Source organism: Cyprinodon tularosa, unplaced genomic scaffold, assembly GCF_016077235.1.
Source record: "Cyprinodon tularosa strain WSP-4 unplaced genomic scaffold, ASM1607723v1 ctg33, whole genome shotgun sequence".
Taxonomy (NCBI): Eukaryota; Metazoa; Chordata; class Actinopteri; order Cyprinodontiformes; family Cyprinodontidae; genus Cyprinodon; species Cyprinodon tularosa.
Window position 1 is genome coordinate 1,816,176 of NW_024039041.1, and position 287,045 is coordinate 2,103,220.

The 287,045-nt window shown below is 39.2% G+C and overlaps 17 protein-coding genes across 25 annotated transcripts in view; 12 read left to right on the top strand and 5 right to left on the bottom strand.

Annotated features, from left to right (window-relative positions):
* ythdf3 (YTH N(6)-methyladenosine RNA binding protein 3) overlaps positions 1-7,715 on the bottom strand; it is an 11,139-nt gene extending 3,424 nt beyond the window's left edge. Inside the window, exons 1-5 of one of the 4 annotated variants that reach the window (XM_038293722.1) lie at positions 7,547-7,676; positions 7,203-7,472; positions 6,838-6,862; positions 6,516-6,595; positions 1,960-3,606 (exon numbers count right to left, since the gene is read on the bottom strand). In XM_038293722.1, coding sequence (XP_038149650.1) covers positions 1,960-3,606; positions 6,516-6,595; positions 6,838-6,862; positions 7,203-7,226 — 1,776 coding nt within the window. In that variant the 5' untranslated portion in view covers positions 7,227-7,472; positions 7,547-7,676. The other 3 variants (XM_038293720.1, XM_038293723.1, XM_038293721.1) reach the window with 3 other exon arrangements.
* Positions 7,716-13,910: 6,195 nt separating this feature from the next.
* On the top strand, positions 13,911-19,024 carry abhd10b (abhydrolase domain containing 10, depalmitoylase b). Its single transcript, XM_038293594.1, has 5 exons — positions 13,911-14,071; positions 14,494-14,680; positions 17,369-17,480; positions 18,074-18,211; positions 18,309-19,024. The coding sequence occupies exons 1-5, from the start codon at positions 13,978-13,980 to the stop codon at positions 18,648-18,650; spliced, it is 873 nt and encodes a 290-aa protein (XP_038149522.1). The 5' UTR covers positions 13,911-13,977; the 3' UTR covers positions 18,651-19,024.
* A 7,357-nt stretch (positions 19,025-26,381) lies between these two features.
* On the top strand, positions 26,382-32,237 carry tagln3b (transgelin 3b). The gene is made up of 5 exons (XM_038293827.1): positions 26,382-26,539; positions 28,826-29,055; positions 29,869-30,043; positions 30,917-31,019; positions 31,107-32,237. Exons 2-5 carry the CDS (start codon positions 28,876-28,878, stop codon positions 31,246-31,248), a joined length of 600 nt encoding a protein of 199 aa, XP_038149755.1. The 5' UTR covers positions 26,382-26,539; positions 28,826-28,875; the 3' UTR covers positions 31,249-32,237.
* A 2,162-nt stretch (positions 32,238-34,399) lies between these two features.
* c1qtnf9 (C1q and TNF related 9) lies at positions 34,400-39,180 on the top strand. The gene is made up of 4 exons (XM_038293628.1): positions 34,400-34,884; positions 35,305-35,367; positions 35,771-36,626; positions 38,239-39,180. The coding sequence occupies exons 1-3, from the start codon at positions 34,698-34,700 to the stop codon at positions 36,538-36,540; spliced, it is 1,020 nt and encodes a 339-aa protein (XP_038149556.1). The 5' UTR covers positions 34,400-34,697; the 3' UTR covers positions 36,541-36,626; positions 38,239-39,180.
* A 3,340-nt stretch (positions 39,181-42,520) lies between these two features.
* On the top strand, positions 42,521-79,398 carry spata13 (spermatogenesis associated 13). Of its 2 annotated transcripts, XM_038293709.1 has the most exons (13): positions 42,521-42,999; positions 57,564-59,081; positions 65,455-65,877; positions 70,422-70,566; positions 70,759-70,886; positions 71,091-71,270; positions 71,739-71,918; positions 75,612-75,791; positions 75,873-76,105; positions 77,947-78,076; positions 78,165-78,540; positions 78,631-78,705; positions 78,787-79,398. In XM_038293709.1, the coding sequence occupies exons 1-13, from the start codon at positions 42,991-42,993 to the stop codon at positions 78,963-78,965; spliced, it is 3,756 nt and encodes a 1,251-aa protein (XP_038149637.1). In that variant the 5' UTR covers positions 42,521-42,990; the 3' UTR covers positions 78,966-79,398. The 2 variants fall into 2 exon arrangements, with proteins under 2 accessions (XP_038149637.1, XP_038149638.1); XM_038293710.1 differs by lacking the exons at positions 42,521-42,999; positions 57,564-59,081 and adding an exon at positions 62,467-62,797.
* Positions 79,399-79,590: 192 nt separating this feature from the next.
* Positions 79,591-90,482, top strand: tmprss7 (transmembrane serine protease 7). Its single transcript, XM_038293837.1, has 18 exons — positions 79,591-79,776; positions 82,171-82,375; positions 83,006-83,136; positions 83,211-83,278; positions 83,366-83,559; positions 83,638-83,673; positions 83,979-84,207; positions 84,900-85,024; positions 85,970-86,082; positions 86,155-86,261; positions 86,350-86,486; positions 86,565-86,672; positions 86,804-86,911; positions 87,004-87,120; positions 88,083-88,275; positions 88,408-88,676; positions 90,055-90,191; positions 90,269-90,482. Exons 1-18 carry the CDS (start codon positions 79,687-79,689, stop codon positions 90,428-90,430), a joined length of 2,529 nt encoding a protein of 842 aa, XP_038149765.1. The 5' UTR covers positions 79,591-79,686; the 3' UTR covers positions 90,431-90,482.
* A 408-nt stretch (positions 90,483-90,890) lies between these two features.
* Positions 90,891-107,722, top strand: LOC119789075 (suppressor of tumorigenicity 14 protein). The gene is made up of 19 exons (XM_038293838.1): positions 90,891-91,049; positions 92,945-93,134; positions 93,245-93,369; positions 95,455-95,522; positions 95,641-95,834; positions 95,911-96,006; positions 96,792-97,011; positions 97,109-97,251; positions 97,387-97,484; positions 97,616-97,725; positions 98,810-98,943; positions 99,148-99,252; positions 101,580-101,690; positions 101,771-101,884; positions 101,990-102,109; positions 102,196-102,379; positions 102,450-102,721; positions 102,801-102,937; positions 106,919-107,722. The coding sequence occupies exons 1-19, from the start codon at positions 90,969-90,971 to the stop codon at positions 107,084-107,086; spliced, it is 2,670 nt and encodes an 889-aa protein (XP_038149766.1). The 5' UTR covers positions 90,891-90,968; the 3' UTR covers positions 107,087-107,722.
* A 6,493-nt stretch (positions 107,723-114,215) lies between these two features.
* Positions 114,216-163,894, top strand: flt1 (fms related receptor tyrosine kinase 1). Of its 2 annotated transcripts, none has more exons than XM_038293830.1 (30): positions 114,216-114,546; positions 116,823-116,919; positions 118,948-119,153; positions 121,619-121,743; positions 125,638-125,800; positions 125,895-126,031; positions 127,296-127,467; positions 127,650-127,767; positions 128,417-128,586; positions 128,686-128,833; positions 138,491-138,611; positions 139,063-139,171; positions 141,079-141,381; positions 147,165-147,311; positions 147,390-147,521; positions 148,407-148,513; positions 151,087-151,222; positions 151,643-151,747; positions 151,835-151,948; positions 152,051-152,139; positions 152,453-152,552; positions 152,630-152,730; positions 154,380-154,502; positions 155,431-155,542; positions 155,660-155,759; positions 160,308-160,413; positions 160,506-160,597; positions 160,818-160,887; positions 160,983-161,068; positions 163,136-163,894. In XM_038293830.1, the coding sequence occupies exons 1-30, from the start codon at positions 114,489-114,491 to the stop codon at positions 163,302-163,304; spliced, it is 3,816 nt and encodes a 1,271-aa protein (XP_038149758.1). In that variant the 5' UTR covers positions 114,216-114,488; the 3' UTR covers positions 163,305-163,894. The 2 variants fall into 2 exon arrangements, with proteins under 2 accessions (XP_038149758.1, XP_038149759.1); XM_038293831.1 differs by having other exon boundaries at positions 151,090-151,222.
* An 899-nt stretch (positions 163,895-164,793) lies between these two features.
* pan3 (poly(A) specific ribonuclease subunit PAN3) lies at positions 164,794-190,523 on the bottom strand. Its single transcript, XM_038293832.1, has 18 exons — positions 189,800-190,523; positions 188,825-188,946; positions 183,723-183,795; positions 183,127-183,197; positions 182,881-183,022; positions 182,578-182,795; positions 181,416-181,520; positions 181,258-181,315; positions 180,323-180,484; positions 179,321-179,437; positions 179,067-179,168; positions 174,793-174,958; positions 174,494-174,581; positions 174,232-174,371; positions 172,218-172,347; positions 168,174-168,238; positions 167,938-168,076; positions 164,794-166,866 (listed from the first exon to the last, which is right to left on the bottom strand). The coding sequence occupies exons 1-18, from the start codon at positions 190,140-190,142 to the stop codon at positions 166,726-166,728; spliced, it is 2,382 nt and encodes a 793-aa protein (XP_038149760.1). The 5' UTR covers positions 190,143-190,523; the 3' UTR covers positions 164,794-166,725.
* Positions 190,524-194,024: 3,501 nt separating this feature from the next.
* Positions 194,025-211,802, top strand: flt3 (fms related receptor tyrosine kinase 3). Its single transcript, XM_038293836.1, has 24 exons — positions 194,025-194,155; positions 195,464-195,540; positions 199,109-199,260; positions 199,336-199,457; positions 199,581-199,692; positions 199,785-199,924; positions 200,077-200,225; positions 200,590-200,728; positions 200,841-201,012; positions 201,883-201,983; positions 204,899-205,004; positions 205,087-205,289; positions 205,370-205,476; positions 205,564-205,696; positions 207,386-207,490; positions 207,574-207,684; positions 207,800-207,956; positions 208,097-208,200; positions 208,295-208,407; positions 208,599-208,721; positions 208,812-208,923; positions 209,006-209,105; positions 209,984-210,089; positions 210,228-211,802. Exons 1-24 carry the CDS (start codon positions 194,125-194,127, stop codon positions 210,444-210,446), a joined length of 2,994 nt encoding a protein of 997 aa, XP_038149764.1. The 5' UTR covers positions 194,025-194,124; the 3' UTR covers positions 210,447-211,802.
* Positions 211,803-227,183: 15,381 nt separating this feature from the next.
* On the top strand, positions 227,184-240,265 carry LOC119789070. Of its 2 annotated transcripts, none has more exons than XM_038293833.1 (11): positions 227,184-227,482; positions 232,639-232,753; positions 234,031-234,187; positions 235,372-235,564; positions 235,747-235,806; positions 236,227-236,328; positions 236,875-236,976; positions 237,523-237,624; positions 238,171-238,272; positions 238,819-238,903; positions 239,534-240,265. In XM_038293833.1, exons 2-11 carry the CDS (start codon positions 232,645-232,647, stop codon positions 239,746-239,748), a joined length of 1,227 nt encoding a protein of 408 aa, XP_038149761.1. In that variant the 5' UTR covers positions 227,184-227,482; positions 232,639-232,644; the 3' UTR covers positions 239,749-240,265. The 2 variants fall into 2 exon arrangements, with proteins under 2 accessions (XP_038149761.1, XP_038149762.1); XM_038293834.1 differs by having other exon boundaries at positions 227,205-227,482; positions 238,819-238,920; positions 239,534-239,700.
* Positions 240,266-243,409: 3,144 nt separating this feature from the next.
* LOC119789071 (receptor-type tyrosine-protein kinase FLT3-like) lies at positions 243,410-248,002 on the top strand. Its single transcript, XM_038293835.1, has 8 exons — positions 243,410-243,501; positions 243,757-243,895; positions 244,008-244,176; positions 245,075-245,175; positions 246,839-246,944; positions 247,027-247,252; positions 247,359-247,459; positions 247,542-248,002. The coding sequence occupies exons 2-7, from the start codon at positions 243,793-243,795 to the stop codon at positions 247,425-247,427; spliced, it is 774 nt and encodes a 257-aa protein (XP_038149763.1). The 5' UTR covers positions 243,410-243,501; positions 243,757-243,792; the 3' UTR covers positions 247,428-247,459; positions 247,542-248,002.
* A 1,804-nt stretch (positions 248,003-249,806) lies between these two features.
* pdx1 (pancreatic and duodenal homeobox 1) lies at positions 249,807-253,370 on the bottom strand. Its single transcript, XM_038293603.1, has 2 exons — positions 252,840-253,370; positions 249,807-251,680 (listed from the first exon to the last, which is right to left on the bottom strand). Exons 1-2 carry the CDS (start codon positions 253,228-253,230, stop codon positions 251,292-251,294), a joined length of 780 nt encoding a protein of 259 aa, XP_038149531.1. The 5' UTR covers positions 253,231-253,370; the 3' UTR covers positions 249,807-251,291.
* urad (ureidoimidazoline (2-oxo-4-hydroxy-4-carboxy-5-) decarboxylase) lies at positions 250,044-250,902 on the top strand. The gene is made up of 2 exons (XM_038293604.1): positions 250,044-250,293; positions 250,378-250,902. The coding sequence occupies exons 1-2, from the start codon at positions 250,119-250,121 to the stop codon at positions 250,722-250,724; spliced, it is 522 nt and encodes a 173-aa protein (XP_038149532.1). The 5' UTR covers positions 250,044-250,118; the 3' UTR covers positions 250,725-250,902.
* Positions 253,371-259,321: 5,951 nt separating the features above from the next.
* Positions 259,322-265,894, bottom strand: si:ch211-140b10.6 (protein POLR1D-like). 2 transcript variants are annotated; one of them, XM_038293718.1, is made up of 3 exons: positions 265,739-265,894; positions 265,383-265,425; positions 259,322-259,941 (listed from the first exon to the last, which is right to left on the bottom strand). In XM_038293718.1, the coding sequence occupies exons 1-3, from the start codon at positions 265,749-265,751 to the stop codon at positions 259,596-259,598; spliced, it is 402 nt and encodes a 133-aa protein (XP_038149646.1). In that variant the 5' UTR covers positions 265,752-265,894; the 3' UTR covers positions 259,322-259,595. The 2 variants fall into 2 exon arrangements, with proteins under 2 accessions (XP_038149646.1, XP_038149645.1); XM_038293717.1 differs by having other exon boundaries at positions 265,351-265,425.
* On the bottom strand, positions 263,077-265,041 carry LOC119788991 (E3 SUMO-protein ligase ZBED1-like). The gene is made up of 2 exons (XM_038293716.1): positions 263,739-265,041; positions 263,077-263,513 (listed from the first exon to the last, which is right to left on the bottom strand). The coding sequence occupies exons 1-2, from the start codon at positions 264,806-264,808 to the stop codon at positions 263,129-263,131; spliced, it is 1,455 nt and encodes a 484-aa protein (XP_038149644.1). The 5' UTR covers positions 264,809-265,041; the 3' UTR covers positions 263,077-263,128.
* Positions 265,895-267,567: 1,673 nt separating the features above from the next.
* Positions 267,568-286,700, top strand: lnx2a (ligand of numb-protein X 2a). 2 transcript variants are annotated; one of them, XM_038293713.1, is made up of 11 exons: positions 267,568-267,725; positions 273,016-273,572; positions 280,784-281,019; positions 281,096-281,233; positions 281,311-281,510; positions 283,200-283,622; positions 283,842-284,015; positions 284,142-284,319; positions 284,412-284,637; positions 285,110-285,268; positions 285,997-286,700. In XM_038293713.1, the coding sequence occupies exons 2-11, from the start codon at positions 273,169-273,171 to the stop codon at positions 286,130-286,132; spliced, it is 2,274 nt and encodes a 757-aa protein (XP_038149641.1). In that variant the 5' UTR covers positions 267,568-267,725; positions 273,016-273,168; the 3' UTR covers positions 286,133-286,700. The 2 variants fall into 2 exon arrangements, with proteins under 2 accessions (XP_038149641.1, XP_038149642.1); XM_038293714.1 differs by lacking the exons at positions 267,568-267,725; positions 273,016-273,572 and adding an exon at positions 276,163-276,296.
* Positions 286,701-287,045: the final 345 nt, after the last annotated feature.

Here is a 287,045-nt window from a genome sequence, read left to right on the forward strand (position 1 = left end):
TTAACATGTCGCCCATGTATCTAGGTGAATTATTCTGGTTTTCTTGTTAATTACAAACACCTGAGTGGAAATAAAATAAATCCACAACAAAGTTAAACATACCAAAAGCATCCTTGACACATGCTAAAACTAAGAAAGCAAGTAAGAGACCAGCTTTTGTTAGAAAGAGAGTGTGAAATAGAGTTTAAAGATCCAGAGGAATGCCCTAACCAAATACTCGGGTCATGTTTACACTGTCAGCAGATTGCTGGCACTACTTTCTGTTCAAAGCCGAAAGTCTCACGTAGTCAGGGATAAAAAGAGGTGGATATCCTAAACAAAACATCACACTGTGCTATAAAGGTGTCATACGAGGAACAGTACAGGTTGAAACTTATTGAACCTCCCATATTTAATTTAAACTGTGCCCTCATTGAGGATATCCATATCAGTTCTATGCTCCTGTTGTAACCAAATTCCCAGATGGCCTGTGACTGAGGACAAAACCTTGAAAAATGTAGCTTAAATGAGACCTGGAGCACAAATCAATTCACACCCTTCAATTTCTATACAACCTACCTGAATGTTTCATCGCAAATGCTTTTAGCCTACTCACCAAACTAATAGGCAACGTGCTTTTTCAAACCAAAGTTATTTTTGAATACCCACACGCTGCACAGTTCAAGTATTTCCAAAAATGACTCACTTTTAATAAAAGCCCATATATTCTTTAAAGCAAGGTTATCTCTCCTAAAAAAAAAAAAAAAAAAAAGGCATAACCAAGAACAAGAGGGGAGAAAAAAACCCCTTGGGAAGGCGTTATGAGAAGGTGTTGTTGTGCAAGTCAGACATCTCTGAAAGGCTGGGTAGGATGGGCCAAACAACAGGCTGCAATTAACCTTGTCAGGTGAAGAGGGGCGAGGCCTTGACCTGGGACGATCCTGTCATGTAATGAGGGTCAGGGTTACAAAGGCAGCACTGCTAAGCGCTTGTGTGACACCCAATGAAACTGGCTTGGAACTGACAGTTTGTTTCCAGAAGCCTGAAAACACTGACTTGAAATATTTATGAGAGGAATCCAGTGCATATTAACAAGGTCGGCAACAAGAAGTCAATACACCATCAGTGGAGCACCAGCAGTTGGGGAAAAGAGGAAGGGGGTTGTGTGTGTGTGTATGCGTGTGTGTTTTATGAATATTAGAATGGATGCAGAAGCACGCTACTGGTGATATCGTGATTTTCTGTTTTTAATTGCCTGAACTACCATTTCTTTTACAGCATTACTACTACTACTGGGAGATGGTTTATTTCCCCTCTGCTAATGTTAAACTGAGAGGGCGTTTTTTGTTTTCTTCAGAACGATACCTCAGTGAGATTATAGAATTTTGTAATATATTCAGAAAAACATCTAGAAATGCAAGTATTCTAACTGTTCCAGGACGTATAACCAGCTTGGAGCTTATGTTGTTAAATATCTAATAAAGAATAAGGAGTTTGTGGATGGCGGGGGCCTTTGTCAGGAAAGAAAAAACAAGGAATGTGGGTTATTTCAGGAACCCTAATAGTCATCTGAATGAATCTTCGCAATCTTAAGAGTGCCAGATGGCTGATGCAGACTCATGGTTTCCTAAACCTTCTCATGAGTAATGGTGAAGTGTCGATCTGCCGAGAGACTTTGGAAAACTTCCATTTACTGAAGACCAACGATGCCACACGATGCTACAACCCCACGTCAAATGACTGTTTATAGCAAAAACCAGCTGGAATCCAGAAACACTAGGTCAGGTTTTATAACAAAGTGCCTACAAACTACATCTTGATAAAATTCTGAAGGCTGAAGTCCTTAATTGCTCCTGCCTTGCAACACTTTAAAACACCTAACCATTGAGTGTTAAAAGAGCAAATGGATGAATTGAAAGTAACCAGAAGCACCATGGCGCTCTGGATGTGTATTCCCCATTAGAAACTAATTTACCTCACCTTCCTCAAAGCCTCCTCCTCTTCCTGACGTTTCTCGTAATGTGCAAAGTCGTCAAAGATTGAGGTGGTATGCTTATAGGAGGCAATAACTTTAAGCACTTGTTTGGCCTTCTCCAGAGGCACTTCCTGAGTGTCCCTAGAGTTGGTCACTGGCTTGTTGTCATTGTTCTCCAGCCGGATATGACGCAGCTGGTTGTTGGGCACATCCTTGATGAAAATCCACTTCACCTCAAACTTGCCCTTCCACTTGTCCTGAGACCAGACTCCTGCGTAGGCGTTGTAGTCCACTGGCGAGCGCATCTCGGCCACGCCGCAGAAATGCCCGCTGCCATTGACACTGAACAACAAGTACAAGGGCCCCTTGTTGCACAGCGAACGGTAGGCACTATCCAGGCGCTTGTTCCCATGTTCTGTACTACACCAGATAGAGTACTTGATTGAACGGTGGATGTCATCTTCTGAGTAGCTCTTGATAATGAAAACACGTCCATTTTTCAAGTTCCAGTCAAAGTCTTTGGGGTTGTAGTTGTTGATGGATCGGAGTTTCTCCAGCACAGGGTGCACTTCTCCTGAGCAAGGGGAGGCACTCAGTGGAACTCCACCCCCCAAACCAAAGCCCTCACCACGGTTCCTGGGGGCAACCCAACGGTTGGGGGGTGGGCCAAGCTGCTGAGGTGGCTGTTGATGAAGGTGCTGGGGGAGACCGGGTTGGGAAGGGAGGTGTAGGTGGGGAGGGCCATGAGACAGAGGGTGTTGGGGTGACTGGATAGTTTGGAGGTGGAGGGGCTGGTGTTGATGTTGGGGTTGGTGTGGAGTTTGATGGGGCAAGGGGTTCTGCAATAAGGGCTGAGCTAAAAGTCCAGGCTGCACCAGAGTTTGTGGGGGCATCATTGTCTGAGCTAATGGGGGTTTGTTTAAAGAGCCCTTATCATCCCAGGTACCAATGTTCATATTGTGCTTAATCGGAGGTGGGGGAATGGCGGTGCCTCCCCCCATCCCCATGTTGGCTTTGGGTTTCACCTTGGGCTGGGGTTTGGCCGGCTTCTTAGCAATTGCTGCCCAGGTGGCGGGTTTAGGTGCAGATGAATTGACAGAGGGAGGAAGATTATTGGCCGCCGTGCTGTTCATGCCCACAGAGCCCCCTAAAGGTGAGCCAACGGTTTTGGTGACAGCTGCCACCATGTCCGTACCCAGCTTTAGCCCTGTCATACCTTGCTCAATGCTGTTCAGCATCGGGACCTTACTGAGCTGAGAGTCACTTCCAAAGCCCGTCTGTCCATCAGTGATCGCCCGACCCAATGAGCTGGGTGCGTAGCCATAGCTGTTACTGTAGACTGAGCTCTGAGTTGACTGACCCTGAGAGACACTGGTACCCCAGGTGGAAAAGTCTGCACTACCAGGAAAAAAATTGAAGCCATGCTGCCCGAGAAATGGAGGGGTGTTTCCTAGGGCTCCGGGCTGGCTAAAAATGCCATCAGGGATAAAGTGTGGTTCCCCGTTGCTCATCTGTCCATAAGTAGTAAGGTAGGGCATTGGTGGATCTCCAGCTGTGGACCAAGCAGCCTCTCCCAGAGAATAAGGAAAACCGATGGATGGCGCATAATAGCTGGGCATGTAAGGATCAGACATTGGTGGATAGCTGTTACTCTGCATGATACAGAAAGACATGGAAATATTAAGCATAATTTAAAATTACCAAGGCTAACATCTCAATTTGCATTTTATTACCATTTGTAGAATATTCAGTAACGCAAAGATGCATTTCATGACTTATTTCAGTTTACCTTGATTTAAAAGGGGCATAGTCACGTTATATGTATATATATTTCTGGAGGATTATTGCATCCTGCAATGGTATTATACATTTTGTATGTTTTCTGTAGTTTTACGTTTTGTTTTTGATCAATTTGTTGTTCAATAAAGCATATAAACAAAGAAGTACTGTGAATAAGCCAGCTAGCATCTCCCAGCGGAGTTGTGAAAGTAAACGAAAATCCAAGATCCAGCGTGAAAAAAAATGCTAAATAAAATATTTGATTTCAAAAGGGCTGAAAAATGAAATAGCACTCACAATACAGTATGAACATTTGTGTCAACTAAAAAAGGAACTAATGTTGTAGAGGCAATCGGATGTCAGACAACTAGGGAAGCAATATTTTGTTGAGTTTAATCTCCATACATTGCAATGAAAAGGTTTAAGAACTGACCTTTTTTTTGTCCATTTACCTGAAATATTTCTCACCTTTCTTAAGTGTCCCTGTGTGTGTGTTTAGTAGGAATGGTAATTTTCATCGATTAAAAACATGATCAAAATGGATCAAATGATGTGATCATGATCAAATGTTTGGGGGGGTTTGTATAGGCAAAAAAAGTGACTTTGACCTTTTATTGAGAAGAGCTGGTAATATCAACAAACCACTGTTTCAACATAACTTTAATATCCATTTATTGATCAACATCTCAGAATTAGAGGATATAAATAAACTGGTCAAGAGTGACGAGAGGAAGGATGAGGCCAAATATGATAGGAAGGCTTACTTCAACATACTGCTGTACCTTAAACATCATATTAAAGTAACTTGGTACAACCTGCATTTTAATTTAGCAAATAAAACAAATGGACTGAAACACACCCAGGTTTAAAGCTTATTACTGTGTTTGGGATGCCCAGTGTAGCACTGACCTAAATCCAACTGAGAATATTCTATTTTTTTCAAACTCCTGGATTCTATCTATCCAATCCAACTTAGCTTAAGCTATTCTGCATGGATAATGGGCAACATTTCTAAATAAAAATTAATGTTTGAGAAGCCCCAAATGAGTTGCAGATTCAATCAAGCTACTTATACAAAATACTGACTTGTTATTTGCAAAGATTATCATTTCACTTCACAATGCTGGTCCAAAAGGCATGAATTAATCTCAAAGGACTATGTCACAGTCATGTATAATAGAGTAGTGTATTAATTTAAAAATTTAGCATGCATTGGCGGTTCTAGACAGGGGCCAACGGGGCCAGTGCCCCTGTAGATCATGACCCGGTGTAGGTACCAGATTGACTCGGGCTGCCAGATTGATTCGGGGGCCTGCGCCTTTTGATGACGTCACAATACATAATTGTTTTAACGTTTGCACAGTTGCGCAAAACATTTTGATTGGTCTGGACAGCTTACTAAAGTAATTATAGCGGGGTGTAGGTTTTATTCGAAAGCGGGATTGCGGTTTGTAAACGGACAATTTTACGAAGAAATTCTCCATGGTCCCTGCGCCTTCCGATGACGTCACCGAATTCGCCATGGGCCTTGCGCCTCCCGATGACGTCACATTATGGCAACGCCACTCAAACAAACTACATTGAGCCCGCGGTCTGCATTTGTAACGAGAATAAATTCAGGAGAATGAAGCTAAAGGGATACAAAAAATAAACTTGGAATATTACAAAAACAAAAATACTACGAATACAAAGTATATTCAGAGATTAAAGTCCCTCTGATACCGTTTAAGTGACTGAGAAACTGCAGATTTGCCACATTTAAGATGGCGGACGCTGTGACGCATCTCAGCATAGGCAGATCCCGCCCAATGACGCGTCTACGTTAGGTAAATATTACTTTCAAGACAATTTTTTAGTTCTTAAGCTTGTTCTATTTCCCCATGCAAATCGTCCTGTTGTCCTCTACAGAAAAAAATAGTATAACATGCACATAAATACTTCCTGTAATCTGTAAAAAAATTAATGAAAAATTAATGTTTTAATGTATTATAGGTATTTGGTCAATTAACGGACAGTGCCAAACGATTACCGTTTATTGGCTAAATAAAATAGATTTGTGACAAATATAGACCGCGGGCGCAATGTAGTTTGTTTGAGTGGAGTTGCCATATCGTTACGAGTGGCGTTGCCATATTATGACGTCATCAAAAGGCGCAGGCCCCCGAGTCAATCTGGCACCTACACCGGCCCCTGTTATGAAGACATAATACTCAAAGAAATTCTAATGATGATTTTTCTTTTAAAATTCTGTTTTATTTATTATTTAAAAACAATAAGGTTATAGCTTCAGTGGTGTTGAGATATGATCCCAGTTTTAATCTGCTAAATGTTTTCTTCAAAAAAAAAAAAAATACTGAATTTATCAGTTTATCAGTTTTTCTTGAGTTCTAATTCAAATCTTAACTTAAAGCAAGTCAAAAATATGTAAAATTACTAAATTCTAAATGTATATTGACCTAACAAGACATAGAATTTTAATCAAACCTCATTGAATAGAAATTTCACTTCACTCAGCTATATTATATAATATATTTGAATCCCTTCCCCTGTTTTTTATTTCATGCTGTCATGCAACACGGCAGCCCCCTGGTACATTTGGTCTAGAACCACCACTGTGCAACAGCCTCAAAAGCTGGATAGTTTGATTTTCCCAATTTGTTGCAAAATATTTAAACAAGACACTGGTTATTTTGCGGTCAGGTGTGAAAAATAATTGAGCGTGTAATTAGCTGTGGGATCCTTCATTCCAATTTAAACATTGTTCATTTTAAATGCACATTACCTGATTTGTCTGGCCGCTTATGTAAGGCTCAAAGTCATCATCGTTCACACCATCTTTTTGATGCATGGATCCGTTTTGAACTGAATTAAAAAATAAAGAGAAAGAAAAGCTAATATAAGTAATTACAGGAAGCTGCATTCCCCAAACAGTCATGATGCCAGATGACTATATTTTGATCATAGGTATGCTGTGCTGTTTTGTGTCAACAATGCTCCAGGCTGCAGTTTCGACTACAGTTTAAAACAAACACTGTCAGCAAATAACAGCACAGTATATCATAACCTGCAGAGGCAAGAAAAAAAAACTCCCACCAAAGCCTTACCTTTATTTCCTTGTCCTTTGGTTCTCTGAAACAACAAAAAAGAAAACAGAGGATCTTAAAACACAGTTAAAGAGCATTTGACTCAGTGAGGGCTGCAGCCCGGATGTTAGCATTTTACAGATTGATTAACAGTCTTATTAACCGGATGTCAAGCGCTCTGACAACCAGTAAACGGTGCCGCATTGGCAACCGGCTACAGCCGGTGTTGGTTCGCAGAGTGTCGGCCTATCTTTCGGCTAACAACCATCGCATATCAAAAGACTTTTTAAGCCTGTTTGATTCGGGTAGAGCGAACAACGTCAAAGTGCTGTCCGTAAAGTTTCTATTTCGCCCTGAGAGCTAGCATACAGCACGACTACACGAACCTGATCGACTGTGGTGGCAGACATCCTCCAGGAACCCAAACTGCTCGCTGTTTGTCCGCGGCTTCTATCTCCCCCCCTCCTCCCGCCGCCGCCCCCCTTTGCTTCTGCACTTCGGTGCTCCTTTCCTGGTTCGTCTCTCCCTCTCGTCCAATCAATCCGTGGACGTTACAAGGCGGCGCTTTTTTCTTTTTCTTTTTTTCTTTTCTCCCCTTCCCAGGCTACAAACTGGCGGCGACAAGTCTTTTCCAACTGCTTCAGGCGACTATCAGTCTGAAAGTAAATAGAATATCCCTTACTATTTCCACAATGGCGGATAGACTCTTTACTCCTGCTTCCGTTCAGACCTGCTGCTCCGTGACCTTCCGCCTGTGACGCTCTGAGTCATGTTACAAACGAACCCTCCACATGACAGTCACAATCACGCAGCAACTTCTCTACTTCCGACCTCTTCTTCTTTGCTGCGCTGTTTCACTCACCAAGTCAACAAGCTGCCTACTAACAGACACAATCCGGGTTTTTTTGGCTTTAAGCATCTGTCTAAACGAAATTACACACAGGAGCGTAAAACTATAGAACTGTATGGAAAGCCAGAAGTGCCAAAATCCATACATAAGGCGGCAATTCAGTGAAAACTACATTAACAAATCTTTAAAAACAACTACAAATAAAAAAGCAACATATTCAAAACCACAAAAAATATATTAGAATAGAATAGAAAATCCATGTATTGTCCCAAAATGGGGAAATTCTGGTGTTTACAGTAACAAAAACATTATAGAAAAAAAAAATGGTCACACAAATGTGGCCCTTAGACAAAATGTATAAGAATAACAAACTAGTGAAGAGTTAAAAATTAAACAATTAAAATACTGTACTGTAAAGTGTTTTAACAAAATGAATGCTGTGCACCAGGAGAATCAAACAATATACAGCTGTGGACCTTTTTACAATAATGGATATTTGAAAAGTTGTCCAAAATGACTAAGATAGTAACTGCAAAGTCAGCAGGAATGTTACAACTTATTGAGGTTGTTGGGAACAGTGGTGGTTATAAAGTCTTACAGCCGCTGGTGCTGTTCAAAAGCACAGTGACATTAATTTGAAACAAATGCAAACAAAAAGCAACAAACATTAAGAAGCAAATTAATCAAATTAACATTAACTTGAAGCAAATACAAAAAAATATATATACAACAGCATACTAAGAATCAGAATGGCAACCTATCAGAATAGGTATGTACCAGTGGGGAAACATGGGACCTTGCTGATTGGACACCGGCACTGATTTCAAACTGGAAGTTATTCTCCCTCATTCAACATAGCCAGCATTCCCACGTTTTATATATATATATATATATATATATATATATATATATATATATATATATATATTAGTGCTGTCAATCGATTAAAATTTTTTAATCGCGATTAATCGCATCAATGCCTGAGTTAACTCGCGATTAATCGCATTTTAATCGCAAATTTTTTTTCTGATTGAAAATCATTTAAATACTCTCGATGACATACAAAAAATACATACAGGCTAGGTTTGTGCCAATGTTCTTTTTTTTTAATGAAAACAGGTCACAGATACTGATTTATGCCATAGAAACATATGGCAAGAAGATGGGGAGGCATGTAGCAAAAAATAACAAATATGTAGCCAAAAAAAAGGCCCTGAAAACAGGCTGATGTAAAAGACAGTCTTTACAGTTAATACAGTCTTTTGAACAAAGACAAGCATTTTACCCTGCTGCTATAAAATGTAGTACAGTTAACATTAGATGTTAATTAACCAAGATAATAATGAACAATTTTCAATCAATACATCAAAATCAATAGACCGACATCACTAGATGGAGGTAGTCTATGAAAGTTACTTTTCAGACTATTAACAAAAATGAGAACACACACACAAGCACCCACCCACCCACACACAGACACACCCACCCACACACACACACGATACCGACCTGTGACAGCAAGAGTGCCGTAGCAGATTCCATTTCACCTCAGTAATCTGTTTTCTCAGCGTATTTCAGGTTGCTACTAGTTACCAGACACTCAACTTGTTTGTTGGTGGTGGGGCTTAAAGAAAAGGCACTAGCGTCACCCAGTGTATGAGCGTCTTTTTTCCTTGAGGAGCTCCGCTCTTGAAGCCTATGAGAAATGCATAGACTGGGGGAAAATAGCCCCGCCTCCCCGCAGGCTGCAGCGGGATGTACTTGGAAAATTTTACCATAAAACCACATAGCGTTAATCTCACGTTAAAAAAATTATCGCCGTTAAAATGGCCTCGCGTTAACGCGATAATAACGCGATAATTTTGACAGCACTAATATATATATATATATACATATATATATACTCACCGGCCACTTTATTAGGTACACCTGTCCAACGGCTCATTAACACTTAATTTCTAAGCAGCCAATCACATGGCGGCAACTCTGTGCATTTAGGCATGTAGACATGATCAAGACAATCTCCTGCAGTTCAAACCGAGCATCAGTATGGGGAAGAAAGGTGTTTTGAGTGACTTTGAACGTAGCATGATTGTTGGTGCCAGAAGGGCTGGTCTGAGTATTTCAGAAACTGCTGATCTACTGGGATTTTCACGCACAACCATCTCTAGGGTTTACAGAGAATGGTCCGAAAAAGAAAAAACATCCAGTGAGCGGCAGTTCTGTGGGCGGAAATGCCTGGTTGATGCCAGAGGTCAGAGGAGAATGGCCAGACTGGTTCGAGCCGATAGAAGGGCAACAGTGACTCAAATAACCACCTGTTACAACCAAGGTGGGCAGAAGAGCATCTCTGAACGCACAGTAAGTCGAACTTTGAGGCAGATGGGCTACAGCAGCAGAAGACCACACTGGGTGCCACTCCTTTCAGCTAAGAACAGGAAACTGAGGCTACAATTTGCACAAGCTCATCGAAATTGGACAATAGAAGATTGGAAAAACGTTGTCTGGTCTGATGAGTCTCGATTTCTGCTGCAACATTCAGATGGTAGGGTCAGAATTTGGCGTCTACAACATGAAAGCATGGATCCATCCTGCCTTGTATCAACGGTGCAGGCTGGTGGTGGTGGTGTCATGGTGTGGGGAATATTTTCTTGGCACACTTTGGGCCCCCTTGGTACCAATTGAGCATCGTTGCAACGCCACAGCCTACCTGAGTATTGTTGCTGACCATGTCCATCCCTTTATGACCACAATGTACCCAACTTCTGATGGCTACTTTCAGCAGGATAATGCGCCATGTCATAAAGCTGGAATCATCTCAGATTGGTTTCTTGAACATGACAATGAGTTCACTGTACTCAAATGGCCTCCACAGTCACCAGATCTCAATCCAATAGAGCATCTTTGGGATGTGGTGGAACGGGAGATTAGCATCATGGATGTGCAGCCGACAAATCTGCAGCAACTGTGTGATGCCATCATGTCAATATGGACCAAACTCCCTGAGGAATGCTTCCCGCACCTTGTTGAATCTATGCCACGAAGAATTGAGGCAGTTCTGAAGGCAAAAGAGGGTCCAACCCGTTACTAGCATGGGGTACCTAATAAAGTGGCCGGTGAGTGTATATATATGAGTATGTTTGGCTCAACCTACTGCTGTGAAGCAGGATTCCCCACCATGAACATAATCAAAAATACATATCAGTCCAGGCTCACGAATGAGCACCAGAGACGTAGCCAGAAAATATTTATAAGGGTGACCAAGCAATAACCAATGTACACTGAGGGGTGGCCGAAAGTGGATAGACAGAAGAACATCAGGGTCAATCTACACTATTGCAACAGGAAAATTAACAAGCAAAAAAATCCATATTTTCTAAATAAAGACAAACTATACTTTCCTACAGCCTTTTTCTAACAAATAGACACATATATATTGGGGCAAAAAAGTATTTAGTCAGCCACCAATAGTGCAAGTTCTCCCACTTAAAAAGATGAGAGAGGCCGGTAATGTTCATCATAGATATACCTCAACTATGAGAGACAAAATGAGAAAAAAAAATCCAGAAAATCACATTGTCTGATTTTTAAAGAATTTATTTGCAAAATATGGTGGAAAATAAGTATTTGGTCAGTTACAAACAAGCAAGATTTCTGGCTCTCACAGACCTGTAACTTCTTCTGTAAGAGGCTCCTCTGTCCTCCACTCGTTACCTTCATTAATGGCACCTATTTGAACTTGGACTATTGGTGGCTGACTAAATACTTTTTTGCCCCACTGTATGTAAACATCTGTAATTTTTAGATAAAATGTATAGTGTATAAAACTCTTTTAGTTTTGAGTTCTGGGTCGTAAATCTTTTCCATTGTCATTACTTACCTATTTGTATCAATAAACATTCTTCATAAAATGTATATTTATAAGCACTAATAACTAAATAAATTGATTATTTGATAAGTTTTGATAAAAATTGTTATCTATCTATGATTTCACTGAAGACTCCTAGATGACTTGTAGAGACATATAATTTTCTCTTTACCACATATAACACAAAATCTAGTTCTGAAAAGAGCATTACTTCCCTACTTATCATCGTTGATGTTAGTATATTGATGTGCAATATTAACCACAAAAAATTAAAAGGCTTTGAATATTACACTTGAGAGTATTGCTGCTGCCACCATCTGTATTAGAGGGGGGGAAATGGTAGGGGTGGCCAATGATTGCCTAAGGGTGGCCCCCCCATCTAGCTCCGCCCCTGATGAGCACCTTGATATGTGCTTGAGAATGGTGCAATTCAAATTTAGATTTTAAAAGCCTCGCAAGTAGGGGTGTAAATCACATCCATCATGGCGATTCGATTCAGTATCGATTTCCTGACCCAACGATTCGATTATTTTTGATACTCAAGAATACACCACGATTCGATTCGATTAATCGATTAATCGTTTTTTTTTTTATTATTATTATTTTTTTTTTACACCTTACAGGCTAAACAAAGTTTCAAGTTTGAAATAAATCAATGAAAGCTGTAATATCATTATGCATTTTCTTTAGAAACAACAGCAAATAACAGAAGTAGAAAAGTTGCATCAAAAAATACTGCAAAAATACTGCACAATATCAGTGTAATAAGTTCAATGCAATACCTCGGCTCCAGAGAAACTGTCCAACATATTTTTTTAGAATGTAATAAATATACTCAGGAAAGAGAGATGTTGCTTAGAGAGTTAGACAGGAATAAAAATAAACTACATATAAGGGAATTGTTTCAAAGGTCATCTGGGGATGTAGTTTTGGTAGTATTTTTAATTTTCTAAGAAGAACGGGTATTTTAGGGAGAATATAATAGTTTTTCTGGTCCATACTCCATTCTGGAAGGTGGCGGTAATGCACCTATAAGTTGTTTGCCAACCGCCATTAAAAAAAGAAGAAGAAGAAGGCTTCAGAGTGTTGACGTCACCGCCCCCTTGAGAGACGCTCCGCTGCTCCTCCCCCAGATTGTAGCTGACCGCAAACAGTGCACCAGACAGGAGGCCGGCTTGTTTTGTTTTTATGACCGAAATTGCAGAAAACAACTCGTGAAGTTTGACCCGCTAGAAGAGCGAGGTGCGCGAGACCGCTGGGACCCTTTTTCCAGCTGAATCTCCGCTCTTTTTGCCCTCATGTCCCTTCGTCGTCGGACTAAACTCGTCCCCACTTCCTCACCGCCTCGGCCGTATCTAGACCTACAGTGTGTAGCACAGACCACGCTTCAATACTGAGCATAATTTAAAAATGTCTGTGTGAAGCTCGCTGCAACAAACTGCTGTAAGAGTATAACCAGGAAGCGCGGTAGGAGGGCAAAATAGGTTTAGCGGCACCGCAGCACGGGAGGGAGAATTACGCCCAGGAGCAAATGGATAAAAATAGACCAGAGGAAAAAAAAACATGAATCGATTATCTTGCGGACGTGTCGAAGCATCGGATCGTCGGCTTTTGGATCGATGCATCGATACAAAACGATTATTATTTACACCCCTACTCGCAAGGCAGCGTAAAGCCCACTTCTCTCATTAGGCCATAAAAAATAAATAAACAAATGGTCAGTTCAGGTGTTTTATAAATATATAATATATGAATAAGGAAATTGACCATATAGCAAACTGAAAAATTGTTGTACCCTACTTAAAAAAAAAAAAAAACTCTTTAGATTATTAAATGGTATTGAATATTTATTTTATTTTAAAAGTCAATGTATAACATGGATGCATAAGCACCTCATTTTATTTCAATGTTAAATGCTGCTCCTGTATCCCTCATACTATTCTGTTCAAATTCTTCCTTTTATGAGACACATTTTTTAAAGGAGTCAATGTAACATTTAAAAATATAAAAAAGTAGCCTGTCAAACTGTTCTTCAGTTGGATTTTTATACTGCAATAAAACATTTTCACAACTTTAAATCTTTTTTTACACATCTTTACATTAAAAACACTGAACTGAAACTATTTGCTATTTCTAAAAAAATACAATAATTGTAAATATTTTCACAAGCTGCCTAACCAGACCACACTCCAGTCTGATAGGTGGCGGTAAATGCACCTTAAGTTGGTTGCCATCCGCCAATAAAAAAAAGAAGAAGCAGCCTAACCAACCATTATTTATTCTATGGGTTGTTTACTACGGTGGCATTCTTGGCTTTCCACAAAGGGACACTATTCCCCCGCGTGCGTCTTCTGAATGTTGCGGAGTCCTGCCTTGAGCTAAAAAGCAAACGAGAGTTGCCTCAGTTCATCTCGCGTTACTTCGTTAGTGTTCGCGGAACAGTATGGCAGCCGTGTCGCTGAGGTCCTGCCGCAGAGGACTTTCACAAATGTTCAGAAATGCAGGGATTGTAGCCCTGCCTTCACAGCACTTACAAGGTGTGTATGATGATTCTCTCCTGACAACAGTAATTTCACAACCCTCAAACGTTTGGCGGAATAATTACAATAAATAAGAGGGGGTGTGGCGACTGTGACGTTCTTTAAAACGCAGAGAATGTAAGCTAAAAGGCGTGCTGTACATCTTCCTACTACAACCATGACTTTCTTTTATTTTTATTACATTTTCTAGCGCTACCTAGATATATTAAATCATTATTTGACCACGTTATGCGTTAGTCAGCTTCAGTTCGGCGTGCTGAAATGAAACCAAACGTAGCTAATTTTAATAAACATGTCCGTCTGGCAGTTTACACTTCAGTGTCAGTTATTTGCTGTTGGGGCAGGTTGTTGCCACATCTGTTCACATTAAAGTCTGGGAACCTTTCTGGAGTTATAACTGAAAACTTTGTGTCCTGTAGCCAACAGAAGACACAAATCTACAGTTCAGTATGCATCCAGAGCAGATCTTCCAAAGCTGGCCTACAGGAGGGTGAAGGGGAAGAGTCCAGGGGTGGTGTTCCTGCCTGGCTATGGCTCCAACATGAATGGACAGAAAGCTGAGGCACTGGAGGAGTTCTGCAGGTCGTTAGGACACTCCTACCTCAGGTAAGTCACCCAAACCCAGCAGTGAGTGTTTAATAGATCGAAACAAATTATATAGGGTCGCAACAAACGATTATTTTGAAAATCGATTAATCTGTCGATTATTTTAGCGATTTAATCAGACAGCCGAAGGTTCCTTAAAGAACCTTTTTGCTCAGATAAACCAGGTGAAACAAAAAACGTTTCCACTTGAGGATTTATGCATATAGCAGATTAATAGCTGAAAAATATTTTTATGTTAAATGCAAAATGTTAACATATTTTTTTTTTATATAATTGCTGCTCAAGGTGGGTCACTGTCAGCTAAAGGCATGTTTAAGAGTCTCTATAATGCTGTTTCCAATTAATCGATTACTAAATTAGTTGACCATTATTTCAATAATAAATTAATCATGATTAAGCCAATAAATTATGTATCAAGAATACACTTTGGTTCTATGCAGTATAAAATATCAACTGCTTTTACAATATTCACTATCTATAAATCCAAGATGAGAGCTATAAATACCGTACAATTTAAAAGGTTCAAATAAATCCTCTTTTTTTGTAATTTTAGACAGTGTTTTCATATTATTATGAAAATAGTTATTTCAAAACATGGGAATGGGTAACAGGGTATCTTGAGTCTTCTTTTTAACACAGTATACCTTTTTTCGTTATCTACAACTACTCCACCTGGTTATCTAGACTGGTTATACTTGCTCAACCTTATGGATTAAAGGGGAAAAGTTAAAATAAAATAGAACTCATTTTAATTGCTCAGATATCCTTCTAAAAAAATCAGCTTGACACAGGAATGATAAGTGTGAGTAAAAATTTATTACAGAAAAAAAAAAAATACATAACAAATGTAGAGGTTGACCCTTTCTCCGGCCTAGGTTGTTTTCTAGGAGTAAGTGTGGATTGCAGGCATTGATTTAAAGGAACTTACAGCACCTCGGTCCACAGACTCGATTTAACTGATTGCATACATAGCAACCAGCAAAAGTATTCCTAAATCATGGAACAGTTTGACATTTTGAGTAAGAGTCTACATTGAGTAGACCTCCAACGTTTCTACAAACTTTTTTTTTTTTAACCGTTTCTTCCCTCCATCTACAAAACCAGAAAATGTAATTTAATTTCTTGTTTTCATTAGCCTACTGAACAGGTTTTGTCCTGTCTGCAGGTATAAACACTTTGGCAGTGAAATCCACTCTGTTGTGGCTTCAACGACTCTGTAGATTGTTCTTCATATCTTTATAGAAACACAATTATCACAATGGGTAGCATTCAATTGAATAATTAATATTTTGCTAGAGCTATTAGAACTTTTTGTTTTGTTTTCTTGCTTCAGCAGCAGCCCATATGTGCATGATGGCCAATTTATAACTACATTAAGCAGCCATATCTTGAGATCAAAAGGCCCAAGCTTAGCCACTACCTCCAGTTGTTATCCGTTTTTAAAGTTTTATATGGTTTGTTAAAGCGGCCAAACCACATAACTGCAGCACTTTTCTGCTTGTTCTCATAGCACGTGCTCGTACTTGCCTGGATTTTTTTATCTTCATTTTTTCGCCTTATGTGGAGTTGCCATTGGTATCTGACATGAGTTTGATGCCAGTCGCTTCTGCGTATCCACAAAATCCTTCTTTAATTAAACGATTTCATTGTTAGCCAGGTCTGATCCATTTAAATGGACGCGGTTGACGTCACATCTGCTGAATGGCACAGAAACTTCGGACCCAACGGAAATTTAGATTATTTTAGATGCGTTATTCCAGAACTACTGAGGTGTCAGTCTGCTCATCAAAAAATGTTTCATGTCATAAAAGCTAAAAAAAAAAAAAAAAAAAAAAAAATGCTATTGTAAGTATATTTTTTAGTAAAAACTTACAAAATAAATGTTAGTTTTTATATTTTTATGTTATTTTTGTCTTGTGAACGAAGGGAGAAAAAAGCAACACTCGTTTCAAGAATCAGATAAAGTTATCGTTATTAGCACTGGAATTTAAAAAAGCATCGGTCAATATCTAATTTATAGCATTGAACTTTCACCATAACTTTTACATTTCACCCTGCAATGCTGAATATAAACATCTGGTCCAAATCATTAAGCTATTATTGATTTACTGCTTGGACTAGATCTCCTTTTGTTCGTCTCTGGTTTTATGACCGCGTTATGCGAAGCAATCCAATGGGATTTGTGGAGTTTCACTGTTATGATCTCTGAACCTATATTCATATAAATTGGTCTTGTTAGATTGTGCTAAGTTGCCCCCATTCTCAGAGTTTTTATCTCAGTTTTCAGTTCAATGGTGTTGTAGGGTATAACATAAGATTCCTGAATTAAAAATCTACCTCTTTTTATTTTATATAATTTGATTATATGAGAAGTTGAGCTTTGGATTATTCTTGGTTGTAAGCCATTATCAATGTATTCAGATTAAATAAATGTGATGAAAAAGTTTCACCTTTTTATAAATTGCTTTTCTCAAAATAACCTTTAAGTTTATGCTTGCTATTTTTTAGCAGTGAACCTGTAGGTAAACCATGCTGACTGATAAAGTTCTTTTCATTTAATCTTTAGGTATGGAATTACTCTATTTGTTTTTAATGAGTGTTAGGTAATATTAGAAAAAAATGTCATAAATTGCCTGTGTTTGCTCAAGATTTGCCATAACTTAACCACTATTTCTTGTGTCTCTGCAGGTTTGACTACACAGGACACGGAGCATCAGAGGGGGTGTTAGCTGAGGGAACAATTGGTACCTGGAAAAAAGATGTTCTTTTTGTCTTGGATGAATTAACAGAGGGACCGCAGGTACATATTTCTAATCCTTTAAAAAAAAAGAATTTTTTTTTTTGTAATTTCGCAATTCAAAAACTCTGATTTCTGCTTTGTTGGACACTTAAATTAATGTTCAGCTTCATAGGTTTTTAATATAGACGCTCAACAGAAACACAAGCACCTCCACAAAATGTTGACACAACGTCTGAAAGTTATGATTAATATATTTTAATCGTTATTTTGTCACCTTCGATTGAAAATCTGAATTATAGAAATCAAATTTTCTTTTGAATTTTAAACTTTTCAACTTATCTAGACTGTATTTTTTTTAAACGTACATGGACATTTTTCCACTTTAGATTATAGAAGGTGGGGGAAAAGTGCGAAAACACTGGTCTTTGTTTTTTTCCGTGACAACTCTTGTATTTTATTTTATTTGGACCAACCATCCTTTTAAAACATCCTCTTGTTTTCAAATTTCTCCAGAAGATGGCAGTGTTTTATCACATATGATCCCAGAATTTATCACCACTGTAATATTGCATCAGTTGACTGTTTTCTTTGTGTTTATGAAATGGTTATTTTATGATTTTTGTTTTATATATTTTTTTGCTTCTTCCTTGCAGATACTGGTAGGTTCCAGTTTGGGTGGCTGGCTCATGCTGTTGGCAGCCATTGCAAGACCAGAGAAGACTGCTGCACTGGTTGGAATTGCATCAGCTGCCGATCACTTTGTCACAGCTTTCAACTCTCTTCCACTAGAGGTAGGAACATTGAATCCTGCTGGTTGTAAGCATTGTTTCAGAACTCCTTTTTTTATTTTAGTATGTTAATGTGACCTTTTAATAACTAAACTCACAGACCCGCAAGGAGATAGAGGCCAAAGGGGAGTGGTCCCTCGCCACCAAACACACGGAGGAAGGCGTTTACAAATTCAGCATGGACTTCTTGCGCGAGGCGGAAAACCACTGTGTGCTCCAGAGCCCCATCCCCATCACCTGCCCCGTACGGCTCATTCACGGCCTCAAAGACGAGGACGTTCCCTGGCACATCTCCATGCAGGTCGCAGAGCGTGTCCTCAGCCCAGATGTGGACATCATTCTGAGGCGAAACGGCCAGCACCGCATGTCACAGAAGGAAGACATCAAGCTTATGGTCTACACTATTGATGATCTGATAGACAAGCTGACCACCTTGGTGTGAAGAGATAGATGTTCAGGATATAAAAAAAAAGAAAATGACTGTTAACTGAAAGGTCAGCCCACAAGGAAAAATAACCAAACAACGGCATGTTGCCCTGCCGTATGACACCTATTATGCATACTTTTTTGTTGTGTTCTCTATTTTATATGTCATGACTTACATGTCAACATTTGGTTATGTTGCAAGCGGTAATGAACCCTAAAATGTTCAGGTTGCATTTGTATGTTTCTTCCTGTAACAGTGTTGCGTTGATCAGTCATCTTTTCTGTCATTCTTACAGTTTTCCCTCTGTCTCCCAGTAGATACACAGTTATCCTGTGCCTTTTTATCCAGTTTTCATCTATTTTTGGTCAATAAAACCTATGCACACTAAAGTGCATGTCTGAAGTCTCTGGAAATCCACACACTCCTTACTTATCTGCACTAAATCAGAGTAACCATGTTTGGACATCTAGTGGGCGTCATGAGCTTTATTTAAACAGTGTCTTTATAGGAAAATCCATCTTACAAATTACCTTCATGTTTTGCCCTGCTGAGTCTTGCAGAATCTGATATTTACAGTATAGGTCAGACATTAATATGCACCCATGATTGGCATGCATGTCGATTAATCTGGATTGTTTTTTAAAGGCGTTGGAGGATCTTAATCTTTTAAAGGTGGAATCATACAATATGACATAATTCTTAAAAAGCACTTTCCCATGTGCCAAATGCAAGTAAAAAGCAGATGGAAGAAGATGCAGGTCCACTGAAGTATTGAGGAGTACGAAAACAGAAAAGGAGACTCTAGTTGGTCAAATTTGCACCATAAAAAAAATACTGTACAATTATTAGGAATAGAATCCTCAAAGAAGTAGAACTGAGTAGGATGACCTCATGAAATGTACAAGCAATAAAAAGACTGCAGAACCAGCAGAGATACAAACACCTAATGAGCTTTTTCATGGCAACGAACACTCAACAACTGCTGGGAGAAAAGATAAGAAAAAAAGTTCCTTTTTCATCTAGGAAGCAGTAGTCTCATTCAGTTGAAGGTTACGTATTTGCAACCATTAACACATCCATTGTTTAATTCTGATTGAAGAATTGCTCCTTTTTCCTACAGGGAAAGATAAATCCATCTCTTTTAATTTTTATCATCTGATCTTTTTTGAAAGCGTGAGTTAAGAACCTGCTTGATTTATTCCATAACCAGTTCTGACGTATTTAATAACCATTTAGAAGATGATATTAAATACAGTAGTATGTTTGAGGATTTGTGAGTTTCTTATTAACTACTTAATTCCTTCTCATCGAAGGATGACAGTTTGCATCAGATCACACATTCAGTGCGTTCAGGATGACAATAATCCCAAACGCACCAGGTTTCAGGTTTTGGAATCCATAAAGGAGACTGACATTACACTTCCTCAGAGGGCCCTGATCTTTCCCATTAAAAATCTATTAACTGCTTGAGAACCTTGTCTATAACAAAAAACCAACAAGTTCTAAAGAGTCAGAGTAGTTTTATCAAGAAAACCAACCAGCTCCTTGGATCAATCCCTCACCTCAGCGTCTCAGCTGACTCTCACATCCACACACCCATTTACCTCCTTTCAGTTCCCCTCTCTCTCAGAAATCAGGGAACTCATTAATCCAAAAATCCAAGTAATCCACTTGTCAACTGGACCCCCTACCCAGACAATTTGTTAAGGCCTGCCTCCCTTTTCTGGTCCCCCTCATTTCTGCCATTATTCATTCGTCTCTCAACACTGAACCGGTCCCTACATCCTTCTGAACTGCTGCCATTGCCCCAAATTTGAAAAAAAAATAAAAATCTACCAACCTGTCTAACTTAAACAATTTCCATCCTATCTCTACTCTACCCTTCATCTCCAAAATCCTCGATAAAACAGTTGCGTCCAAACTCCACTGTCACCTATCCCACAATAACCTGTATGAACAGTTCCAGTCCGGTTTCCGCCCCATAGCACTGAAGCAGCTCTCAACAAAATCACTGATCTCCTCATTGCAGCTGATTCTTGACTCCTTATCATCCTTCTTGTCCTGAGTGCAGCCTTTGGATACCATCTGTCACTCCTGCCTCCTTAACAGGAGCTATGACAATCTTCCATTGGCACCACCCATACTTCATCAGACCGGTTTACACATTACTTTTCTGGCTGCGCTCAGTTCATTCAAGTCCTTCAAATCCGTTCCCTTCTCTGTCACATTAGGGACTGAAACCTGGGGCCCCTCCTCTTCATCATACACCTCCTTCCCCTTGGCAGTATCTTTTGCAAATTTAACATTCATTTCCACTGTAATGCTTATTACACTCAGCTCTACCTCACTACTAAACCCTCATCCACTCCTCTGCCCAACTTCCTCACTGATTACATCTTGGATGTCAAAACCTGGTTCACCCAAAACTTTCTTAACCCTATAATGCCAAATGTATCATATTTGATACATACGGTTTCTGAAATGTTTTGCATCTGACACCTTTTGCATAATTTAATGGTAAAAACTTTGCTCAAAATCCTATTGTACACAATCAGATATACATGATAACAGAGGGCAGAAGACTACACAAAAAATAATCTTGACTTATCGCATAGTAATAACGTATTAATATCAAAAATGTATTTCTGTTTTTCCTTTTTACATATTTAGTTAAAAGGCCAAATAAGGACTTCAAACCAAAAAAAAAGTAATTTTCTTTTTTGTTTTATTCTTGGATCGGGCTTTAAAGGGTTAAATTAAACAGCAGCACAACCCGAGGTTCTCATTGGCAACAATTCCACTTTATCTAAAACCGACAGCTTTACTCTAACAATTGATAACTCCACCTTCCCCCCAGGTTAAGAGTCTAGGCGTCATCCTTGAAAGAACCATATCCTTTCAATCCCACATCAATAACATTACCAGGTCTGCCTACTTCCACCTACGAAACATCATCTCCTTCCACCTCTCCCTTACAATTCTTTCTTCTTTTGTACCCTTCATAAATCCTTCCATAAACTTCAACTGGTGCAGAATTCAGCTGCCCATAGCCCATGTCCTCCAACAGCTCCACTGGGTTCCAGTTCAGTGCCATATTCAATGCAAAGTTCTGCTGCTAACATTCAGGTCCACCCACAACCTCACTCCCCCATATCTGACTGACCTTATCCATGTTCCCACTCGCTCCTGCTCCCTCAGATCCTCTTCCTCTATACACCTGTTCTGCCTGTATCAGTACCATGGAGAGCAAATCATTAAGCTGCTCTGCTCCCCTTCTATGGAATTCATTACTGTCCCAACTAAGATACATCGACTCACTCCCCATTTCAAATCACAACTTTTCTATCTGAGGCCTATTGATATTGCCATTGCCTCTGTCTATTTTATTAATTTTATTGATCTTTATTGTTGTTTATTTTAATGCATTTTCGTGTATCTTTGTATGGTGTCCTTGAGTGTTGAGAAATAAACCCTAAAATAAAATGTATTATTATTTTAAAAAGTGTGTGGTTTCTCTGCAACTTGTTGAAAAAGGCATTTATGGAATTATGTTTTCCATAGAACATTCTGCAGAGTATTGATTGGTATGTTTGCATATATTGTATGCTTCTATTAAAGTCATGGATTTTTATTGTTGTGTGATTGTTGAACTTTCAAAAAGAGCAGTTTTTCTGAATTTTGCACAGTCTGCTCTTTAGGTTTGTCATGTAGAACATCAGCTCTTAGGAATATTTTTAGATGTCAGAAAAGTGTTAACTTGATCGTACTTGCAAGCGATCATTCTATCAGTACTCCGCAATCTGGTAATTTCGAGGCAGAAAAATTAAAGGTGATGCATGCATTTTGGATTCGATTTTGTTACGTTTGCTGCAGCTGTTGATCCCACCTGTGTTTCCGTTATAACTTTATTTGTTTTTTTATTTTATCCTGATCAGAGGTAAAACAAAATGTATTCACTTTAAACCATCATTAGACAAACACATAACAGGAATGATGAAAACTAATCAGACCTCACCTCCAAAAAAATAGTCTGCAAACAGTTGAAAGATTACCACACCACATTAATTTGCACAGCGCCTTAAAAGCAACACATTGTCAGCGATGTTGTAACCATTATTAGCAACCAGTTGCTGGACCTAAGGGGGTTAAACTGGGCAGGTTTTCAGCAGTTTGGACACATATAGTTATGCTTGGCCACCAAGAGACTTAAAAACATAAAAAAACAACTTTAAACTATTGTCTAAAACACATGACGCGCTCCTGTTTCTTTGTACCAATTGCTCTGTTCCATTTTGCACAAGTTGAAGCCAAGGGTGACAGATGCAGGAGTTTGTCTGATGCTGAAGTTTGTCCTGCAATGCAAGGGTTGTCAGTGCAAGCCTCCTGCCTTCAGTGTTGTTGTATCCACTTCACCTGCATTCCCTGCTAATGGTGGTCAGATGATCGAGCACTAGTGTACAGCAGCCTTTCTTCTGTCAGTGAGCCACAGGGCAGCTGTGGTTACAATGTAGTTTGCCACCATCAGTGTGTGAATGTGTGCATGGATGGGTGAGTGACTGAATTAAGTGTGAAGCGCTTTGGTCAAGTCTCCTGACTTGAAAGAGCACTATATAAGTTCAGGCCATTTACCATGACATACCCTGGATAATTTCTGATGAAAGAGAATTACAATAATCCAGCTGGCAAATTATAAAAGCATAGATGACTGGTTCCAGTTTACGCCTAGAAAAGGAAGGCTTGATCTTAGAGAGATGTCTATAATAGAAGAATTATGATTTCATGGCTATCAAACATTAGTGCACAGTCTATTTGAACCCCTAAGTAGGTGACAACAGATGAGTTAGGATACCGAGATTAGCACAGGAAGTTAGATGAATTGGAACTTAAAAGGATTTCTGTTTAAAGTTCATTAAAAATCAAGTAATAGACATGTTAAATGGCCTGTAATTTTAGGGCCTTTTCAAGTAAGAGGAAAGCTTTTAACATTATATTCAGTCAGTCTCCTATGATGTTGGTAAGCTAGATTGCAGCCACAGCTCTACTGGGGCTCTGAAATGAAGACTCATCCATGATATGATGTCACTAAGACACTTAAAATTAAACTAATTGAAATAAGACATTTTTGCATCGCCACCAAAATTCAACAGCAACAGTTTAGAGTTTTTTTTCCTTAACAGTCCAGTGAATCATTGCTCTGAGATTCCATTGTTTTTGCTTTTCTGCTGCAGCCGTCCCAGGTTTATTTTTTACCCTCACATTTTCCTCAGGCCTTCTCTCGTTTATTCACTGAATGGAGCAAATGAACAGTTGTTTATTAACATGTCATTCTCCACTAGCTGCTCAGAGTTTAATGGGGCAAATCAGCCACATATTTCCCTCCACTCTCCCTAACTGTAGCACTGACCTTTAAGTTATGGCTGAACTCTGTAGTTGGTGATTTTCTTGTGATAAAATCTGAATCTCATTTTCTAGAAACCAGTGAAGGGAAAGTTTTAGTTCGACCAGAAGAAATGGCTTCGATGAGAGGGCTTTGAGAGACAAATACAATGCTGGTCTCATTTGTACTTTACGCAACCCTGGTAAAGGTGTATTATATTCCAGTATCAAAATCTTTACATGGAAAATAATCAATCTGAGGTTTAAGTTAGAGTTGTTAATAGTACTATTATTTCTTGGAAATAAATTAATGGAAGCATTTTTAGTTAGATTTTTGTAGCAACGTTGAATAGGTAATCCTTGATTTTTCCATTTTCCTAGTAAACCAGAGGCACAAATAGTTTAAGGCATTGTTAATTTTGCTACTTGAGGACCCAGGTCTGTCTTATCACCAAATGTACTGAAATGGATGCTAAAGGAATGAAATATACCTGTATTGTTCCCAAATAAAGAACTTAGCAAAGAGGAGCCCTCTCTGGGTCACCAGCTCATCATAAAAACATGCTGTCCAGTTTTTTGGGAATTGTGCAAGAAAAACAAAAAACAAAACAAAGCCTTCTCTCTCCTGCCATCACAGATATAAATATATGGAGTTCCCTTAACTCCCCTGGGAATGGAACTTGAACGGTGATAAGACAAAAAGTCAATTTGAGTTTAGTGTTAAACAACAGATGAACCACATTAGGGTCAGTCGCATAACCGGAACACTGGGAAAACTGATGAGTCTACAAATAAACTGAAAATCTGCAATCATCAGATCTTTCCAAATGGTCTGATAAACACAAGAATGGATAATATGGAAAAGCTGTAGGGTTTAGTTTAGCCTATAAAGATTGTCCAATGGAAAATAAAAATTTCAGTCTCTACTGGTTTACAGTCTGTAGCTATTTTTTTTATTATCCTTCTTTCCTTTCTTCCTTGCAGGGGTACTGTTGATGATTCCATTAGTGAATTTGATAATAAACAAATTTGCTCCAATGATTGAATCTACTCATATTCAAATTTATATTTTTACCTGTTTTTCAGTTTACTGTATCTATTTATTTATCCATCCATCTTCTCCTGCTTATTCCGTCTGGGTCATTGTGGGGCCACTGGCTGTCTCCAGCAGTTTATGGGCAAGACGCATGGTACATCCTGGGCAGGTTGCCAGTCTGTTGCAGGGCAACACAGGGTCATATAACCGTTCACACCTAAGGACAAATAAGAGATGCCAATGGACCTAACAGTCGTGTCTTTGGATAGTGGGAAGAAGCTAGAATACCCAGCGAGAACCCAAGCATGCACGGGTAGAACATGCAAACCAGGGGCTGAACTAGATGGGGGGCCAGGGGTGGGCATTTACGTTTTTCATAAATTAACATTTACTTGACAAAAAAGATACTGTGGTTAATTATGCACATAAATATACCGACATTAAAGATAAGTGCATAATCCATGCTCTTTTCAGAACTAGATTTGTGTTATATGGGGTAAAGAGAAAATTATGTGTCTCTGCAAGTCATCTAGGAGTCTTCAGTGAAATCATAGATAAATAACTATTTTAATGAAAACATATTATGTAGATATTTTTACAGAATGATTATTGACAAAAAATAAGTAATGACAATGGAAAAGACGTTTTGCCCAGAACTTAAACCTGAAAGAATTGCATCCACTATATATGCGTATTTGTTAGCAAAGGCTTTAGGAAAGTATAGTTTGTCTTCATTTAGAAAATATGGATGTTTTCCTTGTTAATGTTACTGTTGGAACAGTGTAGCTTAACCCTGAGGTTCTGGTGTCTATCCACTTTCTTATTGCCTGGACACCCTTATAAAACTTTTCTGGCTACGCCTCTGATGCAAACTCCATGCAAAAAGATCCCAGGTCGGGAATCGAACCCAGAACCTTCCTGCAGCAAGGCAACAGTGCTACAAGCTGCACAGCCCAGTAGCCCTCATTCATTTATATATTTATTTATTCTTTTTTTCCAGCTCTTTATGTTCACTTCCTACCAGTTGTGCAAAGAAATGTGATGGTGGAGGCAGTGATCCAATCACTGAAGTGAATTGGGCTGACTGACCTAGGATAAGATAATATTGTGGGGGTTGTGTTGGACACAGAGCTGATTGCAAAGAATTGATTTGACGCATTGACTGATGTGGACCTGCATGCTGTTGGGTGGAGGGGGGTCACTTTGCACAGAGCTGAGCTGGCACTAACACACTGACCGTCATCCGGGGAAGGAGAGTCACGTCGCATTCCACGGCTGAGCGTCCACATGGACCCCCCCCCCCCCCCCCCCCCCCCCCCCCCCTCCTAGTGAAGCTGGCGCATATAAAACCCAGCGAGGCGCCCCTCCCGGACAAAGTGAGGTCCAGTCTGACCGGAGGAGCGCTCTGTATGGATTCTTGCGCACTTCAGCATCATCATCCTTTAACTGAGTGTTAGGATACGGGACATCTGTGGCCGCTCCTCGCTTCTCAGTAAGAGACATTTATCTTTTAAAACTACGTGGGGGGTCACGTTTATGCAATCGATGCATAAACATGACGCAGTTTTCTGTTTACATTTCTTAAAAGGGAAACAATTTCATGCAGATACAAAATAAGTAGACATTTTGGGATTTTAAAGATGAAAATCAAGTGAACTATTAGTAATTTCGAGGAATATACCGCAAAGATAACGTTTACGTCACAGCGGACTGATGTCATCTTATAAAACCTTTATTGATGTGATTAGCTGTGAATAGGGATGTGCGATTTCGTGCGATTGTGAACTTTCTGCATGTACATTCAGATCTATAATCAGCGTCACTGATCGCTGTGGGTCATATGAAGCAGCATCACAGTGCATCACTACGCCCAGCGGGCCGGAAGCTGGATAGCTGGTTGCCATGGTAATAAGAGGGCTTGCCCCCGCTCGAGACAGCTGCCAAGAGACCACACCCTTGCATCTCCACTGCTTATGCTGCAGATTTTATTTGGACTATATGGGAAAAGATCAATTGAAAGGATTTAAATGGAAAGTAAAAAAACATTTCTATCTCACAATATTGCATTGATTACAATTCCTCACTTTCAATTGTATCATTAGAGCTGTTTTAGTGTGATTTTATCTGATTAAATAATGCAAAGCCGAGGATAATTCTCAATGGAAATAACTTTTTTAAATTAATTTTCAAAAACAAAATGATAACTAAAAGATCTACAAAATCCATTGCGACCATTAACCTTCCAAAGTCAATAAATTAGCAGTATGTTTCCATGTGACAATGTATTGCAGTACAACAACAGCTGTTCTGGTCTGAGGAGAGGTTTCAGCACTGTATCTGTATGCTGAAACATGGAGGGGGCATTATCATAGTGTGGGAAAACGATTAACATGGAAAGAAAATCTGGTCGACTTTAATGAGAAGGATGAAGTTAATAATGGAAAATTGCAAACGGTTGTCCTGTGTTGAACATCGATGTACGGAAGAGGATTAGGGCACTGAAAAAATAAAAAAAAAGTTAACTGATTTCTACATTTTATTTCAGTATAATATGACAAAAAGTCAGAAATCTGACTTTAATCTCAGAATTCTGACTTTTGTCTCACAAAGAAAAGTCAGAATTCTGAGGAAAAAGTCTGAATTCTGAGATTAAAGTCAGAATTTGGAGAAAAAAGTCAGAATTCTGAGAATAAAATTCATCATTCCCAAATTAAACTGAAATAAAATTTAAAAATCAGTCAACTTTTTTTTATTTTTTCAGTGTCCCAAATCCTCTTCCGTATCTATTTGTAGAAATGGCCCTGTACTATTTTAGATAAACCTGAATCAAACTAAGAATGTATAGCAGTGTTATTTTTGTCCCCATACAATTTTTCTTTTTGAAGACAATTCACAATAATTTTTCAAGTAAAAGTAGTAGAAACACATCCCACAGCTCATAGGACCACCAAAGTTACAGCCAATAAAACTAAAATAGAGTTTGTAAAGCAAGAAGTTACAGATGCAGTTTAGAAAAATGTACAAATACAGCTGCACAAATACAGTGCATTTTTAGAGGGGCTTAATATTAAAATTGTATCTGTAAGAAATGCTTTTCGGTTGGTCATTCTTAAAAATTTGCAATACACTCATAAAAATATTTCACCCAAATTTTAAAATGTGTGTAATTTTATTTCATAACAAATGCCCATTAACTGTGTTTTGATAATTTTAACAGAAACCTATTAAGCTTACATGATGCATATTCATTTCTATAATAGAGCTCATTTAGTTGAAATACATAATCATCAGGTTTATGTATTTAGTATTAAAAAAGTACAGTTACTCAAATGTAATACTATGAGTGTGTTTATTTCAAATGTATAAAATGTATTGTTTGAATTACATAAAGGTTAATTATTATTATGTAATTCAAACAAATTAACTTAATGTATTTTAATATTAATTCTCGATACATTAACCCGATACATTTCAAATAGATAAGCTATGTTAAAATAGTGATTATGCATTGTGTAAGGTTTATTGAAAGGTTTGTGTAAAAATTATCTAAAAAAAAAAATTTAAAAAAGTAAATGGGATTTTTTTTATCCAATAAAATTACATAAATCTTAAAATTTGCCTGCAATATTTAGTAAATGTTGTGGTTTAACCAAATCAAGTGTGTAAAACATTTGAAAAGCTTTTGAAAAACATTTGCAAGTCAGTGTGTGAGAGACATGAAGTGAGTTTGCTTCATTAATTCTGATTTAACTCTGTCTGTGACATCTTATCCCTTCAGGAAAGCCACCATCCCCACATTGTTCACTATAGATTCAAAGGAGACCTGCCATGGCGAACCGAGGGCCCAGTTACGGACTGAGCCGGGAGGTGCAGGAAAAGATTGAACAGAAGTATGATCCGGACCTGGAGCAGCGCCTGGTAGACTGGATAGTTGCACAGTGTGGAGGAAACCTGGAGAAACCGCAGCCGGGCAAGCAGAACTTCCAGAAATGGCTGATGGACGGAACGGTGAGCGGCTGCAGCCCCTCATCGCCTAAAATAGAAATACTTTGAATTATTAAGATGCAATATAATGCACTGACAGCGATGGAATGGCTCCCACAAGATGGCGAATTTATGTACCCAGTTATGTTTTAACCTTAGATTAATAGTTTTGCCCTCAAGTTAGAGATCTAAAATCAGTTTTAAATCTCTAACCTTTATCAGTTTGTAATTATTTTCCTATCTAAAGGCTGAACGTAAAGTTGGGTTAAAAAAATATGTTAAAATTTAAATACCTTATTATTTCTTTTGTTTTGTTACAACCATTCAGTAATTCTGGGCTTCCTGAAGACGAACATTACATTTCTTATTAAGACTTAATTTTCAGTAGTATAAAACAGACCCAACTGCATTGTGCAAAGCAGAGCAGCTGAGGATGCTGACAAAAACAAAAAATTCTTAGGCACCCACTGAAGCAAATAACAAGAAAGAAAATGTCAATTTCTGCACAGAAAAAGCAAAGCTTTAGATAAAATGTCTCTTACAATTTGATTATGTTAATAGTATTATTTTTTATTAGAGGGTCTTTTTCTGTACTTTTCAGGTTTAGAAGCCAAATAAAGGTCAATCTTTGCTCCCTCTTGAGGAGAGTGATCTATTCTAGGAGATATCTTAAATCTGTGGCTCCAAAGGAAGCAACTGTAAAAACTGAAGCACATGTTTACTCTGAATTAGACGTCATTAGACATCCAGTAGCTACTGATGGCATCATAATGGCTTAGTGCAGAGATTGTGTTCATAGGATGACTAAGCCAGATCTCTCTCCTCCATCTGTACCAGATTCTCTGTCGACTCATCAACAGTCTTTATCCACGGGGCAAAGAACCCATTAAAAAAATCCCTGAGACCCAGATGGCCTTTAAACAAATGGAGAAGATCTCCCAGTTCCTGCAAGCGGCAGAAGCTTATGGAGTCACCACCACAGATATTTTTCAAACTGTGGACCTCTGGGAAGGTAAGGAGATCTTAGAAACCTTTTTACCTCTTAGTCTGTCCCCCTAGAACTCTGCATATCCACTAGTAGATACCTGTTAAAATAAGATAACTTTATTGTCCATCACATTTTCTGAGACTAGGATTTGACTTCGACATCTGGCAGTGATTGGTACATGAAACACATAGTTTAGAAGGTATATCTATCTGCTGCAAAATGGATGGATGGATGGATGGATGGATGGATGGATGGATGGATGGATGGATGGATGGATGGATGGATGGATGGATGGATGGATGGATGGATGGATGGATGGATGGAGGGAAGTGGAGCCCCAAATTAAACTTGTCTTCCCAGGGCCGTCCTGTTTTTAGCTCCATCCATCTTTCTAAGACCTCTAGCTTTCGTGTCCCTTTTGAAGAAAAGCATGATGCTGCCATCACCGTATCCCACCATTGGGATGGTGTGTTCAAATCTTTGAGGCCTTCACATAATAGCTGTATGAGTTCTGAGTCTACGCACTGGTTAGCTGACCTACAAAGGTAATTTTTGCATTACATCTTTTTTAGGGGTGACAGAATAAAATGGACTGAATATAAATGCATGAAACATTTTCAGACCCATGTTTGTAAAAAAAAACTGAAAATTTGGGATTTTTTTTTTTATATAAATAGGTATAACATACACAAACTCATCTCCTGTATTCTTAATATGAAGTTAGATATATTTCAAATTTAGAAAAGCATACTACAAATTATTATTCAAGAACAAATTCATTCTTATAATCTATGGACCCCCTAAGATAACCCTAACCCCTGGCCCTCCCCATTAATAAAAGTGTAGTTCCACCACTGCTCATCTACAAACCTTTGTTCACATGTTTGCTGGTTATAGGCAAAGATATGGCAGCGGTGCAAAGGACCCTGATGGCCCTGGGGAGTTTGGCCGTCACAAAGGACGATGGCCAATACAAAGGTGACCGAGACTGGTTCCACAGGTATGGGAAGCTACTCAAAAAGCCCCATAAACCCACCTTCAGGTCCCTAACATGTACCTTGCTTCTTTCTGGTTGTGCATGCTGCAGGAAAGCCCAGGGGTACCGACGAGAGTTCTCCCAAGAGCAGCTGCGCCAAGGACAGAGTTTAATCGGCCTGCAAATGGGCAGCAACCGCGGTGCTTCCCAGGCTGGCATGACGGGCTACGGTATGCATCGTCAGATTATGTAGACCCCCCCTACACCACTTGATCTCAGACTTTCTTTTCTACTAATTCCACAAATGCTGTAGCCCTAAGCTTTGCCACATTTCCCGTTTTAACCTCAACTTCCCTAGAAATGCTGCTTCTGCTCGACAGTTTTCCTTCACTCCGTAATAAAATGATGTCATCTGTACTAGAGCTTTATGTCTTAATGCTTCTTCTATACTGCTCCTGTTTTTTCCCTTTTTTCCCTCCATATTATACTTTTGGCTACCGGTAATCAATGTGTATTTTTTTTATTCATGGAGTCTTAAAAGAATTTTAAATACAATAAAAGCCATCTGTACTGTACAGTTGTTTACAGAGATACATAAACTGACTGTTAAGGCATGCTGTATGTATTGGTATTTATATATTTCCTAAATTCTGGCGATTGTAGAATATTCTGTTCCTGTGTGGTTATTTTGCCTTAGTCCTAGCAAGGCTCAATATGTGATGATGTCTCTGCTATCTTGTCTGAACCAAATCAGCCTCACGTTGTGCCTGGTTATGGGGCTTCAAAGGCTGAGTCCTTGATCTGCTGGTATTAAATTAAAGATGGGCGCCATTTGTTCTGAGCCATGCCCTCATTTATTATCTGTTACATATTTGTTTAAGCTGTGTCTAAAATGTGCACGGTGTAACATGTAAATGTGCAGTAGCCAACACGTATGACAATAAAGGGTTGATGGTGCCGGGTAAACCTGTTGCTTGAATGTGTGCTGTTTATGTGTGAAACGTTTGTATTTTAGACATATATTTATATTTAGAGGTGTGTCAGAAGTATTACTGGAATGATAAAGTATAAGATATATTTTTTCTCATTTTTGAGATGGAGTGAAATCCGTGTGCTCAAAGTTAGCATTGAGTGATGTTTGTCTCTTATCTTGGCTTTATGTTCCAGCTCCTCCCTTGCTGCCACCCTTATTGTCTCTCCTCTCTATGCACAATCTAATAAAGCCTCTACAGTACAGCGTAATAATTTGGATGTTGTTTTTTATTTAAGCCAGAGTAACAGTAACCCTTTGTTAGCAGCACGAGTGTGAAATTAAATCTATTTTCTTTTTATGATGTTATAGGCTTATTTTCCCTATGATGAAGGTGGAGGATGACAATCATTTCAGTGAGAAATCACAGGGATCAGTTGCCAGGCTAGTTCAGGCTTCCATCCATCCATCCATCCATTATCTTACACGCTTGTCCCAATTGGGGTCGCGAGGGGTGCTGGTGCCTATCTCCAGCAGTCAATGGGCGAGAGGCGGGGTACACCCTGGACAGGTTGCCAGTCCATCGCAGGGCAAGCTAGTTCAGGCTTTATATGTAAAATTGATCAAATGACAGGTTTCCATTAATGGGACCGTTCCTTAATAAATTTTTGTATATTTAAGTCTAATTTGAAGACACCTATTGTAAATACGATCCAAAGAACCCCAAGAGCTTCAGGAGGCAACAACAATCACCTACTTGACCCTTGGAATTAAATCAGTTAATGGAAATCTTTTTTGGTTAATTCATACGTCAATATATTTTTTAAACAACAGGGAACATACTTGTTAGTTCAGGGATAAATGCAAGGAAAAGGTTAAAGTTTCTTTAGGTTATTATTATATAGGTTAGAATCTCAAGTAGAGCACAATTCAATCCAGGGGTGCTTTTAGGATGGTAAAGTATTGGAGTCTGTAGCCCAGTCCCCAAAACGTTACATTTTCATAAGATAATTGCACAGTTTTAAATTCTCAATGGAGATAAAACAGGACATAGCGTACTAGTTGTTTGCCTTGGCTTGAATTAAAATATAAAGAAAAATATAAATTGTGATTTAAACCAAAGAATGTTTACAATAATTTTACCATTTTTTTTTTTATTATTATTTGAAGTGAAGGGTGAAGATAACCTTGTTTAGGATCGGAGGAAAAAATAACTTTAAGAAGTAGAGCATTATGAATTTTAGGATATGTAAAATAAAAAACAATCCAGTGTTTTGCTGGTTCTTTTTGACAAAAGTTGTTTTTTAACAAAACAATGTTTATTTTGGGTCAAATGAGTTCTTACATCTAAGGGAAATGGTGAGATTTAAGAAGAAAAAATATTGCTCAGATAGGAGAATATGTTTAATCTTGGATGAAAGCCGTAGAGAAAACAACAAAGTAGAAAAGATTGAACATCTTGGAGAAAAAAAAAAAAACTCCTCTATAATGAGACATGTATTATTATGAGTCATTTGCAACCTGTTAAGGCTGCAAATGCCTAGTGATTGGAATCCATGTTTACTAACCAGCAGGGCAGCAAAACTGAGCATAGAGCCAGAGCTACAATGGTGTGGTTTATTTCAAACTACAGTATATGGTGTTTAGGTATGGCCATGCAAAAGTCCAGACCACGTCAAATGGGAAATCTATGGAAAGACATAAAACTGATTCATTAAAGCTTTTCTGAATGATGTGGAATAATGTCAGCCTAGAGGTATACCCCTGAAACTAGCAGCTGTGAAGGCAACAATGGTGGTTCAAGTATTGGCCCACAAAACAAATACAGGCTATACTTTTTACATTTCAAATGTAAAAAAACTTTGAAAAAAATTATTCTCTTCTTTACTTGAACCTTTTTTGCTGCCCTATTTAATGCCATTGAGAAATTAATGTTTTTGTCTTTCAAAATAAAACGAGAACATTTTTCAGTTTCTAAATACTTCTGCCAAATCTATAAACACTGGACGTATATTCGGATACAAAGTCATTGGAAGGATGTGTGAATAAAAAGAAGGAGACTGGAAAAGGCCTGAGACCAATGTAATAAAAAACAACAGCTGGTAATTGAGATTTTGAACCCAGCTGTTCATATTTAAAAGCCACTAAACCAATCCATGCCATCTGATATTCCTGTTGCTCCTCTTTTAAATTACACTCATGAAACAAAGCATGCATATTAGCATTGGACAACTAAGCAGAGTCTAATCAGATGTGGATCATTAAACTAAAAGGCTACTGCTCTTTGACATAAAGGTCATTTGATATATCTGATTGTGTTTCATAGTGCAGTAAATAAACACTGTATCTGCCAATGAGATATCAAAGCATGTAACTATATGCCCAAGTTGAATGTCTTGTTTTGCACAGACAGGCAGCTCAAGTGGAACAATGCGGTTCTGTTTACCTTCCTATTCTCAGACGCTGTGACTCTGGGCTTATTATTAGCCTCAGCTGGACTAGACAAGCATCTGAAGGGCTAGAGGCCATGCATAACTGATGGAGCAGAGTCAATGACTAAACAAGTGAGCCAGTGAGAATGCTCTGAGAAATATGTTAAGCTTTCTCCAGACTGTGAATCTTTGGCTCCTGCTATGAACTTGTCTACTGTTGCATGGGGTTTGACTGAAAGTCCTGATACTGACAGTGTGCATTGACTGAGAGTCTGTAAGTCTGAGCGTTTAGTATGCAAAATGTTGCAGATAAGCTTAAGGGTTGCGCTCCTGCTCCTGCTCTTGGTTGTCAGATGCATTGCAGAGGAATCAACACCGTCTAAAGGTTGCGTTTGCGGGTATCCTGGAATACCGGGCGATCCCGGTCACAACGGTTTACCAGGCAGAGATGGCAGAGACGGACTCAGAGGGGACAAAGGAGAACAAGGTGGGTTGGGAAGAAGACTTAGGAAGATTTAACATGTTTATTAGATTAAAATATTCATTCAGATGAGGGTCATTTGTCAGATTAAAAATACATTCAGCAAAGTTTAACCAGGAGTTAAACGTATTCTAATTTTCATTAAGCTCAGATATCAGGATTACATTATATATATATATATATATATATATATATATATATATATATATATATATATTTTTTTTGTGTCATATTCAAATGTTAAATTTCATGTTTTCATTACCTTGAACTGGAATATCATTATAATCAAGAATAATCAGGGTGTGTGACTAATTTGCGTTTTATTCAGGGAACTTGGTTGCAGATATATTCAATTTTTTTATAATAAAATTTTATGAATATGGTTGCATATTTAAAAACCCTTTTAAATTGTTGTTTCATGTGAAGGTGAAATTGGCCCTTCAGGACCAGCTGGTGTTGGAGGCCTAAAGGGAGACAAAGGCGACACTGGTATGTGTCTTGAAAATAACAGCCTGTTAAAAAACAAAACAAAACAAAAAACAAACAAACATGTCTGTTAGTGTTATTTTATTTGCTTACTTTAAAGCATTACATTGAAATGAAGAAAAAAAAAGTAATCATACCCCACTGATGAAAATTAATTTTAAACGATTTTGTAGAAGAACAAAAATTGTTAATGGTTTTCAGCAGTGTTTAGTTGTAATCACCTAAAAATTAGTTATTCTTGTAACAGGACCATAAAAAAAGAAAAAAAACAGTTGCTCCCACTAACTTTGCAGATTTTGTTAATCAAACTTACGCAATTCTAGTAAAATAAACTAGTCTTTGTTATGAGTCTTGATTTTTCTTTCACTCTTATTATGTTTGGTAACTGTATACTCGTTCTCTATAGGTACAAGTGGTGCTACTGGGTCTAAAGGAAAAAAAGGAGATAATGGTGAGAGGGGACCTCCTGGGAAAATGGGCCCCCAAGGAATACAGGGACCATATGGGCCAAAGGGAAGTAAAGGAGATCTTGGCCTGCCAGGACCCCAAGGACCTAAAGGAGATGTAGGGTCTCCAGGACCACATGGTCCAAAGGGGGAAGTTGGTCTTCGAGGTGACAGAGGTATTCAGGGGCCACTGGGACCCCCTGGCAAACCAGGCCCTAAGGGAGAAATGGGTGTTCCGGGTCACAAGGGCAACATTGGCTACCGTGGAGAAAGAGGTGCCCGGGGTGAGAAGGGTGAGGGGGGTGAAAAAGGTGAGTCTCCTGTCATCCCCAAAAGTGCCTTTTCCGTGGGACTAACAGCCCGTAGTAAACTTCCACCAGCTAATACGCCCATCAGGTTTGACAAGATCATTTACAACCAGCAAAATCACTACGACCCACAGTCTGGGAGATTCACCTGCCCCGTGGCAGGCGCCTACTTCTTCACCTACCACATCACCGTCTTCTCCAGAAATGTGAAAGTGGCCCTAATGAAAAATGGGGCCAAAATCATCCACACCATGGACAATTACCAGGCCAGCGAGGACCAGGCAGCAGGGGGCGCTGTGCTGCACTTGGATGTGGGGGACAGAGTGTGGCTGCAGGTGGTTGGAGGAGAGCTATTTAATGGGCTATTTGCTGATGAAGATGATGACACTACTTTCTCTGGGTTTATAATCTTTGGAGCTTAATTAAAGCTATTTGATAGGTGTTGGAAAATCTCAGACAGTATAAAACAGATATGTCTCATTTTAAGGAAATAAATGTTGAATCTTTATACAGGTGCTGGTCATAAAATTAGAATATCATGAAAAAGTAGATTGATTTCAGTAATTCCATTTAAAAAGTGAAACTTGTATATTATATTCATACATTACATACAAACTCATATATTTCAGATGTTTATTTTGTTTAATTTTGATGATTACAAATGACAACAAATGAAAATCTCAAATTCATCATATCAGAAAATTAGAATATTGTGAAAAGGTTCAAAATTGATGGCCCCTGGTGCCACACTCTAATCAGCTAATTAACTCAAACCACCTGCAAAAGCCTTTAAATGGTCTTTCAGTCTAGTTCTATAGGCTACACAATCATGGGGAAGACTGCTGACTTGACAGTTGTCCAAAAGACGACCATCGACACCTTGCACAAGGAGGGCAAGACACAAAAGGTCATCGCTAAAGAGGCTGGCTGTTCACAGAGCTCAGTGTCCAAGCACATTAATAGAGAGGCGAAGGGAAGGAAAAGATGTGGTCGAAAAAAGTGTACAAGCAAGAGAGATAACCGCACCCTGGAGAGGATTGTGAAACAAAACCCATTCAAAAATGTGGGGGAGATTCACAAAGAGTGGACTGCAGCTGGAGTGAGTGCTTCAAGAACCACCACACACAGACGTATGAAAGACATGGGTTTCTGCTGTCGCATTCCTTGTGTCAAGCCACTCTTGAACCACAGACAGCGTCAGAAGCGTCTTGCCTGGGCTAAAGAGAAACAGGACTGGACTGCTGGTGAGTGGTCCAAAGTCATGTTCTCTGATGAAAGTAAATTTTGCATTTCCTTTGGAAATCAAGGTCCCAGAGTCTGGAGGAAAAGAAGAGAGGCACTTCATCCACGTTGCTTGAAGTCCAGTGTAAAGTTTCCACAGTCAGTGATGGTTTGGGGTGCCATGTCATCTGCTGGTGTTGGTCCATTGTGTTTTCTGAGGTCCAGGGTCAACGCAGCCACATACCAGGAAGTTTTAGAGCACTTCATGCTTCCTGCAGCTGACCAACTTTTTGGAGATGCAGATTTCATTTTCCAACAGGACTTGGCACCTGCACACAGTGCCAAAGCTACCAGTACCTGGTTGAAGGACCATGGTATCCCTGTTCTTAATTGGCCAGCAAACTCTCCTGACCTTAACCCCATAGATTTTCTATGGTATTGTGAAGAAGAAGATGCAATACACCAGACCCAACAATTCAGAAGAGCTAAAAGCCACTATTAGAGCAACCTGGGCTATCATAACACCTGAGCCGTGCCACAGACTGATCGACTCCATGCCACGCCGCATTGCTGCAGTAATACAGGCCAAAGGAGGCCCAACTAAATACTGAGTGCTGTACATGCTCATACTTTTCATGTTCATACTTTTCAGTTGGCCAACATTTCTATAAATCCTTTGTTTTTATTGGTCTTCAGTAATATTCAAATTTTCTGATATGATGAATTTGAGATTTTCATTTGTTGTCATTTGTAATCATCAAAATTAAACAAAATAAACATCTGAAATATATGAGTTTGTATGTAATGTATGAATATAATATACAAGTTTCACTTTTTAAATGGAATTACTGAAATCAATCTACTTTTTCATGATATTCTAATTTTATGACCAGCACCTGTATATATGTGAATAAAAACAGGCAATTCAACAATATTCTTGGGGAACTCATATAATAATTCAGTCTATAGTTAATTTATAGTTCAGAAATAAATCAATTTATAAAAAAATCTAATTATAATTAAATTTAACAATTTAAATTGTCGTGTAAAGATACCACTTCAGATGCAGATTGTGTTTTCTGATATTTGCATTGCCCGGTCTATGATTTTAAACCAGAAGGAACTACTTCTTCAATATATTTTATTGAATAAGCAGTAGGATTTCCTTTGTTGTACCTCGGAATATAACTTCCTTAAAAAAAAAATAATAAAAAATGACAAACCGGGGGTCAAACCGAACAATGAGTTATTTACTAATATACCTCATATTTTTTCTGTAACAGTGGGACAGAGATCCTCCATAAAATCAGAAAAGCATAAAACAGAACTTATAAAATCAGTAAGATAATCCCCAAAATTCAAACCTTTAATTTTGTATTACTCTTTTTTTTGTAACTCTTATTACTCTGCATTGTTATGATGCTTCAAGCACAAGAGGGCACCCTGCAAGAAAAGTATGTAGACTCCAACAAAAATATATCAGGCTTGTGGGTAGATTAACCACGTGCTGCATTTTTAACCAAACTGGGCAACAATGTTGCAAGAAATGCACAAAGGTGATTTTTTTTTTTTTTTTATTCTGAACAAATTTTTTTGAGATAAGTCACATTCTGTTTCCAAACCCTGGAAACCAAAACAGAGCAGGTTGGGAAGCAAAGCATTAGGCTGTTTGTAGATGATGAAATGAAACTCATAAGGAACAGAACATGCTGATGGTGAGAAGATTATTAATGGTCTATGCTTACATAAGTTTGGATTTGATTTATCTATTAAATGAACAGGACAATTGTTCTTTTTCTGTATGGAAAACCTTTGAATAAAATCTGTAACGTGTCACCAGACTGAAGTTAAGGTCTTCACTCCTTTATTGGTCTATTAATCTAACATATTGATATGTAAGTTAGATCATTAGATAATAGTGAAGAAAATGCAAGAAGAAGGCTGCAATGAGTTATAATTATAGCATCCACTCCCTCCCCACACACACACCCCAACCCACAAAAGAAAAAAGCAAAAAAATAAAATAAAACAGTCTGACAGGTTTAAACAAAAGGTACATTCCTCTTTCTGCTTCCCAGTCCAAACACATACTGCCCCTGATGATGCTCTCTAAAAGAAAAAAACAAAAGAAAAACTCTTTTAGGCAATACAATTATTATAGTGTTCTTTTAAATGCCATAATTGTTGTTGTTTTCTTTTAACCCTTTTTAATTCATTCAAAATTAACTGCTCTTTCCAATATTTTGCAATTAGTTTACTTTTGCTGATAAAGTAGTGCATAATAACCACTTTAGCAATCCAATGCCATTGTTAATGTAGGAAGAACTTCTGTTTTATCAATTTCAAAAAGAATATCAATAATAACTAGACATCAGCTCTTAAACTAAACTCTTTTGAGGTATTTTGATGCTCTTACTATAATTGCCAAACCTAAAGCACATGTAGGTGTACTGGGCATTAAACGGAAATGGTAAATGGATGGGAAAAAAGGCAGGTTTACTACTAAAATCTAAAAGTAATGAGGGAACAACAAACAGGGGTGCACAGAAGATTTGTACATACTGTATGAGTATTTGTATATAAGATGTATGTAGACAGACAGACAGACAGACAGACAGACAGACAGACAGACAGACAGACAGACAGACAGACAGACAGACAGACAGCATTACATAGACATTCTCCTAAAAACATTGGCGTGGCTTTGGGTCCAGTGTTTTAACCTGTCAGTTGTTTGATTTATTTTTTATTTTTTTGCTGATGTAACAATGATGCTTCTTTTATTATTTAGCTTCATGAAACTAGGATTGAGGGAATTGTTACTCAGCCAATCTAATATTTGTCCCTCCCCTCACTACTTATTTGAGTTTTTTATCTTCTAAAATCTAAATATGCAGCCAAGCAAGAACTGATCCTGATTGTAGTAAATGTTTTAAGTTATGGTAATTATATGACACAAAAATGTCTGGACTGCAACTTCTGCCTCACTTGTTTGTTGGCTTACTATAAAGGACAATCATCTCTTTCTCTCTCTCTGGAATTTGGGGATGGGCATGGAACAGAAGTGACATTAAATTCCACAAGTATGATTCAGTGACACAGCACAACACAAGGAAGGCAAGGCAAAACCAACTGGAAAGCCCAGTCTTTTTCTGTCCTACTGACAAGCAGGAACTGTGGAGTGCCAAAAGTGCCAAGGTTCACTAAATAGTCCAATCTAAAAACCATTATTATAATATCTTATTATTTGAAAATAGATGAAAACAAATCCATTTATCGTCAATGTATCAATTAATCTATGCATCTCTTTATGTTTAAAATTAATGTACAGTTCTATATAAATGTATTAATTCTAAACAGGAAATTCATATTTTTATGTGAAGTTTCCCAAATCAATGAAATAAAAGTAAAATGCAATTATTAGTTTTAACTTTCCATCTAGACACCCAACAAAACAGGCAAAACACTCAAAATCAATGATAAAGGTAGGCAATGCAGTTTCTGTTTGAAACTTACCTGTTTGACATAATTACAATGATTTATGTTTTTTGTGATGGTGGTAGGGCTAGATATAGTAACATATTATAGTGTATCCTCCATTTGATAACACAATTGCCCAAAGAGCCATGAATAAAAAAAAAGATTACAAGTACTTGGCTGTTCTTTTATTTTTTTTAGCTAAAAGAAATAGTATCACATTGTTATTGTACAGCTCATACTGCACTCAGAAGCTTTGCACTTCTAAATGACGATGGAAGGGAGCAGCTCTCTCATCAACTTATTCTTTGTTGTCATAGCAAGTACGGGAGAGGCAGCATGGATGAAAGAGCATTAATGTAGCAACAACAAATAAAGACTAGTGCTAATAAAAAAAACTATAAGTGGTTCTAAATGGAGCCCAATAGTCTCCTCCTCAGCTATGTAGACGACATAATGGAAAGCTTTAGATTTGCCAGTTTTCAAAATATTAATTGAAGGTTCAGACGAATCAAATTAATATTCAGTATTAAGTATACTACTACATTAATGATGTTTTCAAATAAATCTTTAAAAGGTTTTATCAAAGCAGTTTAGGGTTGAACTAATCAGATGAATCATGATTAATCAATTACTGAAATAATCTCCAAGTAATTTAGTAATAGATTAATAGTTAACTGGAGTATAGAGACTCTAAAACATGCCTTAAGCTGACAGTGAAACTCAGAGATTGTAAATAAAGATTTTGCAGTTAAGTAAAAAAAAAAAAATAATTCTTTTTTGTCATTCTACCCTAGCCAGAACTCCTTAACCTTTTATAGGGCGGGTTAATGTTTTTTGATTACTTGCATACTCCCTTTCAAATGGAGTCCCCCGCGTCCTGCAGTGAGGTCTAAAGGCACAAGATTTATATCCAGCAATTCAGCGAAGATCCTGCTACATGGCTGTACATCTTAATTTGGCATTCCACCAATTAGATGAGCCCTTGAATGATTACTAATGTTAACAAGTCATGAAAAAAGGTAAAAAGCTAATTGAAAAGTTAAAAAGTAAAGCTAAAAAGTTAACAAGCCTAGTTAACATTACATTTAGGTTTATAAACTAAATATGTAAGTACCAGTATCAGCATTAATGTTTTTCACGAATTTCTTATAGAAGCACTTTTGTTATTTTTCTTAATATATTTGAGCAAGTGGTTGTTTCTTGTTATTACATTTGCATTCATTTTTGGCATCAAAATATATCCAGATTTTTGAATGTTACAAAGGTAATAAGGTCTTTTCCTGGATTCCAATAACATAATTGGCTTGACATTTTTTTAATCAATGAGTGCCCTACAAAGGGTTAAGTAGAAACTTTTTAGTTTCACCTCGTTTAAATCTGTAAAATAATATTCTTTAAGGAACCTTTGGCTATTGGATTATTAATCAATGAATCTAAACAATAATAGACTGATCATTTTGTAAACTAATAGTTAATTGCAGCCCTAAAGCATATACATTTAAAGGCCTTGATTCGTTGCAACTTTAGTTTTTTATTATGCAGTATTGTACGAGTATTAGAGTGGGCGTGGCTTTCCAGTTAAAATTGTTAATAGTCTGGTATTCTATTGGCTGTCAGCCGGACGGTCACTCTGTGGTCAACCAATCGCCTTCACCCTAGCCTCACAACGCCCCGCCCCCTGCAAACACAGCAACAAGTGCAGCGAGGATGCTCTCCAGCTCCAATCCAAGAAAGACTCACTGGAACAGAGCTCCTCATTGACCACACAAGCAGCTTCATTGTAGCGTCAGGTTATAACTCCCCGTACGATTCCAAATAGCATTTATCGTTGTTTTACTCTGTTTTGAACGAGTTTAACCGGTTCGCGAAAGTGAAATTAGAAACGGCGTCGCTTACGCAACTCGGGTAGAAGTTTTCTGAGTGAGTTAGCTTCCGCTGCTAGCTCAAGAAGTCAAGGAGCCGTGTGTCCCCCCAGTATGCTTCTGGGTGACTGAAGAAAAGAGGAGAGAGGGGAGGAGGAAGACGTTTGTTGGGCTTTTTCTGGAACCGATATGAACCTGGCAGAAGGCAGCAAGCAAGCCGCTAGGAGACACACTCTGCTACGGCATGGATAAATAGCAGAACAGCTGCTGTGTCTGTGAGAAGAAAGGTGGAGGAGGACACCAGCGACTATGAGCAGGGTATGTATTATTGTTTTTACTCTGTTTCCTCAGGGCTAAAACACGTTAATTGAAATGATCAGTATTCCACCAGCCCTTGAAATTGCATTGATTTTTTTTTCTCCCCTCCTTTGACTGAAACGGGACCTGTGGGGGTTATTATGGTGCATTACAGCGGTGGTTGTTATAGTGATGTGGGAGATGCCAGGCTGTGCTGGGAGTTAGTTAGTTAGTGATGGAGGGAGGGAGGGGGCTGAGGGCCTGCTAATACAAAGAACCCAACCGTCCAAAATGTAAATGAAAGGAAACGTGAAAGAGCACTTAGACCGTGAGATCTACATGAACACATGAACTTTTCATTGTAATCTACAGCTAGCAATCAATACTCTGGTTTGAGCTGTAGATTTAAAGCTTTGATGGTGGAGTAAGATCAAACAGCGGTAAGCCTGAAAGATCAAAGGACTGTTAATTGATGCCAGGTTGGTTAACAAGGACTGATTAAGTAAAGTAAACCCTAATGGTATTTTATGTTTCCCTATTGGCATCTGCAACTTTATAAAGTGTTGTTCCGAAGCATTAGACAAATTGTATTTTGATTGTTTCTCATTTAAGTAGTTATCGTGTCAGTAACTTATTATTTTTATTTAATTGAAAGGTTCAATTTCAATTCAATTTATGTATAAAGTGCCAGTTTACAACACATGTCATCTCAAAGCGTTTTACAGTTCACCAGATCATACAGTCATATTGATTCAAAGTTTTCTATCTCAGGAAAAAACTGTTGATTACATGGACTCATTGACTCTTCAGCATTCCCTCACACTAAGTATGCTTGTAGCGACAGTAGAGAGGAAAAACTCCCTTTTAACGAGAAGAAGCCTCCAGCAGACCAGGCTCAGTGTGAGCGGCCATCTATCGAGGCTGACTGGGGTTCAAGGAGAAAGAAGCAGCGATACAAAAAGCAGCTGTAAAAGGCGGCACCGTCCAGGAAAAACACAGCCAGGCAGACGAGCTCTGAGCTAACTCGTATGTCAGAGGATGAAGAAAGCATATCCAGCCAGTCACAATCAGAGAAAAAGGACTACACTGGAAAAACAGGCCGATCTCCAATATCTATAAACAAAGGTGTTGATAGCAGCAGCACAGAGGTTAAACCTGAATGTTTTTTTCTCCATTATTTAATATACCAAATTTTGTTCTACCTACTTATAAACAAAATGAGTTATCCAGTTCCTTCCTGAACTTGAGATACGATGTACAAAGCCTATTCTTTTTTGATAGATAATATATCCGGCACAGGTCGCAAAACTTTACCGAAGAACAAACACTTTACACCTGAAGTCATACAATGTAATAATAAATGAAAATTGAACGAGGGAATTTTAAATCTTTTTCTTATTTGACTTTGAGCAGTGATCCTCCCGTCCGATTCTGAACATTTGAGCTCATCTACTCAGATAAATCTAAACTAGATGGAAGCAGAAATATGTGGCTACAAATAAATTAAGCATTTGATTAAATGCATCTTTTTGAGTTTGAAAAAAAAAAATTAGATAAAGGTTATTAACACATTGTGATATTTAGATAGTTTAAATGTTATAATTGCTTAACCTTTTTTTTTTGGGGGGTCAAATCCTAATCTTTGTTTTTTTTGGAACTCTAAACTATCTGTTTTTTCACACCGTTTACCCCAAAAGTTAATACATAGATGTATAACATGAGCCAATTCCTGTGATTTAAAACAGAAAATGAACAGATTCCTACTGCTACACTGTTAACAATTAACCTACATTAACGTTAACATAATTTTAATGTTAATGTTAATCTAATTTCAATAGCTATAATACACCTAGAGAAGTTACGTTACGTCCGCTTAACATTTCTAGATACATTTTCATACAGTTGCAATTAAAACAAACTAAACATACAAAATTATAGAATAAAAACATGCAATATATTGTGTTAGTTTCAAGTAGGGATGTAAGCATCAATGGGAATCAAAGAAAATAAGGCAAATTGAGCACATATTGCAACCGATATTGTCACCACGCTATTTTATTTCACAAGATTTTCTCATATTCATACAACCATATTTTCTATTACCTAGTGTGCGTAATGTGTTTTTAGCAGCAATTCCAAGTGTACGGGCAATTTTGCTTTGACTCACAGATTCATATTTGAGGTGATTTGAATGTCTGCTAGAGAATGACATAAATAAACTGAATTAGAGCAGTTTAGTTTGTTGCCTTTCATATGATGGGGTTTAACAATTGCAAGAAGGAAAAAAAAATAAATGAATAAAACTGAGGTTTTTCTGTTTAACAAGTGATTGATCAGGGTCAATTCATCTGAAAACTGTCTTATTAGGGCCACCAACAGGTTTCTGACACATCTCTACCTTTTTTTTTTTCATCATATCTCTTTTTAGAATAACAGGATACTGCAGCTGATGCAAGCTTGCCCCCTTTTTTTTTTTGAACAGATAGCTTTCAAATTGTTGGCCAGTGAAACTCCAAATATTTCAAAACAGCCAAATCCATCTTTTTTTCCCAGTTGGGGAAGGGGCAAACACTCATTAGATTTAAAGACAGCTCACATCCCCCCTGCATTTTCTTAAAAGGTCTTTGAACCGTAGCATTTTTATCTGTGTATGTTTTTCTGTTTTTAAACTTTTAGTCCTTCTAAATGGGTCTAGTCTGCTACTATGAAAAAATAAGAAAAAAACATGGAAAAAATATTCATCTTCAAACAAAATAATATAAGCTTGGCATTCATCCTGATAGATTTAACTTTCTCCTTTTTGAATCTGACAAGCATTTTTACACCAGCTGTGATCATTAGACTTAAACATTGTTGTGCAGCAACCTCTGGCAGCTTATAATACCAAATTGGAAACTTGAACTTAAACTCTGGTCAATATCATAAGCTGTCAACTTAACTTTCCAAAGAATAGCAATAATATGACTAGCATCAGTTTTAGCAAGGCAGTGTACCATCAGCTTAGCAGCAAAATCTAAATATTTCTGCAGCCTTATACTCTACTCCGCTTTTATAATTTATCCATCTTGGCACCAAATATTGTTTTTCACTTTCACTTGATCTTTGACATTTTCCTCTTTCTTATTAAATTTCCATTCTGCACTGCTCACTCACTCAGCTTCACCTCTTCTCCCATGGACATGTGTCTGTTCTTCTTTTCTCCCATTGTACCAGTGTGCAATATCGTAACTCTTCTCATGTAGTTTTGTTACAGTAAATAACACCAAGAACTTTGTTTGCAAACTAATATAGCAAAAAAGCGAACATGGCGTAATCATTTAATTAGAAGAGTCAACTACAGGAGTTGAAATTCATTGGGTCATAGTACATGAAAGGCTTCATTATTACTTTGATTTTTGTTTGATTGACTTTGCCTTGACACTAGAAACTACCTCACGTCTTATAAAATTCAGTTAAATGTTTAAAAGAAGAAGAAAATTTTAATTTAAAACCACAAACATGGAAAAAAACCAAGGTTAGAATCAAATGCCCTATAAAAATGGGTGGATCTTTAGTAGTTCTTTAAGACCTTCCACTTCTCTTCAGTAAAGCATGGAAGGGACCATGGCAAATGAAGCAATGCCTTCTGTTTTCATTCGTTTTAATTCATGGAACATTTAAAAAGGTCCGATGTTTGACCCAGGGGCTCTTGTTGGAGGATAGGAAAAGTTTCTTCACATAAACCAAGGTCAGCCTGAGCCATGTAATCTACTGTATCAATAAATCATTTGAAACTTTAAGGAAGCCAGTAAACTCAAAGGTCAAAGTCTAGAAGCCATTTTTTTGATACCATACTAAACAGCTACAATATTACTGTAGCTTAGGATGTATTTTTCTGTTTTAAATTAAGTGATAACCAATGAGAAATAATGGATCTAATAATACATTTAAACCAATCATTTCCTATATTTTCTTTAATGTTGGGCTATCAGGTTTCTGTAATGGTCAGTGACATTGAGCTTTGGTGCTGTTTTGTCCTCTCTGAGCCTTGTGCATTGTGGGGTTTTAGGTTTCTGGTTGTCTGTCTGTGACAGCCCCCTACAGATCAGGTGAAGTGTGCGGCTCCCTAAGTGAGAGTGGAGGCACTCCCTGGTTTGTCCTCCACCTGTACTTCCCACACTATAGAGGAAGAGGTGTGGTGTCTCCTGAGCTACATGCCTTTGCCAGATCAAAAATCAGAAACTGGGTCATGCATTAATATGACACTTTTATTCAGGAAAAGAGGTGCTGATCTAGATGGAACGTATTTTGGAAAAACTTGGCAAATCAGAGCTGATATTTAGTCATTAAAGGAAAATCAAAAAATGAATGGACTATCTAGTTGCCTTTATCTCCATAGAAGAATAAACCTCGGGTATTTCCTGTTGGTTTATTCAAAAGGTGTCACTTAGCTGAACCAAGTGTTTCCCCTGATTACATTATCATTTTGATCAAACCGGTCCTACACACAGGCAGGTGGAGCTTTGAGAACCAGATTACAAGTGGAAAGGAGTATGAGGATACACACACTGCACACTCACACGGTCAGTTTCCTCCACCATTGAATCGCTGACACTTTTCATTCCTGCCAGAGACTGGCTTAAGAGTTACTTCCAAAGATAAAAGCTAAAAGTTTTTTAATTGGATTCATGTCAGCAGTCAGTGAGGCGAATTGTTGCCTAATTCACAGAATCACAGAATATGAAATCATTTTTTTGAAAGATAAAACTTTTCCTTTCTACACAACATACTGTAAATGTAGCTTAAAACCATTTTTAGGCAGACTGTTTAACTGATCAGCCAGTCTGTTTTGCTTCATTAAGGCAAACATAAATGGAGACGGGGATCAAGACACCAGACGGTTAAAATGCTGGTGCTCCAGGGTGCTTGTGTCTGTCTGAAAGCTAAGACAGAAAATTAAATGTCCTAAATCTCCCTCAATGTTTGTGTCTGGTGTACGTTTATATTTATATATCTTTGGTCCAGTTTTGACTTAATTAGTTTGCTCGTCCCTAAAGCAAGACATACCTCTGCAGAGGTGAACTTTATTTGCACTGGGTCACTTCACGTTTCACATTTATGATCCCTTACATAACTGCCTGCCTGGATTCTCTGGTTAAACAGGAAGGGAGGCACTTCTCTGTAAATGCTTTCCCCCCACAGCTGTGTGCATGGGTGTAGGCAGCACTGACTAATTGTTTATCTCTTTTTTTTTTTTTTTTTTTTTTGGAATGCAATCTTGCATTCAGGCTGCTGTGTAGTGTGTGTTTACGTTCCTTAACACGTCTTCTTCCTTTTCTCTCAGAGTCTAATCTCAGGATGGCTCCAGCTGGAAGCTCCCGTGTCTGTGTGTTTGTATGCGAGGCCGATTGGGGTGTGTGGCGTGGAGGGGGTCCTCTCTTAGCTCTTAATTAACTCTGGATCCGGGACTGCAGTGTACCGCTCCCATCAGCAGATTGGAGAGGGGAAGCCAAGAAGCCGCCGTTCTGGCAGGTTGGCATTGCTGGAGAGTAATGCAGGGAGAGATGTTTACGTGTAAATAAAGCAACCCTGTAGCTTTTAGCCACTTGGGGCGCTAGGCCTTTAGCTTTCAGGTTTAGCACTCCAGAAAGCAAATTAAAGCATGATTAGGAAGCTGATAGCAGACCCCTTTGGACCAACAGATTCTAGCACATTGGCCAGAAAAATTTTATGCGGTCTTATCCCACCAGATCATCCTCCTTAGAATTCTTACCATTTCCCCTACCTAGAATGTTTCAAACTGGTAGCATGATATATTCTTACTCCCTTTCAAAAATAACTTTCTTCTAAAACTCTTTTATTGTGCCCAGGTTTGTGGTTTGCACCAATAAAAGTGACTCATCAGCAGATTCTCTACTGAGCTGCAGATCTTTGCAGCTTCTTCAAAGTTACTAAAAGCATCATGGGAGATTTCTTGATGCAGCCCTTGTCTGGTCTAGACGGTGATTTTTCCATTGTTCTGTTTTCAGGCGAAAAGTATTCAGACAAGAGCTTAAATGATGTGAGAACAATAGTTGCAGATTTTGCAGCATCAGTGAACTCTCTGCATGACTTTGAACATCTTCTGGTTTTGTATAAAAAAATGTACCACCTGTCTAACCATAATTTCCCTAAGCAAAACCACCAAGTATGAGTGGATACCAGCTGGGATGTGACAGTTGGCTCCTTCTGCAGGGAAAAAGCAACACAGACGCCGAAGGACGGAGCATGTGGTAGAACGGCTGACATCGCAAAGCCAGTTCTCAAAACAAAAACAAGCTGGCCAGGCTGTGAGCAATCGTTCCCTATCTTCCCACTATCTCTGTGCGCTGGAGCCACATGGAAGTATTGATCCTGTATTTTTCTAGTTGCGACTCGGCGCGATTCCTTTGCAGGCGGAGTGGGAGATCGAGAGCACAAGGACACAATTCAGCGTAGTTTTGAAAGCAGCACATTGTTGGTGGAGGGTGTTTAGTGTCTGTCAGTAGCAGTGCTTGGCAGCGGTGGCTCTGTGTTTACATAAGTGTTCAGTGTGATGGGGAGAGCCAGTTAAAGTGACAGCAGATTCCACAGAGAGGTTGATTGAGAAAGCTCATCTGCTGCTAAACATGCATGGGAATGCAACTAAAAAACCACACACAGGGCAACCATTAAATCTTGCTCTTCCTTCAAATCTGTTGGTGTTTTTAAAGCTCCCCTCTATGCAAAACAACCGTTTAATTCACAACTTCATGATGTCCGACTTGGACTTTGCTGATTGTTTTATTTGAATTGTTTGTTGCTCAAGATGCATTCTTACATCCCTACAAAATAATGTTACAGCCCAGTTACGTTCTACCTTACTTTTTTAATAAGGTGTTTGTGGCTGTTTATATAATGAAACACATGTGATATCTAGTAGGTGAGCTACAGATGGAGGTATTATACTCATGTTCTGTGTATCTGCTGACACAAGATGCTGGCTAATTCTAAATCTCTGCAATGATTCTCCTGTGCTAAACTAGAGCTTTAACTAGAGCTCCTCTTTGCTGATCTATTAAAAAAAACAGTTAAGATATGGTTGGATTTTCCCCAAGCAGAAGCCAACAAAGAGGAATGTCTACATCCCTAAAACATGTGAGTGATGTAATAGTATGGCTCTGAGCCTCTTCTCTGGCTCTGATAAACCAGACGTATTCTAAAGAATCAGCCAGCAACCTACTCTTGTTCTGGACATGCTTGTTTGGCAAAGCAATCCCTATAGCCCCTACTGATTTAGTTTGTTTATTACCCTGGTGCTGTAAAGGGGTTTTCTCCTGCAAGCATCACAACCCATTGCTGGAGCTAGTGGGAAGAGAACCAATGGCAATAGAGTCATCAGAGATGCTTAGGGAAAAAATCTCTCAAGTGGGGTTGGCGACATGGACTGGATATTTTATCAAGATATTTAGTTGTGTTTTAAGGACTGTAAAAATCATGTTTAAATATTGTTTATTGCCTTTTTATCTTTTTAGGTAACTGTATGACTTTTAGTGCATTGCACAGTGACCATAACCCCCAGTTACTTAAAGATTTTAATTAACAGACTGAACACAGTCCGAGGTGGCTAGTAAGTAGTTTCATTTATTCGGTTACAGTTAATTGAGTAACTTTTTGACAAAATTACACTTTTAGGTTTATTTTTACTTCAGCATACTTTCAATTTCACTGTAGTCATATCTTTATAAAATATCACTACTCTTATATTGAGTAAAATGTAAAATGCTACTCCATCCTAGCATTTTACTGGCTTATGCCAGTTGGTAACTGGCTTATGCCAGTTGGTAACCGGCTTAAGCCAATTGGGAACCGGCTTATGCCAATTGGGAACTGGTTTATGCCAGTTCCCAATTGGCATAAGCCGGTTACCAACTGGCATATGCCATATGCCACTTTGGGCTCTAGATGCTGCTGAAAAATACAAATAAATGCAGCAAATGTGTCCAGAGGTGGGTAAAGTATTCAAACGGCACTGAATAACGAACAGGCATTTTTCTTTGTTTTTTAAGTGCTCCAGGAATAGACACACAGTCGATGTGTATGTTGAAAAGGAATTTTCTTTACTTATAAACAAGTTTTACTTGAACCTGCCATGAAATTTGGAGGTCATATTAGTATACTGTACAGTGAGGAGTAAATCATTTTACTGAAGGTACTAGTTTCAGATTTTGTATATTAAAAAAAAATTGGTTTGGGAAACATAATTTTCTTGTTTTAATCATTTTATTCTAGTCTTGGTATTGTAGTCTTTAAAATATCAGAATTTACATATAACTTTACGTTTTGGTCTATTTTTATTAAATTATTTTAAACATCAGATGTTATCATTCATTACTTAGTGATAAGTAGCCTTTTTACGTTTTATTCTTGAGTAAAAGTAAGATTAAATAGTATTAATTTCTGAGTCCAATGTTTGAGTCCTTTACCCACCTGTGGACACAATAACTACATTCTATTACATTTTTCTTAAGTTGTTAATTCCCTAACAGAGCAGCAGTTTAGGATAAAGTAAAACACTTTTGCCTTTTTTAAACATCATTAATCTTAGTTTATCCTGACGATAATTAAATTATTCTTATCATGACGAGAATTTATCAAGATAACTAAATAAATGATACGATAAATGAGTACTAGTGATAACTTGTGTCAATACCTCCAGTTATAGGGTAGATCAGTGAAATAGCTAGTACAATTGGATTCTTGATCATATATTAAATTACATATTTGGAAGACTGTAATATCTTAAGGTTCACACATTTAAGCTTGCAAAAAATATTTGATTCATTTTGATAATTTTCTCTGATCTGTTTTACCTCCATCTTGCATATATTTTAGCTATAATGTTTGAAAGGAAAGTGACTTGTGATGAAAATTTGAGTTAGTATAATTTATATTTGTACTCAGCTAAATATGTTATAGTCTTGGTCTGTCTGACACTAAAACCTATTATGTGATTCCCAGTTTTTATGTTGGGAACCCATCATCATGCATTAAACACCAAGCAGGGGTTTGGTGTTTTCCAGGAATTAAATCAAGCTAAATCAAATTGTGCTAACAGCAGATTATTGTCCCTACTTGTAAAGGAAATAATTGCCCTGATTATTAGTGGTTAAAAATAGAGATATAGTTGTTGTGTCAGTTTTTTGTGACATTAATCCATTGTTTAACTGGCTTGTCAACAATGTTCGCATACCTCAGCCAGGGAGTTTAGAAAGTTTGTGCCAGTTTTAGTTTGTGGGTTGATGAACAAGAACTGCTTCGGCCTTTCTTCAAATAGCCAAACAAAGCAGTGTCTGAGGAGCTGCTCACAACTATGATGGGACATATTTGACATGAATGTTTTGGAATAAAAGTTGGTCAGCAAACAAACAAGTGACTATTGGCTCATCAATAAATACGTATTCCTTAGAAATGCTTCTAAACATTTGAACAACCCACAGCACACAAGAAATAGGCAATTAGTTGATGTGATGCTGCATAAGACCACTGCGTGCTTTATGCAATTTTGAAGAACTACCATGACTGCTATAAGTCTTAGCTGATTATTTAAGTGACATTTGAATAAATGTCGAGTATTAAACTAAAACTAATAGGTTTGCTGTGATTTAATTAATTCAGCATTAATCAGTAAAAAAAAAGAACTATTTTGGTCACGATCACTGAGTCCGGGACCAGCCATTTTTGCCCAAATATAGTAACACCTCACACATCTTCCAGGAGTGACGTCACGGTGTGATAAGCCTAGCGCTTTTCTCCCCTCTTTACAAGCGAAGGCATTGGGAACTATTAGACACATCTGCCATCAACAACAGTTATTTGAGATTTCAAGAGGACCTCACCATTGAAATTCATAAGAGCTATAGTTAAACTGACAATTCCCACGTGAATGGCAGTTGGATGTTGCAATACATCGGGTAAAAGTGAAAAAGAAATTGAGTTATTTCAACTTTCCAATTCATGATCCTCCACGGATGGGTTGGAAGTTGGATTGCCAACTTGAAGAGGGAGGATTTGCCATCAAACTTCTGGCCAGAGAAAAAAACATGTAATATGTTGCCAACATTTCAAAGAAGAATGTTTTCAAGATTACTTTGATAATATTGCAGTGACAAACACCAGATACAGCATTGGGACTTGATCAACAGGCGATACCACACCGTGACGTCACAAACTAGTAGGTGGCAGTAGTGTTCTTTGACAAACATGGATGTCTCCAGTGAAGCAGTCAAATGAAAATTACTCTCAATTAAAAACACGTATCATTTATTGAACAGTGTGTAATCATTTCATATTTAAAGTACTTTCAGAAGTTTGAATTCTGGGTATGACCTGACTTTTCCTTTAAAGGGGTCATAAAATGATTATATAGGGTATTTGGTGCTGGTCCTTAAGGTCTCTGAATAGGATGTGTAACATTGGTCGGGCTGAAAATGTTCTATGAGCCCTAATGCAAGCCTGGTTATAAGCCCTAGAATTAAACAACAGGTTTCCTTCCCTTTATGATATGCTCATGAATATTTAGATAATTGGTTGGTTTACAACAAGTAAAGCTGCTGAGCAAAGACGCTTCATAGCAACAAGCACTCACTCACTAAAGCATCAAATTGTTGATATGGTAGAGTGACCAGACGTGCTATTCTTGGACATGTCCTAGATTTCATACCTTAAAAAAATGTCCAGGGGAAATTTCAAAATCGTCCAGGATTTTGGTTGACTACAGTACAGCAGAACCCAGCTGTGAGCTCCGGGGCTGATCCGGTGCAGGGAGCCAGTGGGGGGCAGAGCGACCCAACCTGACCCGGTGACGGTAGCCTGGAAATAGACGGCCCCCTGGTTCCCCCTGCCTCCCTTAATGCCCCCAGGCCCCCTCCTCTAACTGAGGACGGGCAGCTCATGGCTCTCTGCTTAGGCCCAGTCCAGTCAGCGGCCCAGCAGTAACACTTCATACCCACCCCCATCCCCACTCTCATTTTGCTGTGAAGCAAAGGTGATGACACTTATTTATATTTTTAGTCTTCATCTTATATACTCATCATTATTCGGCCATCTTGCATGTTTTCTTAATTACCTGCTACCTCGTGCAAAAGCATGACATTTGTATGATGCCTTTTTAAGTCCTATTTAGCATTCATACATGTTAGAATTGTAGTATAATGTGTGTTTGCACAAGGGTTTATTCCACCTGAAAATTTTATATAATAATAAATAATGATCAATGTATCTTATTGTGCAACATGATAGAGAAGCATAAAGGCATTAATAATAGTAACCTGACTTGGAAAAGTGCTTCCACAGCATGATGCTGCCACCGCTACATCTCACCATGGTGATGTATTTTTTTAGGATAACAGGCAGTGCTACTTTTTCTTCCTCTCTTTTTTTCATTTAACTCATCAGCATGTCATCTAGCTTTGCAGAAGCTTGGTAATGTTTATAGTGTAATTATTTGGAGCTCCATTAGCCGAAGTCAAGGCTGCTGCTATTCTTAATGGAGTCCATTAAAAGGAAATACAGTATAAAGTTACATAAAACCAAAATAATCATTAAAGTTCACAATAAAGAATGTGAAATTATATTCACTTCACAATATAAAAACTCAAAATTTGCACAAAAACATGATGTTCATGTATCTCACTACTCATAACAATTATCCATATCAGTTTAATCAGAAAGGAACACATTTACACCCTTAAGGAACAAATCAAATCACATGAATTGGCAACTATGTCTCGGTAGGTTTGATCATAATCAGGACTGTAGCCTGTATGCCTCTGCTGTAGGTTATACCCTGTTGAAATCTCTTTTTGGTATCTTTTAAAATATGATTGAAGAAAATGTAATCTGCTTCATATTTATGCACTTCTTTGTGTTCATATGTTATAAAATATTATAGATAAAATGCATCAAGCGTTAAGGTTGTAATGTGACCAAATGTGAAACCAAGTTTAAGGGTTGGTAATCTTTTTATTTGCTAGATTTCAAACCACACCTCTGATTTAAATCCAGCCTTAACCCAAACACCTGCCTTTGGTTCGGGGCGGGAAATGTTCTTTGTTTGCTCTTTTTATTTAACGTTTAACTCGCATTCATTGGATAAAACAAGTATTTGCTTTGATTAGTAGAAAATCACATTTTCTTCTTGCATCCAATATAATTAAATATCACATCATGGCTAATGCTTTTTAAATGTTTATTGATGCTACAAGTGCTATGTTTTGTGAATTAACCACTAGAAGGCAGTGTGTAGTGGTGGGGCTGTTAAAGTATAACTGTGTTTGTTAACTGGAATTGTTTGAATGGTTTGTAAAGTTATCCAACTTCAATAATTAATAGCTTAGCTCGAATAATTTCTGAGGAAAAAAGACGATTTTAACTTAAAAAATTAACTTCATTTTGTTTTTCGTGCTTTGCCAGCTGTTGAGATGATGATCCATAATGACATGAAGAGTGTCACTCATGGGAGGACCCCTCCCTCCCCTGTTCCCTAATTGTCTGTGAAATCTGGAGGAAAAACAGGGCAATTTCTTGCATTAATCACAATGGATTAGCAGTTTTCATTGCTTAGTCACGCTCACAAAGCTGCACTTCAAAGCCTTAGTAGCGTTAGCCTCTGCCCTGAATCAGACACAGCTGAAGTGTACCACCCCCTAGGCTGGGCCCCAGCTCTCCTGGGACATTGAAAGCAGCACCAAGGACAAATCCATGCTGGGCTCTGTGTAAAGTAGCTTTCTCTTCTGGACCAGGCCCACACTGTGGGACACTCCCTTCTCCATTTTTTATTTCCTTTCTCTTCATCTGGCAAATCTTTAAAAAATGATTTAGATGATGCTAGGTTTACTTTCTTTCAGTGATGTTTTCCCACTGCATGTGGTTATCTTTTGATTGTAACGGCTGTCAGCTTCTTCAGATTTAATGTCACTAACCGAACCAGCAGAGGGTTATTAAAATCCATCATGTCTCATGACTTATCAATAAACTGTACTTTATCTGAAGTGTAACACACCTTTACTCAGAGTATTCAGCCTTATCAAACTCAAATAAAGGAGAGGAGGAAGAACATTTAGGGCCTATATTTCTGAATTTGAAAGATAAACATAGAATCAAGAAAAAAAGCCTAAAAGCATAATAACTAAACAAACTTGACGAATTGAACTCAAATAACCAAAAAATTTATCAAGTCCCCTTTAATTCTCAGGAATTAAATCAAAGGCATTTTTTTGTTTGACCCAGGAAACATTTTTGAAAGAGAATTGAAGGCAGGAGGCAGTTATGGAGGCTGTTAGAATGAACAAAACAAACAGCAGAACTGGAGGACAGAAGTGAAAATAATCCACCTGGATCAGAGCAGTGAGTCCTGGGAACCGGAGGCCTCGCTTTTCATGGTTCAGACGGCTCAGTTCCTCTATGGCCAGAGAAATCCTTGCTTCGCTTCCCCAGCCGAACCATTTGTAGCCTCTACGAATGGTTCGGCTGGCCCAGTTGGACTGTCTTGGTTCTGTTCTTTACTTGTGATTCAGAACCATGTTCTCAGTGCATCCTTTAAGAAATTACCTGAAGGCTTTAACACATCTGGAGTACAAAAAAACTGTCAACTTGCTCAGATTTACTCAAATCTAAAAGACATGGGGAGAAGGTAACTATTAACAGGAGTATTTTGTTAAATTAATTCTATAAAGTCTTGAGTTTATTTTTTCAGTATTGGTATTAGGTCTGAAACAATCATGATTAATCCATCATTGAAATAATCGTCAACCAATCTAGCAATCGATTGATCGTTAACTGGACTATAGAGACTCTAAAACATGTGTTTTATTCGACTTGGAGGAATAATGATTTTAAAATTTTAAAAGAAAAAAAAACTCAGAAAAATTTTGCATTTAAGATATAAAAAAAAATTATAATTTCATCTTTCAATATGCTTATTCCAGAACCCCTCAAGTGGAAAGGTTTTAGTTTCACCTGGTTAATTTCGTAAAATATCTTTGGATAACCTTTGGATAATTATTAATCGAAAAAATAATTGCTTTGCAAAATAGTTAGTCGATGTATGCAAGATATGCGGCGTATACCAATTAGGGCTGCAACTAACGGACAACTAACAGCTGAATATTATCATTTCCATCACAGTATTGTCTAATATCATGGAGTCTTGGTTAACTCTGTTTGGCCCGACTTTTTTATTAAATAAAGGTTTTCTGCATCTTTCGCTGGGCTTTGAATCAGACCACCTAACAGGGCCCTAATCAAACAGTTTTAGGCACAGAGAGTATTGCATCAAATAGGCCATTTAAGGCAATGGAGTCTGAGTAGTTTATCTAAGACTTTAGAAAAATATTCCCTTTTCACCCAAAATACTGCCCGCTAAGATCTGCTTAGTACATTGAAAACCATTCAGCACTGAGCCTTACAATGATTTTGTATAAAGCTTGAAAATTGTCAAAATTTATGCTACACAGATGTCTCTTGTCTGCTTTTATTTTGAAAGAACTGGTACATTTTACTTATCTTATTTACTTATAAGTTAATGGTGTCCTTTGTTTTTCCTGCAGGCAGAACAGAAGGACAAGTTCTTGTCCCGAAGTGAAGAGCCTCTCCATCGCCTTCATCACTCAAAACCGGATCCCCTGATTCGAGTCAGGCCCCTCAGCGACCTATTTCCATCGCAGAGCCTTGCAGACAGGAGCTCAGGCCCCTGCCTGCTGTCCGGTTGTGGCTCCCAGGTACAGCCTGTGGGTGAAGCTCCATTCTCTGATGAGAGCAGAATAAATGGAATCAACTCCTCTGCCTGGACCAACCCAGGGAACAATCAAGCTGAAGGAAGGCCTTACAATTCAAGAATAATGAGGCTGTTTTCTAACTCGAGGAAGGGTGTCGTCCCTCCTCACAGCCCTGATGCAGAAAGCTCGAACAACGACGGGAACAGCAGCCCCCAGCCGTGGACCGGATTGGCAGGGCTCGGTGTTATGGACTCCTTTAAAAAACTGCGGTCATCTGTGCTGCAAGGAATTCAGAGTAAAGGGGCAGCGAGCAACATTGCCCCCCCACTTTTCATGGACATGCCTAATGGATCAGCCAGGAACAGCTCAGGGTCTGATCTAGCTGATGCAGCTAATCATATATCTAATCTACATTTACCAGACCAATTTTCAGCCACCAAGAAACAGCACGACTCAGATATTGAGGACTATGATGATGAGGAGGCTGACTGTGAGCTCCAACGCAATTCCCGATTTTCCAGGAGCATCAGGAGAGCATACGGCGCAGGAAGGATCACGTTACTTGACTTAGAAAATGGAAGAGGAGCAGGTAGAGAGAAAGCTGACACTACACACATGACACAAAAACCAAATCAAAAATCAAGGGTTGATGTCCAAACAGAGACCCAGAAGGAAAATATCAATGTGAAGGTTTTGAGCAGACTCAGCAAAAGTGCAGAGAACCTTAATTTATTTAAGCGACCTACGAGACGAAAAAGCCCATGTCCAGGACTTGCTTCACCTCAGGACGACCTTCAGGGCATCACGTTTCCAAACGGGACACCCAGCATCCAAAGGACCTCCAGCGTATCTTCGGTGGACCTCCGAGGCAGGAGGAGCCAAATGAAGAACAAGGGGCCAATGGTCAAGCTGATCGGCAGTATGACCGACCTAACCGGCCGGCGGAGTAAGAGTCTGTCCACGAGTCCCACCTCTCCGTCTCCCATGTCCCCCCTGAGCCGTCTCCACGATGACTACTCTCGACGTCTGCCTTGCCTGCAAGCCAGTGAGCGACAGCGCCGGCCCACAGCCGCCACCGCTCAGGTCACCTCCGCCAAAAGCACTCCTCTCATTCACACGGAGCCCGAACACCACGCAGAGCCGCAGCCCTGTCAGACTGTCATCGACCCACTTTCCTCAGAGCCCCGAGATTCACCAGAGCAGCTTCAAGCTGATATCTCTGCTCAGCATGAGCTGCCGCCTGCTTCAACAACAAGTAATTCTGAACAGATGGTCGAATGTGTTTCACCCCCACTCAGTCAGGGAGAAGCATCGCAACAACAACCTGACTTTGCCTCGCTGCCAAATGAGGTAAGGCTGCAAACTTATAAATTACCCTGTGTAATGAGTGGGATATGGAATAACCTTCCTCTCATGTCTCTTTCTGTCTATCTCTATCTCTCCCTGCCTCCAGAAAACCGATCTTTATGATAAGCGTTTGAGTTTTTCACTCTTACTGCGGTTAAAGGGAAAAAAACTAGACAAGATTACAGCAACATTATGTACTAATTTAAGGTTTTATCTTAACTAACAATGGTTATCTGATTCCTTATCTGTTTTTTCTAGGAAATAATCAAGGTTTCTTAAGGACTATACATAGTTCATGTCTACCAACTTTACAGTTTGATATAAAGTTGACATTTCCTAACAAAGAAAATAAAATATTATTTTGTTTAACTGGAGCCCCAGATGCTGCCTTGCAAGTGATTCATAGAGGTGGCTGAATTACTTTACCACTTTATCATAGGCATCAGAAATTTATGGTTTATGTGTAATTTTTGGGGGGGGTTCTACCAAATAAATATCATTGAAGGAAACATTTTCAGGGAATGGACAGCAATGTTTCTCTCTGTAACATGCTAATCTAAATCTAAAGTATTCTTAACAATCTTTATTTGTAAATGTAACATTTTTTTTTACATTGCTATAAAACATCTCCTTTGGACTAAATTAGTGTTCTTGAGAAGCAGTGGGTTGCCACTGCACTTTTAGCATCTCAGGACACAAGAAGCGCTATGGAGCTAGTTAAAAGAAAAAATTATCTGGGGGGGGGGGAGTTTGTTTAAAATAAAAAACTTCTTTTCCGTTTCAATTTTTTTTTTCTCTCATTCAAACTTGCAGATTTTTTTCTCTGGCTTCGAACTCATGGCTATGTTTTGGCATGGGGGGCCGGGCCTCAGATGACAGTAGCTACGTTTACATGCGCAAAATTTCCCCGATCCGATCCAAACCTTGGTTGATCGGAAATTCAAAATCTCCGTTTACATGGACACTAAATGAAATGATCCGATCATGACGTGTGTATACATGTACCAAGCGTTGGATCAGATTAAATCTTTTAAGCATGCGCAGAACTGTGTACTTCCGCTTTAGCAGTAGAAGAAGAAACCGGCTTTTTGTAAACAAACTAGTACTTGTCCGCAATTCCTCAACTTTAGCTACTCTTTGTGCCTGCCCCTCACTTCTTTTTCTTAAGTCGTGTTTGGTGATGTCGTTTTTTTCCATCATGGACCTTCGTCGCATCTTTGTAACAATACTTTTGTTTTTGGTGGTCATTTTAGTTAAGGGCTCACCAGTACCTTATGCTAACCCTCCTTCGCTTCAGTGGTAGAGAGCAGGATGGCATGTCCATCCGCACCTTACATTTATTGCCACCTCCTCCGCCAAGGACCAGGAGCCAGTGGATGAAGGTTCGGAGTAAAGACTGGTGGGAGCGTGTGGTGACGTCGCACACATGCGCAGTGAAGATTATTTTACTCTTAAGATCCGAATGGGTGTTTACATGGACGGCAATCAGAATGGCGATCGGCAAAAACCACCTCTCTCTTTTGGAATTAAATTTATTTCCGATCGGACCGAATCGGATTAGAATCTTCAGTCTGACATGTTTACATGAAATATTTTTGATCTGATCAGGCCTTCAATCCGATTATTTGTGTCCATGTAAACGTAGCTATTAATGTGTAATTTTAACAGCTCATCACAGCAGCTGAACAACGTATTCCCTGTTGCATTGATGGACTGTGGGAACTGGAAATGTCTTTAGAAAATCATCAACATTCTGTGTGTGGGGAAAAAATCGATTTGGCGATATATCCTGATTGATATCGATCTTTCAGGTATTAATATCGATTTTAAAATTTTTTAATTTTTTAACCTAAAACAATGAGGGGAAAATGAGCCACCTCTGCACCGCCACTCTAATAGATGGTGCTGTGGAGCCCTTTTGCTGTGCAGAGCCATATCTGTAGTTCAGGCAGTCATGACTCAAACCCCAAACATTATGGATGCCAAAATAGCTAAACAATCACTATCTTCTGATGAACATTTAAAGCACTTTATAGTGATATTGCAATATCATGATAATATTGTATTACAAGTATCGTTACACGTATCGTATCGCAACACCCATGCCAATACTCACCCCTATGTGTATGTGATTAGTTTTGAAAAATAATGTGTGTTCACCAATAAGAGCAGCTTACAATATGCAATGCAGATTTCAGAGGATGAAATATGAGCTGGAAAGATTTGCACAGTCTGGAACAATGTTTTATTTTTGAACTTTTTTTCAGGTTTAATTACTATTATTATTTTTATTTTTTTACTTTATAGACTTAATTTAGCTCAATAACCCAGTCCATTATTGTAAGTCCTCATTATTTCAGTTTGTTGCTGTGTATACATTTAAGCCCACGTTTTAGAATTTTAGTTTAGTGTTTCAGAAACTATTCCCAGAAGATTTAAGGGGTCCCTATGTCCTCCAGCAGTCTAAGACTATGGCAGCATATATACTCTCTTAGCAGATTTTATTTCACTCGGGTCTCTTGTTGTTTCTGTGAAAAATGACAATGTTTATTTTAAAACCTAAAACTCTCAGCTAAAATCCTATACTGCTTAGCTTCTGAAAAAAAAATCAAGAGGTTAACCATAATCTTCTAATGCTGCTTTACTACCTGCCCTTGTACCTAACTAGTGATAGTAGTAATGAAAATGAAACACATAGAACCTTATGATACAGATATTTTTTTTAACTTATTGTCATCTTGTAAGTTTCAGCTAAAAAAGGTACTTTTGCTAAAAGCTAAAAGAATGTTTTCATTGAATCTGAATCAGTTTAAAGCTTTGATGTTAGATGTTTATAGACTTTTTTGTTTTGCAAAAAATCATTTAAAGTCATCATACATGTATGAAAACATGTTTGTTTCTAAGAACAAGAAATCCCTTAAAGCTGCTTCTGCATGGTATTTTGATCATTTAAAGCCCCTCTCATTCGGAGGGCTATTGTGACCTTTTTTTAAGTGAGGAAATAAAGTGAACTTTGATATATTCCCGCGATGATGTAATACTTATGAGTTCAACCGCACGTACACTTAAAAAGGAAAAGGAGTTGTAAGCTGTCCAAAGTCCCCATGCGTGTCAGATAAATGACAGCAAAGGTGAAACATCGACTGGCCCTCCTGTTCCTGTCAGATCTGTTTGATTCCCGGCGTCCCCTGCAGCAGAGTCACATGCTGAGGTTGCACCCGTCGTGCCGCCGGCGCTCTGAGGGCGCTGGGGGAGTTAATGATTAGACTTTGTTTATGATTAGGAGACTTGCGCAAAAGAACAACAAAAAACAAAAACGGTGTGCGGCTCTGGTTTAGTGGGTTCTGGTTTTGAGGCTTTGACTGAGCACAGCATTAGTCCCCCCCCCCCCTCCCCTTTCTGTTAGCCGTTGCTCCAGATCAAAGTACAGCAACATGAACGCCAGGCCTTTGACAGGTAACAGCTCCCCCCAAGTAAGCAGTAAGCAGGCCATAGATGCAGGACTTTAGCAGAATAATGCTCTGAGATTGGGATTTTGCTTTTAACCATGGATTTGAAAAGTACATCCGTGTTCTTTAGACATCAAGGGGCTTCTGAAAGGAATTTAGGGATTTGGCCTTGAGGACCACCGGCTATCCAGTTTTACAATGGTGTTAGTACTATGTGTACCATTCCAGTGTTTATGCAGGGGTCCGGACCCAGACCAAGGAAAGCCAGAGGTGAGTTTTATTTTCTCTAGATGGCTGTAAGCATCGCCTAATTTTCCTCCATTACCTAAATCTGGCACAGTGAATGCTCAAGGAATGCATTTGTATTAATTTTATTGTGAAGCAGAATTGTGATGCTTACAATTATCATGTAAACAGTAAATATTTTACTTTAAAAATGTACAAATGGGAAGCTCATTGAAAGAAATCCTTGTTCTGTGTTGAGATCCAGCAAAGTTATCTGTGACTTTGCGTCGCCTCGGCAACCTGATGTTTTTCTTATGAACTGATCTTGGTGAGGTGTAATGATTGCTCTAAATCACCAATTCAAAGTAGGACTGGTGAATATATCACAAAAAAATAACACCTTAACAATCACACTCTATTATTTGCAGCTCTATGCTCTCAGAAATGTTTTAATAATTAAGCTTAATAATTTAAAACACCAAACCATTTTTTTTCTGATAACAATATTTGTGCCGATACTACTGTTGATTTAATGAACCGTATACCTTGCCGTGTGAGTGAAGACAAAAATAAAATTAATCACTAGCTTGAAATAAAGTGACTAAATATGTGTAACTGCCGTCTGTGATGTTATTGAAAAAAGAAATGAGCGGATTGTAATTCAAGATCGGTGTCATTTATCCAGTATCCGATACCCATAATGAGTGAATGAATCGATTCCGATATCAGATCAGAGATTTAGGATCTAATTTAATCATAAAAATTGTTCATCAGTGGCTGTTTTTAGTTCTTTTAAATTCAGAGTGAGACGTTGGTTTCCTCTAACTGTCCTGCAGAAAATGCTAAGTTATTATTAGCCTGTTAAGTTTAGAACGGAGGTCTTAACAGGGGGTCCGCGACCCCTAAGTGGTCCACGGAGATACTGCATGGGGGTCGCGAAAGTTTTGCTTGATTAGACTTTTTTCTTTTATATTCCCCCCTGCAATTTTTTCCATTAACTGAAATGTCTTTAAATACACATTAACATGAATTCAACACACTGTAGTAAACAGATAAATGGAGGCAGAAGATGTCTTTCATCATCAATGCACACATTCAGCAACACATAGGAGCTCTTTCAAGCTGGGCACCGTTTCATTCACAACACCTGTCCCATCAATGAGGAATCAGAATCAGAAATACTTTACTAATCCCAGGGAGAAATTACTTTCGTTACGTTACTCCATCTGTAAAATGTGACTATAGAACCAGTTTGATATAACCGCTCCAACTTACCATCAGTTTGGGGGTCCTCGGCCTGGAAAACTTTGAAGACTCCTGATTTAGAGTTTCAGAAGGTCAAGTTAGCTTTTCTATGTTGTTACTGCAATTGTAACCCGAGGGTCTACTCTATTTGGTGGACAATAACAACAAAAAGGCTCCTTATCTAATCGCTATTTGGTGCCTTCACAATAAGAGTCTTATTGGAACCTTTGATGACATATTTTATGAAAACAAATTATACTGATTCTGCTTATTAAATCAGCCTTAAAGCTATAGTGGAGTTCCTTTTCTGGGTGGATCATCAAAATAAGTGGTCCTCCTAATCGTCAATCATTCTGGTTAAATGTTTACGTAAGGCTGTCCTACGTGCTTGTCCCCATTTTCACTTGCGGTTGGTGAGTCTGACATAGTGGAAAAATTGCAAATCTTCTTTTGGAAAGTTAGCTTGTATGAGCGATGCAAACAGTAACTTTTGAACAGAGCGTGCACAAGGAGAAATGGGCTTGTACATGCACTTGCACACGTTTAATAGACATTCCCTCTCAGGAGCGGGTACTGGGTTGTGCATGTGCATTTTTTTTTCAAAGTGGAGAAGATGTAGCCTGGGTGCCAGTCAGAACTTAGCCCCGCCCACAAGGTTTGAGTTTGGGGAAGTTCGATCTGGCTCTGCTCCATAGTAGCGCGAGTATTATCGCCCACTGTCAGGCGATCCAATCAAATTGTCAGGGCGGACTTTATACGATGATGGACAGATGATCAAGAGTAACGTAATCAACCACGCTACCAAAGCGCGCTAGGGTGACAACAATAATGGCTGCCGCTGGAGAGTTTGGGTGAGTAGATTCTGCTATTAGGTCTGTTCTAGAAGATATCGACAGCAAATTAATTTTAAAAGAGGAACAGAGAAACACGATCAAGTCTCATCTTCTTATTCTAGGCGTGAAACTACACGCTTTGATTTTTGTGGACAACTATGCCTCGCTTAACATACGTCACGCACTCCGTTGCTCTTATTGGTTGTAGGTCTATCCAATTGAGTGCAGAGGCATTTTTTTTCCTGGTTCGTTCGAAACACGCCCCGTAATCACAGCTCTATGGAGCAGTATCAGACTCATATTCTGACTAGAATTGAGTCGGACTACGTCAGGCTAGAGAAGATGGCTCTTTTCAAAAATTTGCAAAAATCCTCCACTATACCTTTAATGTTTTTTATATATATATATATATATATATATATATATATATATATATATTTTGTTGGTTCAGACTGCAAGCTGTGATTTATCCCTGACAGACATACAGTACTGCAATGTTATTGTTAGAAAGTGATATTCAAATTTTTTGTGCATTTATTGATTTTGTTCAGGAATAACCTGAATAATTTGACCTTAATTCTTAGTTATTTTTCGTGTTTTTGTTTGTTTCTTCTTGCTTTCTAGGTAAAATCACAATTTCAAGAACAAGAAGCACTTCTGCAAACAGACGAAGTCTCCACAGCAGCCAGCAGCCCACCTCCTTACCCCCCAGCACGCCTCTCTAATATACCCACATCACCCACAGAGGAGGCTGCAACTTCCACAGAGACGTCTTCGGTCCAAACCAGACGAAGGAGCGGCCGCCCCAGACCCCGGCCCATCTCTGACTATGCCCAGCTGGTTTCCAGGAAGCAATCCATCCCAGAGGAAGTTCCGGTGCCAAACTATCCGGAAAGGACATTGGACGCACGGCTGCATGAAAACGGGAGCAGCCCTGAGAATTATGCCTTTAACGGGGATGTTCCGAGACATCGGCCCATCTCTGTGATCGGAGCTGTGGATCTCTTCCCTGCAGATAAGGAGATGAAGGAGGATTCCCTTCCTCCTGTAAGATTTCACCATGTTTCCCTTAAAATCATTTTCTTGTTGCACATTTGTGATTAAATGATCTGTTCTTAAATTTAAAATCATTAAATGACCTTCTGATCTAGTTTCCAATATATTCAAGTAAATTAAGTGGCAAAAAGCAAAGAATCATTCGGGATCTCTTCATGAAGGGAGGCCACATTTTTATAGCATCCGCAAAAAATCCATAAACACTAGTTTTAGTTATGGTATTTTATGTTGTTTACATTTTTCCACTGATGATAGTTTTCTCCTAAATCCTAAATGCTGCGGGTTGAGGCAGATTGTAATCTTTTTGTGCTAATCTGCAGCTTTGTGGCTCAATCTCTTTAAATCCTGCATGATGCTTTTTTTTTTTATTCCAGGTTGCTTTGAACATGTTGCAACCAAGACCTCTCTAGGTCCGTGGAGCAAACAAAGATAAAAAACAACACTTGCAGGAACATCTAACAAATATCACTTTAGTATGTGTACAGCAGCTTTGGCAGCTGAAAAACAAAATATATTGTTTTCAAGTTACAATAAAAAAAATAGTATGCTAATGAAACAGCACAGAAACACAGGGCTCACAGCTAAAGGGCAAAGAGTTTTATCTTCAGTTGATGAGATTTGTAAGTAAGGACTGAAACAGAGGAGCACAGTAGCTAAAAGCAGAGCTTTCCAAGTTTTAGGAGCCTGTAAAGCGAGCTATGATTGGTGTAAATATTACTGACATTTTAGGAGAATACATCTGATGAACATAGAGTTTGATTTTACAAACATTGAATTTAAAATGTGCTAATTTAATCTTTCAGAAAGAGCCAGAAGGCTACTTTAGTATAAAGCGCACGCTGGTGCGTCTTTTAGCTGGTTATTCTTAAGTCACTGTGATGAACAAAAGTCTGATTTTGAGAAGTTTAAAAAGTGGATGATTAAATTAGTCAAAGAAGGAGGAAAACTAATGAATCTTTTCTATATGATCCGTGGAAAATCTGCTTTCTTACTCAGCCGTATTTAGAAGGAATCAACATGGGTGTTAAGTTTAGTTTTCAGTAAATCAAGCCCTTGTCACACCTTGACGATTTAGACAGCATATGCCTTATGTACCAAAAATCTGGAAAAAATGTCTGCATACGTTGGATAAGTTATGGATACGTTTTGTATAAGTTATGAGGATGCTGAAGCACGCTGACACACTTTGAAACACGCCGCCGTACGTGGGCCGTATATTACAGGTAAGTTATCTGATCGTTGAAATACGTTAAGTGTAATTTACTAATAAGTCATGGTGTGTAGCTTCTCCAAAACCTTTCAGTAACTTGTGCAAAACTTATGTGTATCTTAACAAGAACTTATCTCCAATGCATATCAGCGTATTTGACGTGTTCCAGACGAAGTGGGCAAAGTGTTTCTAACTTACAGCCACCATATAATGGCATATTGGCAGCATTTTTGCATAAAAGGGGGTTTACAGGAGGAAACTAGTCCTCCAGACTGCATCACCATCATAGGTTGAGTGAGAAGTTGAGAGTGATGGATCCTCCCTGCATTCACGCCCACAGCCCACGGTCAACAAACTTCCTAGCAGATGTTACTCTGAATCTGCTGTGCTGCAAACCTTCTTTCTTTCTTTTTCTTTTTTCTTTTTATCTACTTTTTTTTTTTTTTTTGCAGGCGGTAAAGGGCAGATACAATACCGCTATCAAACAAACTTTTTATGCAAGCCGGGCGCCTCCGGGCGTATAGCTGCCACCACAGGACACTGGCTTATGATATTTCATTAGCATTACATTTGCATAAGTAAGGCTGTCATTGGACAGAAGTTCTGGAGTCATTATAAAAACTCTACATATACACCCAAAATAAAAATAAAAATACATCGAAAGTTTAGCGTATGCCGGCATTTTAGAAGATTCTGGGACGTCAGGCATTTGCTGGCTAAATCGTTAAGGTGTGACAGGGCTTGTTGAAGCTGTTGAAAGTCTGGCCCTGTCTAATGTAGTGTTGTAAGAAAAGAAAGAAGGATTAGATGGGTTTTATAATTAATTTATCTAGTTTGCAATATTGTTGTAAATAAGAAGATCTTATTATAACTAAGGTTTTAAAAAGTGGAGTGAGCTGAGTCTGCACAGAAATACAGGACTGTATAATCAATGGAATATTTATAAAAATGTGAGACTAGTAAACAGGGTACATTTAACATGCTATCAGACATATAGTTTCTTTAACCATAGGGAAAAATTTTAAAGCAGGCTTAGAGATTAGCAGAAAGCGTTAGAAGGTAAAGCAGTTCTTAGACCTGAAGCTCAAGCAATGTCATTTCCAACTATCAGAAATGGAGGCATTGCCTTTTTAATACTGTAAGAGACACAAGGGGCGGAGACAAATAAACAGGTCCTGATTGTTTTATCAGGTCCATGTGAGGGTTTAGACGTAGATCTGTACAACCCAGAAAATGATAAAAGCCAAACCAATTAAAGAAACAGACCAACTGACATTCTGCATATTATACAGGTGCTGGTCATAAAATTAGGATATCATGAAAAAGTAGATTGATTTCAGTAATTCCATTTAAAAAGTAAAACTTGTATATTATATTCATACATTACATACAAACTCATATATTTCAGATGTTTATTTTGTTTAATTTTGATGATTACAAATGACAACAAATGAAAATCTCAAATTCATCATATCAGAAAATTAGAATATTACTGAAGACCAATAAAAACAAAGGATTTATAGAAATGTTGGCCAACTGAAAAGTATGAACATGAAAAGTATGAGCATGTACAGCACTCAGTATTTAGTTGGGCCCCCTTTGGCCTGTATTACTGCAGCAATGCGGCGTGGCATGGAGTCGATCAGTCTGTGGCACTGCTCAGGTGTTATGATAGCCCAGGTTGCTCTAATAGTGGCTTTTAGCTCTTCTGAATTGTTGGGTCTGGTGTATTGCATCTTCTTCTTCACAATACCCCATAGATTTTCTATGGGGTTAAGGTCAGGAGAGTTTGCTGGCCAATTAAGAACAGGGATACCATGGTCCTTCAACCAGGTACTGGTAGCTTTGGCACTGTGTGCAGGTGCCAAGTCCTGTTGGAAAATGAAATCTGCATCTCCAAAAAGTTGGTCAGCTGCAGGAAGCATGAAGTGCTCTAAAACTTCCTGGTATGTGGCTGCGTTGACCCTGGACCTCAGAAAACACAATGGACCAACACCAGCAGATGACATGGCACCCCAAACCATCACTGACTGTGGAAACTTTACACTGGACTTCAAGCAACGTGGATGAAGTGCCTCTCTTCTTTTCCTCCAGACTCTGGGACCTTGATTTCCAAAGGAAATGCAAAATTTACTTTCATCAGAGAACATGACTTTGGACCACTCACCAGCAGTCCAGTCCTGTTTCTCTTTAGCCCAGGCAAGACGCTTCTGACGCTGTCTGTGGTTCAAGAGTGGCTTGACACAAGGAATGCGACAGCAGAAACCCATGTCTTTCATACGTCTGTGTGTGGTGGTTCTTGAAGCACTCACTCCAGCTGCAGTCCACTCTTTGTGAATCTCCCCCACATTTTTGAATGGGTTTTGTTTCACAATCCTCTCCAGGGTGCGGTTATCTCTCTTGCTTGTACACTTTTTTCGACCACATCTTTTCCTTCCCTTCGCCTCTCTATTAATGTGCTTGGACACTGAGCTCTGTGAACAGCCAGCCTCTTTAGCGATGACCTTTTGTGTCTTGCCCTCCTTGTGCAAGGTGTCGATGGTCGTCTTTTGGACAACTGTCAAGTCAGCAGTCTTCCCCATGATTGTGTAGCCTATAGAACTAGACTGAAAGACCATTTAAAGGCTTTTGCAGGTGGTTTGAGTTAATTAGCTGATTAGAGTGTGGCACCAGGGGCCATCAATTTTGAACCTTTTCACAATATTCTAATTTTCTGATATGATGAATTTGAGATTTTCATTTGTTGTCATTTGTAATCATCAAAATTAAACAAAATAAACATCTGAAATATATGAGTTTGTATGTAATGTATGAATATAATATACAAGTTTCACTTTTTAAATGGAATTACTGAAATCAATCTACTTTTTCATGATATTCTAATTTTATGACCAGCACCTGTAAGCCTCAGTAAGTGCTGTGAGATCAATTATTTGCCTCCCTTCAAATGCTTTAGATCATCAAACGGTTAATAATAAATTCAGTTTTCAAACAAATCCTGTCAAGCATTTACACTAAAGAGACTCATATTTATACTGTTAAATCCCTCTGGAAAAGCCTTGGCCTACTTTTCTCTCCAGACTAATATTCAGCTGACTGTAATGGTGCAAATACTTTAGTTTGCTTGTGAAGTGTTACAGGAAGCACAGAACTACTGTATCAAATAGAGAAGCCCAAAGTGACCAGCCTTACTGTGCAGGAACGCCCACTCAGACTCAGACTCTGCAATATGTGTGTAGCAGTGAGTCATGGGGGGAGCTGGTGAAAGCCCGAGAAAGTGAGCTCTTCCTAAATCCCAGGACTTTTCCTCTTGTTATTACTGCAGCCTTTGTCACGACCACCGATCCCCTCCCACAAGGTGCCCCCCTACAGAGGAGTGTCTGCCAGATTCCGACCCTGCCCTCTATCCCAGAGCACCCCTATCGGACTGGACCGCGTGGGGCGGCGCAAGCTCCACAGAGTACTGAGCGGTGAGAACTGGGTTTGTTTTTGAGAAGATTTAACAAAAGTTTGTCTGTGAGGGGAAAGAAAAGAACAAGAAAAAAATAGGGGCTGAGGAATGTCAGCAAGTATGTTGGAGAAGGAGAAGTGCTGATAGAGAAGCAGATGTATGTTGCTTGCTTTCTACTTGTGGTTTCTTTATCTCTGGGTATGTGTTGCAGCTGGTGTGTCTGAAAGCACAGCTACGCTTGATGACAGCGTGAGCGAGGAGGAGGAGAGCAGCTTCGATGAGCTCGCCGATGGCACGCCCTACCTCCAGCCTGGGGTGGAGCTCTCATTGCTCAACGAGGTGAGGGACACTAAAACATGTTCTCAGAAAAAAACAAAATCAGTTTTAGGCTCATCTTGTTTCCAGACTTTGAACATGTTTCTAAGATGTTTGGCCACAGTTCGCCCACATCACTGTTAGCAAGTCTAGAAGTAATCTTACATGCCAGACACAGGCTTAGCCTCAATGTAATTGTATGTTCTTATCTGCCTGGGCGCTGTGCAGTGGATAAGCTCAGGGCATGGCGTGTACGCCGAGGCTCTCTGGGACCATGTGACCATGGAGGAGAAGGAGCTGGCCTTCAAGGCCGGAGATGTTATCCGCCTTCTGGACGCTTCCCACAAGGACTGGTGGTGGGGCAGGGGGGGTGACAGGGAGGCCTGGTTCCCTTCCAGCTTTGTGAGGGTAAGTGGACTTTCTGACCCTGCTGCCTTTTACGTGTTTGCTGAGGAAAATAAAAGGTCCTCAAGCCGGCTTTAGCCCAAACAAACAGCGGCCCACTGAATGGAGAGCTGAAGGACAGAAACATAAGAGGGTCCCGCTGGTTTCTGTGGTGATGGGAATTGATTGACACTTTGGTCTTAATTAGTGAGGCTGTAGTAACCATGGTGAGGTTCCTTGATTGGCAGGAAGTGTAATTGCTTTTTGCTGAATCAACGTTGATGAACAGCGTCTGGTTCTGCCTCCACATGTTGCCATAATAAAGTAGCTACTGTTTTCTGTTTAAATTGTTCCCGACCTGTAGAGACAAATGTAAACGACTTCTAATTTATGTTTTTAAGTCTAATCCTGACTTAGGTTTGCTCTCAAAACAGATTTATTTGGGACCGGTTCTCAGGAGGTTTTGCTGAGTTTGCGTTGGATGTGTTTCAGGTGCGTGTAAACCAAGAGGACTCGAGCACTGAGAGCGTGGAGAGCGTGGCAGACCAGGAGGATCCAGCTCCCAGGGACAAACCCAGCACTCAGCACAGGGAGCAAATGAGAACCAATGTGGTTCAAGAAATCATGAAAACCGAACGCATTTACATCAAACACTTAAAAGACATCTGTGAGGTACTTGCTTCTTTACTATAGTAATACAGTGATGTAATGCAAAAATATCAACATCTTTGTGACAAATTCACATCATCATGCAACTGTAAATGTTACACATTCATTCTTGGATGGGTTATATAGATTAACACGCTTTTCAAGTCGAATTTCACTCACCATCCTTGAGCCCCTTAGTTCCAGCAAAACATTAGTTTAACAAACATGTCTGAAAACATCATGAAAGTTAAAGAAAAATACAGAAAGCAGCTCAAAGAAATTTAAAACATCTGTCTAAAATTGTTGGCAAAACAATTTCTAAAGCTTTCCTCTGCAAGCCAGTCAAAGTGAGAGCAGTAATCCTAACCTGATGAAAAGATGCATCACTGGTAGGCATTGGTCACTATAAAATTCTGACAGTGTGATAACCTTAAAAAGAGGATAAGTTTTAATAAGTTAATAGGACTGTTTTCATACTATTATGATTACAACTCTTTAGTGTTATTTTGAAATGTCTGAATTTAAAAAGAAAGAAACAAAAAAATGACATGCATTGTAAATTTGTGGGCAGATCTTCAGTATTGACTCTATATTCATGGTCAGGCTTTTAGCTACAATTATTTCATAGGATGTACACCTTGGTGTATCACATCTTCAGGTTTTGTGCGTGTCATTCCCCCGAAAATGTTGAAATTTAGACTCTCTGAAACCATATTTACTGTGTTTTGAGGTTGAATGCAGCTAACTTTTTGTCTTTGTTGCATCACCACTTTTATCCTGATTGTGGGAAGTATGGGTGCTTGACTAGAGGTAGAAATTTTATAAGGAGGACATGAGATCATTTTTATCTACAATGTTATATTTCATAGGTTAATTCAAACAATTAGAAAGTGTAATGCTACGTTCATTATGCACGTGTTTTGAGCATCAAAAAAAGTGACTGCTGCTTCATATTTGATGCTTGTACATAGGTTAGAAGGCAATCCCTCACACTAAGCATGCTTGTAGCGACAGTGGAGAGGAAAACTCCATTTTAACAGGAAGAAACCTCCAGCAGAACCAGGCTCAGTGTGAGCTGCAATCTGCAGAGGCTAACTGGGGTTCAAGGAGACAAAAGCAGACTTGGAAAAAGAAGCAGAGATGCAAAAGGCGACTGTCAACCAGCTCCACAGGTGGCCCCCATCCAAGAAACACCCAGCCAGGCAGACGAGCTCTGAGCCAGCTCCCATGACAGAGGAGGAAAGAGAGCACATCCAGTTTGTCACAGTCAGAGAAACAGGATTACACTAAAAAACAGACGAAGATCCAACATCTATAAACAAAGGCATTGATGGCAGCAGCACAGCGACACCCCTCTCCAGGATTGCGTCACAGCCAAACAGGAACAGATCAGATGAAGTTACTATGATGAAAAGCAGAGAGAGCATAACATTAGAGATTTACCTAACAAATTCTGCAGAATGAGAGAATAGAGGTAGAATGATGAAATAGGGGTCCCTATGTCCTCCAGCAGTCTGAGCCTATAGCAGCATAACTATAGAGATAGCTCTTGATAACCTGAGCCACTCTGACTATAAGCTTTATCAAAAAGCAAAGTTTTAAGCCTAGTCTTAAAGGTAGACAGGGTGTCTGCCTCACAGACTAAAAATGGTAGTTGGTATCACAGGAGAGGAGCCTGATAACTAAAAGATCTGCCTCCCATTCTACTTTTAGAAATCCTAGGAACCACTAGTAAACCTGCAGATTAAGAGTGAAGTTCTCTTTTAAAAACATAAGGAACAATCATATCTCTGATATAAGATGGAGCTTGGCCATTTAAGGCTTTACATGTGAGGAGGATTTTAAATTCTATTCTGGATTTAACAGGAAGCCGATGAAGAGAAGCGAGGATAGGAGAGATATGATCTCTCTTTTTAATTTTCATCAGAAATCTGGCTGCAGCATTTTGGATCAGCTGAAGCCTTTTAACTACAGTTTGTGGACTTCCTGATAGTAAAGAATTACAATAGTCCAGCCTTGAAATAACAAATGCATGGACTAGTTTCTCAGACTACATATTTCCAATACAGTAACAACTTTTACCAACAGAAACATTGCTGTGCCATAGGCTACCCTAGTAACACCCACTGTTGCCAATATTAACATGGAGGAGGTGGGAAGCAGAGCACTCGGCACATACAAGGGAACACAACCAACTCACTGGTTCAGACGTGGATAATACTTAGGTCAAGATCCAAACCAAGGAAGTTGAGGCATTCACCAACCACATCAACTCAGTGGAAAGTAATATCAATTTACTAGAGACGATGCCAAGAACAACATGTTGCCCCTTCTGGACTGTCCTCTACACATTGTGGACAATTCATCACCCACTGGAACATAAACTTTCTGTTTTCAGAACTCTGAGTAACCTGGGTTACAATATTTCCTCAATAAAGGATGAGAAACTAAAAGAAAACAAACATGTCAGGTGATTGTGAGCCCCCCAAAAAAACAAACAAACTACAAAGCAAAAGAATCTAACACAGATGACAAAACTGGGACTGTATCAGGATTTCAAGAAACTGATGGATTTTTTTTTTAAGGGAGGACTGTTCGGAGTCCTATATTGGAGAAACCAACCAGTAAACGCTATAGCACAGTACAGTACAGGAGAGCCTGTAGCTCTGGACAAGATTCAGTTGTACTCTTTTATCTAAACAGCAAAGGACAGATATTTGATGACCAAAATATTCACATTTTGGACAAAGAGGACAGATTGTTTAAAAGTGGGATAAGGAAGCACTCTTTGTTTAAAATGGAAAAGCAATCACTGAACAAGTTGTAGGACCACATGGTCTGCTTCTAAGCATCTACAAATCGGTCCTGTGCCTCATTCCAAAGACATTACATTAATACTTTCATCAGATTCAAATGGCCAAACTCTTAAGCTGCACACAACAAAAAACTTCAACAACGAAGGAGAATGATGGGTTGAGGCTTAGGAGGATGGACCTCCATTCTGCTTAAAAATATCAGTGCTCCAGCTACAGCTTGCTGTAGTGTGAGTTGATGTAATTGAAGAAGAATTAGTTGTTTCTGGTTGCCATGACCTAGATGACTAAAAATTTACAGAGGCATGATATGACAGGTAAACGTAAATGGTTTTAAACCATGCTATTTACACAAAAAAACATTTTGATGATCTTCTTTAGCAATATTTTGTAGACTGGTGGAAAATGTGTAACTATCAGTTTTGTGATCTAAAGGCTTATACAGCAGGACGGTGAACCAAAGCACCCTAATTGGCCAATCCTCATTTAGGATCTAAGAAGGAAACTAAGTGAAGGATTAGTTAAAGTTAAGTCCAGACTATGGAGGATCTTAAGCAGGCCATTCATGCTTATTAACTCTGATTTAGTCTCATTTCCAGCTGTTACAAACATATGATGCCAGCTTTTACTAGCATGGAGTGCTAGTCACCAAAGGGGATTTTGCTAAAAGGGAAATTTATTTTTCTATTCTGATGTGGTCAGTTTGGATATCCTTAGCTTTATCAAATTATATCATTATGTGAAAACTGTATTTTCAGTTTACCCAGACAGTATTTGTCTGATATTAACATTCTTACCATCTTTGTTTAACTAATCAGAAAAAGTAGCCACGAAAAAGTTGCCTTGTTTATATGAATGAAAAAAAAGTTTGAGAATCTTTTCTTCACTGTTTTTTTTTTTCCAGGGTTACATCCGTCAGTGCCGAAAACACCCCGACATGTTCACAGAGGTGCAGCTGAGAACGATCTTCAGCAACATAGAAGACATCTACAAATTCCAGAGGCAGTTCCTCAGAGAACTGGAGAAGAAGTACAACAAAGAAGAACCACATCTGAGTGAAATAGGCTCCTGTTTCCTCATGCAGGTGAAACCCTGATCTTTAGAGACCATTGAGTGTCTCCCTGAATAATTTCTAGTAATAACAGACTGGTTCTCCTCTCTAAAGGGTGAGGGCTTTTCAATCTACTCTGAGTACTGCAACACGCATCCCGCTGCCTGTGCTGAGCTGCAGCGTCTTATGAAGATGGGGAAATACAAACATTTCTTTGAGGCCTGCCGCCTCCTCCAGCAGATGATTGACATCTCTATCGCTGGCTTTTTGCTCACACCTGTCCAGAAGATCTGTAAATACCCTCTTCAGCTGGGAGAGCTGCTTAAATACACACCTAAAGACCACAGGTACCAAACTAAAGGGCAATTAAGATGGCTTATGATACAGGGCCTATTCATGCCCCTTAAACTTTTACAAACTTATTGTGTTTTCTTTTAAATGAAGGTAGCAACATGATTTTAAAGTGGAACAAAAATTCAATGGTTTAATTTTTCATGTTGGATCTCCTTTCATTATAAATACAGCTAATTTTTTCTCGTAATTGTCTGAGAGCATAACTTTTATTTTTTGTCTTATTAAAATTCTTTAAAGGATTTAGGTCCAAACTTACTTACTCGTAAACAATGCTCTGATCCAAACCATTGTAGGTTTGGTTGCATGTTTAGGATTGTTGTCCTGTTCATTTTCTTCCTCTTGCTGCCAACAGCGTGTTTTTGTTTACAAAAAAAGTTGCAACAGAAAAAGACTGTTAATAAAGAATGCTGCAATCACTGAAATGGAAGCAAAAACCTATAATTCACAAAATAGATCTAAAAAAAATAGTTAATCACAGAAAGAAAATGATGTAAATGGTAAAAACAACAATAAACTCGATCATAAAAAAACTGAAGTTCTCCAGCCCACTAGGTGGAGTCGAACCAAGAACAAACTTTATCTGACCGGAGAGAAAGCAATACACATGTTGCTATTCACAATCATGCAGGTATTTTCTAATACTGTAAGACTGTGTTTGAAAATTATATGAAAGATTACAAACCTCTGCTTACTTCCTTAAAAAAAAAAACTGCATTAAAGCCTAACTTCCTGTTTGTTCAGAGGGTTTGGTCCAAATGGTTTGTTTTTTCTTCAAGTCCTTCTGTTGGCCAGGAGCATGTACATTTTGGGGCCCCAGTCGGCTGCTGTTTTTACTATTGGCATCATTTTGTCTCTCTAGTTGCAGATTGTTATATCTTCATTTATTTATTTATTGGATTTTCTTAGTTGTTTTTAGTTTTTTTTATTCTATTTTTGTAGCAATTGCATTTCTTGTTTGCAGTGTTTTTCTGTTGTATTTGTTTTGTTAATTGTAGTTTATTTTGCTTTAATTTTTTGGGTGATTGCAGCACTTCTTGTTCTGTTGCATTTGGTTTTGGGTTTGCAGATTTTGGAGTTTGCATCACACATATATTTGTTTTTCTACTGCGCATTTGCACCTGCTGGCCACTGTAGTGATTAGTGTAAAAAGTACATCATTAGTTACTGGGTTACATTTCTTATTATTATTTTGTAGGTTTTTCATTAAGCACACATCACCCCATTTGATTAGGAGTAGGCTTGTCCCGATCCGATCCACATATCGGATCGGGACGCCGATATTGGCAAAAAAATGCGTATCGGCAAAGCATGTAAAATGCCGATCCAGACTGCCGATCCAGTTTTAAAAAAAAAATCTGGTCCGTATTTTCCAGTTTCGCCGATTGAAACGATCCATTCCACTATTTTGCGCCAGTGTTCCCCTGTTTTGCATTTTTATTCAAACTTACAGTAATACTTGCACCTTTAACTGTTTACGGTTTTACTGTTCACTGTGCAATTTCAGATTGCTATTCATAATTTTGTCCAGTTTGTGTTTATCTCTTAATAAACAGGTAAGTTTGTTGTTACCAATCATTGTGTTTTATTCAATCTCACCTAATTTAGCTGGCTAGATGTTATCAAGAGTACTAAAACCCTTTTCAACATGAGTCTTACAAGTAAGGCTAAATACTTTAACTTAAACTTAAATACATGCCCGGATAGGCTGGTATCGGCCAGTATCGGTATCGGATCGGAAGTCCAAAAACGATATCGGTATCGGATCGGAAGTGCAAAAACCTGGATCGGGACATCTCTAATTAGGAGTTAATGTTTGATTAATGTTTAATTTCAGGGACCACACTGGTGTCAGTGAAGCATACGAGGCTATGAAGAAGGTGGCCAGTTTAATTAATGAGAGGAAGAGGCGGCTGGAGAGCATCGACACCATCGCTCACTGGCAGGTTGCCATTTTGCACTGGGAGGTCAGAATGGCTGCTTATTTGATTTGTTTTAAGTAAAGGATGCTTCTGGACATGGTTTAAATGTTTCCACTCTGTGCACACACTGAAGGGGCCCGACGTGCTGGAGCGCAGTTCGGAGCTGATCCATTCTGGCGAGCTGACCCGAGCCGTTCGGCAGGGCAAGCTGCAGCAGCGAAGCTTCTTCCTTTTCGACCACCAGCTTGTCTACTGCAAAAAAGACGTCCTGCGAAGAGACCTACTCCACTATCGAGGGCGTCTAGATATGGATGAGATCGAAGTGTTGGACATTGCTGACGGGCGGGACTCGGACCTGGGCCTCACTCTGAAAAATGCTCTGCGGCTGCGGAACGCCTCCACCCTGGAGTTTGTGTGCGCACTTTGCTGCAGGAAGGTGGAGGACAAGCAGAGGTGGTTACAGGCCTTTGCCAAGGAGAGGCAGAGGGTGAAGGAGGACCAGGAGATGGGTTAGTGGCTCTATGCTGAGTAACCATGCTTCATCAGCGGGAGAGGCAGTAGGTATTTTAATCTAAAAGTTATCTTTTTTTTTTTTCCAGGAATAGACATCAGCGATGAACAAAGAAAACAGGCCATTATTAATGCAAGAAGACCAAAACATGGAAAGATCAAAAGTAAGGAAATGATTTATTCTGTTAAACCACTTCCCAGTTTTAGATCCGGTTTAATTGTTTTCTTTATTTCTATCATTTTAGCCGTTGGTTATGCCGACTCTGTCCCGCCACACCAGAACCTGCCTCCCCTTCAGCAGCGCCACATCACCATTCCCACCAGGGTGCCTCAGCAGCAGGTGTTTTCCCTTGCTGAGCCCCCCAGGAGAAAGCCTTACCACCTGCTGTACAGCATCACCCGGAACACCTTCTTCAAGAAATGAGCCTCTTGGACCTTTTTTCTTGTTTTCTACGCTGAACCATCCCAAAAACTCACTGAACATGTTTTGTTTTTTTCCTGTTTGTGTCGAGTCTTGTTTTTGCGCCTCTGTGTGTTTTTTAATATATTTGTTTTTGTTGTGAAGCTCCTGAAATTCAAAGAGGCGTCAAAAAAGTGTTAAAATTCAGACCGTCGTTTTATTCTTGTTTTTGTTAAAAAATGCTGCTTCCTCAGAAAAACCCTGTTCCCTTTAATCCATTCCAACTCACAGGTTTATTTCTGATTATGACAACGATGTTTTGTCTGCCTTTATGTTCAATAATATGGTTTTAGTGTTTTTGTCGAGTTTGTCAACTCTGAGCACAGCAGGATAAATTAACTGCTCACATTCATACAAACTGTGTAATAATGTAAATAAAACTGATGTACAAACACAAGTAATGCTTATGGGTGTCATCCGTTTGCTTCAGGTACGACTTTTAAGGCTGGTAAATATTAATTGTTGTGGAGTTGGATAGCGATGGAGGATGATGGATGAAACCCTAGCTGCACCAACCAGGAGTAAGGGTGGAACCAAGTTCAATTGACCTCTCTGCGGCTCGGATCTGGTTTCACACACCTGTCGGCTAAAGATCCAGACTGTTTCCCTGAAGCTCTTTTCACTGTAGAGTTATGCCCCAAAGTAATGAGGAAAAAACAATGAGGATGAGATAATAATGGCTTGAATGGATATCTGTGCCATGGGCACGAAGCTGAAGGATACGGAGCAGACAAAAGGGATCAATGATCCTGGATCCCAACAGGATGTTGCGAGCGTAAGTAGCAGACAGTTTTATCTTTGTGTTTCCATTCAGACCTAAAGAACAATCTGGTAGCAACAGCGCAGATCTGTCAGCTGTGATCAGTAGGAAGAAGTAAATGAATGGCAATGACTGCCACGAAGCTTTCTTGTCTTCATGTTGTCTTAATAGAGTACAGAGTCATTTTTAAATGGAAAAGCATTTCTTGTTGTGAATAATAAGTTTCCTTTTCAGGGATTTGGTATCTAATTGTCTTAGATTCTACAAATGCTCTTTGGTTTAACAGAATTCTTCTTCATTAAGAAGTGTCATCCAATCAGCTGCAGGAAGGAAATCCCATCCCTGTGCTTTCATTTTCTATGCTATGATCAATAAACACTGGACATAAGATTCCGGTTTAACTATTATAGGTTTATACAGGAATGAGTAACTCTAATTTAATGCTTTTTAATGCCATCAGCAAGTTTAAAGTATGTCTGAAGTACCCATGACTCTCATATATATACGGTAATTTGCTTCATCATCTTTACTGTTGACAGACTGGGGCCATGTCCCGAATTTTTCGATTTCCAGGCACTTTTGTTGGAATTTTTATTTTCCCATTCTCTAGCTTTTTTCTCCCCCTTGAGCTTCTTTTCCGAACATATGGCTTTATGATCAACCGGAATCAATTCTGCGCAAATATATCGTAATACATCTGACCACATTGTTTTTATAAACTTCTTTTTTTAAATAAAGCATTTTAAATGCAAAGATAATCACATTTAATAAATTTTAATGCCAATTCAGGCCTTAATTTAAAAAATAATAATTCAATGATTTTTAATGACCCGCGGAAACCCTGTACTATTTTAGGTTTAATTTTTTTCATCGTTGTTTGTATGAACCTCATATTGATTTTGACCTTTTAATGATTTATTTGTGGAACATTTTTTCTATACAAATGTATTTTTGGCAATTCTTTTACCAAATGAGACCAGGATTGGACATTGCCGTGCTCTGATTTATATCCACAGCTCCACTTATATGTGCAAACATGTTCTAGAAGAAAGCTTTCAATCCTGCTTCCTATCTTCCCAAATTGGTTTGTTTCTGTCAGTGGGCTCCAACATTAAGCAGAACCATAACTAATCAGCAGGGCTCGGAAGATGGAAATTCCCGAAACTTGGTATTTATCTACATTATCAACAACTTCTACTTTTTCTTAATGTTCTCTGAGTTGTCTCTGTCACCCACTTGCCTGTAGCGTTTTTTATAATTAATTACTTTGAGAAGTTCAAAAAATTAAGCTCATTGTTTCTCTGTCTTGTCTCTATCTGACTGTCACAGAGTTGATTTAACAGCTCCTAACTCTTCTCCATTCCAGTTTTGTTGCGAGCTCCTTTTCTGGGCCCGCAATAACCACTTTCAACTGCCAAACGCCAAATGCTGCTCATTGGATCGACTCCAGATGTTTTTCCTATTTTATAGGTGCAATTTTTCCTACCATACTAAGATAAGGAACTTTTTCAGAAATTATGCACTTCATAAATTTTTACACGATAAGATTTCTTACAGTAAGTCTGGTCGTCTCAGTGGAGTTAGCAATCATAAAAAAACCACAGAAATAATTTTAACCTATGAAGCCGAGTACGGAAACACTGAAAGGGATATTTGGGTAAGATGTTTGGAATTTGGGAGGTTTTCAGTTTATAAAAGTTATATAGCAGCAGTTTAGCTGACCAGAAGCAATACAAGTTCACTTTATCAAAGTAAAATACCCTTTAAACTACCTCTTTTAAATAGCAACAGGATAAAATGATGTGAATTTCTAACCAGATTTACTATCAGAGGCTTAATGCCGTTGAATTTTGAACAGCCATAAAAGTTAATCTTGCTTTATGAAAAATGTCTGGGATAACTTGAGTTGTTCTTCTGTGAGAATCCATCCCTCTTGGATGGATTATGTGCCAGCTGCACAGTATGGAATGACACCAAATGAATAATGAATGTGCATTGGGTAACTTAATGAGCGCTGAGTGTTACATCTGATGGAGATTGTGTTGCTTTCAGTTATTCCCCCTTGCTAGCATCATTTTCAGCAGACACCAACTTACAGTACATTACTGCTGATGGAGCAACAGCAGCTGAATGGGAAAGCTTACCCTCATAAGGCATAGATCATAAATTAGTCTGATCATCTGAACTGGAAGATCAGAGTAACTGAAGGGTTTCCTCATCCCTAACTTACGTCTATCCAAAGACACTTTTATGTTCATGTCGTATCATTTCAGCTCCATCTAGCATCTCCTAATTAAAATCTGGCCCTAATGGAGTTCCTATTGAAAGGTCAACAGAAATTGATTGCTGGTGTAAAGGTGCTTTGGGATTTATTAGATGGGAGTGGGACCCTTATTTTTCTGGCTGCAGATTGCAGATGTGTCTGTGGAGGTGGCCACTGTGGATCACACTCTCAGGAAGCTGCGCAGGATGTACAGGAAGACCAGGCGGAGGCCGAAGGGGCTCAAGCGGCTGTTGGCCTACCTGCTGAATGTGCCGCACATCACGATCATCATCTCAGCAGTGGTGTTCGTGGTGGTGGTCATCATATGGTCACTGCTCTGGGTCTTTGTCTGTAAGTGATGGGATTCATAAGATGCATAAATCTTGAGTGATTTGTTCATTTTCTAAATCCAGCTGGGAATTTTTGGTGTAAATTGAAAAGATGTTTAAAAAACGTCAGTTCTTTTCACAATGATCTTTGATCTTGAACCCAAGTTGGCCTGGGCAGATGGCCGGTCACACTGAACCTGGTTCTGCTGAAGGTTTCTTCCTGTTAAAAGGGAGTTTTTCCTCTCTACTGTCGCTACATGCATGCTTAGTGTGAAGGATTGCCTTTGGGTCTATGAGTCAATGCAATCAGCTGGGTTTCCTTAGAAAACTTTTAACCAATCTGATTGTATAATCTGTTTGAACTGTCTCTGTAAAGTGCCTCGAGATGACATGCATTGTGAACTGGCGCTAATAAATAAACAGAATTAAATTAGGTTAATATGGTAAATGTGAAATACTTAGAGGGACATGTTCAAATATACTCATAGTTAAGTTACAGTAGGTTTTTTTCCTGAACTAATTTAAGAAAAACATATGTAGAGACCTTCATAAAACTAGTGAAATCAAGGATGTTTTAAAAGTGTTTTTTCTGGTACTATATTGTTAAATGTCTCCTGAAGTGATTAGACTTCATCTACGGTAATCTCTTCAGTCCGCAGAGAAAGCTACAGCGGAGCGTATTTTGCCGGGATGTTCCGTGTTGCCAATGTGGAGTTCATCCCTGAGTACCGCCAGGCAGAGTCTCATGAGTTTGTATCCATGGCAACAAAAATTCAACATGTGGTAGGTGTCGGTGGGGCTCTTAGGGGTTGGTGTTGAGGTGAGTGAGCTCACGGTTAACTGTTGGTGTCTCTCAGGTGAGCAGTGTGTACAGGACATCCTCAGTGGCCAGACTCTACAAGCAAGCTGTCATTTCAGACCTCAGGTATTGGTGCCTGTTAGTCATAACTGCGGAAAGCTGTAGAGACGTCCCAATGGTGTTCACAGCTCATATCTTTGTCTTCACCCCCAGTAGCAACAATAAGGGGGGAGTGTTGGTGCATTTCTGGATGGTGTTCATAGTCCCCCAGCTGAAAACCACAGCGATATGTGAGGAGTGCATAGAGGCCATTCTCAGAGACTCCATCCACACTAGCCTGAAGAACAGGTCGTCTGTGGGCTACCTGCAAGGACTTCCAGTGGATATGGACTCCATCCTCATCAATGGTGTGTTTTAGTGTAGATATAGATGTCTGTGTTTGAATCAGCCTTGCACTTTTGCTGAACTGTTTTGTTCTGTTACAGGTGTTCAGCGTTCAGATTACTCATCAAACACAGCAGGTAGTTCCTACGCAGTCTGGAATAGTATGGGTTGGATTCAACAGACTTTATCGCACATCAGATTATGTTAAAGTATTATCCATCTGACAATCTATCCATTTCTTTCTTTCTCGCTGTCGCTCGCTTCCTTCCTTCCTTCCTTCCTTCCTTCCTTCCTTCCTTCCTTCCTTCCTTCCTTCCTTCCTTCCTTCCTTCTAGCCATTAGAGTCCAGCGATATATCAGATTCTTTCGCTGACCATGTGTAGGGACCATAGCCATGTAAAGTAAAGTTGTTCTGCATGTAATGCTTTCTGTTTTCTCTCAGACTCCCTGTGTGTAGATAAGCTGTATGCCAACCTACCTGGGACCAGTGTCCCTTTAAATGTCTACTCATCGTGGGGGGGTGTGAACTGCCATGTGAAGCTCACGTCAGTGCCTGGCTCTCTGATCCGTCTGACCGTGACCTTGTTTCTTATTGAACCCACTGACTGTGTGTACGACGCCCTGACTGTGTACGATGCTCTGCTGCCCATGAGGGGGCGCATTCTGCACAGGTGAGACTACAGCAAAAAACCCACTCTGACTATCTTACATCCTTTCAGGGATCAAAATACTCTATGCCACATGCGTTCATGGGAATATTATTGTTTTTTCATGATTTAGCATATTTACCGATAAAGATGTCTATCTAGTTTCATTTCACCCCATTCATATTTCCTGGTCTATCATATAAATCATGTGCATATTCTACTTCTACATATCTATAATAAAATATTTTTTTTTTTATGGTTTTCATTGTTATTTAGAGATTCAATTAAATTCAATTATATTATACTTTTATTAAGCCCCGAAAGGAAACTCAGTTTTGGTACAGCCCAGCCAACAAGACAAAAACATACAGAAAGACAATACACAGACATTATAATGATTAATATTAACAATTTAACTTTATTGATCTCATATTGGAAAAATGTACCTGGGTAAAATATACCCAGAGTGCAGGATGTGGGGATCAATCCAGGAACTTCGAACCTCCTTAGAGCACAAGTGCACTGTTCTAACCACTAGGCCAACACTCCCCCCACATATACATGAGCATTAATGATGTACATTATAGATGAAGATCAGGCTCAGGCCTCCCTGTGAGGCTATGATCTATTTTAAACCATTTCTTGCTGGACAGCAAACCCAAACCCTCAGTTATAAAGTTATATTTTCCATATTCAGACATGCGTTTGTGCTGCAGGCTGTGTGAACCGGTGTCCAGTTCCTTCTCCATCCTCTCTACCTCTAACGTCATGCTGCTGTCGTTCAGGATGACCAGTGGTAACAAGAGCTTTAAAGGACACTTTGAAGCCATTGCTGAGGAGAGTAAGTCACCTTACACTGTTATTTAAAAAATAACAGGAAAGCTTGCTTTTCTAAGTTGCACAATTTGCAAACAAAATCATTTTCCAGAGAGTTTATGGGGACATTTCAGGACCCTGGAGAGCACAGACTTGTTGAAGGGCAAGGGCAGAAAAAAAAGGGCACATATAGCACCTTCTCTCTAGATCATTTTGCAGATGGAATAACACAATTTACGATAAGAATAAGATAAGCATCCGCAGTCTCTCATTTTGAGTGCATAATATCTAATTATCTTATTTTAAGGATACAAATATTCATTCCAATCAGCAGATCATCTAATTTCCCCTTTCTAATTAACGCTAAATGGACTAAGTTTGAGAAATGTTTGCTCATTTTAGGTTGTTTTTGCAGTTTAGTATTCTTTTTTTTTGCTTCCAAAATGGCACTTTAGCATGTCTTTGGCTCCAGAGAGAGAACTTAGCATGTATATGGCTCCCAAGAGGTCACTTAGCAAACGCTTACCCTCCCGTGCATGCCAATGTTTCAGGATGTTTAAAGTGAGGTTCTGTTGAAAGTTGAAAATAGTACATGTTATATTAGTCTAAGAGTGCATGATTTGTACATAAAATCTCTCGAAAGCTAACTGCTAGTGTGAAATGGAAGCCTGCTTCAGATTTCTATTATTTCAAACAATATGAGCTGAAAATGTTTGCATTAATGATGTAAAATTCTTCTTTTGATATGTTAACTGTCTAAACCTTCGCAGGATGACATGAATAACATCATCACTGATTTTTTTTTCTTTTCAATTTTTTTAATTTGTCTCAAACTTTTTAAAACATATATAAGGATGAAGAAATTAGATTTTTCTTCATTTCTGTAAAATGGTTTCTTTGTGAAAAGATTATTTTAGTCTCAGATGAATACTTTGGCTTTATATAATAGACTTTCTAATGTCTCTTTCAGTTTGTTTGTCTCACATTGAGACCAAATTAGAACCTGACATCCGTGGTGAAATCTACAGTCCCTTCTACCCGAGCCTGCTGCCCCCACAGTGTTCCTGTAGCTGGAAGTTTAAGGTAGATATCCTCATGTATTGGCATGAATACCTAATATTTTTAAATAACTAATTGTTTAACCCTTTTCTGCAGACCCCAAACTCCAATTTAGGCGTTGCATTGCATTTCCAGAACTATGTTTTGAAACAGAAGGACATGAAAAGCTGTGATAGTGGCTGGTGGAGGGTCAACGAAGTCATGTATGAGGCCCCGGCTGCATCACAGAGAACTTTTGGCCATCTTAAACTTGTTTGATGGTTTTCTGGAATCCTGGTTCTCCTTCCACAGCTTCTGTGGCATGTACGTAGGACACCACACAGTGTTTCGCATCCCCGATCCCAGTCCAGAGATGGAGTTTCGCTGCAGCTCCCGTAACTCTGCTCAGCCCTTTAAGGCTTCTTACCGCAGCTATAACATCAGCCAGCGTAAGCACTGCCTTGCACAAGTCTAATTCTTTTCCTAATTCTCAACCAAATATGTGCGTATACCTATGTGTCTTCCAGCTTGTCCAGAGGACCAGTTCTTGTGTAACACAGGGCTCTGTGTGGAGAAGAATCGACTTTGTGACGGCCTGGATGACTGCCAGGATGAGAGTGATGAGGTCTTCTGCAGTAAGTCATTTACTGGTTAGAGGGAGTTATATGGGCATTTTCTACCAATAAGGAGTAGTTTTATACTGCATTATAATATCCTACAAAACGCTTCTTTTTTCAATTGATTTTGCTCTAATTAACCATCATAGCAAATCCCAAAGCAACCTGCAGCCCTAATAGCCATCCACACCCTTTGTTTGTGTGTAATGGGGAACTGGATTGCAAAGATGGAGTAGATGAGATCAACTGCACTCAAGGTAAGGGGATTCTCCAAGGATTTTTTTTAGGTTAGCAACCTTGCATTTATATGTGTTGAAGCCCTTTGACTTTAAAGACTGTAACATTTCAGAAACCAGCTGCTCTGCGATCAGGTACAAGTGCAGGAGTGGATCCTGCATCCTGAAGAAAAATGCAAAGTGTGACTATGTGCCTGACTGTCGGGACAAAAGCGATGAGGAGGACTGTGGTAAGAATGATCATTATAATTATGCATGCAGTGGATTAAACTTATTAATGGTTTTTTTTTTTATGGCATCATGGGTATAGCAAATTGCAAAAGCATTTTCTTATTTTGCTCCACACAACCACAAACTTTAATATATTTCAGATATGTTTTATGTTACAGTATGTGACAGACCTGCACATAGTAGCTCATAATTAGAAAGTGGAAATGAAAAGGACGGAGGATATTTTTTTAATAAAAAAATTCTGAAAACAGTGGATTGTTCATGTGTCCAATCCCACTGATATACCTAAAGCAATACCCCAAGCTCTAAAATATTATATATCCATTATATAAAATAGAAGTATTATGGTTAGTGTACCTCAATTCAAGACAAGACCCACCATCAGAGTTTACAGAACAAGAAATGGGGAAATTAATCAGAACAGCAGCCTAGAGGCACATTGCTGCTGTGAAGAAGATATTTCTGTCGCTATGGTGAAAAAAATGTGCCAGAGCCATGAAGGTGATGAAGCAAACATGAAGAAAAAAAGACCAAATTAATTTACACCAAAGAAACAAACTAAACCCAACCAATAATGTGTATCATTCTGAACACATTAATGCTGAGAGGGATGAAGGCGGTGTCACATAGGGATGCTGGGCTGATGTGTTTTTGAATCATGGGTGTGAAAATTTAAAAAAACATGTATACTTATAATCTACAGTCCAATTCTTTGTTCTGGAATATTTGGTGCAAAAAAAAAGAAATCTAAATGTGGAAAGAATATGAAAAACTACAGAAAGATCAAATCAGTACAAATATTTTTTCCAAGGATTCGTTTTCGCTCTCATAATTTTGCTCCAAAAAGTTAAAGCATTGCAACAAAATATGATGTCACATATTGGCTGACGTACACTGTACGTACATTTACTCATAAACCTGTGGAAAATAAAATGTAAACCCATCTGTTTGTTCCCCTCAGCCTGCGGTCATCCCTTCAATAAAAAGGTGAGCTCACAGATGGCCCTTCATCGCATCGTGGGCGGAGTTAACTCGGTGGAGGGGGAGTGGCCTTGGCAGGTCAGCCTTCACTTCGCTGGTAGTTTGTACTGTGGTGCCTCTGTCCTCTCCTCTGATTGGCTTATCTCAGCTGCCCACTGCTTCAGCAAAGAAAGGTTAGCCCCACTGATGTCTGAAGAGATGACACCTTTTTATATTTCAGAGTCCACTCATGGGTCTCTGCATACACATTTTATCAGGTAACTCATCAAAGCCTGTAAAGTGACCCTTGCCTTGTGCACCTGCAGGCTCTCTGACCCTCGTTACTGGAGAGCCCACCTCGGCATGCTGACACAGGGCAGTGCCAAACATGTTGCGGAGATCCAGAGGATCGTGATGCATGAGTACTATAATGCATACACTTTCGACTATGACATTGCCCTTCTGCAGCTAAAGAAGCCCTGGCCTCCCTCCCTTGGGCCGCTGGTTCAGCCTGTGTGTCTCCCCCCCTCCTCCCACACTGTCACAGACACACACCGCTGTTTGGTGACTGGGTGGGGATACCGATCTGAGGAAGGTTGGTAACATTACTTTAATAAAACAAAACTATACCCATAGTGATCTGAGCTAATTTCATTTGAGCAGCATTTTACACAAAATGCTTTTGTGATATGATAATTATAGAAATATTTCTTGTGTTTATTATGTAATTTACTCAAATAACTGTGTATGTGAAAAAAAAAATGTTTTAAAAAAAGCTAACTGAAGTAACAGTTTGCAGAAGGAGAAATGTTTCGAATGTGATGAAAAATCCCTTCTGTCCTCCCTCTCTGCTTGCTTTACCTGGTTGAACTTCTCTGTGTTCGACTGTTTTGTGTGCAGATGTGGCCAAGAGTATTGAGACTGGCAGAATGTTTGTTTTTCACAACACGGCATCATTGTGGTTGGATGTTTTTTCAGTCAAAGGTTTATGTTGTTTCAAAAATACATTGGTTGAGAAATACACCAAAATGACCTGGAAACTCCATCCATCTTCTCCTGCTTGTTCCGTCTATTGTGGGGCCGGTGCATCTCCGGGGCGAGCGGCAGGGTACACCTTGGACAGGTCATCAGTCTGTTAGAGGGCAACACAGAAACACACGAAGAGAACCCACACATATACGGGGAGAACATGCTACCTCCATGCAGAAAGACCATATGCTGGAAATCAATCCCAGAATCCTCTTGCTGCAAGGCAACAGTGCTATAAACTGCGCCACAGTGCATCCGACCTGAAAAGTTTCCTTACCATTAATTAAAAATATTTACATTTAGATTCTGATCCAAATAATAAGCATGTTCGCCTTGTAACATTTATTGTAGCTTTAATAATTTCTTTTCCATATTCTTAAGAAACATTCTGAATTGGGTTAAATTAGAGAAAGTAGCTCCATCCAGGTTATCTGCTGTGTAATCATGATGCTTCCTCTATATTGTCAATATGCCGAGGATGTTTTTTTTTTCTTGCAGAGAAGTGGCATCCTTCCAGCCATTTTCAACACTTCCTCTCACTGTTAGAAAAACAGCAACAACACACCCGCTTGCTGCCAATTCTCATTTGCCTCTTTTCTGGTGGCTACCCAAACTCTTACTTTAAATCCTCTTTTCTTTTAGTTTTTATTTTAAATGTTCACGTAAAGGAAGTGGCAATTGACAAAATAGATTAGATGTGAAAGCACGTCTTCTTTTCAAAGCAACTACTCCTCTCTCCTAGCTAACTAAATCTAGTTGGGCTAAAACACATTTTAAATGTTTGCATTTGACTATATTGCTTCATATCAATCTTGATGTCAGAAATAATGCCATAATGAGAATTCAAGCTGTCTTTACAAATAAACTGTCAGTTTAAAAATGATTTGGTGACCCTATTAACAGTGAGGATCAAAGTATGCATCTAATCCCTCTCTTTGGTTCAGATAAGGTGCTGCCCTCTGTGCTCCAAAAAGCAGAAGTGTCCATAATGAGTCAGACCGAGTGCAAGAAGATCTACGGGCTCATCTCTCCTCGCATGCTGTGTGCCGGCGTCCCATCGGGAGAGAGGGATGCCTGTAGGGTGAGGTGTCCTTTCATCACCTTATTTATTACATCACATCAAACTTTATCATGTAGAGCTCTTGGTTTGTTTCTCAGGGGGATTCAGGAGGTCCTTTGTCCTGTCAAGCTTCAGAAGATGGTCGTTGGTTCCTCATAGGGATTGTGAGCTGGGGGTCTGGCTGTGGCAGGCTGAACCTGCCTGGGGTTTACACCAGGGTCACCAAGTTCACCTCCTGGATCTACAGCCATATCAGCTGATATGATAAAACCCATGTATAGATCTTGTTCATTAAAAAAAGTTTAAATAACACTTTGTCTACTACGGTGTCTTCTGTCCTTGTATTCCTAGTATCAATGGAAAAAGTTCTATGTGAATTTTCACCCTGTGCAGGATTAAATGGGCTCCACTTGTAATATCTCACACACGTCCTCCTAAAACACTCTTTTGTCCCTCTGATCTGAGACCCCTGCATACACTGGGAGCAAGTTTGCCCACAATATCTGTCCAACGGATGGTTGCTCGGACTGTACCCTTTCATAGTGGCCTCATTGTCCCCCGCATTGCATTCTGGGGCTCCGTGTGACACCTGCCGCCCTGTTCAGGTAAACAGGAGGCGGTGAATGCCCCTGCGTGTCCTCAGCTCAGATTTCTCCCCCTTTTTTTATTCCTTTTTTTTTTTTTTTTTGGTCAGAGGAAGCAACAGTGGGGATTTTCTCTTTCCCTCCCTCTCTCCATCGTTTCTATGTCTGAGATATTGTTGCGAGTCACCTCTCCGGAGCTAAACTGGACAGTGCTATGTGGACTCAGCCCAAAAGCAAAATTTGTGAGGTGTACTGTGTTTCTGCACACGGACACTCTGGCTGTCAAGCTTTACAGGTAAGCCATCACTGAGGAGCTTTATCTGGAGGTAAAACACTTTGTTCTCAGCCTGTCTTTCTTCCATCTCACTCTGCCACTAACCCGCTGTCTTTTATTTAACCTTTGGGGTGTTATTCATTTTAGAGTAATCATATTTATAATCCATCAAGCTATTTGAACCTCATTTAATTGTAAAATCCACAGGGGTCTGTGCCTGTGACACTGAGTGCTGACTTTGCAGGCCGTGGGAAAGCACAACCATTCAGGCATACTTTCTTTCCCACAGAGAACAGAACCAATTTCTTAAATGTTATAGGAAATCATTTGAGCTTTAAGGTCTGCATCATTGCTACCAGTAAATTATTCCCTGACCAGCTGTAAAAATAGAGTCCTCATTGATTTTAAGGTTAGCTTTTATCCACTGCTCTCCTGTTCTACTCAGATGTCAATAAGAATCATCTTTAGAGTATGTATGGCAAATGTTTTTTTCATTCATTTTTGAGTTGTTAATTGAATCAAGATTTTACATATATTTTTCTACAGATTCCTAGCACAAAAATTAAGACAGAAAAAACATGAATTTTGTCAAATAAATCAAAAAAGCAAAAAGAGTTTTAACAGGCGTATACAGTTTAATCATTAGCAAAAGTGTTGACTTCCTTTATATTTAGCTAATATTAAAGCATATTACAGCAGTGATGTTTAAGGCAATTTAAATTTTCCTCTTTTTTTTCTTCTGCCAATATCACGACCCTTGCACAGTTTTTAGAACTAGGTAATTAAACCCATATATTCTTTAAAGATCAGATATAAATGCAGGACGCCAAAATTAGCTTTGTGAATAAAGCTCTGTTTTTTTTTTTTTCCTTTTGCATAAATCAAACATGTTGATAAATAAACAAGAGCGATCCCAGAACAGACCTCTAGGGCACACCTTTGAAAACAGGAAGGAGATGCAGGCAGATTCTGCATGCAGTCCTTCTGTTGCCGAAATAGGTTTCGAATCACATCATGACCAATTAATCTTTATAAAACAGAATATGGGGGACTTGACATTGTGAAGACATTTTCAGAACCATGAAGCCAAATTTAATTATATAAAGTTAAAAAAAACAGCTGAATTAAGCATCACTCCTGCTGTGCTTGCCGTTTGCACAAAGCTTTTAATTCCATTAACTTTTATATCTATGAGTACAAACAATTAAGTAAATAAATCTTAAACGTAATCCAGAACTAAGGATGTTAGAGCACAGAACATAAAATTGAGAACCTGTGATAACAATCTTGGTTGTTTGGTTCAAATAAATTGTCTATCAAACTGCTGGCCACCCACTGTAACCTGTGAAATATCTACTGATCATGTTGATTGTCTGACAATATGTCATAGTTGGATGCCTCTTCTCAGCTTAGTAATAATGTAGATACGAGTATATAATACACCTTATTGGGAAACAATAAAACACATGTCATAGAACCACCTCTCTCACCGTTAAGGATGTGAAGAAAGCTAGAGTACAAATTTTCAGTGTGCAAACAAATCTGTAGGATGGTTCTGTTATGACATTGAAGTATTAACCAGTTTCAGGCCCAAGTTACAATATATGGTGTCAAATGTTTTTGAGAGGTAAATTAACAGAACAGCTGTGCTTGTGCGTTGTCTGTACTGTCCTACTTGCTTTAAGTGTTTCCTTTCAGCAATAAATCTGATTTAATGGGTGATTAAGAGGTTTCTGAAGGACATACCAGCAGAAACTTCTACAGCTTAAAGGGGCAGGGCTGAGAAACATTGTTTGAAACCCTTATTGACATTATTAATTACTTTTATGGATGCTGTAGTGATTCTTTATACTTTTATAAAACCAGACTTAACGTTTATTTGGATTTTATTTGAATCACATAATTTTCCATTTAAGAGAGATGGAGAATTAAAGCAGTCCATCGGCTTACTCGTCCCCTCTGCGACAAAGTGTGAAGGTCTGGTGGATCAAAAAAGAGAGAGGCAGAGAGCGCCATTGTGTTGTTCTTGGAGAAGACTCATCTTAGGTCTCCTTCCTTTAGTTTCTTTCACTGCTGCAATAACATTGGCTCTCAACTATTTAACAGGTGAGTGCAAATTTTGATGTTTCATCAAAACCCTCCCTGCTGTGCAAACTATTTATTTATTATTCCAATCCATAACATTCTAAACATCTTCATCTCTCCCTTCTCTCAAGCTCCACCTTGTTCACTGTTCTTCCTCGGTGGCAGTGTGGAGTTCCCAAACCTGAGCTTCTCTTTAGAGCTGACCGACCCCGGCTCCCCTCAGTTCCGCCTGCAGGCTCAGGCTTTGGACCCTTATGTAGGTGGAGATGTTCAGCTCTTCTGTCCCTGCATCAGCTCTGAATGACATGGTTTATTTTTGCTTCATTCCAACACACCACAAGTGTTTCAATATATGCCACTTTAAAAGCACTGCTGTTTTCTTCCTCTCCTCCATCTTCAAATAGTGTCTCTCCTCCTTATCTCTGCTGTCCTCCCATATCTGTTTTTGTGCTCTTCTCTCTTCTGCCTCTTTCTGGTGTTAAATGTAAAGCTGAAACAGGAGCTGTGCATAATGTGTGTGAGTCAACGGCACCCCCAGGGACCGGGTCCTTTCAGGGGTTGAGGACAAGCTGGGCATTTGTGAGGCCCGCCAGGCCTGGGCAGTGAGAGTGAGAGGAAGAGCAGCCCTTCAATAAAAACATTGTCTGTGGAGCTTTCACACAATTGGCCACTATGTATGCAGCACACTACATGGAGCGGATGAACCAGGCAGAGCAGTAGGGCAAGGTGGGATGACAGGAGGACAAAAGAAACATCCGGGGAGCAGGGGTTGATTTTTGGAGCAAAAGGTCAGATTGATAAAAGGGAATTCCCAAACACTGAATCAGCCTAGTCTGGCATTCCTGTGACCTGCTTTAATAGGATGCAAAGTCACAAACATTGTGTACAGTATATCTGGCATTTATTGAAGAGAACCCCTGTTATGGTTCCATAAAAAAAAATAAAAAAGGGAGAAATCTAATCCGTTATCTGCCATCCTAGAAACAGAAAAGAAAAACAAGACCAATTTGAGATCTAATTAGCTATTAAAAAAAAATCTTGCCTTGGGTATGCTTTCTTAAGCAGAAACAGGGAACAACAGAGACAGCAGGGGACTACAGATCAGACAGGACAACAAACCTTAATCAAGTAACGAGTTCTACCATGGGAGGGTTCAGATCAAACAACAATACTTTGTTTAAATGGCTCAAATGGCCCCGTAACAAAGAATGTCCATCAAATCAAACTGATCTGAAGGTGTTTTGCAAACATTAATGCCCAAAATACCCTATGCTTACCAATTTTAAAATGGTCTTATTATCCATCCCCCGGGGGAGGCCTCGGGGAAGACCCAGGACACGCTGGAGCGACTATGGCCCCGTCCACACAAAGTCAAAACGAACACGAAACGCTAATATTTTCCAGAACGTTTGTCGTAAAGACGGAGACGTAAAATAATTGTGATCGTCCACACGAATGCATGAAAATGCTGCAAAATGTATGCCAGGCCTGTAAGTGGCGCTGTGGTGCCAAAGCAAAAATAGGCGACGAAATGTTGGGCATGCACACTAATATTTATACATGGTTGCCCTGCGGGTCCATTTTCATAGTTCAGTCAAATTCAGGTGATGAACTATGTCGTCGATATTGCTCTGTTCTTCCTGGAGATATTCCAGAAGAAGAAGATTCTGTTGTAAGCCCGACAGCAGGGTGAGTAGCATTAGCAGCAACCATTCAACACAGTACAGCGCCATTGTTGTTGTGATACTGTCGCGCATGCGTGTTTAGAGGCGACGCTATGACGCATGCGTGTAAGAAAAAAAATGCGGTTAGAGCTTAAAGATGGAAACGCGAAAACAGCGTTTCAAAATCTTCCCACTCTGAAGGCTGAATAAAAAAAAGATCGTTTACAGACCCCGAAACGCCGGCTTCGTATGGATGAGAGGCTGGTTTGGTGAAAAATTTGTGCATTTAGGCCAGGGTTCGGCTTCGTGTGGACGGGGCCAAAGTTTCTCGGCTGGCCTGGGATTGCCTTGGGGTTCCTCCTGAGGGGCTAGAAGAAGTGGCTGGGGAGAGGGAAGTCTGGGCCTCCCTTCTTAGGCTGCTGCCCCCGCGACCCGACCCCAGATAAGCGGAGGTCTTATTTGTAAAAAAAAAATAAAGAATCAAAATTTGCGCATAGTTTTCTCTACTCCTTGTGATTATGGCCTTCAAAACAAATCCAAGACATCTACTTTGAATGATATATGGCTGCAATATGCTGACAAATTGTGAAATAGTTCAAGATGCATAATCACTTTCAAAAGCCACTGTATAACTTCTCGGGTTTTGTTTTTATTTCCCCCTGTTTTCCTTTTAACAGTTCTTAAGACTCTACGAGTCCACCCCATGGAGTTCTTACTATGTGTGCTCAGGGATTACTTCCTTCAGGTGAGATGTGGCATGAGAAAAACCATACCAGAGCACATAGAAAGAATCAAGGGGAAGAATGCATCCTCAGACATGACTTTATTTAAAACAACCCACCAGCTTCTTTTTTGTGTAACAGTGAAGGAGAGGAGGGGCTCAGTGTGTTTTACTGGAGCAAATTCTCAGCCCCCCACAATGTGGCCCTGGAAATCCAGAAATCCAGCCCAGAGAGGCTAAAGCGCAGGCTACCTGGGACCAACAAGGTGCTGCGGTATAGCCAGAACGAGCAGCGCTACTTCATGGAGCAAGATGATGACATTCTCCATCTGCTAGGTACAGTTTCTTGCTAAATTTTGAAACAAAAATGTGGATCACAAGTTTTTATGCCCGTATTTGTGTATCTTTGCAGACTTAGACTCTGACGATTCTGAGTCAGGCGACAGAAATGACAAAATGAAAAACCCAAATAGTATTCAGGGTGGAAAATGGCAGCTTGGGTTTCAAGGTGAGAAATTTAGATTTCTAGTGGAGGTAGTAGATCAAGTCATCTTTTCATCCTTTGAGTTTGTTTTCTTGGTAATACAAACTAATTGATACAGGTGTCTTAAGGCTGATTCCGGTATCAATTATTTTGACATTTAACTAACAAATCCCTGACCTGTTCAGGCAATTTTAAGAAGGCTAATTCTTTAAATTAATATTGTTCCCGCCTCCTGCATTTAGAATATAATGGAACAATGATTGAATGAATGAATGAATGAATGAATTAATTAATGAATGAATGGAGTCCCATCCATCCATCCATCCATCCATCTATTTTCCATCACGCTTATCCCAAGCGGGGTCGCGAGGGGTGCTGGTGCCCATCTCCAGCTATCTATGGGCGAGAGGCGGGGTACACCCTGGACAGGTCGCCAGACCATCGCATTACAAAAGTCTCAGTGCAAGCAAAAATAGACATTCATGAACAAATTAAAGGAAACCTTACCGATGGATACCAGATGGGACTAGCAGCAATGCATGTGTTTCATGTGACCTCAAATAATTGCTGCTGAATGCATTGAGTTGGCAACCATATGCATGTATCGCGGATACAAAAATAAAATTGCTTATTTCAGCTAAAACAAAGTGTGGCTGATGTCAGTTTATCTCTAGTAAGACATCAGACGCTCAAAAATTGAAGAAACAGTATAAAGCCTTTTGGACAGCACTTCCATTTCCGTCATTTTTCCAGCTTACCTTCAGTCCACCATTTCCTCTGATTAAGCTCATATTTCTGTCACTTTCCAGCAATATCTTTTGACCTTTACGCTAAGTATGGAAACAACCGCACCCTGAGTCTTGTGAGTCCCAAGAAGCCATACTACCAGTGGCGTCTGCGTGTGCCATCAGGTCATGTTGTTCGACTGGTTGTCCTCACTCTTCAGGGCGCCACGCCTGGAAGCTGCGCAGCCCACAAGCTCTCTGCATATGACTTTCTGTTGCCTTTGCAGAACAAGATAATTGCCAGGTTAACCAAGAAATACCGGTCACCAGAATAACTGATCATACTACATTTTCCTTGAGCCTGCGGCAGTTAAATATTCGGCTACATGTGGCTGTTTCAGATGGTGTGGGCTGCCGGTTTCAGGCTCATCTCCGGTCATGAAGCTGATCTCTTCCGGTAATGTGATGTTGGTGACCTTCTCCTTCAACAGACAGAAAGATGGAGCAATCTTTAAAGCGTACTTCCAAGCCATCCCTAAAGCAGGTTTGGGGGCCTCTTTCTGAAAAAAGAAAAAATTTAAACCACACAATCTGTTTTCACTAATGTTTCAGGGCTGCTATAATTGACTGACTGACTGTGCTGCTGTGCATTTCCTTATGCTTATGTTGCCCCCTGCAGGCTGTGGAGGTTCAATTTCCTCTTGGAATGGATCAATTTCCTCACCTTACTACCCTTCCTTTTATCCTCCTAACATAGACTGCACCTGGACTTTACGGGTGAGCTGTACAGGACTGATTATGTGTTACAGTGTGTTTTTTATAAATGGTTTTAAAGAGAGATTGTGCAGCTCGTTCACATTCCAACCTCTAAAGTGTTATGTTTGGACTTTTTTGGTTTACTTTTTCAGGTCCCTGTGCCAGGATATCTAATTTCAGTGACAATCGTAACTTTAGACATTCAAGATTCACCATCGTCAGATGGTTGTGAAAAGGACTGGCTGGATATTGCAGGGACAAAGTGAGTTGTGAGACTTGAACACTTAGTTGACATTCGTTTATTTAAAGTTTCTTCACATTCTGTCACAAGACAAACCCAGAATTCAGCAGATTTGATGTAAAGCTGTTGAATAAAATGACAGTGCTTTTCTGTGATTTGCATTTTTTTCCCAATGCAAGTATTCTATTGCAACCTGTTTACCGCAGAAGTCACCTGATAAAGTCGGTCTGTGTGGAATTGAATCCCAGTAAATACACAGCTGCCTGCTGAAGGCTTCAGATGTTCTATGTAAAGCAATAGGGAATAAACAATTTAATAAAACCAGGAAACTAAACATGGAGCACTGTTCAATCCATTATTTGCAAAGACCTAATATAAATGGCAAACTTACCAGGATGACTCAATAAACCTAAACTGATGAGTCAAGCAAGGAAAATATAGTAAATGTATGTTCTTTGCAAAGCCCTTTACAGCAACCACTAGATGAAAGACATGTTTTACAAACAGCAAAAATGAAATAAAAACACATAGAATTAAGTCATTAAAAAAAGTAACAATAGAAAATTTGAAAGATAACTACAGTAGAAGATTAAGCCATAAAAAAATTGGTCACCTAATAAAACAAGAAATCCTATTGCTTTCTGATTTTAATCTCAAAGTTCTGACTTTAATCTCAGAATTAATCTCAGAACTTTACTTAATTCATAATCCTGTGCTTTGGTGATAGAGTCCAAAGTAAGTTGACTTTAAAAGACACAATTCTGAGAATAAAATTAGAATTCAATAGCCTTTTTTACATTTTTGTAAGTAACACAAACATTAACCTCCACAACGCTGACCTTATTAAGAGACCAGCCAAATGAAGTATTTTGATTTACACCACACCATATAGTAGACATGGATGTGCATTACATTTTTTATAGTTGTTTACTAAATAAAAATCTTTCTTACACTTGTATGAAGATCTATAAGTTTTATTGATCTCTGTAGTTGTGATGTGATAAAATGTGGAAAAAAGGGTCAAAGGGTTTTGCAAAGCACAGTAACTCACTTCACTTGGTTTTTTGTTTTTGTGCATTCTGAAAATCTTCCCTTTCGCATGCAGACTGTGTAATCCCCTGCCAGAGAGCAGCAGAAAGAGAGTGTATTCCTCTCCTCTCTCTATCCACTTCCACTCTGATGAATCCCTCACCCATAAGGGATTCTACTTGCTGTACCGAGCCTTCGCTCCAGAGGGGGGTAAGTCAGTTGGATATTTTCCCTCCTAAATGAATATCTGCAAAATAAAGGAACACATTTGTTTGCATTTGATCAAAAACAAAAGAGATTAGAGCAGATTAGTTTTGGCATGAATTATCACATTGTTCTTAAGAACAAAGTTTATTTTAATCTTTAAGGAGTTCATTAAAGTTAAAAGAAACATCAACTTGCTGTATTTTCAAGCTTGTCCTCGTCAGTTTCGATGTGGAGATGGTAGCTGTATCCCTCTGAGGAAGGTGTGTGATGGGGTGAAGGATTGTTCAGATGGACGCGATGAAACAAAATGCCGTAAGTGTTGCACAACACTATCAACCAAAAACGGCTCATGTTTTATTGAAAAATAAGACACTAGTTTGCAGGACTGAATGCGCTTATGTGTGCATCAGACGTTTTAGCCTCACTGCATTAAAACTACTAGTGCATAGTGAGACAACTGTTTTTGCCCTCAGTCCCAATATATATATATATATATATATATATATATATATATATATACACTATATTGCCAAAAGTATTTGCTCACCCATCCAAATTATTGGAATCAGGTGTTCCAATCACTTCCATGGCCACAGGTGTATAAATTCAAGCACCTAGGCATGCAGACTGTTTTTACAAACATTTGTGAAAGAATGGGTCGCTCTCAGGACAGCAACTCAGCCACGAAGTGGTAGGCCACGTAAACTGACGGAGCGGGGTCAGCGGATGCTGACGCGCATAGTGCGAAGAGGTCGCCAACTTTCTGCAGAGTCAATCACTACAGACCTCCAAACTTCATGTGGCCTTCAGATTAGCTCAAGAACAGTGCGCAGAGAGCTTCATGGAATGGGTTTCCATGGTCGAGCAGCTGCATCCAAGCCATACATCACCAAGTGCAATGCAAAGCGTCGGATGCGGTGGTGTAAAGCACGCCGCCACTGGACTCTAGAGCAGTGGAGACGCGTTCTCTGGAGTGACGAATCGCGCTTCTTCATCTGGCAATCTGATGGACGGGTCTGGGTTTGGCGGTTGCCAGGAGAACGGTACTTGTCTGACTGCATTGTGCCAAGTGTAAAGTTTGGTGGAGGGGGGATTATGGTGTGGGGTTGTTTTTCAGGAGCTGGGCTTGGCCCCTTAGTTCCAGTGAAAGGAACTCTGAATGCTTCAGCATACCAAGACATTTTGGACAATTCCATGCTCCCAACTTTGTGGGAACAGTTTGGAGCTGGCCCCTTCCTCTTCCAACATGACTGTGCACCAGTGCACAAAGCAAGGTCCATAAAGACATGGATGACAGAGTCTGGTGTGGATGAACTTGACTGGCCTGCACAGAGTCCTGACCTCAACCCGATAGAACACCTTTGGGATGAATTAGAGCGGAGACTGAGAGCCAGGCCTTCTCGTCCAACATCAGTGTGCGACCTCACAAATGCGCTTCTGGAAGAATGGTCAAAAATTCCCATAAACACACTCCTAAACCTTGTGGACAGCCTTCCCAGAAGAGTTGAAGCTGTTCTAGCTGCAAAGGGTGGACCGACGTCATATTGAACCCTATGGATTAGGAACGGGATGTCACTTAAGCTCATATGTGAGTCAAGGCAGGTGAGCAAATACTTTTGGCAATATAGTGTATATATATATATATATATATATATATATATATATATATATAAATAACTTTGATAGGGATTAATTAAATCATGTAGCCAAAGTCTTGTTTTTTAGAGGTAATATTCTGCATGCTCAAAAACACCAAGGCTGATTCCAAATACAGAAAATTTTAGCTCCTACTTCCTGTTTCTATCTTCTATTCTTTCACCTTTTTGTTGCCAGCTGTGGTGAATCCCAGGTGAGTCCATAATGTGTCCCAATGCACAGTGCTCCTTGGGATCTTTATAGCGTGGGAAGTCTTATCGATCCAAATCGGGCTTTGAGCTTCTTAAAAATAATATCTCAACCTGCCTAGTGTGTTTAAAAAATGCCTCTTATATGACATTTAAGAAATATTACCTTACTCATACAACTAAATAAAACCTAGAACGCGAGTCAGTGGCAAATCATAGACTGTAATGTATGTAAAAATATCAGAAATGTGTTTAAAAATCATATCACCAATATTGAATAAGGTGAATATTGAATATGGCAATACATATCAATATTTAATGCTTGTCCACCCTTACACAGATTCAAATGTTTATTCATTTCCACTGCTGCAGACAAACTAAAGACTCTGACTGTCAAAATGGTGGCCAGCTTCTCTTATTTCTCCAGATCCAATCACAACAGTGATCATTTTTAATGAATATTTGAGATACTTGTAGATCATATTCCTGGACACAACTACGGAAAAAGCTTCTCCAGAACATTTGTTTTGTTAGTATTAATGTGTGACTATATATTGTGCCATCATTAGCAAGAAAACACAATCAAGGAAAGACAAAGAAAATGAGAAAATTCTGTGTTCAAGCCTTTTTAAAGATACATTATTTACAGTTACTGTATGCTGAGTGCTCAGGTTGAAGATGCAATGTGGAATTGAATTGTATATACTTGTGCACATTCATGCATACTATTAGTATGACCTGGCGAAATCTGATCTGTCTGACTTTACTTTCTGCACCTCATTGCAAAACCATTAGCATCCTGCAAGCCTGGTGAAGCTCCCTGTGGGGATGGTCAGTGCAGACCTCAGAGCAGCCAGTGTGCTGGTCAGAGCAGCTGTGCAGACAGCAGTGAGGAAGGCAGCTGTGGTGAGTAGGCACAGTGATCAACATCAACATGAGCAAGAATTTGTTGATTTTATTTGACCTGTTATGTCTTTGCTTTATAGGAGTTAAATGCTACCACGTTTGTCCAAACAAGGTGTGTTTACCAAAGTCATCTGTGTGCGATGGTGTGATTGACTGCAAGGACCGCAGCGATGAACTGAATTGCTCCAGAGCATGTGAGTATTTATGTCAATGCTCTTGGTATTTACTATATGTAAAAAAGAAATAAACTATTAAAAAAATGGATGCTCTTTGTGAATGTTTTCCATCATTCTCATCAGATCTAAAGAGTTGCTCCTTGTCTTCCTTCAAATGTGCCAATGGAAAGTGTGTCAATAAGGTGAACCCTGAGTGTGACGGAGTTAAAGACTGCTTTGATGGCTCTGATGAACTGCGCTGTGGTAGATCTCAAGCTTTTCTACCAGGTTTCTGTTTTGTAAAGGTCAAAATGAAGTTCATATTCTGTTATTGTTTTTCTGGCTCATAGGATGCGGCACCAGGCCCAGAAAACGGACCAAGATAGTCGGGGGATCTGATGCTGTGGTAGGGTCATGGCCTTGGCAGGTCAGCCTACAGATGGAGCGCTATGGCCACGTCTGTGGAGCCACGCTGGTTTCTAACCGCTGGCTTGTCTCTGCTGCTCACTGCTTCCAAGACTCGGATGCCATCAAGTGAGAAAAGAAAACCCTCCCCTTTGTGCTTCATGCCTGCCTTCTACATTCATGGTCATTATGTCTGCAGATACTCCGATGCCCGTGCCTGGCGGGCTTACCTGGGCATGCGTGTGATGACCAGGGGAAACCACGGAGCAGCAACCAGACTAATCCGTCGGATCCTCCTCCACCCCAAGTATGACCAGTTCACATCTGACTACGACATCGCCCTTCTTGAGCTCAGCGCACCAGTTTTCTTTAATGACTTAGTGCAGCCTGTGTGTGTTCCTGCCTCCTCGCACACTTTCACCACTGGCACCAGCTGCTTTGTCACAGGATGGGGCGTTCTTGCTGAGGACGGTGAGATGTGCTCAACATTTAACCCTTTTGTTAGTGCCATAAGAGCATAATGATCATCATGTTTTTGTTTTATTTACAGGTGAACTGGCGCCTCGTTTGCAAGAAGCTTCTGTGAAGATTATTAATAGGAAAGTCTGTAACAAGCTGTATGATGATGCTGTCACTCCCAGGATGCTGTGTGCGGGAAAACTGCAGGGAGGCGTGGATGCATGCCAGGTAAGTGTTCTGGTAAATATGATGAAAAAAAGATCTGAGAAAACATCCTTGTCATATAGAAATGATATATCTTTAGCATGTTCTTTTACATGGTTGTCCTTGTTTTCTGAAATTTTGTGCATTGTGTCTTTGAGAAAATTCCCAATAAACATGAGGTTGCTTATAGATTTGATAAGGCATAACATGATAAAATCACTGGAATTAATTATTTTAGATCTAAGAAACATTTTCTAACAAGTGAGGTAATATTTCCCCAAGAATGGGATTTTCAAACACTAAGTTAATGGTATAGAGGAAGATCTTTTATTTCCGGGTGGATCATAAAAATAGGTGGTCCTCCTAATTGTCAATCATTCTGGTGATATGTTTAGGTAAGGCCGTCCTACGTGCTCGTCCTCATTTTAACTTACCGGTGGTGAGTCTGACTTAATGGAAAAATTGCAAATCTTCTTTTGGAAAGTAAACTTGTATGACAATGCAAACAGCAACTTTTAAACAGAGTGTGCATTAGGAGAAATGGGCTCCTGCATGCTCTTGCACGCACTTAATAGGCGTTCCCTCTCGGGAGCGGGTACAGGGTTGTGCATGTGCTTTTTTTTTTTTTTACGTAGAGATCCCTGAGAATTGCCCACCTACCTGTTAAATGATTTTCTAAATTCTACTGGTTTTCACCATTAGGTGCAAGTTGATAACAGATGTAATTCAGCCACAAGATATCTAACAGTTAATATTGGTTTATTGCAGCATTTTATTTGTTACTCAATAAATTGGTTTGGCTGGCATTAAAGTTATGCTCAATAACAGAACATAACTTTTTTTTAAGCACAATCGTTTCCACTGTAATGGCTCCTTAACAGGAATATGCAGAGCTTAATGGCAAACTGATCGGAGAATTCAGCCTTTTGATTATTTTGTGTTGGACAATAAATTTTTCTAAAAGTTGCAGGATTGTAGATCTTGAGGAATGGACTTAGGCATATCTGGTGTAGTGAACCAGTTCTGAAGTGATGGTTTAAGGAGCAGAGATTTCAAGTTGCATTTATTTACAAATTGAAGGACATCTCCACAGGGCCAGTGATGTCAGCAGTTGCACACCAGTGAGATTAGATTGGATCCAAAGTTAGACCTAGTACTCAGGTTTGAAGAGTGGGAGGCAGACGTACACTATATTGCCAAAAGTATTTGCTCACCTGCCTTGACTCACATATGAGCTTAAGTGACATCCCGTTCCTAATCCATAGGGTTCAATATGACGTCGGTCCACCCTTTGCAGCTAGAACAGCTTCAACTCTTCTGGGAAGGCTGTCCACAAGGTTTAGGAGTGTGTTTATGGGAATTTTTGACCATTCTTCCAGAAGCGCATTTGTGAGGTCGCACACTGATGTTGGACGAGAAGGCCTGGCTCTCAGTCTCCGCTCTAATTCATCCCAAAGGTGTTCTATCGGGTTGAGGTCAGGACTCTGTGCAGGCCAGTCAAGTTCATCCACACCAGACTCTGTCATCCATGTCTTTATGGACCTTGCTTTGTGCACTGGTGCACAGTCATGTTGGAAGAGGAAGGGGCCAGCTCCAAACTGTTCCCACAAAGTTGGGAGCATGGAATTGTCCAAAATGTCTTGGTATGCTGAAGCATTCAGAGTTCCTTTCACTGGAACTAAGGGGCCAAGCCCAGCTCCTGAAAAACAACCTCACACCATAATCCCCCCTCCACCAAACTTTACACTTGGCACAATGCAGTCAGACAAGTACCGTTCTCCTGGCAACCGCCAAACCCAGACCCGTCCATCAGATTGCCAGATGGAGAAGCGCGATTCGTCACTCCAGAGAACGCGTCTCCACTGCTCTAGAGTCCAGTGGCGGCGTGCTTTACACCACCGCATCCGACGCTTTGCATTGCACTTGGTGATGTATGGCTTGGATGCAGCTGCTCGACCATGGAAACCCATTCCATGAAGCTCTCTGCGCACTGTTCTTGAGCTAATCTGAAGGCCACATGAAGTTTGGAGGTCTGTAGTGATTGACTCTGCAGAAAGTTGGCGACCTCTTCGCACTATGCGCGTCAGCATCCGCTGACCCCGCTCCGTCAGTTTACGTGGCCTACCTCTTCGTGGCTGAGTTGCTGTCGTTCCCAAACACTTCCATTTTCTTATAATACAGCTGACAGTTGACTGTGTAATATTTAGGAGCGAGGAAATTTCACGACTGGATTTGTTGCACAGGTGGCATCCTATCACAGTTCCACGCTGGAATTCACTGAGCTCCTGAGAGCGACCCATTCTTTCACAAATGTTTGTAAAAACAGTCTGCATGCCTAGGTGCTTGAATTTATACACCTGTGGCCATGGAAGTGATTGGAACACCTGATTCCAATAATTTGGATGGGTGAGCAAATACTTTTGGCAATATAGTGTAAGTAGACAGCGGTGGGACTGGTTACATATTAATCTCAGAGGGGCTGATGTACCAGGCAGAAAGTGTACTGGAAATGGACTTTACTGGAATGTCTCAGGAGGAAAGCCAAACCTTTTCACCAGGGGTTAGGTTGAGGGGCAATGACAGAATAATGCTTGTTGTTCTTACAACCTGAATGGTATTAAATGGACAGACTGACTGCTTTCATGTTTGTGGGATCTGCATGTCCCAATCTGCCATCTAAGATGTATCCCAGGAAATCGACTGATGGTTGATGCTTAACATAGTTCTGGAGGATGAACTGCAGAACAAGGCAGACAGGTCAATTGTGATCTGTAAGTTTATTGGAGAAGATAAGTATGTAATGGGGGTAAACAAATAGGAAAACATGGTTAACATCAATAATAAAAGCTTAAAAACTTCAAAAGATTTTTATGGTCGGTTTAGATGATGAAAACACATCTAAACATATTTCCTTCTTACAGTAGATGACAAGGCTGTGGGTCTTGATGAGATAAGTGTTGCAGGGGATTGGTCTGCCATCAATGGCTGTGGCAGAAGTGATCAGGATTGTCAGCTGGATGGTGTCATTCAGTCACAGATAAACTTGGTAAAGCAGAAACAGTTACTATGGACATACGAGGAGGACATAACAGGCTCAGGGAGTGGCTTGATATTTACCATTACTGGTTACACCTAGGCAAAGAGTGATTGGAAACAAGCTCCTCTTAGGCCTAGTCCTCATGAATTGTATATTTTCATAATGGCTTAGAAAAAAAGTCTTTACAGCATTGATGCCAGGCCTTTTAGTGGCGCTGTGACACTTCCCCAGAATCAAACCCCAACCATTGACAAAAACACTGGGCATCCTCAGACAGCTTATGCAGGGTAAACACAGTAGCATGGCAGTGACAAGGTGCATCGGGGCTACAGAGGAAGGATGAGCTACACCATCATCGTTTAAAAAAAGATGCAGTTCGCATCTCCACAGGGAAACTTAAAAATGGCCTTCCCTGGTTTTAAACTCTAGGACCTAATTTCAAAATTGATCAATTAGGCTCTCCAAAATCGCCTACTCTGTTTAGATTCACAGCTTGAACAGCAAACTAGATTTACTATTACAGATAATCTTGTTTGTGTGGATAGGGCATTTTACAGCTCTGGGTATTGTGCTGCACCTGTGAGAGGACCACGCCTACAGATAATGAACTCCAGCCAGTAGGAGGGTCCAGAATGACCTCAAGTGGCCAGTCCTGGATCCTGCTCCATCCTGGCTGTATAAAGACCCGATGAAGTGGCAACACCCTAATGTTATGGAAAGAAACATATTTGAGCAGATATCAAAATGCAATCAATAATTCGCTTTTTTTTTTTACATATTTGAGACAGGATATAAAGCATCTGAACCTCAAGTAAAACAATTCCTGTAGCTGCTGCTTGCTTGTACTAACAGTTGGTTTAAAATGAGTTAACTGTATACTCTTTTCTTTGAGCCCAATCATGCATGTTCTGAAATACTTAGATGTATACTAAATGTGATCAGCTTTACGGTACTGTTTGTTTCCTCAGGGGGATTCAGGAGGTCCGCTGGTGTGCTTAGAGCGAGGGAGACGGTGGTTCTTGGCAGGGATTGTTAGCTGGGGCGAAGGCTGTGCAAGGCTGAATCGTCCAGGGGTCTACACCCAGGTGATCAAGTTCACTGATTGGATCCACCAGCAGACCAAAGGGCAGGTCTGACAAAACATGAAACTCAAAGGACTAAAGATCTTCAACAGGACATTGGTTTCAGAATTGAAGCCACACATTTCTTTTTTTTGTCACCACCCTGCTGCAGACTAATTGGAGTCTTCGCAATCTGTAAGATACAGCATGTTAACATTCCCAAAAAGATCTAAAAGAGATTTAATAAGTGACAATCAGGTTGATTAACTAGATTGAAAGATGGATTTAAAGGAGTGCTCATTTTCCTACTTGCAGATAACTTTTTAAACTTATGTTTGCAAAAACTTAAAAAACGCAAATAACAGTTATACATTTTTGTCATTTTAAAACAGCATTGATTTAAAAGACATTTGAAATACATTCCCAGTGCTTTATCTGATAGTTAATATTTATTAATTAGAATCAAAAATAAATAATTAGATCATGCTTTGTTTTTGCATTTTACTTTTTTTTTTACCTTGTTTTTTTTGTCTGTGTTATTTCTAATTTACTCTTCAATATTTATAGATACTTTAAGCTTAAGCTCTCCATATCTCATCTCACCTTTAGACTATGTAAATATACAAGAGGTTAATACAAAACATAAACAATGTTGGAATTCATTAATGTGGTAAACAGTAAACCAACATTACTTTACTGCACAGCGTAGCCAAGGTTTATATATATATATATATATATATATATATATATATATATATATATATATATATATATATATATATATATATATATATATATATTACAGTTTTTCTATGAAGGTAATTTTGCCATATCAGTAGGTAAGGTTTACCTTCTGGAACCATAAAAATATTTTGAAATTGAAGCAAAACCCTAAAATAGTGCAATGCTTTTATATAGAAGATATTTATATCCCTGAGCTTCCTTCAATGCACCGATGTCTGATTAGTGTATGTTTTGTTTTATGCTCATGGCAAGTTAAATAGAATCTGCTGAAAATAAATCATGATGGTAGATGTTTTCATTTTAATACAATCTACAGTTTCTTGCAGGAGCTTTTCAAAGTATTCACATCCTTACTCCTTATTCTGTTAAAATTTCAAAGGTTTTTTCTTTTGCTGCAGGATGGGGGGACGTTGTTTTGTGTTTTTCAAATTGCAGGCAATTTCTCTAACTGACATGAAACTATCCATGTTGAGTTTAAACTAATTTTAAGAAAAATATCTTATGAAATATTCCTTTTATTTAGGTTATATGAGCTTATTTAATTGGTTTGAATGTTTTCATTGTTTGTGTTACTACTGTGTTTGTATTTTTTTAACAAAACATGTCTCTCTTGTAAATGATATAAGACCTCATTGAGACAAACTGTATGAATAAAAGTTAAATAAAAGAATGATAAATTTGAAAAAAGTTGTACCCAGACATTAGTGTTCATTTATCTTTGTACTGTAAAATGGATGTATAGTATAATAGTGATTTAACTGTTATCTTCTGCATTGTGCATTTGGGTATATGATGTTTACCTGAGCCATAGCTTCATGTTAAATATACTTTTTAGTTGCCATATTGTTCTTACTTATTTAAAAGCTTATTTGAGAGAAACAAAGCAAGAAGCATTGCTATAATAACCAATGCTTTGGAGCTGATTGCTAATTCAACAAATGTGGCTGCTAGTACATGTAAATACATATGTATGAATCATGAAAAATAATACCAGCACAAATAATAACAACAATAAAACATAATGTTTGCAGACTATTAAATTCCAGCCATTGTTTGAGTTTGCCATCAAATTTTTTCACATCTGGAAGAGATTTCAGTTCAGCAGGTATGATATTTCAGATCTGTGGTCCTCTAACAGCGAACATGCTCTGTCCAAAACACGTTCAGCATCATGATGATCAGTTTCCATTTACTTTTCCCCTTGTTATTGAACCAGGATTGGGACATTTCTGGACTATACTGTATATTTAACACTTCAGGGACAAGACTGTTTATATATTTAAAAATTAGTGTCAAGTTTTGATTGTGGTTTAGAGGACCCAAATGCAGAGGCAGAGAAGCTGAGGTGATTTCTTGTAGTTTTAATGATGAAAGCAGTTAACAAAGGCAGGAATCATACAAAAAAATTAACACAGACCAGAACCATGGAGACATCAGGGGGAAACACGCACAAGGAGCCAGGGAGAGACGAGGTGAGCAGAGAACAGAGATGACAGGACCAGCAACAACAAGGAACCAACAAGGAGTGACTGCAGAGGGAGAGTGTACAGGTGCTGGTCATAAAATTAGAATATCATGAAAAAGTAGATTGATTTCAGTAATTCCATTTAAAAAGTGAAACTTGTATATTATATTCATACATTACATACAAACTCATATATTTCAGATGTTTATTTTGTTTAATTTTGATGATTACAAATGACAACAAATGAAAATCTCAAATTCATCATATCAGAAAATTAGAATATTGTGAAAAGGTTCAAAATTGATGGCCCCTGGTGCCACACTCTAATCAGCTAATTAACTCAAACCACCTGCAAAAGCCTTTAAATTGTCTTTCAGTCTAGTTCTATAGGCTACACAATCATGGGGAAGACTGCTGACTTGACAGTTGTCCAAAAGACGACCATCGACACCTTGCACAAGGAGGGCAAGACACAAAAGGTAATCGCTAAAGAGGCTGGCTGTTCACAGAGCTCAGTGTCCAAGCACATTAATAGAGAGGCGAAGGGAAGGAAAAGATGTGGTCGAAAAAAGTGTACAAGCAAGAGAGATAACCGCACCCTGGAGAGGATTGTGAAACAAAACCCCTTCAAAAATGTGGGGGAGATTCACAAAGAGTGGACTGCAGCTGGAGTGAGTGCTTCAAGAACCACCACACACAGACGTATGAAAGACATGGGTTTCTGCTGTCGCATTCCTTGTGTCAAGCCACTCTTGAACCACAGACAGCGTCAGAAGCGTCTTGCCTGGGCTAAAGAGAAACAGGACTGGACTGCTGGTGAGTGGTCCAAAGTCATGTTCTCTGATGAAAGTAAATTTTGCATTTCCTTTGGAAATCAAGGTCCCAGAGTCTGGAGGAAAAGAAGAGAGGCACTTCATCCACGTTGCTTGAAGTCCAGTGTAAAGTTTCCACAGTCAGTGATGGTTTGGGGTGCCATGTCATCTGCTGGTGTTGGTCCATTGTGTTTTCTGAGGTCCAGGGTCAACGCAGCCACATACCAGGAAGTTTTAGAGCACTTCATGCTTCCTACAGCTGACCAACTTTTTGGAGATGCAGATTTCATTTTCCAACAGGACTTGGCACCTGCACACAGTGCCAAAGCTACCAGTACCTGGTTGAAGGACCATGGTATCCCTGTTCTTAATTGGCCAGCAAACTCTCCTGACCTTAACCCCATAGAAAATCTATGGGGTATTGTGAAGAAGAAGATGCAATACACCAGACCCAACAATTCAGAAGAGCTAAAAGCCACTATTAGAGCAACCTGGGCTATCATAACACCTGAGCAGTGCCACAGACTGATCGACTCCATGCCACGCCGCATTGCTGCAGTAATACAGGCCAAAGGAGGCCCAACTAAATACTGAGTGCTGTACATGCTCATACTTTTCATGTTCATACTTTTCAGTTGGCCAACATTTCTATAAATCCTTTGTTTTTATTGGTCTTCAGTAATATTCTAATTTTCTGATATGATGAATTTGAGATTTTCATTTGTAATCATCAAAATTAAACAAAATAAACATCTGAAATATATGAGTTTGTATGTAATGTATGAATATAATATACAAGTTTCACTTTTTAAATGGAATTACTGAAATCAATCTACTTTTTCATGATATTCTAATTTTATGACCAGCACCTGTATGTAGCTGACTGAGACAAAGGCAGGGCTAACGAGCTGACAAGGAGCAGGTGTGAGAGGAGACAACGAGGGAGCCAAGGGGAAAGGAACACAAACAAGAGGGCAACAAATGAAAAACCACAGAAAACCCTGAGAACTAACATAAATCTAGAAACTACAACAAAATAGGTATTAAACCAATAAAACTAGGAAACACTCAGCAAAGTAAAGGACAAAACCATGACAATTAGTATGACAAATTGTGCAATTTTTTACGCTGTTGCCATCTGATTGGCTTTTGTTCAGGCGCTGTTTAGGCCTGTTTGTGAAGAGAATTCCAACCTTTTACTGTGGACTGGTTCACCTGAGCTCAGGCAGTCATACTGGGATGCAATCATTGCATTAAAGGAACAACCTGGCTGTATTAATCGACAAGCAAGACCTTTATGAGGTGGAAACAGTTCAAGTTAGTCCATATGGTCTGTCAAATTCACAAGTAGGGAAAGCAGAAAAAAAATATATTTTTTTTTTTTTCTTCATGTGCTTTGCATGTTTTCTGGTATTTCAGCTCATATCAATTGGTGACGGCTTTACATTTGCATCTAGATAAATTAGAATCTCAGAAAAAATATTCAACAGCCTAGTTCAGAAAGTTCATTACATGCACACTAATATATTCCATGCATCAATTTTTATATTCCTATAACAATGGTTAATTGGTCATGAAAACCAAAAATTGAGCACTCATTAAAGGGGTTTTAGTTTAAGCATATTATGACCAACCAATAATGTCCAGCAGATCTTTCACTTTGGCTTTGTCACAGTGAGCTGTATCTAAACACAATGACAGAAAGTAATTGTAAGGAAAAAATATGGTAGATAGTGGTTAAAAAACAATGTAACAATCACAGTATTTGTGAATCAACGTAGAATCAAGAAAGGTCTTCGGAGCGACCACCACACACAGACATATCCAGGACACAGGTTAAAACTGCCATTTACCTTGCATTACACCGTTAGAACAATGGTCTGAAACTCCAATCCTCAAAGGTTGGTGCTCTGCATCTTATAGAGTGTCTCTGCAAAAACACTCCTGACTCTAACATGAGCTCTTTAGCAGAGCACTGAAGAGCTGGGCTGCTGCAAGTCAGATAGTTTAACCATTTAATTCAGTTGTATAGGACAGGGATCACATCTAGAAGTTGCAGGGCATGTGAGAGCATGACTTTGAGGCTGCTGCTTTAGAAGAGGATAAAAGCAAAATGGCCCAACGATTCGATTTTTTCCGATACTCAAGAATACACCACGATTCGATTCGATTCATTGGTTCTTTTTTTTTTTTTTTTTTTTTTTTTTACACCTTACAGGCTAGACAATGTTTCAAATGTGAAATAAATCAATGAAAGCTGTAATATCGTTATGCTTTTTTTTTTTTTGAGAAACTACAGAAAATAACAGAAGTAGAAAAACTGCACTCCATCTATTCCTATTAAAACCTAATTCACTGAAAAATAATAATACCCCTGCGTTATAGATTCTGCAAGGCTTTGCATCAGAAAATACTGCACAAAATCAGTGCAATGAGTGCAATGCAATACCTTGGCTCCAGACGTCCCCGCCCCCTCCACAGACGCTCCGCTGCACCTCTCCCAAATTGTAGCTGACGGCAGACAGCGCCGCAGACAGGAGGTCGGCTTGTTTTGTTTTCATGACCGAAATTGCGGAAAACAACTCGTGAAGTTTGAAGAAGAGCGAGGTGCGCGAGAATGCTGGGACCCTTTTTCCACCTGGATCTCCTCCCTTTTTGGCCCTCATGTCCCTCCGTCGTCGGACTAAACTCGCCCCCACTTCCTCACCGCCTCGGCCGTATCTAGACACAGCGTGTAGCACAGACCACGCTTCAATATTGAGAATAAATAAAAAATGTCTGTGTCAAGCTTACTGCAACAAACTGCTGTAAGAGTATAACCAGGAAGCGAGGTAGGAGGGCAAAATAGGTTTAGCGCCACCGCAGCATGGGAGGGAGAATTACGTCCTGGAGCAAAATGGATAAAAATAGACCGGAGGGGAAAAAAACATGAATCGATTCTCTTGCGGACGTATTGATGCATCGGATTGTCGGCTGTTGGATCGATGCATTGATACAAAACGATTATTATTTACACCCCATTGCTCCCCACAAGACCCCAAAATGTAGCATATTCCAGGTACAAGGTAGACATGGCCCCCAACCCTTATATGTCTTATTTACTATACCAGTGGGGACTTTTCATTGACTTCCATTCTTTTGTCAATGAGTTCTACAGCCTAACCATGACCCTTACCCTAAACCTAACCATTACAGATTCATACCTAACCATAATCCTGACCTAAATTAAATTCACACCCCCTAAACCTAACAACTAACCCTAAAACAACATTTGTACCCATGGGAACCAGATATTGGTCCCCACTAGAGCATACGATCCCCACAATGTGCTACGATTTCTGGAAAACGCTACCCCTCCACAAACACACACACATTCCGACACACATACCACAAATACAGTAGTCTGCAGCAACAGGATATGCAGCATATGAAGGTAGATTTATTCAATAATAACAACAAAAAAATCATCTATAAGAGAGTTTATCTTTAATTCTCCATTAAAACTGAAATATTCTGATGTCCGTCCATATTTTTTACATCACCATCATTACTTATGCCAATCTAAAAAAGGGGGAAAAAATTACTAGTTTTTTATTTTTATTTTGATCTATTTTTTTTTTTTTTATTTCTACTTCAGTCGGTCCCCATAGAAATGTAGCAGTGTTAAAGTAACACTTTGGGTGTACATTTGGTCCCACACTAACTCAGAGTGGGACCAAATGTACTCTTGAGTGTTACTTTAACTCTGCAACATTTACTGGAGTTGTCAAAAACCTGTTTTGATGGAGAACCTGTACGTGCACTTTATGCCTGTGCTCTTGTTTTGCACCCTTGTTTTTTTTTGTGTGTGTTTGCTATGTGAGAAAGTCATCTGTCATTTTGATGATTGAGGAAGCGCAAAGAACCTTCCCTGCCTACGTGCTACTCAGCCCGTCTCCCAATTAAAGATACAAGATGTGGTTGCATTCTGCAGAACAGGTTTATGATGCACTTGCATCAAGGTTCATTACTCATGTACGTTAATCCAAGGTCGGCAGAGTGTGACTTTGACTGTTAACTCAACGACCTTGACTCATTTAGATGTCATAACATTTTCTCATCAGCACCATTGAGCATGTAGGATTGGGAGGATACTGCTTTTACGCACCGTGGGTGTGTCGTTGGACGTAAAGGAAGCCCACCATCCGGTGGCCGCAGTGTGGGAACAATATAAATTAGCAACACAATCAAGAACCATGGGAAAAAGTTAAACTGGAGTTAAAGCGTGGCGTCCTGTTGCGTGTTTTCCCACAGCCAGCCTCAGGAAACTCACCGTTTCCATTGACAGATCATCGGTCCTGCATGTGGGCAACAGCCTGCAGCGCTGCGCTGGGTGTCCAGACTGCCGTGGAGTGAGAAGAACATCATCAGCAGCAAGGATCCAACTTGTTTTATCCGCTATAGAGGTTCAACAGAAATGATGAATTTTATTCTGGTCTGCCTGCTTTGTGGATTGTACGGTGTTTTTGGAAAAGGTGAGCAAATTTACTCTATATTCAAAGTCAAAGCGTGTCCAAGTTTTACGCGCAGGTTAAGTTAAGGAATAGACAGAAAACAGCATGCGCACTTATAGGACAATCTGCACGCGGCTCCAGCTTTATCAGCCACTCCAGCTGTTGGTGGCTGTTCAGCTTGTGCAGATCTCTGTTCTTAAAAGCACTCTCCAGTGTGAAGGAGTGTTTGGATAACGCGAACCCCTGCGCTCCAGCTCCTTGTGCACTTGGCCCCATCTGAATGGATGCATGGAGAGCTTTGTTTCCTTAGTCTGTTGGTTTTTATATAAAGGAAAGAAAGGTCATGATCACCCGGGGGTAAATAATATAGCCTTGGATGTTATCATCCCATTAAATGGCCGTTATTAACAGTGGAGGAACTGGGGTTAATATAATCCGCGTCTCTTAAACGTCAATTGGTCGTTTTTTCTGCGCCCCTTTTTTCTCCTTTTTAAAGGAGATACTAAAAATTGAATAGAAATATAATAATGAATCAATTTAATGATTTAAATCGTTTTTATATAAATATGAGCCTATATTCTTTGAATTATGAACCTTTCCTTTTATGAAAAAAACAGAATATTTTCCTCGAGGATTTAGTTCACAAATGTAATCTCCAGACACTTCCAAAAAATATATAAAAATCAAAATTTTTTAACCAAATCACGCCATTAAGACGAATGTAAAATGTCTTATTTAAGAGTAAAAAAAGTTGAAAAACTTCTATTTATTATCATTATTTAATAATTTTAATAATAAGCAATTAATATCAGCACTGATCCGTTACAATCTAAATGAATGATGGTACATGGTTATTGTTTCATTAGGCTGGAGCAAAAATACTTTAAAACAAGATTTTAACAAAAAAAAAAAAACGCAATCCAAAAAGCAAAAATAAATAAATAAAGCATTTATCCTTTTTAATATAAAGATCAAATTTACGTTTTTTTATTGATGAACAAAACTTAGAATCACATGTGACCTCATTTCAAACTGAAAGGGAAAGAACATTTTTCAAATGTCTCAAGTCTGACGGGACTTTCCCATTGAAACCTACCCCCATGTCTTTGTCATATAATTCCCCTTGTTAGTCATTTTTTAACAATAATATCTCATAATAACATAACGACCTTTAACAAAAATGCAGGCACCGGTTCAGAGCCAGTAACAGTCTGCAGTATCAAGGTGTCTTTTGTGCTCATAAAATCAGTCTCTCATCTCTTTTAATAGGTTTAAACAAAAACTATTAGAAGCTTTGCAACTATATTTAAGTGTAGAAACTGACAGAATTATTAATATTTCAGTATTTTTATTTTCTCTATATTATAGTTCTATACTATGTTGGTTTTAATCAGTTATTTAGAAATGCTGTTGGTGTTTTTTTTTTATAAAAGTAATGGCTGGTTAGAAGCTTGCACATTTTTCTACTCTCATCTAGGCCAGGATATCCTTGTAAAATACATTAACTATTCTCAATGGAGTTTTTCCCTGGAAACAATACGTTTTAAAGAAGACAAACAATAAAACATGTCTGCAGGCATCAACATTTCTACTTAGTGGCTCTATCAGTTACAAGGAAGGCCAATCCTCTGAAGAGAGCACTGTGTTTCATCAGCTGAGCAACCCAGTTCACTCCTACTGACTCATTAAACACCTCTCAATGGAAAAATTAATGTTAAATGAATTATGATTTGGGTTTGTATATAATCAGAACTATATGTGCTGAATGTAACAGTTTCATATCAGATATACCCATCTGTATGAGAAAACTCTGCCATTAAGCCCAGAGCCCAAAAGAAAAAAAACCAGTAGGACGCTGCTGACTTCCCCTCCGTCTTCCTTCATGTCATTGTTTGTTGCCTCCTCACAGCCAGAAACCTAAGGAAATAGTACAGGAAGTTCTAGCAGTGTAACACTAAAAAGGAGCATCCACTGGGAACAATTGAAACGTCTTAAATGAAGTAACTCAATTAGCAGCGATTTGACGACTAACAGAGCTGTCAGATGTTTGGGATGAGGCCCAGTTAGAGTGAAGGATGGACGTTTCCCATGTTCTGAGGAAGGAAGGGTGGACAGACAAGTGTCTTTAACTCTAATTAATACACCTCAGAGATCAAGAGTAAATATTTAATTTGATAAACAAGCAGGACGCTGCTTGCACATTTCCACCTGACCTGATGGATTTGAGAGTGGGGAATCAGTGACAAGGTGGTTCAAGCTGTTCTCTGTCTTTTCTTGTTTCTCTCCAACATCTGCAGATAAGGAGCTAAAGGGGAGGTTCAGCAATCCGCTCCTGGAAGTAAAGAGTCGTCAGCTGGTTCTGGAGGCCAACAGAACTCTGCTGTTAAACTGCAGGTGAGTAGCAGACTGACCCACCAGCAGCCAAAAAAATAAAAACAAAAAGCTTCAGGCAAAACAGTGGTAAATGATGTAAAGAGAAATTATCTACCCTTCACTACAAAACTAAACTAAACTCTTACTAGAATAAACTTGATCTTCTTTTTTAAACTCTAGCTTTGGAGGGAACTGAAAGTTAACTTTTATTTATTGAAGACCATTGCAGTTTATAAAGTTAAATATTTTAACATTTTTCATATTAAATTGAATATTTTTTAAACGGTTAAAGACTGCTTTGGTATTTTCCTCTATAGTCTTGCCTGAAACAGTTCAAGAACAAAGTGGACTTTAATCATTTTAAAACAAATTATATGTCAAAAAAAGATTCAAAGCAGTATAAGCTTATTCAGTTTATGTAGCTTTGAACTTTCATAATCTTTATATTTAATTTATTTACATAGAGACAATGCTACTCATTGCATTCTATTTGAAGAACCGTTGTTGTCAATATAAAACCAAAACTCAATTTCCCAGACTCTTGGCTGACAAAAAAGGTTGTTAAATCAAACATTTTTTTTAGAAAATATACAACATCCTTTGAAAAAAAATGGAATAACATCTCCTTAAAGGGTTAGAAACCATTTTAGGAGATGTAAAACAACCCTAGAAGAAGACTTAGACAACATTAATTGTTTTTTTGTATAAATAGAGTGTATACAAAACAAAATTTGGTTTGTACAGATTTCATGACATTTCCATTTCTTAAAGTGCAGCAGTAATCAAATCTAAACAGTTTGGGAGAAAGAAAAAAAAAACGTGGTGAAAATGCAAGAAATATATGTACAGGTAGTCAGGTTCTCAGAGCTGATCCATTATCAAAATAGCTGCAACATACCTTAAACATGGTGAATGCTGTGTATCAGTCCTTTGATAGACTGCTTGAAAATGTGTTTCTCATCAAACAAATGGCACACGCAGCATTGCAAAAAAATATGTTGGTGAAAATGTTTCGTTAGCGTTTAAAGATAGAAAAATGGAGAGAAGTTCATCATTCTCAGCTATTATGCAATCATAGACCACAATAATTTCCCTTTTTTTATTATTGTCATTATTGTAAATAAAATGCTCTCAACTCACTTTAAGCTCTGACTTCCCAGACAAAGTGAACATTCCACATTATATAGGGAATGGAGGCTGGATGTGGTGCATCACTGATGATCTTCCCTAGTGTAAACATAACAGAACAGAACTTTGAAAGCGTTAATTGTCACGCCAACTCATATACACATAAGGAACTGTCAAAAACAAAACAAAGTACAGTTTTATAGATGTATATACAGCCTTTATTCTATTTCACATTTTCTCTCCTAATTCCTTTTTTCAAGCGATGCATGCTCTTAAGCAGGGGTCAACAACGTGGTGCCCTCTGGCACCTAGGGGCCCTCAAGGAGGTGCCCCTAGGTGCCCTTTGCATCTTCTGATAACAGCAGTTCTCACCTGTGGGCTCAGTTTGAAATTGTATTTGTTCTGTTGCTCTCCTTTTTTAATATCTAAAAGAAAATTATAAATTTAAAGAAACAATAAAAATGTGTTTATTATGCACAAAGTTTAGGTGAATGCTACCCCTCCAGTCCATGGTAGGTCAGTAATGGTAGCCCCTCCCATGACTCATTACCCACAAAGTAGCTCTAAGCCTTAAAATGGTTGGTGATCCCTGCTCTAATGCCTCACAAAATACTGTTTACGTTAAGAACTGTGATGTTTTATAAGGCTGGGCTTGTTTAAAGCTGGTAGATGTCCATCAGATTAGCCATTGGCTTCAGCATCTGGGACTAGCAAATATGGATTTCGACTCTATAAGGGCACCCACAGAGTATTCTACTGTGTGGAAGATTTCAAATAAAGTCTATAACAGAACCGCTCTTTAAAAATCCCAAACCATAATTAAGCTTTTGTTTATTGTATTCTGTTTTTAGAGAGTTTTCTTTGGCGCATTAGTGTTTTCTAAGCACAAAAAGAACTGACCTTTGTGTAATGTCTGACCAGGGGTCTCTGGGAGCTGTCATGGGCTTTCCCTGCAGACTTGGACCAGGATCAAGTGGAAGTGGTTAACTCCCGTTGTGGAAAGACACGGCAGCACTACTGCAGCCACCTGCGTGTCAGTCACATCCAGGCCCTGCACACCGGCCCATACCACTGCCGCTACAGTAACAGGACCCAGAAACAGAGTTCTGTCTATGTTTATGTCACAGGTAAGACAGAACATGTCCACAATTTCATATTTCTCATCTTGAGGAAACCCTTAGCCTCCTCTGGCATCTTACATATCGCCTCAGGTTAAACAGGATGTAGTGCGTGCTAAATACAGACCAACACCAAAGAACCAATTATATCTAAACACTGTTTGTCTAAACAACACATCATGGCTCTGGCAAAGTTTCCCCCACCCCTGCTTCTCCTCTCTCCCTTAGTTCCCTCTGAACTATATATAATTTTTTTTTTTTTTTACTTTCGTTTACGTGCTACCTCGTAGCCAGGAATAGCCACTGCTGCTGAAAGGTCCGGGCCCCTGGCAGAGTTTCCCAGGGCATCAGCCTTATCTACTCTGCTCAGCCTTGCTTGAAGCATCCTGTGCTTTTGGGAGGAGGGAAAGGGCTCAAAGGGGTTGTGCTGGGAATGGGATGTTGCTGTGTCTCTACGGCGATGAGGCTGTGTGCGTGCGTGTGTGGGGAGCTGAGAGGGATGAGATGAATGCCAGTGATTGGGTGGTATGCAGAGGAGGCACAATGTCTGCTCCGGCCTGCTCCTCCCTGTCCTGGAAGGTGACGCTGCTCAGCTCCAGCTGGGCTTGATGCCAGGGTCACGGGGCATGCTACTGTTTGGCCAACAGGACCCTCGGGGCCCATCAATCGCTCGGGTCACCATGTCCATTAAGCTTCAGACTTGGCCTGCAGCTCCGTTCAGACGTTGCCTCCCTCGTCGAGCCTTCTATTAGGTATCAAAGCAGGAGAAGGAAGCGTTCAGTCTTACTAGTCCTTGGGGTACTTTTGTTCGAAGATTCAGAGATTTGCTTTCCTTGAATAACACCCTATGGTCCGAAACAATGAAACGAGCAACACCCACACCTTTGAATGGCAGAGAACCGTTACTGTAGGCGAGCTGAGTGGAGCGCAGCAAATATAGAGAATCTGTTTGATTGCTTCTAAACAATCTGCTTGTTTATTGTTGACTGCATGCAGTCATTTGCAGAAAGGGTATTCGATGAATGGGTGTGGAAGACAGTGTGTTTTCAGGAGTGTGTGTTTGTTTTTTTCAGTTATTGTTTAGATACTTGGAAGTGCATGAGTGATTGTTTGTGTGTGTCAGCTATTTTTTGCCCTGCATAATAGAGTTTTGTTTTACGGGAAATTAGTAAATGTTTCATGCTCCCAGTTAGTCAGGTAGTTCAAGACATCGATCAGAAAGTTTCTAGTAAACGGTTACCAGTTCCTGATATCTTATCTGCAATAGATGGATGGCTTGGCTACTTAATTTAAAATAAATACAAAACAGTGGGACTGTGGAGGCTCAAACTTAGGGATAGTTTTAGAAGAGACAACACCAAAGCGGATGTCAAACAACTCCAATCTCATTATCATTTCAGTGGTTTATTCAAATCTTGTTGTACGAACACAACTAATCAATGTTAAGTAATGTGGTTGTGTGGAGAAGCAGATGATTATTTATATGGGAAATGGAGGTAGGAAGTGTGCACCACAAACGATCTTCCAGTTTGAAACACATACTGAGAATGGAACATGTAAAAATTATGCAGTTTAAGTTACTGACAACAACCCAAAAAATGGTTTAAGAAGTAAAAATATAATTGAGGTTAAAGTAACCAAGATCTTTTCGATAATTTTACACAGCCTTAATTTTATGCCACTTTATATGTTCCTATCTTGGTGCATGTTTGACAGAGGAAGATTATCGTTAGTGCACTTCTTCCACCTTATAAAAGACTTCAAACTCTATTACAGGTTTAAATGTTCATGCAATGGTTTTCATAAGAAGCTACATCTTTTAGATATGGAAGTTGTTTTTGGATGTTTCGAAGCCTGCTTTCGCCTAGGCCCCTTTTGGATTTACCTATGGCTTTAGCCTCCTGGACCTCAGGAATCATTCACACAACAGCCTCATCCATTCATACATACATTTAGGATAAAATGGTGTCTTCAGAAAAAATATTTAAATCATCTTTAATTTAATTTTAGTTTCATAAGAATAAATAAAGTGAAGCAACAAAAAGAGAAAAAATATAAACGCTTCGTAGAATGATTAACTAATATTGACATTATTGCAATAAACCTCAATGTATTCTGTTGAAGACCATGCAAAATGCCTACAATTTTGCAGAAACAATGTTTTTTTTATGTTTCTTTACAGATATAAAAATGTGTGGCAGGTACTGGTACTAAGTGCAATAAATTTTTTCCACAGCTAAAATCCAGTACAGTGTCCAATACTGATTAGCAAATAGTCAAGCTTTTGGTTAAAATAAAGCTATGTTGTCTTTTATTAGATGTTATTATTGCTGTTTGACATTTGTGACATGATTTCAATGTCCTTCCCCCTTTCATTTAGCATGCTGTTTGTACTTTAGATGAACTTTGTGTTTATGTTGCATGTTTTACATTCCTGCCACATGTATTCCTGACCGTAGTGTTTGCTTTTTCAGATAGGCGGCAACCATTTGTAAAAGTCACTGACATGAGCCCAGACGTGCTGTACATGAAGGTGAGGGAGCCGCTGCTCATCCCTTGCCGGGTCACCAACCCCAACATCAACACCACTCTGGTTAAGGTCAGTCACCTCAGTATTTTAAAAGTGTTGCCTCTTTTAAGTCTCTTTTATCTCATGTCACACTTTGTCCTCCTCTGCTCTGTCACACCACACTGAGAAATCACCGCAGTTTTTTCCATCAGGGTTTACAGCTACAAACACAATGAGGCAACCACTTGTTTCTCCTCATCCAGATCATTCACCACATTGTTCTGCTCTTGGCAGCCATTTACTAATTGGCGTGTGTGTCCATTTGTTGCGTTCATTTGCGGATATGTTTGGCACTTAAACCTAGAATGAGAGGAGGGAGGCAGCGTGTAGAGGGAAGTGCTCAGAGTGCTTGGTTTCTGCATGAGCAGTCGGTGTTCCTGGGGACGGTGCGTGTCCTGAGCCCCATGCTCGTTTCTTTACCGACAACTTCCTATCAAACAATAAAACACTGTTAGCAGGGATTTTTTTTTCACTTCTGAAAACAGGATGTTGGCTCCAGAGTAGTAGTAGGGATAATAGCTGACGACTTTCTCCATCGGATGCCAGGACTGGCAGAGGAAGCTGAGGTGGCTAAAGTTGACCCAAGCCTATAAAATATGAATAGAGCTTAGTCCTTTTAATCAGGATCTGTAGCACGTCGATGTTTTGAAAAATCAGGTCCAGAAATTGTCATCTGCTGCTCTGAACCCATTTTTCTCTTGTTAGTCTTATTTCACTAAGAGCAAGCAGCTGTTTGCAGAAACAGTGAATTGCATAATTATTCATATCCTTGAACTTTATATACAGATGTAAGTATGTGCTCTCATTAATACCACAAACCTAAATGTATTCCTTGTAAAAGAGTTATACTTATTAAACTCTAAAAAACAAACAGCAAAACATTTCCGCATATCATAATGACACAAGCACAGCTGAAAAACCCATAGAAACTGTGAAGGATCTGCTGAGTAAAATACCTTGATGACTCAGTCCCATTGTAACTAAGACCAGTAAAGGTTAGCCTTCCAACATGCAGCCAGAGCTACAAGAGAAACTTGGCCTAGTCCAAGTTTAAACCTGAATCTAAGCAAGAATCTGAGTAAAACTATAAAGCCACTCTTCTAAATCTTCACAGCAAACAGTCGGACTAAACTTGAGCTATTATGAAGAGAAAATTAAAGGAGTAATTTTCCTTTTTCTTCATATAGTATATTGTGTTGGTCCATTACAGAAACCCTCAATAAAGCACACTGAACTTTTTGGTGTAACATTACATCATGTGAAAATCATCAGATGAACACTTATTGAAGACTTTTCTGATTAAATCAACTATGACCTTTAATTTAGAATCAATGCATGTATGCTTCCAAAAAACGTCAACCCATAAAATTACTGCCAGAGTATATCAGGCTGGTCTACTGGTCTGTGAGCACTCTGCGCTCATTAAAGAACTCGGACATTTTTGGACTGCAGGAAATGCATCACCATCTCCTGCATGTCTCAGCCACAAATACACACACATGTTTTTTCTCCTGCATCCATCTCCTGACAAAGTATATGGAGCCAAAAAGGTAATTAGTCTAAAAATAACTTCCCTTCACCTCCTCTGCGGTCTTAACCAGGAATGTTTTCACTGTCACAGCTTCTGGAGTGTTTTTTTCCTGAAAGGACTTTGCACTCTGCCTGGGTCTCCGCTCTGACCCTTCTCAGCAAAAACAATGCCCAGGAGGCTCTGCTCGCTCACTTAAGCTGTGAATGCTGGGCCTGGGACGACCGAGTTGAACCGGGGTTCCAGTCCAAATTTCTATATCCTGTAGTAACAGGATGTAAGGAGATGGACTTGAGTCACGTTTCACATATCCTGATCCCTTTTTGCTCTTCCTTGCCATCCCATCGCTCCTTCACCCAACTCCATCACTGCCTTGTCTCCATGTACAGTAAAGGTGAGAAGACTGACGTGAGAGGGACACTGAGGGCACCGTTGATGCCCAGACGGAGCGTCATTGTGTTCAGACGGAGGATGTAGATGGAGCATCTACTTCACAGGACAGAGAAGGGAGGGCAAAGAGGTCAGCGGCATCTTAGAGAGTTGCCTCTCGCTGTGGGAGGGGGGATATCAGCCAGTTCACACCAGCGATCCAAGAATGGGGAATGTGTGTGTGTGTGTGTGATGAAGAGGGGAGTGTGGGGGGGTCCAGTCCCTTGAGAGAGGGTGGGAAGCTTCCACTATGTCACAGAAAAAAAAAAACATTTCCTCTAAGCCGCCTCAAAGAAAACAACAAGGTTATCCCGTTACACAAGTGTCCATGGTCAGGACTTATAAAACCTACACCCATACTGAGCTGGCTTTATTATTCAAGTTTGTTGGGGGTCGGGGGGAGAACAGGTCGTAGCAACAACTTTGAGTTTTGTTAAGGCAAACATCGCACCTCAGCTGCACCTAAATTGGCACATTAAATTGAAATCAAAAGAGTCATGAATATTGCAGTCCAATTCCGTAAAAATTCAAAAAAATTCAAAAAATATCCACTGGACTTGGTTTTCAAGATTTGAAGACGTTTCGCCACCTCTCCAGGAAGCTTTCTCAATTCAAATGTCTGGATCCGCAGTGAGTTTGAGTCTTATATGGACAAGGCCTTGTATTGCTTGGAAACATGCAATGGAAACATGCAATGGAAACATGCATTGCATGTTGCATCCAGACATTTGAATTGAGAAAGCTTCCTGGAGAGGTGGCGAAACGTCTTCAAATCTTGAAAACCAAGTCCAGTGGATATTTTTTGAATTTTTTTGAATTTTTACGGAATGACTATGACCTGGATGACTGAGAACCTTCATCAGCATTGCAGTCCAATGTATGTTGTGATCATCAAAACTCTGCAATATGGAGGAGGTAAGAAAAAAGTCAGCTCTGAAGGAAAGTTAGACATTATCTTTAAAGGGAAGGACATGGAAAACATGTGGCATGTCGATGTCCAAGATTAGCCAAAGCGAAGACACCTTACATGCGAAGGAGGTTGGTCCGAGTACCGTAACCGAGATAACTGTTGAGTGTGAATGGTAGACAGAACTGAACCTGACCGCGCCAGACACAGCCAAACCGTGCTTACATAGTGCTTGTTCATCAGGAGTGCTCGGTATGGTTCAGCTGTGGCGAGGTTCTTAGATAATCAAGAGCGCATGAGCAGACCGCATCATCTGCTTCCCTGCATTGGCAAATGTTTTCCAATGATGATTCTGCATAACAGTGGGATGAACCTCAACTCCTTTCATTGTTTCCTGCTAAATTAGACTATCATTTGTCATATTATTTCCCAAAAGCCGACTCTGTCAAGTAAATTCACCAAAGACTGCCTTCTTCGTCTGACTCTCCACAAACTTTCTGAATGTTACAAGTGCCGCCATTTTTATTTGCTTGATTCCCTCTAGGGAGCAGTAGTACCGTAGATTGTAACTAGGAGGCGAGGAACCGTGCTAGCTCTTAAGGAACAGAGCTCAGCACCGTTAACTGATCCAAGCTCGGCACCCATCGGTTTTCAGAGGGTAGTGTTAATGGGGCTACCGAATGGACATGAATGTTAGTGTCAGACTTTTATTTATAAAACATTTTCAAAACCATGCATTTTAAATCCACTGGCCATCCGCTGATGCCAAGAGGTAGATACTTTTTTCTATTTATTGGACATTCAATACAACGACAACTGATAAGAGGATATATAACACCTACTTATGCTCTAAAATCTGCTAAAATACTAAGGAGCGGTTCATATAACTGACACATAAACCCTGTGAAGTTCTCTCTACAGTGACTCAGTTGTTCCCTTTCTTCATCTCCTTGAAACATATCCGATTTACTCAATGATATTGTGTTAGTCAATGTGTGCTTGTCATTGTGGTGAAGCAAAGTATCTGATTAGTCTGTTTCTTGGTTTTTCTCCTTCACAGTTCTATGATAAGCCCAAGATAGATCCAGATAATATGGTATGGAACAGCAAAGAGGGTTTCACCATCCTGGTTCCCGACTACTCCTATATTGGCCTATTCCACTGCGAGGCTGTCATCAATGGAGTCAAACACAAATCAAAAATATACCTCATACTCAGACAAGGTCCGCATTCTGTCTTTATGTCATTCTCTTAGTAAAATATCAATATAGAAAAGATTGCATTCTAAGTAGTCTGTGTTTTTCTCATTGATCTTAGTGAGTAACATCACAGAGGTGTATCTGAACACCAGCGGATCTGTGCAGGCCCTGAAGGGGGAGAGGTTGGCTTTGAACTGCACTGCCATGGCAGAGCTTAACACAAGAGTCAGGATAACCTGGGACTATCCTGGAAAGGTCAGACCTGCATTCAGTCGAGTTAAAGCATGAACGGGGTTTTGACAATAAAGCTTTGATTCAAACTCAGCAGAAAATGGCGACCTTACTTATTCAGTGGGATTTAGATAGTCGCAGGTTGTTGTTTTTATCCGGTATCAGCTCCAATTTGACCACTCAGAAGTATCTCAATTTGAAAAATCTGTAAATTCAACGTTTCTCGCTCTAGATCAGCTGTTTCAACGTTTTTTTTCTTTGGCTCAGGCAGTTTTCTTCTTAAATGTTAATAAAAAAAAAATAAAATTTTTCTTGACAATCACAATGCCAAAATTGTTATGTGAAAAGAAATTGTAAATATAACATATAATAACCATTTACAATAGATATAGAAATGCATTTTTATTTTAACGTTTAAAGAACACATAGAGTAAATGTAAAACCATAAAGCATCCTTGTATACATGTAATATATTTGGTCAGTCTCATTTTGATGCACTTTTTTTTCTGAGGTTACCTTAAATTCAATAAGATTGATAATGATTTTATAAATATTTATACATGCATTTATACATTTATTTCAAACAACCTACTTCCTGAAAAGTATTTCTCTTTAGGTGCTGTCAGTTATCTTTGACTGTTGTTTAAAAGCTCTTCCTCCAGAGGGCAACATCTTCAGGTTCCCTGCAGGGCCATAACATTCAAAAGTGCATTAGCGGTTTAATCAGGGGAAGTAGCCATAGTGCATCCAATGATCTGGAAAACAAAAGCTGATAAAAAAAAAGGAAAATCAGTTTAGAAATATAATTTAAACATGTTTAAAGTAAAAGGTGAAACATTAGATTAAAGCCCTGTGAAACTATATAATATATTCCTCAACAGTAGGAATAGTAGTGAACACAACCTGAACAATTAACTTACCTTTTAAATAGCCACAGCAGCTAAATTCAAATTAATATAATTTGGTTTATTGGTTGTAAATAACAGCTCTAACAGAGGAGGACTCTATTATTTGTAGTAATAATACATTAAGTTAAGAATGAGGAAGCAAACATATGTTTGTTAAATTACAAAATTGATCAGAAATTATTAGACAGTTTCTCCCATTTTCCTCCTCTTTAGAAACTAGTCTCAGTTAACAACTCTAGCCATACAATTCTGTTATATTTAAATATGGTATATAAGAGTTTAAAACATTTTCCTTTTTAAAAGTGACTGCATGGAGCTTAGTTTGGATGCATAAATTAATGTTTTGTTTACTTTACTGCTGTTTATTGTCCATCCTTCAGAAAAACAATGCCGGCTCCAACATTAATAGGCTGGTGAAGCACCCGATGCACGTGTTGTTCTACAGCATCCTGACCATCCCGAAGGTCCGGCTATCAGACCGAGGTCTTTACAGATGCCGCGTCACCAGCGGAGAGCAAAGCAAACAGCAGCAAGTCAAGGTTACAGTGTATGGTAAGTCCCCTCGGATCACCTGACCGTCTGACCATCTAACCATAGTCATATGATCTGATGATCCAAAAAGAGTTTCAATTTGAACTTTCCCTGTGGGTTTGGTTGTGTTTTTTTCTTAATTTCAAAGTGTGAGTCACTGAGGTGTAGAAAGCAATGTGTTTATTGCATCACTGTAATTGCAGATCGCCCGTTCATCCGTCTGAAGCCTCGAAATGGAACAGTGGTGGAGGTACAAGCAGGACAGAAATCCTACAAACTTTCTCCAAAACTTCGAGCATTTCCTTCGCCTGAGGTTGTTTGGTAAGGATTATCTTTCTGCATAATGATCAGCTATGCTACTCTTTTGAGTTAAACATGTCCTCCTTCAGTTAGTTTACTACTTTCTGCTTTCTGGGTGGATTTGTATATAATCCCCATTAGTTTGATACAATAAAAACCAAATCAATTCTTGGAAAGGTCAGACCTACATGACTTTATTCCCATGGTGACACATGGTTGCAGCCATGTTGCACTAGGGTGATGCTAATTCACAAGCACAGTGGAGCTGGTCAAAACTGATAAGTTTCATTAGTTATATGTAATAATTTGATAAAACCTGCTCCTGGCCTAAGAAAAGGATGCAGGATTAGAGCTTTAATAGTTAAGGGCCCAGTCAAAGCCCAGTTCTTCGTCGGATTGATGCTCTGTGCCGAGACTTAAACAATTAGCTTTTAACTGACTCTCCCCGTTTATTCTCAATGAGTTTCATCCTTTTTGCCACCAAAATGTGCAAAAACTTTAAAATAAGCATCAATATACACAGTGTCCAAGTTTGTTTATGACATAAGTCATAATAAAATTCTTCTTTTGGTTAAAAATTCTTACTTTAGTAAACACTGACATACAGTGACATGCAGATCACCATGTAATCCAGAGTGCTTGGAGAAGGCTGATAAGTTGTCTCTGTCAGGCTGAAGGATGGTCGTGTCGCCGCTGAGCAGTGCTCCAGATACCACGTGAATGGGACCTCTCTGGTCATTCGGGACGTTGCAGAGGAGGATGCTGGGAAATACACTGTCCTTGTACGGATCCAGCAACACCACATCTATCAGAATCTCACACTCGCGCTTGTGGTCAAAGGTGAGTTCCAAAAAATTGATTGGAACCTGCGAGTGAACCTCCTCCTTTTCCTGGTTAAACACTTTTTTCCCCCTTTTATCGCTACCTGTTGTCTTACAGTGAGTCCTCAGATTGGAGAGAAAGCAGTGTCGTTGCAGGACCCTGGCTCCGTACCTCGGGGGAGCCGAAAACTGATCCACTGTACATCCCATGGCGTTCCCCCTCCACATATTCAATGGCTCTGGCATCCTTGCCCGTCCAAAGGCCTGTGAGTAGCCCAGAAGACCAAACATCTCTCATATATGAACATCTACACTTATCTCTACTTATTCATCATTTGATACAATAGAGTAATAAAAAGACAGATTAATAGATTAAATGAAAAGCAGGTATTAACAACAGAGTTAATTTGTTTATTGAGTTTTGCATAGAGATTATATTGGCCTTTCATTGAAAATCTCAACATATTTCATTATATTTTTATGTGAGAGTCCAACACAAAGATGTCCCTAATTCTTCGTCTTGCTGGAAGGTGGACTTCCTCCCAACTCTTATGCATTTCGCAGCCTCTAGCAGTTGCTTTCAGAGACTTTTTTTCATCAACTTTGAAAGTCTTTCATGCTTCCAACAATCACAGCATGATGCTGCCAACACCAATCTGGTAATCAAACAGGAATCTTTTTTCTGCTTATAAATCTTTTCTGAAAACCATTTCACCCTGGTATTAGATCGGCTGTGAGGTGTTGGTTTTAGGTCAGTTTAGTTCTTTTCACTTTATTATTATGCTGTTTTGTATTGCTTTGACATAGAGCTGTTGTGTGTTTAATACATTTTAGTTTTGGTTGTTTTTTTCTTGATATGTAGCATTTTGGGATGGTTGTTTAAAGCAATACTGTATAACTTGTGGGGAGTGTTGGCCTAGTGGTTAGAACAGTGCGCTTTTGCAATTACTCGGATTTCAAATCCTACTGCCTCCACTCTGGGTTCCAGAGCAAGACCCTTAACCCCACACTTCTCCCCGGGCGCCACACAATGGCAGCCCATTGTTCCCCAAAGGGGATGGGTTAAATGCAGAGAGTGAATTTCCCCATTGCGGGACAATAAAGGGATTTATAACTTTTAGACAATAGTTGCAGTAGGTCTGTAACTTTCAGGTTCAGCTCCCCTGAAGGCAGATGGTAACACTGCAGTGTTGCAAAATTAAACAGACCCTCGCGTTTTTTTGGAATCTGCTAACAGACCACTTTGGACCAGCACATTAAAAAATCATGGAGTCAGTTGTAAAATCAAGGCCACATTCGCACCTCTGGATTAAATCCTTAAATTCAAGTCAAGTTTCATATCTGTTTTAGTTATATCTTGTGTTTAGGGGGAACTCCAACTGCAAAAAAAAAAGGCACTCTGGGTCACATGAACCATTCAGTGATGGATCCAAGCTTCTCAAGTTACGTAGATGAGTTTCTGAGGAGGGCAGCCTGCATGAAGCATTGATATGCATCAAGTGCTTTCTATCAACCTGAAAAATTATTTATTATAGCTTAAACTAAGCTAATACTTGGGTCAAAAGTTATGTAGTGTTGCTTTAAGAGGGATAGAGGGAGTGTTGGCCTAGTTGTTAGAGCAGTGCACTTGTGCTCTGAGAAAATTGCAAGTACTCGGTTCGATCCACACAGCCTCCTCTCTGGGTCCCTGAGCAAACCCCTTAACCCCCGATTGCTGCCCAGGCTCTGCACAGTGGCAGCCCATTGCTCCCCAATGGGATGGGTTAAGATGCAGGTTATATTATAGACAGTCATGCTTTTTTTGCTGATCAAGTTTAAGCACAATTGTCAGAATCGGAATCAGAATCAGACATACTTTAATAATCTCAGGTGGAAATTACAGCTGTCAGAGTAAATGGGGCAATTACAAATGCATGCCGCACTTTTCAGATCATGTACTCTGTGCAACTTTGTGTTGGCCTATCACATAAAAAAAAGATAATAAATTCACTGAAGCACATATTTGAAATATAGCCAGGAAAAGGTAAGCAATATAAATGCTTCAGGAAGCTTCTATATTACATATATTTTTGTTAAAGGTTATGCTAAAATGTTACACAAATTTACTGTACAGATATTTGCTTTACTGTAAGATAGTTAGACTGCAAGTGGGACCCTTTTTGAAAAACGAGACATGTTTTGTCTATGTCAGCATGTGCTCAGACAGAACTTCCTATTTGTAACCAGAACAGATGCCTTTTTAAGGCCTTTTAAGTGCTGGAATGTGCCAGATTGTGAGTGTGTTTGTGTGTCTTTGTTTGTGTGCATGCCCTTTCACATATGCATGTGTTTTTCTCATGCTTGTGTTTGTATGTTTGTTTGCTCATACAGCTCTTTTTTTCTCTTACTGTCTAATCTCCTCTTTTTCCATATGTTTGTTTTCATGCATCTCTATAGACAGTGATGCATATATGAGCGTATGTGTGTGAATATGTGTGTGTGCCTACACTCACAGACACAGTACACGATGTATCTCAGACTTGAAAGGACAGAGAAGAAAAAACACACTTCAATAGGCCAGTTCCGTGCTCTCAGTCCAGGTTTCCAAATCAAACGCTATGATTTAATGAATTTCCTGCGCAGGACGTAGAGTGAGAGGCCTGTTTATTATTGTGATTGCACACTGCATCCTGTGATGCTTTTTCTTATATCTGACACACACTCTATATACAAAGTTCTCATGAGAAATGGCCCAACCCATTGATGGAGAGGGACATCCACTGAGTCAACACTGAGTGTTAAAGCAGCTACCTTTGCAGGAACACTGATTAAGCTATCTTGGAGGTCAGAGGCTTATTGTGTTCCTTATGACCCAGTCAGAAAGGTTAAGTATTACCTGAGAGCTTGGCAGCTGCCGCCCATGTTCTTTCCCTCCTCTGAGACACACTGGCATCATCTGTGTACTTGACCCATAACCCTGGCACTCTCATGTGGCGCCACGCCATGATGCCGCCACTTTTCTTTCCGATTGGAAAAATGTCATTAATATTCTAAGCCTTTCACAGTGCTTAGGTATAGAAGTTTCTCCATTAAATGTAATATCACACTGACTTATGTGAAGTTTTGATTATTTTAACCATAGAAAATTAAACACTAATGATAGAGTTTAAGGTTGAATTTAATTATCCTGCGCTTGTTTATTGCCTGTTCTTATGGGTGTCTTTGCTTTTTTTAAGATTTCAAAGGCACTCTGAGTTAAATAACGATAAATAAATAAAAAAAAACAGTTTATTTCAGCTATGGATTAATCCTATTTTTACTCATTTTAAAATGTATTTCTATGCAATGAAAGGTATAGTTCAGAGTTTTTGAAGTAGTGTTTAGTTAAAAGGTTAAAAAAAATAACATTGTACCTGCAGTTGTGTAAATGAACTCCAACGTTCAGATCAAATATACCTCTTAAACTTGTTTCTTTCATCTTTCCATTGGGTGGTTTAATACAGAGAACCAGGAAATTTTTTATATTGGAAAATCAGTGTAAGGCTCTGGTTTCATCTTAAAGTAAAGTATAAAGAAAAATAGAATTCTGTATTTTTTTACTGTTTACTTGTTTATCATAGGACCTAAAATGACTCCATTTGCATCGGAAATTTGGTAATGCAAACATAATCTAACCTTGGTACCATTTGACCACTAGACAACCCCTTTGTTGTCTTCGTCTAACACAGATTAGTTGGTCCTAAAGGATAAAGCAAGCTGATACCCCGAGCGAATCCAAGACCAAAGTAGATTTTTTTCCACTCTAAACGTGACAGGAGTTGATAGATATAACTATTTTATCACTCTTTAAAACATTATTAAGTTTTGTAAGTTGGGTATAAACAAATAAAAACAAAAAAATAAATATGCATATTTGAACATGAAATGGGGGACCAAGGCAGTGCCTTACTTCTTTTGTTAGGTGACTCAGTTAGTGTTTTACACTACAAGCTCAGTGGTGGTTTAACACCTCCTTTCCCCATTCCCCATGGAAATAATGACTGAGAACAACCTTAAAGGATAAATGACAACAAATGTAGTTACTTTTTATTACACTGGATGAGAATTGTCTAGAAAAAGAATGATATAAGCTGCATTAAACCTTTTAACAGAACCTAGCTGTAAAAATTCTGAACTACATCTTTAAATTTATTTCAAATTCAACAATGTGTCTTACAATGCATGTGAAAAAGATCTCTTTTTATTGTGTTTATGCCATGAAATCCTTAAAACATTTGCATTTTGATCTTTCTGTTGGCTAACTAAAGGTCCTTTTTAAAAGCTCTGTTCTGGTTCTGCTTCAGTGTTTGTATTCAGTGTGTTTCTTTAGATTATTAGTGTTGGTTGGATCCTCACAAGGCCCCTTGTTCTTTGCAGCCCCGCTGCACCACGAGCCTGACGCCATGTTGGAGGAAGCCCAGGGACCGTGGGCCAGGCTGGGCCAGACTGAAGGGTGGCCTCTCGCCTGGGTCCTGAGTCCACTCCTGGGTCTGGCCCTGGGAACCTCTGCGCTCTTATCTGGCCCTGGCAGGAGGCGCACTGAGCTTCCTGTGCAAAAATCAGAGCGCTTTTCCTCTCGTTGTTTGGCTTCCTCTCCGACGCGAGACGCTTCCCAGCGGCGTGATTGTCCCTTCGTCTTCAAACGTGGCACAGTCCACTTCCTCAAGAGCTTGATCTATTCTTGAGAGCTCCCTCACCCCCCGCCCCACCCCCTAAACGTTGCTGCCCCCCACATACGTCTCCAGCCTCTTCCCTCACCAGCTCTGCCCTCCACAACAACTCAGCATCCTCCCCCTATACCAAGGAACTATTCCCTGATTACTACCCACACAGGACCTCTTCTCTGCCTTACACATATCCACAACCGCCTGAACCCTCAGTGACAATACCACTTGTGATTATCCTGCTGAACTTTTAACTGAGGAAAGAGACTTGGAACACTGCTGAGCAGTGAAGATCAGGAAGCACAGGAGGATGGAGTTAAAGAAGCCATAACTTTAAGGATATATGGACACCTGCTTTACTAATTATTTATTTATTTACATTATTTTCCCCATTCAAGTCCTTCCCCTACACCCATGTGCCCTTTAGTTTAATGCTTCTTACATTTTACAGATACTATGAGCCAGAAAAAGTGCAATTCCATCTATCCACAAGCTGCCTTCCCCAGAGCTGCTTTGCTTTTTTGTGTCCTAGAGTGGTACTATATTGGGTGCACGAACAATGCTTGCAAAAACCCCGATCTTATTCTGACATCCACAAAAGCTGTGAGTTTCTGTCTTGATTTGTAGCCACCAAATCGAAGGTTAAGCAATCTTTGATGGGTGAAACAGGGGAGAGGACGAGCTTTGTGTTGTTCACTATGGGCTGCCTTCAGTTCTCTTTTAAAGACTGACGATCTGCAGAAGCCTACCATGTAGGAGGTCTGCACTGACCAGAGACTTTCCCGTTAACCCATCCCATGTTAAAATGTCTTCTTTTATTATATCAAATGATGTGATTATACCACCGCTGTTGTATTTGTAGTGGAAGTTAAATAAAACCGAAGCGCATGGTGATCTGACAAACCAGTTTGAGAGAGTGAGTGTCATACAGCTTTCAGCATGACCATCAGTGGGTGTTTGAGAAAATTTTGGTCAGAGAGTGTGCCTGTGCTGTTCGTATGCATGTGTACCATTTTACGGGTGTCTGCCAATGTGATTCATTATCTGTATACAGATGTTTCTATGAGTAATATATGAACCTAATATTTAATAATTTTATACAACTAACTTACATAAGACCAATGTTGATATTTGCCACTCCTGTATGAATCTGTTAAAATGTATTGAAGTGTTATATCATTTATTTGTGTTTGTTTTTAGTTGTTGTTTTTTTTTTTTTTTTTTGCATTAAAACATGCTCATATTTGTGTACTGGTTCATATGCCTGTGTGGTTATTTTGGGGTTAAGACAGGAACATCCAGGGACATCCATGTGTATTTCAGGTAGCAGGTCAGGACAGGAAGAAAGGACAGGAATTGACCCCCCCAACCTCATTCACAGAGTCCATTCATATTTTTAGGCAGCTGATGCTCACCCTGTTGGCAGGCACACATCGTATGAGTGTTGATGCTGTGTGCATGTCTGCATCACTTTCTGTGTCTAACTACCTGCACGTCCACACATCAACTAATTTTATCTTTCAGAACAAACTTTAAGGGAGGATGCCTCTCCTGTGAAGCGTGAGAGTGGAAGTTGGTGAGGCTGGTGAGGGCGTATGCTTTATGCTTGTGTGCGTATGTGCTGTATAATATCATGCACAGGGTGGGTCATTTGTGCAGTCGCACACTATCTTGATGCCAAACGGAAGAACAATCAGGGAAAAGAGAGGATCCAAACCTACAGTAGGGAGGAGCTCAGGACAGACAGAACTGAATGACGACAAGGATACGGATAGAGACAGGGAGCAGTGACATGTCCCTAAACATGCAGGAGATCAGTGGACAAAGTGGAAACTATGGTTTACAGTGAGGATGTCTAAAAATTGAACATGTGCTATTTTAGGCATTTACTATCCTTGGGAGTTCTGATAATTATGGACCCTTTGTGCCACATGGGAAGGAAACTTGTCACATTTTTAAACCGCATTAAAAATAACACTAAAAGTGCACTGATTTATCCACAGTCAAGAGTGAAAAAAAGTGAAAAAGCACAAATAATAAGTATTTTTATCAGCTTATATCTCCCAAGATTTTGAAAGTCCTGCCATTAATTTTGGTACATTTGATAAGGTGTGGTGAGAATTATTAAGAAAATTAAAATAAAAATAAAAAATGTACCAAGTTAAGACATTTGCAATCAAAATCAGTTTGGACTTTTTGATCATTCATCATGATGTCAATAAACTTTTAATTGGTCATCCAACATTTTCCTGGTGTGTAAAGATGACAATGCACACCTGTTCTTCTCTCCTATTAGAAACTCTGAAAGATAAGAAAAACAAGAGGAAAGGCTGATGCGTTAGAGAGGAACTGTCTGTAAGACATTAGCTGCTTACTTAAACTAAAGAGTCTTACAAAAGAGAGTTTTCCTGTCAGGTGAGATGAATAGTTACCTTTTGGCAAAGATATAAATCACTTTGTAAACTGGAAAACTGATGCTGCACAGCACTTTGATCACATTGTCCCAGGTGGAACGGGTTGTGCCCTGCTTTCTTCAGCAGGACACAAATGAAAGGAAAAGGCTCTGAAGCCACGTAAGCATGCATAAGTGCATAACAGCATGTGTTTGCCAAAAATTAACTGACTTTTAAAATGTTCCATAAATATCTAAAAATTCCTTCCATACCTAGAACACTATCAAAATACGGTTTTAAACATCATAAATAATAAGAATTTAAATAATATTATTCATTACTGATTTTCTTTGGGTGCAACTATGGGTAGGTGTAAGAATACACCTAACAGCACATAGGCTGTTTTATAACATCCTTCATAAATTCATAGCTTTTAAATTGGTTTATCTTAAAACTGCTGTAGTAAAATCATTTAGCAAAAAATGTTACAGAATTTACATAGCCTGTAATCCATCTTAAGGCCCTAAAACTAAACTTTAAGTACCATTATGTAAAGTATGTATCACTTCTGATGCACCCCTATGATAAATCATAAGAGAAAACTGAAATGAGTGTAAAACGAGCAGCGATTAACAAGGATAGCAATAATGCACTTTGCAGCTACAATACAATCTGTTTATTATCTTGCTTAGTAGGTACTGTATATTAACATGAAAACAAGTATTTAGAAGATATAGCCAATTAGAATAAAAATGCCTAATGTAAATATGCTGATTGGGAGATTGTGATGAGATTCTACTTGAGTGAATGAAAATTAATTCTGAACAGAAGGGATGATTATATCAAGCCTCAAAGTCAACCACGTCCATCTAATATCCACCCTTTGATCATTCACGTCAGCGTGTAGCAAAATGATGTGACTTTGCATGCTTGTTGGAGGAAACAACACTGGGGAACGTTGAGAAATGGTGATTTTCCTCCTGTTCTTTTATCCTGCAGCAGTATGTGTTGCTGAGCCTGTAGCTCAATTACAGAAAAAAATAAGGTGTCAGCTGCTCCCTGACCCAGTGCAGATTTATTATGTGTTCAGAAGACTCCGTACAAATACATTTCTGCATTTGTTTTAAGTAAAACATTTCCTATATTAAACTCCACTTTATTCATCCGTTGGGATTACTCCTTCAGGGAAATTCTGGTTCTAGCAGCTTATATAGAGTACAAAGGGTAGAGTTAAAGCAGGATGCCACAATAGATAAAAATACAACAGACAATATAAAAAGAGTGTACGTAGTACAAAAAAGTATTTTTAGAAAAAGTTATAATGTCATGGAATATGCTTCCATTAGATATAAAAATATCTGCAAAGTAGAGAGCTAAGGAAAGACAGTAGTTGATTTGGGTTATTGCACTTCTACTGCTTTTTAAAAGAAATTTTACAACTCTGGGTTTTCCACAGTGATTATATTCTGTGTAAATAAAAAAAACTAAAATAATTACGTGCCATTAATTTTCTTATCATCTAGGAGTTATAGTTTAGAGATCTTTACGCTCTACGGTTGATTAAATAGTTATCACAGGGTTGCTGCACGGTCTTGAAAAGAAACATTATTGAGCTATTTTTGAGTCATATCTATCAATTTATCAATCTATCTTTTTGATTGTCTTGACTGTCCATTATTCCATATTGTGATTGAATGACCTTTCAAAGGTGCAGACAGAGTGCATGCATAGAGTAGCATGAGATTAAGCAAAGTAAAATCAAAGGTACACAAATTCAAAAACAGCTACATTTTTGCATGTGTCAAAGCCGCTTGAGCTTGACATCAAAAATATATACAAAAACCTTGCATGACGGAGTTTCTTAACAGAATGTTCCACATTTTTTCTAGGAGCTTAATATATCTATCTCTTTAATTTATTACATTCTGAACCAATCATCTATTACTACTACTAACAAATGGTGAATTGCAAACTAGGTCATTTAGGGTGAGTAGTGTGAGATTTACCTGCTGCAGAAAAATAAAGTTTTCTTTATGCATCATGTCTCTGCTGTGGTGGATCTGGTCAAAATTATGTTAAGAAAACTCTGGTTTCATTAGCAACAAATGGTAAGCAAATGGGGCATCTGCTGAATTTTAAATCATCAAATCGTTCATTTAGGAGGTATCTTTATCATAACCTGTTAAGCCCAGACATTCGGTTACAAAATAAAGTGTCAGATTTGATTTTGATTTAATAAAACAAAAGGCATTTTCTTAAACAGACTTTTGCATTTTCTCCCAAAAAAAAAAAAAGCTAGTAATGTGGAATACATATTTTCAGGACTGTGCATACACTATGAATGTGAAAACTCTTCCTGTTCCACCTTTTGATGTTAAACAACTCATAATAAGTGGATTGGTGTGAAATGGTGATAGATCTTCTTTGGAATTTCCAGTTCCCACTGGCGTCTAACCTATGGGCTTAGAAATGTCAGCGTCATTGAGCGGCAGGAACTCTTGTCCTGGAAATGTGGGATGATTTTTTTTTTAAGAATGGAAGGAAGTTAAATGACAGGATGACAATAGCACCCCTGCATCCTTCACAAATGAACTAGCATTACCTCACAGCCCAGAACACCCCTATTGTCAGCTAGCCTGACACGGGGAGAGGATTCTGCATTATTAATCTAAAGTCATTTGGTGATGTTGGATCACATCAAGCCGCAATCATCAAGGCATTTTCCTGTATGCTGACCCCCGCTGAGCACAGCTGGGAAAAATACACCCACTCACACACATGGAGTTATAATAATATGTCCTCTGTCAACACAGCTGAGTCTGTGTCCTTCTCCTGCTCTTCCTTTAAGGTGTTTGACATCCACCTCCTCGCTGTGGATCCCTGTAACGGAGAGTCTCCCTGCTACATCTGTGTACAACCACATCCTGAGTGTTACTCACACACAGGAAGTCTTTCAGAGGAGCAAGAAGGTAGGATAAGTCCTAAAAGAGGTCCAATTAGATTAAGGAACTACAGGTGGACTTTTCTTATAAAAGGTTTTGCTGTTTATATGATAGACTTCTAACTTAGACGAGCTTAAAACATATTTTTTTTTATGAAACTTCCACTCAACTTTGAGTTCATTAAGTTCAGTACTATATGAACAACCATCTTCATATAATAAAACTGCCTTCTACCGTTTACCATCCTTGTGGGGGCTGTCAATGGCAAGTAAGCAGTCTGGAAGAGACCTTTGAACTTCATTTATTTAGGTTTCATAATATATTCAGGTTTTCTTTAGCTTTTCAAAATCATCAAAATGAACAGAAATAAACATGATATCGAATATGATAGTAGTAGAAAAGACAAACGGTTTGGGTGTTACAAATATCAGAGTTCTTAGTGGCAACATGTTCATAAGGATGTTTGGTCTCTTCACAGACAGTGGGGGTCCTGACTGTTGCAGAGGCCTCTGTCTCTGGAGTGTACCGCTGCATCGCCTCCAACTCTGCAGGAACAGACCAGCTCGATGTTCCCTTCTATGTCACAGGTGACTGAGACAAAATTAAACTTTAGGAAGCTGCATTCCTGTTTTATTGCAGACTCACTGTCTTCATAGAAAATTTAACTAAAAACGCATCACTTCCATTTGTTTTCTCAACCTGTTTAAGAACGTACATGTTGTTTTTTCAGGCACTGATATGTGTGCTTATTCTTCTGTTCATTTAGATGACAGCAAAACTGGCGGATGTCAATCCTTAAATTAAAGGGAATGAGTATTAACACCAGGTTGGCTTAAATTAGAGCTTTATGCCTCTGACATAAGGAAAGGAAAGCAATGGAAATAATGGATTTTACTGATCACATTGAGAAAATTAAAAGACAAGGAAAATTATGTTGTTTATCAGGTTCTAAACATATTTAAAATCTTTAGTGTACGGAGGTACAGACGACAGATGCCAACATTTCTTCTTTATTACCGTAAAGTCAAAGATAAGGAGGGTTAGAGTGTAACAATAAGTAATCAATATTTAAAATAAGTACCCGGGGAGCACAGAACTCAACACAGGAAGCAGATTCTGCCCAAAATTGTGAATTACACCTATAGCTAAAACTTGCACATGATCTGGATTATTACCATATTTAAACGAATTGTTCCTTGGAATGGGCCACATCTCTGGTAAAACATTTCCATCAAATCTGTTCAAGTTTTCATTTGATCCTGCTAACAAACCAACAATGTTCCATTTTCTTGTTTTTTTCTTTAGTAAAATACCTTTAAACTTTTTAAGTCTGATGCTGAGGCTGTCAAAGGTCAATGCTGCCACCCTCTGCTTTAGTGCCTCTGCTATCTCACAATGTTAGAGAATCTTTAAAATTTGTTTGTTCATTGGTATGAGGGACACCTCTATATAAAATTTCATTAAAATCAATCACTTGTATAAAATGTATCAGTAAATGGGTATTTAAAAAGGGAAAATAAAGTCATCAATCATTCAAACTTTATTTAGAGAGCAGCTTTGGTAACATGAGGAGGTAAATATTAAAAACTTGACTCAAAACTTAAACAATACCAAAAAGAGACACTAAATATCTTTATGTTTTAACTATGCTGTAGAATTACCAGCTGTTTTTACTTGTGCAAATTCACTCCAACATCAAATCATATAATACTTCTATGAGACTGAAGATGATTGACCATAATCAACAGCAGCATGTTTGGCTTACACAAAAATGTGCAGCAGATAGCACAAATACCCAAGATAGACCTTTAAGCACGGTGGTGGAGCTATAATGGTTTTGTCCCCACATAATCTGATTAACTTGCATATTTTGAGTCAAACCTCAACTTTATACCAAAACACTCTGGAGTAAAATTAGAGGAAATCTGTATGACTGCTAAAGATTTAGTGAAAGTGAATCATAATGTGTAGCGTAAATGCTTCACCACATTTTGCTTTATTGTTTACCATAAAAAAGGCTACAGATGTGCAAAGCATGTCCAGCTGTTTTTCTATGTGTTTTTTAAATGTTTTGATGGAGTGTGTCTAAGTCTGTATGCTGTGAGCTACTTATATGTGAGCAAGAGTGAAACAGGAACCTGGGGCTCTTATCGTTCCACTTCCCCACGCAATGTATTTCCTTGGACTGGCAGGTCCGCTTTATTTCGGGAGGCCTTGGGGTGTTCGGCAAAGATAAACACTATCTGCCATCAGGAAACTCTCAGGCCGTTTCCATGGGAAGTTTCAAATGGCTAAAGTAAATAAAAAGCCTTTTCACTGTATTCCACTTGCTGCTTTTGCTCACAATAGCCATTCAACACTGTCATCAAAGGTAAGGAAAGTGGAGGAATCTGCTCCTCTGTTGTCAGAACTCAAGTCAAGTAACTGAGAGGGGGTTTTTTTTTTCTATTAAATGGCAGATTTGTAAAGTTTTTCTGTGCTCCTTCTACCACAGATGTCCCAGAGGGCTTTAGTGTAAACCAGCTGGAGGAGGCCAGGGAGGGCGGAGACCTTCACCTCACCTGTTCTGCAAATAAATACCTGTACACAGCTCTGTCATGGCAAAGACTGAATGCCACAGAAGAGTCCCGCACTCCTGCGTGGAACATTCATCACCTGGAACCTGGGGAGTTCTCCAACAGTGTGGTCCTGATGTTAGAGAACCTAACTGATGGGGACTCTGGAGTCTACAGATGCTCCGCCCTACATATCATCAGCGGGCGGGAACTACACCTGGACACACAGGTTGAGGTTACAAGTGAGTCATTGTAACCTCATGTTCTTCTGTAAAGTTTTTTTTTTATTCCATAGATAGAAATACAAAAACATTTTCCCTGCACATGTTTTCATAGTAAATGTTTTTGTCATGAGGCGAGGACAGATGGACCCAGTATTCAAGGCGAGACAGTCAGTAGGAAAGTTCAAACGTTTATTAAATAAAACAAAACAAAAGCGGAGCTGTGGCTCACGGACACTGCAGGCGAGGGGGCGGGGCACCGCCCAATCTCAGACATTCTAGGGGAGAAACACAGGTAAGTGACCACAATCAATTGATAGAAGATTATCTGTGTTGGTCACTTACCTGGTTTAACAGTCCAGACCACGAATGTCCCCAGAGCTGTAGTCCCAGAGGTTATGCTGGAAGCTGATCCTGGTGAGGGATCCAGAACAGACAGGAACAGACAGAACAGGCAGGATCCAGATCAGGCACGAACAGAGACAGGTGGCAGGATCCAGACTTCCAGGCATCCACAGGCTTCCAGGAGGGTTCAGAGTCTGACTGGGACCAGAAGCATGACCAGGTGGTCACGCAAAGGAGCAGACAGGATCAGGTGCAGTCAGGCAGGCTCAGTGGAAGAGGGTAGCCGAGACAGGACGTAGGAACCGGAACTTGAAGCAGGACTTTAAACTGGTCTCCACCCTGGAGCCAGGCTTACTGGATAAAAACTGAACCTCCCCCCATACTGAGCCAAAAACCCAGAGGACTCCGCGGGGGAGGAACAGTGGACGATCAGGAGACAAGACAAACACTAAAACCCTCTTTCCACTGGCAGCTAGGATCCAGGAAATAAAACTAACAGACAGGCTGACAAAAAGACAAGTAATGATCTGGCACTGAATGCTCAGGCTGAACTCAATTTAAACCAGAGGAAACAGGTGAGAGGAATAAATTATAATTGAGACAGGGAGGGAAAACGGCAGGTGAGAGGAATTACTAATTAGGGAGGAGCAAACAGGCCAGATCATGACAGTTTTATAGCATTATTACATTTAAGCAGGAAATATCTGACTTCATGCTTACATCCTTTTTTCCCAGAGGTTTGATTTTCTAATACCAATTTAGTCATTTTTAATCAGATACATTTAAAATTTCTTGAAATGTTAATGTCTGGAATCCCTAAGAATTCCAGAAGACAGAGCTAACATTCAAAGGTAACTTTTCCCCTAAATTAACTTAGCTATGCAAGAGCAAAAGTTTCTGTACAAGGGAGCTCACCAAAAATTAAACTTGTCAATTAGTTGACTAAATTGGGCTTGTACGACTTATATCTAGACAACTCGAAATGTATCCAGATTTTAAATAATCTGCTAAAAGTTTTGCTCTCTCCTGCACTTTAGCAACCAGTAGTAACAAGTTTATTGTCCCTGGATTATCAGGCTGCCTGGGAGTTATGGTTGCTGAGGCCTAGGTGATTAGGGATGTTCAGGCACAGGTAGGGCAAAACTGTTTTCGGTTAGGGAATTAAAAAAAAAATCATATATATGTAAAAAGGGATAAAACAAATAAATATTTCATCCAACTTTATTTTTCAAACACCTCACTGATGCTTAAATTTCCTAATTTTGAGTCTCCTTCCTCACTGAAGAAGTCACTGATACCTTGAAGGGCTTTATTCCCATTACTCATTGGAAACATGTGAGAATTTTTTTTTTTTTTTTTTTGCTTTTTGACCAGACAAGTTAAGGATTGGATCCCTGAATTCCTGCCCAAAATTATCTAGTAAAAAGGATGGAAACAAGACCTTATGATATTGAAATGCAAAATGAAGCTTGTTTTAAACTGATTCTTTTTGGTGTGTCAGATATGTTTTAAAAGACATGCAGCTTATCCATGTTTGCAGGCTCTTAATTTGGAGCATAAAAGGAAGAAGTAATAGTAGTAGTAATGTGTCCACTTTAGAAGACGGCTAGATAAGGCCAGACGACATTATTTGTTAAAAAAATATTTGAATTGTACATATTTTGAACAAACTATGAGGACTGGAAATATCAAGCATCCAAAGTGTCAAAGAATTTTATAATATAACCTTAAGAAATGGTTTCTTACTGTTTAAAGTAATCGTCGGTACAACAGTCATTATGTGGAAACCAAAGGAGCATCGTCCATCTTTCTTATCCTAGATGACACTCATCTAAAGCCCCTTGATGCAAGCTCTAAGTGCCATGTCCATTAGAAAGATGACTGCAGGCTCACCAGATGATTGCAGTTCAGCGAAATACTGTTAATCAGCTATCAATGGAAATCAAATGTGCTGAAGAAGGGAAACCTGGAAAACCTGCAGGGCAGCTTTGGGCAGGCCTAATTTAAAGGATGTTTGTTCAATATTCTCCCTTTAAATTCTGAATAATCAAAGCAACAGTTAAAAATAGATACATTCCAATATTATAGTTCTCATAAATCATATTTTACATGATTTTTTTAACAATGGGAAAATGTTTGATTTCCTGTTTTAAATATAAATTGTTGTAAAACCATTCGGCTGAAGTTTTCTGTAGAATTTCAGTTTTTTTTTTACCTGAAGTTACCGCCTACCAGGAGGATTTTATCTCAGGCTATAAGCCTATTCAACATTTAGAAAATCTTTATTTTACAAGGGGAAACCTTAGAATGGGACATGCATGACTTGAGAGAATGATCAATTTAAACAAAAACTGGATTATAACTGGATTGTTAAAAAAAGAATCTATAAAAGGCCTTTTATGACTTAGGAAACTCTTAATTTATTTGTGAAAACGGAAAAAGGGTGCATATTTAGATTTTTATAAGAGTGTTGTGCAAGGTGTCATTTCCTACACCTAATATAGCTTATTGTATTTCATTCCCGTCTATTTACTGAGTGGCGACATATTTAGATTGTAATTACACTGCATGCAGTGTAAGCAGAATTGCTGTTTTATAGTGTACAAAAACTAAAAGAAAGTTTTGTTCTATGGACCCACATTTTTTATTTTATTACTGTCCTTCAGTTCAATATTTCCCAATTAAAAAACAAAACAATATCTGATTTGTTTTTTAATTTTGAACTCATGCATGCAAACAAAAAGCCTCACTCTCATGCGATGATCCTGTTTCTTGGGAATCAGGTTCACCTCAGCTTCCTGGGGCCCCACCCAGTCTTAGCTTTGCTCCTTGCGCTCCAGCTAAGCACCTCTTTCACGTGGGAATGAACGTTTGTGTAGAGGAAGAGCACACAATGGCACTTCCCACAATGCCACATTTACAGGCCCCCGCACAGAGCTGGAGGAACAATCAACCAATCAGACACTGTCAGGCTCCCCCGGCCCCCGCTGACAATCATCAATTGTTGTCCAGGAGGAAGATAGGGGAAACAACAATCAGTCGCAGTGGTTAAGTGACTTTTCTCCATGTCTTTTACTGCTGTTCTCCACACAATCAGAGTAAAACACGTCAGCTTCCTCCCTCAGGACCCCCACAAGGGAATTACTAGAGAGACAGAGGGTGACTGAAAAAAAAAAGGATTGTTGGGGGTAGAAAAAAAGGGAAAAGGGGGGAAAATAAAAACATGAGATTAAAACGTTTAAGGAGCAGCCATTAGTGTTTGTGCATTGTATTTAATTATAGTGCATGACAATCTGCATTCATGTCATTGTGATTCCCATCCTTCTGATGAAATAATGCATTGTTGTTGATCCATAGAGAGGGGTTTGGACCTCTACAACTATAAGTATAAATTCCTCCAGAGGACTGAAACTGCCGCTGACTCACAGGTCCAAACCCAGGCTGGTTTGTCTGCATGCAGCAGAGGACAGTTATTATAAAAAATAGGGACTTTATTTCAACCCAGTTTTGTCTTATTTAAATAATTACTCAATAATTTCTCAGTGATTTGCTAAAAAAAAACACATTATTGATAATTCAGAGCAAAAATAACCATACATTCAGGCAAGCTTAGTCCTTATTCCCTGTTATTCTCAATCTTAGCACTAAGGCAGTAATTTAAGTTTATAGTAATACAATAGGTGCTTATAAAGCCTGCTTTCTTTTCTTAGAAAGCTTAAAATATTAAAATACATGGATTTTCACAAAGATATCTCTAATCCAGTTATATTTCCAATCTGATACCGATACCTGGGTTGAACTTATCGGTCCGGTATCTAATACCTATTTGATTCCACTGTTGGATGAATGAAACATATGTCTTGCCACGTGAACAAAGGTTTTGCCTTAGCATAAACACTGTTATTTAGAAAAAGGTAACAGTTTAACACACATATAAATGTACTTTATATAATTTATCAACAAATCAGCAAAAAGAATGAAATACCAATTCCGAAAGTAAAATTTACTGGATCTCTGATATCAACTATCCATATTCTCCTGCTTATTCCGTCAGGATGGGTCCAGTGCCTCTCTCTGGTAGTCCATGGGCGAGAGGTAGAGTACATCCTGGACATGTCCCCTCTGCTGCAGGGCCACACAGAGACACACACACTCACACCTAAGGACAATTTAAAGAAGCAAATGAACCTAAAAGCCATGTTTTTTGGACTGTGAGAGGAAGCCAGAATACCTGGGACAACTCAAATGTGCACAGAGAGAACAATCAAACTCCATGCAGAAAGACCCTGTGCCGGGAATCAAACCGAAAACCTTCTTGCTGCAGGGCAACAGTGCTGCAAACTGCGCCACGATGCAGCCCTATCCAATGTCAAATCACTAATATCCAATCCAGATAATTCGTCAATATTGCAGCCGATATCTGTTCATGCTATGATCTGATCGGTGCATCTCTATTCCCTAATGCTTTAATTATCTTCCCTGCTGCTTTCCTGTAACATTTGGTGACTGCAGCTTGAAAATGTCAGGGCTCATTACCAAAGAAAAATGTAATAAAAAAAAAAAGTGCAGTCTGCTGTGCTGCAGATACAGTCATTGTCTATTGTGCCATGTTACAATCCCAAAAATAAACATGCTCTATTACATTTTATTTGACAAACCATTGTAAAGCAGTACTTAATTCTAAAGCAAAGCATGCTATGTGCTTCTTAAAAATGTTAGTCAACAAGACCCAGGAACACAACAGCCAGGTCAGGCATAAAGTTGTAGAGAATAAAAACAAAAGATGGCACAACTACAAACCTACCAAGACTAGGCTATCCAGCTTTACTATATGGTAAAGGGATTTTCTATTCCCTTTACTATATAATAAATTGGTTTTACTGGGGAGCTGCAGTAAAACCAGAGCTTGGGAGTACAAGTACTAGGTGTGCACATGCCAAAAAATCTGGCCTTTATGGAAAGTGGCAAGAAAAAAACTATGGTTGAAAAAAAGCATTTAGACAACACAATTGTGTGGAAAAAGGTGGTCTGATGGCAACAATGTTATACTCTGGCTTCCATACTAAAAGAAACAGTATCTCTGCATAATCCAAAAAGACCATTCTCAGTGTAGATACATGGTGGTGGCAGCATCATGCTGTGAGAGGGCCTCTTTCCAGCCGGGATATGGAGGCTGGTGGGCAAGATTGGAAGACCGATGTAGCTAAACATAGAGATAAACCCATTAGAGTCTGAGAAATACTTGACACCTAGGAATAACCCCATAGTAATGGTGCAGTTTATTGGATATTTGTGTACTAGTTGAAGTCCAGCCTTAAACCTAATGGAGAATATGAACGACATCTAGAAGTTTTTGGGATAAAAGTTTGGTCGGTCTGATGAGTGATGTTTTTGTCTTCATTCTCTCACCAACTTCTGCCTACGCTCCAAGAACTGCATGCATATCCCTCTCCTTTCAGTTCTGCAACCGCCTGTGCTGCTCAGTAATTTGACGGACTGCACCGTTAACGCCAGCAGCTCAGTGACCCTCAGCTGTGAGTCTAGAGGAGTCCCACCACCGAAAATCACATGGTATAAAGACGAACGTGTTCTACTGCAGGGATCAGGTAAGAAAAAACACCTACAACATGTAAATCTCAGCTGTAAGCTGATGTTTAGAAGTCGTTTCCAAATTTGCTCGTCAGGCATCATCGTATCAGCCGGAGATGGGACTCTCCATATCGATAGAATCACAGTTGACGACCAAGGTCTGTATACGTGCCTGGCCACGAATGAAAGAGGATCTGCAGAGAGCTCTGCCTACATACGAGTCAACGGTAAGTAAAAAATATATTTCCTTTACGAAAATCCTGCCTTTAAATTGGCTGTTTGCTGGAAGGTAAAGCAAGTGCACCTCCTTATATGAGCATTTCTTATTGTGCATTGTTCCGAGCTCTGTAAAAAGCAACACCATCTCCATGTGCACACATAGTACAGTATATCACATTGTTTCATGTAGTATTTAGACTCAGAGGTGGGTTGTGTCAGTTCTATTAATGGAAGATGATGAATGTAATGTTTCTGAGTAAACATTGATCAAAGTAGTCCTTAACATAAACCCATTCTGCCTTTTGTTCACTTTTCACACACACATACACACACATATATCCGGAGGTAGCAGAGGAGATGGAGCTCACTGGAAGCGGTTGTGTTGCACTCACTTCCCACTCCAGGTTTTGATAGAGAAGCAGTGTGTGTGTTGTGTCCTGATGAGCCAGGAAGGAAGCTGTCTCCCATTTTTATTTCCTCCGGAAGGGCCCGCCTACATCTCACAGAGACTCCATGCTGGACTGAACTGGGCATTTCCTCACCCTCCTAGTGAAAAATTGACAGTAATAAACTTATAGTGGGGGGGTTTATACATTCCAAGTGATGGTAAAAACCTGAAAACCATGACACCACAGCACCTGCACCGATGGAAGCAGTCTTATTCTAAAGATTTGTTCAGTAATGTTTAGATGCATGCCTGCTCCAACAAACCAGAAGCCAGTTTGTGAGCCTTTCATGTTTCAGACTCGGTTCTACATCCAAACGTTGCAGGAAAGTAGCTCTTGTAGACTGAAAAGAGGCTTTAAAGGACCATCAGAAAATGTAAAGTGCTGTTGGATTAATTCCAGTTTTACAATGGAAAAGGTCATAACATTGGTTTTATGTGTGTGCAGGTGCATCAGAAGCCTTCTTTCTGGAAATTCCCACTTTAACCTGTACCTGTGTGGTGGCCACTCTATTCTGGCTCATGCTCACGCTCTTCATTAGGAAATTGAAACAGGTGAGATTACAATTATACGTTGTTAAAGTGAAACATTTATTTTTTAAATATTTATAATAAACATTTTCACAATTTGTCATGCTACAAGTACAAACTTCAAAGTATTTTTGTTGGAATTTGATGCAATTAATCTATGCAAAGTTGAGCCTAATTGCCATGATGGTAAAAGATACTATATATTATAGTGTATTATATTCTTGTTTTTGTCTTTTTTAAATTAAATTAATCTGAAATAGGTACCATTCTTTGTATTTAAAGTAATAAAAAGTAGAACCACCTTTGTTTCGATTTATAGCTGCAATTAGAATATGCCTAACATTTATGCAGCTTCCAAATCTTTCTTTTTTTATGGTATTGTTTTATAAAGCCCAGTTAGAGTCTACATTTAACTGCTGCTTCTTCACAGAGCGCCCTCCTGAATTTACCAGTCAGTTTTGCTGATGGACTGACTGAAAGCTAATTTTTGAAAAGCTTGGGATATTGTTGTCAAACATAACACCAGCTTACCTTTGTTAAACAGACCCACCACATGGAAACAAGTAAACATTCAGGTAACTAACGTTGAGATAGAGGATTCCTCCAAATACCTGAGTGTTGATCTTAACAATAAAGTGAGGCCACAACATTGACTGCCTTAAAAGGAAAAGTCAGAGCAAACTCTTACTGCTCACAATACTCAGATCTTTTACGGGAGGTCTTATTAAATATCTTCTCTGACTGCTGCGGCGCTGCATGTTGGAGCAGCGGCTTATCTGGAACCGACAGGAAGCAGTCGGATAAGCTCATTAGGAAGGCCAGCTCTGATGGCCTCTGGACACAGTGCAGGTGGTGGGAGAGAGAAGACTGTGACAAAAATAACATTAATGTAGGACAATGTCTACCCCCCCCCCCCCCCCCCCCCCCATGCATGAAGTTATTACAGAGCTGGAGAGCTCCTTCAATTAAAGACTGCTGCAGCCTTGGTGCAAAAAGAAGCCATAATGCAGATCCCTCCTCCCAGCTGCTGTTGTGCTGCTTTCACACCAAATGTAAACAACACAAGTGGAGCGAATAATTTAGATTTTATCCCAAAGAAAAAGCACAATTAGGAGCAAAATAACAGTAGTTGCTGCAAAGGAAGCGTTTTGGGCAATGCCTTGAATTGGGCGAGTAGAGCAAAGCAAAACTGTAAATAGCGGGGTGAATGCACGGATAAAGTGAAGAAAAAGTTTTCTCAAGTTCAACTATATGAACTTTTCAGTCAATTTAGTTCCTTTAGTTCAGTTGCTTTAACCAATCATGCACTGGATCTGGTTGTGATGTAGGGTGAATCAGAGGCAGTGGAGACAAAGCCGTTTTCATTCAAAAACTCATCAAAGGGTGATCCCAACACGAGACAGCAAGTCCTGATACTGGACTGGAAGCGCTGCCACCATCCAGCTGCAGCTCTTGAAGCAGGTGGTGATACTAGCCGAACTGAATCTCTGGTTGATAAAGGGATGCTAGCACCAACACCATTGTTCAGCTTTCCATATTAGGTACAGCACTATGACTTGAGGTCTGCCATGTTGAGTTGAACAAACAAGAAGTACCAGAAAATGGATAGAAGCTCCTCCAACATCATGACAGAATATAGCAAGCTGCTAAAGACGGGGGAAATATCAAGCATCCAACAGCAGACAAACCATTTGTGTTGTGTGTTTAGTGTAAATGCAGTGTATATTCGCTGATCAAGAATGTTTTTTTTACATTTATACAATAATTTACAATTGTTTACCTGGTCTGTATGTTTTTCACATACATGTTGCTCTTTGTACACATTGTTAGTCCCGTGTTTACGTCATAGCAGGCAGGCCAGGGTAGATCTTTGCATATCAGCTGTACTTACACTGAGACTTCAGTAATTACAGATTAACTCTGCTAAATTAGTGACTTTGGAGGAACATTTTTTAGACTGATTTTTATTTAGGTATATATAAGATAGAAAGGAGGCAGAGTTGCATTGATGCCAGACTTTACTTTCTTTTTATTGTGATCCATATTGAAGCCATTAACCATTTTCCTTCCACTTTCTTTTGGTTTCTCACCAGAATTTGTAAAAAATAAAATGAATTTTGTGAAATAATATAATTAGTCAGTTATTTTTGCAAGGCAGTGTAGATTATAGATCCATGCATTCATCTTTTCCTGCCTTTTCAGTCAGGGTCGCAGGTGGGATACATCCTTGACAGGTCACCAGTCCGTTGCAGGGCAACACAAAGACACACAAAGACATACAACCATGCCTACACACTCACATTTAAGGTCAATTTAGTGATGCCAATGAACCTAACAGTCATAGTTTTGGAGTGTGGGAAAACCCAGAGAGAAGCCATGCATTGCCAGAACATGCAAACTCCGAAATGCCGAAAGACAGACCCTGGGCTGGGAATTAAACCCAGAACCTTCTTGCTGCAAGGCAACAATGCTACAAACTATGCCAGCATGCAAACCTCTTATAATCAATACTATCTAACTATAAAACTAGTATAAAAGTTGTTTCGGTTTTGCATTTTGTGTCTCTTTTATCAATATACTCTGTTTCTGTTCCAAAGCAGAATATTTCAACCCACAAAACAGACTACTTGTCCATCATAGTGGATACAGGAGGGGGGCCAATGGAGGAGCATTGTGAACGCCTGCAGTATGACCCCAACCTATGGGAGTTCCCTCGGGAACGTCTTAAATTAGGTATGCTTCTCCAGTGTGTAAAAAAAAATCTATTTATTTCTGTAGAGAAGTCTTTAGTGAGATCAGACCAGTGTTTGGGGCTTAGTGGGAAAGGACAGAGGTGTTTGTGATCACAGGACTGATACAAGAATTTTCTCATAGGTCTTATCTAGTTATTGTTGGGAGTGACTCTCATTCCATTAATCAGACTCTGTGTCTGTGTTGTCTGGACAGCACTAATCAGCTGCATCATGGGGTATTTAACTTGCGTTTACTGGAAGTAATCAACTCCTTCTATCAGGGAGGGATACGGTTAGTAGGACAGTTGATGAGGTCTCCCATCAGCCCCTCCTATCTGGAATGGATGTGAATAGTAGTAATTAATTGACACACCTCCTGTTTCAGAGTCTTTTGCACTCTCACATAATTACTTTTTAACAGGAAAACCTCTAGGCCGTGGAGCCTTTGGTAAAGTGATGCAGGCGTCCGCATTTGGTATTGACAGCTCTACCAGCTGCAGGACTGTCGCTGTAAAGATGCTCAAAGGTGCTTGCTTCATGTTTTTTTTTTCAGTGTTAAATGAATCTGAAAGTCCCTGCTGGTCGTTTTACTGTTCTACTTATTGTCCACCAGAGGGAGCCACAGCCATTGAACACAAGGCCCTGATGACAGAGCTTAAGATCCTCAATCACATTGGAAACCATCTGAATGTTGTCAACTTGCTGGGTGCCTGCACCAAACCAGGAGGTGAGCTGTTTCCACCTAATGCATGCTTCTTTATATATTTATGAGGCACGGCTCTTGTATGCACCTTCTAACTAAACTTAGATGTGATGGTTTTGCATACAGGACCACTGATGGTCATTGTTGAGTACTGTTGCTTTGGCAACCTCTCTGCCTTCCTGAAGAACAAGAGAGATGTGTATGTGCATTCCCGGGTAAGTGCAGCAGCTCGCCTTCACTCAGGCCTGCGTGAACAGCACTGCGGTTTGGAGAAGAACCTAAATAACCATTTTGGTGTGCGTAATTGCAAAATTCTGGCCTTAAATACTCACTTCTGCAAATTGTTTGAGGTATGAAAATGTTATCAGTTGTCGAGCAGAACATGAACTTCCCTAACCGCCTTACGGGTTTGAGTTGTTAAAAAGTTTTGGCATTGGCCTAGAGGAAATGTAAAAGAAAGACAAGCTTAAGGTGCCTTCAGACAAACTGAAATCAAGTAACATAAATGTACTTTTTCCCTCAATTTAGCAGGCAGGAGTAACAGATGTAAGAATAGGTTTTGTCTCAAGTCTTCCCAACAACCAAGGAACCAGTGTGGATTGCTGTGACAAAGAAGGCAAATGCCTTGGTATGACCACAGTCTCTTAGACATTTTCCTAAATTTATACATGATCAAAGTTTTTCATCCCAGCTTTATTCTTCTAGATCCAGAATCGCCCTCTTCTGCATCCCCTCTCTTCCTAGAGGATCTAATTTCCTTCAGCTTTCAGGTGGCAAGAGGAATGGAGTTTTTGGCATCTCGCAAGGTCTGCCACTCCGCTATCATCAACATTCACTGACATATGATGTACTTAATTTCAGCATTAGGATACATTAACTATTTAAACCAGACACTGCAAAAGAGTCAACATTCTTTCTCACTTTCAGATGTTCAAACTAAATAAACCTTTATAGTAGGATCAGTTTACAGTTGTAACAAGGATTTTCTCCTTCTTTTAGTTAATTCTACATTCTTTAAATTCAGAGGTTTTACTATATTTCTTTTGCATTTTTAGTTTTTTTTTTTTTTAGGTATCATTTCACATGCCTCTCCACAGTTTTCTGGCTTCAGCTGTCATTTTCTATGTGATGGTCCCTTTAAACATTGTCTGAGCAGAGCCCTTTGTCTCTAATGTCTGCTATACTTCAATTAATTATGTCAACTAATACCGTTCTTTGGTGCCAACTCTTTTAGGCTGTTTTTTGACAGCCAGCTCTAATGTCCGAAAACTTCAACTGTAGAATCATTAGACCACAGGACATTGCATATTATAACCTGTACTTCTGTATTTTTTTTTTTGGACTAATGGCCTCTTCGTCTCTGAATGGCTTTTCAGTCCATGTACATGACTAGTTTTACTGTTGATGGCACTAATCTATGCTTGCACCAAAGTTTAAAACGGATTTAAAGGTCCATCTTTTTCTTTCTGATATTGTGATGATGTAAAGAAATAAATCAGTGAGCTTGTTGTGTTGCTTTAAAATACATCCAAAACTCTGCTTCCAGGTAACTGAAATTAAAAGCCTGTCATATTATCTTTTGGGCTTTTACAAATGTGCAGAGGAATAGTAATTCTAGCATGTATAAACTTTTGATTTTTGAGAGGGAAAAAAAAATCGGATTCTTTGAATTTCCAAAAAAAACAAAATTACTTTTGTTACCATAAAGGTTAGTCTCATTTATACGACAGAGTATTAGGGCCAGGCTAGAGATGTCATAACATTATGTCATAACATTATGAGAATAAAGTTGCAATATTATGAGAATAAATTTGTAATATTACAAGAGTAAAATCATAACATTATGAGAATAAAGTCATACATTGTTTTTTTATTTTATTTTGAGAATAAAAACGTAATATTACGAGAATAAAGTAATAAAATTATGAGAATAAAGTCGTAATATTGTGAGAACAAAGTTGAAAAATAACGAGAATGAAGTCATCATACCACAACCTGTTTCAGAAAGAAAGCTTTGAGCTCTGACCGGCATATGACGGCCGACCAGCACCACCAAACAGAAACCTGAGTCCACTTTGACATACTGAAAATTGCATACTGTTGTGCTAAAAGATTTCCTTATTTACCAAGCCGATTCCAAAGTATACCTACAAATGATGCTGGACATTCCTCATTTTAAGGAAGAAAGTGCTTCTTGTAACAGTTGTCATAAAATGCAACTTTTATCTTGTTATATTAGGACTTTATTCTCTTAATATTGCGACTTCACTCTTGTCATGTTGCAACTGTATTCCCATAATGTTACAACTTTAATCTCATAATTTTATGACTATATTCTCCTAATATTACAACTTTATTCTCAAATTAAAGAAAAAATGTCTAGCATGGTCCTAATACTCGGTTGTACATTTAGCCTGATGTTTTATTTATGTGTTTTGTTGTCTTCCTGCATCAGTGTATTCACAGAGATCTAGCTGCAAGGAACATTTTATTGACCAACAAAAAGGTGGTGAAGATCTGTGACTTCGGCCTGGCCAGAGACATCTACAAAAACCCAGACTACGTCAGGAAAGGAGATGTGAGTAGAGGAACAATTTTGTAGTATACCTGTGCTCCTTCTCTATTTGGCTGTTGCAAAATGAGAAGCAGCTTTCATTTTCTGTCTTACACTGCAATGTTTTAAAACTGAAGGATTCACGCAGTTGCCTAAATTGTAATGACGGGAAAAGTTTAAAAAAGAAAAATGAAAGTGTGGTAAACATCGTTTTAAAAGTAAAAAGAGCTGTAGTTTTCTTTATGCGTTATGCAAAATACATGGATTGAATTATGGTGATAAAAGCCTAATATATCAATAATAACATGAAAAATTGGAAAACAAAGTGATAACTCAAAAGCTGTCTTGTTGAATTGTTTAGTTGAGAAATAAAACTGATTTTTTTCTGACAGTTTTCTAACTGTAAGCTAATTCCTTAAGAGTAAAAGGAATAGTTAAGCATTTGAGGTCAGAGTTTGTTATCTATTATAACATCCACATTTCTAATATTAGCTGGTAAAATTTGGCCTTCCTTTTAACTTAAAAATAAACTTCATCTGATGCAAACAAGGCAACAACGATTTTTATCTTACAGTATGTCAATAGACAGATTCTGGTTGTGTTGCTCTACTAGTTTAACATTATTAAGTGTCAAAAAATTATGGAATGAAGCTGACCAGCATGGATTTATGTCTTTCTATTATACAATAACATTTTTTCACACGTTAACAAATTGATTGATTGGTGTACATTGTTCCCTAGCTGGCCACTCCATGAACATTTTTTAGCTACGCCACTGTAGGATTAAGATAATACCGACTTCTAGCCTTAGGTAGCATCTTGTTTTGATGAACTGCGCAACCTTCATGAAAATAATGATAAATAATTTTCGAAGTGTAAATAAAAAAGCTTAGTTAAAGTTTGAGGATTTTTGAAACATCATCTAAAATCTTGTCCTCTGCTCGGTGCACAGACCCGTCTCCCTCTGAAATGGATGTCTCCTGAATCAATTTTCGACAAGGTTTTCACCACTCAGAGTGACGTGTGGTCATTCGGCATACTGCTCTGGGAGATCTTCTCTTTAGGTATGGTACCTAACCAAAACACAGCTCCTCTTTTGTTGCGCTATTATGATGATGATCTTTTGAAGTTTATTCGACATATGGATGGGTTGTTGTGTGTGTTTTTTTTTTGCACATAAGGAGCCTCTCCATACCCTGGTCTTCAAATTGATGAGGAGTTTTGCCACAGGCTGAAGAGCGGAACGAGGATGCGAGCGCCAGAATACAGCACACCTGAAATGTTAGTTTTTGTTTTGGTTTCATCACTCTAAAATAAGAGTTTCAAATCTACATTATATTGGAGATTTACATTTTTAAACCTGTTTTATTCTTATTATTTATATCACAAAACTTCACCAAAATATTTGGGCACAATGTTTTTTTTTTCTTTTTATGTATATATTGGGGAAAAAAGTATTGCTCCTAAAAAGTTGATGTTCCTAGTTAAAAAGATCATTTTCTTATATATTTTTTTTAAGTTAAACCATTATAAGTTATTTCAAAGCTAGTCCCTACCACCTCTGTAAAGACTCATTCATCCAGTACACTTCAATAGATAGAAATTAGAAGTTTGTTACACCAGTTTGTGCATTAAAACTAAATTATAACATCCTTAGATTTAGTTTCAGTTTCCATTATCTTGAATTGATCATTTTTGCCCAATACCTAGAACACTTCTTTATTTTTTCTTGTCCAAATCTCTTTTATCTTTGGATGGCGGTGTACATTTTATTTAGTCTTCTCCTGACTCATACCCTTCTCCAATGAAATAATTTAGATCCATCGTATCGTTTCTGCAAAAAGCGAAATTACGCAAATAAGAAAATGTCACTGAAGTCTTTATAGAACAGCTGAATGTTTTCTCAGGCTGATGATGGATCTAATAATTCAATTCGATTTTCAATTCAGTTTATTTATATAGCACCAATTCACACACATGTCGTATCAATGCGCTTTACAGATACAATTCAACCAGATCATACAGTCAGTTTGATTCAGTTTTCTATCTAAGTGAAACCAGTTGATTGCATCGACTCAGTGACTCGAATAAAGAAATGTTTAATTGTCAGCAAGCATGCTTGTAGTGACAGTGGAGAGGAAAACTCCCTGTTAACAGGAAGAAACCTCCAGCAGAACCAGGCTCAGTGTGAGCCTGGTTCTGCTGGAGCCATCTGCCGAGGCCGACTGGCAGATGGTCAGTCAATAAACCCCAAACTAAAACACAAAAAGAAGTTGCTGCAACAGCAGCAAAGTTTTAGGTAAGATGTGTGAACAGTTACATAACTAGGCCTACATAACTAGGATTTATAAGCTCAAACTTTTGTTTCTTCCTATAATTTAGTTGTTTACATTGAAGGTGTAAAAAAACAGGGGATTGGATTTGTCAGGCATCTGCTTCGTGGCACAGTGGGTAGCACTGCTGCCTTGCAGCAAGAAGGTTCTGGGTTTGATTCCCAGCCCGGGGTCTTTCTGCATGGAGTTTGCATGTTCTCCCTGAGCATGCATGGGTTCTCTCTGGGTACTCCAGAGAATTTTGTGAACCGCTGTTTGTTAAATTATATAAAATCTGAACTTAACAAGTGAAAATACAGTGGAAAAAGAGAACCGCAACTTCTAAGCACATTATGGTGCCAACATAATAATGAGGTACCATTCCACATGGAATTTTGTCAAAATGATCATAAAATGACTAAAATTAATTATTTATGTTGTCGGTAGGGCCTTATAAAACATTGAGAAGCCAATGGGCAATCATCTGTTAACCAGGCAGCTGAGAAACAGCTGAGGCTTTTACATTCATGGGGCCAAATTAAACAGACCACTGAATTTAACCACAGCTCTCTGCATGCTGCACACTCGTGTTTGTTTTTAGCGTTTATACGGAAGCAGGTACATTTTTAGTTGCTGCTTCTGAGCTCAGAGACCTAGTTTCGAATCACGCCAGTGGCTTAGTGTACAGTTTAGCTTTGGGCTTGTTTTGTTTGTTTCTCATTTGAATAGAGGATATTTTAAAGAACAGTTCACTTCCTTTAAATGAAAAATCTTCATCCCTTTAAAGCCAAGTGTATCATATTTGATGCGTGGGTTTTTAAGACCTCTGCATCATATGTGTGATATTATTGTTCTTGATAACCCTGACTTAAACAATCGACCAGCTGTAGTGAACAGAAATCGTATAAAAGATTATACAGAAATGCCTAATCTATCAAAATTTATGCAAATAAATTGCATACTTTAACTTATACAGAATGTGTTTCTGTATTTAATTTGTCTGAAAACTGTCAATGAAAACTATAAGAAAACAAAATATGATTTTCCGTCAATTATTTCATTGCCAAAGCTTTTAAGGGTTAAGTGTAAAAACAGGCCTAATCATTTTTGTGGTATTTCTAAGACTTCTAATTATTTAACAAATGTATTACTTTCCCCACAAAAGCAAATATGTACATGTTTTGGGTCTATCTGGGAAATATTTAAAACACATCTTGCATATTCTCCAAAAAACTAATTCAATATATTAATTTGGTTATAATCCCTAAAAATCCTAATATATTAGTCACAATTTAAACAATTTAAAGAATAAAGAAATGTTTAATTGTAACCTTTATTTAATCAGGTAGATATTGTTGAGATAATAATGTTTTTATAAAGATATCTCTGGTTTAAGAAAAACTTTACATTGTATTTGGCTTTTAAAGCTTAAGATGTTGCCTGCAGTAGTTTTAATGATGGCCTCATTTAGCATAAATCCAGATTACCTGGATATAAAAGCTGAAGCTAACAGTTAGTATAGTAGTGGCATTACCATGCATTTCTATGGCAGTTTGGGGGTTGTGGTTGTTTTTTATTTTCATATAACATATCTGTAACTTTTATGCAATTTACGTCTTCATTAGAGGGGTCATAACAGGCATGGGCCCTGTTGGACCCCAGTGAACACACTAGATTTTGATACTTTAAACTATGTGCAGGCAAAGCAGTATGCAGCATCTATTTTTTATTTATTTATTTATATTTTTTAAGAGAATACTAACTGCTCATTGTGGAAACTGCAGTTTGTTGCTTCATGGGTTATTTAATGTCTTTAAATGTAGGATGCACTGCTACTTCATATTTGCAACTCGATCCATCTAGGAAAAAATAAACAGTGACAGATGATCTGTTTTCACAGTGTTTGTTAAACTGTAGGATTTGCTTTTGTTGTAACATAAACTGACTACATCTATAAAACCTAAACTATACTTGTAATGCACCTGTAGATTTAACTAACAAATATGTTATTTATTGAAATATGTAATATCTCTGTAGTGAAATTCTTACTGAGACAAAATACCAGCTGGATATTTGTATCCCCTGACTCTGTGCCTTTTTTCTCATCTTCATCAGTTTCATCTGCCCTGTCTCTGACTCTGAAATCTCCACATTTTCACCACTTAAACTAACACAACCTGTTGCACTTTCGATGGCCCTCACTTGTGACCCTTCATGGGTGACACTCCTGATCTCTATAAATTGTCCTTCTTACCCCAAAATATTTTTTATTTTAAGCAAAAACACTGAAAATGTCTCCTCTTTTAAATGTATTTTTCATTTCAAGATTTGGGAAAATTGCCCTACTTTTTATGGGAAGAGGTCTACAACGATATTGTACAATAAATTGTAAATAAAATTAAGAGAATATACCAAAACTTTCATTAAATGTTTAATATCGCATCAGCAGGCATTTAATCATTTGAAAAGTTCAGGTGACTGTACTGTTGTGTTTTAAAACATCATCTGGACATATTAACTCTGAATTAACTGCAGAAAGTTGGACAGTTCAGTTGCTTCTCTCTGCTGAGCTGCAGACAAATTGCCTTGACAATGTGCCCCTGACAAACACATGTGTGGCTGTGGAGTGCGTAGCAGACGGTAGTGATGCAAGGCCATAACCACATTTTAGGAACTATCAGTGTATCTGCAGCTGCATATTTTTCGTAAATTAATGTTTAATTCAAAGGCTGTAAGAGGCTTTTGTAAAATCTAACAAATATGATTACAAGCACTGTAAGGAAAAAATAATAATTGCATTGCAGCAGGTAAGCAAACACATTTACATATTCTCCCACTATTTTACATGTTCTGATGATCAGCACATGATAATTCAAGTAGAGTAGCAGCCTACATGGTTTTCCCCCAACTTCTCCATTCGTTTTAACCCTGTAATGCCAAAAGCATCATATTTGATACATATGGTTTCTGAAATGTTTTGCATCTGACACCTTTTGCATAATTTAATGGTAAAAACTTTGCTCAAAATCCTATTTTACACAATCAGATATACCTGATAACCGAGGGCCGAAGACTACACCAAAAATAATTTTGACTTATCGCATAGTAATAAATTAGTAATATCAAAAATGTATTTCTGTGTTTTCTTTTTACATATTTTGTTAAAAGGCCAAATAAGGACTTCAAACCAAAAAAAAGTAATTTTCTGTTTTGTTTTACTCAATCTGATATGCTTCTGATTCGTAGATCAGTTTTGCTCGTTATGAAGTTTAATCATGTTTTTACACACCTTAACCTTCAGTAGATCAGCCTCTTACACTCAATAAATGCAGGTGAGATATTATCTTTTTTGGACCTTTTTTTTTTACGGGCTCTCACTTCAAATATCCCAAACTATCCTTTAAGACTTAAAATGTTATACATTAACCACAAACTCATGATCGGTTTTGTTTCAATGGAATTTGAAATAGTGTCTGCTTTCTGCTGTGTTTAAAGAAAAGGGTGTTTTTGTCTACAGTTACAGCACAATGCTGGCATGTTGGGATGCTTGTCCTTCAGAGCGACCCACCTTCACCAATCTGGTAGAGATATTGGGAGACCTGCTACAGGCCAGAGCTCAGGAGGTCTAACTTGAAACATTTTTAAATTTTATTTCATTATTCTTGTTTAAAAAAGAAGTACCATTTCTGAAGTGTAAATAAATACTGTTTTCCAGGATGGAAAAGACTACATTCCTCTGGGATCTTTTAAGAATGGCGAGCGATTTGAGGTGTCTAAGGAAAACCCACATGCTGTCACAAATCTAAGGTAAGGTGATGTGAAAATTTGAGGCATCATGCTTTTGGCTCAAATGTATAACATGTAGGTTTCTAAAGATGGTAGAATGGCGCTAAATAATTATAAATAAACAAAATACATAAAGGGAAGTAGAGCTGAGGTAGACGTGAGGTAACTAAAACTGAAAGAAAAGGATATTGAGAAAACAGGAAAAAAACAAACTCCTTGACTTTGAACCTACTCTGTGCAGCTACATGAGAGGTATGGCCACACTTCAGACTTTTGAGGAACTACCCTGTAAGGAGCAAGACACCTGCGATGTGAGACAACTCTGTCACATCTATACAAGATCTTTCCCTTAAACACAGAAAGCAGACCGATAAGCTGCTTTTTTTTTAAATCTTTTTGTTTTTAGGAGCAGAGCGACAGTGGGATGGTCCTCCCTTCAGAGGAGCTGAATCAGATGATGCAAGGTTACACCAGGAACAAGAATCTCAGCAGGTGCACACCTCCCATCTCTAATGTATTTTAGGCTTTTTCACATACTGTGTTGTTCACATTTGTCTTTAGCCACTGATAACATCCATCCACACATAAGGAAAATAAAGCAATTTAACCTATCATTCATGTTTTTGGACTGTGGAAGGAAGCCGGAGTACCCGGAGAGACCCCGGGCCGGGAATCAAACCTGCAACATTCTTGCTGCAAGGCAGCAGTGCTACCAACTGCCCCACTGAGCAGCTTAAAGTGATACCCCAAAATAAAATCAATTGAATTAAATCAATTTATAATAAATAAACTACAGGTGTGTTTTAAAGGTGTAGTGGAGGATTTCTGCAATTTTTCTGAAAGACCCGCCCTCTCCAATAAAAAAAATGCACATGCACAACCCTGTACCCGCTCCCGAGATGGAATGCATATTAATACCCTCTCAGGCTCAAATTAACTTGTAGTTGCAGGAAAAATCTGATATTTGGAGAAAATGATCATACTATTTTTGAGAGAGAAACCTTCACATGCAATGAATTCTGAGATGTTGCAGATTTGCAACAGTGGCCCGGAGTGGTAAATTGACACTGAAGACTGAATCTGATATGAACATTAACTTTATTTGAATGTCACAAACATAAAATTAATGAAACAAAATTCGAAGAAAAAAAATGTCTCTCACAAAATTAGAGAACTTTTTGTCAAACTTTTTCTCCGCCGACATCTCAAAACTTCTTGAGAAGGCCGTTTCTGTTAAACTGTTGCTTAAAATATAGGCAAACTAGTAGATAAAGCATGTAGCATCCATTGGTAACATTGAAATTGAGATGCCTCTGGTGAAAAACCTAGAGGAGATAAAATCTACTAATTGGCAGGTGTCATGTCTATACACAATTATGATTCATCTTATGTAGTATTGGTTGCAAAATAATGGAAATTGGTGCTTAGAAAATCTGTTTCAGTGACACCAAGGACTCAGCCATGTTGAAGGTGAGTCAGCAGTGCTATCTGGTGAGCTGGAGAGAAACTGTTTGTTGCAAATGCACAACTAAGTAATTCTGTTGTACTTCTGAGTAACAAAAGCTCCTAAAATATGGATGTGGATTAATTAGCTAAGTGGGATTTTGCAAATCTGCAACATCTGCCTGGAGAGGGTTAAATGCGTACGAGAGCATGCACGAGCCATACCTCCTTGTTTTACTAGCAGTGATGTGAAATGGATTTCTCCAAATAGCATGCCAAACTTTATCTTTAGGGTAGAAACTTTGCAGTGGGAAGGCTGACCTGTGCTTTCAGTGTATGCCATTGCATGGAAAAAATCTCCCAAAAACAGTCTAGTCTTGTTTTTCTCTTCTAAACCTTTTCTCTTCTTCTCATACACTTTGTAGACACTTTTTTTCTTACAACCCTTGGATATTTTTAAAGAACCGTGGTGAGAGAGGTGAGCTTTAATGACTGGCTGAAACTGTAGCTCACCACAGATATACGCTTGAAAGTGGGAATGTGCTGAAAAAAGATAGCTAACTGGGGATGAACACGTAGGACGGTCTTATGTAAACATATCACCAGAATGATTGACAATTTCGAGGAACTCTTATTTTGAAGATCCACCCAGATAAAGAACATCTCCCCCATAATTTTAACTATTCTGTTTATGTAAAGCTGTGATATGAAGGCTTCAGAACATTAATGAGCAAACAGCATCAGGAAAATGCTGTACAATGAATAAGTAGATACATAAAGCTAAAGAAAAAACCTTTGCAACTGTCAACGACCTGAAACGTACATCCTGAGGTACAGTGGAATGTTGGAGAATGGCCTAGTTAACGTATGAAATATCCTAAAGTGGTTGTTTGACTGTTACTTTCTACTCAGTTTCCCTGAATTTCAGCAATACCGTGTTGGTCCAAAAAGACTAGGAGCTGTATCTTCAAGTAGATTGGTTTTACAAAGAGCTTAATATGGAATTTTAAACATTTTAAAAATCATGCATCAACCCCGTCCTTTTTGTTTTGCATATTGCAAAAGACCAATAATAAATATTAGTATGTATGTGTGTGTGTGTTTATCCCCCTGCAGGTTCTTCATGTTTTCTAAGTGCAGAGACAACCAGGCGCCCTTTTTCTGCAGCAACTCCTCTGGTCTCCATGAGGACGAGCCCTCCATCCTGCCCGCTGACTGGGAGTGTGAAGAGGGCTGCTCTTCTCCTCCAGACTACAACTCTGCCTTCCTCTATCCCTCCCTTTAGCTTCTGGCTCCCTAACATACCGTCCTCAGACAGCTGCCTACATAATTCATCCATCAGTATTCGAACATCAAATCCTACTGTGCTTTTACACTCCACTATCTCGCTCTCTTCTACCTCATGGTAATGCCTGCAGAACCAGTATTCCCATAACATCTGCTTTTAGAAGCAAAAAGTATTCCGAAATGTAGAGCATGATTTTTTTTGAACTGGAGGAAAAAAACATGAATCTCTTCAATTACTTTGCAAAAACCATAAGTATGAGGTGTCTGAAATATATTCTCCTGTCATGAGCAGCTAATCCTCCATTAGTTAACCTTGTTTTGGTACCTCCTGCTTTTTGAAGAGGAGCATTGCTGTATGAAATAACTGCTCCTCCTGCACAACTGCTTTATGCTGGATAGAAAGATATTATGTATTCATATTAGAACAGATAAACATATTTATTTCTACCTTTAAGCCATGTTATGGATCAGTTAAGCTTTTTTGTTATTAACACATATTTTGAACTGGATTGTGTAGCTAATATACCTCTAAATACACTGAAAAAACTGCCTTATGAGAGTGAAGTTAAGAATAAAGGATTGTTTTAACAGTGTGATTTTATTCACAGATATTTAAAATCACTCTATAAATGCTTTTCTTTCTCTTAGTCAGCATATCCTTTCATATTTTTATTTAACAAGAGGAGAAATCTGTTCTATTTTGAATGAAATCAGTTTTAAATAGAAACTCTTTAGAAAAAACTTAAGTTGAATAAATAGAGTTCGGACTAAACCCTTAAATTCCAGACCTTCAAGCTGATAATCAGATTTAATCTGTGATGGGTTATCAGGCATCCCCAAACTTGGTCCTCAAGGCCCCCTGTCCTGCAGGTTTTAGAGGTTTCCTTGCTCCAGCACAGCTGATTTTAATTGAAAGCTGATTAACAGGCTTTTGGTCTACTGCAATCATTATAACCAGCTGTGCTGAAGCAGAGAAACCTCTAAAACCTGCAGGACAGGGGGCCTTGAAGACCGAGTTTGGGGATGCCTGGGTTATGTTGTTCAACTAACAGATTCCATCACATAGTTTTCCCAACTCTTCAAAACTGCAGCTTTAACCTATTAAAGTCATGCCAATGCAAATTAAGAGATTTATTGGAGAATAAAACATTCAGGTCAAGAAGAAAGCAACTCCCCTCCTCCCTGATAGAACATAGTGCAGGCAGCATCATGCTGTGGGGACACTTTTCCTCAGCAAACCCAGGGATGGAAACCTTAAAGGAAATGTATTAGAGAGGCTTAAGACTTTGGGACAAGGGTGGAGATTCCCCTTCCAGCAGGACAGGAATTAGAATATTCATAGAACGGCCTTGAAAATGGTTTTTCATAGATTCTGTCTGTTCATTCTGACTGGGTTTTACGTAAGGATGGCCTAGGGGCAGGTTTATACATTTTGTTTTATCCAAAAAGTATAGTGGAGAACATTAAAAGAAGAGCACACATCAGCATCAGTTTTGGTATTCTTTATTAAAATACTGCTGTACACACAAATATTGCAAAAATCTGAGACTAGAACACAAGAGGGGTATAAGACATACTAAGATGGCGATTGTAGGTGTGCTGCTGTGTGTGTGTTTGTGTGTGCGTGGGGGGTTGTTAACTCTGAAGTCATGAGGAGTGTCTGTTATAATGTGGGGCACGGCAATCTGAGCACTGACACCGTATTGGCTGAATCCAAAGGTGTTCAGGTTGTTTGTAAGGGATTAAAGCACCAATTTCACCAGATTTTCAATCGTCAGTCTTTAAAAAAAAAAAGTATTTCATGATTTGGCATGGCTCCCTGTGCAGCTGTTGCCTCCAGAGAACAGATCATTCCCTACTTTCTTTAAAAATAAAGGCCTAGAACGGATAAATAAGATCCAGCCTGATGTAGAGGCTGCAGTCTGTTGACATTCATACAATGTGATACAGGGGGAGGAACCAATTGGACTGGATTTAGCTTTAACAGCCCTCCCCGATGAAATGAAAACAGATCTGTGCTTTGGGGGCAACATGAAAGTAGATTTTTAAACAACCTAAAACATCCATCTGAAGCCGGCCAGCCCAATGACCACCAAGGACATTCAATCATCGGGGCTTGGGTGGGTGGGTGGGGTGGGGGGACTTCGGCTGTTTCATCCTGAGAGAAAATCCGAGTGTGAAACCTGTGTCTCATGATCCTAAAGAAAAAAAAAAAGTCAAATAAAACTATAGTCAATTTTTCGATCCCTTCCCCCTTTGACCTATAACCCCCTGCTGGATTTGGTCCACAGAGTATTAAACAGCGAGAGTGAGGCAAAACCTGATTGGCCTCCTGTGTCCCGCTGTGCAATCTTGCACAACAGCTGAGCAGAGAACAAAAGCAGCTGGTAAAAAGTCGGCATGTATCAATTTTCTTCCAAAACGCAGACCCCCCCACCAGAGGGTGGAGTGATATTTGGGATTAGAGGACAAAACTTAAGGAAGTAGATAAAGACAGAGATTGGGGACAGTGGGGGGAGGACATTCCACAATGAGGCCGCTGTGGCTCACTGACGACAGCAGACCTGAAACAAGCACAGCAGTGTCCGATAACCACAAAGTGGCTGCTGCATATGTAACAAACGCTTCAGCCTCAGAAGACGCGCCTTCCTCAGTGCCAACAGAAAAAACCTCTCATCCTGGTCCCAAGCCCAAGTTTGCCCACAAGTGCGAGTCTCAAGTTCATTTATCTCCTGTAGAAAAAAAACATCTGAAATCCAGTCTTTCCTAGTTATACAACCCTTGTTCACCTTCCTAAGTGGTTTGTCTTTTCACAAAGAGGAACCAGCAGTCAATGATGGGATGGCCTATTTAAAGAAACAGGTGCCACCCTGTCGCACTAGAAGCCTCAAGTGATGCGTCCCATCTAGGAGAGCGTCAGAATGAAGGGGTGTGGTCTCCAACCGGCAGAGAGAGAAAGTAAGAGAGGTGAATTTAACAGAAACCTGGACTTAAATCCTCTGGTTTCTATGTCCGTGTGTGTGCAGGCCACTCACACAATTAACAAATTAAAAATCTTAGTGCATCCTCCTCCTCAAAATAAAAAAACAACATCCAGCAGAAGAAAGAAACAATAAAAGCAGGAAAAAAAAATCTCGTTTTGTTCCCCAAATTTAAAAAAATGTCGGTCATCACAGCTTCCTTGTTATCAATTTTCCTTTTTTCCCTTGTTTTTCAATTTTCGGCCACAAAAACAAAGAAAAATATATGCTTTACAAAAAAATGGTTCCTGGTGGACAGGAATCAGTGTATGTGACTGAGGTTGACGAAGCCCCGCCTCGTTGCCTTCGCTGTGCTGATGTCCGAGAGACTGGTCCTCCACTGTAGTGCAATGGTGCGCTCCAGGTGGGGGCGGTCCCCGCCTGAGGCCAAAGGGGGCGCTACAGAGAGCCGGCAGCTGCAGCCTGCAGCTCCTGGAAGGTGCTGTCGAAGCAGCGCTTCAGGTCCGAATAGGTGACGACAAGGACGCTCTTCTCATCCCTGGAAACCAAGCTGATCTTCTCAGGAACACCCGCGTCCAGCTGCACCAACAAAAACAGGGTTTAAACAGGATAACTGACAAATGATAAGCATAAAGGAACTAAACAGGCATATTAGTATCCAAGCAGCACCCGTAGTGAGAACTGACAAGTATATTTTTATTCAGAAAAACACTGACCTATTGATATTTTGTCAAGTACAAGAGGTATAGGTGTTAAACAGCCTGAGACACATTTAAAAGAGGAACAAGAACTTGTGATAAACTTCTAAGATGGTTCATATTTCTGTTTGCAGTTCGGAATTCAACACTTAAGGTTTACAGTAAGTTCTTGTTTGCACTTTATCACTACAGGATAAAAAAAAAACAATTCCTAAGCTTAGAGCTGGGTGATGTGGCTTAAAAATCTCAGATTCTTTCAATCGAATTAAAATACTTGATTTTTTCCCCCCTAAAGTTTCATAATAAAAAATGAAAAATGACATATTACTGTCATTTTTTACATATAAAAACAATCTTCTTTTGTAAACTATCCCCATTGGGAGGTGAACTTAATTTAAAGGGGGGAAAAATTAAGATGTGAAATTGCAAAAAAAGTGTTTCAACACAATGAAAATGTAATACTAAATGTTTGTAACTGGTTAGAATCACACATTGAGATAGTTTATCATTTGTAAAGTATAAATGTAAACCACAAAGTGATGAGCTGATTTCTCTGAGCCATGGAAGCCGAATGAAAGCAGCAGTGGGAAAAAAACCCTGCCGTTTTTTTTTCTGAGGATTTCTCATAATTTATATCAATATCAGAATTATATTGTTTTGACTGCAACTAGAAATATATCATGATATAAGTTTGGATTATATCTTCCAACCCTAGAACCTATTTTACAAAACAAAGCTGAGACCAAAAGAATTTCTATTTGGCTAAAGAGAAAAAGGGGGAAATAGTGAGAGGATATCAGAGATATACTTACTGGCCTAAATTGTGAGGATTTGATTCATCATCAAACAACAGACTACTTTTAAAATAACTTAAGTCGGACCGAAACTAATCAACGACTTCAATGTGTGTTCATTAGGCTGCTAATATGTAGGAAACAATGACTTTACTGACTTTGTTGAGGCAGCTGACAATGTGGCTGAGGTCAATCCACGGCGTCCCTGCTTCCGTCACCTGGTGAAAAAGGTGATCCCGGAAAAGCTTCAAAAGGTAGCGGTCACCTGTCTCAGACCACGCCGGGTCCTTCTGAAACCTGGCAAAAAAAAACAGGTCATTGAAGAATAGCAAATTAAATCCAACAAACAATATCTAGAGTAAACCCAAACCCAGAAACAGGCCTAGTTTCTTACTCTGGTCGCTCGTTGATGGTTCCAAGTTTGGCAAGCAGGCGGAAGAGGCGGCCATTTTGTACCTCCTGAAACCACAAACAGACGTCTTGACTTAGAAAACACCTTCAGGGATGTAACTAATATATCATCCCTGCGTATTTATTGTTGAATCCCAAGTCTAAATATGAAAACCTTGAGGTTGTCAAACTCAATGGACGGGTGCTTGGAAACAGCTTTTATGTCTAATGAATAAAACTACACATAGAAAGTACATTTCCACTGTTACTGTTGACTACACTGTGAGCAGTGCTGAAATGTGAAGTGAGGAATAGCCACACAAAAAGAGAAGAACTTGTTTACAATTTTATTCTCGAAAGGCCACACATCATTAAGGTGATTAGTATTCATTGTGAACTTGATTTGAAGACAACACTCCTGAAACTAAAAGCTATGCCATTTGACCTTTTGCCCGAAACAAAAAGAAAAGGGTCTGTTTTCAAAAGACACTTCCTTTTTATCATAAATGAAGCAGAAGCTGCAGCAACATAGTTGTGTTTGCAGCCTCACCTCAAACCTCAAATCCAACAAAGGGGATTGTTGGTTTTAGTGTGGTTTATATATGCAGGATGTTTTTCTTTAAGTCCTAAATGAGTTTCTGTCTTCAATACCTTTGTAAACTCTCCACCAGCATGCAGTCTGTTACTCCATAGGGCTCGCAGCATTTTTTAACTCGGACAGGTTTTGAAACTTGACACTAAAGGTCAGAACACACGGAATCTGTTTTTGTGACAGATCCAAAAGAAAATCGTGTCGGACGAGGTTGTGGCGTTTAGCGCTCATTGAAAGGGAATATTTTAGCCGGACTACGCAGTATTTAAGCGGCAATGTCATGAGTCTGACAGGAAGAGAGAAGCATTTAAAAAGTAAAATACATCTGCTTTCAGTGGAAAATAGAAAATATAATCTGTTAATCACACGGAGAAAGTCTGTTTTTGGGTCAAAAATCGCGTATAGAGCAAGCAGGACAGATACCCGCAAAAATAATCAATGAAGGAGGACAGCAAAAAGATAAAGTAAGATAAAGCTCTTTGAGCCTCGCAAACAAACATTAATACAAGAGTATAAAAACTCTTGTTTGAGATGATGCACAGACACGTTGAGTGGTACTTTAAAGTACCTCTGGTTGTTTTTTTTTTTATTCATTAATTAGACTAAATTTTCATAATCTGTCCAAGTCAAATGTGAGAAATTATTTAACTCTGTGTGACAAAGGATAAGAAGTGGGGAAAAAATCTGCACACATTTGCTAACCCTTTCTAGTCTGAGCCTCTCTATGCGCAGTCAGTTGGATGCCTATCGCTTACCTGAGCTTGGGATCTCTGCAACTCCTCCAGAGTTATCACAGACTTCTTTGCTCCTTCTCTGATTAATCCTTTAATTACTCCTTCTACATCAGAAAAGCTGGTCTGATGGGCATTGGGAGGACCTACTCTATCCTTTCTTTGCCTGTATTTTATACAATGGCAGATGAAATCGAAAGCGTGGCTTGGATAATTATTTATCAAGCTAGAGAATGCCGTCACAGGGTGCGTCGTTGCCATGTCTGGATTCACCACATAATTCCGAGGTGTTCAGTGTCTGGAGAGTTTCACCATCTACTTCAGAAACTCGGGAGCTGACGGGGGTCGCTTCCAGCTCTACCATCGTCACACCCAAGCCTAGTTTGATGACCTGCTTACTCACACTGGGGTCGCATCTCCTACCAGGACACCAACTACAGACTGTCAATTTCTCACTAATCCTCCTTCAGACAAGGTCCTTTCTGCTCCTGTTTCTATATTGGTAATGTGATTGGTCATAAATAATGGGATGAGCGCAAAAAGCCATGATAAGTTTAACTTCCATGGTTGAAGAATTCCTAGGTTTTCTCTGTGTGGCGCATCGAGCAGCAAAAAATGTAATTTTTCCAAGTCCAGCAGCTGCTTCTTGAGGCTGCTTCGGCTGTGTCAAGATGTGCTGCTCCTGCTGTTCGAAACGTGCTACAGGACATTTTCAGCCATCTTGATGCGTATCAACCATTAACTTCGCATGTAAACCAGCTGCTTTTGCTGCTTAAATTGTGTGCAGTCTGAAGCATTAGAAGAAAAGTACAACTGTTCAAAGCTTGGGATACTTTATATAATCTTCCTTCCTTACCTGTGTGATGTTTTCCTTGTTCTTTGTACTCGCCAATCTTCCCTAACAAAACTAGAGGCTGTCACCTTGTAGCTATACTGATATGGGGATTACGTTAAACTCAGAGGGCAAATATTTACTAATTAGGTCTTCCAAGGGCAGTGAGTTGCAATGCATTTTTAAGGGGATCTTAAAAACAGGGACTAATAAACACCCTATGGATTTGTGTTTGTCTTGATTGTTTTAAACTATGCATTATGTTTCATTCCCTTCGCAAATCGTGTCTTACCAATTGTTGTTTTATAAAAAGTAATAAACTGGAAAGATAGTATGCATCAACAGGTGTGGATCTCTGAAAACCTTTGTGCTGGTTTGTTTTCACAAGATTCTCAGACGAGACAAACTTTAAAAACTACTACGATCATGACCACATGACCACCGACATACCAGCGGTGTTGCAACACCCCAACCCCACAAAAACAACCTCATTTTCACATGTACGGACGTAAAGACAGGTGTATAAGTCCTAACCAGTTCTTCATATTAACACATGCAAGTTATCTTCATAGAGTGGGAGAACAAAGTAAATGGAACATTTTTCACATTGTAACCCTTCATCTGAATTTCCACAAACTTCCCCATCCTGGAAAAATAAAGCATTGAGCGGGCATTGGTGGGATTTATACCGTTTTCGCTCCTTATGTGATTCTGCTGAATCAGCTTTAGCATTTTTATCCATTTCCTCTCTAAAACTACATATCAGAAACTCGCATTTCAGTTTTCAGTGTTTTTAAGTCTGTCTTCTTTTAACAATGTGATAGACTATAAATTACAAATAGTTTCCTGTGGTTTAATACAAATAGAGTTTCCTGTGTTTTTTTCATAACTGTCCACGTTATGCATTGACCACTGATGTTATTTACTTTATTGAGGAAAAAAAATATTGAATTTTTTTAGTAGCTTTATTTCTCTGTGAGAATGTTTTTTTCCTTAATGGTTTATTTTGGTCTTAATAGCATAAACGTCCTGCATCATGGGAACCAAAATATTACTGTTTACAAGGAAAAACCTTTTCTAGGTTCTTATCAGTTTATCCACCAGTAATCGACTTTTACTTTGAGTAACCACCATGAATTTATCAATGACAAGATCAGTGATTATGACTTAGCATTGTGAGGTCTACTAAAAGTTAAATTGGCACAGCTAATTAAATGCTGCTGAGAAGTAAATACATAACAGCTAACACATGAGAAAATTACATCTCTTTATGGAAGGCTTGCATTCATCCAAACAATATGCTTAAGATGTTCTAGACACCAAAAGCACTACCTGGTCAAATAAACAATGCACTCAGTTTTAGATGAGGAGACATCGAGCCAACAGAGAAACAGAGACAAGCTGATAAACAGGAAACTCTACCCAACATCATAGAAACCAGCAGATGACAAGCAGGGCTGAGCAGAGCTGCCACAGCTTACAATTCAAAATAGAAATGTTTTCATTTTTACTTTTTTTTTGTGTGTGCAAAACTGTACACGTCTGTTTCTTTATCTTAATACCATCCTGTTAGTCCTGTAGAAGCAAACTTTACAATGCATCGATGCAAGTTAAAGAACACAGAGAGAACTTTGTTGGCGTACCACACCAGAGTCCAGGAAGGGAAGAGGAACTTGGTGGATGTAAGAAATAAATACATGCAAAGGGTTGCAATTTCACACATTCAAACCAATATGAGGAAACCATCTTTAAGAGAGGACAGCGAACATTTTAATACACTATAACATCCTGTATTCGCACAACTTCCCTCTTCGCTTATTAGGTTCCTTCCTCCTCAGCTACCAGAGAATATCCAACACTGACTTCTTTATGCTTTCACTAATTTCCCATTACCTTTGCAAGGTCCTCCTCGATGACATCATTCCTCATCTGCGATGCATCGAGTTGCGTATAGAAGCGTGCTCCAATCATGGGCATGATGTCATTGACGCTGCGCAGGCGAGACTGATCAGTCAGCAGGTACCTGCGCAGATTGGCAAACAGATCAGCACTGCAGAACAAATGCATCTCCTCTACAAACAAAGGCAACTTCATTTTTACTGTAGATCACTAAATGCAATGGAGGGAAGAAGGGTCTGTGATTTCTTTAAAATATGAAAAGGTTTTTTTTTGTCAAGTTTCATAGTTATTATAGGAACACATTGTAAAGCTAAAATGTATTACATGAAAAAAAATCTGACCCTCACAATTTGGTGTTGCTAGTTTTTCTTTTGCAAAATTAAAACTTTTGTTAGAGCTAAAAGTAAACATTAACACTAATGTCCTTTGATTTTGTTAAAAAGTGGTGCAAAGTGCCTTTTCTTTGTTAAAGCGTTAATTATATATATTCAGAATCCAGAAGAACAGAACATGACACCAGCTTGTTGCTGCTGGAGGTTTCCATAACTCTCTTGACGTCACAAGTTCAGCATAAGTCTATAGAGCGCTTGTACAGCAACATAATTTACATTTGTATGAAAAGCTTCCTTTTTTTTACTTTTTCTCACACCCTCATTTGTAAAAGAATGAGTTTTAATTTTAATTTGATGTAAAAAACAAAACAAAAACAAAAACAAAGTAAGATACAACAGTTATCTAAAAGTCCAATAATTAACATTTACTAGATTTGAAAATGGTTTGAATATCTTTCAAAAAGGGCTCAAGCTCAGCTAGTTTGGATGGAGAGAACCTGTAAACATTAATTTCTAAGTCTTGCCAGAGTTTCTTATATGGATTTAGGTCTGGGCTTGGACTGGACATTCTTACAATAATAGTTTGGCTGCGTGTTTAAGGTCACTGTCCTCCAGCAAAGTGAACTTTTAGCCAAGCTTTAAGTCTTTTTAGCTACTGAAAGGTTTTCATTGAAGGCTGCCCAGTATCCACACATGACCATGTTGCCTCCACCATGTTTCACCATGGACTTAATTTACACACGTTTTAAAAGGGGGGCCACAAAATCCAACCATAACCAATTTCTACCTTTATAATAAAATCCATTTTCTTCTTCTCATCTCCTGTCATTATAGGTTGATAGTCCTCCTATTTATGCATGACCATTTAACAGGCTGCTGTGAGGAATTGTATGGGTTGGGAGGGAGAATCCTAATTTTACATATTATGGTGTGTGTTTTTTGTTTTTTGTGAGGAAAAATCAAAAGGCTTTAGGTGGATACGATTGCTTTTGCACAACCTTGCATTTAGTCAATTCCTAAAGGATCAGATTAAAACCCCTGGCAGTACAGAGCTCCATACAAAGCTTAAATGTGTTGCCTAGTAGCATGTTAACATAAAACAATCTAGATAATTTTGGGTTCCTATATGAAAATTCTTTAAACTTTTTAAGGATGAAATACTTGGCTTTTGGTTGCTTTAAATTAGTTTTGCAAATCTGACTGAGGCTTAAACACTTGTATAAAAATAAAATAAAATAAAACAACTTTTTTGTATGCAGGAAAACCTAAAATCTATTTTAGGGACCCTAACCCTAATTTTGTTAGAGGAATTCAGTGCATGAGTTTGGAGTAGCACACATTTTGCTTGCTCAGAGTTGTGGTTGTTGTGTATTATGAAGGAAATGGTTTTGAATATCCATTAGGTAAAGAGGGAATTGGATTTAAATTCTGCGGTAAAGACAATCATAACAAAATTATTCAAATTTCTTTTGGAAACTAAACACATCACTAGGCTAGCCAAGAAAAAACACCTATTAGAACGGTCATGCTGAAAACTGTACCAAAACATTGCATCTTTCATTCCATCTGTTTCCTAAACTTTCTTCTGGAGTGATAAACTGGTTTTCTCTGGAGTGATAATTTGAGAAGAGTGCTAGAAGTGGTTCCTTGTGACCTACAGTATACCGTACTCTTACAGAATAAGGTTCTTGAGGTCCGAAGAGTAGTTTATAGACACCAGCTCCATGGCTTTCTGCAGGTTCTCCCTCTGTATTCCAGCTAGTGAATTACAGGCCAAAGCCAGCACCACCTTCCCCAGCGATACTAGATCAGCTTGCTGCATAACCAAGACACACAAACACGTATTTACTGCTGCGCAGTGAAACTCAAAAAAGTTATTTTAAGGGAAGTCCGGATGTTGAGAATATTACTGGTTGAGGGGAGCTGTTGCATAAGTACCTGGTACTGTGGCATCAGGGCAAGATGATTGGTCTGACTGTTGTCAAACGTTAAGACATCAAACACGCCGACGCAGTTCACCCGTAACCTTTAGATAAAGAGAACAACAGCCTCTATTAGAATAACTTGTGTGTTTGAAGTCTGGTCCTAATAACCATCCCTGTTAAGCTAATTTGTTACAGGAAGCTTGACTTGAAGTGAGATCTTTATCACTGGTGTGAAAAGAGACATTTTAGGTCAGATGCAGCAGGCTTTGACATAACAAAGGTGGACTATGAGGTGAAATGAGATATCTATACCTGGTTTTGCCAGTGATGAGTATCTTGCTTGGGTCCATAACCCGACAGGCAAGGCCGGCTGTGTGGATGGTCCGCAAGGCTGAGCTAAGCTGGACAATGTAGGCCCAGATCAGCGACTCTGGAAGAAGGCCTGCATGCTGCCGTGGTGGAGGAGGTTCATGCTGGCCTGCAAGAGTTCATAAAAAAGAAACAGCCATACGGTCAGCATTTTACTAAACTAAACCTCGCACTGTCACCTTCCATCAGTGGAGTATAAAATAAACACCTTTATTCAGCGAGGTAAGAATGATTCATGCATCTTAGGTTGGGGTTTCAAAAAAAAAAAAAAAAAAACACTACTGCTAGTACTCAGCTGGTCATTTGGTCTAAAATGTGAACAATGCAGACGTGTTTCAAGGAAGCTCATGCTTGAGAAATTTTGTTTACCATAAAAGCTTATCTCTAACAAACTAATTCATACCAATTACTGTGGGTAATGTTAGGAGGCGACAAATGAAAGGGTGTACACTGTGATAAAGAACAACAGTGTGATACTGACCACAAGAAGCCTTGCATAAAACATTCACTTCCTGAAATTCCGTTGACGCTGATAAGAACTAGTGCAGTTTTACGCTTCATCTTTAGGATTATTTTTAACTATTTTTGTTCCGTATAGAGTCTGAAGACGGAGGTTTCTTATCGGTGTATGCTACTAGTGAGACCGACTCACTGCTGTTTTGCTTCCTTCTTTCAGTCGTTCCTGAAAGCAGCCTAAACACTAGCACCTGCCTAGGATCACTTTCAGCCACAGTTTCCTCCAAATCCGCAAGACTTCTTAAAAGGAAACTCGACAACAAACTGAAGGACTGAAACTACATACAGCTTCTTAAAGAAACAGTTTGGGTTTCATAAAGTGAAGATCTGTGGCGTTATTATCAGTAATGGTACCCGGGGTTAGGAAGGGCATTTAGTAGCAAAGACTTTATAGAAATCTCAGAAAGGAGAGTTTGTAGCCACTACTCATCTAAGCAACATCTACTATTATATGTTTGCTGATTTACTCATTTTTATTTTTTTGGGGACAATTCAAAAACATGCAATAAAACCAGATCAATTTAAAATAGACAAAATGTGATTTAAAAATATATTTGTATAAGAGAAAAAGTCTTCAAAGTGTAAGTTTATCACATTCATGATTTATTCAAATGATATTGGAGCTTCATTAATACAGTAGCAACCATTCAAAATGGCCCTTCCCAGTCAAAAGCCGCCCGAAATGCAGCAGAATCCCCTCCAACTTCCAACCACTGGCCTTTTAATGGGCGTGCATATTTTTTTATTCTGACTCCACCCTTTCAAAACAAAATAATGATAACTTTACAACGTTTGACCAAATTATTAGCTTAATATGGGATACAGTGAGGAAAATAAGTATTTAAATACCCTGCTATTTTTTCAAGTTCTCTCACTTAGAAATCATGGAGGGGTATGAAAATTGTCATTGTAGGTGCATGTCCACTGTGAGAGACATAATTTAAAAAAGAATATCCAGAAATCACAATGTATGATTGTTTTAACTATTTATTTGTATGACACAGCTGCAAATAAGAATTTGAACACCTGAGAAAATTGATGTTATTTTTTGGTACAATAGCATTTGTTTGCAAATTCTAGAGGTCAAATGTTTCCTGTATTTTTTCACCAGGTGTGCACACACTGCAGGAGGGATTTTGGCCCACTCCTCCACACAGATCTTCTCTAGATCAGTCAGGTTTATGGGCTGTCACTGAGAAACACAGAGTACGAGCTCCCTCCACAGATTCTATAATATATTTAAGTCTGGAGGCTGGATAGGCCATGCCAGAACCTTGTTATGCTTCTTCTAGAGCCAATCCTTGGTTTTCCTGGCTGTGTGCTTCAGGTTACTGTCATGTTGGAACCCCATTCTTGACCCATCTTCAATGCTCTAACTGAGGGAAGGAGGTTGTTCCCCAAACTCTTGCAATATATGGCCCCAGTCCTCTCCTTAATACAGTGCAGTCGCCTTGTCCTATGTGCAGAAAACACCCTCAAAGCATGATGCTGCCTCCCCCATGCTTCACAGCAGGTAAGGTGTTCTTGGGATGCTACTAATCATTCTTCTTCCTCCAAACATGGTTAGTGGAATTATGACCAAAAAGTTCTATTTTGGTCTGATCTGACCACATGACTTTCTCCCATGACTCCTCTGGATCAACCAAATGGTCATTGGCAAACTTTAGACGTGTGCTAGTTTAAGCAGGGGAACCTTCCATGCCATGCATGATTTCAAACCATGACGTCTTAGTGTATTACCAACAGTAAGCTTGGAAACGATCATCCCAGCTCTTTTCAGGTCATTGACCAGCTCCTCCCGAGTAGTTCTGGGCTGATTTGTTACCTTTCTTAGGATCAATTAGACCCAACGAGGTGAGATCTTGCATGGAACCCCAGTGCGAGGGAGATTGACAGTCCTCTTCCATTTTCTAATAATTGCTCCAACAGTGGACCTTTTGTCACCAAGCTGCTTGGCAGTTTCCCCGTAGCCCTTTCCAGCCCTGTGGAGGTGTACAACTTTTTCTCTAGTGCCTTTGGACAGCTCTTTGGTCTTGGCCATGTTAGCAGTTGGTTTCTTACTGATTGCATCGGTTTGACAGGTGTTTTTATGCAGGTAATGACCTCAAACAGGTTCATCCAGTTTAAGATAATAAATGAAGTAGAGGTGGACATTTTGAAGGCAGACTAACAGCTCGTTGAGGGTCATTATTCTAGCTGAAAGACAGGTATTCAAATACTTATTTTGAGCTGTATCAGACAAATAAATAGTTTTTAAAAAAAAATCATACAATTTTAATTCTGGATTTTCTTATTTTAGATTATGTCTCTCACAGTGGACTTACCCCTATGATGACAATGTCTAACACCTCCATGATTTCTGAGTGGGAGAACTTGCAAAATAGCAGGTGCTCAAATACTTATTCTCATTACTGTATAGTAAATGATTTTTCAGGTCACTATTAACACCCATTGCAATTTAGAGGGTCAGATTGGTCCTTGAATGAAAGTCCTGTGACCCAGAGCACAGCTTTAACATAGCCTGAGCTCCCCTTAAACATGGGAGCTGACTAAGCTTAAGGCACCAAACATGACACTTAACCTGATCAAACATTATTTTTTCTCTTACGTAGAATTTAATCTAGAGGGGTAAATGTGGTATTGTCTTTAAAAGTAACTCCAGCTTCTCAATTCTCTCTCTTGGCAGAAAGTTACATAGATTTTATTTATATATATATATATATATATATATATATATATATATATATATATATATATATATATTCAGTCTTTTAAAGTGTATATAGTTTGAAAATGATTTCCAAATCACTGCAATTTCTTTTTTTTGCATTTTACACAAAATCCCACTTTGAGATTCTATTTTAAAACATGCACAAAGAATCAGAGCTGACAATTTGAAGCATCTTTATATAGCACAACTGCCATTTTATAATTTAGTGTTCTTCAAGAAATAAAGAACATGATTCCGTTAAAGGAAATCCGTAAACCTGCTAACATCTTTTTGTATTAAAAGCAGAAAGACTTCTGCTTTTTCTGACTTTATTTAAAATGTTTCTCCTGTGATATTAGCTAACGTCTTACTTTTATTCTGTAAAAACTTCATATGAAAGAGTGTTATTGTCAGCAAGAGCTGTTAAAGCTCAGATATGAGGCGATCTATGATCAGGTCCTTAAGTCATCAGATGGCAATTAACAGCTTTTTTTTCCTGATGCATTAGCTGAGAACATAACTTCACACTTAATGAGGATATTTTGTGAAACATTTCACATATTTTTGAAAGAAAGAAAAAATTGTTCCGGACTAGCCGGTTGCCGTCCTGCTGAGGGCTTATTTACATTTTTTCAGAAGTTAACTGCAATATACCACATCAGTCTACCACAGAGGGGAACTGAATTCACAAAAACTAACAGCAAAAAGTCCAAACTATCCCTGTAAGACTAAAATTAGGCCAATATTTAAAGCTGTCAAGCAATGTAGTACTTTTTATTTGTAAAACATTACATATGTGTGCGACATGAGCTGGCCTGGATGCGATGCTTCCAAGAGAAACAAACAGATTTAAATAGATAAGTGGCAATTACCTCACTACCGATCAAGTAAACAGAAGCTGAATGTGTGAAGAAGAGTGGTGATGAGCGGCTGAGGTAAAGCTGGTTCTATTTCAGAGTAAAGGCAGAGGGAGGCGAGGGGGAGCACTCACCCCACTTCCTCTTTGTGAAGTACGAGTCTGCTGCTGGGTCGTTAAAATGCCTGCTGAACATCGTTTCTGCACCTGCATGGAAGTCGTATGAAAAAACCAAAGCTGGAAAAAAAATGTGGAGAAAACAAAAGTTAGAACCCAGAATAACAACATAACTAAACAAACAAGATACTTCTGCTACACGGAGCTGCTGAACTTTACAACAGAACGCCACACGAGACGTTTACTGTAACTTAACGATGGCACACACTCACAGTGGTCTCCAAAGGCCTTAGTTGTGAAGACCTCTCTCAGCGTCACTGTGTTCGAGTGCTGAATCTTCTTCCACATGTCGACCAGCATCATGCATTTGGTATTAACAAGGCGGAAACCTGGTCACAGTTACAAAACACAGGAGTAACACTTGTGAACAAATGTCTTTCAACCTACCAACACCTACGAAACATTGAAATTTGTAAACAACAGATTTCAATTAGGTTAATTTAGAAACAGTCCGATTTTCTACGAAGAGCTGATGGTGAGGGAGAAATGGGCTCATAAATGTATCCTTTAAATATTATTAGATACCGTAAATTCTCTAATATTGGCCTGTATTCCATTAGCGGCCGGGACTCTAACATTGGCCGGTCTCGCTGTCAGAGGAGGTAAATAATGGCCGGTCTCTAATACAGGCCGGGGCTGTAAACGTTTTTTCTGGGCATACCTCAACATTATACTTGTGGTAGTAACATACAAGTACCACAGCCCTGCGCTGCTGGACGACAGGCCCTGACTGCTGCCCGTCTGCGCGAGGAAGAGAACAGACACGCAGCAGAACATGAGGAGGAGCGCGAGTGATGAGGAGATTAAAGGGAGAGATGAAGAGGAGGAGGAAACTGAGGAGGAGGATTAAACAGAATTGGAGGATTTTTTTTTCTTTTTTACTTCAAACCAAGCGAGACATGGTAACTGTACTTTTTCAATAAATGAAACTAGTGTTTTATAGGTTCAAATAGACACAAAATCTCATTTTTATTCATTCCACTGGTAGTCTGTTTTGCTCAAATAGCAATAGAGGCCTGTCTCTAATTCTGGCCTCTTTCCAATAAAGGCCTGGACCGCGATGCACTTGAGTGAAATAAAGGCCCGGGTCTATATTAGAGGATTTACGGTATAACTACTTTATTTATATCAAAACCTGAGTGAATTAACCAACAAAAAACATTCTTCGATGCTCTGTGAAAAAAGAAAATGTACGCTGTAGTGACGTTTATTACCCTGTATCCTCCTCAGGCAGTATGGCAGGTCATCTTTGCTGTTGACCGCCTTGTAGCAGGAGGTGATGTAGCTGAAGTTGCTGGTTTTCTGCATGCGGTTGGGTGGAGGGAGAGGCTCGAGGGGAAACAGGCTGTGGTAGCTGTCCACCTCGGACGGTACATCTGAAGGAAGTGGTTACCAAAAATCAGGACACCAATTGAAACGCATACATCAGAATTATTCATATGCCCTGAAATTCTCCTATTTTGTCAGAATACAACCAAACCTTGATGTACTTTTAGATAATTTACAGCATCACACTATAACAAAGTGGTGTCTTTCAATTGGGAAAGGTTTGAAGTGCATTTCTATTTAGTCCTATTTCAACAGTAGCAGTTGGGGCAACAAGCCTTTTGAGTAATGCCTATCCTTGCTGTGCACATCTAATTTTTGTGTTCATCTCTAAACAGCTAAAAGGCCAAATTGGATGGAGCGTATCAATTTTTATTAGATGCTACATGCCATAGAATGGATTTAGGTCAGAGCCTTGATTTGATCATTCAAACAAATTGATAAGCTTCAATCCAATCTCTGGCCGGATGTTTGTGATTCAGTCTTAACTCTTCAGCAGGTTTTATGACTCGTCTGTTGTTCCATTCATCTCACTATAAACTTATAAGCTTTCCTGTTCATGCTGAAGAAAAGTAACACCACAGCACGTTGATAGGGATGGTATGTGAGGAATGTTTTTAATAAAGGACTAAAAGGGCCATTGTGATCATCTGTGAACCAACCATAGCGAAATACTCCCTCCCTCTCCCATGCATGGAGCTGTTGAAGAACTTTTAATCCTGCTCATTTATCTAAAAATACATTTTAAATTTGATTATTGATGAAAGAAAAAAATATATATATTTGGTTTTCTCCACCAACCAGAAAAGAAGTGAAAGCTTACCTGGGTTCTCTGAGTGGTCAATTTGGGCTATGGTTATTAGATGCCTGTGAATTAGTTCCTAATGGAGGAAACAAAAGGAGATTATAAATCATTCCCAATACAGAAAGGGAAACAACATGCTGCTTGGTGAAAAAGCAAACAGGCCAATCAACTGATACCTGGCGGAGCTCATCAGCCATGAAGAAGGACGGGGCGTTGGCTTTTGGCTGCATGTAAGCCACATGGGGGGCAGTGGGGGGGTAGATATGGAAGGTAGGAAACACCTGCAAAGAAACCAGAAAACCCCCGCTTCCTTTTTTATCAAGAAATCAAAACAGATGATATGTCTGGGGCTACGTTCACACTGCAGGCCTTAATGCTCAATTCCGATTTTTTTGAAATCTGATTTTTTTGCGTGTCCGTTCACACTTCCAAGTATATGCGACTTGTATGTGATCTACTGTGTGAACTGAAAGCGTTCAACCGAAGTGTCCCGCATGCGCACTCGAGGACGCGATGACGTCACATGTAGCAAGCGTCCTCAGTGTAAGTAAGTAAACATGACTCGTAATACCGCAGCGTATATTGCGTTCTTTAAGTTCTTCTCCAACAGGAGCAGGCACATTACGAACGAAATCTTTTTAAGAAGATCAAAAAGAAAGACCCTCCCCCGGTTCCGGTAAGACCCTTCGAGTTTGGTCTGAATCGAGCTATCTTTCCAAATATGAATTAAGTCAGCAACCTCACTTTCTCTCCATTGACTGCTCTCTGTGTTATCTTCCGCCATGGTTGTTAGTTTTTCCCGCCTCCGCTTAGTAGGACGCAGATTAGTAACATTTGTAACATTTGTCAAGTATCAATGACGTGTAGGTCGGATGAATGTGACCTGGCCGTACAGACACAGGTCGCATTTGAAAAGATCAGATACGTATCGGATTCAGGACCACATATCCAAGTGGCCTGGGTCGCATTTGAAAAAATCCGATCTGTGTCGTTCAGACTGTCATAAAAAGATCAGATACAGGTCACATATTGGCAAAAAAATCGGAATTGGGTCACTTCAGGCTGCAGTGTGAACGTAGCCCTAGTTTGTTTTCTTTTCCCCGCCAATATGAACTGCCTAAACCGACCTTAATCTGAATCGGGTGATGACGCGTGAAACTAAAATAAATTTGACACCTAGTAGACCAAGAATAACTCCAGAGATCCAAGTCTACAGTAGACTACATACAAACATAAAACTAAATCACAGTGAAAAGATTTCCAAAGTAAGATGCTACATCTTGGCGTGGTTGCTAAACACATTCATTGCATGTCGATGGGCTCCCTTGCTTGTCGTACCATCCCTGCCATTGGCACTGGGGTGTTGTCTGTGTAGAAGTACGTCGTCCCCCCTACGGTCTCTTTCTGAATGACGTGTGCGCCCTGGTCAGACGCAGTGGTGGGCACCATATAGTTGGCAGGGTTCGGGGTGTGACTCCGTCGACGAGGGGCGGGTGAGGTTTGAGGCGTGATTTTTGGGGAGTGGAGAGGAGATGATCCAGCAGACAAAGACATACCTTAAAAAATAGATAAATAAAATATAAACATGAATAGGCAGCAAATTCCAAATAACATGCAGATCAGTTTGGGGATTAATCTCACCTGGCGCCAAAGCAGCTGTGGAGCCCCCGAGACCAGGATGAGCAAAGAGCGGAGAAGGGAAGGCCTGAACTGCAGACTGCGTCATGGCGGCCATTCTCGGAGCGCCCTTAGGGATGAATTCGCTCGCTGTCGGGTTAGGAGCCTATTAAAGAAGGTTAGGAGTCAAATATAGAAAAAAAATACATTAAACAAAAGTCTCAGCCTTTGGGAAACTACTTCTATAAAAGTGCAGATTCAACTGCTCACCTTTCTCCTCTGGGAAATGCTAAGAGCACCGAAATCACTGAACAGTGACGAAGTCGAGGAGTTTACTGGATCTGTCAGGGACCAGGATGTACAAATTGAGAAGCGTCCCTTTTAAATATGTGGAAAACAAGTGTCAAAAACACGGCAGTTCTGTTTGGGGATCCTAGGGGTTTTAAACCTGAGTTAAGGATCTGAGGTAAAGCCCTCAAAGATCCCTAAAAACACTGAATGTGAGTATGGGTTTTCAGTCAGGAACAACAACAACGAAAAAACTAAAAGCTGTTGAAATACAGACTGGATAAAAAGGACAAAACTAAATATCACATCACAATGATCATTTTATGATTATCAAAGAGGCAGTGAGACCGTATGCTCAATCTGCAATAGATTCCATTCTGTCACTGATTCAGAATAACAACCTTTTTTTACACATAATTAGTCTAAAAGTCTATTTTTCATACAGACTCAGACTCCTTCGCTCTAGAAAAACAAGAGGAAGAGCCTGAAAGTTTCTCCATAATTCTTCAGACCTAGAAAAGCTAAAAATAAATAAATAAATCTCCATACTTTGCAACATCTCTGTGAGGGTGTCTTACCATGAGTGCTGTGGCTGAAATTCTTGGCACCATCATTGAGAAGACTGGGAGAGCTGCTGCTGGTAGTCATTCGCTAAAAACAGCAGCATCAACAACAATTGTCATAACAACAACTAGACTATATAAACCACATATGAGATTACCTACAAATTACCAACATAGGAAAACTATAATTTGCTGTAAAGCTATTCTAATGTTAAAAGGTAAAACTGAATAGGCTTTTAGGTTCAATGCAATGTTTTTATAAAAAAAAAAAAAAAAATTATGTATATATATATATATATATATATATATATATATATATATATATATATATATATATATACATATACATACATACCATATCTTCCATTCTATGGGGTCCTTATAGTAAGATATCACAGTACCCAAACATAAATATAAACAAATAAAAAAACTAGGCTTATAAAACAATAAAATTAATCTAACTTAATCACATATAATGACATGACCAAAATGCAAAATCAAGAGCAAAACAAAAGCACAGGGAAGAAGTTTAAAGATTAGAAAATATATTTTGCGTAATTAAGCAAAAATAATTTATACCTAATCCTGGCAATTAGATTGTTATCAAAGGTTATCATTTGGAAAGTCCCGTGGTTTAATAGGGCTCTTAAAAAAAGATGACTATTTTACAAGGCAACCACTTTTTATACTAACAATAGTTGTTGGGGTTTTTCTTCATAATTTTATTTTTCTTGAATTTTAACACCATTTCAGGCCTGTAAGCTCCTAATATGTCGATCTTTTTATCTGTTTATGACAACCCGTCCTCCTACGATCCAAACATGCAAAACCATGCATGGAGCGTTTGTTTGGGGAATGGTTTACAAGCCTTTCCAGATTTAAAGAATGCACGCATTGCTTGTTTGTGATCACATCTGATGAATAAGTGTTTTTGTTAAACATGATCCTGAAGCAACTTAACGGAGAATATTCCTCATGGAAACAAGGAGGGTGTAAAGATTTTAGAAATTATCATCTTATTATTTGATACCTATTTTCTTTCAAAAGCCTTAATACACCCTAAAACTTTAAACTCACTTTAAGCTTAAAATTCTATTTGATTTGGATTTGTTTTTAATAGCAACACACCCAAAAAAAAAATGTAGGATTGTGACGTGGAAGATAAATCATACATTGCTTCATCATTTTGTTATTTTTGTCAGCCAGTGTAGCCTCCATGCGTATTCTGGTCCAGTTTTCCATTGAAATAAAACCCATTGCAATAAATGGCTGTCAAAGGTTACTTCATTAGTAGACAAATTCTACCTGTGTGTAATTGAAACTCTGCAAAAATGCTTCTGTGTATTAAAAAGAGGTTTGTTTGAAATAAAGCATCAATGTTTCTCAAAGAATGTTTCTCAAAAAGAGTTCTGATCTAGGCTGGGTGACAAAAAAAATATATATATATATTTTTTTCTACTTTGACTTGACTTTTGAACATACCAGATGGGTTAAAAATAATATATTATTCAAGAGTGGCTGAAAGTCTGACACAAGCAAGCAAGAAAACGGTAAACAAGTGGAAGTTGGACAGCAGAGATCAAAACTAAACTTTTTGGCCTCTATAAAAGCTGTGTGTTGAAAAAACTAAAAGTTTTGAAACACTGTTCACTGTTGTAGTCAAACAGATGTGTCAGCATCATGCTGTGGGGATGGTTTTCTTCATCGCCGTAAAGTGGGTCAGACTTAATGAAAAGCTAATTGCAGAGCAACACTGGAAATAAACGTGTTAAAGGTTGCATAAAAATCTAGGGAAGAAGTTAACACAGATGCAGAACAACTGAGAAGCAACCTAAATGCCAGTTTGACCATATGGTATATCAAGTAGACTCTCAGGGATCTCTAAGACCAGAACTCGGGGAGGACTGATGTCCTGCAGCCGTTAGAATCAAATGGCTAAGGTTCCTGCTCAGCGTGCTAACCATTTTTCCCCCCTCAGTCTTGTTAATGTAAGATGCCATAAGCCAGATTAATATTGTACTTCAATTTAAATTCTACACAGTATCAATCTGATTGGGTACCTGGCTCTCATGTTGAGTTGTTAGCCAATCACAGCAGCAGTGACGTATGACATTATTGATTTGTTTCACAACTAGCGGAGATAAATCTACCTATTACCAAAATCTGTTCAGGATAAATGGGCAAAAATATTGACGATCCACAAAGGCCTAAATTGTTCCCCTTTCCTTGTTAAAAAAAAAAAGAAAGCAATAGAGGGTTTTCCAACAAAATTCAGCGCAGCCATGTTTGTTTTACTTCAGCCTTCCGCTTGTGGATCATCTCATACACGTCGCTGCATTTCATTGGTTAAGTCCATTTCTGTATTGAGGTTAATGCATCTGCCAGCTTCTGACAAAATTTATTTTCGTGAGTTTGTGCATTTAAAAATCTCATGACAATCTTGATTGCAAGGTAATTGCTAATGAGCTAATTATTTGATTCATGCGTGCTGAAGGTGATAATCAAAATGTTGCAGAAGTCGTACAGGAACTGGAGTTTGAAATCCATGAGATCAAAAGCACTGTGTTTTAGAAGGGTTCAGACAAACTATGGGTCTAAATACAAAAGTGAATTTATGAACACTTGAAAATGTGTTATTCTCATTTGAGTTTGGGTTATTTTTGTGAAGAAAAAAACAGGTCCAAGAGGCTTATTCCAAAAGACATGGTGGTTCTGCTAAGTACTGAAACCAAGTTGTCAATACTTACTACTGACATACCGTATTTTCACAACCATAAGGCGCACCGTACTAAAAGGCGCAGTCTCAGTTATGTGTCCCATTTCTGTATTTAACACACACATAAGGCGCACAGGACTATAGGGCGCATTTTTTATATACAGGTACATGTCCTCTACTACCTTTAAATAGCTCTACTGCGTATTTTAAAAATACAGCGGGCCCAAAACTGAGTATGACTGTGCTTTATTCATGTATTTATTACAAATTAATCAAACCTGCGTGCTGGCCATGAGACAGACACATCGCAGATGACACAGCGCTGTGATTACTCCTAAATTAACTTAAAATCCTGAAACCTGCCGACGGAATATGTTCGCTTTTATTGCCGGTATCCTGGTGCCTGCACTGTAAATTATTTAGATGAAAAACACCCTCCAGCCGCCTAAGAGGCTGCTGTTGAAGGGATTTACTGTCGGTGTACCGCTGGTATGTGGGGGTCTGAGCGTCTCCGACAGAAATAGATAATCTGGATGAACTGACTGCAATTAAGTTTTCAGGTGGCCTTTCTCACTTAAAAACATATTAAAACTACTTTATTCCCCCTGATCACAGCAAATATAGCTGCAAGATTTAGATTATTTAGATGAAAAAACACCTGCCAGCCACCGCGCTGAAGAGGAGGAGACGCGCCCAGAGGCTGCTGTTGAATTAAGTTTTCAGGTAGAAAAATAGAGCGGGAGCAAAACTGAGTATGTTTGTGCTTTATTCATGTATTTATTACAAAGTATTAATCAAACCCATCAAAGTCATCATCCTCTGTTTCTGAATTAAACAGCTGCGCTAAATCAGACATGCCAGTTTCCCCTTCTTCGCTGTCAGTCACTTTCCGTGCAGCGCAGCTCCTCAGAAATAATGCCGGCTTTTGCGAAAGCTTGAACAACAGAGCCAACAGACACTTTAGTCCAAGCATCTACAATCCATCCGCAAACTGTGGCGTAACTTGCCCGGCGCTGCCTTCCACTTATCCTGAAACTGTGCTCCCCGTCTGTCATCCATCGCTCCCACGCCGCTCACAGCCTTACTTTGAACGGCCGCTTTCACACCGATGTCGAGCGGTTGAAGTTCCTTTGTCAGACCCCCGGGATAACGGCGAGCACAGCGTTCATTTGATTCATCTTTTTTTCACATCGGCTGTGAGATGGGCACGCAGCGATGGTGATGCGTGGAAAAAAGCACCTGGTCTCCTCACATACACCTGCCTCAGCCACGCTTTCATCATCTCCTCATCCATCCAGCCTTTTTCATTTGCGTTAATATCATGTCATCAGAGCGCTGTGTCTGTCTCGCTGTCAGCTCCCAGATCAGCTTCTCTGATTGGTTGATGCGGCGCGTCCAGCAGCAAAACTTCAATTTTTCCATCTCGAGCAGCAGCAGCGCGTTGGTGGCGCGCTCCCGACGCGCTGCACCTGCAGCTCAAAACGCGCTGCAGGACCTTTTGCTGCACCTATACGCGCGTCAACCATTGACTTTGCATGTAAACTCGCTGCTTCTGCTGCACCTGCTGGGTCCGGTTCACACCGATGTCCAGCGGTTGAACAGCGAGCACAGGGTTAATTTGTTTCCCCATGTTTTTCACATCAGCTGTGAGATGGGCACGCATGGAGTTACATATTAACAGCGATGGTGATGAGTGGAAAAAAACACCTGGTCTCCTTACATTCAGCCACTCTTTCATCATCTCCTCAATGAGGTGGTCTCAAAAGTCGCAGTTACAACACACATAAGGCGCACCGCACCATAGGGCGCACCGCACATTTTGAGGGGAAAAAAAGACGTTTAAGTGCGCCTTATAGTCGTGAAAATACGGTACATATGTCTGCCATCGTTTTCTACTCTTCATTTGTAATCTGAAAATCCTGTATCAGCTCTGTCTCTACTCTAGGATTAGGCCTTACTTTTTGTTCAGTTAACATAAAAAACAAAAAGGTATACAGAGATGTGTGATCGTTGTTAGTTCGTAAAATTCAATGCACACGGCACACTTTTGGTTTACTGCACTATTTTTTTATTTATATTTTTAACAGCTGGTTAATTATCACTAGTCCTAATTAGCATGGTATATATATTTTTAATACTTTATTTAAATAAGATTATTTTCTGCTCTTATTGCCATTTTCATTTTGTGTTCCTTTCATCGCTGCTCCACTGTAATTTCCCAGCTTCGAATCAATAACATCTATCCTATCCAATCCAAAATTGTTTTAAAAAAAGTCTACATCTAGAAATAATGTTTTCAAAGGCACAATACCTTATGATTGGTTATTAGACTTTGTAACTGGATTTTTAAAAGGGGATGTGTATGTCAATATGCATTTAGATTAAAATATAGATATTATACCTGCATCATTGTATATTTCGACTCTGCTGGGCTTCCAAACCCGTTGACACCAATGAAGCTGCTGCTGAAGTAAGAGTTGGTGAGATTGGCATCACTTAGGGCTGGACCCTCCATCCCTGGGACTGTGAATGGTGAAAAAAAAATGTATTTATATAGCCAATACTGACTAAATCAAAAAAATGTAAACTGTGGTTACCTCCACACAGAGGTCTCAACAGTAATTACTATGAGGTTTTGTAATTACCCACTCACAGGGCTAATTATAATGCTTGTAAACACTGCACAGAAACTCTTCCGGAGACTGCCACAAGGCAACATGTAGTAAATTTATAAACAAAGTTTATATGAAAACTTAAGGTAACCCAAGCAGTAGCTACTGCAGCGAAAATCATATAAATATTACTTAACAAGCATTGTTTACACTGAGAGATTAGGAAATCAACTGACATTAAGGCAGCTAGCTCAAGCATGCTAATGATAAACATCAATTAAATACGTTAGGAAAGGTATGCTTATTAAAAAAACAACTAATTTTAAACCAACGCTAAAACTACTTATATTCAAATACAATACTACAAGCAAGAAGAGATTTGAAAAAAGTTTGATAAACACTCAAAAAGCTAGGCTAGGTCAGCTAATGCTAATTAGCTCATCGCTAGTTACCCAGCTGTCATACAAAAACAACAGGCCCCAATCTGAGCTTCAGAAGTATATTTTGTTCTAAAGCCAGTTAAAGTGAAGCCAGCTGGCAAAGCATAGAGACAGACCAAATACAAACAAAGCTGAAGAATATATTAATAGCTATGTGTGTCGTAAAAGGTCCTTCTTTGCAAGTTAAATGTCAAGCACGCTGTTCTGAAAGAAACGGGCCGCGCTCAATCCTCGGACTCAATTTGAACATGGCCGCGGAAGGCCCTTTGGAAAAGTCTGGCTCAACCAGCCAAAACCGCGTGTAGCTTTGCTTTGTTTACTCACTGGTAAGCAGCTGTCCGTCCAACGTCGTGCCCGCAGGCCCCAGTGCTTCAGTTTTCTTGGACACACCGGTCCCTCCGCCGCCTGGGCAGACCGGTGCCGTCGTGCCACCGAGGGAATACCCCGCTGGCGTCCCGCCACCTCCAGCCACAGGCAGCGGGACGGGGCTACCGCCGCCTCCGTGCAGCGACATGCTTCCCATGGAGGGATCCTCGTGCAGGAACTGGCACTCATCTCCGTAAAAGCATGTCTTGTCTTTCGCGTAGTATCGGCAAAACTTTACCTTGACATTAGGTATCCCGGTACCCCCGAGCGGAGCAGCGGAAGGTGGGAGTCCACTGTTCATGGCACCGCTGCTCCCGCCGCTGCTGCCGGAAGATACTCAACCATAGAGAAGAAGCGGAGAGCTAGCTGGTTAGCCAGCTACTTTACAAACACTTTCCCCTCAAAGTAGCAAATTGAAACCACCTCAGCTCACGGAGAACATTTACTGCCACTCATTGTGAATAGAATATTCATTTTTTTCTAAGTAAATATGTCTGCATACGTGGGATCCTGCTCGTCGTTGTTGTCGCTATCCATGCAGCTGCCTTCTTTGCAGAGTAGCTTGTTGTTGTTTTCTACTCGCACTTTGGCTCCAGAGCTGCGAGCATGGCTCTGCATCCTGTCTGCACCCCGCTGCAAACACAAACAGTCAGATTCACTGCAAATTATAAGATTTACTAGCTTGATTTTATTTTGTTTTGACAGATAAGTTCATATTAAGAAAAGTAATGATCCAAGTATATAAATAAATAAATAAATAAAAAAACAATATTATGGTCAGAGCCAGCCCAAGGTATCAGCGAGGCAGTGTAACAGAGCTCAGTAAATAGATATGCTATTGGCTGTCCTTAAAGCAGTCATCTGACATCATCTGTCAGTATGCATGGAAATGGAATGGTTACTTTAGGAAAGAGGATTAAATAGGAGAGATAAAACTAATAATGGATAAATCTTGCTGCGTTTAGACACACTTCCTATTTGGAATTATACCTTTTATTATTTACACATTTTTTGTATCTATTCAGACTTCTGATCCACCATACAGGCTCTGTTTTCAGAACAAAAAGATGGATGGATCATATGGCGTAACTATCGGTAAGCAGAGACTGCAGTTGCTTAGAGGCCCCATCACTGGCACCTGGTTGCCCCCTTAAAGGAATAGTACACCCAAAACATGATTAGCCTTCATTTTCTACTCACCCCCATGCTGAACAACACTCTGGAGTACTTTTTTGATATCTCAAATGCATCTGGAGATCTGGGAGGCTTCTTGCTGTCTGCTGACATTCAAATAATGGAGGTCTATGGTGACCGAGACAGAAAGGTCCATAAAAGTCCACAAAAAACGTGTCAATATTCCTCCATACTGCTCGTCCAATGTATTCCAAGTGTCCTGAGTGGGTAGCATCCAGAATTTACTCGAAACAAAGTCATTTAGAATGTTTTTAGAGCATAAACAGTAGTGTATAGGATTTCCTGAAAGCGCGCACACGCGCGCTCACGACGCTACGGAAGCCGGCAGACCAAACCAGCGCATTCAGCTCGGCAAAGAGATCATGCTCTTCCTCAACACTGAAGTCCTCAGACATTTTTCTTTCGTTGTTTCTTTCTTTGCACAGGTAAACAGCACATTTCTTCTTCTACGCTTGCATTATCGGCAGAGCAGACGCTGAATGCGCACTTTCATCTGGTTTGATCTGCCGGCTTCCGTAGCGTCGTGAGCGCGCGTGTGCGTGCTTTCAGGAAATCCTATACACTACTGTTTATGCTCTAAAAACATTCTAAATGACTTCGTTTCGAGTAAATTCTGGATGCTACCCACTCAGGACACTTGGAATACATTGGACGAGCAGTATGGAGGAATATTGACACGTTTTTTGTGGACTTTTATGGACCTTTCTGTCTCGGTCACCATAGACCTCCATTATTTGAATGTCAGCAGACAGCAAGAAGCCTCCCAGATCTCCAGATGCATTTGAGATATCAAAAAAGTACTCCAGAGTGTTGTTCAGCATGGGGGTGAGTAGAAAATGAAGGCTAATCATGTTTTGGGTGTACTATTCCTTTAAGCAATTGTGGACTAGGACGTCTCTTTGCAGATGTAATGGTGCAAAAAATTCCTCTTAAACCCACCTGATACTGGAATAACTGACCGGACCTTATTTATACCCCAACACATGGCAAATTTCAACATGATGGTGAGCCGTTTAAACACGACACCAATAGCAAAGCAGACAGTGGTACTTTTTAATTACTATGTTACTAACTGTGTAAAGTTCATTAGATGATTGGTAAAAAAAAAAAATACACTCATATAATATGTTTCAAACCACAGTAAAGATCTTAAAAGAACAATGTATTTGAGTATTTTATTTTTTACACTATGACTTGGAATTATGGGTAATCCAGAGCATAGATTAAATCCATAACCATTACACACAATGTGTTAGCAACGACAGATACCAAAAAGAGGTACTTAAGTGGATTCCAGAAAAGAAAAAGCAAATAAGAGCTGCTGGAAGAATGGAAAAAAACTTCCCAATATAAACACATTCTTTCAAAGAACCAAAGAGGGAGAGGTGGAGGTTGCTGCTACAGTGACTGATGGGGCCCACCAGATAATGTTGCTTAAGGGCCTATTGTTGTGTCATTATGCCATTGGATGGATCCATCTTTTAATGCTTATATATCAAGGTCATGGGGGGCTACCTATTTCCAGCAATCTATTGGCAAATTTTCCTAGAAACTTTGCCAATCCATCACAGGCAAACACAGAGACACACAACCACGTACACACAGAGACATAATTTAGAGACATGACTTAACCTTATCATCATGATTTTAGACTGTGGGAGGAAGCTGCACATCCCTGTAAAAAACAGTCTATTAAAAAGTCTCCTGTAACATCAGAAAAAGTAACCATATTTATAGAAAGTTGTTTAGAAAAAGGAGCCACTGGGATGGCCAGCTATAAGGTAAAAGTTTCAACAAAGTTTTCTTAAGGCAGTGGTCAGCTTAGAGACCCAATCCAGTAGGGGCCCCACCAAGAGCGCTTAACTTCCTATGCAAAATAGAGATCCCTACCCTAACACAGTTTATAAGTTTGAATGCTTCCAAAAAAGAAAAATTAACCCCTAGAACCCTACAGACCCACCGGTGGGTCCAGCTGCTACGTGACCTCGTAATTTTAACAAACCCCCAGTATTGATGTAAAAAACACATTTGGCACAGTTTGGTGACATTTTTGGATAAATGTGCCAAAATGGCCTCTCCGCCTAAGAAATTTCTCACTAATACCATTCTAAAATAAATATGATTCATCTGATTGAGTCCAAATTTGGTATATTTTTACACAACATTTAGATTAAAAAGTCTGTACTACTTTTTTGTGCTATAAATAATATTTTGGTAGTGTTTTGCAATGTTTATTTCAAAGAAAATTTTGGCGAGGTTCAAAAAATGCAAAATATTTTGTATTTTGTCCCTAATATTTCAGGCAGGGTCAAAGCTACAATGGTGCTGACACCAGAAAACCATTCTATGACATCTTACCTTTACAGACGTACCAAAAGTTTCTTCTTAAATCTAATAGCTGTGAGGCTATAAGTGATTTACTTTTGTGTGTTTTTGTCAGGCAGAAATGTATTTATAACCCCTTAGGGTGTAAGAGGTTAAGATGAAGAAAAAAACTTTTTTTTTTTCGTTTCTATCAATTGAAAAACAATGATTAATTGTGTTTTGTGATATATTGAACCAACTGTAGGCTTATTGGTATAATAGTTGTGCTGTAGTGGGTGGGTGGTGCTGGGCATAAGAAAAAAACAAGAACCTGGAAGAAATTCTGCTCTGGGTACTATGCAATTTAAAACAGTTCTAGTGTTTCAAGTGGTTCTTCATGCATTTGGAAAAACGAGCATAGTCGCCCCAAAATAAAGGAAATGTAATAATATTGGTTCTTTGTTGCATAATACTCATCCTATTTTCACAAAACTAAGTTCCCCTTTGGTTAAAAAAAGAAAAAAATTATGTTATGCCTTTCATAATCACTAGGGATTACCACAATGTCATCAGGAACAGTTGCCATGGCTTTAATATTGAGATATGTTTTTATCCTAAACCATGAATATTCCGGATATTTGAAATGTCTAAGGGCGTGAGTATTTGCAGTTGTCTATTACTTCCTCTTTCATAAACATACTGGTTTAAAATGCTGGCTCACAGCCCCCACAGTTTCACAGTGCAGTTTGAGGTTGAGCATGTAATCCAGGCTGTCAGGAACCCTCATGATGCGGAGAAAGAAATACACAGTCGCAGGTAAGTGACAGCATTTAAGCAGTTGCTAAAGGTTCAAAAAAATATTTATATTATATATATTTCTATATATATATAGATATATATATATATAGACATAGATATGTATTGATATATATATAGACATATATATGTATTTACTTATTTTTTTTTTATTATTATATACTGTGACAATTTGTTTGTCAGTTTGTTGACAATTCCATCAGCATATATAATTATATTGAATATTCTTACTAATTGTAAAAAAAAAAAATGTTCAGACAAATTAAAGAACCCTCTTTACGCTGGCTTGCAAAATGTTTCGCTTCCACTGGACTTTTTCCTTTTTGCTACTTTAGAACCAAAAATCTCATTGCATTTTAGTAGGGATATGATCTAAACGACCAAGAAGAAGAAGAAATTACCACTGTAATGTGATGTGGAAGAAGTGCAAAAACAAAAAGTGTCAAATGCATTCAGGCCTCCTGAGTAAATATTTTGTTGTTAACCTTTGGCTACAATTTCAGCTACAACGTAGAACTATTTTGCAATTCTTTGTCAATACCTCAACCTCATTCAGAATAGGTAGAGGCAGTCTGTGAACTGCATTTTGCGGTACGGTAATTGCCACAGAGCCTAAGTTAAAAACCTTTCAACATATGGAAACCATCAATGTATTTTGGACGGTGTTTGACTAATAGTTGCCCTGACAACAGGTTCTCCAACATAAACTTTAGATCTTCGCAGCTCCTACACTGCAAAAACAATCCAGAAATAAGTAAAAAATGGCTTAAATTAAGTATATTTAGCCTTAATTTGAGCAGGTAAATAAGATGATTTGCCAATGGAATGAGTATTTTCACTCTTAAAATAAGATAGTTAGATAATATTTACTTGAAATAAGACGATAAAATTGTTTTTTCTAATTTTGAAAGGAAATTGTCTTGTTCCATTGGCAAAGTGTCTTACTTACCTCCTCAAATCAAGGAAAAACGCACTTATTTTAAGAAAAGAATAACTTATTGAGATTTCTATTTTTTGCAGTGTACATAGTTGAACTGGGCCTCCTGGTTACTTCTATGATAAATTAGTTACACTGAATTTTTCTTATGGGATCTAAAGAGAAAGGGGTCTGGATATGAATGCATGCGGTTTTTCATGTTTTTTTTTTCTGGTAAAAATGTACTCTTATCCTTCTACTTCACAAATATACACTACAGCATTTGTGTTGACACTATTTATATTTGTTAAATTAATAGTAAAAACCTGGTAAATTGTATCAGTCTTTGAAACATACTATGTGTCTAATTTTTTTTCTTTTCGTCTTTTCAGCTGTTCTTCTGCTGTGTGCTGTTAGCACTCTTTGCTCTGGTGGTGTTATGAATCAGAACTGCGTGTCCAGTTGGAAGGTAAAAGAAAATGTAAAATCATATGTCATATCATGTAAATCATATAAATATGGCACTCATCTGTCTTAAGTGACACAAAATGAAACCTTCTGTTTTGCTTAAGCCACTATGTTGGTTTCAATGGCTCGGCGCTCAACATGCTTTCTGACAGGTTCGTCCTCAAAGCTGTAATTTAATAGTGTATTTTTCTTCAATGCTACACAGCTAAACATCAGGTATACATCTTTAAAACCTGGTAACAGTCCCATTTACTACAACCTCCTTGACGTTATCTTTTAAAAGAGATATTAGTTAAACCAAAGTTGTTTTTTAAATGTAGAGACGACCAAATACATTTTGATTAATTGATTAATGTAAGTGCTTTTGGATTTACTGACATTACAAATCTGGAGGTGACTTTGAGAAGAATTTTCAATTCAACCAGCAAGTCGATCCATTTATCAAATTAATCTGTTACTATCTTCACCTTTTTGCAAAAGTTAAGCCTTGGCATGCTGTTGCCTCTTAGTTGTCTGCTGTATGTTTGCTGTAGTCCAAAATGCAGCTGTACATCTCCAGATGCATGCATATCACCCCCATTGTAGCGTTTTAAATTAGACTTTAAAGATTTTTTGTTTGTTACTAAACCAATTAGCATCCACCCAACATTTCCGCTTTAATTTTTCACACTCCCTGAAGTCATCGCCCAGTTTCTTCTCGTATGTTCAGAGAAATAAATATCGACGTCTATGTGTTGATTGTTAGGAAGGGTACCCAAACATTGTACTTATGTAACAACAGCACAACTTTAACATATTTGACTTTAGTAAAAGTCAAAAGTAGCAGATAAAAAACTACTTAAGAGTAAAAAAGATGATTTAATTTGATATTCCGAATCATGTTAACAAACAGAAAAAATTTTAAGTTTTGAGTAAATTTTAAAGACTTAATTGTTTTAACTTAAAACATAATTCTTAAGAAGTAGTAAAGTATATATATATATATATATACATCGTCTAAGCTTGTGTAGAAACTAAGATACCACAAAACTTTAACTCTGTCTGTGTCTGATGCAGTTTTGTTAAAAACAAGCGTGTTGTTCATTCAGTAAAGTTGCACACACTGCGTGTATACCTTCGAATTTTACTCAAGTAAAGGTAGCAATATTTCCAAATTACTTTACTTAACTGAAGGGGGAAAGTAAATTTGATTAGTTAATAAATCTTCTGAGTCTCTAGAACAAGCTCCCTGGAGATATCCACTCAGTCTGGGATTTTCTGAAGCCAAAAATTAAGGCCATTTTATTCAGAAGGCTTTTAATGCTCAGTAGCACCGTGGCATAACTTGGGCAACAGTGGCATAGATTAGCTGCAAACTTGGAGGGTTGCCAGGTAAAACCCCAGTTCCTTATGTTTTAGTATTTGTGTCTTTGGGCAACACACTCCACCCATATTGCTTACTGAGTCTGTGGGCTAAATAAGGACAGGGGGTTTACCTTTCTTTGTCTTTGATCTGCTTGTATTTGTTTGATCTTATTCTTGAAAGATTTTTATGATCTATTTTAAAGCACATTTGCTGTCTGGTTGGTTATTTTTATAGTACCTCATCATTAAGACTTCCATCAGGAATAATGAAATATGTTTTAAAATATCATTAACAAAACAAAATAAGGAAAAAGCTTAAACCACTGCTTGACTGCTGGTTTTGCAGAACAAATAGAATTTAAGTCTGTCACAAAACTGATTATTTTTAAATGATCTTCTAAGAGAGAACACAGACCAAGCCACAGATTTTAATGGCTTAGTCATCAAAGGAGGAAATTCGACCAACTTGTATAAAATTAGCATTTCCAAGAAGCTGTCTGCTTTTGTAACCGTAACCTGTCTGAGTGACTGAAGCTGCTATGTTCATCTGTAGAAATAATTAATTAATTACTATAAACAGCATAAAAATGTTAAACCATCATGCTGTTTAAAGAAGGGATCGGTCCTCTGTTCCTGATGTAAATGTGTTAGACTGTATGATGAAGTGGTCAATAAAGAATCACCTCAACTCCATAGAAATTATGCATTTAGAGCTGAAGGTGTGAAACTGTGGTGGTCTATTATGACTCAGTTACACCTGTTCTGCCAAGAGAGAAAAGTATTCAAGCAAACTGCTCTGACAAGCTTGTTTAAGAATACCACAAATGTTTGAACCCAATCATACTTTTTGCAAGCCAGTTCTTTAAAAAACGAAGGAAATGTGTAGATTCCATAAAAAAAAAAAGAATAAATAATAATTCTTGCATTTATTAAATAGAAATCCTTTGGGTTATTCTGGCCTTGTACTGGAAAACTTTAGCTTGAGTTATTCTCACGCAGTGATTAAAACACAGAGAAGGAGCATTACAGGCTAACATTGGAACCAAACGACCCGCTCCTCGGTTTTAATTGCATGTTTCATTGCATCTTTCCAAGCAATACAAGGCCTTGTCTATATAAAGCCTCAAACTCACTGCGGATCCAGACATTTGAATTGAGAAAGCTTCCTGGAGGGGAAGCGAAATGTCTTCAAAACTTGGAAACCAAGTCCAATGGATTGTTTTTAAACGTTTACGGAATAACTATGACCTGGATGACTGAGAATCTTCACCAGCATAGCTTATTGTTCAGAAAACAACCCAAACTCCAATGGCTAACCCAGCATGAAAAAATAACTTCTCTTCTGTTTTACGAATCCTAATAGAAAATATCTTTGATGTCTTGTCGGTCTGCTGGGATGGGGGATGCCGATTCCTGGCATTGGGTGGGTGTTTGGGACATTGGAGTGTTTGGCTCAATCCTTGCAAAGGGACTGGCGTGACTGTACGGCAGGTGGGATACAATCACCGTGCCCGGATGCATCTCAGCTTGTGGTGTGGGTCTGCCTTGCTAGGATGGGGGGACCCTGGGGGGTGTCTGGCACATGGACTGCGATGGCGGGCATGCAATCCTGGCCTAAGGTGGTGGACTACCTGGGCTGTTATTGTCTGATGCCATGGGTATGAGAGGAGCGTATGGATGTGGGGGCCTGGAACAGCTATCACTAGGTGATGGAAGGATGGACTCTACGGAAGGTTGGCTACCTGCTCTGGCGAATGTGGGGGCAGGTGGGCAGTTTGTGGGGTTGTCCCTCCTAGGGGTGGTGTTTGGGGCAGATCTTGAGCTACACTGCTGCTCTCGCCCCCATGGTGTGCTCGGTTCTCTCTGAACTTCAGGAGAGAATTTGCTGCAGTGAAAGTAAAGATGCCAATTCATTTTGCACACCCTTATGTTCAGTTTTTTTATATGTTAAAAAAGATAAAAAAAATATCCAGTGCATTTCATTCATGATTTTGTCCGCTTGTTGATTCTTTACAAAAAAAATTACAATTTGATATCTCTATGTTAAAGCCTGAAAAGTGTCAAAAGGTCGGAAAGTTCGAGATGGACGAATACTTTTCCAAGGCACTGTAAAACATCGGAGCGCAAAAAGAAAGAACTGCTGCTAAAGAGACACATTTTTATAAACAGTGAAATGCTTGGTGTTGATTTATGAAGGGAATTAAAGGTTGATTCCTGCCTTTCAGGTGAATTGCTTTCATCCAGCTGACCACCTGAATGCCTCTGATCCTGTCAGCTTGAAGGTGTCATTTGGTCAAAAACTCGTCGTCTCCCTGGATGGCCTCCCTGATTCCACCGTCTGTCAGTGGAGTGGAGCTCAAGGCCCTCCGCTGAAAATGTAATCATAATACAATAATGGGGGGTTGGGTCTCCTCAATCATGCAAATTGTGACATCTTCTTAAATGACTCCAGAGAAGAGCGTGTACCCACGGTCATTCCTCAAGCTCTAAGGAAGGATTCTGGAACATACAATCTGGGCTGTGAAAGTCTGAATGGGACCAGTTTCTCAGTAACTGTTGATCTTCATGTAGGTGGTGAGTAGCAGCTTTGTTCCTTTTAATCTTCTTCTTTGCACAAAAGGGAGGAAAAAATGTCTTTTTTACAAATGAGTTATTTAAATGAAAACCATGTTAAACCGTTTGACTCACGTTTCTCAGAATGTCCATCAAAACCACAGCTGATTCTGGATAATCTGGATAACCCCAATATATCTCCTTACTTCAAATGCAAATCTAATGGTTCTCCAAGGCCCAAAGTTCAGTGGTCTGGGTAAGATGATAATGTTGTTCACATTTAATTTTACTACAAATTTTTTTTTAATTCATCCTTTGACTCCTCGATTCATCAATGTTTCTTTTCAGTTCCTCTCAGGGGAATAGAAAAGACCTCGATACTTGTGGAGCAGAGATCTCAGTCACAACTACTGCTTATTTGGACAAAGCAGTGATGTGTTGCGCCTCTAACGATGAAGGAGAAGAATGCACCCAGCTGTGTGAAATAGGTAATTCCAAACAAATGAAAATAAGGCAGATCTTAGTCAAAGCTTTAGCTAAAGATTAACTCTGATCAGAGGGAATAGCAGCTCTAATCTCAGGACTTTTGTAAAATACACTTAAGTTCAATAACTTGAGGTGTTTTATGTTTCACATTTAGATGCTGATTCAGTTAAACAAGATGAGATTTCTGATGTGATCGTTAGCCCCGGTGAGCCATTGATACTTCGCTGCAGGAGAAAATTCAGTCGGGATTCAACAATTAACTGGCAACATGGAGGAAAGGTTTTGGTGGATAAAACAAATAAGGTACAGTATACTGATGAAACTATAGTTTCTGTTGTAGTATTAGTTTGCATCTAAATCAGTATATAACAGAACCTACAAAGGAACTACAAAGTGTGTACAGAAGAGATAAACAACTTGACAAGTATGATGTTGAACAAATACTGAACCGGTCCCAGAAAAACTACTTTTGAAGAGGATCAGGTCAGTAGTAGGCCGTGCTGGAAACCAGCCAGGGCTGAACAGGACAGGAGGCCTCAAGGGGATCCAATGTAGCATGAGCTTATGCTGTTTATGTACTGATGTTTTTGTGGCTTAAAATATTATATAAATCAATTTAAACCACATTACATTCCTCTAAATGATTAAATCTTTGTTTTTCTTCCAGTACCGAATTATAAAGGATGAACACTATGGCACTGAGATGCTGTATGCTTTCATAGCATCAGTTGCCATAGAGCACAACGGCTCATACACCTGTAACAACTCAAAAGGTGCAGCTAAATCTGTGGATGTCCATGTCACAAGTTAGTACCAGCTCTCTCCAGGAATACTAAATCTTAAGGTTTACGGTTTTATAAATGTGATTGATAATTAACTCCAGTTGAACAATGTGTCATTTATTTTGTGTCTCATCAGCCGAGAGCTTTCTATCCTCCCAGCTGCCTGAACAGGTTGTTGTAAATCACAGCAGCAACTCCTGCTTAGAAGCAGAAGTTTCCTACCACCCTGTGCTCCATCACTGCTACTGGGAGGCTCCTGATGGGAGTCTTACTAAATGCAGCAGGAACCAGAGGAAGTTAAATGACAGGTAGTTTCATAAAGTAATTTTCTTTCAACCTCATTTACTGTAAGGGTTATTCTGGAATATTTCTATATCTGTTTTCTATATTCACCCACAGCAGTGTCTATTTTTTTTTTTTTTTTGTATTTGTATTTTATTTGTATTTTATATACTCTAATAATCCCAGAGGGAAATTACTTCTCTGCATTTAACCCACCCCCTTGGGGAGCAGTGGACTGCCATTGTGCGGTGCTCGGGGAGCAGTGTGGTGTTAAGGGTCTTGCTCAGGGAGCTTTAAGGTTTCTTTGAGAAAATTAGTGGACAAAATATAACTGAAAGTCCAAGGAAGAGAGCAGACAGGTCAGGGAGAAAATGCAGTTTAGTATATAAAGCTTAAAGTTTAAAGCAGGATTATGTTTTTAAAAAAAATGTCCAAATATTGAAACATTTCAAAGAGCTTTGTCTATTTCAGTATTTGACTGTGGGAATTGTATGTCACAACTGTAAGTGTCAGAAAAGCATCTCTGAGCTAGAAAGCCCATGGTAACTTTGCAGAAGCTGCAGAGCTCTACAGCTCAGTGGGGAAAGTTAGTTCTGCACTTTATAAACCTGACTTCACTTGAAAGAAAAAGTGGCAAGACCAAATTATTGGAAGAAAACTAATATTTATAAAAATCTTAGAACTAGACAGTTGTTTAAAAAAAAAGGAAAGTTAATAAAGTTCAATTATTAAAGTTAGATTATTATTAAAAGAGTGGCTCTTAAAGATGGATTCACAACCTTTAAATTATAGGATGCAGGAAATATTTATTTTCTATTATTCAGAGCCCTGATAGAGAAAGGATTCTACTTTCTTTAAATCATATAACTCTGTTTACTATGCCATTATTTTCTCAGGACTGTGAAGTATTGTAATAAACTCCAGTCAGGAGTATATATGCTACACCTGGAGGCTGGAGGGAAAAAAGAAACAAGGAAAACAGCAGTTTGTATTGCAGGTAGGTAAACTCTGTGTCAGTGTTCTCATTCTTGTCAACTTCCTCTTTATCCAAGACGGGGTCCCAGGGCAGCAGTCTCAGCAGACACTCTCAGCTCATTTTGTCGCTTATATCTGGGATCTCTTTCTTTTATCATGATCCAGATTTCATGACCATAGGTGAGGGTAGGAACATACACTATATTGCCAAAAGTATTTGCTCACCCATCCAAATTATTGGAATCAGGTGTTCCAATCACTTCCATGGCCACAGGTGTATAAATTCAAGCACCTAGGCATGCAGACTGTTTTTACAAACATTTGTGAAAGAATGGGTCGCTCTCAGGAGCTCAGTGAATTCCAGCGTGGAACTGTGATAGGATGCCACCTGTGCAACAAATCCAGTCGTGAAATTTCCTCGCTCCTAAATATTCCACAGTCAACTGTCAGCTGTATTATAAGAAAATGGAAGTGTTTGGGAACGACAGCAACTCAGCCACGAAGTGGTAGGCCACGTAAACTGACGGAGCGGGGTCAGCGGATGCTGACGCGCATAGTGCGAAGAGGTCGCCAACTTTCTGCAGAGTCAATCACTACAGACCTCCAAACTTCATGTGGCCTTCAGATTAGCTCAAGAACAGTGCGCAGAGAGCTTCATGGAATGGGTTTCCATGGTCGAGCAGCTGCATCCAAGCCATACATCACCAAGTGCAATGCAAAGCGTCGGATGCGGTGGTGTAAAGCACGCCGCCACTGGACTCTAGAGCAGTGGAGACGCGTTCTCTGGAGTGACGAATCGCGCTTCTCCATCTGGCAATCTGATGGACGGGTCTGGGTTTGGCGGTTGCCAGGAGAACGGTACTTGTCTGACTGCATTGTGCCAAGTGTAAAGTTTGGTGGAGGGGGGATTATGGTGTGGGGTTGTTTTTCAGGAGCTGGGCTTGGCCCCTTAGTTCCAGTGAAAGGAACTCTGAATGCTTCAGCATACCAAGACATTTTGGACAATTCCATGCTCCCAACTTTGTGGGAACAGTTTGGAGCTGGCCCCTTCCTCTTCCAACATGACTGTGCACCAGTGCACAAAGCAAGGTCCATAAAGACATGGATGACAGAGTCTGGTGTGGATGAACTTGACTGGCCTGCACAGAGTCCTGACCTCAACCCGATAGAACACCTTTGGGATGAATTAGAGCGGAGACTGAGAGCCAGGCCTTCTCGTCCAACATCAGTGTGCGACCTCACAAATGCGCTTCTGGAAGAATGGTCAAAAATTCCCATAAACACACTCCTAAACCTTGTGGACAGCCTTCCCAGAAGAGTTGAAGCTGTTCTAGCTGCAAAGGGTGGACCGACGTCATATTGAACCCTATGGATTAGGAACGGGATGTCACTTAAGCTCATATGTGAGTCAAGGCAGGTGAGCAAATACTTTTGGCAATATAGTGTATTTGCGTAGCTCTCTCTTTACCACAACAGAGTAGTGCAGGGTCACCACTCTGTTGCAGGGTCACGATCAGTGTATCAAAACCGTGCTCCATTCTCCCCTTACTTATGAACAGGACACCAAGATACTTGAACTTCTCCACTTGAGGCAGGAACTTTCCTCCAATCTGAATGGGACAACCACTGTTTCCCCATCGAGAACCATGGTTTTGAACGTGGAGCAGTTGGTTTTCATCCCCATCCTTCACACTCAGCTGTGAACCACCACAGTGCATCATGATGTAGCTCTTGGTAGGAGGGAACCAGTAGAACCACATCATCCACATCCACAAAAAGTGATGAGATACGCTGGTCCCCAAACCAGACCCCCTCTGGGCCATTTTTGCACCTAGAAATTGAGTCTATAAAGGTTATGAACAGGACCAGTGACAGAGGGCAGCCCTGTCAGTCCACCAGGAACAAGTCTGATTTAATGTCAGCAATGGGGGACCAAACTCCTTCTCTGTTTGTACAGAGGCTGGATGGCACGTAAGTAGTAAAGAGACCCCGAGTCCATTCTCCTGAGGCGCCCCCCACAGGGCACCACCAGGGACTTGGTCTAAGGCCTTCTTCAGGTCCACAAAACACGTGAACCGATTGGGCAAACTCGGAAACCCTGCAAAGAGTGGCTTGTCCCATCGTTCTATGGCCAGGGAGAAAACTGCACTGCTCCTCCTGAAGCTGAGGTTCGAAACTTAGCCAGAGTCTCTTCTTCAGCTACCTGGCAAAGGCATTCCTGGCATAGGAGGTTTAAAAGTGTGATCCCTTTATATTTAAAACGCACCCTTCAGTCCCCCTTCTCATCCAGGGGAACCACCACCCTGGTCCACCATCCAAAGATGTCCTCTTTCAAGGTCAGCAGCTCTCCTTTCGTACTGAAAACAGTGTTGGCAAAGCACTGCTTTAACCCATGCAGGTGCCGTACGGTTTCCCAGAATTGCTTGAGACTAGCCAACAGTCTTTCTCCATGGCCTCTCCAAACTCTTCCCAGGCCCAAGTTTTTGTTGCAGCAACCATTTGGGCAGCAGCATGCTATGCCCCATACCTTTTCACTGCTTCAGAAGTCCCACAAGCCAGCCTGGCTTCATAGGACACCTTGTGCTTGAACAAGGTGTCCAAGTCTCAATTCGGGATGTGCACAGATGTCCAATAATAAAACGCCATTGGGGTTCAGAGCTGGGGCTCCGTTCCTCGAAGAAATGCAACCCTCTCATTAACTGATGTAAAATCCAATACGAGACGCCTGAGCAGAGTGGAGACAAGCAGGCCTAAACCTGCCCTCTGTCTCTCCCTGGGCTACTCCAAAGTAGAATAGAGTCCAGCCTCTCTCAAGGATTTAGATTACAGAGGTCAGGCAATTCACCTCAGACTGCCGCCCAATCCTCTCTGCACCAATGTCAATATCAAAAAGCTATTACATATAATATCACCTATAATCCATTTAATTCCTTGCAGAAAAACCAAACCTCCTTATTCCAAAAGAAGGTGATAACTTAAGTGTTGAGACTAAAAGTGTCCTGCCAGCAAAGACTACATGGATGTCCAGCTCATTCAGCAACAGGTAAGAGTGATACGAAGCAGCTCAGCTCAGATACATCTGCAGGCCTGGTTGTTGAAGCTTGTTGCTCTTTATTTTACTTCAGCTCTGAAACCAACTCATCCTGGGAAGTGATTAATGAGAAACACCACACAGCTTCTGATGGCTTCTGTAACAAGAAGCTTAACAGCTTTTTAAAGCTCTCTCAAGTGGCTAACAAGAAAGTAAAGTTCTGCCTGACTAATCAAGCTGGAAACTGGTGCAGTTACACTAATTTTTTTGAAGCACCCGTGATCCAAGCTTACACAGGTAAAACAAGATAAATCAAACTCAAAACTCACTAAATCAGGTTGGTATAACTGACATTTACTTTGTTAATGTATCTTTAGGTCATCGACCTCCTGATCATAATAACTTGCTGCTGCGAATTGGTGTATGTGTTTTACTCCTGGCTCTGCTAGTAGTCTTAGCGCTGCTCTACTATGTCAAGAAGAAGGTATGGATCATACATGCCAAACATCAGAGCGGACACAAGCAAAAGCATCAAAGTAAATGACACAGAAATATTCTTTGTTTCCAAAAGAAACCCAAATACCAGCCTCAGCTGCAGATGATCCAGATGGTTGGACCTAATGATAACGACTACATCTACATCAACTTCAAGGACTTTAATTATGACAAGAAATGGGAGTTTCCAAGGGAGAACCTGGAACTTGGTAGGATTCACTATAACTCTTAGATATTCATAAAAAAATAAAACAAACCTTCATTGACATAATACAGTTAATCACAGCCCAATAATCAGTTAAGTGTATTTGTAATCAGGAGTAATAAGGGTACATATTGAGGACTAGGTAAGCAAATTCAGAGCATGACTATAATGGAGAAAAAGTAAATACCTTATTGTCTTTTTGCAGAGGAATGTCCATTTGTTTGGGCTGAATCAAGTAGATTTGTCTATGCATTTTTATCATCATTGTGCTAAAAGACCCAGAGAGTAAAATGTAAAAAGCGTTCTCTGATGTCAAAGAGTTAAAGATAAGTAACAACTCAAACAAGCTTTTATGGAAATTTAAGAAAAAGAGGCCCCAACCATTACAGATCCTCCACCATGCATAACAGGAAGCATCAGGTGGTTTTCTATATATTTATCATTTCTTTTATACCATACCTATCAGGAGTGTTTTTAGCAAAAAAATTCAAACTTGAGGTGTTTTCACTCCCAGATGCTGAGCTTAGTTCAATGGTGGGGAATGCTAAAACTGTTGACCTTTATTTGATTTGTTTCACTTTCTCAAACCTATTGAGATGGACAGCCACTTTGATTTGGTGCTATCACATGAAGCCATCATGTAAAGACGTAACTATTTCTGAATTGGTCAGTGGTAGACAGTGGTAGAGATATGAAATTAGAGTTTCTCCAAGTAAGAATTTAGTCTCAGCTGCCCACAATCATTTACTCTCGATAGGTTGATTATACTTGTATAACAAATCAAAAATGATTTATAATTCTTCCTTGAAGGGGTGGTGACTGGTATAGCTCGAAAATCAACTGTGGATAATAAGAATATGATTCTTCATATCTAAATGTTCATTTCTAACAGGAATTAATGAAAGATGGATTGGTTCAAAGCCCCCACCACATCTATTCAATATGAAACATCTTGTTATAAGCAAACCAACAAGGTTTTAGCATGGTTCATGCATGTGCTAAATGCAACAGAGCATAGAAGCGATGGTGACCAGGGGACTGCAACATGTGGTTATCGTGACACAGATGCCTAAGTAGGGCGTGAACACGTTTAAATTGCACATACAGTATATATCTAAATTACAGATATAGAAACATCACTTCCTCAAAGATTTTTAGATTCCCATCTTTGGCTTGATGGATAATCTGTTATTTTTCCTATCTGTGAACCAAAACAAGGATCCTTAATAACTGACTGAATAGCAGCATATTTTTACCTCTGTTTAATGACTTGTTCTCTCATCTTTCCCATTTTGAAGATTTCTTAAGAGAAAATGTTATATTTACTAATACCCTTTGGAAATAGGAACTTCTAGATTACAAAATAAAATGTTATGGAATAACCTGAAAACAATAATAAAAAAGGATTTAAAAACTATTCCATAAAAGGCTATTAAGGTGTTAATATGCTCCTCCAAAAAGAAAAAAACCAAACATTGCTAACGTGGATTTAACTTTTTTATCTTATGACCTGCTTCTGCAACAAAAAAATACATATAACATGAATTGCACAATTTTTCAAAATAAGTTGATGAAAGGAGATCTTTTTGATTTATTTTCTAGGTTTCTTAGGAAATGCATGGTTGTTTAGTTTTATCTCACAAACATCCGTACACACCTGTAGTCCAAGTATTTCTATGTTCCCCCCTTTTAGGAAAAGAGCTAGGATCTGGAGCTTTTGGCATGGTGGTTCATGCTACAGCTTATGGGATCGACAAGCCTGGAGTTTCCCAGCAGGTGGCCGTCAAGATGCTGAAAGGTCAGTGTTGGCTTTGCTCATAGCTCAGTGTCAGAGCGCCTCGCGGAATGCTTCAACCACTGATTTCTATCTTAATTCTGCAGAAAAACACCAGTCTGTGGAGAAGGAAGCTCTCATGTCTGAGCTGAAGATGCTGACTCACATCGGTCAGCATACCAACATTGTTAACCTGCTCGGAGCATGCACAGAAACAGGTTTGTAATTTTCTGTATCATTGTGTAATAGAGAGATAAATAAGTTAAACAGCAAATAGGCAATCGAAAGTGCATGACATATACCATTGTAGCAATAATATATACCTCTTTGTAGGACCTATATACCTGATTTTCCAGTATTGCTGCTACGGAGATCTGTTAAACTATCTGAAGAAGAGTGGTGACCGTTATCACAAGTGTGTGGCCGATGCCATCAGCAGGGACCGTTTCAGCAGCCTGTACCACAACGTGCAGCCCAAGAAAAACTCCAAGTAAGTAAAAAAAAAAACTTAGAACATAATGGTTAGTAATCTATATGATCTCAACATGTTGTTTTTATACATGTGATAAATAAAAAACCACAGTGCAGAAAGTGTACCAGCATTATTATCACCCGTTTGTGTGTTTTCAGTGAAATGATAACAACAGTGGATAACTACATGCCCATGCAAGGTACCACCACAAGGGGGCAGGAGAACATCGCCCTCATCACCTTCAGCTCCAATGACAATGAAGGTAAGAGACACCACATGAGAGGATGGTGTGATCACTTGAAAAAGTACTATGGTTTCCATTGGTTCCCATTTAATCTGAGTTTTGGTGAATCTAGAAATGTATGAGAGTGAGGATGACCAGACAGAGCAGCAGGCCCTCACATTTGATGATCTGCTCAGCTTTGCCTTTCAAGTGGCCAAAGGGATGGAGTTTCTGTCTTCCAAGAATGTAAGACACAAACTAACCCAGCAATAATTTAGTCTCTTTACAACAACAAACTTCAAAGTAGAGATGTTTTTTTTTTTTATAATAAGAGGTCTTTAAATCTATTAACAATTACATTAGAATAAAAATATGTTTTCTTAAGTTTTGGTTTTAAATAACAGACAGGTTTACTTCTGCATGTTTTTTGTCTTCAGTGCATCCACCGAGATCTGGCAGCTCGAAACGTTTTGGTGACAAAAGGTCGGTTGGTGAAAATTGGGGATTTTGGGCTGGCCCGAGATATCGACAATGATTCTAACTATGTTGTGCGAGGAAACGTATGTGATCTGACACTAATGTAACTTCTGACCTTCATGTTTTCAGTCCAGATATTTTTGACTTCATGCTTATGAGTTTTTGTATTTCAGGTGCGTCTGCCTGTTAAGTGGATGGCCCCAGAGAGCATCTTTCAGGGAATGTACACCATGAAGAGTGACGTCTGGGCTTATGGCATTCTGCTCTGGGAGATCTTCTCACTTGGTATCTTCCACTGGATGAGCAGCAAATTCAAACACATGTTGAGCTTTTTACATTTTATTCAACATACACTGTTTGCTTCCAGGTGTCACTCCGTATCCCGGGATTAAAGTGGATCACAGCTTCTACACAATGATTGAGAGAGGATTCAAGATGGAGTGTCCGTACTATGCCAATGAATCTGTGTAAGTATCTTTAGACTGGATGCAAGGAATAAACAACAATCTATGATAATCAATTGAAAAGGAATACCATATATGAAGACAGGAAAGAATTTAGGAAAGAAGGGTTAAGTAACACACATTACTCAAGTAAACTTTTTAAGAAAATTATTTCACTGTTTAAATGAGTATGAAGTTTAAAAAAAAATCTCAATTTAATGGTTATAAAATATATTTGAGGAGGTCTGGATAAGGCATATTTACAGACGAAGAATGTTCATTCTAAATACAAAAATTTATTTCAAACGTTGAATTTTGACTAAATTACTGCTATGAGTCGCTCTTTTGGTAAATGGCATGATTTAGTCTGTATACAGTAAAAGGTTATATGTACACTAAATTATTTGAAGATAATTAATGCATTGGGAGGAATTTATAAAGTACTCCTTGTACTTTTGCGTACTTTAAAAGGAAAATCTCCACTATGTGCTTTACCGAGATTCTCAAACAATAAAACGTTAAATTGCAAATTGAGTCTAAAATCTTTGTCCCATTTTTTGCTAAATTGCTGACTTGACCATAGTGGATATGGGTATCTGTCCATTAGATGTAAGGCTGGACTATGACTGGGTCATTTTAGCTCATGAATATACTTTTCCATTGTAAATATGCCTGTTGTCTAATGCTTTGAAACTCTGTTGCATTTTCAAATTATTTGCATTTCTTCAGGGTTATCTCCCCTTTAACTTTGACCGTCCCTTGTTCCTGTCCCTGTTCCAGCAGATGGAATATCTTGCTGTCCTTTGTGTCAGGATTCATCTCCATATGCTATATAACATCTATGTTACTCAGTTTTTACTACCACTAAACCTCTACTTGCCCTTACTGCTTTTAATATGCAGGTACAGCATCATGTGCAAGTGTTGGGCTCTGGATCCCAATAACCGTCCATCTTTCTCCAAGTTAGTGGACTTTATGAGTGACCAGCTGATGGACATGGAGGAGAAGGTATCCAGCTTCAGTTTCACTAGATTACGATTTTAATTGTGAAAATATTCTCCTCCAAGACCAGCTGCAATTGAAAAGTACTGCCGATAAATCTGTAACTCTAGATTATCTCTCTTTGTCCTAAATATATTTCCACAGCTCTACCAGAACATGCATGACCAGAATTCCAGTGACTATCAGAATGCATCGACCATTGTGGACATTTCAGCCTCGGTAAAAGAAAATGGTAATCAGGCGGAAGCTGTGAGTGACTACCGCGAAGCCACCGCAAGAGAGGAAAGCAATGTGGAGGCATTAAAGTCAGAGTCTGCTGTGAAAGAGGAGGAGGAGCCTCTGAAGCCATCTGTTGGAGAGTGATCTCTTCAAGCTATCCACACCATATATAACAATATACTTATTTTCTCATCAAAACCATATAAATATTATAATGGCTTTATATTTATCCCCAAATAAACTCAGTGTTTAGCAGCATTTATCGAACATAACTTACAATTACATGTAGAAATGCTGAATTGTACATGAATATACAGATTGTTTTGTGCACCTGAAACAGAAATAATTGTTTCATAATGGGATTATAAGTGTTCTCAGTGCAAAACGACATCCCCATAGCATAATGCTGCCACCACCATGCTTTTTGGTGGGGATGGTAAGCTCAGAGCCATGTGTGGTGTTGTTTTTGCCAAATTAAATATAATACAAATAGGTAAAAGTGTTCACTATATATAATGTCAAATTAACTTAATATTCTACTCGTTAAAATCATCAAAGTATTTTGCTGGCTTTACATTATATTTTGAATATTAAACATTTTATACTTTTTTTAGGCTGAATTAAACATATTTTATGTAGCATTTATTTAATATATTTTAAATGTAGTTTTGGATATCTTTGTAACATAATTTTTAAGAAAGCATTATTTTGTATGAATGAAGAGAGTTTATTGACACAGCTGAACCTGAAATATACTTTTCATGAGAAAAGCATTCTCACATTACAGTGTTACTTTAAAAAGGTACAAATTTTATTCCATTTTATTTTAAAAAGATAATATTTTTCTAAACTATCAGTTTTCAGGTTTTCTTCTATATCAAACTAATCAGTTTTCACATCAGGTACTACAAATGTTTAATCGCATCGTTACAACATATCACTTTATCATTATTGTCACTAGCTGCTGTATTAACATTTCTATACTGTACTTCATTATCTCATTTATTACAGCAATACAAATACTTTACAATACAATAAACTAGATTATCTGGAATGATTTATGATGTTCATGCTTTTTGTGCTTCTAAAATGATTTGATGTATTATTATTATTCATTATTTTAAGAGATTGAGCGCTCCCTTTTTTTGTTTATACTCTAATTTGAAGATCACCATATTTTTAATTCACTAAGATTTAGATCAATAGTATAGATTTCCTTAAGTACAAAAGTACTTAAGGAAGTCCTTAAGTAACAGTCTAATTTTGATAGCTTTCCTTTGTATTTTTTTATTTTTTATTTTCTTGCAAAAGTTCACCAGATCTGTAAAAACCAGGGGTGAAAGTAGACTTAAATTCTTGCTGGTACTTTATTAAAAACGTTTTTTGGCCTATATTTGTTTATACACTCTGCATAAATTTTCTCTTTCTTTTTTTTTCAAATACAAACCAATACAAACTATATAGCTACACAGACACAAATAAAAACCTCTTCCTCACCAACCACGAGCGGTCTCCATTTTGTCCTCCAAGCTAGGGTCCTCTACCAGAGGCCTTGGAGCTTAAGGGTTTTGCACAGTATCTTTTCTGTTCCTACAACTGCCCTTTTCACGACCTAGATGTCTGATGTATTTCCAGGGATCTGCTGTGACCAGTCCTCAAGTTTAGGGGTCACTGCCCCGAGTGCCCCAATTGCCATGGGTACCACTGATGCCTTGATCTTCCAGGTTCTCTCCAGCTCTTCTCTGAGCCCCTGGTATTTCTCTAGTTTCTTGTGTTCCTTTTTCCTGACGTTGCTGTCACTTGGTATTGCTATGTCAACTACAATGGCTTTCCTCTGCTTTTTGTCCACCACCACCACAATTTCCGGTTGGTTAGCCATTACCATTCGGTCCGTCTCTATCTGGAGGTCCCACAGGATCTTGGCTCGATCATTCTCTACCATCTTTGGGGATGTTTCCCACATTGACCTTGGGGCTTCCAATCTATACTCTGCACAGATGTTCCTGTACACTATTCCATGTAAGCTTTTCCCTGCCAGCATCTTACACCCTGTAGTCATGTGCTGGATTGTCTCAGGGGGCTCTTTGCATAGTCTGCACCTGGGGTCTTGTCTGGTATGTTAGGTCTGGGCCTCTATTGCTTCGGTGCTCAGAGCATGGTCCTGTGCAGCCATGATGAGTGCCTATATGCTGTTCTTCAGTCCGGCTTTGTCTAGACATTAGTAGGATTTCCTGATATCCGCCACTTCAATTATGTTTTGGTGGTACATCTATGAAGATTATTTTATTTTAAAACTGTTTGTGCATCTGTGAAGTCTACGTTTTGTATTTGTAGAATGAAAATAAAAAATTCACAAGTACAATTTTTTTTAACACCTGTTCAAATTTTAAGTACAAGTACACAAATTCTGTTCTACAAAATTCACATACATATGGTAATGCACATACATTGCACATACATATGGTAATGCACATACATTGCACATACATATGGTAATGCTCATCCACATGGTGATGCACATACATTGCACATACATATGGTAATGCTCATCCACATGGTGATGCACATACATTGCACATCTATAAGGTGATGCACAACATTGCACATCCATATGGTGATGCACATACATTGCACATCTATAAGGTGATGCACAACATTGCACATCCATATGGTGATGCACATACATTGCACATCTATAAGGTGATGCACAACATTGCACATCCATATGGTGATGCACATACATTGCACATCCATATTGTGATGCACATACATTGCACATCCATATGGTGATGCACATACATTGCACATCTATAAGGTGATACACATACATTGCACATCTATAAGGTGATGCACATACATATGGTGATGCACATACATTGCACATCCATATGGTGATGCACATACATTGCACATCCATATGGTGATGCACATACATTGCACATCTATAAGGTGATGCACATACATTGCACATCTATAAGGTGATGCACATACATATGGTGATGCACATACATTGCACATCTATAAGGTGATGCACATACATATGGTGATGCACATACATTGCACATCCATATGGTGATGCACATACATATGGTGATGCACATACATTGCACATCTATAAGGTGATGCACATACATATGGTGATGCACATACATATGTCTAATGCACATACATTTCTTCATGCAGACAGCAACCTTAAGTTATACACATAAAAAACATTCTGTTCCTGGCACCTGCAAAGGAATACTTTCAAAAGAGTTTACTAATGATAATAGGAAGAATAAAAAAGGTTTATAAAGGTCTTAAAAGTCCGTCCGTCCCTTTAGTTTAGCACCACATTACCCCTAATGCATCTGTTCATTTTGTAGTTTCAATTTTACGAGGCTGAGCAAGTTGTTTTTCTGGTTTACTGGGTGGCATAAAACTAACATCCACGGATAGCATCCACTATTAATCCTTCCTTAATCCTGTGTGTATGAAACCTGTGTGCGTTTTTTAACAATGTGAGTATACATTTCATGTCTGATATTTGTGTTTTATGTTATTAGCCCAGGAGGTGAAATTTGTTCTGCTGTTTCTGGTTACCGACAATGTAAAAGTTTACTTATAATAAGACATCCCAAGTCTCCCAGAAGTTCAGGGAGTCTCCCTGCTATCGATAATTGTTCACGGATGCCCATGAGTCCCGGATTTTAGATTATGAGAAGCGGTGTTTTTTTAATGCGAGTTAGAGCGGGCAGGTAAAACAATAATTAATACATCATGTGCGGATTAGAACTGCAACAAGAGAGAGCGGGGTGTGGTGAGGAGGTTGCTGGTGAAACCTGAGCAGATAATCTGTCCAAACCTCTGTTCCAAGGGCGTTGGTTTGATTTCAGCTTTGGTATGTCACTGGTCCTATGCAAAAATATGCATGCTCGTTTTTTTATGCCTTTTTAACCCTGCCTGAAAACCAGGGTGTATTTTGTTTAAAGAGAAAAGCAGCATTTTTTGCAACATTTGTACATATTTTATAAGCGCTACACACACTAGATGCTGTTTATCAATGTTTGAAGCATCATCGGCTCTGATGAATGAAGAATTAGGACTTTTTTTCCCACTTTGAAAAGGTTTGCATTTGAAATTACCAGCGACTAAGACAGAAAGTAAATCTGTGCCTATTTAACAAAATATAGTCTAAATATGTCTATTATATGTGGATTTATCCTGTTGTTTCTTTATAAGAAATACAATTGTGCAGAGGTAAAACCCACACTTATCTTTTAAATATTCTCTCTGTATCATAAAACAAAGCAAAATAATAGATCCAAGGGACATCAAATAAATGTATTGTATTATGAGCACTGGAACTGACACTGAGCATTTATAATATTCATTTCACTCTACAAGTCATCTAGGCTGTAGTTACTCTATTTAACCCATATCATGTATTTTATCTTGCTCTGAAACAATTCATCGGAATAATCGATTATTGAAATGTGAACAATTTTAGAAATCAATTAATTGTTAACTGGAGTATAGAGACTCTAAAACATGTCTTTATCTCACAGGGCGACCCACTGAGAGCAGGTGTAGCAAGTGTGCAAAAAATGTTTATATTTCACTCCAAATTCGTTTTGATAATTTATTTTATATTTGTTTTTAAATTGTATTTTATTTTGGCGGAGAAGCTTTTATTTTCTTGTTTCCTGTTTTCGCGTCATATCCTGTGTGTTCCCGCTGCTTTCCTCAGTTCGCGCCGAGCCGCGCTGGGGAGAGGTAAGCATACAGTGTGGTCTTCTATTTGTTTCTTAAAAATATCAAAAATGTATGTTTTATAAACTCACGTTGTTATATACCTTTGGTTAAATGTTATATGTTTAGTGCAGCGCTGTTTTGGGTTTTTAATTCCTACACTGGTGACATTTATTGGGTCTACTGTGCCAATGTGGTTCTTTTCGTTCTTCTCATTTGTTAAGGTGTATGTGTGGGGAAGCCCGAACCCAAGAACTGCTGTCCTGAATTTTCTTTTGTTTTAAACAGGTATGTGAGTTGTTTAATTAATGTATTCAGTATATTTTTATGGAAAGTTCTTTTTATTATTAATTCAATTTGGCCTGAAAGAATTGCAAATACTGGGCAGATTATTTCCGTTTGCATTTTATTTAATTGTTTTGAATGAATGAATGTATTATGTTATTATTTTTGAACCTCTGAGAGGAGTTTAGTTGTTTTGAACACATTCCTGTCTCAGTTCGCGCCGAGCCGCGCTGGGGAGAGGTGTATGTGTGGGGAAGCCCGAACCCAAGAACTGCTGTCCTGAATTTTCTTTTGTTTTAAACAGAATAAACCTGCCCTACTGCTGCAATACACCTATGGTCCTCGTCTGCTGATTCCTTTGACTGTTATACACAACGCAGAGTTCAGATGAGGGCGGCTACAGTGGTGCCGTGACCCGGATCCACACTGCTTCGGACAAGTTCATCGTGGTTCGTGAAGAGTGGATCAACGTCAGCTGGTCACCTGAGGTTGCTTGTTACATTAACACATTTACACAGACTGAATAGTATGACAGAGTTGAACGTGGAATAGTGTTTTGCTCTAGCAAAAAAAAAAAAAAAAAAAAAAATTGTTTTTATGTAGAGAATAGTGAGAAAAAAAAAAAAGCTGAAAATGACTTATGTTAAAGATAAAGCAGACGAGGATAAATGTTCATTGAGTGGTGTTAACTTTACATTTGGGAGAGGGAGAATGATTGAGGCTTTGCCCTTTACCCCAGCTCGAAACACTAATGTTGCAGGCTCTCCAGCCCTTTGTTCTACACGTGTGGTTGAGAATGTATCCTCTAGTAATGTGCACGATGGTGTGGCCCTGGACAATCCCGTTAGTGCTGACCCGCCATTAAGTGACCTTATTACAAGCATTGCACAGCAAGTTGGACAATCTATAATGGATCGTCTTAAGGGTGAATATAGAGAAGGGAATGATATGGGTCTGCAATCTCAGGACGGGGTGGGTCAATCACAGAGTGAACCAACTTACCTCAACTTGACTGGGGCAAAGCTAGTACTGCAGTCAGACGTCAAAGAACCCCCCACATTTAGGGGAGATGGATCTGACAAAAACACTGTTGGTGAGTGGGAAGAGTTAATGAAAATCTACTTCAGAAAACGAGGCACACCCACTAATGAACAGTATTCTGAGATCCTCTCTAAGTTGATGGGAAAGGCTAAGGATATTGTGAGGATAACACTGCGAAGCAGTCCTTCACTAAAGCCTCAGGAAAAGCCGGATATTGTCTACAGCATCCTCAGACAACATTTTAGTGATGTGCCCTATTCATGTATGCCGATGGCCGACTTTTACAACACTGTGCCATTTGCAAGAGAATCGCCTCTTGATTACTGGGTACGCTTGAATAAGGCAGTTGATGCAGCAGAAGAGGGCTTGAAGAGATTAGGGCGGCATGTAGATAACCCTTGCCAAGAAGCAACTATGATGTTTGTGAAACATTGTCCAGACCCAGCTCTTGCTGCTATTTTGAAGTTCAAAGCACCAGACAAATGGACAGCGAGTGAAATTCAGGAGCACATTGATCGTTACCAAATTGAAACCAGAGAGCAGGCCTTTTCCAGGTCGAGATATCCTAAATTAGCTACAGTTCATACTCAAGCTCCTGTTCCTGAACCACCATCCTACCATTTAAGAGACATTCCATCACACCAAGAGACTGGTGCAGCAGCCCCGTTACAGTGTAATGACAGCTGCATGAGGACTTTAATCAGTCTTTTTGAACGTACACTCTCACAGAACAGTCAGATTGCAGGCAGGCAAGACTCACCTAGCCAAGTACATCACAAAGCATGCAGGGTTTGTCAGTCTCGAGATCATTCCACCGTCTCACACTGCAAACAGAAACGCTTGTGTTTAGCATGCTTTGAACCAAATCATATCAAGCGAGACTGTCCCAACCGCTCATCTGTCAGAAGCTAGCATGGTCTTCAGTCACAAGACCCTCAGCATTTAAACTAGCTGGCCTGCATGGGATGAGGGGTGGTGTGGGCTCACAAGAAAAGACCCTCAACAATGACATTGAACAGCAATATGAAAAGGCATGTGCAGCAGCACCAGTCGGTGCCAGAGTGATAGCTCAAAACACACAACGAGTTGAGCCATTTGATGAACTGTTTTATACACCTGTGACTTTAAATAACAAGTTTCAGCTACAGGGGATGCTTGACTCAGGTTCCATGGCCTGCACACTGAGTGAGAAGGTGGAACAAATGATGCTGAGTCAGAACTCACTTTCAGAACCAATTCCCCTTTCTCAAGAAATTGTTCTCATTGGTTGTGGTGGGACACTAAGCAAACCCCGCTGTATGTATGAAGTGGAAATGAAACTTTATGGTGAGACATGTGTTGTCCCTGTGTTAGTAGTGCCAGGTCAAAGGGACGATTTAATCATTGGCACGAATGTCATAAGATTTCTCATGCATCAGCTGAAAATTAACAACGATTATTGGCGTCTAGTGTCTAGTCCCAGTCTTCTCCCAGAATGTGAGCAGTTTCTAGACATGATGGCAAGTACTTCTCGATGGAGAGGTGAAGAACTTCCAGAGAAGATTGGCACAGTCAAACTACAACAGTCTGTTACTCTGCTGGCAAGGACTGAACACCTGCTGTGGGGTAAGCTGCCACATAATATCCCCATGTCTCCAGGGAGTACTGTAATCACTGAACCAACTTCATCTAAGTCGATGCCACGTAACATTATGGTTGCTCGCATTATCACTCCTTTATGGGGAGATAGGTGGGTCCCTTTAAAAGTCGCTAACCTGTCAGACAAGCCCATCACACTGAAAAGAAACAGCAAATTGGCAGATGTGTCTCCTTGTCTGGCGGTTGAAGATTTTGAGGTCCTTCAAGGTATCAGCCAGGTTGAAACCACTGCTCCAGAAAAGGGACATGTCGAAGACAGGCCCACAGATCTGAAACTGCGATTACAACAGGTTGGGCTTGGTGATCTTGACATTGACTTATGCCACACTGATGATGCAGGAAAAACAAGGTTGGTCGAGCTGCTTGAGAAATATAACGATGTTTTTTCTAAGCATGCTCTAGATTGTGGCAAGGCAGAAGGCTTTGTGCATCGCATCCGGCTTGTTGATGATAGACCGTTCCGTCTTCCATACCGCCGAATCCCACCAGCCCATTATCACAAGCTGCGTCAAGTCTTATCTGACATGGAGGAACAAGAGATAATAAAGAAATCTGTGAGCGAATATGCCTCTCCGCTTGTGCTAGTCTGGAAGAAGGATGGCAGTCTGAGGATATGCACAGACTTCAGGTGGTTAAATGCAAGGACACTCAAGGACGCACACCCACTTCCACACCAGTCCGACTGTTTAGCTGCTCTTGGAGGCAACACTTATTTCAGCACTATGGATTTGACATCAGGATTCTACAACATTCCTATGGCGGAGGAGGACAAGAAATTCACAGCATTCACAACTCCAATGGGGTTATACGAATATAATAGAATGCCTCAAGGCCTGTGTAACAGCCCTGCCTCTTTCATGAGGATGATGCTCAGCATATTTGGAGATCTGAACTTTAGTAGCTTGTTGTGCTACCTGGACGATCTCCTTGTTTTTGCTTCGAGTGAAAAAGAGTCTCTGGAGAGGTTAGAGGTTGTGTTCCAACGCCTTCGCTTGCACAATCTCAAGTTGAGTCCCAAGAAATGTCACTTTATGAGATCATCAGTGAAATTTCTGGGGCACATCATAGATGGCTATGGAGTGTCTGTCGATCCTGGAAAAGTTGAGATCATTACAAAGATGGCAACGACTGACCTGATGGAGGATGATGGACGCACACCTTCAGCCAAGAGGATAAAGTCCTTCCTCGGTATGGTGTTTTATTACCAGCATTTCATTCCGAGCTGCTCGTCTGTGGCCAAGCCACTGTTTGCTCTAACTGCTGGACAGAAGAGGAAGGGCAAAACCAAAATGACAAGGAATGCGGGTTCTTACAGAAAACTGAAACCATCTGACTGGACAAAGGAGTGTGAAACAGCCTTTCTGAGTCTTAAAGAAAAGTTGTTGAATTGTGTTGTCCTTGCACATCCAGATTTTTCACAGTCTCTGATTTTGTCTATTGATGCTTCACTGGATGGACTTGGAGCTGTCCTGTCTCAAGTACCAGCTGGAGAGGAGAAGGCTCGCCCCATCGCATTTGCCAGCAAGACGCTGAGTAACTCTCAAAAGAAATATCCAGCTCACAGGCTCGAATTTTTGGCTCTGAAATGGAGTATATGTGAGAAGTTCAGTCACTGGTTAAGAGGTCAGACATTCACGGTGTGGACTGATAACAACCCGCTCACCTACATCATGACAAAGCCAAAACTTGATGCTTGTGAGCAGCGTTGGGTTGCGAAATTGGCACCCTTCTCTTTTGATCTGAAACACATACCTGGGTCCAAGAACACAGTGGCTGACGCACTCAGTAGGGATCCATTTGCAACAACTGTCAGTCATAGGATCATCACTGAGGGCTACTCTCGTCTTCTCATCGAAGCTGATAGCATCAGCCAAGATGGGGTCCAGGATGCGTTCCACCTAAAGGTCCAGAGCCAAAAAGTGGAGAGACCATCTTGTGTCGGTCCAGAACCTCATTGTAGTTTGCAACCTTCACAGAGTGATGCAGTCAAGGCTCTTCTGGAGATGCATGACGAGTGGGATTTGGTTACTGAGACTCGTGCGATAGCACTAATTCAGTCTGTTCAAGATGTGGGCATACCAGGACAAGATCCGCTCCCTGTGTTCACTTTGGATGAACTACAACATGCCCAAAAGCTTGACCCTGATGTCTCCAAAATCTTGCCATTCATAATCCGAGAGAGGCGACCATCAAGACGTGAAAGAGCAAGACTCGGTTTAGGAGCAATGGTGATCCTTAAACAATGGGAGAGACTTAAAATTAAGAATGGGATCCTTTATAGAGTCACTCGAGACCCTCTCAGCAAACAGAAAAGGCACCAGTTTGTTCTTCCTGATAGCCTCAAGGACAGAGCTTTGCAAGGCATTCATGACATGGCTGGACATCAGGGGCAGGCACGGACACTTCACCTGGCAAGACAAAGATTATTTTGGTCAAAGATGGATACTGATGTGAAGGAGTACGTCAAGTGTTGTCAGAGGTGCATTCTCGCCAAAACACCAGAACCTTGTGCTCGAGCCCCTCTTAAAAGCATAAGAACGTTCGCCCCGATGGAGTTGGTGTGTTTAGACTTCTGGAGCGCGGAGGATAAAAAGCAAAACTCAGTGGATGTGCTTGTCCTGACCGACCATTTCACAAAACTAGCCCACGCATTCCCTTGCACCAATCAAACAGCAAAGCAGGTTGCAAAAAAGTTGTGGGACCGCGTGTTTTGTGTGTATGGGTTTCCTGAACGGATCCATTCGGATCAGGGAGCAAACTTTGAAAGTGAGCTAATTGCTGAACTGCTTCGACTGGCGGGAGTATCAAAGTCTCACACCACTGCATATCATCCCATGGGAAACGGAGGCACCGAGAGGTTCAATCGCACACTTGGCAGCATGCTCAGATCATTGCCACTCAGAGAGAAGAACAAATGGCCTGAACAGATACAAACATTGACTTTTGCATATAATGCTACAGTTCATGAGACTACAGGATTTGCTCCATTCCAACTCATGTTTGGTCGGGTTCCGAGGCTCCCAGTGGATGTGATCTTCAAACAGGTGTTGTGTGATCCAGTGACTACTGATTATAAGACCTATGCCAAAACTCTCATGTCACATCTGTATGAGGCAGCTAGGATAGCTCAAACACATGCTGTGGAAGAACAAGACAAACAGGCAGAAGGATACAACAGGAAAGTTAAAGGTACTCACCTGAACATTGGCGACAGAGTTTTGCTAGCAAACAAGGGTGAAAGAGGGAAGAAAAAGTTATCTGACAAGTGGAATGCCACAGTTTACACAATTGTCGACAGAAATCTCCAAACTCACACATACAAGTTGGAGGACAAAGAGGGTAACAAAAAAGTTGTGCACCGAAACCTGATACTGGACATCAGTTTTCTACCTGTGAGGACAGGCCAGGATGAGATCTCTGTTGTCGGGGTAGAGGAGGCACAAGCCCTGTCGGACTCCTTTGACGCTTTGGAAGAGGGAAGTTTGGGTGATGGAGATAATGCATGGGAGATGAGTAAAACGATGAACTGTGACAGCAATGTCTCTCTGGATCAAGAAGTGTCAGAACCAGGCTTATCCAACCAGAGTCTTGCGACCCCTCACAGTGTGATGGTACTCTCAGGTGAACATACTGATGGCCATTCGGCAGAAGAAGAGTTACATACAGTGAGTCAAGCGCATTCTATGGATACAGAGGTTCTTGTAAATTCAAATGCAAACATGGACATGGGTCATCCTCTAGAGAATACTGACCAAGTTGTTAGGACTCGGGTGGGTCGGGTCAGCAAAAGGGTGAACAGACTCATTGAATCTATGGTTCAAAGACCTTTTGATTTTAGGGATTTGGCAAATTCTGTGAGCCAAAAATCCCAGACCATTCTTACTTGGTTTTGAGTTAATCTGTTTAGAGTTCTGTTCATGGACAGTTCAGCAATGTAATTTTAATGGGATATTGTTTTCCTCTAATTTGTATCTTGTGTTTATGGGTGTAAAGTTGGCACAGAATTGTATGGTGTAAATGGCATCATATTGATCTGAGAAGGGCAGAGGCCTGATCAACCGTATGTCCCTTCGAAACCTGTTTTGTAGGTGGCTCTCAAGCCGAGTGTTATACTAGGGTATAGCAACCCTGTGCTAAATGTTCATCAAGTTTGTCAGTTTTCCATGTATTGGGATCGTAAAATTTAGACTGACTTGGATTTTGGTGAAATATAGGAGGGGTGGATGTAGCAAGTGTGCAAAAAATGTTTATATTTCACTCCAAATTCGTTTTGATAATTTATTTTATATTTGTTTTTAAATTGTATTTTATTTTGGCGGAGAAGCTTTTATTTTCTTGTTTCCTGTTTTCGCGTCATATCCTGTGTGTTCCCGCTGCTTTCCTCAGTTCGCGCCGAGCCGCGCTGGGGAGAGGTAAGCATACAGTGTGGTCTTCTATTTGTTTCTTAAAAATATCAAAAATGTATGTTTTATAAACTCACGTTGTTATATACCTTTGGTTAAATGTTATATGTTTAGTGCAGCGCTGTTTTGGGTTTTTAATTCCTACACTGGTGACATTTATTGGGTCTACTGTGCCAATGTGGTTCTTTTCGTTCTTCTCATTTGTTAAGGTGTATGTGTGGGGAAGCCCGAACCCAAGAACTGCTGTCCTGAATTTTCTTTTGTTTTAAACAGGTATGTGAGTTGTTTAATTAATGTATTCAGTATATTTTTATGGAAAGTTCTTTTTATTATTAATTCAATTTGGCCTGAAAGAATTGCAAATATTGGGCAGATTATTTCCGTTTGCATTTTATTTAATTGTTTTGAATGAATGAATGTATTATTTTATTATTTTTGAACCTCTGAGAGGAGTTTAGTTGTTTTGAACACATTCCTGTCTCAGTTCGCGCCGAGCCGCGCTGGGGAGAGGTGTATGTGTGGGGAAGCCCGAACCCAAGAACTGCTGTCCTGAATTTTCTTTTGTTTTAAACAGAATAAACCTGCCCTACTGCTGCAATACACCTATGGTCCTCGTCTGCTGATTCCTTTGACTGTTATACACAACGCAGAGTTCAGATGAGGGCGGCTACACAGGCATTATACCAACATTGTAAAAAAAAAATTTTTTATATATAAACAAAAATGTTTTCGTCTGTCAATATTTTCCATACCCTCTACTGCTGCAACAACGCTGTATTGTAAATTATAAACATGTTATTAACATCTAATTGTTGGTAGGGACAAGTAGGTCGGTCCAAAATTTCGGTAGGGACATGTCCCTAAGGTCCCTATGCAGACCTACGCCCATGCTCTGTTCAGCCAGATTTCCAGGCGACTGGTTGTCAGAGAGGTGATCGAATCAGTCCAATAAGTTTCTCTGGGTTACTCTCTGGCAGTCACCTAGTTACCACTCAAAGCTGTGCATCCTGTGAAACGGCAGAGGTTGAATCCTTGAGTAAGAAATTGAAATATCAGACTAATTTTACAGCAGAATATACTAAAGTATATCCACATCTAGTGAAGGTGAGGAACAGTGGTGGATCTAGACCAAATGTAACAGAGGGCCAGGAGGGGGCCAGCATGTTTTCATGGGGGCACAGAAAAGCTAGCCTAGTGAGACCATCCTGATCTCGCAAGCTTTCAAGGTTTCACTCACAGATCAAGTCTGGCTACTTTCCGTTAAAGAAAATTTGGAGCAGTTCACCAAATGAACGTCCAATCAGCGTTGGCTTTGAGACGGGTTGAGGTGTGACGCAAGAAGCGCCACAGTTCAGTCTAAGAACATGGTGGCTTCAGCCGATGAAACTAGCGTTAGCGTGGCTATCGAGCAAGTTTTATCGGAATTACAGAGTATTTCTTCACTGAAAGAAGAGCAAAACACTGCTCTGGAGGCTTTTCTCAGAGGAAAAGATGTTTTTGCTCTTCTCCCGACTGGTTTCGGCAAGAGTTGGCTCCTCTTCGTCGTCGCTCTGTTAGTACCTCATATGCTTCGTTGATCTGATTGGTTTATTTGGCCCGTCTATCACCAACATAGGCCAATCAGCTAACCATTATTTTCGCCCCTTCCCAAAATTACTTGAACGGAAGGTTTTCAGATGGATACGCGGAGCAAATCCATCTGGCGGAGTCAGGTTACAGAAAAGCATAAAATAAAAAAACAGGGCAAAAGATTTGATTATATTAAGAGAGCTGCATGAAGTGAAATTTCTTTTCAATTAGATTCGATAAAAATTCCATTTCTTATGAGGTCAATATACATTTAGAATTTAAGAATTTTACATATTTTTGACTTAATTTAAGTAAAAAACTGCTATTTTCTATCAAAATTAGGTTAGAATTCAAGAAAAACTGTTAAATTCATCTGTAAAAATTAGAGCATTTTTTTCTATTTATTGTGAAGAACAAAAAACATTTAGCAGATGAAAACTGGGATCCCATCTCAGTACCACTGAAGCTATCACTTTATTGTTTTTTAAATTATTAGCAAAACAGAATTTGTAAAGAAAAAGAATGAAATAGATCCAAATGACCTATCAGTAACCGTGTCTGTTCTAGCGCATTATCATTATAATTTCTTTTAAGTATTATGTCTTCAGTACAGGGGCCATGATCTACAGGGGCCCCGGTTGGCCCCTGTCTAGAACCGGCCATGGTGAGGAATGATGACACCGTGGCGAGGTGCACTGTATGCTGAAGTCCCATGAAAAACAGAACCAATGTTCAAGGCTACAAGATTGAAAGTATTAAAAATAAAAGACCAATACTGTTCTGTTTTGTGTTTAAGAAATTACTGTTAGTTAATGAAAAGTTGCTGGACTTAGGTGTTTTTAAAAGTTTTTGGAAATTGGGATGTTTTTTATAATAACTCAAGTTCTATTTTATACTAACCTGGATATATTGTCATTATATTAGTATATGAGGACATTTCCGTTCATTTCATATTTTTCGTCGTTTTTATGTCATTTTGGTATGTTTTTTAATTTGACCGATAATGCATGTGTGTGTGTGTGGTTTTATGGCGCCCTCCAGTGGATTTCTATGATACTACAGGCCCTTTTCTTCCTGCATCTATGTGTAGCAGTTTTGCCTGCATAGCTATAAATATGCACCTTTATTGTTTCTTCTGTTTCAGATAACAACACACCCACATACATATACCTACGAAACCAAATATAAGCCCCCCATCATCATCTCCAATTTACCTGCTTCTATTCCATCAATAAACCTTCTAAGCTGCACCAAATGAGTTGACATATTCCGTCTGACCGAGGAAACATACGCAGTCTTCTGCAACAGGATAAGATGAAATGAAACAGAATAGCTCCAACATCACAGACCACATCACCTGGACTATAAACAGCACCTCACTGGTCAAAAGGGCACAAAAGTGCATGTACTTCCTGCGGAGGTTGAGAAGGGCCCACCTGCCCCCACCCATCCTGCTGTTGCTTTGCTAGTAGAGTACAGCCTCAAGAGTGATCATTTCCTGAAATTATACTGGTTCATACATGCTGACTCAGAGCACAACAGTTTCACAGTGAAGTTTGTGACTGAACGTGTAGCCCAGGCTGTCAGGAACGATGATGAGGAGCAAGATATATAGAGTTGGAGGTAAGAGGCAGCATTTACTAAAGAAAGAAAAAATATGAAGCTATTTGACACCTTCTCATTCAAAGAGTTTTCTTTACTTTTATGACTGAAAATTGTACATTCACACTGAAGGCATCAAAACTACGAATTAACACATGTGGAATTATATATTTAACAAAAAACTGTGAAACAACTGAAAATATGTCTTATATTCTGGGTTCTTCAAAGCAGCCACCTTTTGCTTTGATTACTGCTTCAAGAGGTAGTCACCAGAAATGGTTTTCACTTCACAGGTGTTTCCTTTCAGGTTTAATAAGTGGGATTTCTTGCCTTATAAATACGGTTGAGACCATCAGTTGTGTCGTGCAGAAGTCAGGTAGATACACAGCTGATAGTCCTGCTGAATAGACTTAGAATATGTAATATGGCAAGAAAAAAAGCAGCTAAGTAAAGAAAAATGAGTGGCCATCATTACTTTAAGAAATTGGCAAAACTTTCAAAGTGTCCCCAAGTGCAGTCGCAAAAACCATCAAGCGCTACAAAGAAGCTGGCTCACATGAGGACTGACCCAGGAAAGGAAGACCAAGAGTCACCTCTGCTATGAAGTTCATCCGAGTCACTAGCCTCAGAAATCACAGGTTAACAGCAGCTCAGATTAGAGACCAGGTCAATGCTACACAGAGTTCTAGCAGCAAACACATCTCTAGAACAACTGTTAAGAGGAGACAGTGAATCAGGTCTTCATGGTAGAATAGTTGCTAGGAAACCACTGCTAAGGACAGGCAACAAGCAGGAGAGACTTACTTGAGCTAAAGAACACAAGGAATGGACATTAGATCAGTGGAAATCTGTGCTATATTCTGATGAGTCCAAATTTGAGGTCTTTGGTTCTAACCATCATGTCTTTGTGCAACGCAGAAAAGGTAAACGGATGGACTCTACTAGCCTGGTTCCCACCGTGAAGCATGGAGGAGGAGGTGTGATGGTGCTTTGCTGGTGACACTGTTGGGGATTTTTTCAAATTTGAAGGCATACTGAGCCAGCATGGATACCACTGCGTCTTGCAGTGGCATGCTATTCCATCCGGTTTGTGTTTAGTTTGGCCATCCTTTATTTTTCAAACACAGCTCCAGGCTGTGTTTGGGGTCATTGACCAAGAAAGGAGAGTGATAGGGTGCTGCGCCAGATGACCTGGCCTCCACAATCACCGGACCTGAACCCAATCGAGATGTTTTGGGGTGAGCTGGACAGCAGAGTGAAGGCAAAAGCTTTAACAAGTGCTGAGCATCTCTGGGAACGCCTTAAAGACTGTTGGAAGACCATTTCAAATGACTACCTCTTGGAGCTAATCAAGAGAATGCCAAGAGTGTGCGAAGCAGTAATCAAAACAAAAGGTGGCTACTTTGAAGAACCTCGAACATAACACATATTTTCAGTTGTTTCACAGTTTTTTGTAAAGTATATAATTTACATAATATATGTGTGTGTGTGTGTGTGTGTGTGTGTGTGTGTGTGTGTGTGTGTCCTTACATATCTATCCGTGCAGGGTCCCATCGGTGGGAGCACACTCACTGCAGGGGGTCCAAAATCGGAGTGGGGCCCAAAATGCTGGGCCCCAATCCGATTTCAATTCAAATGTGCTCAGCAGCCCCCCCTGATGCTGCCATTGCTTTTTTTTCCATCTCTTAAAATTGGCCGGTATGGTAGCAATAATCGGGTATGTGTGTAAAGGTGTGTGTCCGTCTTCCGCTTTCCACCGGAAGTCAGATGTTACACTTCCCGCGATGTTGGATACACACCGCGCGAATTGGAAACTTTTGGCCAATCAAATCGCTGCACTGACAACACGGAAGGAACGTACACAAGTAACAGAAGAGTCAAGCCAGACAACGATAAAGTGATTGAAAATCGGTGAGTAGTTTACATTTCTCTGCCTCTGCATTCAACAGGTCGAGTCCGTGAGTTTTTTTTACACAACAGCATTATTTCATATTACTGTTAGCATTTAGTTTCTGGGGTTACAATAGTCGGAAGCTAGCGCGAAGCTAGCGCGAAGCTAGCGCGAAGCTAACGCAGCTTCTGGCTTTTTTTTGTAAATATAAATTTTATTAAGCAAAATTTTCAAATGCATACAAGAGAAGTGATATAAGTAAACAATTATGTCACGTTACATTTGTTGCTAAGACGCCGTTTTGGGTGGAAAAGGCGTAGTGTAAACAACCAAGATAAGTCTTTACAGTTAACATAAGCCTGAAAACAGGGGCGGATTTGAGAAAAAATAAAAGAAGAAAATAGAAAGATAAGGGGCAACTACATACCAAGGGGATCTATTACAAAACAATTCAAGAAAAGATTAACTCATTCAGAACAGAAGTTGTAGTTTGAACATATAGAAAAATATAGTTTTCACTGCCTTCTTGTTGAAAGTTGTTTTGATTGTATTGATATATGAAATAAACAATACTAGGGACAGCGGCTTCTGCTGGGAGAATTTACATTTGTGTAAAAGGCCATAATGATAAATAAGTTGATGACATGAGCCCTTTGTTCTATCCCCTTATCATATTTTAGAAATCCTAAAACTACATATTCAAAAGACAGTAAAAAAACCTTCCAATAAATTGTCAGTAATGAACTTGGAAACATCTTTCCAAAACCTTTTGCTGTATGAGCAATTCCAAAATAAATGGGATTCAGGATATGCAGAGCAGAAACTGTAATAAAAAAAAAGTTATACTGGGTAGTATTTGTGTAAAATTTTAAATGAGTATATTCTACTTTTGGGACGGAAATGAAAATGGAAAACAAATTCATTGCAGCTCATAAGATCCCCATCTGGAGAAATAAGCTGATTTAATAGAATAATACCTTGGTCAAACCATTCCTGAGAGACAGAGAGCTCAATTCGTTGCAGCAGTTCCAGTGGCTCGCTGGCTAATGGCACGCCGTATTACTGGCCGGAGCCACTGAATTATTTTGTCATGTTTTTTGATTGCTGTTCTTTGGTATTTAATTATTTTTTGGGTATTTTTCTGGCCGTTTTTCGGCAAATGCCTTAGTTATAGTACTTCTAACTAGATTGTTTTATATATTTATATATATATATATATATATATATATATATATATATATATATATATATATATATATATATATATATATATATATAGTGATGTTATCGCTTAATAACCTGTATTAAAATGTACTCTTTATATGTTTTGTTTTTTTGATTGTGATGTTATTGCTTAATAAACTGCATTAAAACTTTTATACGGTCACATTTACTTGATGGAACGGAGTAGTTTATCTGCCTATAAGTGGCCTCGGCCGGCAGCAGCCGCCATCAGCCTCTCCGATGTCAGGCTGTGCCGGCAGCAGCCAGCATCAGCCTCTCCGAACGGCAAGCTCTGCCGGCAGCAGCCACAGTGGAACAAATGCACCAGGGGACCAGGAGGGTGCCAGCGTGTTTTCATGGGGGCACAGAAAAGCATGAAATAAAAAACAGGGCAAGGGATTTAAATATATTAAAAGAACTGTATGAAGTGAAATTTCTTTTCAATTAGGTTCAATAAAAATTCTATTTCTTATGAGGTCAATATACATTCATAATTTAGGAATTTTATATATTTATTTACTTAAGTTAAAATTACCATTTTCTATTAATTCTGAATTAGAACTCAGAAATACTGATAAATTCAGCTATAAAAATCAGAGTACCTTTTTTATTTGTTTAGAAAAAAAAACATTTAGCAGATGAAAAATGGGATCCTATCTCAATACGACTGAAGCTATCACCTTACTGTTTTTAAATAATTAGTAAAGGAAAAAAATGAAATAGATCCAAAGGACCTATTAGTAACCAAGTCTGTTCCAGCGCATATCATCATTAGAATTTCTTATAAGCATTTTTTCTTCAGTACAGGAGCCAGGACATGATTTACAGGGGCACTGGCTCCCATTGGCCCCTGTCTAGAACCGCCAAGCAGCAGCCACCGTCAGCCTCTCCGATGGCAGGCTCTGCTGGCAGCAGCCACCACCGTCGGCAGCGGCCACTACGCTGCCACCATGATGACAGTCCAGCTGTCCTATCAGTAGGCTTACCGAGCGACGCCCAGGTTTACTGACACTGTTTTGGTGGCTGCAGCAGCCGGTTTTTGTTAAATAACTTAATAATACCATATTAATTTATTCATTTATTTATTTATTATTTTTTGTTCTTGCCTTTTTTTGGCAAATAACTTATTTATAGTATCTCTAAGTAGAAGTTTTTTTTTTTTTTTATATATTGTGATGTTATTGTAATGTATCCTTAAAAACAGTAAGGTGATAGCTTCAGTCGTATTGAGATAGGATCCAATTTTTCCGTAAAAATTCAAAAAATATCCACTGGACTTGGTTTTCAAGATTTGAAGACGTTTCGTCACCTCTCCAGGAAGCTTTCTCAATTCTTCTCAATTCTTCTTTCCTGGAGAGGTGGCGAAACGTCTTCAAATCTTGAAAACCAAGTCCAGTGGATATTTTTTGAATTTTTACGGAATGACTATGACCTGGATGACTGAGAACCTTCATCAGCGATCCCATTTTTCATCTGCTAAATGTTTTTTTTCTAAACAAAAAAAAAAGGTACTCTGATTTTTTATAGCTGAATTTATCAGTTTTTCTGAGTTCTAATTCAGATTTAATAGAAAATGGCAATTTTAACTTAAGTAAATAAATATATAAAATTCCTAAATTATGAATGTATATTGACCTCATAAGAAATAGAATTTTTATTGAACCTAATTGAAAAGAAATTTCCCTTCATGCAGTTCTCTTAATATATTTAAATCCTTTGCCCTGTTTTTTATTTCATGCTTTTCTGTGCCCCCATGAAAACACGCTGGCACCCTCCTGGTCCCCTGGTGCATTTGTTCCACTGTGGCTGCTGCCGGCAGAGCTTGCCGTTCGGAGAGGCTGATGCTGGCTGCTGCCGGCACAGCCTGACATCGGAGAGGCTGATGGTGGCTGCTGCCGGCACAGCCTGACATCGGAGAGGCTGATGGCGGCTGCTGCCGGCCGAGGCCACTTATAGGCAGATAAACTACTCCGTTCCATCAAGTAAATGTGATCGTATAAAAGTTTTAATGCAGTTTATTAAGCAATAACATCACAATAAAAAAAAAAAAACACATAAAGAGTACATTTTAATACAGGTTATTAAGCGATAACATCACTATCTATATATATATATATATATATATATATATATATATAAAACAATCTAGTTAGAAGTACTATAAATAAGGCATTTGCCGAAAAACGGCCAGAAAAATACCCAAAAAATAATTAAATACCAAAGAACAGCAATCAAAAAACTACATGACAAAATAATTCAGTGGCTCCGGCCAGTAATACGGCGTGCCATTTGCCAGCGAGCCACTGGAACTGCTGCAACGAGCCTCGACGAGCCATCGGAACTGTCACCGGAACTGCTGCTATATATATATATATATATATATATATATATATATATATATATATATATTATAATAATAATAATAATGTGTGTGTATATGTATATATGTGTATATATTAGGGCTGCAACAACGAATCGATAAAAATCGACTTTTAAAAGCGTTGGCAACGAATTTAATCATCGATTAGTTGTGTTGCGCGATTAATGCGTCATCCGCCGCCGCCGTCATCACATCCACTAGACTGAAACGGGGGAAGGAATAAAAATACGGCGGAGCGAGCCAGCGCCGCAGGTGCAGTGTTGCCAACTCAGCGACTTTTCAGACCCCTCCAGCGACTATTTTTCAAAAAAGTGACTAGCGACCAATCTGGCGACTTTTTTTGGTGTCACTGGCGGCTTTTGGAGACTCTTACGTGAAAGCATGCATCGTTCCTACTCTGCCGTGGGGCGCCTCCCCCATCCTAACCCCGTTCTCCCGCAGGAGATGTTTACCCTCAGCGTCCAGACTGCAAATGAAGCGCGCATGTGCCGGGATTGAAGGCGCAAATTGATCACAATAATTAAAATAGCCTGCGCTTTGTAAAGTGAAAAAAGTCGTAACATGCAACTTTTGTAAAAACAAATGAACATGGCACGGAAGCACCACTGTTATGATGCAGCACCTGAAAAGAAAACACGTTGGAGCCTTCGATGGCGTGAAGAGAGCTGATCAGCAGGATGAGCGACCATGTTTGTTTGGTTTTAAAGTGGGGAAACGTAACGTTAGTTTCTCAGGTAGCTCATCTGATGCTTTCCTTACCGTGTTAGAAGGTTACAGACAGTGATAAGGTTGGCTACTTATTTTACTTTTAATTTCATTTGAATTAGGTTAAGCAGCATTTATATTTTCTTTATAAATAAACTAACTTGCAAATTATGAGGGCAAGGCTTTTAAAGTTTAGAAGATCCTGCAATTTATGGAAGTAAAGCAGAATAAAATCCAGCAGGATCAGTATATGTATATGCAGGATCAGTAATTAATTATATGCCACATTCCCATGTAAATATCTGTCTTTGGAGGATGTGTTTTTTAACACCCCTAGTTCTCTCATTTTTATTCCAAATACAATTTATAATTTGAATCACAGGGCTATTTTTATCTCTATGGTTCAGTATTTTCTCAAGTAGCAACTTTAACTGCTATACTTTCCTGTCTTAAAAGGCAGAACTCTTCTAGTCTAAAAAAACTAATTTGTTGAAATGGGGGGACCTATTGTTTGAACCCCTTAGGGGCTTTTAAAACAAAAATGTATTTTTTTGCACTTTATGAAACAAAGTATCCTATATTTTGTGGATGTACAGCTACATTTCTCATGTAAGTTTGCGTAGTTTTAACACAAACATTTATTTTTCATATTGCACCAGTACAGTTAATGAGCAACCTGTACTTGTGTGCTTGTTAGTTCTGTCTAAAATGTTTATTTTGGAATAAAGAGGTTAATATAAATTTTTTTTTTAAATAATCGTTAGTTGCAGCCCTAATATAAATACACACTCTGAAATGAGCATCAGACTGAGGTTTGTGGTGTTCATGGAAGATTGCCTCGACTAAATGATTACATTTTTTTCACAGAGCATTATGTCCACAAGGAGGAGAAGGAAAAAGCCCATAGATGAAGCAAAGACAGATATTCTGTCTTGCACTGACAAGGATGGGTTTATTTCGAGATTCATTGACAGTTGTAAAGGTAAGTGACAGAAGATTCCTTGACACAACTTGTGCATTTCAGAAGCAATTGGTAATATGGGGCCTTTAAAAATAAATGTCATAATTCATGTAGAATTTCTTTTAAAAGCTGGACTTCCTCCTTCAATTCTTTTCTTATTAAAAAACTTTAAAGTTATTTTACATACATCAAGCCTGTGTAGCATCAACTACCATGACCACTGTGCTGTTGTTGAAATCTGTTGAAATGCAGGAGGCCACATGCTCCATCAGAGAAGATGCAGATCTGTCCAGCTTTGAATTTTTTCGCCACAGTAACTATTCGGTCAATTTAAAATTCCCAAATGAACTTGATGAAAATTTGTTTGTTTATTTGGTTTTGTGGAAGAAAGTCATACTCCAAGAATAAAAGAAAATAAATACAACACCATCCAGCCTAATGCAGTGCTTAAGAATATTAATCACACCAGTTACTGCACTTTGTTGTGGTTCAGTATAAATATGATTTGGCATAAAATGATGTTGAAAAAGGTTTCTTTTTACAGCTAACAAAACTAGAACTCAGCATCATGCAGGAAAAGGCAGGACTTATGTGTCACAAGGACCCAGTTCTGTCAATAATCAGCCTATTTCATTTGTTGATGAGCTGTATTTATCTTAATTGTACAATCAGCAGGACAGATGACTTGCGGTATAAAGGACAGACTCCACAATATTACCCCTTTCCAGTGCAAGTCTGAAAGGGGCTTAACACTGAATTCCAACTCAGCCTTTGCCTATGTCTGCGTTTGTGATATGTCAATTGCACTCTTTAAGTTGAAAATACAAGAACTTTTTCAGGATATATTTAATTGTTTTGGTAGTACCTGTGTATATATAAATATTGCTATTTTAGTTCCATGCCTTGCTGCTGCTAAACTGTAATTTCCCAGTTTGGGATCAATACAGTACATCTGTCTGTCAAAAGTCTGAGTTGTATGATGTCCGTATGCTTCATTAGTGTGTTGCCTGCACTAAATGGTACACAGCACTCTCAGGTAAAGGGAACAGAATAGAGCAGACGCGACCTCAATGATACATTGATCTGGATGGGTCAGCATCAAAAACATTAGATGGCCACATAAAGGCTGATCAAAAAAGCAGTTTACCTGTACACTGAGCAACACAACTTGGAGAGTGCTGAGCATTGTCTGCAGGTAATACAATGAGACATAAGAACCTCAACCTCACTTTTAAAGAGTGCTGCATTTCTTTTTGAGTTCCCAGAATTAAATGCTGACTTATTTTATATTACTATAGGAAGAGGAGTTTTTGCCACACACCCCATTGAACCAGGGGACTTCGTCTTGGAGTATTGGGGTAAACTCCTGACACAGGAAGAATGCCGGTCAAGACAATACTCAAAGATTGAAAGCACATTTCTCTTTGACTTTGAGTATCGGAACAATCGCCTGTGGTAAGCATGAATAGATGGATGTTTTGTTAGATAGGATAAATTCTGATTTGACCCCAAAACATGGGTTTAATATTTGAATAATGTTTTAAAAGACACATACTCTTAGGTAGGGATACACGATATAATCGGCCCCCTATCGGTATCGGCCTGTATCGGCCTTAAAACTGAATATCGGACATCGACCACCCCACCGATATTTAACCCGATATTTGATCAGCTTCTGAGTTTCTAAAGTCTAAAAAAAAATAAATAAATACTACTACTTCTTCTTCCTCAAAAACTTCTTTTTTACAGACTTAAAAACTTCTAAAGATGAGGGAAAAAATATTGATACATTAAAATATCCCAATATCTTCATATGCTGATATATTGCCATTTAAAAACACCATATCAATCTCTTTTACTAATGAAATATTGCTGAATGTCATCGTTATGCTACGAAATCCCCCAAAAATTCACAAAATCTTGCCATATTTTTATATGTTGATATATTGATGCGGTATCGATCTATTTTACTAACAAAATCTCACAAGAATTTGCAAAATATCACGAGAGTTTGTAACAGAACGATGAAATTTCACCAGATTTTGAAAGTAAAATAGATCGATACCGCGTTTTTAAAAATCAATTTGATCAGAAATGGATAACAAAACTGCTATTTTCAATGACTACTTATTTTTGTCCAGCTTTAACATCGGTATCGATATCGGTTATCGGCTACATGAGTTTTAAATAGTGTTGCGCCAATGCCATTTTTGGCCCCGATACCGATACCCGATACCTGGCTGTGCAGTATCGGCCGATACCGATACCATAATAATGTAAAATAATTGCCATCATGGCTTTGTAAAGCTGCTGCCTACCTTTGTGAAGCAGGAAAAAATCTAATACAAAGTGAATCCAGTAGAACTTTGTATTGCCTACCAGGAATGGGTGACAATAGTTGAATAAACTTATGGCTCTCAAAATGGTATCGGTGCCCTATTTGTTGGTACTTACCGATACCACCATTTTAGGGCAGTATCGGGGCCCCGTCCGATACTGGTATCGGTGCAACACTAGTTTTAAATATCGGATATCGGCCAAAATCCCAATATCGTGCATCCCTACTCTTAGGAATTTCTTTTGAAAATGCATCTTTCAATAAAACTTTAAACTACAACAATTTTTCTTATGCTTTTCAGCCTGGATGCATCTGAAGAAGATGGATCTCTCGGACGACTAGTCAATGACAACCACAAAAATCCGAATTGTGCCATGAAAAAAATCATAGTTGACGACAAGCCACTCTTGTGCCTTTTTTCTCTTAAGAAAATAGGAATAGGAGATGAAACTGATTATGACTATGGTAAAGCAAAATGGCCTTGGCGTACTGAGGTGAGTTGGTTAGATTAGGTGTAGATTTCTTGATTTTTTTATTTTTATTTTTTACAAAAAACAAATGTTGTATTTCTCTGATATTATCGATGTTTCTAATATTACTCTGGACTATGACAATGTAAATGTGTTGAGTCTTTGATCTGTGATGTGATTTAAGATGAGTTCTTTCTGTGATCCAGGTGAAAAAAACCCAAGCTCCTGCAGCAACAGAAGAAAAGCTATTGAGTGGTAAAGACCAGGTAATGTCACACACACCGTCATGTTTCCAGTCATGTCCTTATGGGGTCCTTCAATTTTCCAAATGCATTCTTTCTGTAGTCCCTCCTTTACACACTCCCTTGTCTCTAGTGTGAGCCATGTGGGGCCCTCCCGTCCAGTTCTTACTGTAACTGTTTTTAAGGCACCATGGCAACACCTGACATGACCTCAGCTGTGATTTTAACATTCATCATTGTGCACTCGCTGAGCTGTAGCATCTTTAAACACAATCTTTGCATTGATCCGATCATAATAGCTGCTGATGAGTCCTAAAGACCATGCTGTGCTCTTGGTTGAAGCACTGTGCTGTTTCAGAAATGTTTGACCGCTAGATGATCTTATTTGCCTGTGAATGTCTCTTCATTCAGTTCTAAATCCATTCTTGTCCTTCTATATTTCAGGTGAAAGGCCTTCAGACTCCTGCAGCAGCAGTTGAGAATGAGACCAGCCCTGTTCCTATGACGTTAAATGATGGACCAATCCCAGATGAGCCCTGCACACAGGTAAAAGTACATTTAAACACATTCATCTATGCTGACTTGTATGCTATGGTGTTCTATTATTAAAGTGGCTCAATGCTTGCATGACTTGAAAGTTATCAGGTGAAGCTATTGAGTGGTAAAGACCAGGTAATGTCACACACACCGTCATGTTTCCAGTCATGTCCTTATGGGGTCCTTCAATTTTCCAAATGCATTCTTTCTGTAGTCCCTCCTTTACACACTCCCTTGTCTCTAGTGTGAGCCATGTGGGGCCCTCCCGTCCAGTTCTTACTGTAACTGTTTTTAAGGCACCATGGTAACACCTGACATGACCTCAGCTGTGATTTTAACATTCATCATTGTGCACTCTCTGAGCTGTTGCATCTTTAAACACAATCTTTGCATTGATCCGATCATAATAGCTGCTGATGAGTCCTAAAGACCATGCTGTGCTCTTGGTTGAAGCACTGTGCTGTTTCTGAAATGTTTGACCACTAGATGATCTTATTTGCCCGTTAGTGTCTCTTCATTCAGTTCTAAATCCATTCTTGTCCTTCTATATTTCAGGTGAAAGGCCTTCAGACTCCTGCAGCAGCAGTTGAGAATGAGACCAGCCCTGTTCCTATGACGTTAAATGATGGACCAATCCCAGATGAGCCCTGCACACAGGTAAAAGTACATTTAAACACATTCATCTATGCTGACTTGTATGCTATGGTGTTCTATTATTAAAGTGGCTCAATGCTTGCATGACTTGAAAGTTATCAGGTGAAGCTATTGAGTGGTAAAGACCAGGTAATGTCACACACACAGTCATGTTTCCAGTCATGTCCTTATGGGGTCCTTCAATTTTCCAAATGCATTCTTTCTGTAGTCCCTCCTTTACACACTCCCTTGTCTCTAGTGTGAGCCATGTGGGGCCCTCCCGTCCAGTTCTTACTGTAACTGTTTTTAAGGCACCATGGTAACACCTGACATGACCTCAGCTGTGATTTTAACATTCATCATTGTGCACTTGCTGAGCTGTAGCATCTTTAAACACAATCTTTGCATTGATCCGATCATAATAGCTGCTGATGAGTCCTAAAGACCATGCTGTGCTCTTGGTTGAAGCACTGTGCTGTTTCAGAAATGTTTGACCGCTAGATGATCTTATTTGCCTGTGAATGTCTCTTCATTCAGTTCTAAATCCATTCTTGTCCTTCTATATTTCAGGTGAAAGGCCTTCAGACTCCTGCAGCAGCAGTTGAGAATGAGACCAGCCCTGTTCCTATGACGTTAAATGATGGACCAATCCCAGATGAGCCCTGCACACAGGTAAAAGTACATTTAAACACATTCATCTATGCTGACTTGTATGCTATGGTGTTCTATTATTAAAGTGGCTCAATGCTTGCATGACTTGAAAGTTATCAGGTGAAGCTATTGAGTGGTAAAGACCAGGTAATGTCACACACACCGTCATGTTTCCAGTCATGTCCTTATGGGGTCCTTCAATTTTCCAAATGCATTCTTTCTGTAGTCCCTCCTTTACACACTCCCTTGTCTCTAGTGTGAGCCATGTGGGGCCCTCCCGTCCAGTTCTTACTGTAACTGTTTTTAAGGCACCATGGTAACACCTGACATGACCTCAGCTGTGATTTTAACATTCATCATTGTGCACTCTCTGAGCTGTTGCATCTTTAAACACAATCTTTGCATTGATCCGATCATAATAGCTGCTGATGAGTCCTAAAGACCATGCTGTGCTCTTGGTTGAAGCACTGTGCTGTTTCAGAAATGTTTGACCACTAGATGATCTTATTTGCCCGTTAGTGTCTCTTCATTCAGTTCTAAATCCATTCTTGTCCTTCTATATTTCAGGTGAAAGGCCTTCAGACTCCTGCAGCAGCAGTTGAGAATGAGACCAGCCCTGTTCCTATGACGTTAAATGATGGACCAATCCCAGATGAGCCCTGCACACAGGTAAAAGTACATTTAAACACATTCATCTATGCTGACTTGTATGCTATGGTGTTCTATTATTAAAGTGGCTCAATGCTTGCATGACTTGAAAGTTATCAGGTGAAGCTATTGAGTGGTAAAGACCAGGTAATGTCACACACACCGTCATGTTTCCAGTCATGTCCTTATGGGGTCCTTCAATTTTCCAAATGCATTCTTTCTGTAGTCCCTCCTTTACACACTCCCTTGTCTCTAGTGTGAGCCATGTGGGGCCCTCCCGTCCAGTTCTTACTGTAACTGTTTTTAAGGCACCATGGTAACACCTGACATGACCTCAGCTGTGATTTTAACATTCATCATTGTGCACTCTCTGAGCTGTTGCATCTTTAAACACAATCTTTGCATTGATCCGATCATAATAGCTGCTGATGAGTCCTAAAGACCATGCTGTGCTCTTGGTTGAAGCACTGTGCTGTTTCAGAAATGTTTGACCGCTAGATGATCTTATTTGCCTGTGAATGTCTCTTCATTCAGTTCTAAATCCATTCTTGTCCTTCTATATTTCAGGTGAAAGGCCTTCAGACTCCTGCAGCAGCAGTTGAGAATGAGACCAGCCCTGTTCCTATGACGTTAAATGATGGACCAATCCCAGATGAGCCCTGCACACAGGTAAAAGTACATTTAAACACATTCATCTATGCTGACTTGTATGCTATGGTGTAGGGATGCACGATATAATCGGCCCCCTATCGGTATCGGCCTTAAAACTGAATATCGGACATCGGCCACCCCACCGATATTTAACCCGATATTTGATCAGCTTCTGAGTTTCTAAAGTCTAAATTAAAAAAAAATAAAATAAAAACGATGTACCAATTTAAGCCCCATCCAGCTCTGCTTGAACCAAGCCCACTTCACGTTTAGACCCCACCCACTTCGAGTATAGATGCAGATAATTTAGATGGTTGAACAGACACAGATAGTGGTGAACTTGCTCATCCCTACTGAGGTACACACCAAACCGTGATTTTTGTGTACCGTTGCAACCCTACAAAAAAGAGAAAAATTGCTTTTAGATGACAGAACATAACAGTTACTGCTTAATTGTTGCGTGGAAAATTATACTGGAAAACTCTGTGAATACAGAATTTTTTTTTGTGTTACTTGTAACTTGTTACGGGTATGACATATTTTATCTATCAAACAGTATTGCTATTTTAAGTGACTAAAATTTTCTTCACAAAAGAAAACCTACAATATTTTGTGTTTTTTGCCTACATAGGAAAGCAAACTGCTGTGAGGAGAAGCTGGACCCCAGACGAGTGTGCTGCAGTGAACACACATTTGAAGAGATTTATCAGAAGAGGTCAAGTTCCTGGTAAAGAAGAGTGTCAGCGCTGTATTGATGCAGAACCTCAAGCTCTCAGAAACAGGGACTGGAAAGCAGTTAAATACTACATTAAAAATCACATTACAGCCCTGAGAAGAAAGGTGTAGTGTGACAGCACCTAATGGAACTGAGGTAAAACCGAAGCATTTGAGGTAGGATCTTAAAATGTTTAATCCTTTATGTGTTCTGTTGTAGAGGTTTGCTCAGGATTTGTTACTGTCCCGTGGCCTACAAATATACACATTTCACAATTCTTATTTTATCTTATTTTTAATTTATTTTTATTACGGGCGCAGGAAATGTTATTTCAAAGGATTTTTTATTTGTTTAAATATCTCTGTATGATGCCTTTTAAATTTGAGTTTTCACTGGAAAAAAAAAAAAAAACTTAACATGACACTAAGGATGCAGTCCTAAAAAGCATGTAATTTCAGTATTTGTACAACAAAAACTGTTTGGTTTAGATATAAGTTCAGGCTGAGGCTGTTGTTGCCGCATAGCGGCACCGAAAACCCTACTGCATATTTTTGGATTAATCTGTTTGGAAAGGGACTCAGTTTGACAACTGTGGCATAAACTGTTAATGCCAACAATAAAAGTGGTCTTTTCATTTTTGTCAGAAAATTTTATGTGTAGCGTGCTTCTTTTTATGTCTCAAGGCAAATGGAAGGTTTTACATAAACAGTTGTGCTTGAAAGTTTACATCCCCTCCCGTTAAAGAAAAGGTTAAATTCACAATAGTGATTCAAATAAGTAGAAACTGAAAATGGTAAAAAAAAAAATAAAGATTATGAAATTATAATTTTATTTTATTTGAATATTGATTTTGAATTTTGTTTGAAAAATAATTTTTAAAAAGTGTCCCAGAGAAATTTAAAGGTTGGAGGGTTGCAGAATGAAAGTATAACATTTCATTAAAAAATTATTTTTAGCTTGATAATAATTATAAAAATATTTACGGCTTTGACAATGGCATTATGTTTACATCTATAAGCCATTGTATGCAATAGTATGTTTGGCACGGTTGCCAAGCTAGCACAGGGGGAAACAGGGAAGACTGTGAGTCAAGCAGCTGCTTCAGAGTCCTGGAGGTGTTCCTGAAGAGGAGTGACCTGACAGATTTAGGTTAAGACGACCCATATAAACGTTTTCTAAGCCATCAAAAACATGGAAATGGTGACTTTTCTCCTCGATCGGAAAGCTAGCTTGTTTGCTAACGTGGCTAATGTTAGCTGTGAGTTATAAACTCCTCCGTGTTACTTGTAGGACATGCTGCAGGCTGGTGGTCACTTGCATATCAGCAGCGAGCCTGGGATCCCAGCAGCTGGAGTTGTTTTTCGGCCGTTGCAACTACAACTTAGACACACGTGATCTTGCTGTTCTGCCCGTCTTCCATATTCAACCTTTAAGCAGCTTGTTCATTAACAGTGGACCAACATACCTGTCAACAGGTGTCATCTGATTGACCATTACAGAAAACACCCGATTGCAGTGATTACCTCAAATGGTCAGACTGTATGGCAGAACTGTGCATCATTCCTCATTACAAAAATAACTATTTTAGTCCAAAATGCGGAAACTGGGATTAATAATCAAGGCTGGTCTCAGCATCTGCTAATGGCGACCTTGGGCCCCATAAACACATAAAAACTTGATATGTATGTGTGTATGCGAGTGGACCCCACAAGTTGGCAATGCTAGGAACGGGATCCCACAAGTCGCCAAATGCCTTTTTGGATAAAACTTTAGAAATTTGTTGAACTGAAGTGATTTTAAGGATTGGGATTTTTTTTTAAATCCATCCCTTGTTTTTACAGCAGTGTAGGACCACTGGAAAGGGTGGATCCCATAAAGCACCAAAAAACTGGAGGACCCCACAAAGGGCAAAAACCAGAATGTGTGTGTGTGTGTGTGTGTGTGTGTGTGTGTGTGTGTGTATGTGTGTGTGTGTGTGTGTGTGTGGAGGGGGGGCATATTTACATATGTATTGATGGCTGTATAAGTAGGTCTATATTAAAAATACTAATACACGAATAGGTTTAAAAATAAATACATTAAAGCTGTTCAAAAATTCAGAACACTTCTCAGGGAGAAGTTCTCATTATGCCTTGCAAAACTGCTCACATCCAATTGGCTTTTCTTTTACATTGTGATATGCAAGCTCATGTAAGCTGAAGTCATTCAGCTCAAAATGTAAATATGACGTGAAATGGATTTAACATCATATTTACATTATTATCCATTAATGGATAGAAACATTAATGGATTTATGTTTCTATCTGATTCAGCGTAGGGGAGTGGGATGGGAGGGATTTTGCTCTATGTCCATATTTGCCTTTTGTATGGTTGATATTACCTCCACCAAGGAGGTCTGCATTGTGGTACCTTTTCAAACTTCCTTTAAATGTGTCTAAGCAATATTCTTTTTGTCTGTTCTTCTGCTGTGTGCTGTTAACATTCTTTACTCTGAGGGTGTTTGGAATCAGAACTGTGTTTCCAGTTGGAAGGTAAAAAAAAAAGTTTAACTTTAACACCTCCTGTCTTTCCAATGTTATTTTATGTCATGCATGTCGGGAGCTCTCTTGTACTCTGCTCCATTAGACAATGTATTTTAACATTTGTTGTCTACTTTATAAAGGGTTACAAATTCCTTCCTACATTTTGGGAAGCAACCACCTCATTACTGCTTTAGTACAAAGATGAAACCATAAGATAAAGGTTGATTCCTGCCTTGCAGGTGAATTGCTTTCATCCAGCTGACCACCTGAATGCCTCTGATCCTGTCGGCTTGAAGGTGTCATTTGGTCAAAAACTCGTCGTCTCCCTGGATGGCCTCCCTGATTCCACCGTCTGTCAGTGGAGTGGAGCTCAAGGCCCTCCGCTGAAGATGTAATCATAATATTGTTTTAATGAGGGGTTGGGGTATCCTAAATTTTAATCATTCAAATTGTGACATCTTCTTAAATGACTCCAGAGAAGAGCGTGTACCCACGGTCATTCCACAAGCTTTAAGGAAGGATTCTGGAACATACAATCTGGGCTGTGAAAGTCTGAATGGGACCAGTTTCTCAATAACTGTTGATCTTCATGTAGGTGGTGAGTAGCAGCTTTGTTCCTTTTAATCTTCTTCTTTGCATAACAGGGAGGAAAAAAATGTCTTTTTTACAAATGAGTTATTTAAATGAAAACCATGTTAAACCGTTTGACTCACGTTTCTCAGAATGTCCATATAAACCACAGCTGATTCTGGATAATATGGATAACCCCAATATATCTCCTCACTTCAAATGCAAATCTGATGGTTCTCCACGGCCCAAAGTTCAGTGGTCTCGGTAAGATGATAATGTTCTCAGTTCACACTTTATTTTATTATTAGAATTTTTTTTATTTATCATTTGACTCCTCGATTCATCAGTTTCTTTTCAGTTCCTCTCAGGGGAATAGAAAAGACCTCGATACTTGGGGAGCAGAGATCTCAGTCACAACTACTGCTTATTATGACACAGCAGCAGTGATGTGTTGCGCCTCTAACGATGAAGGAGAAGAATGCACCCAGCTGTGTGACTTAGGTAATTCCAAACAGATGAAAATAAGGCAGATCTTAGTCAAAGCTTTAGCTAAAGATGAACCCTGATCAGAGTGAATAGCAGCTCTCATCTCAGGACTTTTGCAAAATACACTTAAGTTGAATAACTTGAGGTGTTTTATGTTTCACATTTAGATGCTGATTCAGTTAAACAAGATGAGATTTCTGATGTGATCGTTAGCCATTGATACTTCGCTGCAGGAGAAAATTCAGTTGGGATTCAACAATTAACTGGCAACATGAAGGAAAGGTTTTGGTGGATAAAACAAATAAGGTACAGTATACTAATGAAACTATAGTTTCTGTTGTAGTATTAGTTTGTAACTAAATCAGTATATAACAGAACCTACAAAGGAACTACAAAGTGTGTACAGAAGAGATAAACAACTTGACAGGAGGCCTCAAGAGGATCCAATGTAGCATGAGCTTATGCTGTTTATGTACTGATGTTTTTATGACTTATATTATATAAATCAAATTCAACCACATTACATGCCTCTAAATGATTAAATGTTTGTTTTTCTTTCAGTACCGAATTATAAGGGATAAACACTATGGCACTGAGATGCTGTATGCTTTCATAGCATCAGTTGCCAAAGAGCACAACGGCTCATACACCTGTAACAACCCAAAAGGTGCAGCTAAATCTGTGGATGTCCATGTCACAAGTTAGTACCAGCTCTCTCCAGGAATACTAAATCTTAAGGTTTACGGTTTTATAAATGTGATTGATAATTAACTCCAGTTGAACAATGTGTCATTTATTTTGTGTCTCATCAGCTGAGAGCTTACTATCCTCCCAGCTGCCTGAACAGGTTGTTGTAAATCACAGCAGCTCCTGCTTAGAAGCAGAAGTTTCCTACCACCCTGTGCTCCAGCACTGCTACTGGGAGGCTCCTGATGGGAGTGTTACTAAATGCAGCAGGAACCAGAGGAAGTTAAATGACAGGTAGTTTCATAAAGTCATTTTCTTTCAACCTCATTTACTGTAAGGGTTATTCTGGAATATTTCTAAATTGGTTTTCTATGTTCACCCACAGCAGTCTCTATGTGCAGTAACATAATGAAAGTGACTTTACAGAATGTATTTTTTTATGAATAAATCTGAAAAGTGGAGTGTGTACCAATGTCCAGACCCTTACTCTAATACTCCCAAACATAAATACAGCACAAGCAGTTTGGTAAATGAATTTACTGTACCTATGTGTTATCTATTAAAAACAAAACTGGGGAGAGTTTTAGAGGTTTCTTTGAGAAGATTAGTGGACAAAATATAACTGAAAGTCCAAGGGAGAGAGCAGACAGGTCAGGGAGAAAATGCAGTTTAAAGTATTAAGCTTAAAGTTTAAAGCAGGATGGTGTTTAAAAAAATGTCCAAATATTGAAACATTTCAAAGAGCTTTGTATTTCAGTATTTGACTGTGGGAATTGTATGTCACAACTTTAAGTGTCAGAAAAGCATCTCTGAGCTAGAAAGCCCATGGTAACTTTGCAGAGGCTGCAGAGCTCTACAGCTCAGTCGGGAAAGTTAGTTGTGCGCTTTATAAACCTGACTTCACTTGAAAGAAAAAGTGGCAAGAGGAAATTATTGGAAGAACACTGCATCTGCAAACATTCATAAAAATCTGAGAAATAGACTGTTGTTTAAAAAAAAATAAAGTTAATACAGTTCAATTATTAAACTTAGATTATTATTAAAAGAGTGGCTGCTAAAGCTGGATTCACAAACTTTAAATTATAGGATGCAGAAATTTTTTTTCTTTCCTATTATTCAGAGCCCTGATAGAGAAAGGATTCTACTTTCTTTAAATCATATAACTCTGTTTACTATGCCATTATTTTCTCAGGACTGTGAAGTATTGTAATAAACTCCAGTCAGGAGTATATATGCTACACCTGGAGGCTGGAGGGAAAAAAGAAACAAGGAAAACAGCAGTTTGTATTGCAGGTAGGTAAACTCTGTGTCAGTGTTCTCATTCTTGTCAACTTCCTCTTTATCCAAGACGGGGTCCCAGGGCAGCAGTCTCAGCAGACACTCCCAGCTCATTTTGTTGCTTATATCTGGGATCTCTTTCTTTTATCATGATCCAGATTTCATGACCATAGGTGAGGGTAGGAACATATTTGCGTAGCTCTCTCTTTACCACAACAGAGTAGTGCAGGGTCACCACTCTGTTGCAGGGTCACGATCAGTGTATCAAAACCGTGCTCCATTCTCCCCTTACTTATGAACAGGACACCAAGATACTTGAACTTCTCCACTTGAGGCAGGAACTTTCCTCCAATCTGAATGGGACAACCACTGTTTCCCCATCGAGAACCATGGTTTTGAACGTGGAGCTGTTGATTCTCATCCCTATCCTTCACACTCAGCTGTGAACCACCACAGTGCATCATGATGTAGCTTTTGTTAGGAGGGAACCAGCAGAACCACATCATCCACAAAAAAAAGTGATGAGATACGCTGGTCCCCAAACCAGACCCCCTCTGGGCCATTTTTGCACCTAGAAATTGAGTCTATAAAGGTTATGAACAGGACCAGTGACAGAGGGCAGCCCTGTCAGTCCACCAGGAACAAGTCTGATTTAATGTCAGCAATGGGGGACCAAACTCCTTCTCTGTTTGTACAGAGGCTGGATGGCACGTAAGTAGTAAAGAGACCCCGAGTCCATTCTCCTGAGGCGCCCCCCACAGGGCACCACCAGGGACTTGGTCTAAGGCCTTCTCCAGGTCCACAAAACACGTGAACCGATTGGGCAAACTCGGAAACCCTGCAAAGAGTGGCTTGTCCCATCGTTCCATGGCCAGGTAGAAAACTACACTGCTCCTCCTGAAGCTGAGGTTCGAAACTTAGCCAGAGTCTCTTCTTCAGCTACCTGGCAAAGGCATTCCTGGCATAGGAGGTTTAAAAGTGTGATCCCTTTATATTTGAAACACACCCTTCAGTCCCCCTTCTCATCCAGGGGAACCACCACCCTGGTCCACCATCCAAAGATGTCCTCTTTCAAGGTCAGCAGCTCTCCTTTCGTACTGAAAACAGTGTTGGCAAAGCACTGCTTTAACCCATGCAGGTGCCGTACGGTTTCCCAGAATTGCTTGAGGCTAGCCAACAGTCTTTCTCCATGGCCTCTCCAAACTCTTCCCAGGCCCAAGTTTTTGTTGCAGCAACCATTTGGGCAGCAGCATGCTATGCCCCATACCTTTTCACTGCTTCAGAAGTCCCACAAGCCAGCCTGGCTTCATAGGACACCTTGTGCTTGAAAATGGTGTCCAAGTCTCAATTCGGGATGTGCACAGATGTCCAATAATAAAACGCCATTGGGGTTCAGAGCTGGGGCTCCGTTCCTCGAAGAAATGCAACCCTCTCATTAACTGATGTAAACTCCAATACGAGACGCCTGAGCAGAGTGGAGACAAGCAGGCCTAAACCTGCCTCCTGTCTCTACCTGTGGGCTACTCCAAAGTAGAATAGAGTCCAGCCTCTCTCAAGGATTTAGACTGCAGAGGCCAGGCAATTCACCTCAGACTGCGCCCAATCCTCTCTGCACCAATGTCAATATCAAAAAGCTATTACATATAATATCATCTATAATCCATTTAATTCCTTGCAGAAAAACCAAACCTCCTTATTCAAAAAGAAGGTGATAACTTAAGTGTTGAGACTAAAAGTGTCCTGCCAGCACAGACTACATGGATGTCCAGCTCATTCAGCAACAGGTAAGAGTGATACGAAGCAGCTCAGCTCAGATACATCTGCAGGCCTGGTTGTTGAAGCTTGGTGCTCTTTATTTTACTTCAGCTCTGAAACCAACTCATCCTGGGAAGTGATTCATGAGAAACACCACACAGCTTCTGATGGCTTCTGTAACAAGACACTTAACAGCTTTTTAAAGCTATCTCAAGTGGCTAACAAGAAAGTAAAGTTCTGCCTGACTAATAAAGCTGGAAAGTGGTGCAGTGAACCAGTGAACCTGGACCCGTTTACGGTCCTACCGCCCAGAGGTAACACAAGCTCAATCAATTCAATATAAAGATACTTTATTAATCCTTAAAGGATATTTAATAAATCACATTCCTAACTGATTAAATCAGGTAAAAACAGCTGACTATTTCCATGTTTATGTGTTTTAGCTGATCAACCCTCTGGTGGTAATCTCTTATGGCTGCTTATATGCCTTATGCTCCTGGCTCTGCTACTAGTCTTAGCGCTGCTGTACTACGTTAAGAAGAAGGTATGGATCATACATGGCATCAGAGCGGACACAAGTATGAACATCAAAGAAAATAACTATGAATTGTTTTTGTTTCCAACAGAGATCCCAACCTCAGCCGCAGAGGATCCACATGGTTGGACCTAATGACAACGACTGCATCTAGGGCTGGATGATACAGCTGGATATGAACCTCAATATAAGCCACTCATAGTAGTCCATAGCAACATTTATTGATTAGTTTTTTTTAAATATATATTCTGAATAATATTTAACCATTAAAAATGTGTAACCTACCACTAACTTTAGGTGTTTACTTGGGTTGAGCGGCTAACTCCTTATCTCTATCCATTCCCATGGAAACCACGTGGTTCTGGATTAGACTTCGGTGCAATTATTACAAATTTTATCGGAGTCATTGATATTGAGCAGGTGTCTATCACGATATATATATATATATATATTGATTTATTGTCCAGCCCTAACTGCATCTAAATCACCTTCAAAGATTCTAATCTGACAACAAATGGGAGTTTCTGAAAGAGAACCTGGAACTCGGTAGCTCTCTTTTACATGTTATAAAAAGACTAAACAAGCACTTTTAATATGCTGATGAAGATTGTCAGTCATCCAAGTCATAGTCATTCCGTAAAAGTTTAAAAAACAATCCACTGGACTTGGTTTCCAAGGTTGGAAGACATTTCGCTTCCCCTCCAGGAAGCTTTCTCAATTCAAATGTCTGGATCTGCAGTGAGTTTGAGTCTTTTTAATGATTAACGCAGTGGAGTTGATTACAGCTTAATCAAATGAAGCCAAATTAAGTCTGTTTATAAGTTTAATTATGTTAAATGTACATTTAACCGGGAAACATGTTTGGCAATAAAAAAGGATAGATTCAAGATTTTGTATTCTTCTAAAGGTTATATGAGAACTTTTATTTTTACATATTGTGTATTAACATATTAAAATAACACTTAGAATATTCTTCTCCTTTTTGGACTAATAAGTGTGTATGTTTACAGAGAGGTCAGTGTACGAGACTAGTATCAGGTCTAAAACTGAGAAAAAAGTAAAAACTTCTCTAAGGCTGAACATGGGATCTTCTTAATGTCTTTGTTTCTTTTGCATTTATTATTATTCATGTTTTTTCAGTTTTGTGTTCCTTCAGTCGTGGGTAACTGCATGTGAAATTATGCTTTCCTGTTTTTTTTATTTATTTCATATTTTTTTATCTACAACAGTAAAAATAACTAAACATGCTTTTGCTTTTTCTTGTCTCTGGGCATGCTGAGGAGAGGTGGACAGAGGTGGGATTAAGTTAGGTTTATTTCAATGTGTTCATTGTCAAACTGTTTATAATTTATTACCGTAACTAACTTTCTTAATATCATCTGTAGCGTCAATTTCAAATATGCTTCGGCAAACTCAGAGACGGCAGTTGAGAAGCAGTTCTGGACCCCTTTATGTTTATTTCAACAGTGCCATCTGCCAGTACAGAAAACTGCTACTTTACTTCTGGGCCAGGAAGTAGTCTCTAGAATCGTGTTGAGGAAATACAACTTTTTTTCAAAATGTATACTTGAAATAAGTACACATTTTGTTTTACACGAATAAATATGAGTATTCTATTTCTGATTTCAGTTTAGCCTAAAACATTTTTTCAGCGAGCGCTATTAAAGCCTTTAAAAGCATTGATTTGATTGAATGCACCCTGATGCCAAGCAAATTTAAACTATTTGGTATCAGGAAAGTCTAATACTTTGAATTTCTTTGACTTTACTCTGTGTTTTTTTTTTTTTTTTTTTTTTGCAGTCGGTCATTATGAATAATATCAACTGTCAAATCTCCAGGGATGAGTAGATAAAGGTGAAACATGTTCTCTCACTACAAAAATTTAAAATCTGAATTAGATCAACCACTTACAGGCTACCAGTGAATAAGTAAGCTAGATACCACTATTAAAAGTTGCATTTTCATTAATGCAACAGCTTGAGGAGTTTTAGTTCTTGGTGTAAGGTTTAATGTAAAGATTTTATGTGCAGTTTATTTTTTTGCTTATAATTTATGGATAACATGAAGATTAAAAATGGAAAAATAACCTGACTCTAAATCAATAGCTAACACTTTATTCCAGAAAAGTTTTAAAAAAAAGAAAAAAAATCCACTGGACTTTGTTTTCTAAGTTTGAAGACTTTTGCTTCCCATCCAGGAAGCTTTTTCAATTCAAAATGTCTGGATTAGCGTTGAGTTCCAAGCTTTATAACAAAAATTTTAAAAAATGTGTTCAAACTTGGAAAAAAAAGTCCAGTTGTTTGGTTATTTTATTGAAGTTTTCTTACTTTTGAAATGGCTGACCTTAATGACTAAGAATCTTCCTCAGAAGATGAATTGATTACATACATTATCCATAGTTAAGAGTAAGATAAAATGTAGATAAATCTTAAATATAACCTAACAATGTTTGAAATCCATGCGTTTTTATGAAAAGATCAGAGCTATAATTCTTGAAGGAAATGACTTAAGTCTGCATGTTGACACTGTAGCCCTCTCTCCTATTGACCGCTAGGTGTCGCCAGATATCCGATGTTTGAGAGGTGAATGTCCAGCATTGCGTTAACCTGATAAGTGTCCGAAGGTCATAAAAACAAAAAAACAGTGCAAAAACTGTTCTCACAAAACCATGGACATTTCAGCTGTAAATGCTCTTTCTTATGAGGAATTCGTGAATATTTTCGGAAATGTGGTGGAAAAATGCCCTCTAATAACAGCCGCTGTGTGGACCAGCCATCCCTTTATGAGCATAAATGCTTTAAAAGCTGAAATTAATGACTTCATCGATGCTTTACCAGAGTCGGGTGAGCTTGAATGATTTGGCTTCATGTATCTTAGATATCTAAATATTGCATCCGGTAAGAAATCATCAGTCTATGTGTGTCCAGGTAAAGAAGGGATCCTCAGGTGTCACCCAGATCTCGCAGGCAGGGACCTCCACAGCGGTGCGCTGACCCGGGAGTCCCAAGAGGAACAAGCCCGAGCCGGGATGGGAGAGCTGAGCCCGGCGGAGGCATCGCGGATGGCGCGACTCAACGAGAAGTACAAAGAGCGCTTCGGCTTCCCGTTTGTCATCTGCGCTCGGATGAATGACAAGGCGCGTATCTTGCGCGAGCTCTCCCAGCGCCTTCAGAACGAGCGCGCGGCGGAGATAGCGCGCGGCATCGCTGAGGTGAAGAAGATCTGCCGCCTGCGTCTGCAAGCTCTAGTGCTCTCTGAAGCACCGAAGTTATGAAACTAGGCAATGAGGCTGCCTATATGACCGAGGGCTTCAATATTTCAATATATTACATTTATATTTTTATTATTTCAAATGCATAATATGAACTGTTAAAAACTGATCAGTAAAAGCAGGTGACCATGATTTAAACTTACACATACAATGGATGCACATATATGAAATATACACATTCCAAAAAAAATAGCGTGTCTTTGTTTTTTGTCTGAAATGTAACCTTAAACTGATCATGGATAAGGAAATATAAAACAAACTGAAAAATATGAACTCTGGATAGATAGATAGATAGATAGATAGATAGATAGATAGATAGATAGATAGATAGATAGATAGATAGATAGATTTTTTTTTCTTGAGTTCCTTTACCACTCCTTGAATGGATGGTGCCCTGGGCAGTGCGCCATATTGCCCAGATTTAAAAAAAAAAAAAAAGAAGAGAGAGAGAGAGAGAGAAATTGTCAGTGAGAGTTTTCATGGATCTCTTAAATTGCTGCAGAACAAGTGAGTTAAATCTTCTCAATATAAAAAAATATGTTTTCTTATAAAGTACAATTACAGGCTGGCCTATGCTGGTTCTCTGGATCCTGTCGCGGGGAGCGTGTGGCCGCGCAGAGGGGAAACAGGAGGTGTGTTAGTGTGAGGTCCGTTTGTGGAGGACACCCCTCCCCCCGCTGTCTCCCCCTGATCCCCAGAGGTGATGGAGGAGTCCTGGTCTGGTTCGGACCCCCTGGCCCTCCTCCGGTCCTCCTCTTTCTTCCATTTCATGCGCCGGTTCTGGAACCAGATCTTAATGTGGCGCTCGGTGAGGCTGAGGGTAAGGGCCAGCTCCACGCGCCGGGGCCTGGAGATGTAGCGGTTGAAGAGGAACTCCTTCTCCAGCTCCAGCAGCTGGGCGCGCGTGTACGCGGTGCGCGTGCGCTTGTTCTCCTCTGCCTCGGTCATTACGTAGGACCCTGGAAAACAAAAACACTCTAAAAGTATAGAATTGTTGTATTTATTCCTTAAAATAATTTATGAGAGCGTAATAAATTATTATAAATGAACATATAAGTTGGTGACGCAGCATAAAGAAACGTTCAATTAATTAGTAAAAAAAAATGGTAGGTTTACCGTCATCAAAATAAAATCTTAATTATTCAAAAATAAAAAATAAAAAGCAACAAAAATAACAAAGGTGACTTTTTGAAAATTCAGCTTCAGTGCATTTTTATTCCAGCTAAACAGTTTGACTGTTTTTAATGTTTAAGCGACAGTTTTTCCCGCTTGCTGCCTTTAACTGTGTAATTAAATTGCATTTTGTTCGTCTTTTGACTCATTTACAACATCAATACAAAGACTGATTGTAATAAAATGATGTTTCTTAATTAAGAATTATCATTTTTTACAGACCTCAAACTCTGCTGAAGTTCACCTTATAATGCAATCCACCAAATGGCTCAAATCTGCATTTAATTTTATCATTGTGGATCCATAGACAATCATTTGTATTATTTAAAAGAACTATATCTAAGCTTTCAAATGTGATATAAAACATAAGCAAAACAAAACATAAGGTCGTTAAAATACACTTTATGAAAGTCAAAGGTTTAATTTAAAGCCTATACCCTCTTCATATAGTATAAGGTGTCCCCTCTGTTGAATTGGGTGGTTCAACCCTATTTTTCCTCTTTAAATCTATGCTCTATTCACCTCTCAACACTCAAATCTAATTTGTCTAAGTTCCTAAAACAGTCTTATAGCCTACATCCGGAAATTTCCCAACAAATCCTCAAATACTAACTTATGTTTTATTCGGCAAACTTAATAGGCCTAGTCCAACCTAAAGGTTAAATAACAGAATTGTTGGCCTGTGCGTTTAAAAAAAGGGCATCTCAACTCTCTCACTTATAACTGGGTTATATATTGTGCGCTCTATATATAAAGATTATAGGCCATAAAGTGTAGCCTTGAGCTTCTATTTTAAGTAGACTAATCACGCTAAATTAGTGATTAATGACCATATTTTAGGCATCAGAAATTCACACTTATTGATCAATTCCAGTCTTGTGGATCCTTAAAGGATCAATTTATTTTCTCTTAGGGATTTTTCTGTTTGTTTTGGTCTTGTTTTACCTGTCCACTGACCCTTCCAGGTATGGGAGTGGGATTTGGTTGTCTTCATCCAGGGAAAAGGGAGGTGATATCTGTTCTGCTCTCCTGCTTCCATATAACCTGGAGGCTGGAGCGCAGGCTGCTGCTGCTGCTGCTGCTGGAGCCCCTGCGGGTGGTGGAGCGGTGGCCCGCCCGGATCCTCCCGCATACCAGGCATGGTAAAAACGGCCGGAGAGATGTCCGGAAGCATGGCCTGCTCCAGGGTGCCCAGAGACGGCGGCGTGTAGACGGAGTGCACCTGCCTGCTCATGTAGAGGCAGGGTGGCGGGTTGTAGTCATCACCCGGGGATCTCTGGTAAGAGCAGGACTCTTTAAACACCTGAGAGGGATAGAAAGGGTCTTCCCGGTTCATGGTTGAGAAAGGAGCCGAGGCTGCGTCCCTATACGATCCTGCCTCGGCTTGGACCTTCAGCTCTAAGCACCTGTGGCGCAACTGCAAGGCCCCAGCGGGCTCTGCACAGGTGTGTCACTCTGACACCATGTGACCATGTGGCGCACCAAGTCACTGGTTTCACTGTTTGCACAAAACGGGAGAGCTGCAGCGGGCAGTTTCCAGGAGATTCTGAACAGAGCGCGTAAATCAGTGCCGCTCTGCAAATACAACAAGGTTTACCTGCATCCCCTTGTTTATTTCCACAGACAGGAGGACATGTGAATCAATGGCATCTAATCAGGTAAAATGGTCAGATCAGAAAAACAAACTGTGTAATTTGAGGAGAGAAATGTCTCCTAAACACCTGCTTTGATTTTTCTATTAAAACATATTCAGTAATACAGTCATTTACTGGAAAATTAAATCCAACTCATGCATATAAGTCTTGATCTTTTTTTACTCAGGACTCTGGAACAAAAACTAATTAATTAACATTAAATGTTGAAGCTCATTCCTCCTGCTGCCATTATTGAGCAAGTTCTGATACCTACTGAACCCTAGGAGATCCCCTTAGGAGAGAATACTGGCATTTGATTGACTTTCTGAAACTTTCTTCACAGCAAACTGACTTCTACACTTGAACTTTTTCATGAAATGATACATAATTTAATTGGGTCCACCCTTACCAGCAGGAATGCAGTTTCCTCTGAAACTCTTTCAGAATAATTTAGACAAAATAAAGTTATATCAGTTGTTGTGTTCTGGAAAAACTTAAGCAAAGGATAATGTCAAAATAATGTTATTGTGCTGCATAGTTGAAAGCACCATGAAAATGCAGTTTATAGGATTTCAATTTTATATCAATATATCCCACTTGTAAAACTGAACCTGTAAGATAATATGCCAAATGCATTTAACTGAAAGGTTATTTTAAAGATTTTACTTTTAAAAGGAAATAATAGGTTATAACGATAACAGAGAGATGGTTTAAGTGTTTATTCAAATGTTTGCTTAGAGTTAATGAAAACCTATTTAGTATCTGATTATGAAGAATACTACAATCTTATAAGCATCTGGATTTAAGAAACCATAATATTAGAAAGTAGATTAATCTGAATCAGCTTTTACTTAAGTGTTTTGCCATCTGCTAAAATATATGTCCACTTTAGCAGGGCAGAATTGAGGTGATCAGCCTTTTTCTGACTGTGCTACTAAAACATAAGTTACAATTACAATACAATACAATACATGCATTATCTTGGGTCTTTAATTTTCATTGTAATATTATGTATACATTCTCATTTAGCTTAGATTTGCTGGTAAATCAGTGATAGTTGTGGTACCTTTACACAAGCCCTGCAGCATCTCTGTGAAGCTCGTCAGCAAACAGATGCACGATACAGCTAAAACTTCTGCATTGAGTTTAGATCTGAGATGAAACAGCTTCCCAAATCATTCAGCTGTGGCTTTACCACAAAGAATACAAACACTGTTAGCCATTTTCAGAATACAGCTGTATGTGTTTTTTTTTTCTTTCCACCAGTAGGATAAAGCATATGTGACAAGTCTGCTTCTTCAGCAAGTTTTCTTGTAGCAGTACTGATGTTTCAGGCCATTAAATAACATAATGTAATTAAAAATAATCATTTTGGCCCCATGTAGCCTAATATTGACATTTTTTTTGGCATTTGGTTTGTCATTTGTTATGATAATCTACCATGATATTCCAAAGTAAAAGAAAATAAATGCTTCAAATATTTCACCCTAAGTCTGAGTGTCAATTGTTGAACTATACTGACATAAATTAGCCTTTTAAATATTTAATAAGCCTGCAGTGTGAGCCTAATGGACAGGGATGGAGCTAGATGCATCAAATGCTGCTGAACTTTTAACTTTTAGCCCTTTAAATTGTTCATCTCATTGTATTTTTCAATAACGCATTTTTTGCACAAATGCCATTTTGCACTGAACCACTGCAACTTGCACACTGTCTCTTATCCTCTGCACTGTTCACACTTTGACCACTGCTGCACTTTTTGTATTTTTCTATAACTCGTGCCATTTGAAATATCAATGCAACGTTCATAAGCTGTATGTAACGCAATTTCGTTCTGTATGCACCCTGTGCATACAAAATGACAAATAAAGAAGTCTAAGTCTAAGTCTAGATGGGGGGCCAGGGGTGGCCATGGCCACCCTTACCCAATCATTGGCCACCCCAACCCTTTTTTCCCCCACAATACTGACAGTGGCAGCAGTAATACTCTCAAGTGATACTAGAGTAATACTCTCAATATTCAAAAAATTTTAATTTTTCATAGATTAACAATTACTTGACAACAAAAACCCTCTTTAATTATACACATAAATATACTAACAATAAAGATAAGTACATAATTCTTGCTCTTTTCAGAACTAGATTTTGTGTTATATGGGATAAAGAGAAAATGCAAGTCAGTCTTCAGTTAAATCATAGATAAATAACTATTCTAATAGAAATTACTAAATAAATAATTTTCGTAGATATTAGAACTTGTAAATATCAATTTTATGCAGAATGATTATTGATAAAAGTAGGTAAGTAATGACAATGGAAAAGATGTTTGGCCCAGAACTCAAACCTGAAAGAACTTTATCCATTATACCTTTTATCTAGATGGATGTTTAAATATATGCGTCTATTTGTTAGCAAAGGCTGTAGAAAGTATAGTTTGTCTTTATTTGGAAAATATGGTTGTTCATTTTCCTGTTGGATCAGTATAGATTGACCCTAAGGTTCTGGTGCCGATCCGCTTTCCGCTAGCCCTCAGTGTTCATTGGTTATTGCCTGGCCACCCTTATAAAAATGTTCTGGCTACGCCTCTGCTGATATATCGATGTACGGCTGCAAACATTGCTTGACCTGCTAGATAAAGTGACCTGGTAAAGCAGCTGCTGTTGTCTTGGAAACTCACACAAGAGGGATCACACACCATGATACCAGATTTTTTGCCACCCCTTGCCTTGCGTTCAGCTTGCATCCATTTACACTTTCCTAGATGCATCATTTAACACCATTTTCACTCCGCAGCTCCACACCGACAAGGGCCCTTCGTGACAACAAACAGAGCCACCACACTCTCGCCGTTGTTTGCTGGCCATTAGCCTCTTGCGGCCCTGTGTGTGTCCGCCCCATTAAACATCAGCTCTTGCAGTAAGCCAATTAAGCTGGAGAGACTAGAGCGGCTGAACTCAATTAACTGCATGGGGGCCTGCAGCGTATCTCCACATCCTGTTGGACCATCAACCCCGCTATGTTGCTAAAATCTAAAGAACGCGTTCATTTGCCAGAGTGTGTGCCATCAACAGTCTATTTGCACTTAGATATTCAAATGCAATTATAGCACTTTCCACTGTATCTTAATGGGGGCACTCTGCGATGCAATAAAGTTCAAGTAAACCAGTTCTATACACAACACCTGCCTGCAATATGACTTAATGGTATTTATATTTGATCATTGTTGCAAAGAGGAAGGAAACTGTTAACTCGGACTGTTCTCCACAATGTGGTTTATGAAGCATGATGTGCTTTAAACGCGTTTTAGATAACTTGACCGGCAGTTTAAGGAGCGCAACAGGAGGGTGGGTGAGACTTAAGAGAGCTGTAACAGATGAGTAGGGTAATTGTGATGGCAGAGAGTGGTGGCTTCTCATGTCTGTAAAGCTGTGGGAACAATAAAAAAAGATAAATGGAAAATTACAAACAGAAGGCCTATATGAAGATCTTGAGTAATTGTAATAGAGTTAAGGAAAACTCCCTTATTTTAGGGTTGGAGCTCTTAGATTTATTTCACTGGAAAAAATAAAAATCTAGACAAGTCATTTTATTTCTTAGAACAAGTGGATTTGTTCTCGAATTGAGGAGATAAAAGAGACATTTTTCCAATGGAACAAGACAATTTACATTTAAATTAAGAAAAAAACAATTTCAGTGTCCTATTTAAGTACATATTATCTAATTATCATATTTTAAGAGTAAAAATTCTCATTACATTGGCAAAGCATCTCATCTGCCTACTCAAATTAAGGTTAAATTCACTTAAAGAAATTGTTACTTATTTCTGAATTATTTTTCCAGTGAGAGACCTGAAGAAACTGCAAGAACTATCACCCCTCCCCCATCCTTATAAAAGTTATATAGCTAACAATCTGAATGAGAATAACATATTTTACAAAACATAAATAGTTTTCCACCAATTTCTCGGGAAACAATATCGTTTATAGAATCAATGTTTGCTATTCAGATTCGTTTTGTCTACAGAAGGTTGGATGAAAAATTGGGTTTTGCTTAAAGGGAAAAAAAAAGACTATAGTTTTTTAAACTGTTTATCTTTGGTAACTTAAGTTACATTTTATCATGTCAAAAAGTTGCAGATGTAATTTACTGAATCCATACATGTGAAGTGTATATGTGTGCATAGAGAATATTTTTTGGGGTAGTCAAATTTAGTTACATTTATTTTATTTGCTGAATGCCACGAGAGACATATTTTATTTCTTTATATTGATTCATTCAGATTTATGCCATGTTCTCCTCAAAATGTGCAGGATAGGCTTTAACATTTCAGGTTTTTCCATGAGAATCTTAGGATCTTTTGTCCAAAAACCTTTCAATCTAAGATCAGAGGTTTGCCATGGCCAATGTAACATATTTAATCTATTTTCCCTAAGCCTCTTTCTCTTCCTACAAGCTTATGACCACATAGAGCTCAATGTTTATCTTCCGCACTGATTTATAACCGAGTTCTTAATCTGTTATTTCAACAGGATGCTTTTTTATTATTAGACGATTTATTTTGTACAGTGCAACAGATCCTCCTTTTGTAAAAAACGCTGCGTGATGCTACCACTCACACAGTTTGGATGATCTATTCAGGTTTTTAAAGCTTCCCTCTTTTTCCTCCTTATGAAATATTTGTGGTTATTGGAAAACACTTCAGGTTAACTTTTTATTTCTCTCCCCAAAAACGGACTTTATCCCACGGGTGGACATTAAATCAATATCAATATATATATCACATAACTGTAATTTTATTTAATAACTGTAACATAACATGTACAATATTTGAGTACAGATTAAAGTCTATGATTACAGAATTCGCCAATGACTAATGTTTTGGATCTTTATGTACTTTTATGAGTTTTGTTTTTTGAAGTCAACATTTCTAAAATGTTTTATTAGATAAGTGATAGAAACTTTGCAAAAATAATAGTTATAAGTCTGTGTAGGGTTCTGTTGTGTGCATTCTTATTGGCCATATTTTCCAGCCTTACTTTATCCACAAAGCTATCTAGACAGCTCTCTCTGAGTATTGTACCCTATAGTTTTTGGTGATTGCTTTCCATTTTCTCATCCTAGCAAAGGAATTTGGTTGGATTCAGGTTTGGCATCAAGATATTTCCACAGGTATACTTCAGTTTAACTCAAAGGATAACCTTTCAGTTGTAGACCAACTAACATTCACCTGCTACTAAGAATGATCATGCAAGTTCCCTACTGGCTTCAGTTGATGGCAGAATAGCTAATTTGATGCATGAGATAAACAATAAATCAAATGTAGTTTTTAAACACATTTCAGTAACACGGTTCAAATTAGGCACCATATATCAAACATATTCCATGTATTTGCTCCATTTTTTCTGTGTAAATTTGTCCCTTCTGTAGTTTCGTAGTTGGCTAATAGAATATCACTAAATTTACTAATAAAGTGTCCTAATATGTCTGGGATCACTTGTAGCAGCAGGTTCTTGAAGGTCAGGAAAACATATTTTTTTAAATCGCTTTAAGCAAACAAAACTGTTTCCGATAGCAGGACAAAAAGTTGGACATATGATAGAAATGAGCTTACCCTGTGGCGACAGGAGCATGGCTTGAGTCAACACCATGACGTGTGAATAGAGGCTGAGGAATAGTAATGATAATATGATGGAGGTTTGGTAAAACTGAGCTCCACATGAGCATTAGTCAAGTGAGTGAAAGAGGGGTGTTGGCAGTGTTTGCTGAAATGAGATTTGCAGGTAGATGCCAAAGTAAAGGCAGTTTGAGCTTTTTATTTCTTCACATTTCAAAGAAGGGCAAAAAGGATATATGTCAATTAATGTTAACAAAACCAAATAAAAAAATAAAATAAAAATGACAACCTTAATTATTTTTAACTTAAAACATGTCTGAAACTCTGAAGCTCCTCTCATTAAGGAAAAATGTGCGTAGATCTCACATTCTCTATAACACCAGTTCTACATGTTTTTTAATCCTCAGATGGCTCTGGAGACCCACCACCTCTCCCCAAACAAATCCAGACCGCTTATGAAGTCTGTATCCGTCTGTCTTTCTCTCTTTTCCGTCCATCTTTGTGGATTTTCCTCCTGTCTTGCCTGTGCCTGCGCTGTTCATCTTTATCTCTGTCCAGCCTCTTATCCCTGTGTGGAGGAGGAGAGCGTTTTCGCTCTTTGCGGCTTCCATCATTCCTTGGATCTGCTTGTGGCGACCTGCTGCGGGCACGGCGCCTGTCCGGGGACTCGCTCCTCGTTCGTCCTCTTGTGTCGTCGGAGCGTCTGCCTCTCGACCCATCAGAGCGCCGCTGCAGGTCCGTGGAACGCAGCGTGTTGAGGAGAAAGCGTTTGTTGGTGCCCTGCAAAGGGCATTTCAACCTTTGAAGGGAAAACACAGGCTTGTTCAGTCATTAGAAAGTCACTAAGAGAACAATGATGTCATTCAGAGGACTTACAACTCACATATTTTACATATTTTAGACTGTATTGCTTACTTCTGGGATTCTGTTACAGACCAGCATACACTAGAAGATAAGAAGCTAGATTTGAAAGCTGAAGTTCATGTATACTTTCTCATCCAATCTAAATAAACTGGAGCAGGTTTGCTAATAGAAATGGGCAAAAATAATCAGTGCCTCAATGTGCAAAAACATACAAGATCCACAGGAATAGCTGCAAAGATGATGGATTCAGAAAGCAATAATTTACCCTTCAGATCAATTTAATGAAGAAAAAAAAACTAAAATTAAAACCATATCAAGTTTCTAGGGCTGACAAAAATAATCTGAATACTTGTAACTAATCTGTACAGACTCAAAAAAAATGACAGTTTGCTGGGAAAACAAAGCCGCTTAGAGCATTAATTCGGCCTAGACTGCACTAAAGGTACATACATTTAATCTAAAGATGGTAAAACTTATTGATCTATAATGTGCTTTGTCCAAAACTCCACAAGTCATAGTTTTAGCTTCACTTGTTTAAAATTCTGCTGAAAAATCTAACAGTAATCATCTTTTGTTATGATTAATCTAAAAATGAGTCGACTGATAAACCAAACAGCAAAATAATCCTTTCTTGTAGCCTTTATAGTTTTAGCTGGTATTTTGTGTTATATCTGCTGTTAGTTGATGACATGCAATCTTCAGAAAAACAACAGTTTATCATTGTAAACCTGCAAAATGCGGGAGATTACAGGAAACAAGGAAACAGGGAGCCAGAGCGTATTTTATTTAATTTTTTTGTACCTACAAGCAAAAACTCAGAAAAGCACCGGCATTTTCTTACTAGGAGTTCATAGGGTGTCCAGATGTCCGGCTGTAGGTAGATGCATCCAGTCACACATGTATTTGTCCTCCTTTATGAGGCCAGAGGCTTGTAGAGCATTTTTATTTTCTTTTTTGCTGGGCTGCAGCCCAATATCCAATCATAGAATGTAAAAAAAAAAATGCATCAACTATCTGGTCTAACAGATGATTGGCTTTAAGTGGTCCTGTGTCAGATAAATATCTGCTTGTCATTGGTTACAAAAGTAAACAAGGATCAAAGTGCTGCTAAGTTATACATTGACAGACAGTTAGCATCATGCCAAAACGTAAGACCTTGTTAAACTCTGAATGGACAAAAGCGTATGAATTTATCACGAAAAGTAGTCGAGACTCATTCCGTGGCTTGTGCACACTTTGTCGACGCGATGTGGATGCAAGCAGTCGAGGGAAAGGTGCAATTGACAGCCATGTGAGAACAGATTAACATAAAAGTAATAAACGAGCGGCAGGGAACTTTTCAAAGCGGGCTTTTTTTCATGAAGTGTCGTCGCCCCCTGGATGCTAAAATAACTTCTGCAGAGCTATGCAAGGCGGACCATACTGTGAAACATCACCAGTCCTACAGAGGTGTAGACTGTGGTGTGAAAGTGGACGGGGAGATTTCCAGTGACTCACCTACAGCTAAAGGGATGACCTTAAAGAAAGCAGGTCTGCTGCACACAAAGTAACTGAAGACAAGTTCCAAAAAGACTGAAGCACTTAAAAAAGCTATAACTTTTGAGCATATCAATGTTTGTTTGTTTTGTTTTGTTTTTAGTTGTTTAAATAAAATATTGGACTTTTTTTATTATGAATGTTACTTGTTAAAAGATGTTTTGAACATTTAAGTCCCCACATGTTATACTTTGTGGCATTCTGCACTTTAAAGATTAATCTCAGCGGTCACTTTTTAAACACCACAATGTATAGAGTAAATAAAAACACTGTGAACCAATTATTTTTTACTTTTCATTCATATTTTTTCTTATTCAGCTACACAAGCATCCTCTTTAAACCCCTCAGAATGGTCCAGCAGATGAGGTCCTTCAGCAGAAGACTCCTCCTACCCAGATGCACCACAGGAAATCATTCCTACCTGTGGTCATCAACCTCTATAACACCTCCCTCAAGTGATTCAGACACCCCCCCTCTGTAATTGTTAATTCCTTGCACTATTTTTGCACGTCACTATCACTTTACTTGGATTTAGCTATACATATATACACATATATATAATAGAGCTGTCAGACGATTAAAATATTTAATCACGATTAATCACATTAATGTCATAGTTAACTTGCAATTAATCGCACATTTTTATCTATTCTAAATGTCCCTTGATTTCTTTGTCACATAATTTTTTCTCATTTTAATGCTCTTATGAATATGAAAAAGTAGATTGGGTTGCTTTATGCAAATGTTTTTTATTGAAAACAACATTGGCATACTGTAGTGTTCAATTTCACTCTAACATTTTCACTTGGAGCAGTAATCTCTCACACAATGTAATACACTGTCCATTAGTAAAAGAGTGAAAAAAAATAGAAACAGAAACAGCCCGTTCAACAGCCCTAGGGATCAAAACAGGGCGATACAAAATTAAATTACAAAGTGCACATGTAATGTAAACTAGGACTCAGCCTATAGTGCAGTTAAACCATGGCTTAATATTTTTCTCAAGTTTGCTTTGAACATAGCAGTCAGGCTACTACTCTTTATTTGCCAGAACTCAGCCTCTTATTTCATAAAGAAAGAACAGTAACGGTTACCAATAAAAGGTAAGGCTATAACTACTTTGCTTTGAGCCAGTTACTCAAACAGACAAGCCTGTTGACATTTTCAGGCAACAAGGAAGCTCGCTTCTTTTGCACAACATACCCAGACAGTGAAAACAACCTTTCAGAGGGTACTGATGTAGCCGGTGTTGCCAAGTACTTGCGTGCAAGGCGGGCCATTTCACTGTGTGCCCCTTCATGTGTAGACCACCATTCCTGGGGACAGTCATCCATGCCAATAAGAGGCTCTGCCTTGTAGCGCTCCAGACATTGCTCAATACTGTCCTCCTCTTCATCAGACGAAGACTCATGTGCAAGCATGAGAGTTGGTTTCTTCTTAGGAGGCTCAGGCGTGATTTGGATATCCGGCTGTGCAGGCCTCTCACTCTCCATCTCCTGGAGCAAGGCACGGATCATTCTCCACACCTCAGCCCTGTCAGGTTTGCTCAGACACTTAAGGTCCTTAAACCTTGAAATGAAATGAAATCAAACTTTAATACAAGAACAGGTATAACAAAATTGTGACAATATCCCTATCTCTACAGTGCAAAATTCAAAAATGCAAAGCAAAGAAGCAAGCAAACTAACAAAACAAACATACTGAGAGAAACACAATGCTGGGGATGAGGATGAGTGTAAATATGAAGCATGGCATTCTGACCTTGGGTCAAGTGCTGTAGCAACTCTCAGCCATGTGATGTTGGTCTTCTCCTTGCGACCGTCCATTTCTGCTGCGAAGGTTCCCTTGAAGTTGATCATGTAAGCTGGGTCATCTTCAGTAACTTCCATCACTCGCGACAGATGACACAACGTTGGCAGCACCACTGAGCAAGACACAAACTTCTCTCCTCCCAGAAGTTCTGACACATACCTGCAATAATATAAAGAAGCACTTTAGTGGGTAATTAGTTAGGCCTACTGTAATTCACTCAGTGTTTTTTTTTTTCTCTCTCTCTCTCACTTTCTCTCGCGCGCTCTCTCTCTCTCTCTTAGCCTACCCGCACAAAAACACACACCCAATTAGTTACTGTTCTGACACAGACCTACTTTGATTATTAAACAAACAGACACACAACACAGATACACAATAAATTACCTGCAGTGCTCCAGCACAGCCTCGAGCTTCTTCAGTTTCTCCAGCTCAGTAGCTGTTGGCATGGCGACGTTCGTTGCGTGCAGGGCCAGTGCATCTCTCAGAGGTTCAGCATTCCGCTGAACACGCTTGATCATTTCCAGTGTACTATTCCATCTCGTTGACACTTCCTGTACGAGTGACTCTTTCTTCTGATGGTGTGCGACTTGTTGCTGCTCAAGCTGTGCTTGGTTTGCTGGGCTGTGCTTGAAATGCCCCACAACCTTTCTGCATTTCGCCAATGCGCTGTCAAACGGGCTGTTGGTTAGAGAAACCGTGACGGCTCGGTGCACACTGTGTGCGATGCACGGCATGTGCTCAAAGGGGAGCTGCCTGGCCGCTGCAATCATGTTGCGTGCACTATCCGTGGTCAGTGAGACAACTTTCTGTTCGATGTCCCACTCTCTAGCAACTTGCATAAAGTGCTCTGCAACAGCGTCAGCGAAGTGCCTCTCTTCTGTCTTTACAACAGTCAAAGCATGCGACTGAAGTTTCCACTGTGGATCAAAGTAATGGGCTGTGACCCCGAGATAGTTGTGATTACTGATGGACGTCCAGTAATCACCAGTGAGCGCGACTACTTTTGTTTTCTCCAACGCCTGCTGTAACTTAGCCTTTTCCGTTTCGTGCAATTTCAGTATGTGGCTTGTAATGGTGGCTCTCGAAGGCAATTCGTAGTTCCAGTCGTTGGCTGCGGTCCGTACAATATTCGCGAGACCCTCGTCCTCCACAACGTTAACAGGCCTACATGCAGTAGCCACCCATTTAGCTATGGCTGCAGTAAGTTTATTCTTAGTTAAAGTATCCATGCGTTTCTGTCTGAAATCATCCATTGTTACCTGGCTTTGACGAGGGGGCGGAGAATTCAAATCAGCTGAGTGCTTGGCCATTAAATGGTATTTCAGACTGGTCGTGCTGCGATGATAGCTCAGTTCACAACGACAAAACACACAGATGACTTTGGTCTTGTCAATGGAACCATTTGGCAACTTTTTAAAAGAAAACTTTCCATTCAGAATACTATCGGCATCCATTTCGGCGTCTCACGCTAGCCATCCACTCAAAATGCAGCGTCAACTCTTTTCATCGCCCAAGTGAGGTTGCAGCGTGCCTGATGTTTTGTTTCCGGTCTAACTAGATCCGGAGTGGTGTTGTAGTTTTTCTAACGTTACTAGTTGTTGCAACAGCATGTGAAAAAACTACAAAGTGTGTTAGGCCAAAAAGAACGTTAATCACACGATACAAAAATTGACGCCGTTAAATTGGGTTTACGTTAACGCCGTTAATAACGCGTTTAACTGACAGCACTAATATATATATATATATATATATATATATATATATATATATATATATATATATATATATATATATATATATATATATAAAACTGTGTCTGGAGCGTGTAAGAAAAGTAATTTGCCTCTGTGATTATTACAGTATTTCTGATTCTGAGAATTATACCATAAATTAGACTTTACCAGATTCTTATGTACACTTATTAATGTATTGATATGTCGCATAATGTGCTCCTTCTGAGTGCTATAGAAATGGACACCCTAGGGTCTCAGCTCACCATCCTGCAGGGCCCATGGTCTCTGCTCTCACCCGGGCTCTGTCGGTCTCCCTGAGCAGCTCCTCCACAGCGCGCCTGCATGGAGGGAAGGATCCAGAGAAATGTAGTCATGGCAACAACGAAGAGGGGAGGAGGTAAAAATGTTTATGGAATTAAACCAAGTTAGAGAGAACTGCAGTAGCAGTAAATCTTAACACTAAATGACAGCTGGTGTCTCTGCTAATCGATAGCTACTGATAACAGCAGCTGGAGGTAGTTCACTGGGATTAGTGCACAGAGAGAAGGAAACAAGCTAAAGATATAGCCGAGGTTTTGGATTTACAGCAACCCGGTAGAGATCTTATCAGTTTGACACAAACACAGAGAATAAATAGTGAAAGTTCCTCACTTTTCCAGCTCATTATCTTCTGCCATCACCATAAAAACACCAATATTTACAACCTGTTACACACAAAGAGATACTTTCATCGCTTAAATCGATAGCAGCGATGTTAATTAAAGATGCATTTCTGTCTGTTTACTTCCCCGAGAGGTCCTTTCGTCGAGGACCTTGTTGTTTGGCAGCCATCAAGAATGCCTGATTATTATTTTATTTATTATTTTTGAAAATTTGGACTTATATCGAAATTTAACGCTACTCATTCCAAATAAGACACTTTTAAAATAGCATTTAAAATTGCTTATGGAGAGGAAAAAGTCATTTAGCAAAACAATCTTAAATTCCTTGGAATCCCAAAATAAACAACAACAACAAAAAAAAAACTTACTGTGTGAGCTATACATCCGCCATTTATATTTCATAATCAGTCTATTAATTGATCCAGAGATCCCATTATTTACACTTGAACAAATCACAGATATGGAAGTGGCCAATATTATTATGTCCAATAATTATTGAAAAAAAGATGTGTATAGCCTTGAATTATATTTTTTAGAGAAACATATTGACACTCAGGGGCACTTGCTCACTCACTTGACTATCTATCGGTGAAGATTTTAAATCTGTAGACAACAGTCAAACGTCAAAAGATCGCCCCATCAGCATATTACCAAAAGGGTTGCCATAACAACATCATAGCAATAGTTATCCAGGTTTGACATAAACACCTGTTTTGGTGCAGTGTTCTTTGGTATTTGATACTCAACTAGCCCTGGAGATTAAATTAGATTAGATTAGATCGGATGGATGGATGGATGGATGGATGGATGGATGGATGGATGGATGGATGGATGGATGGATGGATGGATGGATGGATGGATGGATGGATAGATTTAATCATCTAAGCTGCTCCTTATTGTCTGTGATTGAAGCATTTCTATTTTGCAGCATTTGTCATTGCATTGTTTGTGTTTTAATGCTAGTCTAATTTTTATATTCCTTATGTGTGAAGGATGTCACTGTAAAAAAAAACAGGGATGCCAGTAATTTACGGTTTTTACAGTCAATTTACTGCAATATATAGTTATTTTAAAGTTCATGTACCGTTATCGATTTTAACTGCTGTATTATGGATAGCAAAAAATATACTGTATCTTCTGTTTTATTGTAATTTTACAGATTAGGCATATCAGTTTGTAAATAATAATGAATATTACCAATTCCCATAAACTGTTTTTAAATGTTTAAAATAAGATCATACAGATTCAGTGAAGTGTTTTTCCTTTTTTTTTTTTTACAGAACACAGGAATTTTTTTCTTAAGTGTTATGACAATAACCTCATTTTATAGTCTATTAATAAATGTAATAATAATATCAAATAACTCTTCTGCTTGTGTTTTTTTAGCGGTTAGCAAAAACATAAGTTGTGCATTGCTGCCAATGACTATGGAGGAAAAACATTCTCAATAGAAACATACCCTTTTTTAGACATTGTATTTTTAACCATTAATTCTTTCTACCTTTGTTATTAAATGATTCGTATTTAGCGTGGTTTGTTGTGGAATAATCTTTATATAAAAATATTTAATCAAATTAGTTCTTTTTAAAAAAAAAAAAATTTTTTTGTTTGCTTCCTATATTTCATATTATTAATTATATTAAAATTTTCTTCAAGTTTCACAAGTTTCTCCTTATGAAGTCACTTTCTATTTCCATATTTTTCCCATAATGATTTCCAATTATGTTTTTACGCAGGCAGATTATAAGCCACCTCTACCTCAGACCCCGCCCAGCCCCGCGTTTTGATTGACGCGAGTGGGCGGGGCCAGTGTCACCAAAGGCACGGGGGCGTTTTTGTGCGGGTTTGCGGTCCGGTCCGTTGCGGCGAATGCGTGATCCAGGTCCCGCCGCTGACAGCTGTCCGCCTCCCCCCCCCCCCACCCCTCCTCCCACCACCCGGAGCGTTCTGCGCGGGAGAGCCGCCGGTAGAAAAAGGTAGATATGTTCCCTCACATCCTGCCTGCATGAGCGGTGTCGGTGCGTGGCTGGCTTTGCATCGGTGCTGTCGCCTCTTCTTTCCATCTGTCTCAGATGGAGGAGGGTGGGATGGAGTCAGTCAGACAGATGAGAGGAGGGGGGGTGATATCAAACACGCTCCTGTCTGAACAATCGGAAATTATGACGCTGCAGTTTGTGCGTTTTTCCAGGAGAAATTAGGACAATGACATTGAGGAGGAGGTGGGGTTGATTGCAATTACCAATTAGACCAGGAATATTTTATGTCTTGCAGAAAAACAGCATGCATCTTCTTTTATGTATTTGTTTATTATTATTTTTTGTTTTTATTTTATTTATTTATTTATTTCATTTTTTGGCTGAAGGGGGGTCAAGACATTTGTGATCTAAAACATCAAGTCATCTTTTTTTATTTATGTATCTGTTATAAAGAGAAACCATGGTACAGGTGCAGCTCTGTCATTTATTAATTGGTTACATAAAGGATTGCAGCACCGATTTTACAACCATGTATATAAAACCTTAACGATTTCAAAGGAGTCATCTTCTCTTTTAAATAGATGTAATTTTAACAGTGCGGATTGTACTTTATTTATGGATGTGGATTATTTCTCAGAGCTTGCTACCTAGAAATAAACTCTTGTGTTTGACGTGTGCATGTTTGCTTTTCCTTGCATGTGTGCGTGTGATGTGGTGATGTCACAGCTTTGTTATAGAAACAGAGAAGCCTTGTGTCCTCATGATTAATTCATGTCCAGCTGCGGGATGGGGGGACAGAAACGTTCCAGTCACACAAAAAGGAGACAGACATGCATGAAGGTATTAAGAAGGGGGTAAAAATGTTGCTTAAAAAAGGCAGAGCAAGGAGGGGTGGGCTGATGGTGCTGAGGGGGGGATGCTGTCATGGACATGTGACAGACTTTCATGGCTGTAGTTGGAGAAGTGGAGCATCCTGCTGGGTGAAGTGCATCTGCTGTGTGCCTCAGTCCCCTGCATCCTTCGCTTGCTTCACTCTGAATGTCAAGCCCTAGTGAGCAGAACAGGATCCAGGTCGTCATGGAGACAGGAACAGAGGCAGGTAGTCACTGTGGCTTGGCTGGGCCAGCTGAGGGAAGAGGCACGCCCTCTGCTGTCAACTGATGGCATCAGGCCCACAGAAAGGGGGGAGTGAGGGTGGGAGGTTGATTATGAAGGGGGAATATAGAGGATCTTTAAAAAAGATGCACACCCTTTCATGGCCTTTATGTGATTTTAAAGAGTGTAACTGTCAAAATCAGTCTTTACACTTTTAGACCTTTAATGTGACAAACCTATTAATATATATATTTACACTTCTCAAAAAAATAAAGGAACACTTTGAAAACCCATCAGATCTCAATGGGGAGAAAAAATCGTGCTGTTTATTTATACTGATATGGACTGGGTGATGTGTAAGGAACTAAAGGATGCCAAATTATAAACTTACAGAGGGCTGAATTCAAAGACACCCTAAAAATTACAGTGACAAAAATTATGCGGCAGGTTAGACCATTTTGCTGAAATTTCTCAAAATGGTATTCAGTCATTTGTATGGCCCTCAAATGTGTGTATGCATGCCTGACAACTTCTGGGCATGCTCCCAATGAGACGACGGATGGCGTCTTGGGCTATCTCCTCCCAGATCTGGACCAGGGCATCACTGAGCTCCTGGATAGTCTGAGGTGCAACCTGGCGGCGTCGGATGGCTCGAAACATAATGTCCCAGAGGTGTTCTATTAGATTTAGGTCAGGCGAGTGTGGGGGCCAATCAATGGTATCAATTCCTTCATCCTCCAGGAACTGCCTGCATGCTCTCGCCACATGAGGCATTGTCGTGCACCAGGAGGAACCCAGGACCCACTGCACCAGCATAGGGTCTGACAATGGGTGCAAGGATTTTATCCCAATACCTAATGGCAGTCAGGGTGCTGTTGTCTAGCCTGTATAGGTCTGTGCGTCCCTTCACGGATATGCCTCCCCAGACCATCACTGACCCACCACCAAACCGGTCATGCTGAACAATGTTATAGGCAGCATAACGTTCTCCACGGCTTCTCCAGACCCTTTCATGTCTGTCACATGTGCTCAGGGTATACCTGCTCTCATCTGTGAAAAGCACAGGGCGCCAGTGGCGGACTTGCCAATTCCGGTGTTCTGTGGCAAATGCCAATCGAGCTCCACGGTGCCGGGCAGTGAGCACAGGGCCCACGAGAGGACGTCGGGTGCTCAGGCAACCCTTGTGAAGTCTTTTTCTGATTGTTTGGTCAGAGACATTTACACCAGTGGCCTGCTGGACGTCATTTTGTAGGGCTCTGGCAGTGCTCCTCCTGCTCCTCCTTGCACAAAGGAGCAGGTACCGGTCCTGCTGATGGGTTGTAGACCTTCTACGGCCCTGTCCAGCTCTCCTGGAGTAACTGCCTGTCTCCTGGAATCTCCTCCATGCTCTTGAGATTGTGCTGGGAGACACAGCAAACCTTCTGGCAATGGCACGTATTGATGTGCCATCCTGGAGGAGTTGCACTGCCTGTGCAACCTCTGTAGGGTCCAGGTAGCGCCTCATGCTAACAGTAGTGACAGTGACCCTAGCCAAATGAAAAACTGGTGAAAAAGAGTCAGAAAAGATTTGGAGGGGGAAAATTTAAGTGTAAAACCATTCCTGTTTTGATGGTCATCTCGTTGTTGCCCCTCTAGTGCACCTGTTGTTAATTTCATCAACACCAAAGCAGCTGAAACTGATTAACAACCCCCTCTGCTACTTACCTGACCAAATCAATATCCCAGAAGTTTAATTAACTTGATGCTATACTCTGATTATAAAGTGTTCCTTTAATTTTTTGAGTAATGTATATATAGAAAATAAATAAAAAAAAAAGAAAGAAAAATGTATTTTTTTTTCCTGTGCAGTCTTCAACCCCCATGTTTTGAGAAGGTTGGGCTGGTTCTTACTGGAAATAAGGAGACTAGCTTAAGCCTCCTTCCCACTAAAATTAGCGGTTAGTGCGTGTTTTTCGAACATGGGTCGATCCACTAACAATCAGCATTTAACTCCCTTCCTGTTGGCAAACACAGCCGGGTCTGACCCCGTCCTCTGTCTCCCACTGCTGTATTTCTGGTGGCGCCATCACACTGTGTTTCTGTTAATGATATCATAACTTCAACAGAAATCAGAAAAGTAATCATGGATAGCAACATGGAAGGAAGCCAGAGCTTGGTATGGGTTCTTTATTGTTTGGCTCATTTATCTGTCCGAATCAGTCTTACCAGTGCTGCGCCATGTTTATTGAATGTGAGTAGTGTATATGGCTCTTTGGATCAGACGCGATTGGCACAGTGGGTTGATGTCCGTATGTTGTGCTCACGTTCGCGTAAATTGGCGGGTCGACCTGGGTCTGATATTCCCACTGTATGCCAATCAGAGCCAAGCCAATTGTTCCCGGGGTTTAAACAGGTTTTTTGGACATTAGGAAAAGGGTATTAGGTTCTTTCAGTGTAACTACTTTGTATTTTGGTGCTTTGGAGGGGCTCAGCCAGGGCTCAGTTCATAAGAGGACTGCCACATCTGAATGTTTTGGGTCCTGACTGACTGGAGTTTAAAGCTTTACAATTTCATCGACCTTGACAAAACAAAAAACCCTTTAAAAAAACAATCCCAGCTCAAAATGCAGTGCTTCAACAGGGGAGGAAGGAGGGAGTGGTAATCCACATTGCTGTTTTTTTTCTATAATTTTAGGACGTTACTCTAGATTGCATGTGTTTTTTTTATTATTCAGACATATTCAATGAAAAAAAATTTGAGATTTTTTCCAAGTGTTTTCATTTGAAGGAAGGAGTCATCTGCAACCCTATTCCTTCATTTGGGTGTCTATAAAACTAGAAACTGTTACTACCGGTACATTATTTCACAATCAAAAATTGTTTAATGTTATTGTCAGTCTCTTGCAGCCTCTTTGAACTGGTTCCCTTTTTCCAAACCATTTTTTGAGAAATTGTTCAGTTGTCTAAGCCATGGTGATCTCACCTAAGCTAGTATTCCCCATGGCAGTAGTGTTGCGTACCACCATCATTGTGTATGAACTTGATAAACTGCAATAAAAGGACAGGCCATTTTCCATTTATAGTGCCCTATTTTTCTTTAAACATTGTTTTGTGTTTCTTCCATGCCATGGTATGCATACACTGTTGCACAGATGGTTAAAATCAGTTGCTTTCAGACACATTCCTCTATTGTTTCATTTTTACATGAATATATTTGAAGCTACTGATCTATAATATTTTTTAGAAGAGGTACACTTTATTTTACAATAATAATTACTGTATTCACATTTCCACAGTCTCTTCATGTTCGGAGGTTTAAAAAAAACCTTCTTATTCCAACCTAATGGGCAGCAGTGTATATATACAATGAAACTGAGTTTTTATACCCTCATCCTGACTAATATCTTTGTTTAGTGCGACCCATTTACTCCCTTGCCTCTTCTCTGAACGCTGTTTCATTCTATTTTAATGAATAGAAGAACAATGTGCTAGTGCTGTGCTTCTACTGAAACATCTGATTATTTATTTAGATGAGTTACACAAAATATTGAACATTTAAGGTAGAACAAGTTATTAAATTACTCATTATGCTGCCATTTTCAAAACCCACTTTGAATAGAGGGTGTACATACATTTAGATACAACAAGAGTTACTGTGGGTCTGCTTCTTCTAGCTTTATTGACCCTTTCTTTTAACCAGAATGCTTTATTTTAACATCTTGCTTAAGGCATGTTCTCATTTTGTTGCAAAGAAGACTTAGTGCTTCCACTGAAAATGGAGTGTGTGTATAAATCCAACTTGTCGTTTCTCTTTATTCTCCCCTCCCAGAGTTTGCAGCCTCTACCCGTTCTGTTTACAAGTCCCGTTTATCTCCTTCACTGTTCTTCAAATCTCTTTCTCTACCTCCTGCTGACTTTTCCTCTGCTTCTCTCAATCCCACTTTCTCTGATCTGAGTCCTCCCTCTGCCTCAATCCCAGATAATTCCCTCTCTGTGGAATTGGAAGATCGGAGCAGGCGAGAGCAAAAGAGAGATTATACCATCAGATTAGCGGATAGGAGCCGCAATACATAATCTCAGCAGACTCTCATGCACACACATAGTGTACAAACACGTGCACAAAGCATTTGCCACATGAATAAATTCACAAACGTGTAATGAGACATTTGTTGTCCCGAAACAGCTGTTGAACTCTTCTGTGCCCTTTGACCTGCAGGGCTATGTGCCATCATCCGCTGGAGGGCTACTGTCCTCTCTGCAACCTGTTCAACGTTTGAGGCTTATGGGATAGGAGTTGGTGCCCCTTCCCATCTCTGAAGCCCAACTGGAGTCATTTGTGCCAAAGCTGAGCTGTGCCGAAGGACAAGCGATGGGCAGCCCAGGCTGCGAGGTGGACATAGTAAGGCCCTCGGAGCCGCCTCTGGAGGCTGCGTGTCCGGAATGTGGCCAGATCCATCGCAGCTGGGAGAACCACCTTTATAACTACCGTCTGGAGGTGGACGACGACTTGGTGTGCCACATCTGCCTGCAGCCTCTGGTGCAGCCGCTCGACACGCCGTGCGGACACACCTTCTGCGCCCGGTGTCTGCGCAGTTTTCTCCAGGAGAGGGACTTCTGCCCTCTGGACAGGACACGGCTGCAGCTGCAGGCATGCCGCAGATCCAGCATCCTGGTGCACAAGCTGCTAGACAAGCTGTCTGTGACCTGCCCTTTGAGTCCTGTCTGCTCCCTCAGCATGCCAAGATGTGACCTTGAGGCGCACCTCAAACACAGGTAATAAAACTGACTACTAACTTATAAATCAACTGATGAGTTCATGAGAGTTGTGTGCACAGAGGTTAGATTGTACATGCTAGCCACCTAGGACCTTAAAAAAACTATTTATAGACCTTGTTTCTTTTTCTATATCAGTCTATAAGAATTGCATGCTAAGTGGTGAAAGAAGACTAGAGTTATTATAGTTCATTTATGTTTATAATATCTGGAAAAGACATTTATAGAAGATAATTATTTTGGTGTTGACTAATCTTATTTATTTTCACATTATTGAAAAAAGATAGAAAACATGACATTTTTCATGGAAATGACAGTAATCTGCATCAGACTAAAGACCCTACACGTCCAGAAGCCTTGATAACCCCACCGCTTCTTTTTCTTATAGTCTGTATAGCCCCGGATTTTCTCAGATTCAGCAGTGATTAGTCATAGATCATTCTGTTTAGCTCCATGAATTCTTTCAGCCTTGTTAGTTCTAGCAGCTCACAACACACAAACTGATAGGAATCTAGTTATTGGAACCTTAGTTTTAATGTAATGTTTATTCAATATGATGAACTTTTCCAAAACAATCTGTTTTAGTGGCTGGGTTAAGCCCGACTTGAATCAAAATATAATTGCTAGGCTACATGTTCGAATTAAAAACCAAGATGGGTTTATGCTAAGCACCCCTTCACACCACGTACAAATCAACCGAGTATGTGGATGGTCATTGAAAGGACTTGAATAGGTCTTGAAGGTTGCATCAAGAATGCAATGTGGTGTGTGTTGGTGCATAAGACTTTCATGGTATGAAGGAAACCTCTATGGGTTCATACTGGTGTTTTTTGGGGGGGTTATCTGCTTATCGTGGCTCTAGGTGTGGTGTGCAGGAGTCTGGGCCAAACTGTTGTAGTTTAGCACAGATTAGTTATTTGATAACCTGAAGCACAGTTGGTCATGTTGGCCTCATGTCAGAGCTACTATATTTTCACGCCCACACAAGCTGGCTGCCCGCCAGTTATTGTAGGAGTGTTTATTATCTTCTTTTTAATGACCATTACATTTGTTCTGCTTTTTCCTAAAGTGATCTGAACCAATGTCTGATATCCCCACTTATAGCAATAAGAAATAATCAGAGTCCTTATACATAGATGTCATTGGTTGCCGGGATGCTAATGGAGCACAACCTTATTAACACTGCATTACCTGGTTGATATTAGATTGCTTTGTTTAGTGTTAAAGCTGATGATATTTGCTGCACTGTAGGAGTGTTGAAACTGACTGTAGAGGTGCAGATACTTCTCACTTATATTGTTTTTGGAAAATATTACAGCACTGCATTTTTGTAAAGCATCTCTTTCCATTTCTTCTTCCTTTAAGTTACAGTATTGTCCTGCTGAAAAATGAGCAGTCCTCACAGTCTGAGGTGAATCGCTCTGTGGATTCATCCTGGTTTATCTCTCAGATATCTCTTTATGTTGCTGCTTTTGTCCATATCTCTGTCATGATGACTAGTGTAACATTTCTTTACGCTGAAAAAATATCACCATATCATGATACAGCCACCACAATGCTTCACTGTAGGGATAGTATTGACCTGGTGATGAGCGGTACTTGGCTTTTCTCCTAGAATGACGCTTGGCATGCCTACCAATGAGTTCAGTCTTTGCTTTGTCAGGCCAGAGAAATCATCACTGTCAACTGTGTGACTTCATATAGACAGGTCTGTGAATTTCCTAATCCTGTCCAGTCAATTGAAGTTACGACAGGTGGACTTAATTCAAGCTGTGAAAACATCTAAAAAAATGGTCCGTGGAAACAGTATACACCTCAGCTTTAGGCTTTCATGCTTACCTATATGTGATTTCTTAGTTTTTTATTTATACAAAATTCTCAATTTCATCAACAAAAAGACACTTTGCTATAATGAGATGTGCATAGGACTTTGAAGAAGAGATATGATATAATTTGGAAAAGTATGTAACATAACTTCATGTGCGCAAAGTGCAGTGCTGTGAATACTGTATATGTACAGAAATTATGCAGATTTTTTCAGTGCATGGTTTATAAATATAGTGGTAGTGTCGTCGTAGGATGGCCTGGATAGTACGTTTAAAAAAAGGAAACTACTATGAAAGCTGTAAGTGCTGGCATGCACTAAAATTAGGTTTTCTAAATTTATCAACATCTGCCCCATCCCCATAGTCCCTGAGTTTCTATAGAGCTCAGGCATGTCTAAATATGTTGCAGAGAGGACCATAGATTTTGTGAAAAGATTTTAATCGTAACTGTTCTCTCACTGAGGTTAGCTGTATTTAATGAATCAGCATTGAAGAATATCTTTTGATGCCTAACAAACTAAATAATCTTGTATTTTCTGTCTACTGTTATTGTGGTAGTAAAAGCTCCATAGAAAAATGTTTCAAGTTCTTTTTTTTTTTCTAAGAATCTTTAAAGATACCAGAAATCACAGTTTAAATCAGATTGATTTATGCAAATTACCTTTAAGTTCTACAAATTTTGGCTGTCGGCCCATTTGGACCAGGTGCTGCCAGGCCCAGAAGGGATTACTGAGCCGATGGTCATGTGATGAGGGATTAATGGTTCCCTACCGCAGTCATAGGTTGGCTGAACAGGAGGTTCGTTTTCTCATTTCACAACTATGCTGGGCAACTTCAACACCAAAGATCTTTTCAACCACTTCTTCTGTGAGACGGCCAAGGGCAACCCGGGCTTGTGGTGAGTTGGACAGGGTTGGACACAAGGGGTATAGAGTTACAACAAATAGATATAGGTAGATAGAACAAAATGACGCTTTTTTTCTTAAAAGTTTCAACTGGATTTTACCCAGTTTTATACTTTCTCTGTTTCTCTGTGCAACCATGTCTCTGTAGAGCACAGGTTGATATGTTTTGATTTTACTTTAAATATGCATATAAAGTTTGCTGCAGGATTCCCAGCTGTGTGGCATAACATATTTAATCCGTGCACATGTGTAGATATAATTTTTGACTTTTTTTTGTTTCTAATATATCAGTGCAGAATACAAAGATCGTCATTTAAGGGTCACAGCTCTGGGAGCAGACCTGATCGATGAGAGATGTTACCTCTTACTGCATGCATTAGTGTTTGACACCGGATTACCCTCTGGTTATCCACTGCCAGGCTAACAACACACTTGTGGTTGTGCTCCTTAAGAAGCTTAACATGTTATCTTTCCCAATATCAATGAAGAAATCGTGAGTTTAACAGTAGAGCTGTGTGTCTTTATTTTAACTAAGACTGCGCCTTGTTATCCCATCTCTTATATGGAGAAATTAGCTTTAGTTTCCTTGCTCAGAAAGGATTTTGACCCAATCTTCCAAGCAAACTGTCTTTAAATCTTTAGATTTTCGTAAAACCCTTTTAGGTGTCTGTATCTTTGCTTCGCCCCTATAGATTTTCAGTCATGTGCTAACTGGATGATTGGCAGGATCGTTTAAACAACTGCATGAGTTTAAACAACTGTCTATGAAACCATCTAAGAGCTTCCTTTAGTTCAGACTCATGCTGAAAAAATCCAATGTCCTTTCTAAGATTCTTATTAAGAAAAGCTCAGTTCAATTAACTATTGCCTCAGCTTTATGTTCTGCCTGTAGCATGTAAGAAAACAAAGCCCAAACCATGATGCTTCCACCACCCTACAGTTGGTGTGGAGTTTTTTTTTCTGTGATCTCCAGTCACATCTTTAGAGTTCAGTTTCGGTCGCATTTGTCCCGCTAAAATCACGTAAATGTTCAAATAATCTGCAAACTTTAAAGAAGCTTTTTCTGCATCAGTGGAGTCTGGAGTTGTGAGTGTGCATAGAAAGCCTGTGGCCGTTGGGTAAATTATTGATTGATTGATTTACTTTATTGATAGCTAAAACTCACACATTATCCGGTTCATAATTGTTCCTTGGGATGGGGCAGACCTTTGGTAAAACATTTCCATAAAATCCGTTCATAAGTTTTTAATTGATCCTGCTAACAAACCAAGAGCGTTCTCTTTTCTTGTGTTTTCGTCTTCAGTAAAATACCTCCAGACTTTGAGTCTGATGCTGAGGCCCTCAATACTAACTACTGCCACCCTCTGGTTTAGTGGAGAACTGCTTGTTTCGCCAAATATCCCTATCTCATAAAGTTAGACAATCTATTTTTTAAAAACCTCTATTTTGATCCTGATTTGGATCATCACCAAACATGTAATGGATTGTTCCTTAGAATAAGAGACACCTCTGATGAAAAAAAATAATAATAATTGAAATCCATCCATAGTTAAGGCCATTAGTAGGGACTAAACTAGCTAATTTTATTCTGGACTGATGAGCAGTATGACTGCTTTCAAAATGCTGACATATTTAAATTTTTTTCATGGTTTTCTTTTGTTTTATATATTTATATATATACATATATATATATATATATATATATATATATATATATATATATATATATATATATATATCACCATCTGTTCAACATTTTTTTTTCCCTGTTGAATGATGAGAAGTCAAGCAGAGATAAAGTGACAGATCAAGTGAGTTAAAAAACCTGACCTTTTTAAGTTTAGATTACCCCCTGCCCCAAGCGGCACCCTGCTGCTTTAAGAAGCTAAACGGAGCCAAGAGTGAAGTTCACATGTGACAGTGTGAGTTAATGTTGTTTACATTGTGGATTAGGACACAGGATGATTGAGAAGAAGATGTGCCAAGAAACAATGTTTACGTGGTCAAGGTGGGGACTCCAAAAAGGTTCCCATTGTTCAGTCTATAGACTGTATGGACTTTTTCTCCATTAAAAACAAAACAGACTTTTGCAACATTTCATTTAACTCCTTATATAAACACTTGGTTGCCTCAAGTGTTAGCTGAATAATGCATCTTTTGGAGAAATAAGATCCCTAGTCCTTTTTCTTACTTTCCTTCACACATTTATTCTAAAAATACACCTGCTTTGGTCTCTGTTTACTTTCCTTGTAATCTTAGTTTTAAGGGAATCTCAATCAATTGCTTTAAAAAGCATCCCCATAGCATGATGCATCCATCTCTGTTTGTAGAAGAAACACCCAGTGACATGTCTACTATATAAAATCACACTCCTATGATTAGAATTCAGACTTTTGTTTCATAGGATCACAGGATTTCGCTCATAATGATCTGAGATAATTTTGGACAAGTGTGTTGGCCTTGTGGGTTAGAGCAGTGCGCTTGTGCTCTGAGAAGTTTGCAAGTACCCGGTTCGATCCCCACAGCCTGCACAATTTCCTGAGCAAAACCTTTAACCCTGCACAATGGCAGCCCACTGCTCTTTAAAGGGATTGGTTAAATGTGGAGGTAAATTTCTCCAATGTAAGATCAACAATTTTCAACTATTATTATTATAAAAGACCTGATTGGCGCTCTTTACAATGTTCCTCCAGCTGAACAGTAAGACGTTTGTATTTGTTACTGGAAGTCATGTATCTGATTAGCTTATCAGAGCGACCTGTTCAGAAGCTATATGGTGCTTTAAATGGATTTCTTAGTTCTTGTGCAACAAATGATGGAAGGATTTTTAAAATGATGATTCATTTAAAATCCTGTACCCTTGTAAATATAAGCAAATATTGTTGTTTCATGTTACAGCTTCGTCTTCAACCCTTGTGTTTAAATTTCTCTTTGCCATATTTGGCACCACTGAGACCTCAGATGAAGGTCTTCAGCAGCCCGATTCAGAAACAAAAAGTTTACATGTCTAGTTTCAAACTCAGGTCTTCTTAACTTGAACCATAAGACATGATATTGCCTAATGAGAGGAGGAAATCACTTTGTTACATAAAGCGGAGTCACCTGTCCCCTGTTGATGCTGCTAAAATAAATTCTTCAGTTTGATCCTTTGAGTTTATCTGTTGCTGTGTACAAAAAGGAGGATTTCTTATGTTTTTTGTGGATTTTTTTTACCTTTTCGTTACTTTTTCAGTGAAAGCATCAGTCCAAGCAGATGCAATTGCAAAGTTGTTTCGGAATATTTCTGATAACAGTAATGATCCTGATTAAATCTCTTTTTCTTGCCTCTGGAGTTTTTATATGAACAGACTTTTTACTTTGAATGCATCAGAGGCATTGGAAGTAATACAATGAACGAGAGGAATCCAAGTGTGAATGCATCACACTTGAACTATTACTCTATATAATCCAATATTACTCTATATAAGGCCAAAGGTTGTGGTGACTATTGGAATCAGATTGTAATAGCTCTAATGTGATGGCTTCAGATTAGAGATGACGCTCTCATCTGAAGCCATTTTTTAATTGACCAGGTCATTTCACAGAATTTATTTGCTATATAGTCCAAAGTTGTTGCAAATTGATGATTTCTATATGATTGAACTTTGTTACAAACATTTCCAAAATATCTCAAATAAAAACAGTCCAAGCACACTGCTTCAGTGGTCATTTCCAGAACTCTGATCAATGTGAATTTAAAATCTAATTTCCCCTACAGGAAATTTTTCAAAGAACAGAAATACATTTTGGGCCTATTATTAACCCCCCCCAATGAGTTTTTACTGCCTTTGCAATGTTACTCTAAAATCGACCCTGGTAAGGGAGGTGATACTTTTGGTATATTTTATTAAAAAATAATGTAGTTGATAAATAAAATAAGCATTTACATATTTAATTGGAAATCTATTACTATGTTGGTGCATTTCAGAATTTAATGTTATTTGTCATTATCAAATACTCAATCAAATACTCTGCTATGAAATAAATAAATAAGATATAAAATTTCTTTCATTTTATTCTTTATTGCTTTTTCATTTTCGTCTAATAATTTGCAGAGTAAATAATATATTTCATTACATAATGGGACATTACATTTCATGTTATCTGCTAATTTATTTCATTATATATTTATCTTGTTTACTTTATTTATTCCCTTTTAGCCCTCCATATATTCAGACTCACAAACTGTTAAAAAAAATTATCTGTTTTTTTTCCGACTCTGTTGTGCATAACACATGAACAACAACAATATCAGGGTCCTTGTGTTTAAATTTAAATTTTATGTATTATACATGCAAGCATCATAAATCTTAGAGCAAACTACAACATTAAAAAGCAGAACTCCCTTCAGGAGTCACATCAATTCACCCTTAGTAAAGTTGAACCTGGTTTTCTTGATATGTCAGATAATCTAACCAACCGATCTGTTCCTTGGTGAAAGGTGTCCTGGGACTCTGTGTCAGCAGACGACTGTGGAAGGACCACGATTTGAGAGCGGCGATGAGCGAGCTACGGTGACCACTCCACCTATGTCACCTCACACCCCACAGACGGACCTGGGAGAATGCACGCCCTCCCCACGCTCTGGATCCACTAACGCCTGCAGCAATGGACCTGAGTGGACCGACAACGCCGGCCTCGATAACCCTGCATTTGAAGAAAGCACAGAAGAAGACAGTGAGTTAATCCTCAGGGTTTCTGCTAAGCAATGGGAGGCCATATGGCTGGGACTTATCTCTTTACCTGTCTCCAGGTGTGGTGGGGTTGGAATGCGTGATCCCCAGGGTGAAGCGGCCCCTCAGTAACCCCTGCATCCATCTCCTCCGCTCTGTTAGCTCCACTTCCTCCGGTTGGGACTGCCCTGAGTCTCCACCTCTGTCTGCAGAGGAAGGTATACCTTCCTTAATTTCTCCAGGAATATTTCTATTTTACCAATATTAACTTTCAGGTTTTTGGTGTCTCTGTTAGGTTGTGTGAAGTTGCCCTCCCTTCCCGAAGGAGAGATCACTACCATAGAGGTCCACAGGGCCAACCCGTATGTTGAGCTGGGAATCAGCATTGTTGGTGGAAACGAAACGCCTCTTATCAACATAGTTATTCAGGAAGTGTACAGAGACGGAGTGATCGCACGAGACGGGAGGCTGCTGGCTGGAGATCAGATATTGCAGGTGAGGGATCAGCTTCTGTTTACTGTTTATATAGATTTTGCATAAATATAAGAAAAACTGATGGATTTTCTGGTATTATTTAAGATTAATTAGGCTTTTCTCTTTTCAAACTTTAAAAGAACAAATCTCTGTGTTGTATTTGAATAATTATGTCCATGAATCTCAAACAAATGTTAAGCGGCAGTCATAGTAGCTTGCTCTTTATTAATTTAGGGAAGATATAAAAAAAAAATCTCATCCAGTTTTTTTTTTTTTTTTCATTTTCTCAAACTCTGATACCCCAAAATTAAATCCACCCCAACTGGTTGCCTCAAGATTCACCTGCACTATAATGGTTGTTCAATCTTAGTAAAAAAACACATTTGCTCTGTGAAGGTATCAGAGGTTGGCGAACGAAGTGAACAAACAGCATCATATAAAACAAGGAGCATTGCTGACAGTTCAGGGATAAAGATATTACCTTTGGACATCCCAGAGCAATAACTCTGAAAATAGAGATTTGAAGAGCTGCAAATATTACAACACAGTGGCACCAGCCTACTCTGAAATAATCAACATTTTCAGTCTACTTCACCCAAGAAGAGTTTCCATGCAAACAGTATGGTGAAGCAGTCAGAAGACCAAAGGTTGCTCTGGAGGAGCAGCAGAGTTCTTCACCTCAGGTGGGAGAATGTGGCAACAGGATAAGAGTTTAGAAACTCATGATTTAGTGGATTATGAAAAACCAAATAATTAAATATTGTCAGTGAATACCCAAGAAAGGTTTGAAAAAAAGAGAAAGTCACTATAATCTGAAAACAACAGATTTTTTTTTTAACTAAGATTCCAAACCAATATTATGGAATGGAACATCACAATAAAAAGAAATAATTTATGGAACAGACTTAATCAAGGAATTAAGAATCAAGTTTAAAGAGGGCATTCAAAAAAGAAATCTAAAAACTACAATGATAGGAATGTATGAAAGCTAAAGTTCATGGACATAAAATATGTACATTATACTTTGAATACAACAAAATGCAGCCAGTAAATGTGGATAAGTGAGAAAAGATGTAAGTACTGTAACAGAACTGATGCAGAGTTCTTGTAAAAATGAATTTAGGGAAAGATATAAGATTGTTCTTCCTTCTGGTCTTTTTCATTCATTGATTCGGGAATGTATTTGAAAGTAATTGTTAGATGAAATTCAAAATAATTTCAACAAATTAACTATTTAGTAGGTTAAACTATACTTTTTGGTGTTTGAAGATTGGAGAAAGAAATTTAAATACATTATGGATCACCAAGGAAAACCTATGAGAGCTTTCAAAAGACTGAAATGACAATTCAAGAGCCTAAATGGAAATGGTTTAGATCAAAGTTAAATTATGTTTGGAATAATCCACTCAAACAATAAAAAATTAAAAAATTACAGCACACAGAAAGCTTGTAGAGCCATATCCCAGAAGGACTGACAGTTCAGTTGTCTTTCCATGTAAATGTACCCTCCTAACCACTGATTTAATATATAAAACATGGCAAATCACTGAAAGGCAATGTTTGAGAGGTTTTAGAGAGAAAACAATAAATTGTTGAATATAAATAATTATTTCCTCTAGTATATTCTCTTTTATGTCTGAACTTAATTGGCAAAATAGAAACTCCATGTTTATTCTGACTTGTTTCTACCTTGATGTCTTCCTTTCTAAGGTGAACAACGTCGACATCAGTAATGTCCCACATAGTTTTGCCCGCTCCACCCTGGCACGGCCCTGCACCACCCTTCAGCTGACGGTGCTGAGGGAGCGCCGCTGTGCCTCCAGAGCTCCTCCCTCCTCTTCCTCCTCCTCCTCCAACACCCCAGCTGTGCCTCACGCCCCCTGCTCTACACCTGAGGGGGCCCCCTCCAGCCCTGCCACCTTAAGAATCACTCTTCACAAGCGAGACTCCACGGAGCAGCTCGGCATCAAGTTGGTCCGTCGTACGGATGAGTCGGGCGTGTTTGTGCTGGACCTTTTGGAAGGAGGCCTGGCTGCGAAGGACGGCAGACTGCGGAGCAACGACCGCGTGCTTGCTGTCAATGACCAGGACCTCTGCCATGGCACCCCCGAACAGGCCGCCCAGATCATACAGGTGTGGAAGCCAGCTGTTGTGACGGTTAGCAGCAGATTAAACATCACTCTATTAATATATTAAGCCTACAAGGAGAAGACTTTCTATATTATCCACTCTCTTCCACATAAGCTTTTGTGACATCAAAAGGGCAGCAGATCAGATTGTGACCATCTACTGATATATATATCTGCATATTTATCATGTATTAAAGTTAAAGGTGGCTCTCTGTTTCTGCAGGCAAGCGGAGAACGAGTCCACCTCCTCATTGGACGACCCAACAAACCGACACCACCCCCACCACCAAAATCAAGCTCAACCAGAGACCTGTACTGCCTTGATCATTTCCTGCCAAATCACAGCTCCACTCCAAGCCCTGTGCCTCTACACCTGTCTCGCACCAGCACTCACAGAGTAAGCATTGCTGTGTGTGCCGTTTTCTCCATCTGTATTCTTTGTTACTATATTTAGCTTTGATTCTTTAATATCTTCCTATGAAAAAGGGAGAAGTTTGAGTGTGTGTTTCATGATTTCTCCCAGGATTTGTCCCAGTGTGTGACTTGTAAGGAGAAACACATCACTGTGAAGAAGGAGCCCCATGAGTCCCTGGGTATGACCGTGGCAGGAGGCCGGGGCAGCAAGAGCGGGGAGCTGCCGATCTTCGTTACAAGCGTTCAACCACATGGCTGTTTGTCCCGGGATGGACGAATCAAAAGAGGTTAGCGCTCGTCTTTTACCTCCAGGAGTCAAGGAAACTTAGCTTTGACTAAAAAAAATAAAGTTTGCATCTTTTTGATTCCTTGCCATCAGGCGACGTCCTTCTGAGCATCAACGGTCAGGATCTCACGTACCTGAGCCACAGTGAGGCGGTCGGGACATTGAAAGCCAGCGCTGCTTCGCCCTCGGTGCAGCTGAGAGTTCTGGAAGTCAGCATGGTGGAGGAGCATGACCATGACGAGCTGCTGGCTCACACCCACGACAGCGATTTTGATGCAAACTGGTCCCCCTCGTGGGTCATGTGGCTGGGTCTGCCCAGGTAAGGAAGGTGACTTTGAAGGTGTTGACAGACAAGGTTGGTTTCCCACTGAATGTACACAGTTTATTGTATAAGATAGAGTTGATGGGAAGTGGAGATTGCAGCATAAAGGGACAATAAGTCTAAACATGCAGCCAAAGCTATATAGGAGAGTTTCTATAAAAACATATGCATGTATAAGAATGTCTCATTTAAAATCTAGAGATAAATCCATTTAAAAATCCAAAGCAAGACCTTATAACTGATCTTTACAGACACTCTACATCCAGATTGACTGAACTCGACGGTAAAAGAGTCTCTGGATGTAAAAATCTTGCAGATGCATCCATCCACCACTTTGCATCTCACATTAAATCACAATAGAATACATTCAGGTTTGTGCTTATAACACGGTAAAAAGTAAAATGTTTTAAATGCAGAGATTCGAATGTGAGCGAATGTTTTCTATCCTAATATTTCCCCCTTGCTGCAGCTACCTGCACAGCAGCCATGAGATTGTGTTGCGGAGGAGCCATCCTGGGAGCTGGGGCTTCAGCATTGTTGGGGGATACGAGGAGAGCCATGGCAACCAGGCATTTTTCATCAAGACCATCGTCCTCGGCACGCCTGCATACTACGATGGCCGCCTTAAGTGAGTTTACTGTGATTGTCGCTTAGAGCAAAACTGCTTAACTTTTGATCTATATATTACCTAAATTTGAGATATATTAAATGAGTTTTTATGTGGCTTCCTGTCAAATGAGAGGGTCAGATCCCTCACTCCATAAATCATGTGACCAATATTGCTCCTTTACAGCAGTCTGAGCTCACTTTGAACAAGAAGACTAACTAAGCTAAAGGTTTTTGTTAAAACAGATATGACACTTACCTGATCAGAAATATTTTTGGTAGGATTTTATCTAGTGAGGTAAAAGTTGCCTAGTAACTCAGTGCAACTCCATGACTTCTCAGTCAGGTGGTCCAAAGGGGTCTGCTATTAGTCCACTGATTCATTTTCTGACAGTGCAGTTACAGGTCTAGCGCCCCTAGTGGCTAAAAGTTACACAGTCAGAGAAACAGGACTACACTGAAAAACTCCGGGATGGTGTCACAGCCACATTGGAAGAGACCATATAAAGCTACTATGACATGAAAATTTCAAACAAGAAATGAAACAAATAGGGATTAACAGTAAGTCATGTTTATGTTGTCATAGTGTGGTGGAGGAGCTGAAGAAGAAATACCTGTTTTCATTATGAGAATGCACAGCATCGAGCTAAAAACATCTCTGTTAATAACAAGGACCGCATGTATGTCTCTGTGAGCTTTAGGTCTGTCTTCCTCACGTTGATGGGGTTCACTTTTCCTTTCTTATTCTAGGTGTGGAGACATGATAGTGGCAGTAAACGGCCTCTCCACTGCAGGAATGAGCCACTCAGCTCTGGTGCCCATGCTAAAGGAGCAGCGCAGCCGGGTGGCGCTGACTGTGGTCTCCTGGCCCGGCAGCCTGGTATAACCAGGACTAAAGCCAGCAGGCTTCACCCAGAATGTTCTAAATTGGGGAGCAACCTCGGCCAAATGAACTGGTGCATCCTACTGTACATCGCTCCATATCGGGCTTAATCCAGGACCAAACACATCCAGGACTGTTGAAGACCCAGCAGGACCAAGTGGGGGGAAATGATCCAGATTGTGCCACGTCACTCGACAGACTGCACTCCTAAACAGACACTGCTGTGTTTCATATGGTCATGTCGTCTTCACTCCCAAAAGGAGAGTCGTGCTCCAACTGTTAACATGCAGTTTGTGCTGTGTTCACCTCACTGAGCAGTGGTAGAACCTCAGGGTTTTATTCAGACGGAGGCATCATTGGAAGTTGGTAAATAAATAAAAAATTGATTGAACAAATCCTCTTGTTTTGCTGCACCAGTGATGTTTCCATCTGAATGAGCCCAAGGCCTTATTATAGAAAGCTGCCACATCCTGAGGGAGGTCAGCCCTCAGGTATCACCATACAACCAGCTGACCTTTTATACATGTGTGAATGTGTGTTTGTTTAATAAACGTTTCCTTTTAAAGGAAAAGTGACTCCATTACTGAGTTTGTACCTGATGAAGATCTGGTTGATGAAAATTACTGCCATAAATGTTTCAACTCAGATGAACAGAAGAGCTTTAATGCTTCTCTTTTTCCCCATTTTTTGACTTCGATCTAAAAACGTGAATCAATTAGATTTATTGCAAGCGATCAACTCCATAATAGCGAAGAAGAAAAAAAGTCAAAACTGCTTAGTGCAAAGTTGTACATGAGTAAAAAGACAACATTAAGTAGTCCTGACTGCAACAACCAAAGGGGGAAACGTTACATTTGGAAGATGCAGCTATTGCATAATACTAGGGTCACTTTATACACTTTGATACACACACACT

Coding starts and splice junctions, on each gene's coding strand:
- LOC119788991 (XM_038293716.1), bottom strand. CDS start 264,808: ATGGATGCCGATAGTATTCTGAATGGAAAGTTTTCTTTTAAAAAGTTG. Junction 263,514..263,738: donor GCTGTGCTGGAGCACTGCAG/GTAATTTATTGT, acceptor ATATTATTGCAG/GTATGTGTCAGAACTTCTGG.
- flt3 (XM_038293836.1), top strand. CDS start 194,125: ATGATGCGGAGAAAGAAATACACAGTCGCAG. Junction 194,156..195,463: donor AAAGAAATACACAGTCGCAG/GTAAGTGACAGC, acceptor TCGTCTTTTCAG/CTGTTCTTCTGCTGTGTGCT. Junction 208,722..208,811: donor ACTATGTTGTGCGAGGAAAC/GTATGTGATCTG, acceptor TTTGTATTTCAG/GTGCGTCTGCCTGTTAAGTG.
- LOC119789070 (XM_038293833.1), top strand. CDS start 232,645: ATGTCCACAAGGAGGAGAAGGAAAAAGCCCATAGATGAAGCAAAGACA. Junction 234,188..235,371: donor TATCGGAACAATCGCCTGTG/GTAAGCATGAAT, acceptor TATGCTTTTCAG/CCTGGATGCATCTGAAGAAG. Junction 236,329..236,874: donor CAGATGAGCCCTGCACACAG/GTAAAAGTACAT, acceptor TCTATATTTCAG/GTGAAAGGCCTTCAGACTCC.
- urad (XM_038293604.1), top strand. CDS start 250,119: ATGGACATTTCAGCTGTAAATGCTCTTTCTTATGAGGAATTCGTGAAT. Junction 250,294..250,377: donor CGATGCTTTACCAGAGTCGG/GTGAGCTTGAAT, acceptor ATGTGTGTCCAG/GTAAAGAAGGGATCCTCAGG.
- abhd10b (XM_038293594.1), top strand. CDS start 13,978: ATGGCAGCCGTGTCGCTGAGGTCCTGCCGCAGAGGACTTTCACAAATG. Junction 14,072..14,493: donor GCCTTCACAGCACTTACAAG/GTGTGTATGATG, acceptor TGTGTCCTGTAG/CCAACAGAAGACACAAATCT. Junction 14,681..17,368: donor TTAGGACACTCCTACCTCAG/GTAAGTCACCCA, acceptor GTGTCTCTGCAG/GTTTGACTACACAGGACACG.
- LOC119789075 (XM_038293838.1), top strand. CDS start 90,969: ATGTGGACTCAGCCCAAAAGCAAAATTTGTGAGGTGTACTGTGTTTCT. Junction 96,007..96,791: donor ATGGCAGCTTGGGTTTCAAG/GTGAGAAATTTA, acceptor GTCACTTTCCAG/CAATATCTTTTGACCTTTAC. Junction 102,938..106,918: donor GAGGCGTGGATGCATGCCAG/GTAAGTGTTCTG, acceptor TTGTTTCCTCAG/GGGGATTCAGGAGGTCCGCT.
- pdx1 (XM_038293603.1), bottom strand. CDS start 253,230: ATGAACCGGGAAGACCCTTTCTATCCCTCTCAGGTGTTTAAAGAGTCC. Junction 251,681..252,839: donor CTGGAAGGGTCAGTGGACAG/GTAAAACAAGAC, acceptor TTTGTTTTCCAG/GGTCCTACGTAATGACCGAG.
- pan3 (XM_038293832.1), bottom strand. CDS start 190,142: ATGAACAGTGGACTCCCACCTTCCGCTGCTCCGCTCGGGGGTACCGGG. Junction 183,023..183,126: donor GCATTTCCCAGAGGAGAAAG/GTGAGCAGTTGA, acceptor CTTCTTTAATAG/GCTCCTAACCCGACAGCGAG. Junction 168,239..172,217: donor TCGAGGAGGACCTTGCAAAG/GTAATGGGAAAT, acceptor TTGTGGTTTCAG/GAGGTACAAAATGGCCGCCT.
- c1qtnf9 (XM_038293628.1), top strand. CDS start 34,698: ATGTTGCAGATAAGCTTAAGGGTTGCGCTCCTGCTCCTGCTCTTGGTT. Junction 34,885..35,304: donor AGGGGACAAAGGAGAACAAG/GTGGGTTGGGAA, acceptor TTTCATGTGAAG/GTGAAATTGGCCCTTCAGGA. Junction 35,368..35,770: donor GGGAGACAAAGGCGACACTG/GTATGTGTCTTG, acceptor CGTTCTCTATAG/GTACAAGTGGTGCTACTGGG.
- lnx2a (XM_038293713.1), top strand. CDS start 273,169: ATGGGCAGCCCAGGCTGCGAGGTGGACATAGTAAGGCCCTCGGAGCCG. Junction 281,020..281,095: donor AGAAAGCACAGAAGAAGACA/GTGAGTTAATCC, acceptor ACCTGTCTCCAG/GTGTGGTGGGGTTGGAATGC. Junction 283,623..283,841: donor AGGCCGCCCAGATCATACAG/GTGTGGAAGCCA, acceptor CTGTTTCTGCAG/GCAAGCGGAGAACGAGTCCA.
- si:ch211-140b10.6 (XM_038293717.1), bottom strand. CDS start 265,770: ATGGTGATGGCAGAAGATAATGAGCTGGAAAA. Junction 265,426..265,738: donor GAAGATAATGAGCTGGAAAA/GTGAGGAACTTT, acceptor CCCTCCATGCAG/GCGCGCTGTGGAGGAGCTGC. Junction 259,942..265,350: donor ACCATGGGCCCTGCAGGATG/GTGAGCTGAGAC, acceptor TTCCCTTCAAAG/GTTGAAATGCCCTTTGCAGG.
- spata13 (XM_038293709.1), top strand. Junction 71,271..71,738: donor TCCCTTCCAGCTTTGTGAGG/GTAAGTGGACTT, acceptor GATGTGTTTCAG/GTGCGTGTAAACCAAGAGGA. Junction 78,541..78,630: donor GAAGGAGGACCAGGAGATGG/GTTAGTGGCTCT, acceptor TTTTTTTTCCAG/GAATAGACATCAGCGATGAA.
- tagln3b (XM_038293827.1), top strand. CDS start 28,876: ATGGCGAACCGAGGGCCCAGTTACGGACTGAGCCGGGAGGTGCAGGAA. Junction 29,056..29,868: donor AATGGCTGATGGACGGAACG/GTGAGCGGCTGC, acceptor CATCTGTACCAG/ATTCTCTGTCGACTCATCAA. Junction 31,020..31,106: donor GACCGAGACTGGTTCCACAG/GTATGGGAAGCT, acceptor TGCATGCTGCAG/GAAAGCCCAGGGGTACCGAC.
- flt1 (XM_038293830.1), top strand. CDS start 114,489: ATGATGAATTTTATTCTGGTCTGCCTGCTTTGTGGATTGTACGGTGTT. Junction 147,312..147,389: donor TGTTCTACTGCAGGGATCAG/GTAAGAAAAAAC, acceptor TTTGCTCGTCAG/GCATCATCGTATCAGCCGGA. Junction 161,069..163,135: donor AGGAACAAGAATCTCAGCAG/GTGCACACCTCC, acceptor ATCCCCCTGCAG/GTTCTTCATGTTTTCTAAGT.
- LOC119789071 (XM_038293835.1), top strand. CDS start 243,793: ATGCTGTATGCTTTCATAGCATCAGTTGCCAAAGAGCACAACGGCTCA. Junction 244,177..245,074: donor CAGAGGAAGTTAAATGACAG/GTAGTTTCATAA, acceptor TTATTTTCTCAG/GACTGTGAAGTATTGTAATA. Junction 245,176..246,838: donor AACAGCAGTTTGTATTGCAG/GTAGGTAAACTC, acceptor AATTCCTTGCAG/AAAAACCAAACCTCCTTATT.
- tmprss7 (XM_038293837.1), top strand. CDS start 79,687: ATGGATATCTGTGCCATGGGCACGAAGCTGAAGGATACGGAGCAGACA. Junction 84,208..84,899: donor AGGGGGCGCATTCTGCACAG/GTGAGACTACAG, acceptor TTTGTGCTGCAG/GCTGTGTGAACCGGTGTCCA. Junction 87,121..88,082: donor AAGCGATGAGGAGGACTGTG/GTAAGAATGATC, acceptor TGTTCCCCTCAG/CCTGCGGTCATCCCTTCAAT.